The following is a 228,778-nucleotide window of genomic DNA, read 5'->3' as shown; positions in this document are numbered from 1 at the left end:
AACTACAGTAAAGAATGTGAGGACAAATGCATGTTTGTTTGAGGTTTATTAAGTTAAAGTGATTGATCACTCAAAAATGAAAATTCTTCTTATGTTGTTCTAAACAAAAGAAGAAATGATGGTAAGCACACTGTTGACGGTACCCATTGACTTCCATAGTATTTGTTTTACCTAGTACTATGAAAGTCTATGGTTAGGGGCAGCTGTGTGCATCATTTATCAAAATATCTTCTCATACAAAATATCGAAACTCCCCTTATTTATGTTGTTACTGCTAAAACCGTCTACAGAGTACAATGCCAGGATGCTTTGCAGCTGTTAAAGGGTTCTGTATGGTTGTGTCTATTTGGTGAATCTGCTCAAGGATAAGAGGAGCCAGCTAAAGAATCTGTTATCCTCTCTTTATAATGAACAGAAGCCAGACGTGCTCCTGCCACTGCTGTGCAGAACGAGGACTAATGCATTATAGCGACTGAACAGAAAAAAGTTCCCCACTTTATCCCAACAATGCAGCATAAGCCCACAGCCACAGATGCTTGTTGGCCAATAGACAATTAGGGGCAGAAGGACAAAATGACTGATGGGCAATGTAACAGACAGAAAGTAAGCTGGAGTGTACAGTCCAACACCCAACAGTTCATGGGACACATGGGAAATGCTCATTCTCACTTCCAATTCGTCACATATTAACATTTGGTGAGTATTTTATTTATTTATTTATTTTTTTGACATGCAAAGTGTTTGTATCTTTTGCTCACAGATATCCCTTGTTTAGACTCAAAACAAAATATATGCTTTTTCAATCAATTGTGACTCTAGTTTCATTTCATATTTCAACGGGTTAGGCGTAGTGTATGGGTTAGGTGCTTAAAATGTCTAAATATAATGCAAATAGGGGCGTCATGCACCAATTTTTTTAAGGGGGCACAGTGTGCACAGCTCACAGAAATTTGTGCATACACAGACACCAAACGAAATATATTATAGAGCTTTCGGTCTTTTCCATGGCACTTACATTTCTAACAATTTGAGCACCCGTGCCTTCATGCAAAAACCTCAAAAAATAAAAGTGTTGACTTACTTTCATATCAAATACTGTTTAATCGGAATAATGACATATTGGCATCATATTTACATCTGAAACGGCATGTTTTGTTTATTTACATTTTGTTTAATTATTTTTTTTTTGCATTATTCTGTAAAATTAATGTAATTGTAAGTATATAAACAACAAAAATGACATAAGCTGTAGCCACGTGATTAAGTTTAATGTCCATAATGAATAAAAAAATATGTTTAGATAAAATTATTAGAGGAATGGATTTTTGCATTCAATTTTACCTCATATGTGAGCATGTGTGATTCCGCGCCCCCCGTGAAATCTGGTGAACTTTGGCGTTGTACCAAGATGAATCGAGAAATCTCTACTAATATAACGTCTAGACTGTCACATTTTAAACCATACGTTTTCTACACAGAGGAGGTTAACTGCACATTACCGTACTGTGGTTTGGAAATGTTGTGAGCGTTTCTTACACATTTTAATTCCTCAAATAGCAAAATGCAGCAGCAACAGCAAAGAGCTTGTGAGCGTGCTCAGACGCTGATGCCGTCTGCGACTGCGCTGACTGCAGCACCTAGCTGCCGCCAGAATTAAGTAATGTAATACGGTAAAAAAACTATCAAAATGGCTCACTGAAAAGTGACAAGGATTCAATACAGAATTAATAATATTTTGCATATTAAACAGATTAAAAGACAAGTAACAGATAGATTAATGAACGCTTCTTTGATTTTGAGGTTGCATGCAAAATCCATTTGGCTCAAGAAACCGAGGGGGCAAGTGTCCCCTCAGTTTGAATGGGCATTACGCCTCTGAAAAATGTAAAATAAATGTCTAAGTAATGGAAAATACAGTTATGCTAGCTGTTTAAATTGAAAATCATGCCCTAACACATATGTCATAATGGCAAAATTATATCCCATTATATATAATTTCATAATAACGGTAAACTTTGCATGGCTGTTGCGTTTCGCATGGCTGTTGCGTCTCGTATTGATGCTAAAGGTTTCTTGTTAAAAGCAATGAAGTGCCCTGCACATCGAAAAAAGCCAAAGGGGTACCATGTGCATTAAAAAGTGATGCCTAGGGGTGCTGACCAAACGTCAAAATGTGACGAGTTGAGAGTGAAAACCTGTTGATCTGTGCAAATGTTGCCACAGTGTAGTGTGGGTCTTATTGATTTTCTTTTAACAAAAACTAGACTGATCTACAAACCACCTTCATTTGACATCATAAAGATTTCAAAGAAAGAAATTACATCCCCTTTACATAATTACATTTCCACAAAGGAGCTTTTAAATGCCACAACACTAAATCAGCCAATACTTGATGTGATTTCTACATGTTCCTTTAAAGAAAATTCAATTAAAATGGCCTAAACTACTACAAACAGACTGAAAACTAGATTTTATTGACAGTGGCGCCTTGTACACGGTGGTGTCCCAGCCAAATGACATTAAACCCTGGTTCCCCAAGAAGTCGAAAGTGCAGTTCATAACCCAGTCAATAATGCTGAAACACAGTAGGATTCCCGAAAACGGCAGCTGTAACAATGTTCAAATGTCTGTGTAATGGAGTGACTATGGGGGACGCATTAAAACCTGGCCTGAAGTCTGAGAGGGAGGATAATGCAAAGATGTGGTCAGCTTGCCAAGGTCCTCCATTTGCTTTCCAACCTGATGTCCTCCTCCAAAGTCCCTAAAATAGACTCTCTTCAGGGACGTATTCCAGCGCATCGACTCACTATTGTTCTGATTCTAGCTTTAACAGCCTGAAACATAAGTGAAAGCGTCTGGTCCTACATATAGCTTTTATTTTTCCTTTTTAATTTTCCCCTTTGTGTGAATTCAAAAAGGTTATTGTATTGCAGTGTAAAGGATGAGGAATTGAGTACACTATACATTTCCACCCTTAATGCACCTTTAATGTGCCCTGCATAGATCGCAGCTCTGGCCCGTGACACTTTATGAATATGTTTTCATAATACATATTTGGTATTAAACAACGGAGCATTAGGAGTGATGGGAAATGCCACTTGTATTAGCCATACAACTTAATCAGCATCATCCTGTTAGCTGTAAACATTTTATCTACACTATAAATGCTTTTATGATTATTCATTGTTTGCCAAACAATTAGTTTTCGTCTTTTTATCATTGACGTTAATTGTTATACTACATCCTGCGAGGGCCAATAACTGCTTTACAATAAATCTGATGTCCAAAGGGAACCACACACATAAAGATAATCAGCCTGAATTTGGGCCACCTTACAACAATCCTAGGTAAAGTCCTGATCGTCTTTGTGGTTGAACCGATTATCTTATCAGATTTTCCTGTGGTGCGTGGGCGTGGTGTAATAAGAGTTTCTAATGGGCTCGGAAGCACGTCAGAGGCTGTTGAATATTTACAATCAGAAATCCTGTTGTGTGTGGGGGAACCCCAAGGACAAACGCGCACCCACGCTGTAGATTGTCATGTAAAAACTAAACAATAGCCAATCAGAAAGCACGCTGATGAAACCATAACAATCCCAGTAATGGAGCAGCAGGCAGAGCCTGTGAGGTGGACATCAGAGATGTAAAACGTAGTTCACAGTATTAATGGCATTTTTCCATTAATGGCTCAGAAGTTCGCGAAGAGAACTGAAATGAGACGGTCTAACCTTCGGAGGACCCATAATTTGCGTCAGCTGCTGCACGCACATCGCGCCTGTCAGCAGGACACAGCGGAGACGTTTCTAACTTATTAAAATAAATATGAAATCAGAAAAATTATAATTTATTTTAGAAAATATGACATGTTGACACAATTGTCTCCTAATTTTTAAAAAGACACTGCACAATTTTAACACATTATATATTTTTGTAAACATGCAGAATATTTGTCTAAATGGTCTAAATGATATACATAAATAAACTAAGTTTACATATTAAGATCATTTCTAACAAAAATATTCAAAGGTTGAATCTAAAGCAAAATAGTAAGCAAAATCCTTACAGTATGTGATAGATTAGAGTCTTATGTGTAAAATAGCCCATCCATATCATTTTACTGTTTGACTGTTCAGTACTGTTCATATTTACATTAAAAAAGCAGACATAAAAGTAACTTAAAAGTTACTTTTCTTAGTAACTAATTACTTTTGATATACAGTAACTCGTAGAGTAATTCAGTTACTTTTAAAAGAAGTAACTAGTAACTGTAACTAATTACTAATTTTCAGTAACTTGCCCAACACTGATCGTATCACAAATTTCTGTTTATGTGTCATTGTTACGTATTGGTCTCTCAACTGTTTTCTTACCAATGTCGCTTCGGTTTAGGGTTAGATTTACATAAAATGACATCCTTACCCAAACCCAACTCTAACCCTAACAAAAAAATAGTATAAACCAATACTTAAAGTGACATCCTAACGCAAACACCAAATCTAACCCTAAACCGAAGCGACAATGGTTTGAAAATAAGAAAAAGCACTTGAGTAACCAATACATGACAATGACACATAAACAGAAATTTGTGATACGATCACGAAAAAAACGTGGAAATTCATGACAGTATCACGAAAAGTATCAAAAAAATGATGTGACTACATAATTTCGTATGACTGGGTAGCGTTTGACCGCAAGGACATTGCGAGATTTCTGCAAGATTTCCTGTGTCCTCCATCAAGACTAGCATTGTTTTTGAAGGGAATCTTAAGGTGTGTGCTGTCAAGACCACATAGTGCCGCAGGGATGACGTGTTTTTGTAGGCTACCCGGAAGTTAGCGGGACACTGGCTCCCTCGCAAAAATTCATTTTTCCCATAGACTTTTGGATTATTGCAGCACGCGGTAATACGGAAATGAACGTGAAGACTACTGTGCGGTTGTGGTGGACTTTCTACAGAGCTCCGCAGACTGGCCAGTCATCGCGTTTTATCTCAATGTCGTGGGAGCGAGCAATACGAGAGCCAGTGTTGTAGTCGAGTCACCAACTGTCGAGTCCGAGTCGAGTCTCAAGTCCCAGTGTTCGAGTCCGAGTCCAAGTCCGAGTCACCAAAGAAGAGTCCGAGTCGAGTCCAAGTCGAGTCACCATTACCAGAGTTCGAGTCCGAGTCGAGTCTCAAGTCCCCAGTGTTCGAGTCCGAGTCGAGTCTCGAGTCCTGTATTCAAGTCTGAGAGTGCCTACATGTCTTCACTCTGGGACCTTTAAAAAACTGATAAAATGTATTAAAGAGGTTCTACATTAAACAAAAATGACACCACTGTCACGATTGCAAAGGGAGTTTATTTACTGATTTGACATATACACTTTGCAACACACTTTGCAACTTTACGACGCCATCAAAAGCATTTGTGTACTTCCATTGTTGTAAACTTGTGATTGAGAACTAGTGTAGAAAATGTACTAATTAAATTTACTAATGGAGAAGTTAATGTTTAATCATGCTGCATTTTGTTTTTTGAGGAAACAAGAACAAACAACTGAGTTGGCATTGAAGTCCATTAAAAAAACATCCTGAAATGATTTTCTTTAAAAAAGCAATTTATTTTCAAGTCATTTTTTGGACCCAACATCCAATAGGAAAATTCAACTGCAGTAGCCACCGTTCAACCTGAAGAGGGCAGCTGTAATCTGAACCAGACATACATTAACCCTAGCTGCTTCTGTTTGTTATATATGCATTAGTCAGTAATATTTTTTTGAAAAGCATTTTACTTACTTTTCTGGGTGCATCCGTGACAGGTGTCTGTTAAAGTTTGAGGTTGTCCCAGTCTTTTCCTACACACACAACATTTAGCGCTGCTCTTTCCAGCATTAGAAGCAAAATTCGCATAGGCAAACTTCACGATCCGGGGCACGTCTTTCTGCATTTTACAAATGTGAACAACATTTAGCCCGCGAATCATGCATGCATTGCACGAGCGTAAAAGTGAGTGACGTCAGTGAGTGTGTTGTCAAGCAAAGAGAGCAAGAGGTAGCAGTGTCTGTGAAGGGAGATCGCGACCGGTCTTTGGCACGAAACAGGAAAAGTGTAACACCTTATATAATTTTTTATAACATATTTAGTCAGAAACAAAGTGATGAATGCTCAAGTCCGATTGTATATATCCTCGAGTCCGAGTCCAAGTACGAGTCATCAATCCGCGAGTCCAAGTCGAGTCACAAGTCTAGAGAATGGATTCTCGAGTCGGACTCGAGTCCAAAGAATAGTGACTCGAGTCGGACTCGAGTCCGAGTCCAGGACTCGAGTACTCCATCACTGACGAGAGCATACAAGCCAAGGAAGTCTGCTCCCGGGTCACGTGCGGGTCGGTCATCTGAACAACGGTTCAGGAAAGTCAAACAAGTGTTAGGGGCTTTCATGTATAAGGCAATGTGCAACAGAAGCTTAAAGGTCCCGTACTTTCTGTGTTTTTGAAGCTTTGATTGTGCTTACAGTGCGGAATATAACATGTGTTCATGTTTCACGTGTAAAAAAACGCGGTATTATTCACACAATTGACTTTTCTGTATAGCGCTGTTTTTACTGTCCTCAAAACGGGCTTGTCTTCCTTGTTCAATGAAGTCCCTCTTTCAAAAATACGTAACGAGTTCTGATTGTGTAGTTTGTTTAGTGTGTTGTGATTCGATAGCAGCTTAGCTTGCCGTTAGCTTAGCTTGCCGTTAGCTTAGCTGGCGACTGACGTATTTCTGTGGGCGGAGTTTAGTCAAAAAACTGTTTTAGTGACCTCATTAATGCAGAAAGTAGAGGGCTGCAGTCCAAACCGGCCATTCGCTGTATGTTTTGAAAGGTGAATTCTGTTAAAGAAAATATATCGTCTGGCAGTGAACTTGAGCTTTGTCATTTTACAGCTATTATTTATGCTATTATAGCAACATTACACAAAAAAATGGGATCAGAAAGAACATGACCTTTAATATTTTATTTCTTGAATGTTTTTAAGTGGTTTTGCAAACATGCCGTTGGTGCATATTTCCGCAATGTGACGCATATCAATCTAGAATGACGTAAAAGTCGCATGAATTCCGATATGACTGTTCAGACTGCTGTCTCATTGCAAAACATCTGACCTGTATCTGATGTAAAACCACATATTAAATTGGCTCAAATCTGAATCAAAAAGATCAAATTTCATGTGGTTTGTGCTGTTCACACGGTCAAACAAATAGACAGATAGGTTCACAGTATAAGCAAAAAATCGGATTTTGATGGCAGTGTGAACGTAGTCAAAGTGTCTTTTACTTTTGTTAAATATAAAGCATATATTTTTACGATCATCCAAAAGTCTACGACCTTTCTTACACTATAAGAACAAAACTGGTAAATGGTAGATTTTTCATCTTCATGTCTGTGGTCTCTTACATTTTGATTTGTTTAAAACTTCCTCTTGCACAGCATGTGCTTGTGTCTATGGATCTTGCTGGGAATGCTTAAAGCAATCACAAAAACCTGAGGGAAAATCAAGGTACCTCGTGTAATTCAAATGAACCCGAACGACCCTGTCAGATTCAAAGACTGTGGGTTGAGCTCTTGGTGGTGGTCTCATGTACACACGCATGAACACAGAGGTGACACAATCTCCACATCAATTTTGTCACATTTTCAACCCAGCACTGGGTCAAATAAGGACCAGAAAATGTTTATATTTGCTTCTAACAATGGGTTAAAACAACCCAGCATTTTTGTTGAAACAACCAATCATAGGTTAAATTACAACTCAAGAGGCTGGACTCGCCCCTTTTTTGACCCAACGGTGGGTTTAAATAACCCAGCATTTTTTTTAGAGCGTATCAAAATGTCCAGACTGAATTGGTAATAGTTTGAATATGAATAAAACTGCAGCAATATAAGATTATAGATTTACAGAATAATCTCATAATATGAGAATGAGGTCATATAGTTTTAAGAGAAAAGTCATCGCATTATATAATGGCTTACTTTATTGAAATCTTAAATGACACTGCAGTCATGTGATCAGTGTTAAAGTCTGGTTTTAAAAAAGGCTTTATGTCCTTACAGCTCATGGTGGAAGGACGGCGCAATCACAGAGATTCACAGAGAGTTTATGGGTCTTTCAAAATGTCATTTGTAGTTACGTGCCATTTAGCAGATGCTCTGCATCAATGTGACTTACAGTACATTAATTGCTGGGACAGAAACCCTGAAGCTAGTGCTTATTTCAAGGTCAAATGCTGAGACAGCAGAATGAAACAGAATTTGAACTTGGATAGCATCTTTTTAACCATTACACTACCAATCCTAAAATGGTTTATGTTTTCGGCGTGTCGAGTGATCCTATGTGCATCACGTTTTGTCAAAATAAGTGCCTGCTGCAGACGCGTCTAAAGGGTTTATGATAAAGGAGACGCTTGCGTTTGCCAGATACTCACATAATCTGATGCATAATCAGAGTTTACTGTTAAGAGAGTGTCTTGCGTGTATTTTTTGAACGTGAGCGTCTCTTTTATCATAAACGTTTTTTATGCGTGTGCAGCAGGCACTTATTTTGACAAAACATGTGATGCAAATGGTTCACATGAGGCAACAAACACATATTTTGAAAAAACAAGCACCACATGACACTCCGAACACTTACTTTGAATTTGCGGCCCTCGGAAGAGGAGTCACGAGCCGCCACTGGTCTCTTTTATCATATGTGCAGCAGGCACGTATTTTGTCAAGACGCATGATGCACATGGTTCACATGACGCAACAAACATATATTTTTTGACATGACGAGCAACACATATTTTTAATTTGGGCTCAAAAACTCAAAAAGCATTAATTGACTCTGTTTTTAATATTTGTTGATCCTCCTTAATTTACATGTGTAAAGTGAGTGTGGGACATTTCAGTAAAGGTTAGCATACTGGTTGAGTTTCATTAAGTGTCTGTGCTGTGTTATAAGACAAGACAAGCCTGTAATCTCTTTAGTCTGTTTCTATAACTCCAGTCTCTTTGATTCATCCGCTAAAGCATTAGCCACTAAAACAACACAAGCCTCAAACAGAGTGAATCTTAAATGGTTTACAGCTATTAATTGGATTCAAAGAACAAGAAACACACAATTAGAGGTGTGCATACAAGCACAAGTGGGTCATGCGCGCACACACAATCCATGCTGTGGTTTTCTAGCGGATGTTCCCTCCAGATTCCTGTCTGGCTGAATATCTGTGTTTCCATTATAATCAGCAGTGCAGCTTTTACAAGCATTGTAATTAATTACATTCCCACTGCCACAAAACCCACTGACTTTCCACACTTCACTGCCTTCAACTTAATCTGCCCGACGCTTGCCGACAACCCTCTCCTTTACCACTGTGAATCCTTCCGAAGATCTGAAACTATCAAATTTCTTTAGATTACAGCAGGCCTTGGTGAATCCACGAATCCTGTGAAATATAATTAAGACGACACACGTTTTAACAGTAAATAACCATATAATTAAATACTACATCAAAACTTTAAAAAAGCTGTCTGCACTTGAAGTGGTAAAGCTTTATATTAACCAGAATGTTAGATGTTAACCTAAGCAACAGGTAAAATCTGAAATTCATTCATATATAAAAGGACTTTGCATTAATTATTTTACAATGAATATATGAATTATATGCAAAAATAAGTTTTGCTACAGTTGTGTATGGATGAAAACAAAAGATGATTTAAATTAGAGGGCAACATCACAAGATGGCTTTGATGTACCCGTCAAAGTTATTTAAAATTCACAGATATGAAACATTTTTTGACTAATAGGGAAATAAATTGGCTAAAGTAGCTGTTCAACACATCAATGTGCTCTATGTAGACAACTCGTGTTAATAATGGGACTATGTAGTTTCACAGCTTCCCACATACAACGTGCATGTCAGATACAGTGTTACAGAATGATGGACATTTTAAAACGTGAGATTAGATTTGTCTTTCAAATAACCACCTCAAACAAGAGCAAAATTATATGCAACTTGTTAAAAGAAACAAATGCTGTCCAAAACTAAGGGAAAAAGCTGTGTTCAAAATAAAAGATACATCTAGAAGTTTGGTAAGCAAATATATAGCTTTGTATGAAATATTTGTGCCACATCCAAATTAGACTAACGAAATGAGAACATGATTTTCAATTTTTCAACTAAAGTATTTTTTTAAGTTGATCCAAATTTTCACTATATGAGTGTATATAATGCATTGCTAAAGCTAGTGGTTTTTCATTGCATCTCCTAAAAAATAAATAGTACTAACAATGAGCTACATAAAAATGAAACATAAAAATGAAATGAGAAAGCGGCAAACAGCAAAGATTATATTCGATTACCTTCCGTTACATATGTGACCACACAATGCATTTGACATTTATTGCCTTTATATTTAACTGGGGCTAAACTACAGTGTGCATGCATGACCTGAGCTCACAATTTTTCAATAATAGGTTATACATTGTTCTTTAAGAAAAGAGTCTTTCTGCTGTCTGAAAAGCCTTTCAGATGTGCTTGACAGGTCATACTGAATGGAGAAAATGGCAGCAGTGCTTATAAGAAGATGGGGAGACAATATCATGTCCATGTCACTGGGTGGAATAAAAGTCTTATTCAAAACATTAGTCTCTCTCTCTATCTCTCTCAGTCTGTCTACATTGTCAGTCAACCCTTATCCTTTTCTGAACGATCCCAATGGCTTTGAGTTGCTCACTGTACAAGCATTTATGTGTGTGCCCAGCTCACCTCTCTAGTGTCTGTAATGTTTCTGTCTGCATTTCAACACAGGGTCAAGAGAACACATATTCATAAATCTTTAGAGTAAAAAACACACATATGGAAACAACCCCTATAAAACTATGAAACATTGCTTTTACTGTGATATATATCATACTCTATCCACAGCATCTATCTATCTATATCTATGTATAGCAAACAGTTTGAAATGTAGGGCACAGAAGATATTGAACATTATTCTTTTCCTTAAAGCTGATGTCAAGGTACTCAAACATTTTGTAATTCTTCCAATATCTATGCCTTCTACACGTGTAAATTGAATTGCTTTAATCTCTTACTGTATGCCAACTATTATCTCATTTGTGTCACTTTTTACTTCAGCAAAATGTATTTTAGGAGAAACATCTATGATAATATGTAAATTAAACATAACAGAACTCAATGTCGCTTGAGCTGTGAAATAGCAACCTTTAAACAAGAGGCATAAATGTTTACATTGAGTGCTTGCATTGAACAAATGTTATAATATAGCTCTAAACAGTTTTAACAAATGTGGAGCCAAGCTAACAGTTTCAAGAGATGTGAAATGAGAACAGAGTTTAGGAATCACTGTTTTATAGCATTTAACTGTTGAGTATTTAACAAATGATTATAGCAATATATGACTTCAAGAAACTGTTAAATCTTTTTTTAAAGTCAATTTGGATAAAAACAGGGTAAATGAGTAATTATATAGGCTACGTGTACTTACAATAATCTAAAGCCTGGAGTATAGACGGTTTCAGCAGTAACAACATAAACAAGCGGCTTTCAAGTGGTCAATTTAAAACATTTATCGGTCAATGGCGATAATTAAAAAATTTCCAAATATTGTCCGACAAGACTGTCCTGCAAAAATAACGACCTCATAGGTTGTTTGTGCAAGCACCTTATTACGACATAAAGTGACTTATTAAGGGATTCGTATCCTCTAGCGGCATAGCTTATACAACCTGTTGTTACGTTTTAAGGTTTTTGCCCTATACATCAGATTAGACACATTTAATTTTATGAATTTGTAAATGTAGAAACGGTGTCATAAACATTTATAATTTTAAAGATATTTTGGAGCATCTAACCCCACCCTCACCCTAAACCCAACCACTTCTCAACCATTTAAAACAAAACACGCAAGTAAAAGTACAGTCGACTCACAGGTATTTATTGCATAAAACAGTATACAAGTACAAACCATTCACGTTCAAACCTTGCAAACTGAAACCATACGATTACTTTATATGAAGAACTCTGTAATAAAAACGCACAGTCAGATCTCATTCAAACATAAACCAGCGTGATGTAGTCGGTCACAAGAGCCAATAGAGCTTCACATTCTTAGCTGACGTAATGATGCACGAGACACACAAGAGCCAATTCCTTTTCACAATCATAGATGACGTATCATCATTTCTTCTGGCGGCAGTTTTTGAACGAGTATACCAGATCTGATATTTACAGCGGATTGTCATCACTTTTGCATCTTTTCTTCAAATAAATGTATTGTTTGACCTCGGTACACTTGGATTGTTTTAAGTACATTTTTAAAAAGTTGTGACTGTTTTGTATGCTGTGTTTATATCATATAATAAATAAATGGGTACGTTATTTGCCTGAATAGTGTAATGTGTAATAAAATACAATTAATCCTGGGTTTAAATTGAAAATCTTATCCCAGTACACATCATCATAGCAAAATTATTCCCCAAAATATTATACCCTAATATATTAAATTTTACCTGCTGCCAATAGAGGCACTAATTTAATAAATGCATCTATTGATCGTATTTGTTGAAATGGAAAAATGACCACTGCAATAGTATGGGATGGAGAATAGGTTGTGTCCGACATATGCGCCACTGCAATAAATTGTTTGATCACTAATCTAAATAAAAATAATTGAATGGCATGTGCCTTCTACTCCTTGTCATCGTAAGTAAACATAGCCACTGATTTCTGTTAACATTTGTGATAACCTTTAAATTTTATTTATTTTAGTTTTGATTTTTTTGTATTACCATTGATGGTACTTCTAAAACAGCAAACCTTAATCCTATTATTAAGCCTTTGCATAGTCCCTATCAACTATCCTCATCACAGGGTTTTAATGCTTTTAACTTAACTGCTGCTGTGCTGATCTTAGATTTCTTTAGTTCAGTATCAATAGATTGTTCAACAGATTGCGTCTTTACTCAACAGCCTCTCTGAATTCTTGTTGGATTTAGGTGCAGTTATAGTCTCATTTCAGAAATTGAGCCAAGGGAATAACTAATATTACACTGCTCTCTCTCTCTCTCTCTCTCTCTCTCTCTCTCTCTCTCTCGCGCGCGCTCTTCCTCCTCCTCAAGAAATAAAACAAAAAACAACAGCTATCCCTGGTATTTATAATTTTGGTGCTCTGACGTTGCACTTAGTTCAGCTTTTCACCAACTTTTGGCCAATTTGAGAACCATTTGTCTTGGACCATTTTGCTGTCCAAGACCAATTTCACAATGATAAAATATATATTTTATTGTAGCAAAAAAATCACCTTTGATCACTCAGTGTGACATGCTCTCGAGCTTCTGACATAAGAGAGAGAGAGAGAGAGAGAGAGAGAGAGAGAGAGAGAGAGAGAGAGAGAGAGAGAGAGGACATGGAAAGAGTCGTTTAGTAAAAATTTTTATATCTGTATATGAGATTAAGAAAAAATATGTATTAATAGATATATAATGGGTCATTGACAGATACAATGTGGAGAGGTCCTTATATGTCAGGAATGAAAGCAATGTATGCCATTTGTTTTGCACATTGCATCTTGTCAGTTTTAATTAAAGTCACCTTTAAAGGGGCCATAGCATAAAAATCTGACTTTTTCCATGTTTAAGTGCTATAATTGGGTTCCCAGTGCTTATATCAACCTAGAAAATGTGAAAAATTTTAACCCAGTAACTTAGTTTTGGTAAACCATTCTCTGCAAGCACGTAAAAAATTAGGTAATTGAAATGTGGTTCCCCTTATGATGTCATAAGGGGATCTTATTATAATAATACCGCCCCTTAATCTGCACTATCCGACCACGACACTGCCCATTTAGTGCAGAGAAAGAGAGAGAGAAGAAATTTATGACTACACAATTGGGGTTCAATATCAACAAACCACCATCATGGCGATCAGTGTTTGCATTTTATCAGCTCATTTGCATTTTAAAGGACACACCCAAAATGGCACATTTTTGCTCGCACATACAAAGTGGCAATTTTAACATGCTTTAATAAATTATCTATATGGTATTTTGAGCTAAAACTTCAAATACATACTCTGGGGACACCAAAGATTTATTTTACATCTTAAAAAAGTCTTGTGACATGTCCCATTTAATGTCTTGAATCTTGAATCAAAAGAGGCTGACGTACAGTAGAAGGCCACTGATGTCACACAGTTTGCTTTGGCCTTCTAATTCAGAATTCACCACAGTCAAATTGTACAATCAAAGTAGCAATCAAAAAAGACAGAAAAAATGGTGTAGTATGCAGCTACAATTTTTTTCTGGAGGATAAACTGAATAAATAACAGAATCAGATTCCATGTCACAACGTTCCGCTTATTGTATTGGACCAATTTCTCAGAATAGTGTAATCCTTGACTACACATTCTTGAAAGTTGAATTAGATGTAATCATGGTGGTAAGTCTGAGAATGTAAATGCTCCTGTTAACAAAAGACCCACATCACTACTAATTTTACCCTGTCAGTAATAGATCTGCCTTAAATCTGAAGATTAAAATCACTCATATTTAACATAAATATGAATCCTTCCATATAGTCTATGAAGGGTAAAGTGGTCTCTCTAGAAGCAGTCAAGTGGTATAAGCAGTATAATTAAGGATTACACCCTCGCTCAAGTGGTGCTCCCCTAACAGCCCATTAAAAGCTATGTATGGCTCATTATAAGAATTTCAAGCTTTTGTCAGTTTCATTTTCCAACATCTAAAGACAAACCTGGTCACTAAAACAAAGGGGATATCATTGATATTTACATGCAGACTTTCAGTAAAGACAGCAGCTGCTAAACGTCTTTAATACTGGGTTATTTGTATCATTTATTAAATGCTAGAATACTGTACAGTACCTTTGCCTGTCCCAGTTCAAGGCTCAGAGGACAAACACTTATTTCATAAATGAAATTTATTTTCTGCAAAAAACAGATGCGTATGCCTTCGCTAACTTTCCACGGTAGAGTTAATGTAAGGATTTCACCAACTACGGTATCTTTCAGAGGTGACAGATTAAAAAATAAGGGGCCGTTGCAGGTCCCCTAGGCTCCCAGAAGCTCCAGTGCATTCCTAATGCGTTCTGTGTGGTCACTCATCATTTCTGTATCATTTGAGCCAAAGTGCCATGACACTAATATACCTCCTGCCTCTGGAGCTTTAATTACGCCCTGCAAGCCGAATTGAATAAAAGGAACATCTTGTTGAGAGACCTGCTTCACCTGAGAGCAGTACTGAGACTGTTTGTATTGTGAAATCATCCTAAGTACAGTAAAACCTAAAAGTAGTTATGATGTAATTAGGGCAACAATAGAGAGGAAACTCTGATAGTGTTCACACTACCGTTTAGTTCGAAGTGGGACATGGTTCGTGTGAAAAACTGGTAATGTGACTGCTGTTGCGCAGACTCGGGAGCACACCAGGTTACCAAACACAAAACTACCTGTACAAGGTGAACCAAGATCGTTTTTTCTGGGACTGTACTGCAACTCGCATGAAAGTAAAATACTCTGGTTCGCACTACTCCAGGAAGTAACGTAACTTGTGCATTTGTTTTAGCCAAATGCTTGTTTTATCCTTTTGTACGTGCACTAGGGTTCGACCAACGGTGGAGAAGGGTCCCAGGAACAATCGTACTCATGCTGAAACCACAGCAATGTGACAAGTGTAAAAACCACCTATAATAAGAAAAACTAGATAGATACATTTTCTTTAAGAAAATGTGAAATGGTGCTTGCCGTGGCAACATACACCAATGATTATTCTCCGGACCACAAGTAAAATGATCCACCCCCCATGTCTCCACGATGTTCTGATGCAGAGATATAGGCCTTTAATCAGTTGCTAGGGTACCTCTGTTTGGTTGCTAGGGAGTGAATTGGCAAAGTGTTCCGAAAAATGTGTCAATCCCTGATCAATAACACTAGTGATACTCTGTATAAATGTCAACCTTATCATGAAAAGTAAAAAAATTTACCCACCATTTTTAACCATATTGATATCTCGGATGTCACTATTTGCTGGTTTAAATACCCATGCAAAATCTCTGTTAAAGTTGAAACTAGGGATGCTCCGATCAATGCCAATCTCCACTAATAATACGTGGCTGATCACTAATTCTGAATCGGACAGCTAATCTTATTACAGCTATTTCATATACTACGGCTTTTGATCAGTAAGTCCTTATCGATCTAAAATCACTGTTAGTTTGAGTCGTTTATAAAATGCATTTGAAAAAGCAAAAAAAACATAATTATTAAACATATTCTTTATTATCATGAAAATACCTGAAAAGGTTTGAAGAACAGCAATATAAATATGTCCTTCAGCCATTTCGTGGAGCTGGGTGTCCTCACAGCTGCGCGTGTGTATTGTTCTTCGTCTACAGCGCATTTTGAGTTTCTGCACGAGAGCGCCCCCTGGCTTTTGGATGTAGCGGCATTTCACCGTAATTCATTGAGAAACATAGCAAGCATTATCGGCCGATCGTTTGGAGCATCCCTAGATGAAACCATTTTATTTCATAGTTAAATAAGTGCAAATTTCAGAATTGCCCATAACATTGTTTCTTCCTCATAAATGTGCACACAAAAATGTAAGACAGGTTTTACAAAACGTTCCTGCCTGCCATTGGATGCCCCAATCTCACACCACGCATCCAGGACTTAATATCATACTGTACAACTCAAACAAGCCAAACAATGTTTTACGAGCACAGTAGAAATGCAGTATTTACTTTCTTGTTTGTCGCTGTCACTGCCCATCAGCTGGAATAGTACAAAGTATTTGAACATGAAAAGAAATAACACACTTCAAAAGCCAATAAACATTCATTTTCAGTTGCCCCAAAACTGAGCTGAGAACTGTCAGTGGACGTATTATCTAGCTCGAGAAATACATTAAAACGTGACTCGCCCTTGTGAGCACCACGCTAGTCTAAAATCTGATCTCTGATGTGATTAAAAAATCCAATCAAGCCAATATTTCATCTCCACTCCATCAAATAACGCCAAAGTTATTGTAGCCATCGATATTTCATTTGTTTTCAGTGGCATCCCTCAAGTGGTTTCCCCACATAGACGTCTATGACTGTGCTGTTTAATTTAATCACTTTCTATCTCCACCGGTGTATTAACAGTAGGTGTACCGCCCATGCACACCTATTCTCAGTATCCCCATTGCTCCCAGTTTTCTCTAAACCGATCACACAGTATCTCGTCACTCTTTATTAGATTTCTTAACTCCTCTACATGCAATTATTACTGGAATTGACCAGAACAGTGGGCGGATCACAGAAAGAAATGCAGATCTTCTCATACTATGCGACATTAAGCATGGTGGGGTGTCTAGACATCATGTAGGACCATCTTACTTATTCTGGCACTACTAAAAGTTACGTTTAGGAGCAAAATGTAAATGTTGCAGGTAGATCAAAGATCTGATGTGGTCCGCAATGCATTTATTGAAAGTTCTCTCTCTTTTTGTATGCACACAATCTTTCTTTCTCTCCTCTGTCTATCACTCTCTCTTTCTATCGCTCTGCATGTCTCCTAGCATATGGTAGAACACCAAGAATAGTTCTGACCTACTTGCAGCTTTGCAGCTCTCCACCAACTTCTGACTCGTTTCTCTTCCTGGTTCTGATCTGGGTGCAGCGCTCTTCCAAACTTTACACACTAAATCTTTCTGACATCCTTTGACCCACACTCATTTTTCATACGGTGCAGTTAAGGCACTTTTGAAGAACAATGCTTCCTTAGTTTGTCAGGCTTGGCTTACGAAAGGACTGCATTGTTTGAATGTAAATAAAAAATGAATGCCCGGCTCGTTTCAACCATAAGAAAGTCGCATACAGACTACAAAGAAATCCAATAAAGAGATTGTCTGAAATGTAACTGATTTGAAATAAGTTTGATTTTTTTTCCTGCTTTTCCAGGCTAACTCGCTTTATATGGCTTGTTATTATTTCAGATGCAGATCGAAGCGTCTTAGCTTGAGTTTTGGTGCATTGATTGACATCTAAAGGCTGAGGTTAGGTTGGATTTATAGTTATAAGTGGAAATAATCCATTCTCTCCCCTCTTCAAACCTGAGCCATTTGTATACATGAAGGTCACACTATTGACGGACGCCATTAAAAACAGACAAAGCAACGTGAGGCACTTCTAGATCAATATGTTAACAATCTAAATCCTGAACACTGAACAGCAGCAACCATTTACAGACAAGCTATTCGATCTTAAAGCTGTCAGACGGCACACTTTTCAAATTTCACACTAATTTAATTGAACTTATATTCTACAAAATTTGTAGGAATCTGGGTAATAACAAGAGGTTAGAGGTTTCTGTATGGGATTTTTACATTTTTTGTCATCTTATAAAGCTAATATGCAGAATTACAATGCAACTGAATTTTGGCATGATAGAAGGGGTCTTTTTATTAAAAATCAAGGCAAACATTTAAGATTGTGTGTTCTTTAAAGGCAAACAAGCTGACGGTACCATAGATTTGTATGAAGGCTAGATGTGTTACAGCGGAGTCTCTAACGTCATCACCTGGCGGCCATCTTACCACAGGGCACTCGCTTATTCATAGCATTGAGTTTTAATGATGCATTTACTTTTAAATGACCATAACTTGCTAATTTTTCTACCAATTTTCAAACGGTTTGGTTTCTTACAAACGTTATTAACGTGGCTATAATTTTGAATGCTTTAACATGTTTCATGAAAATTATATATATATTTTTTTGTTTAAGTATGCAGTGTCATAGGTACATCTTTGACGTTTATAACAAACGAAACCGTTTGAAAATCGGTAGAAAATTAAGTTATGGTCATTTAAAAGTGCATGCATCATTAAAACACAATGCTACGAGTGAGCGAGCTGCCTGTGGTAAGATGGCCGCCAAATGCGGACGTTCCACTCAATTAGCCAGCAGCGCGGGCGAGACATCTAGCCTGTATACATATCTACGTATGGTACACTCTCAGAACAAATTATTCTGTTTCACCCGGAAATACATCACAACACAGAAGTAAACTCGATCACGACTTTCGGTTCACATGGACTTTAAAGAGTGCATACAGTATAGTACATCAAAGGTATACATACATATCTATACCTAAATGACATACAGTGGTGTGAAAAAGTATTGGCCCCTTCCTGATTTCTTTTTTTCACACTTTAATGTTTCAGATCATGAAACAAATTTAAATATTAATTTAAGAAGACACAAGTAAACACAAAATGCAGTTTTTAAATGGCCACCCTTGCGATAACTTGAAATGAGTCTGTTACAGCTCTTTGAAGGAAATTTCTTTACACAATTGTTGTAATTCCGCCACATTGGAGGGTTTTCAACCATGAACCGCATTTTTAAAGTCATGCCATGGCATCTCAATAGGACTGAGGTCAGGACTTTGACTAGGCCACTCCAAAGTCTTTATTTTGTTTTTCTTTAGCAATTCAGAGGTGGAATTGCTATTGTGTTTTGGAACATTGTCCTGCTGCAGAACTCAAGTTCACTTCAGCTTAAGGTCACAAACAGACGGCCAGACATTGTCCTTTAGGATTTTTTGGTAAACAGACGGATTCATGGTTCCATTTATCACAAAGTCTTCCAGGTCCTGAAGCAACAAAACAGCCCCAGACCATCACACCACCACCACCACCATATTTTACTGTTGGTATGATTACATGCCATGTTAATTTTACCCAGACGTGGGACACACACCTTCCAAAAAGTTCAAGTTTTGTCTCGTCAGTCCACAGAGTATTTTCCCAAAAGTCTTGGGGATCATCAAGATGTTTTCTAGCAAAACTGAGATGAGCCTTTATGTTCTTTTTGCTTAGCAACAGTTGTCGTCATGAAACGTCAATGGCCATGCAGGCCATTTTTGATTAGTCTCTTTCTTATGGTGGAGTCATGAACACTGACCTTAACTGAGGCAAGTGAGGCCGGCAGTTCTTTTGATGTTGTTGTGGGGTCTTTTGTGACCTCTTGGATGAGTCGTCATTACGCTATTGGGGTAATTTTGGTCGGCGGGCCACTACTTGGAAGGTTTACTACTGTTCCATGTTTTCGCCATTTGTGGATAATGGCTCTCACTGTGGTTCGCAGGAGTCCCAAAGCTTTAGAAAAAGCTTTCTTTCTCATTTGTTCCTGAATTTTTGGGGATCTCAACATGATGTGTAGCTTTTGAGGATCTTTTGGTTTAGTTCACTTTGTCAGGCAGGTCCTATTTAAGTGATTTCTTGATTGCGAACAAGTGTGGCAGGAATCAGGCCTGGAGGGGTGGAGTCTAGCACTTTTTCATGCAGGGCCATGGGTGTTTGAATTTTGTTTTCCCTTCATAATAAAAACCTTCATTGAAAAACTGCATGTTGTGTTTACTTGTGTTATCTTTGATTAATAGTTAAATGATCTGAAACAGTGTAACAAACATGCAAAAAAATATTAAATCATGATGGGGGCTAACACTTTTTCACACCACTGTATAAACGGTTTCATCGGACGCACGTGATACACGTCTGGATCCGAACTTTACTTCCGGATTCGTTTTTTTTTAATGGTCTGACTAGTTGCTAAACTGATCTCTTGAACAAATTCCTCGTCAAAAAGAACAAATGTTTTGGTTTCCTAGGTAATCTATGTGTTGTTTTTTTGCTTTTTATATAAATAAATTACGTTTAAAGTACTTTGTGGTTATTTATTATTAGCGGAGTTTACCGGAAGTTACGTGCGGACCGCTGCAGCCACTTGTTTATGTTGTTACTGCTGAAACCTATCTATAAGAACCTTTTAAGGGGTGCCATCCCAGTGACAGCTTTTGTACCACTTTTTCTAAGAGTGTAATAAATTGATTACTCAAAAAATCACTTTGCACAAAATGTACAAGTCTGAACGTTACATACTGTAGAGGAAATGTGTGGTCCTTTGCTGTATAAGTTCAATTGAAGTATTGTTATTTGTTTAATCAGACTCTCGTCTAAAACCACGACTATGGTCGCCATTTGAGAACTTCAAGTATTGCCTGTCAAGTGCATACTTTACCGTAACAGGATTTTCCTGCGACACCAATAAGACTAAAAGCTACGGAGTGTGGCGAGTTGATGTAAAACCTCTCATGTAATGGCTTTGGAAGTGATAAGCTTCAATGTTTATTTTCCCCTACGCTGCGTGAGGTAAAATTGACTTTTGCTATCTCAGCCAATAGCAATTATCTAAGGCGCCAGAAGCGTCTACGCAGCGAAGACTAATTAGTTTCATTAACCTGCGTCAAAGATAAAAAACAATTGCCGTAATGTAATTGAAATGGTGGTTGTATGCCTCTTTCTCTCTCTCTCTCTCTCTGTCTGTTGGTCTCTCGGTCTCCCTCTATTTTGTTTTGGTCTGATTTGCTTCATCTTCCCATTTGTCCTGTTGGTACATATCAATTTAAATGTAGAAGGACAATAGCTCTGACAACAGAGATGTTGACTCTTGTCCTCAGCCAGCCGCTGAAATAATGCTTTTTGTAGCATTATGCGCTGTTGTGTAACTTGTTTATGTAAATGCTTGCTTGTTATGTGTGTACTTTCCCTTCACACAACCACATACTTGGTGTTGTTATAGTACCATGCACAGGGGAAATTTAAACAGTTTCAACAAAGATTTTGTGGGTACATTTGTGACTTAACCTATTTTGCATGATATCTAGTGAATCGGACCTTAAAACAAAGCAGATAATGTGTAAGTAAACTGCACTATCGTCCAATTCATTCTGGAAAAAGCACACATTTCGTCATTATTAAGATTGTAAAGTCTATACGGTTTAAGGGGGCGTGCACACCAACGCTTTTACGCCCGCGCCCGGCGCATGTTTTCAATTCATTTCAATGGAAACTCTGCGTTTTTCAAATAAGCCAGCAGCTAGCGGTTTTCTTCTGCGCTGAAAACCGGCGCCCGGCGGTTTATCTGCGATCAGCGCTGAGCGCCGAGAGTTGAGAAATGTTCAACTTTGGAAGAAAAGCTCCGCTCGTCAATGTCAGTTCTTACGCGGCCGTCCAATCACAGTGGAGGAGGGGCGGGACATTACCACAGCAACCAATCGGCTCGCAGCTGAAGTATCACAGCTAACAAAGTGCTCAGCTGAAGAAAGCTGGCACTCAGCTGAAAAACAGCTGGCATTCGGCGTCCTCAAGGCGTTTTCAGCCGCGTTTAAAAGTTTTGAGGGCTATTTCATAAAACTCGCTTGGAAAAGCGAGGATTAAAGTTACAAACTCGACTTGAATTAACCTAACAAATGAGGCGAGGCTAAAGCGGTTTCAAAAAAGGCAAATGAAGTTTACGCAATCCAACTAATGTGATCCAGATTTCCCTAGTCAAGATAATTGCGCGTGCACGCTATTCTTGAGCAGCCCTAGAGGTCGAGCGTGGATCAAATCGATCCAAGTTAAAGAGAAAGCGGTAATTTTTGATAAAAATGTATGAAAATGTACTTCTGACTGAAAATTATAATACTGCTGCAATAAACAAACCCATAAAATAGTTGGAAAGTCCTTATGGATTAAATCCTTGCATGCAGAAACTAAATCTTAATATATTGTCTTATTTTAAAGTGATCACATGAAAGCATGAAACACTGTTAGAAATGATGGCCTAGTGGTTAGTGCTCTCAGCAGCACATGCGGGGATCCGGGTTCGATCCCCGTCAATGCTTATGTGGCTATGCTTTGCTAATTTTTATATACTGTACTTTTTAAAAATAACACAAATCTTAACTTTTAAAAGACAATTTGTAGTTTACTAAGTAACCTATATAATACATATTTAGCAGATTAATGATTTTAATACATTTACAGTAACTTTAAATGTAACTTAAATTTATTTTTTATTTTTTTGGGGGTACATTTCAAAAGCAGCAACTTGAGCGGACAATAAAGTAACAGGTGAAAATATAAATATTGTTCATAAGAAGTGTAGTTGATTTAAGCATAATCATATGCTAGAAGAAGTGTCTAATCTTATTATGTTAGCTGCCAAAGATGTTGACTGGCACTGAGGAGAGCACTGTCATCTATCAGCAGCACAGCTTTACTCCTGCAGATGAACTGTTCTTGAAAGAAAAAAATGGGGTCACTGAGAGAATGGGGGGTGAACAGCATATGCATTTCTGAATTTAGAGTAGTACAAGAAATGATTGTGTAAAATCATATATGTTACACATATTCTTGACCAATCATTATTACTTGACATGTTACTCAAAACATTTTTGATGGCAAATTATGTGTGCGTTATAGAGTCACAAGTCATCATGTTAAACCCTGGGAGTATGAGAGATTTTAAACCACTGTTTTAATATCACACTGTTAAAAAAATTAGCTGTAGTTATGCAGCTGTTTGCCAGTAACTTATGTAGATTTGAAGGTTTGTTGTTTGCTGGCAACAGTTTGTTCGGGGTTGAATCAACATTAAACATTAACAAGTCTATGATTTTGCAGCATGGAGCTATAAAGTAGCAGCCTCATGCAAAGCATTTTGTGAACCAGAAATCCTCATGAACCTTTTTCTGTTGTTTCCTTCATATTTTGGTTCCCAGAATGCTTTGCATGAGGCTGTTATTCGACGGTTCTACTCTGCAAATAAAAAGACCTGTCAATGTTCAATGTTCATTCAACCCCGAACAAACTGCCGCCAGCAAACAACATATAAATCTACAGTAAGTTACTGGCAAACAGCTGACAGTAATACTGTAAGTTCTACATAATTTTTTTACAGTGTAGTGTTAGGTGTTGATAGATAAACAGAGTTTTATGAATGGTTACAGTGAGGATAAGTTGAAGAAAAGCCGGTATAAGCACATTATACTGTAAGTCTACAGTACAAGCCTTGTGAGCTAAAAAATTATTGTATGCAGGACACTAACAATCTTCTCTGTGATAAAAAAAAGAATTTTAACTCATTACAACAAAATGCCAAGAGCATACCATCACATAATTATATTGTATTCCTTCATTGTATTCCATGCAGACACCATATTTTTTTTTTATTTCAAGAAAAATGTAACAACTAGAGAAAGATACAAATACTGCAGATCTTTAAAATAATGTTCATTTTTATGCACACCATGCATAAAAAAATTAAATGACTGTACTTGACTTTTGTGTGTTGTATATTTAAATTAAATTTACTCTTTGTGTGACAGACAATCTGAAAAAAAAAAAAAATATATATATATATATATATATATATATATATATATATATATATATATATATATATATATATATATTGCAATTATATGAATTTAGATACATCTTAAATTTGTTAATAAACTATTATCCTTATATTGAGGTAGTTAAGATTATCATTTATATTCAACATTTGATAGGCCTATATTATTATGAAACACATGTCTATATTTTATTAATTATTATTGTAAAAAAATTTATCAAATGTAATTTATAAGTTGATTTTCTTTAATTGTTAGATTAATAGTGGTTAATAAAGTCAAATAAAATGTCAAAGAGTCAGCTGTAATATCATTGCATTTACATTTCAGTGTTAGTGGAAGTCTAGTTAAGGAACAACTGAGGCTTAGCCTGACAGTTAGCCTGCTCCGGACCAGGCTAGTTTGCAAGCATAAGTTTCCATAGTAACCGGGGTTGAGCTAGTTCAAGTTTGTTTTATGAAACGAAATCAACTGGCAATAAGCCAGACTTAACAAAATAAGCCTGGCTTATTTTGTAATCGAGTTTTATGAAACAGCCCTCTGGTGTGTCCAGCCCCTAAGAGTGTTAAAGGACGGATAAACAAACAATAAGGGGGAACAGGAGACTATTGGCTATAAGTATGACCTGATCTAGAGATGATATGTGACATCAACATCATTGTAAGCATTCATACTGGCATACTGTGTGTGTGTGTGTGTGTGTGTGTGTGTGTGTGTGTGTGTGTGTGTGTGTGTGTGTGTGTGTGTGTGCCTGGTAATTATCACGTTGTGGGGACCAATTGTCCCCATAAAGATAGGAATACCAGTGTTTTTGTGACCTTGTGGGGACATTTTGATGTCCCCATGAGGAAACATGTTAATAAATCAAACAGAATGATGTTTCTTGAGAATGTGAAGTATCAGAAAGTTTTGTGTGATGGTTGGGATTAGGGATTGGGGTAGGTAAGGGGAATAGAATATACAGTTTGTATGGTATAAAATGCATTACGTCTATGGAATGTCCTTACAAAACATGGAAACCAGAATGTGTGTGTGTGTGTGTGCGTGCGTGCGTGCGTGCGTGCGTGTGTGTGTGGCTTTTCACGGCCCCGCTTGTGTGTGAACATTTGGTCTTTCATAGAAATGAAGGAGAGATGACATTTGTAGGGTCTTTTTTTGGTCTTGTGTGCACAATGACACAAACACCAGAGCCAAATCTCACAGCAGGGTTTCTGAGCTTTCTCTCCATGTGAGAAGACATTGGACTTCCTGCTTTGACCTTTTGACGTGGTGAATCAATAAAATGTATTCAAACTCTTCTCAGCTGGATCTGTTGAGTTTTTCACAGACTGAGGAATGAGAATCACAGCCTACCTAAGCCAATATTTACCTGTAGAGAAACATAGTCTTATAATAGACTGAAAATATATTTTCTTATTGGCATTTATAAATTTTATAGTTAGCTCGTACTCCATCATTTATTATTTACACTACCATTCTGAAGTTTTAAATCACTAACTATTCTTTATTTACATTTTTCCACATTTTAAAATTATAATAAACTCTAGCAAAACTGTGGAATAGCACAAATGTAATTAAAGGAAATTAAGCGTCCCCTTTTTTTGTCTTTTTTTATAAAAAATGGGAGGCTTGTGACAGTCCCGTAGACTGCTATTCAATAGTCACTATTCAAGCCCAGAAAAGAATAAAAGACATAACAAAAAAGTCCATGTGCAATCAGTGGTTCAATCAGAATATTATAAAGCGACAAGAAAACTTTTGTGCGCAAAAACACCTAAGCACTTTATTCAACCATTTGTTTTCCTTGTTGGCGCAAAAAAAGTGTTCTTGTTGCTTCATTTTGAAATCTGATTGAAACACTGATGGCACATGGGCTTTTGTGGCGTTGTCTTTCATTCTTTTTTGTTACCATGGGCGGAGTGGGACCAAAAAATCTACCGGAAAATTTTGTAGACCACCAGCCCTCTGTGGTCAAAAATATATAAAAAATAATAATAAAATAAAATAATAATAATAATAAAATCATGGCTAATTTTCCTAAATGAGTAACTATACAAAATGATACCTGTTTAAAAGACGGAGGTGCACACCTGTCAATCAGCTATTACATAACAGAGTGAGGCCAGAGATGAACGTGCTTATAAACAGGAAATAATATATGAAATAATGTGTGCATCTTTGAATAACTGTAAAAATATATACTTCCTTTACATATAATTTTTGTCATAAAGTTTTGAGAGATAATAATGTTTTTTCCACTGTTATTGCTTATTTAGACTTGTTAGTACGGTTAACAGCGTGTTTGACGCATTTACCTCAGAGTTTATGTCAGTAATATTGCTGTTTTTCCGGTAATAATAATACAATTTACATGTCAATCCTGCTTCCTTGTCTGTTTTATTAATTTCATTATGCTGTTATGTTAAGTTATGTGTGGATATTTATTGCTATGTGAGATGTTCATTGCAGTTATATGAATACTCTCGTCTAATATTCAAATCATATGCGGAATAATGTGTGCATCTTTGAATCACTGTAAGAATACAGTTCCTTTGAAAAAAATTTTGTCAAAGTTTTGAGAAAAAATAATGTTGTGAGGATATGTATTGGCATATTGCCGTTGAAAACTCTTGTCTATAATATGGAAATCACATATTAGGAAATATATAATGTGATACTGCAAAGTTACCCTTCTAATTTTTATTGATGATATAGCCTATGTGGAGATAAATAAACCTTTGCAAATCTGCTGATTTGATCCATTCATGTCCTGACCACCAGGCTAGAGATTTTAAACATCTTTAATTCACACTAGTCTATCGAATAGTCTGTCCGCGTGACGGATTCGTCCGCATACATTCTGCAATAAATAGGCATTCGGCGGCTTTTTACATCAAAGGCCGACAGGCTATGCCATTTGCTTTTTAAAACACTACCGGCCCACCGGGAAAAGTCTACTAATAGTGACTATTGAATAGCAGTGTACGGGACAGTCACATGCCTCTCGGTTGTCAGCAAAAATATCTAAAAATTTATTTAAAAATGATCGAACGACATATGGGTTTGGAACGACACAGATGTTAATCTCTTTAAGGATCCTCATCTTGATAGGCTTTCAAAAATATTGAAATATGGGCTCTTATTGGCTGTTTTTTCTTCATTATTCTGTATAGTCTATAAGTTATCCATTCCAAGAAAAAAAAATGTGTAGCATATAGTACATTTTCAGATTAAAAGATGGATGGATAGGCAGGCAGGCAGACAGACAGACAGACAGACAGATAGATTTCATATTTATTATTACGAATACCTTGTAAGACAAGTGCATTCAGCTTTGTGCATCTCATTTGTTATGAGCATTTTGTATATATACATTCTAAAAATGGCTGGGTTATTTTTGACCCATAATGGGTTGGACACAACACATGCTGGGTTAAAAAATGACCCAATGTTGGGTTGTTGTAATGCAACTATAGGGCATAATAACCCAGCAGTTGGGTTAAAACAACCCAGCACTGGGTCAATTTTAACCCAGCGGTGTTCATCGGATGCACATGCGTTGTCGCAGTTACGTCTTGTCGGAAGTTTACATGCAGTCTCTGTTTGTTTAATGGTTTGACAAGTGTCTAAATTGAACTCTGGAACTAATTCCTTGTCGAAAATAACAAATGTTTTGGTTTCTCAAAGACTAGGGGAGACGGCGATGATGGATCACTGCTATATGAAATGAGGTTTAGCAGCAGGTTTATAGTTAACATTGTATACATTATAGTACACATTTTACACATAACGTTAGCTCAGTGTCATTTTTATATGCTTTAGCTATAAAATATGGACTACGGTAATCTACTTGTTTATTTCGCCTGTTATCAGAAATAAACTACTCTAAAAGGACTATTGATTCTTTGCGGAGTTTACCGAAAGTTACCTTTGTTCCACGAAAGCCGTTTGTTTATGTTGTTACTGCTGAAACCATCTGGCATTACATTGCGTACCTTGCTCTTTAATTATCAGTAATGCTGTAAATCACAAAAAAATATTTTTTCAATCGACCACTATTTAACAGCATTTCTTGCTTGACATAATATCATTAAATTCAAACTTTATTTGGAAAATTCAGAGCCCATACTGATTTTCCAAAGTACACAGAAGAATTCGAGAAGCTCTGAGGGCTCATCTACATTAATCTTAGTTAGTGGCAGCTTTATGTAGCAGAAAACGGTAGTTGTAGTATGTCATAATGACAACATAGATTTGCATAAGCGCTGCTGTGATGATGTGCCGACTCCCAGATTCTATCTTTTACTTTCCCTGTCTAATATATTCAGGACAGAGGTAGTTTTCGCTGACCTGGGGCTGTCTTTGTCTACTATACTTCAATTCAAAAATTTTGGCTACAATGGACAGTAAATAAATAAAGTAAAATATTATTTAAACAGAATCAAGTTAGCCAATGCAGAATTTCATTATATCACGGCAAGTGCTGTTATTCGGTATCTGCCAGTAAAATGTTGAACCTTGGGGCTAGATGTGAGATATATTTAGTTTGAGACAGAGAAGCAAACTGAATAGGTTGTTTACCATTAAAAAGTGAATCGTAAATGTCTGTTAAATTACTAATTAAATAGGATTTTATTAGCAAACAGAATGTTGAATTATTTTTTTAACTGAATGGAATTAAAGGAATGTATATAAATGCTGTGAATTAAAATGCATATGTTATATGTTATCATACAAAGCCCATTATTAATACATAATTTGAAAGACACCTACAGAAATTAGTTTTGAATTTGTGTTAATTTAAATTCAATATGTTTCATGTCAAAATAATTAATGCCTTTTCGTAAAGTATAATCTATCTGCTGTTATTACTAGTCTTCACTTTATATGGTGTACCCTGTATCAAAAGATGAATGACCAGTGATATTAAACTTCCTCTATAACACAATATATCTACTATGCTGTAAATCATGCCAGATATTATATTAGATGTTTTTCCGGCAGTTAGATAGAGATGGGCAAACAATAAGCTCATGTTAGCTACATGGCACTTCACATGAAAGAGAAGACAAAATGTAGTTTGTGTGTCGTGTAAAGTGTGTGTTAGGGCAATAGGTAAAATGTGTGTGATATGTGTACTGATGGGTTTGTTTGCCGGAGCGTGTCACATGACTGACTGCAGTATGAAAGCTAGATCCTGGTCATTTCATCTGTAGTCTCAAACCCACACTGACAGAAATAGGTCTTCATGTTTGGTGAAACAAGTGAGTTAAATTTGAATATGTGGAAATGGAATAGCCTTGTGTATATTGGTGTATTCATTCTCTCTTTTCTTTTCATTTATAAAAAAATATTTGTTATCATTGTTAACTTAAACATGTACTTTCTTCCACCGAGAATAAGAAAATAAGATGTGATATAAAATGTGTAGTGACAGACGGCTTAAGTCTTCATTTCCTTTCATTTGATGGAAACACAAAGAGCAGCGCCAATTCTTAAAAACATTTCTTTGTGCTGCATAAAAGAGTGGTATGAATTTGACACATGGAGGTAAAAAAAAACAAAGACAGAACTTTCCCTGTTGGTAACCCCAGTCATCTTATTTTGCTTTATTAGTGCTCTTTTCTTACATATAATTCACATACAGTGCAGTACCGATGAAAGATTTTAGGTTTTCTGTTTAAAAAAAGCTACACAAATGAATCACTAAAAGCTAAATTCTAATACAAATGAAGATGGGGCCCATATTGGACAGGCACATACAGTACTGTATGTTTAGCATACACTGGCATATTTCTTCAAACACGTAATCATAATTCCCCATAATAATAAAGGTAACAACTGTTTAACTATTGATGTCCAGTGTAAATGTGCATATTTAAATACTGGCTAAGTTTTATTCACATCTACTATACACCTGCATGAAAAACTAGATCACTTTCAATTGAACTACTCTATTTAAGGGTACACACAACTATCTGAGTCTGCCGTTCAGTACATGCAGATTTCTGCTAACTTTGAGCACTCGTAACAACCGAGGTATGCAGCAAAGCATTTGTGAAGCCACAACATGCACAACCTTGAGGCGGATGGGCTACAACAGCAGAAGACCCCACTGGTTACCACTCATCTCCACTACAAATAGGAAAAGGAGGCTACAATTTGCTAGAGCTCACCAAAATTTGACAGTTGAAGACTGGAAAAAATGTTGCCTGGTCTGATGAGTCTCGATTTCTGTTGAGACATTCAGATGGTAGAGTCAGAATTTGGTGTAAATAGAATGAGAACATGGATCCATCATGTCTTGTTACCACTGTGCAGGCTGGTGGTGGTGGTGTAATGGTGTGGGGGATGTTTTCTTGGTACACTTTAGGTCCCTTTGTGGCAATAAGGCATCATTTAAATGCCACGGCCTACCTGAGCATTGTTTCTGACCATGTCCATCCCTTTATGACCACCATGTACCCATTTTCTGATGGCTACTTCCAGCAGGATAATGCACCATGTCACAAAGCTTGAATCATTTCAAATTGGTTTCTTGAACATGGCAATGAGTCCACTGTACTAAAATGGCCCACACAGTCACCAGATCTCAACCCAATAGAGCATCTTTGGGATGTGGTGAAACGGGAGCTTCATGCCCTGGATGTGCATCCCACAAATCTCCATTAACTGCAAGATGTTATCCTATCAATATGGGCCAACATTTCTAAAGAATGCTTTCAGCACCTTGATGAATCAATGCCACGTAGAATTAAGGCAGTTCTGAAGGCGAAAGGGGGTCAAGCACGGTATTAGAATGGTGTTCCTAATAATCATTTAGGTGAGTGTACATTTGGTATCAATATATGTACCTCATAGGTACTAATATGAACTTTTTAGTGCAAATGTGTACTTTCTGAAAGTGTACTGCCCCAGTAACCTCTGGGACCATTTTTGACATTTTTTTCTGACGGTGCACTTATGATTGTACAATTTCTTGCTTAGTTGTTTTTATATTCTGTTTTATTAAACTAAAATTCTGCTGCACATATAGCTCAACAGCCAGGGCCTAGAAGTGCCCCTCTCATAATAACTATAGTAAATAAACCAGGCCTCATCAGATCCGAGCTTTAAATTAAGCAAACCATTGCAGCTCTATATGTCCCATCAATGTCATCAATGTGGACCGGCTCCGGTCCTGCAAACAGCCATTGTGTGCTGTCGATACAGTAAGCAAGATAAAGGAGCTGCTTAGCTGAAATACAATAAAGACATTTTTACTCCGGAAGGATCGGATCAATTTGTCTCTAGGCGTGTTTTCCTGTAATGGGCATGCATAAATATCTTGGAGAAATAAGTAGTTAATCATAACGATTTTACACAACCTATTGATGCGTGACTGAGATATTTTGTGATGCAGTAAAATCAGCCTGGCACGGTTTTGTGTTTCAGTTGTGAAGATGTTCAATAAGGAGGGTTGTCAGAGATTACAATGGAAGACCTGTGGGTTCTTCTGTTTTTGCTTGGCACAGTAAAGAAAAGCAAGATATTTTTGTTAAAAAGAGGCTTTAGAAGTTTTCATAATAGAAGTTGTGCATTTAGAGTCTTTTACTATATACAATTTTCTATTATGCAATGGTAAGGTTTATGTAAATCAGAAAGCAGGGTGTGTGTTTTTGTTCAGTGTTTACAAAAAGGCTTTCCCACAATTCTCAGCAACGCCAGGTGCCAAAATCGAGCAAAATTTATAAAGGATCGACCTTAAAATAATTTTTACACCTGCCTCAGAGTATCTCTCTACACATTTATTAATTTTGTTTATATTTGTCATCTCTGACACCTCTCCAAAAATACTTTTCGAAGTAGAAGGAAAAACGCTGAATATCCTAAACAAACACTCAGCATCCTTTGAAGTGTAAATATGCATCCCGGGCATCAGCGATGCACAATCAGTCAAAGCCAACCTCCCTGTCTAAGATCATATCACTGTGTTCCCTTTCCTTTAAACTGGAGCTTTGCACTCCTTTCTCTCTGTTGAGCGAACGACAAATTAAACTCAATTAAACTCACAGCTGTTGCCCGAGGCGTAGTGAGTATGTTTGTTATACTTCGTTGGTCTTGACTTTGTCACTGACAAGCTCAGGTTTCGGTGGATTGAGAACAGGAATCAGGAAAATATAATTTCCTTAGAGAGAGACACAAATAAATTGACTACTATTGATTAACACAGGTTGTAATTACTTATAATTACAATATGGTTCAAACACAATGTCAAATTTAGATTTGATTTTGAGCACAAAACTAACATAGTCTCAGCAAGACAGCAAGATTAATATTATAAATAGGAAGAAGTGTCTGCAAATTTATTTCTTCCCATTAGTGGTGTAAACTTTCATTGCAGTATTTACAAGAAGAATAACCCAATCTCACGGAAATTTGTTTTATAGTCACGAAATATTAGATTAATTTATTTGTGCTATTGACTCGATTTTCCGCTGTTTTTCATACCGCTGGAGCACGAATGTCTTTTTCGTGGCACACAGCACAAATTTCTATTAACAGTTTATCATGTCTGTGGCACAACTTTCTTTATTGTGTCATTTTATATTTTGTTTCCTTATTGTTTTTTCCTTTTTTTTTACCATTGTCGCTTGGGGTTGGGGTTAGAATCACTTTCTGCGACATTATAACCCAAACCCCAACTCCAGGCGAGAATAACAAATGAAAAACAAAATTTCATCCTAACGCAAAACCTGAATTTAAAGTGTTCCAAGCGACAATGATTTAAAAATAGGAAAAACAATGAGAAAACAAAATATAAAATGACATGATAAAGAAAGCCTTGCCACAAACCAAACCCTAACTGTTTATGGAAATTCGTGCTATGTGCCACAAAAAAGACATTCATGCTCCAGTGGATAATAGCACAAATAAATTAATTTTAAAAATTGTGACTATAACACGACTTGCCGTGAGATAGGGTAGAAGAAGAAACGCATCATGTGCTTAAAATCAGCATTTGAAAAGCTGTATGTGAGAGTAAAAATTGCCTATTCAGCGTATACTTATCACAAATTTGTGATGGTGCGATATTTAACTCTTTTGCCGCCATTTATCTCGTCAATCATGAGAAAACGCTACCCTGCCAATGACAAGTATTTCCAGCTTTCTGCAATACCGCTATTATCCAACAGGTGGCGCAACAAGTATCGCCTAGGGTAAGCAGCTGCATGTCTGTGTATGTTTTAAAGATCGCTTTGAATGGGATCTCTATCAAAAGTCCTTCACAAAAATGAAGTTATTTCAGTTTTTTGCTCAAAATTTGGTGTTTTTGAAGAAGCCTTTCCATATTTTAGAGCTGATTACAAAATAAATAATGAAGGTAGGATGAAACGGTTTTTTTTTCGAAGCAGAGGTACTGTTCTTTCATTTGGTATATTGTATGTTTATATATTTAAAGAAAAAAAATTTTTTGGAAGGCATTAAACTTTTGTGAAAATCATAAAAAATGCTGGTGCTGGCTGGCACCTTTTTTAAAAAACGCTGGCGGCGAAAGAGTGTGTTTGTAATTTTATATACTGTTATATACTTGTATATTTATATATATTTTTTACATATGCACCAGAATGTTTTTAAAACGATCCACGTCTACATGGATCTGCAAAACAACTAAAAATGCTGTGTTATGCATGCCAGGCCAGTATAGTTGCAGATTTTACTTCATAAAAAAACACTACATTCCGGCACTCATACACATTCTTCTACAGAGCGATAAATTACAAACATTAAGATGGCAAAAGCCATCAATTAATTTAGTTTGTACCGATGATGAAGTACTGAACTGTAGGTTTATTACTGCAAGTGTTCCTGAACAATGAAGCGGCAACATTTTGTGTACTTTATTGGAGATGCGCTAATAAACTCACACTGCGTCCGAAATTGCGTACTGTGACAGTATGTATTGAATTAGATCAGGGAAATCCAATACGTCGATCGCGATCGACCAGTCGATCACAAAGGCAATGCTGGTAGATCACACATAAGTTAACTGCTGCTCCAGCGCGAAATTGACATTATGGTCTTAGAGTAATTGTGAAACACGCTAGTCTTGTTGAGTTGCTGGGCCTTTCTTCTCAAATGTGTATTTAAAAATCTTATGCATGCCCGCTGCAGCTGAGTCATCTAACATCCGAAATTCACCAGGATGAGCATTTTTTGCCTTCATGCAGGAGCTGATCCACGCGCACGAGCGAGCGAACGTGAGACAGAGAGGCAGCGTAGCGCTGATTTATATGCTTCTGGTACTGTTATCATTTTCTAGATTGTTTCACTAAACCGCATCCCCGCTATTTTAAGGAGTACTCGATATGTACTCAAGGATTTTTTTAAACTCCTCAAAAAGAATGGAGTAATGGTGCCAGCCCTAAATTCAATATAGAGATATATGCAGTATAGTCCTAACAAGCATTTAAAGTGTTATGAAATATTTAACTGTGTTTTTAGCAGGTAGATCTTGTCGCCTTCATCATTTTAAAAGTAGATTACCACACAAAAAAGTCTGGACACCCCTGAATTTAATGAAGGACGTACCCATCAACTGTTAAAACAGTACGTTCTATATAGTATAAATATGAGTAGTGTAAATGAAAATTAGATATACTACATCCGCCATGTTGATACATCGCGTGACATACATCATTATAACAACAAGTGAGCTTTTATCTTGAATGACGTTCAACAAACGCAATTTAACCACTTGGAACGGTTGTTTTCTTTATGTATTTGGGTGATTCTCACGAAACCATTGAAACACCGCGGCACTAATGATTTTAGCTTTAAAATGTGTAATATAGTAACATTAAAAAGCATCAGAATTAACACAATACTGTGTTCTACCTTGCACAATGTGTGATTTCAACATAAGAATTTATAATTGTAAATTTTATCTTATTTTCTGCTGAAATTCTCATTACCGCAATGTGTCCGGCTGTGTTTGAACATCCGTTATGTTGTAATTTAATCAAATTAACACAAAAATATTTAAAAAAAATAAAATAAATGGATGTTTTGCTAGACTACTTTAGATGACAGAAAAAATATTTACTGAATATTCATGTATAATAATAATAATGAAGAAAAATTAGGAAAATGATGTGTCCATGCCTGATGTTCTCATCCTCCGCAACACTTTTTGAGAACAGTTTAAGCACACATACAGAATTTTAATAAAGTTTGATTTTGAGTGACCAAGCACATGGACCAGTTACTTCAAGATGGCTACCAGGTAAGATCATTTTTTTACAGTTAATTTGAAATATTGTCTTGTCAGAATGCTTACACGACATTTTGATTATCATTACCGCAACAGATGCTTATTAAATGTTAATTTAATTAATATAAGCATAATACTTTGATTTTAAATGCATGTGCAGAATCTCCAAATTATGTTCTTTCAGGTTTGTCATGTCATTTTAAAAAATATGTCAGTGTTGATGTTTTCTGACTGTTGCGGTAATGAGATTTTTTAGGACTAATTTTTTAAATTATTTTACAAAAGGTGTTAAATGATAAGTAAACGTTTTTAAATTAATGTTCCCATTTACTCCAGACTTTGTTTTTCAATGTCTGGTGGGAAAAAAGTAAATTTAAGCAATTTTTACATTTTCATGCTTGTCATGTTTAAAACCAAGTTTTCGTGAGAATCACCCATTTACATTTGAATAGAGCCGCGTTACCGCTTTCTGCCATTTTTCAACACCTCTTCTTCTTCTACGTTGGTTGACTCCTCCCAAAGGGGCTCATTGGATAGTAAAATGTCCACCGAATGCACACTTCAAAATCTTGCCGGAGTAGTAGGTCATCCGGGTACTCATTGCCTACTGTTTTTAGAATACTTTGAATTTGGACACACTACTCGCTTCACCTGATTTTCACCTACTATTTAGTATGGAAGTACTGATGTTTTCAAAAGGTTACATTTCCAGACCCCAAAACGCCCTTTGCCGTGTACGCGAATAGCCAAAATGTTATCACGAAAATGTGACCTAAGATAAATCCTGTTTACATTCTCTATAAGTACACACACAACCCCAAAGGAAACAAGCTATATCTCAAACATAAGGGACAGAGACAGAACACAGGTAAACACTGACCAGAAGAGTTTTGACGCAGTGTTTTCAGGCCAATCTGTAGAGTCTCCTAGATTAAGGGGCCACAAATGACTACATACACATCCCTGATTTTAGCCTTAGAAGAGTGGAAACACAGTTGGATGCTTGTTATAGTCACCCCTTACTGAGAGACACATGAAGACACACATGCTCTCACACAAACACACTTTTACACACTGCATATAAATTCGGTTGTCACTTTACCTTTTAGTGCTTAATTCTATTCTCTACACACACACACTTCAGTAATTTACGGGATTCTACTACTGAATTTACTCCTGCAAAACTGAACAACTAGTTGTTGATAAAGTGTTAAAATATGCATCATGGACATGACAGATCTCTCTTCAGAAAAAATAAATGCCTAGAAAAACTCTTCCATATGCGCGGTGCAGAAAATGACACAGGCACGAGCGTTTGCTTAGTGTGTTGCCAGATCTTACACACAAAAAAACAGTAAACAAGAAAAATCATGATAAAACAAAATAAATCCAAATGCTTTTCTTCAAAGATGAAAGTATTGGAGCCTGCACCTCCCCACTTTAACAATACCAAAAACCTGATCGCTTCATGAGCCAAAGCCATAAACAAAAAGACATGAACATGGCAACACTGCAAGACAGATCTCTGTGAAGCAGCCTCACAAATGCGTACAACACACAACGCCAATACAGAGGTTTATTGCAAATCATAATGCTGTAATATTATTTTGGTTAAAGCAGTGCATGATAACCACGCGAGACGGCAGAACGTTGTAATGGTTACCTCTGTGTCAATCATCGCATTTTCGGAGTTTCTTGTTCTGTTCACTCCTGTATTTAAAGGCGGGGTGCATGATCTCTGAAAGCCAATGTGAACATTTGAAATCACCTAAATAAACATGCCCCTACCTCAATACAATCTGGACCTTCTTTTGATAGACCCGCCCCACACATACGCAACCCAGGCAACGATGTTGGTTAGTAGACACGCCCCTACAGTAGCTGCTGATTGGCTACAAGTGTGTTGTGGTAGTTGGTGTATTTCAAAAATCATGCACCCCGCTTTTAAATGCGGTTGTCACTCCCGAAAGTTTGCTATGTGTACGAGGCCAAAGTTGTGTTTTGAAAATACACAACGTAACAATGGCCCATAAAAAACTCACTCCATTCAAGGGGCCGTGTATGCAAACATGATTTGATTAACCACAGAACAAGATGAAAGCGGGATCTGAAGAGAAGATGAGTGAGGTGCAGCCTATTAGACATATTGCTTTACATAAATCTCATCGAAATGGACAACACTCAACATCTCCATCATAGGCTCACAGCTCCCCTAAACCCCACACCGCACATCCAGCTTTGATCTCAGACGCTCGCTTATCCTACCCGTTCCCTTAGAGAATAATTGTTTTCTTGTCTGAGAAGCAATCATTAACCAAGTAAGCATGTTTATTACTGTAGCTGGATGTCCACTAAACAGCGCAATCGCAAATTTAGAAACTAGACATTTTGAGAGGTCATGCGAGAGGAAGCAAGGAGGTTTTACTTCCTGGACCGAAAATCGGGTCTATCTGGGGATGAGTTTCATGGTTGTGAAATGCTGATAGACAGAGAGACAAATACGGTCTTAAAATTTTCCTTCCCTGCTACACAGTATGAGAAAAATACATCTAGATACTTAGCATTCATGATACAGTAAGCAAACAATACCTGGATGACCTTCAGCATCTGCTGAGGTACAGAAATGTGCAACCCGTAGAGACTTTGCTATCCCAAAAGACCACGGGACCTGAGAAGGATTTATTGAAACTAAAACTAACAAACTAAAAGTGCCACTGTAACTTACCTGCAGAGCATATTGAATTAACAGCGATCTTCATCAAATTCAACAAACCGTAGACCTGGTGGGCTAGTTACATGTATAACCTGCAATAAAACAAAGAGTTGAAGCAAGAGATTAGTGACATCCACAACAGCAAACTTTTCAGCCTGATCTCAAAGGAATTTGTACGCTTTTACAAGTTCGCAAATTTATATTTTTACTCACCACCATGTCATTCAAAATGTTGATGTTTTTCTTCGTTCATTATTTGAGGAAAACATTCCAGGATTTTTCTCATTTTAATGGACTGTAATGGACCCCAACACTTAACGGTTTTAATGCAGTTTAAAATTGGAGTTTCAAAAAACTCTAAACAAGCTCAAATGAGGCATAAGGGTCTTATCTACAGATAAGACCCTTTTGTAAAAAAATTCCGTAGAAATTGCAGCTGGGTTGCCGGTAACTTACCGTAGATTTAAATTTATGTTTTTTACTGGCAACATTTTGTTGTGAAATGATTGTCATTTTTGGCAAGAAAAATAAAAAATATGCACTTTTAAACCACAATTTCTCGTCTATCTCCGGTCCTGTGATGCGCCAGCGCGACCTCACGTAATACGTCATCACGTCAAGAGGTCACGGATGCCGTATGCGAAACTACGCCCCAGTGTTTACAAGAGTTGAGAAAGAGGACCGTTCCGAAGTTGTTGTATTTTGAATGATACTAATTAATGTCTTTGTGTCAGTTTATTGTTTAAAATGGTCTGCAAATGTGCGTTTCATATATGCAACACATGTGACCTTTCGACGTCATCATTACGCAATTACGTGAGGTCGCGCTGGCTCGTCACAGGACCAGAGGAAGAAGAGAAGTTGTGGTTAAAGCACTTTTTTTTCTTGCCAAAAATGATAATCGTTGCGCTAGATAGACCCTTATGCCTCGTTTGGGATCGTTCAGAGTCCATTGAAACTGCAATTTTAATATGCATTAAAACTGTTAAGTGTTGGGGTCCATTAAAGTCCATTAAAATTTGAAAAATCCTGGAATGTTTTCCTCAAAAAACATAATTTCTTCTGGACTGAACAAACAAAGACATCAACATTTTGGATGACATGGTGGTGAGTAAATTATCTGGATTTTTTTAAGAAAATTGACTTATCCTTTAATACAAATTACCCACCTTGTAGATTACGTATGAATTGTCATTAGATTGTGTTAAACTTTCAGTAAAACCAAAAAAGTATTTCCATTTCTTTCTCCAATGTTCCAGGTGATGAAACTATCTATGTTTGTGCACACACACCACACCAGGATAAGAAAAGGCTTAGGGCAAAATACCACAAGAAGGTTTTTTTTAAATAGCACAAGAAGTGACGAAAATGTCCCAGACGTTCAACATTCTAGAGGATAATTTTGACAGACAGTAAAGAGTTTAATATGATAAGAGTATAATATAACTTAAAGTTATTAGAAAGATTAAAGCATTTATTTTATTAACCCTTGTGCATTATTTACAGCTTTGCATTTGCTGATTTGATTTTATAAGTAGGCTTATGTCATAATTCACTAGACTGAAAATTTATTTCAATTAATTAATTAAATTTAAGTATCTGACATAAATGGTTTATGTGTATTTTATGGTTGGAAAAAATGCGCTCATAAAAGATCCTTAAAAGGCCTCTATAAATTAACTCCAGGAGAAAATGCTGCCTCTTAATAAAAAAGTTCATTTCAAACACCTACAGTTAATCTACAGTAGGGTTCACACACAGAATGCAGATTTGTTCAAATCTGGTTTCCTCGCCACATGAATCATCAGTTATTTAGTGCACTTGTGGCAAGTGAACTTATATCAGCTCAGATAAATCCTAATCTTACTACTACTAACCAATTAAAAATGCATGATGTGATTTCAGGCTTTACCGTTTCAGATAGCTGACCTGCTATTTTTTCACAAAGAAATTAAAATTTGCTGTCATCAACATAAGTAAGCTTTCCTCAGAAAGGATTTGCATATACATAAGGTACTGGGCATTTCAGACAAACTCACTCCGATTGGATATTTATTATACTTCGACTTTTCAATTTACTATTGAATACATTGTGGATTGGAAACATCCATAATTCAAAGCTCAAATATGTGCAAGATTTAAAACTAGATGAGTTTGAAATCATATGAAATAAATGTACCAGGGGTATTAATACAGACTTATAATACAGACAAGCCACTGTGCTGTGTCTAGTAGAGGCTAAACGTGTAGCCAACACGTACGAAAAATGTTTTTGGATAAGTTCATTAGCTGGCTCTGAACTTGCTGACTCGCAGCATCACTGCCCTATCAGGCAATGATTTAAGGCAGCATATGTGTGCACGGATGGACTTCATTGGCAGCTTACTGACATTGTTCAAAGGGTTAGAAAAAAACTAACGTCTCTTCTAATTTCTTAGTAGAAATGCAATCAAAAATGAAAATAAAACGTTTCACTTACTCAGAAACTATTTACATTTTTTTGAGCACAGACACACACGCAATGATTCAATTCATTCAATGCCTTCAAATATTGTCAGATTAATGTCACTTGAGACAGGATGTGATGTTAGCATTGGATTCCAACGTGCCGTTGCCATCCTACTTGATACTAGTTATTTACAGGCCGTTCCTCAATCAAGGCTGCAGCCTCCGGCGGTCGCATTTGTAAGAGGCTGTTTACACTTGGCATTAACATGTGTTTTCGTCGATCGGATCACAAGTGGACGACGTTAATGCCAGGTGTAAACGGTGTTCAAAAAGTTTTGAGCTCGTCCACTTTCGACCACTTTCAACCACATCCAGAGGTGGTCGAAACCACTTTCGATCGGATCGCTTTGGAGTTGCGGAACGCACATGTGGTTGAATGCGTTCGAACAGCCACACGCGACCGCCTTCTCTCCGCCCATTTATCTAATCTGAGGTATTAAACACAAGTTTTACGTCTTTTTTGGACTTCTGGCGTGAACATACGGTGAACAGCGCTATTTTTAGCCTTTCATTGATAAAACTAAGCGGCTGATCTCCGTAGTTTCGTTTTGAAAGCGTGTAAAAGTTGCGCGATCCTATTTCATCAATTGCGCTGAAGATTCAAAGAAAGCTCTTACATACTCATGTACAAAACACTGTGCAGCATGTTTACTTGCTAAACAAGCAGTGCACTCTGACATATTATTAGTTTGCGTCCATATAAACTCATAATTACTCTCGCTCGGGTTTGAATGACAGGCAGAGAGACTCGCCCACCGTCTCACAGACCACCCCCTCATAGTATTCAGCACAGAAGCGGTCGAAAGTGGACAGAAGAGACGGATTTAAATACCAGGTGTAAACGTAATGTGTCTCTCTCGTCCACTTGTCATCCGATCGATGAAAACACATCTTAATACCAAGTGTAAACAGCCCCTAAGCTGCATACGTCAACAAGACTGCCTTATTTCAGAATACTAACAATTATAAAGTTGACTATTAATCTTAGTTAATCGTAAATTGTAGCAATATTCTTATAGCGAATGTAATTCTCAGTTAAAGGGATACTTCACCGATTTAGCATTCAGCTTTGTATCTGTAGAAACCCGGCAGTATTACTGAATGACCATGTTTCCCTCCCTCATTTCCCCCTGAGAGGAGAGATATCTGCATTTTGGTTCTGCAAAAAAGTCCTCCGATGATGTAATATGACGATTTTTGCATCATCGGAGGACTTTTTTGCAGAACCAAAATGCAGATATCTCTCCTCTCAGGGGGAAATGATGGAGGGAAACATGGTCATTCAGAAATACTGCCGGGTTTCTACAGATACAAAGCTGAATGCTAAATCGGTGAAGTATCCCTTTAACTTTAATAAATGCGACCTCCGGAAGCTGCAACCTTCGGATTGAGAAATGGCCATGTGACAACACGAACTTCAGCTACAGTACAATGTCACTAGGGTACAATACCAAAATATTTCAGTTATGCAATATATTAAAACTTTACCTGCAGATCTAGCGTTCACATTGTGTAAAACGCGAATCGCTGTATGGAAATAACGTGTGCTGTTCATCTGACATGCCCACAGTCAACCTTGACTAAAAATTGAGTAAACCAACAATTCCTGCGTTTGTTGCGTGAAGCGCTCCCGCTGCGCATCTTCCGCGTTTATGTCGTCTTTTTTTTAAATGATTAGAAACGGTATGGTTTCTTCATGGGCGTGGCTTGGAATCTAGGGAATGAAATCCGAAAACATTCTTGTGAAAACTTACAAAAGTTGTTTTAATTTGAGTGTTTATTTGTTTCAATATGAATATGTTTTCAATGTGCTTTATAAATAAAAATGTCTTGTTTAGACTAGACCACAATTAAATATAAATTAGTAAAGATTATTTATTAATATAAAATTATAAATTACCCAGATTAATTGTTACAAAATAAAGATTATTACAATAGTATTACAAAATAAAAGTCTTTTGCATGTGTGTGCACTGTGTGTTAATCATGATTAACCTCCTTTTAACAGCCCTATTTATAATATATATTATTGAAATATTACATTATAATAATATAAATATGTACTTATTTTTATATAAGTAATAATAAAAAATACAAGTATCGAAGTATGAAGGTACATAATAAGTAAGTAAATAATGTAAAAATAAAAAATATATAAAGTACACAAAACTTTCACTTGAGTAACTTTACACTATTTAATTAAGTGAATATTTAGTCTGTATTTAAACTTGAAAAATTAAATTTAGTATGCTAAATTAATAAATATGAATATTCAGAATATTATTCTATACACTAAGCCACAAAGCAGGCCAATTCTTATTTTGCTATAGGGCATGGTGTATGTTTCATTGTGAACCAAAGGTGTTGACCATTGGCACCAAAATGTCTGAGCAGTTGAACAAAAGTCCCCTTGGAGCAATTGCTGGAGTGATCAACAGAATCCCAGGCACCCTCAATCCCAATCAATGCTACTGTGCTCTAAGTGTCCCGAAGACTCCTGCAGCAGCAGTTACAGATGCAAATCTATTGGCTTTGACAAAACACAGACACAAAACTATCACCTATACACCGTACACCTATCTACAGTATTCCTTCATCCCTCAGATAGGATTCAAGAGCATTTATCCTTTACCCACACTTTTCTCTCAAAGTCACGTCTAAGAAAATAGATCCCGGGTTATTGAACACAGTCAGAGATTTGAGAATTAATGAAACCTTGCCTTTCAATTCTCATTGTTTCACTGTTTTATAATTCATGAGCCACTATCGAAATATTTCAGCTTTGAAATGGACATGAGTGGCATCAAACTCTGATCCAACGGTACATATTTTGAGGATTTGCTGGAAAATATGGTTTAGGCTACATATTACAAGTTATCCATCTAAAAGATTCTTTTTTGTTTTGCTGGACCTTTTCTTAATCTAGGTTTTAAAGTGCACATGAAAGTTTTATGTGCTGCCATCCTGCTGTCTTTGTGAGGAGCCTTTGAAGTGTATTCTCTACCTATGTATTTTTCATTGTATCCTAAACCCTGTCTTTTACATGTGCTTTTTCATTGTATTATCTCACTGTTTCCTGCGTTCTGTTATGATCATTAAATAAATATTTGAGTTTTGTGGTTGTTAATCAATTTCTATTAACTTTAAAACCAACTTTTAGTGTGCTTCAATTTTAACCTTTAATAAATATTTATAATTTCTCTTATTGAAAATAAAGGATGAAAAATATTGTATTTATATAACCCACCCAAACTTTCAATTTACATGTAGGCCTAGTGTGCTCAGTTCAGGTCTTAGGTTTACATAAACTTAGGAGAGTCATAAAATGGATTTGGTTTTTATTAACTGTTAAGAGATCCATAAAAAACGTACGTATTTGTCCCTAAGGCCAAAAGATGACACCTTCCCAAAAACTGCTCTAAAATCAATATTTTTTCCCCTTTAAATGAGTCAATCTTTTAAAACTACTTCTGGCTGAAACATAAATATCCAATATTAATTACATTTGTGGAAATTTGTACCCTTTACATGCTAGTTTGTTTAATTAAATTTATGTTTTTTAATGAGAAAAAAACTTAATATGTATGATTATTATTCTTTTTTAGAAAGGATAGGTCAAAGATTGGGAGCAACAATTATTTTGATGCATTGTAATTTTTTATCAGGGTCAAGTTTTATAAAAAAAAAACCTCACACTTCTTGTGTTCCTAAAGCCACAAAATGACACCTTTCCAAAAATGCTCTAAAAATATGATAGATCTTTTTTTTTCACTTTACACGAGACAATCTTTGTATAGTTCCGATTTTGTCCACATACCGGTCGCTGGCTTCCAATTTAACGTATCCCGGTAAATTGAACATCCTGTTAGGGATTTTAAAAACTCTTTTCTTTCTTTTCATTTTCCCAACTCTGCTGCTTCTCCTTGTTCGACTTGCTGTATATTTACATTTGCTAGGCCATCAACATGGCCGCCACGTCCCAGAATGCAACGTGGCACCCAAGCCTTATAGCAGGGGGCTATTTTCGGGCAGTGCGTAACATCATTGCACAATCAAGTCCTTGATTATTACGCCGGAATGAGTGTATAGTTCCTAGCCTAGAAAATCGGCCTAGAAAATCGTAACTTTTAATTTTCCGTCGGTCTTAGTACACAATGTAACTACAGAAGAGTCAAGTTTTAAACAAGAAAAATATAGAAACTCTTTGCTCTTTTTTGAGCGCAATGCTAATGGTCTAATCTGATTCAATAGATTATGCTAAACTATGCCAAAAGTGGTACCGCCAGACCCGGAGATCAGCTCAATGTTTTCCAAAATGGTAAAAATCAAATGTTTAACTCTAGGGGAGTTGGAAAATTAGCCTATTTTCAAAATAGTGGAGTGTCCCTTTAAGGACTAGTGCAAAATGATATCTTGACAAAAAAGTATGCATTTGATTATGTTAAGATAAATGGGGCTCAAAATTTTTATTTATAATGGTTTTCAATGGGGCATTTTTTGGCACTAGGATCAAATGTGTAATTTTTTGTAACATGAAAATAATAGTATAAACATTATTAACACACAATGTAACATTAAACCCCCTAAAGTGCATACGTAATAACAAATATATGAAGAAACATTATTTAAGATATAGGAAGAAACAAATTATTTAAATGAAATTTCATGAAAAGGGTTAAAAGTCACATAGAATTATGAGACAACTGTGACTTTATTTAACTTACAAAAAGATTTTTATTGTTAAAAAAACATACATTTTACACTATTTTACAATAAACTTAAAATTAACATCTTGTTAAATCTCTTACATTTTATCTGTTTATGTTATTGTTTATTATATGTAGCGTTTTTACTGTTAAAATTACAATGTCAAGAAAATGGTAAAAATGATCCCTGACGGTACCCTTTTATAAAGTACACCTTTGCACCTAAAGAATTCATATTAGTCCCTCAAAAGTACATTGGTACCATAGGACCTTTTTAAAGGTTTCTGCCCTTTGACAGCTTGACCATACAATTTTTCCTGATACTGTCCAAACATTTTTATAGTGTGAGATCCACAACATTCAGTAATGGAGATGCAAACTAAGATACAGAGTACTCTCTTGATAAGCTAACAAACCAGAACACAGCAATGAAACCAGAAAATATTGCATCTGTTTCTGTTGAAAAACTGACCAACGATGCAACACTCCGATGCTCAGTATGGGTGGCAGCACACTGGCCATTAATTAAAAGCGTGGAGTCTATAGATGTGCCTCTGTGCCATGTAATAAAACAAGTTTATGGTGTACCGCTGCCTGCTTTCCTTTTCCTCTTTTCAGCACTGTGATAAAGTGCACTTAGCCTAGACAGAGTGTTAATCTTTTGCCCAGACAGCTTTGAGGACTATGATCAGGTATACAGGGTAAGTGAAAGGAGGGAAACAGCTTGACTCTTTAAACTCATCGTGACTACCATAGATCTCTTTGTCTTTTCACTCAAGGCTAGTTGGTTGTCAAAGCATAGCAAGAGTAGGAAATTAACCATTACTAGACAGGATCAAATGGCTGTGAGTGGGAAAAAGTCCAAAAGTCTCTCGAGAGGAAGCAGGCGCCTTTCACTCAATAACAGACAACTTAGATACGTAAAAACACGATGAGTGCTAATCACAATGTTTTGCTTTGTTGCCTTTGCTTTTATGTCTACGAAATTCACCTTCACAGCTCATGCTGTAGATTATGACAAAGTCAACATTCCCAATTCTGGTGACGAAAGCCTCTTTGAAGGTATTGTTGCCCGGGCGGAGCTCTGTTCTGGAATCTCCAGAGGTCACCTTTGAGCAAGTAGCCTCCCCAAATCCTATTGGTGCGCCTGCAGCTCTTTAATGCTTCATTTATTTGCATTGCAGCGAGGCACAGGTGTTGCTTCTAGATTAAACCGTGCGTCTGTCGGCGCGGGAAAATGGTGTAATCAGGTTAGCTGAATAAAGAGACATGGTTCTCCATTCACCACTACGGCTGTGCACAGATTCACTCACATTCTCCTCTGATTTGATCACACAAAGCTTCACCTCTGGCCCTGCTGTATGTGGAGGAAGCTCAAAATAGAGGATTACGGCTCATGGTGAACATCTAGCTGATTACAGACATGCAGCTCAGGTTTGAGCCCTCACACTTCCAGTGGCTACGCTCACATTTGGCCGGGATTGTGTAGCATCTGCCATTGACTCCAAATTCATTTAGCAGTTCCCTCAGTGATCATCAACACTGTGAGTTGCAGTCCAAACATAAAAGTATAATGCCTGTCTGATATGTGGTTCCCTGTATTACAGTACTTCTCTTATTTTATAGATCTTCTTAGAATCTGTTTATCATCATACAGTATTTGTACAGTGTATACATCTCTGCATGCTTAAGTATTTCCAGTGAAATTGAAAACAATGTTTCTTTTCTTTTATGGATCGTTTATATGACACCATTTAGACAGTTTCTGTTTTTTTATTCGTTTAATTGTTTATTAACATGACTGTAATTTGGGAGCGTGAAATGCAAACTTTTGAAACAGGTTTTAAAAGTGTAGGTTTTTGAAAACTGCGCCATTCACATACTGTAAATGACAAAAATTATAATCTTTGAAAACAGTAATGTCATGCACTTACGTGTTACATATTGTATATATGCAGTAACTCACTGGCAACTGCCCCATTACAGTACCATAACTGTACATGTTTTTACAGTATGATGCCTTTACCACAGTTCCATTTTACAGTATAATACCCTTACTGTCACCTAGTTTAAAATTATATTGCCTTGAATGGGAATTGAACCCAGGTCACCCGTGATGTAGGTCCGTAACCCTACCACAGTGCCACTTGATAAAAGTTACTCGCTACACTTCCCAAGTAGCCTCTTTTGTCACTCTCCCGACACTCGGAGGAGCGAAATCTTGGCGTCACTAGTGTTTTGAAGTCTTGAGGTCAAATTCAAATCTGACGGTCAAGCATTTATCCATAATCCCTTTTTTGTTTCTATCTACAATTCTCAATAAATTATTTACACTGCTGAAAAACAATTCACATTTTGAAATTTGCTTCACTGCTAAAAGGATAACAACTCAAATGTATTTCATTTCATAGATACATTTTATATGCTTTTATAACACTGTTTTATTCAACTACAGTGGCACTACTGCTGTTGTTTTACAGCAGTCTACAGTAAATCAGTAAATCACTGTAAATTAAATGTTAATACCCATAACGCAATGCATTTTACAGCAATGAACTGGAAAAGAAAATTATGGTATTTTACTGGGCATTTTGTGATAAGTAACTGTAGAAATTACATTTAAGTCTAACAGTGAACATTGTCATCAGTATGTGACAAGCCAAAAGAAAACTTCCAGTTTTTTTTTTGTTTAAACGTATTTCTAAACACATTATAAATGTAAGAACACATTACAACGACAGTATGTAGTACTGAATTGCGTAGTTGTTACATTTCTGTGTTCAGGATTATATGGTCGTGGATAAAACGGTGGCTCGATGACACACTAAAGCGACCGAGCATGGCCCCGCCCCTAACACAATCGCAAGCATCCATACAGGTTGTAGCAGAGCAGTATTTAAAAGTAAAAATAAACTGAGTGGGTGTGGTTTCACCGTTGTGGACACGCCCCCAGCATTTGAGAGCACAGAATCCTGCCTGTTTTTGATCATTTATTTTATTTACATTTAATATCGGATTGTCATAAGCAAAGCATCTTATTTCATTTGTAGTTACGTTGTTCCTTCTTGCATGATTTCTGTGTTTCTAAAACATATTTTAAAGAGCACCAATTATCAGATTCAAGATTTTACATTTCCTTTGGTGTGTAGGTGTGTTAAGGACATGTTAAGGATATGCAAAAAGGTACAAACCCCAAAGTAAACGATGTAAATGAGTTATTGTCTCCAACGTAAATCTCTTTTCTTGGACAACAACAAACACATGCATTGTAGGCAACAGTTTACTTCCTGGCATGGGCAAGATCGACATTATCATAATTCCTCCCGCTTCGGACTCAGCCTGTAAGTAACTCCTGTTAGCATTGCATTGTGACCGAATCTTTCAAACATGGTAAGGAGCGTCACATTTCCGGCTGAAGTCAGAGGTATTCAGGCCAATCACAACTTACTAATTAGCTAAACAATCAGGGTCACAGCGCTTTTTAAATCAATGAGTTTTGTACATGAATCAGTGTGTTTTAGGAAAGAGTGAAATCTGGAGCTACAAAAATGCGCGGTATGTGGAAAATTATGTATTTGTTTAATCATAAACCACATGAACACATTGTATAATACCAAATGCACAAAATATTGTTTTAGCAATGAAATATGTGCCTTTAATGATAAACAATTCCTCTTACAATATCCTCCAAACATGAATGAGAATAAAGCATAAAAACAATATAAAAAGACCTGTCCTTATGTCTAGGATCCTTATGTCGACATCCCGAGCTAAATCCTACTCGCTTGAAGTGCATATTAGTTTCAAACACATTACATTGTTTGGGGTTTAGAATGTTCTAGAGGCAAAAAATGTAAGATGTGTTTTTGACAGCTATATCATGAACAAGACATAAGCACTTTATTCAACAAGAGAGAGACTGAAAAGTCATGCAGCATGCTAGAAATTAAATTAGCTTCAATAAGCCACTTCTTGCTTATCTTACTTTCATAGCTTATAGGTCTTAGCAGACTGTGTATGTATCCCTTCACACTCCCTGATGTTCACAAAATAGGGACATCATTATTATCTCCAGTATGCCAAGTTAAAGTCCACGTTATGAACTTTGCTAATCCCTCTAGTAAGTCCTTTACTAGCTTCTGGTTCCTGTACTAATCCTGAAGAATAATAAGATGAGGTCTGAAATTATGGTTATTCTTGGGTCTCATTTCCTCGTAATCATGCAATCATAAATAAGGCTTGATCACACTTTTTTAATCAACTTTATCACAGAGATGCTGTGACATATTGTGGAGATGCCACTGTTATTAATAATGACGTTGCTGTTAAAAATGCATTGTGTAAAGGAGAGTGATAACAAGTTTGACATGGAATTATGTGAATTTACTACTGAATACTGCCTGTTTTTTAATAGTAAATGATACTGTAGGCGATATGCAACAAGCAATTTAAAACAGTTTTGCACTATATTTGTCACATGACATCAAAAATAACGTTCTCATTCCCAACTCATCACAAATTGACGTTTGGTCAGAGCCCCATTGCGTCACTTTTTAAAGCACTGGGTTGCCCACTGGTCTTGTTTTTCATCATGAAGGGTACTTTGTTGCTTTCAGTGAGAAGCCTTTGACATCAATACGAGACGTTTGACTGTACTTTTATTTTCCTGTTAGGTCGAGAATTTGGTGCGCTTGGGCAGGGGTAGGATAGGGTGCTTCAAAATCTTCTAAACTATATAAATGTTTATAAATCATTTCTACTTTTACAAATGCAAAGAATTAACTCTGTGTTGATCTGGCGCATAAAACAAGAGAATTCAATGTAGTACCCTGCATGTTGAAAAACGATGGCCAAAAAAAAGTTATGCAGGGGGCGCTGGCCGCAAACCCTGCGCTGCCGCAACCTAATACTGTTCGTCTTAAATGCTCTGACAGAATTGCCTGAAGGTCGGTCATTTTCGGATGCGGAGCAGTTCCAAAAATTGCCGTGCACACCTCCAAGCGAAAACGACCGCGATGACGTAATTTCGCCGCGCGCACCAACTTGCCCGTGCGGACGCGTAGAGTATATAGCTTTACCGTGGGTTCACACCAGATGCGTATGAGGCGTCAAATTCGCGTGTACCGCGCGTAGTTGGACACTTGAACATTTTGAGTGTACTCGCTTCATTGAGTGTACTTGCTTCACCCTAATCATCGAGACATTCATGTGGAAATTTGCATCATGGGAGAGGCTTCTGGGACTCCGCTCGCTTCCTGTAATCACGTGACTACTAGAGCAAGCTCCTGATTGGTTAAGCGTTTTTCTCCAAAGTTCAAATTTTCAACTCGTGCGTTTCCCCCGGCAATGCTCAATTCGCGCCATTTGCGCAAACTAGACGCGCAAATGAGGCGGAATCGCGTCTAGCGGCGCGAATGAGGCGTGTAGTGCGGGCGGTAGACGCCATTCCGCCTCATTCGCGCATCTAGTTTGCGCAAATGGTGCGAATTGAGCATAATTTGCGCAAACTAGACGTGCGAATAAGACGGAATCGCGTCTACCGCACCGGACTACACGCCTCATCCGCGCCGCAAGACCTCCAGACACGCGCCAATCTGTCTTTACATTGACTTAACATTGAAATCATTCATGCTTGACGCCTCTAATGCGGCTGGTCTGAATGCAGCTTTAGCCTACAATGTGTGTAATTTGCATTTAGCAAAAGAGTGTGGTACATTTTTTACACTTAAAAAAATGTTATAACTTAAAGACTGTAATCTGTGCTTATAGAGCAGCACAGTTTATGCAGTACAATGTAAATTGTGCAGTACAGTTTATACACTATCAGTAAGAAGCATCATTACTCATGTCGCTGTAGTTGTCCTGGTACTTTTCTGTAGTTGTGTGGTTTGCATGTGCGGTGTGAAACAGGCATTAGAACCTGTCTGGACTGTGGCCTTGGTTGACAGTGTTACAGGATAATGCCGTTTGTCACAGACATGAGAAAACATAGCTTTCTTTTGTCTTCTGTCCCCCCGAGGCTTCTAGCATCGATGGCATCATCGTGTTGAAGCAAGCAATTCTGCCTACGGAGAAGATGAAATCTATCTCGTACTGTCCATGTGCACCTGAGTCCTTAGCTGCAAATGGCCTCCAGATTAGAGAATCTTTTCATTGTCTGTGGTAAAGTGGGTGTGAAAAGCAGAAAAGTGGGAAAGGAAAATATCACCAGTGCACAGATGTTCATTGCATCATCTATTATAAAAAGTTTGTAATGGACACCATGGGTGTGCACGTAAAAGTGGATCAGAAATTTATTGACAAGGTGATAAAAAACAGCAAATTAACATAAATATTTGGTAAGACATAATCTGGTACAATAAGAAAAGTGGTTTGTTTGTCAGATAGTTTGATTGAACAGATTTCCTCTTCTTTTTGTTCAGCAAAAAGATATTTGTCAGCTTTGAACCCAATCAGAGACCCTGTCAGTTAAAAAAACACAAGGCACTGATTATAGCAACAAAAGGACTAACCTTAACACCTCATTCTACAAATGTTAGACCAAGCAATAAGGTTACAGACACACACATCACGCTTCTAAAGGTATTTCTACGGATTTTGTCATGTCTGGTTGTTCTTTTGTTTTATCTCAGTTATGTTTATAACTTAATTAAAACATTTCCAACATTGACACATATGTAAAGTTCACATTCATTAAGGTCCACAAACAACGGCCTAAAAGTATCCAAGTCACACTTATAAATGTATGAATGTCAACAGACTAGGTAACAAAATATCTAATTATTTTTTATCTTGGAGCTAACTTCACTTTTCTTTGCCATTTTTGCAATTACTTTTAAGCAACCAATTCCCCAATTCGTTAAATGAAAATTAAAAATAAAAAAAATTCATTTTGAAAATCCCTATTCGGATGGTAATTGTATCTTGGGGATGTAAGGTATTTACAAGGGGTAGTCAGTGATTTTATTGCCACCGAATCCAGAATGTCAGTGTTTATTTCCGACCACCCACATAAAAATCCCTGGGCGAATTACCTACTGTTTTTTGATGAACACCAAGGTTGTGTAGTAATTTAATTGCCGTCCGAATCCAGATCTCTGAGTTTAGAAAAAAGGATCAAAGCAAAAGTCATTCTGCACTTCCTTTTAGACCACTGAAAATGCACCGAATGGTCACAGGCTTTGTGTTTATTCTGCATCAGTGAATCATCTTCTTTGCGAACATATTAAACATAGACACCTTCAATGATGAGTAGTATATGTGAACCAAATTTCATCATGTCTCCACTACTACAGCAAGTGTGGAGCTGATAAAAACACATCATACATATAATCAAGTATCGGGGTCATGTGAATGATCACACTATAAACAAATTTTGGGTTATTTTCAACCCAACCCAAAAAGAAATGAGCTTAGCCTGCTGGGTTGTAATTTAACCAATGCTAGGTTGATTCAACCCAAAATGCTGGGTTGTTTTTAAACCCTGAGGACCCTGTCCCGGGTCCAAAATTTAGTATTTTGACTAAATATAAAATATTCTTTTAATCTTTAATGGTCCATCATGGACCCCAGTAACACATGAGAGATACTGTTTGAAAGCTTAGAGTCTCTACTTTCTGCAGATATGCATCACTTTGACATATCTTTTACTGTAAGAAATGTATTTACACTTAATTTACACTATCACCCCCCCCCCCCCCATATTTTTTTATATAATTTAATATTCACATATTTCATATTTTTCAAATATGACAAACATGGGCAAGTCTTATATCAAATGAAAGCTCTCATTCTCAGGAATAAGGCTGCAGTGTTATTTGCTAGGAGACTAAAGCACTATTCGGACGGGATTAGTTTTCCAAACAACGTTTGCGTTTCAATTATGTCCCTCACAACGTCTGTGGTTTTATGTACAATTCAGACGTGATTACGTTGGCCAAAACAATAAAAGAACCGCGGTATCAAAAGATATTGCTGGCAAAACACAGACATTTACATTCAGACGAGATTAAATTTCTCAAAGGACCTCTGAGTTCGGCGAAAAACAGTAGGTAAATTGCTCTGGAATTTTTACGGAGGTCGTCAGAGAAAAACACAGACATGGCTGATTTGGACGGGATTAAAACACAGAGGACATCTGAGAAGCAGAATTTCCTCAGAGGTCCCCCTGTAAAACGAATCCCGTCCGAATAGCGCTTAACATTATGATTGTACGAAGTCTGAGTTAGCGAATGACATCAACACCTACTATGTTTACAACATTTCATTCATATCACAACATTGTGAAGTATTTACTAAGTCATACCGTCAGACTCTTACCATTTGTAAGTTAGATGAACTTCATCCACGGGCTTCCCAAAAGGAACTGGCAACAACTGCTAGTTATATTCACGTTGTCGTGCACACCAAATTGCCCATTTTCATTGTGTCCCATCTTCTTAGCAACCATCAGAGCCAACTGATAAATTAAACTTTTGCTGAATCCCGTTGGAGGGATGGCAAAAACATCTTTCCGATCAACAAATGCTTCTCTGTTTCTCTTTTAAAATCAATGGGTTGTCAATATCATCTTGAACAGACTAGATGGCAGAGTCTTCACATCTAAATTTTCCTGCAGCAGCCGTCTGTGTTGTAAACGGATTCAACACAAGTGCTTTTGGTGACGTGGTTGATTACGTTACTGTTGATCATCTCTCCATCATCGTATAAAGCCCTCCCTCACAATTTGATTGGTTCCACCAGCTTTGGTTCGAGCATAGTTGTGCCACAACGGAGGGCCACCAGACCGAACTTACCGGCCTGAAATGTTGTGGGCGGGGTTAAATTCGGCTGGCACCCAGGCTAGGTTGACATAACTCAGCATAGATTAAATTACATGCAATCCTTGTTTAGGTTTATCCTTTTTGAACCAAATAACTCAGCATGTTTAGATACATTTGGCACCAATATGTGTAACTGTGTTTGAGGGACTGTCAAATTCCTATAAATTCCTTTAGACGGTGTTGGGAAAAATTACTTCTTAAAGTAATGCATTACAACATTAATTTACTCCCCAAAAAAGTAACTAATTGCATTACTTAGATACTTGGATTCATGGAAAGTAATGCTTACGTAAATTTTTTGTTACTTTTGCGTTACTTTTTCTTGGTGTTTTTTTATGACTGAAAAGTTCTGTATTCAGAAATTGCATATTTCATCACAAAAATGTTGAGCTCTGACCTACCATCTCAGTTTTTGACTCAAACTGTTTCCACACAGGCGTGCATAGAGTGCATAATGTGACTACGTTTAGTTTAATTCAGTATCATTTTTTATCCAATTATTTAAACTAAAAAAGTAACTTGCATTACTTTTTTGAAAAAGTAACTCAAATATTAATGTGTTCATTTCAAAAGTAATGCGTTACTTTATTCGTTACTTCAGAAAAGCAATATTATTACATAATGCACGTTACTTGTAATGCGTTACCCCAACACTGCCTTTAGATCTCTTAAGAATCATAATGCAAATAAAATTGCAACAAAACAGACCATTGACACAAACCAACCTAATTCAACACTAATTAAAATTACATGTAAGATCCCAGACAAAACGTTTCAAATACCACTGCTCCTATAAGGTGTTTAAATTATTTTGGCACAATGATCAGAGCCTGACTGAGTTTTCAAACCTGCACTTAAGAATCCCAATGGTGGTTCAGTCCTGCTGTGCCACAGGAGGCGAGTACAGCCCTGTGTAAAGAGACCCGAGGAAGGTCAGCTGGAGGGTACCTGGCTGTGTCTTTGGCCCAAGTGTAGTTTAAGCACACTAAGATGAGATGGTTCCATCTCTGCACTACATGCTTCTAAAAATGAGTTGTGGTCCGCTGGGAATCCCTGTCATAAACAGTGAGAGGGGGGCACTGTATTCTTAAGCCAAGCTCACCCGAATCCCCTTAATCTACAAATATATATATATAACAAAGAAAAAATAGCTCTTGGTGGCTATACAAAGTCAAAGAGAAGACTGGTTAAACATGTATTCAACAAAGAGTCTTTCACCCTTATTTTTTAATGGATTCTGTTTTAATTCAAACTCCTCCACAGATGAGCAAAAAAGACGAAGAATTGCAATTACACACCTGGGGAACTCCCAGCCTCCTGATCTGTAGTCATCAAAACTCCTATTAAATGCTACGTGACACATGAAGAATATAAATGAGGAAGATCTGTCCTGGGGAAAAGCAGATGCTATGTTTCAATATTATACATACATGGCTATTGCCTCATCTCTGGAGCGGTGCGAAGCTCTGATAACAATGGTGCCTATTATATCAAAGGTTTAAGGAAGATGCAAATTTGAGTCAATGCAGGGCTGTGTAAAATTTGGACAAACCCAACTGTTAGGTTTAATTATTTTAAAAAATGTCCATATTTTACCCAACCATGGATTCATTTAAACAAACACTACAACGCAGCATTTTTGTTTTTTAATAACAGCACGATCTGCATGAATATATCATAATGGAACACATACTCAGCTGCATACAACACCCACTCAGCACTCAACAGTCATCAGCCATGGTGGGCTCACCAATCTCGCATGTCAATCCCCTGTCACTTTAAACACCACCTTGCTGGGTTCCATAACAAACCGGTGACAGCTGGTGTCTTAATTATCAAGGTCTTCTCTATCCTCTCTCCTCCAGCATCCTGCTTGTTCTTTTCACGTTGTGACATCTCTCCATGTTGTTCCAGGTGAAAGGGCATGAAGGACACATGCTACCACAGATCTGAGAGGTAGGGTCACAGGTGAAGGGGCCTCCTGTACACACCGGCTTGTTTATCTTGAGCTCCGGAGCTTTGGATGTGGGCGCTTTCATTTCAGAAACAATAGGCCCATTCACAATCACCTCCACAGTTTCCTTATGAAAGCAGCGGACCTGTCGGCCAAGATTGTCGGAGCGGCTTTGATATACTGTAGCTATTTCTAGATGTTTTTTAATCATCAAAACACACGAAAGTGCATCTACTGCGAGAGTGCTCAGAATGCCAAACACAGAGCTCATTAAATGCAGTGTAGGTAAAACGAAGCTGTTGGTTTTTGTGCACATCTGAAGACAGAGCTCAAAGAAGTTTTTTTTTGTGCATATTTTTCAATTTATTTTAACTCTGTTTAGCCTTAAGTGATTTGTTTCAAATTAAATTGGCATTATTCATTTTGCTATGAACTTATAATACAAAATCTTCACTCCTTAGTAACATACAATAGACATAGATACGACAACCTGATAAAAAATAAAATTGGCTCAAAATGAAGTGGTGATTAACACCAAAATTTCCATCTTTTAAAATTGTATGTTTATTATCCAATATATTAAAGGCACACCGCGGAACTTTTTGGCCACTAGGGGCACTAGACATGTATTTTTCACGCCTAGCGCCCCTAGAGGCCACAAGCGCAGCAGCACTGTCGCAAAGGAAAAGAACTGGCCAACCTTAAAACTAAACTAAAAACTAAACCTTTAAAACGCTAAACAATTAACATTTTGAGGCATCAGGGAGAAACGCAGTCATGTTACAACTTTCTGACGAGGAACTCGTAGCAGAAGCCATTTCTCAATCTGAAGGTTGCACCCTCCGGATGTCGTATTTCTAAGCTCCATACGTCATTAAGACGGTCTTATTTCAGAATATTAACAATTATAAAGTTGACTATTATACTTAGTTAATCGTAAATTGTTGCAGTATGCTTATGACTTGCGTTTTTCCTCTCTTTTGTGTGAAAATTGTCGCTCCAAATCCAAGTAAACCGATGTGTTTAGGTCTGCCGCTTTGTAATACGTCACACGAGTGACAGCGGAACGAGACGAGAGAAACGCTCGGATCTGATTGGTGAATGAATAGGGTTTGGTTTTACACTGTGTGAGTTTGAGCAAGTTTGACTGACTGCTATAGCATCCTGGATTGTAATGTAAATATAGACAGTAAAAGAAAGGTAAATACGTGAACACGTGAATCCAGCATCTGAATACAGGGAACTATATGCAAGATAATCGCCGTCATTTATAAAGAAGATCGCATTTATGTATGAATCAAGATCGTGAGTTTATATAAAAAATTGCATTAAAGGGGAATCGAACTCAAGTCGCCGTGTCATAGGTCCGTAACACTAACACAGTGCCACAGAGTCACATAATAGAAGTTGCTCTCTACACTCCTTAAGTAGCCTCCAGATAAATTCACATAAAAAAATTGTGTGGAGGAAGTGACGTATGCCGTAAAGCAGTCGAATTTTGTAGTTTTTTTTGTGCTCTGGTTACTACCCGAAACTCTAAGTTTTAAAGTACGAGTAAAAGCAATACAGACCCCGTCAGGCTATGGTAGACATGTCATTCAACCTATTTAAAGTCGATGTACTATCACAAGGGTCTTAATTTATTATAAAGGTTGAAAAATTACATGGTGTCGCTTTAAGACACATGTAAAGTGCTAAGAAAATGCAGTCTTAAAGGAAAACACCACAGTTTTACTATGTTTTTACCTTAACTTAGACAAATTAATACACATCTATCTTTTATCAATGTGTGCACTTAATCTTTGTGCAGGGCGTAGTGAATGTGATAGCATTTAGGCTAGCCCATTCATTCCTTAGGATCCAAACAGGGATGAATTTAGAAGCCACCAAACATTTCCATGTTTTCCCTATTTAAAGACTGTTACATGAGTAGTTACACAAGTTGGTATGGTGGCACAAAACAAAACTGAGAAAAATGAGAACTATATTGTATGGCGAAAGAGCAGTTAGTTTGCAGCACTTCGACTTTGGGGCGCAGTCATATTGACTGAAGTTTGAGCTGGAGGGGGAGTAGGTAGAAGTGATGATGTTACTGCGCGCCAAGGTCAAAGTGCACCAACTAAGTGCTTTTCCGCCACGCAATATAGTTCTAATTTTTCATGCTTCTTTCTTTCTCATTTTCAGGCTTCTAAATTCATCCCTGTTTGGATCCTAAGGAATGAATGGGGCTAGGCTAAATGCTAACACATTCACGATGCGCTGTACAAAGATTAAGTGCATGCATTGAAAAAGATAGGTATGTATTAATTTGTCTAAGTTTAGGTAAGAACATAGTAAAATATTGGAAAACGGTGGTGTTTACCTTTAAGTTCTATTTGCACGTGATTAGTATTATTTGGGGAGCTTTTGTGATTTAGAAATTACCCCCATAGATTTGAGTTTCGCCTGGCCTGTGATTTTACTTACATTTACTGACTTCTTCTGGATATGATGTTGAGCTTTTGCGTAACAGCTTGTCCTATACACGCAATGGCTCGACATGCGGTAAAATGTACCTTTACCCTGTTAATCAGAGTTTTTGTCCTAATCAGCCACGTCGCGAAAGCCACCACGTCAGTGGATTCTATTTTAGGAAGTTTTGTGATGTCGACAGCTCCTCCTAAACTCAGAGATCTCAAATAACAACAGTTCTTCACATTCTGAATAATAATCCTCAAACATGGACGAAGCAAGACTGATTAGATGTTTAAAATCAGAATCCATCAAGGTTAACAAGGAAAGCCATAAAAAGCACACGGATGTGTCTCTGTTCTATAAGTGTGCACCTCAGCTGCAGTGCGAAAGGCGCAGAAACAGAGAAAAACTAAATAAAAAGGCACACAGCCTTGAAAAATGGCGCAAAGCTTTGAAAAATGATTTACGACCCCACCAAATCCTGGCCAAATTGCAGAGATGCCGTTTCACACGGGACTAATATTATCACAGTACCTCGGTGTTCGGCGAAATATGGTAGGCTATTTGCAGGGGAGTTTTGACTTTACAAATAACATATATGGCCAATGTGCACGGGATTAAGATCACAGACAATTATTACCACTCACTACTGGTCACCAGGTAATACTAATCCTGTGTGAATAGTGCTATAGTGGGAATGACTGAGCCGTTTAGATGCGTGTAATACAACAGTGATGAAAAAGCAAGAAAGCTTGTCCCACATGCAAAACCTCTTTTAATAGAACAACCTGAGCTGGATGACAATCTAATTTCTATCTGGTTCATGTGTGAACAGACACACATACATATAAACAAACAGCTACATCACAATAATGTAGCTGCAGTGAAATTCAATTTATAGAAAGCAGGCTGTGCTATATTACAGGTGCAGCAGAGGTTATTGGAACAGCCTGTCTGAAACCGTGACAGCCGAACAGAGGAGAGTAGGCTACACAATAACCAAGACTACCTGAAGGAGACCTGCATTCTAATGACATCCAGTACATTCAGATGATGAAGCGAAAACAGAATTTTATAAATGTCTGTAAGTTTATTAAAAAGAAAAAACTGAAACATTATAAGTATTCAGACCCTTTGCAAAAGCACATAAAAATCAGGTGCCTCCCATTTTTATTGATCATTGCTGAGAAGTTTTTACACCTTGGAGTCCACCAGTGTTAAAAATAAATTGATTGGTCCTGATGGAGGCCCTGTCCCAAATGGCGCACTTCATGTGGACTTTCGGTCTCATGGCCTTAAATTGCGCGAGCTTGCTTAGTCTACAAGTCCGTAGGGTGTCCCATCTGTCATTTTTATGCTCCGAAGTGTGCTCATCAGCGCCCCCTTTGCACCCTTGATGCGGTCTTCGCCGAAGCCCGCACTGCAACAGGCTTCACGCACTTTACCAACCTAGAAGTCCTTGCGAAAGAGCAATCAGACCAATCAGATGACGAAAGGGAGGAGTTCACACTGATGCAACTTCTCTTCCTATTTCTAGCGTGGCGCTCAAGTCTGTCCCAAAATACGACTCCGGTGCGCCCTCTTGGACTCGCGTCAAGGGTCCCTAAGGTCTGCACTACATGATGTCATCAAAGTGTGGACTCTGAGGAGGTCCACAAGTCCGAAGTGTGCCATTTGGGACAGGGCCTTAGAGGCTGTTTCCTCCTGGTATTAAGATGCGTTTTGGTCGATCGAATGCACTCGTTCACTTTCAACCACATTCAGAGGTAATGTGTGTAAACAGGCACAAAAGACTTTCCGCCTTTTTTCCACTTGTTGATCTAATGTGATGTACGAGCACAATGTTTTTACATCGGACATGACTTCTAGCTTGAACACACAGTGTACAGCATGATCTTTAGGCTTTCATTGATAAAACTAAATTTCTTTAGCTCCGCCTCTTTCATTTATTTCATTTGGCGAGTGTGTGAAAGTTGCACGAGCTTATTTTATCAATTGCTCTGAAATATTAGTGAAAGCTCTTGTACAAAACTCTGTGCAGTGTTTTTACTTACAACACAAGCAGCAACTCTGACCTAATATTATTTTGCGTTAATTTAAACCAATAATTTCTTCCACTTGGATTTCAACGAAGACAGATTAAAAAGCAAAATAAAGCACTCACGTCCTCTCACGTCCACTTGCGATCCGATCAACCAAAACGCATCTTAATACCAAGTATAAACAGCCTCTTACTGTACTTTCAGCCCGCCACCGGCGAGAGCATCAAGAAACGCTCTGGCTGCACAGCCAACAACACAATAGCAAAAGTGTTGTTGACGCTGACGCGCAAATGCATTCTCTGGACTTCAATGAAGCGGAGATGTCCGCCTTCCGATTGGTTGCCTCCGAACCGCGTCATAGCTCATTACCCTAAAGTTGAGCTGATTTCAACTCTTTTCGACGCTCACACCGTCCTTGACTGCTGCTTGCCGCAGCTTGCCGCTGGCTCTTATTGAAAATGAATGACGTCCGCTCACTTTGACGCTCTCGGCGGTGGCAGTGTGAACCCACAGTTAGGAAGGCCTTACATCTGACAAGGCATATCTTAGAGACAGAGCTTAGAGAAAACATTGTTGCAAGGCACATATCTGCTTCACTAAAGAGCACACTGGTCTCCATAGTTCTCAAAAGGAGGAAGTTTGGCACAAACAGGACTTTCTCAAGAGCTTGTCACCTGGCCAAGCTGAGCAATCGGGGAGAAGAGCCTTAGTAAGATAATTGAGTGGCCAAAAATCTGATGGTTCCAGAGATCCTCTGAGACAAAGTTCTAGTAGGACATCCATCACTGCGCTGCTCCACCGATCTGGGCTTGAAAAAGTGAAGGGGGACTGAATACTTTCTGAATGCATTGAAAAAACGACCCACTTAACCTTTAATGAATATTTCTCATTTATCCACCTCTTCCTCCGTTCGTCTGTCCATCCATCCCTCCATCGCTCAAGTTCTTTTTAAATTCAATTTATCTGCTCGACCTTTTACCCAATGCTATCTTTTTTACTACCAATGAACTTTCTTTTAATACCCTCTCATGCATGCAGTCATATTTCAGCCCTGAGAGTGTTTAATGAATTTCTAATGGGCTCCGATTTACATCAAGGACTGCATAATCTCATATTGCTTTAATTTATTTCTGCCTTTCTTTACGCACAGACGTTAACATGCAATCATGGGTCATGGCCAAGGTGCAAAGCCCCCTTCAGAACACTGCCCTGGGCTCTGTCAACCACAGGGTCATGTCCATTGTCTACTGCCATGATAGGTGATCTTAGCCTCGGGTGGACCTGTAGGCCCAGCTCTAGGCCTGTGTGTTAACTGTGTTCCTATAGGTTCCTTAGGTGTAGTGCATCTGCATGAGCTCCAGATGTGTAAGATCAAAATGGCTCCTTTTTTGCAATCTGGTGTAATTTGCACGCCAGGGAAAACAACTTCATCTGCGATAATAGGGGTAATAATTAATTATGCATGTTGTTATGAATGAAGGAGCATGGGCTAATAGATTGTGTGGCATTATTTAATAAAATATGTAATTATTAATTATATTTTTATAATGTTTTAAAATAGGACTTTCCTTACCTTGCCTTATACATGCTAGAAATTATGTGATGCAGAATTATTGCAGCAAATGTGTTTCTTAATTTCTCCCCAAAAAATCATGATTTCCAACACCGTAATTACAACATAATTGTTTCTGGGTCTAGGTGAGCACAAGTGAATTAGACTTTGCTGATTCGCACCCAGATTTATTAGTTTGCCGGTTTTGTAAGCTGCTCTTTTGACACGCAGGCTCACGATTCGGAGAGAACGTAATCTTGCGTGAAAATGACTTTTAAGATTGTGTCAAAACAGTCATTTTTTTTCAGCTGCGCTTTCTCGAGATTGCAAGTTAATGCATCAGTCTGAACAACAGTGAGCGGAGGGAAAGAGAGCGAAATGAACACAGGGCTGAAATAACACCCACGGGAGACATTCGCCTCTGTTCGGCTGCCATTGAAAAATGCTACATTAACTTGGCCGTTTCCAAAAGGGAAAGGGGAGGGGTTGGGAGGGGTGCTGTTTGAGATTCTGGAGGAGCTCCCATGCCATCACCTCCACTCTTCTCAGCTCCCCTCTGACTCTTCTGCGTAGCCAACCTGTGTCTAAAACACAAAGAGCATTATGCATGAGACACTGAAGGTCTCTGTACATTCTGCCACCTTCTGCCCTGCCTTCACAGAATGTCACTGCCATCCTTTTATAAAAGTGTCCTCTCCCATCTGCTATAGTCCAATAAATATATAAAGAAATGATCAGGGTACATTTCCAAAAACACATGGTATAACCACATCATTTTCAAAACAATTTGCTGCGCAATCAAATTGTCTCAATTCATTTCAGCTTAATATTTAAAATATTTGGCCATAGGCAGTGTTGTAGTCGAGTCACCAACTGTCGAGTCGAGTCTCAAGTCCCAGTGTTCTAGTCCGAGTCCAAGTCCGAGTCACCAAAGAAGAGTCCGAGTCGAGTCCAAGTCGAGTCACCATTACCAGTGTTCGAGTCCGAGTCGAGTCTCGAGTCCTGTATTCAAGTCTGAGAGTGCCTACATGTCTTCACTCTGGGACCTTCAAAAAACTGATAAAATGTATTAAAGAGGTTCTACATTAAACAAAAATGACACCACTGTCATGATTGCAAAGGGAGTTTATTTACTGATTTGACATATACACTTTGCAACACACTTTGCAACTTTACGACGCCATCAAAAGCATTTGTGTACTTCCATTGTTGTAAACTTGTGATTGAGAACTAGTGTAGAAAATTTACTAATTTAATGTTTAATCATGCTGCATTTTGTTTTTTGAGGAAACAAGAACAAACAACTGAGTTGGCATTGAAGTCCATTAAAAAAACATCCTGAAATGATTTTCTTTAAAAAAACAATTTATTTTCAAGTCATTTTTTGGACCCAACATCCAATAGGAAAATTCAACTGCAGTAGCCACCGTTCAACCTGAAGAGGGCAGCTGTAATCTGAACCAGACATACATTAACCCTAGCTGCTTCTGTTTGTTATATATGCATTAGTCAGTAATATTTTTTTGAAAAGCATTTTACTTACTTTTCTGGGTGCATCCGTGACAGGTGTCTGTTAAAGTTTGAGGTTGTCCCAGTCTTTTCCTACACACACAACATTTAGCGCTGCTATTTCCAGCATTAGAAGCAAAATTCGCATAGGCAAACTTCACGATCCGGGGCACGTCTTTCAGCATTTTACAAATGTGAACAACATTTAGCCCGCGAATCATGCATGCATTGCACGAGCGTAAAAGTGAGTGACGTCAGTGAGTGTGTTGTCAAGCAAAGAGAGCAAGAGGTAGCAGTGTCTGTGAAGGGAGATCGCGACCGGTCTTGGGCACGAAACAGGAAAAGTGTAACACCTTATATAAATTTTTTATAACATATTTAGTCAAAAACAAAATGATGAATGCTCAAGTCCGATTGTATATATCCTCGAGTCCGAGTCCAAGTACGAGTCATCAATCCGCGAGTCCAAGTCGAGTCACAAGTCTAGAGAATGGATTCTCGAGTCGGACTCGAGTCCAAAGAATAGTGACTCGAGTCGGACTCGAGTCCGAGTCCAGGACTCGAGTACTCCATCACTGGCCATAGGTAAGTTAACATAGTCTCCCCCCAAGAAAGCAGTACACACCGACCGTTTAGCACGGCAAGCGATTAAGAAAAGACGCTAATAGAGGCATCACCAGCTTCATTTAAGTCGATGCTCAAGAAAACTTGGATAAAACTAAAATTTTGGGCCATATTGATAGGATAGCATCTTGCAGTTGATGGAGATTTGTGGGAATGCACATTTAGGGCACGAAGCTCCCGTCCCACCACATCCCAAAGACGCTCTATTGGGTTGAGATCTGGTGACTGTGGGGGCCATTTTAGTACGGTGAACTCATTATCATGTTTAAGAATTTAAAATGATCCGAGCTGTGTGACATGGTCCATTATCCCCGGTGGTCATAAAGGAATGGACATTGTTAGAAACAATGCTCAGGTAGGCCGTGGCATTTAAACGATGCCCAATTGGCACTACGGGGCCTAAAGTGTGCCAAGAAAACATCCCCCACACCATTACACCATTGCATTAATGAGAAATTGAACAGGTGTTCCTAATAATCCTTTAGGTGAGTGTATGACAGCATGTTTTGGTCCCACCCATATAAGGACATTTTGACATGCTGTAATAAATGATCTGTGGAGAAATTTCACAGACACATTCTGGGCACACCTGAGACCTATTACATCTTGTAAAAATGGGCATAATAGGTGCCCTTTAAGGAAGCATTGTTTTACACTTCTATTTTGGCGTTATGGTTCTGCTGAAAGAAAATGCAAATGAGCTTTTACCTTCTAAACTCTTCACCTTTTTGAAATCTATTATCAGGTTTTAGACTTAGCAATTAAAGCATGACTTACAATCACTTTAAAAATTCACACATTGTTAAAATTTCCAGTTAAAAAAATATTTAATCTCAAGATGAAACCAATTAGAACCATGATCATATTAAATATTTAAACAGCAGATATTTCATTTTATGACCGAAAAGCAAAAATGTTAATATTGTCACTGTGAAATCCAGGCTGAAGTCTTATGATCTAAATCAGATAAGGAGCATCAAATTATTTCAATCTTTGACATGGCCTAAAAAAATATTAAAGATATCATGGTTGTATTTTATGATGATTTGTGTAGAAAACGGTAAAAGACTTTAGCTGAGTAAAACTGTAAAATTCTGTCTGCGCCATGGCAGAAGTTTGGGTAAACCACATTTAACAACATTTAAAGCAATATCCTAACCTTCTCAAAACCCCATGCATGATGGTTTGTTCATGGATATGCTAAATAAAAGCATCACACATCCTCGTAATAGACCTGCCAAACCACTGCCCCCATAAGGGTTGCCTTGCCTCAGAATAAACCTTGTCACTTTAAATTCGGCGAGGCTGAAGCGCTTGTGGTGTGAGTTTGAACAAATATTGGTTTTATGTCAAAAATCCACTTGAACGTTGAATATGGTAATCTCATTGCTAATGGCCCTCTGAAAGGTTTCTTAATATTCTCTTTTCAGCACACCACACAACAGATCCTGCATCCACAAGGTTAATTTGTTGCAGGACCCCAAAGGCCCATAAGTGATGAGAGCTTAAGATAGTGAAAGAGTTTCCTCTGCTCACAGTGACATAACAAGGTTAATGTCTTATATCTTTTATCCATGCCGACCTGCACTGCTTACTGTCCACCTTGTAAGCATCTTTCACCTGGGAACTGTATGGTATTAGAAATAAATATTGATATTTTTTTCCAATGCCACATTAACCATCAAGCTGCAAAAGAGTTACTTTTGGCACGGACGTTTCATCCAAAGTATGCAGTTTATCAGTTCTATGTTGCCTCGTAATAAACCAGTGAGTTTGTGAGAGGAATTGAGTTACATTCACCATTTAAAAGCATGACTGATTTTCATTTGGCAAGTTATGGATCTCAAAGGCTAAAACAGTCAATTCCATGCTTTGCAGAGCCCAATCTGTTTTCCCAGATCCATTTAAACAGATGATTTTCTCAATGTTTTTTTTTCTTTTACTCAATGTGCAGCTTGTTACTCAAGCAGCTGTTCCTCATTTTTGCAAGGTGAATGACTTCGTCTGTTTTGTTAAGGAGTGAGAGATGGCAGATACGGTGGGTGTGGCGTCAGCCATTAGATGTGCTCATAAAGATGGATTAAAATGTCCATAGAGAACATACATATAGTGTCCAATAAAAGGGGTTGTGGTGTCCTCGCGGTAAGAGAGGGCTTTGTGAAAACGGTAATTGAATGGGTTTGGTCCAAGTAAAGGGCAGAATCCTGGAGGCCATGTCTATGGCTCATGCAGCCCCTCTGGATAAGCCAGCCGTGTACTCTGGAATCTCATTCATGGTAGGTCACAGTGACATGAAATCGGTGCTACAGTATGTCAAGTTGGACAAAATTTCTAATGTTTTATCACAGCACCACTCTTTTTTAATCTGAGTTTTTCAGACAGCAGTGAACAGCCACTTACTGAGTTACTATTTTTAATCATTGTGCCAACATTTTTAAATGTAAGCTTTAAATTACTTTGCTTGGAAGTTTTATTAAAAAGTCCAAGCCTACTTAGACATAATACGTATTATACAAACCTCGACAAAGAAATTTGACCCATGTGGCTCTCTGAATGCCTCTTTGTTCATGCTTGACTTTAACTGTTCAAGTTTCTATTCTACCACTTTCAAATCGGTTTTATATTTTATATTAAAAATTTCCTATATCCAAGTATTATTAATCTCTAGTACATGGACAGGTAGTATTTTTTTAACGCACGATGAGCACCTAAAGCATGTATGGGATGTTTTTTGACCCTTGATATTTACTTTGTATGTATGCAACAACAGGTCAATAATATCCCTATTCAGTCCCTTTAGAAAAATGTGATTATGCGATCACATTAAATTAATGCATAATCAGCCAAAATCCGCATTTTTTCAGATATGCCACACTTTCGCCGCATAAATTCCAGATTTCCGCACGCAAAATATAGGGGGCTTGCATGATTTCATAATCCCCGCATTTTCGTAGCAAAAAGTCACATATAGCAGAAAGTTGAAAAATGTTGCGTTTACTTCACACAAGCGCATTCATGTCCCCTGTTGCCATTGGAACATTATGAAGTGACGTAATTACGTGATGTAAACAGAGTTATAGTACTTAAGTATTTTTACTTTCTACATAAAAGTAAATTTTCAATTATTTGTATTTTATTAGTGTTTTTCTTTGGAAAACATACATTCCAAAACATATTATCATAATTTTTACTCCACTACATTTCATAATTTCAAGTTTTTGGTTTATATTTAATTTTTAAGTACATTAAACATCTAGTAATTTTTTGTACTTTTATTTAAGAATTTTTTTTTTCGTACTTTTACTCAAGAAAGTAAAAGTACACAATTTTTATGTAATTAGGCATTAAATCAATTTTAATATGCAATATATAATGAATACACAGTATGATTCTATGCTTTAGAATGTAGTGAACATTTTTTAGTGAAGAAAAGTAAATTTTTTCCCAAGACAAACACTCTGATAAAGCACAGATGCTTGGAAAATGTAAATAAAATACTTAAGTATTATACACCAATGGATGTAAACATCACTGAAAAGTCGCAAGTTACCACAGTTTTTGCAAGTTCTCGCATTTTTTATAAGTTCTCGCCGTTTCATCACATAAATTGCATAAATATCCCGCATATTCCATCGCATTTTTTAAGAAAACTTGCTGCAAGGTCAAGAATTTTTGACCGCAAAAATCACAAAAAAAACTCTGTATTTTTCTGAAAGGACTGCCTATTTAGTTTTCCTCTTTCTTTTTTAGTTTCACAAGCATTACGTAATGGAGACCACCGGCATCAAATAAATCTTGTACCCAATGCAAGACGATAGAGGGAAGTTGCACAAAATAGTAGCCATATTTTTTAAATGTTGACTTTTGTTTGTTTTTAAATAAACAAAGCTATATGTTTAATTTACAGTAAGCCTCTACAGTAGTACAGAATAGGAATGCCCCAAACCAACATTTCTGTGCTGATACCAATATTTGTTTACTGAGAATGATATCTATTGATAGATACCAATAGTTTTGCTTTTTACTCCTTGTTTCAAAGTGTTATGTCATAAAATCCTAAAAGTGGATAGCATTTAAACTGCAATTCCAATGTCATCCAACTCAAAATAAGTACGAATAAGCATGAGTTTGTTTTTTGCGCCTTATGATTGCCAAAATCTATCATGATCATCAGTTCATAAAAAATTAGCCGATTTCTGATAGAGGTAAAAAATGCTTTTATCTGCCAATACCGATCATAGGACAATATATCGGTGCATCCCTAATACAGAGCATACACTCACCTAAAGGATTATTAGGAACACCATACTAATACGGTGTTTGATCCCCTTTCGCCTTTAGAACTGGCTTAATTATACGTGGCATTGATTCAACAAGGTGCTGAAAGCATTCTTTAGAAATGTTGGTCCATATTGATAGGATAGCATCTTGCAGTTGATGGAGTTTTGTGGGATGCACATCCAGGGCACGAAGCTCCCGTTCCACCACATCCCAAAGATACTCTATTGGGTTGAGATCTGTTGACTGTGGGCGCCATTTTAGTACAGTGAACTCATTGTCATGTTCAAGAAACCTTTGAAATAATTTAAGCTTTGTGACATGGTGCATTATCCTGCTGGAAGTAGCCATCAGAGGATGGGTATACATTGTGGTCATAAAGGGATGGACATGGTCAGAAACAATGCTCAGGTAGGCAGTGGCATTTAAACGATGCCCAATTGGCACTAAGGGGCCTAAAGTGTTCCAAGAAAACATCCCCCACACCATTACACCATTGCATTAATTAGAAATTGAACAGGTGTTCCTAATAATCCTTTAGGTGAGTGTATATCTTGATGAATTTGGTTTGGGCATCTGGATTTAAATGTAAAATTTGTCTATACAGTAGTTTAAAAAGTCCTAGAAGAAAAACCCTGTGGAAAAAAGTCCTAGAAAAAATCAGCCCACAGAGTTTATATCCTTAAAATAATTATCACTTTGGACAAACAGAAATCCCTGTTACAACTCCAGATACACTTGGACCCACATAGCAAGTTGAATGACTATATCCGCGCCAATTTATCGTGCACCATGATCTATTTTAGATCATCGTGCCCCTAAATGTCACATAAAAACAAAACAAACTGCGTGTGCTTCAGGTAGGCGGTTCTTGGTCAGAATGAGTTGCCGTACAGAGATGCTATAAACGCCTAATGCTATAAAGCACACTGCACACTTTTGAATTCTGCTGCGGTTATGTCTTTAGCAGCTCTGCCATGAAAAACCTTGAATTTGTTTACATAGATTGGCAGGGCTATAATACGACCATGCAGCCGGTCGAATCCTTAGCTGAACGCTGAATATAAATGCACGCTGCTCCTGCAAGCGTGTTCGCTGCCATATTAAATCACATCTAGTGGCTGAATATAAGTTTGAAATCAATGCTCAGGGAGCGAAGAGAGTGATTTAGGGTGTTCTTATGAAAGATTCGGCACTGGAGAGAGACTCAAAAAAGGCCAATTAATGATCATGTGGCATCGCTGACGGATTAAACATCAGGTTTTTTTGCATCCTCTGTCAGTGCGAAACAGAAGTATGAAAACATTGTTATCCATGCTTGCAATCTTAAACCTCAGGGCAGCACCAGTATATAAGAGGGGTTTATTTTTTCCCTAGTTTGGCAAGTATGAGAATAAGCCTCTACTGAATCAGCAGTTTAGGGCATTCCTTCCTCAGTTCTTTACATCATACTGTGTTGTGAATTAAAAACTTTTTATCTAATGCCACAAACATGAACCAAGATTGTGTGCAAACCCAATACCTAATTTGTAGATTATAACTATGCTTTATATTCAGAAATATTCTAACAGCCCTTAGTGCTCAGTGTGGTAATACTCCAAAAGAAAAATCGCCACGGCATTAAAAGGAACCACATCCTGTGCACAGATGGAGTGTGCCACTGTTTTTCATTCTTTTTAGTGGGAGACGTACTGCCAGCGTAGTAAAATGAAATGGCCTTATTTGCATTAAGCTGGAGGAGAATAGCTTTTAAAGTGGGTTAGGGTGAATCTGAGCAGACGGGACCGGTTTGAGGGTAGAAAAAAGAGAGCGACGTAGAGGTAAGAGGCTTAGCGCGCTTGAGGGCTTTGGTGTTTGGAGAACCAAGCTGTGAGGGAAAGTGAAATTGGCCGTCTCTCTCTTTTCCTCTTTTTCCCTTTAGCTAATGAGGCCAATAGTTCCTCGCCGCCAGAGCTACGCTGATGTCCAATGAGGGGGCCAGATGTTCTTGGTTTCAGTGGAACTGCAGTGCAGATCTGTAGCTACCTGGGTGTACGGGTTAAACAGATTGATCAGAGAAAGAAATAGATACAGCAGACTCCATTAGGATGCTTTGCGATCTGAAGTCCATACTGGAAACCCTCTCGACTGTTATGGTGGCACCCAACTGTGCTGCTTGTAGAAAAAAATAGAACAGACATTTTCAGAATAATGTTGTATGGCACCCTGTTCACCTGAAAATATATGGGGTAATGTTGTGGCACGTTTTAAACCTAAAGCGCATGAATATTAATTAGGTGATATAATATTGAAATTTGGGCTGAAAAGCATGTGGGTGATTCTTACGAAATCCAGATTTAGAAGGTGTCTATCAGATTTTTTAAAAAGCCCTTGAAGCCATTTATTTTTTTGCACATATAAGATCTGAACTTACAATAACCATTATTTTTAGAGGATTTAAAATATATTTCCTATAGAATTATTTAAATTTTTTAGATTGAATCATTATCAAAAATTATCATTACCGCACCAATGATATTACATTAAATATATGCATTTACAAACTCATGTTTCGGTATGAGAACTAAAAAGTTGTCTAGGAATGACAAACAAAATTTCAACTTTTATCTGGAGAGAAAAAATAAGAACCGCTTACCTGGTAGCCATCTCGAGTGTCACAGTCAATTATGTCCCCTCCAACTATTTTTTTTAAATGTTAGTTCCTTGAGAGCTTAAACAATGATTGAAAATTGTTGCGGAGGATGAGAATATTGGTCTTGGACACATTTATAATCCTTATTATTGGCTTTACATTTACCAATGATCATCAAATACCACATGTTTCTTTACTATAAATGTTTATAGTATAACATGCACTGAAGCTTTTTATTTATTTTTTTAATATTTCCATCTCAAAGAACCCAAATCCAGTCATGGACACGTTGCGGTAATGAAAAATTTCCCCTTAAATGTAGAAAAAAACAACTAAATTGGTTCGTATGATGTCATTCGAAATCCTGTGCAAAATAGTACATGAGAAGATGTTTGTAACTGTATGCTTCTTATTTTGATACTCTTACTTTGCATTTACTTTTTTTATCAAAATGTTTCATGACACCGCATAAGTCTAATTTCGGGAGAATCACCCATATAAGTATAGCAGAGCTTTCGTTTAATATTTTTTTATTTCTTTGTTCTGCGGCCAAGCATAATAAACTTTTTAAAAATTAATTGATTATTATTTCTCCTAGCTATTTGCTTGAGCCCATCAGATGTACACCTTTGAAATGACACAAATCTAGAAAGATAGCCAATAGGTGAAGAAAACATTTAAGAGAAAGCTAAATTGCCATTCATGAGTGTTCTGGCAGCTCAATTGGTAGAACATGGCATTAGCAGTGCAAAAAGCTATAGGTTCGATCCCAGGGTATACACGTACCGATAAAATGTAAAACTTATAAGTAGTTATTAATTACAGTGTTAGCCCAATGCCTAAATGTAATAACCTCACTATCTGTATGTATCAGATATATATTTCCCTGATATAATCTTGGGCATGATGTCACTTGTGGGCATAGAGACAGAGCGCAGCGCGTCATAACCTGAAAAACACGCCCACCGGGGGGAAAGCAAACCAACCGTCTCCATTGACTTTGTATTGCGAGAAGCCGCCTCCTTGTCATTTCTGGCTTATAACAAAAAACTGAATAATGCCTAAAAGCTGTGACAATATGTACAGCTAACAAGCCAAAGAACCCAGAAATAAGTTTTTATAAGCTGTCGAGCCGTAAAACCCAGCTTTTAAGGAGAATAAAGTGGATCGCCGACTACGTTTCCCCCTATTGGACGCAGTTTTACTAATAGCAGTACTATGAAAAGTTGCCTGTTTCCATTTCTGTGTCTTTAAACGCTCATTTTTTTGAAGTTGAAAGCTTATAAAAACGTATTTTTTTTTTTTTTTTGGGTTGTTAGATGTACACCTTGTCACACAACAGCTTTTAGGTATTAATCTGTTTTTAAGTTTAATCTGTAAATAACTTTTTATAAGCTGTCGACCCCAAAAAAACGAGCGTTTAAAGACACAGAAATGGATACAGGCAACTTTTCATAGTAATACTATTAGTAGAACTGCGTCCAATAGGGGGAAACGTAGTCGGCGATCCACTTTATTCTCCTTAAAGACTGGGTTTTACGGCTCGACAGCTTATAAAAACTTATTTCTGGGTTCTTTGGCTTGTTAGCTGTACATATTGTCACACAGCAGCTTTTAGGCATTATTCAGTTTTTTGTTATAAGCCAGAAATGACAAGGAGGCGGCTTCTCGCAATACAAAGTCAATGGAGACGGTTGGATCGCTTTCCCCCCCGGTGGGCGTGGTTTTCAAATTTGCATAACTGCGCTCTGTCTCTATGGTACTGTATATTGTTTGCATGAATGGGACCACAGAATTACCAAACACCATTGCCTCAGGCAAGCATGGCATTGGGTATTTGAAGCTCTTAGGCCAAGTAGAGGGGAAAATTACACCAAATGAAAGCAGAAATGCATAACTTATTAAATTATTTACAAGCCTTTGCACCACCTTCTAGCTATGGGTTCACAGTGTTGAAAGCAGAAGAGGTGTAACATCATTCACTGCAGAACAACATCTGCATTTGCACATCTCAAGGGGCAACCCTGTATCACGAAATGATTTGCCTATAGTCACGTAAATTTGAGTCTTTTCCGTGACACTGACACGTTTTTCTGCCTTTTTGCGTGAACATGTCACGTATTTCTGTTTATGTGTCATTGTCACGTATTTGTTACTCAACTGTTTTGTCCTATTTTCAAACCATTGATGCTTCGGTTTAGGGTTAGATTTGGTGTTTGCGTTATGTCACTTTAAGTATTGGTTTATACCTTTTTTCATGATTTATTTTTTTATATTTTATGATTTTCAAACCATTGTCGACTGGCATTATGGTTAGAGTTGGGTTTGGATGTCATTTTATGTAAATATAACCCTAAACCGACGCGACAATGGTAAGAAAATAGAACACGACGGTTGAGTAACAAATACGTGACAATGACACGTAAACAGAAATATGTGACAAGATCACACAAAAAAGGCGGAAAAACGTGTCAATGTCACGGAAAAGACTATAGGTACATAATTTCGTGATACTGGGTTGCATGGGGAGTCGGACATGAAACACATAACCTACTGAAAGTACAATTCTTGGACAGCTCTCAAAACTGAAGTATGAAGTGAAGTAGATTTGGATGAATGTGTTGTAATACTGTTAAAAAAAGGATTAAATACAAAATAAAGACCGTATCATGGTTTACTTAATTACTATATTCCAAAATAACACCGATGGTCATTTTTTAAAGAATATATCCAGACCATGTTTATTGTGTAATGAAAGGGGAGAAAAAAATCTAAGCTGTCAAAATCTACAATGACTGAGTAAATAAATACATTTATGCATTTGTTTGTTTTTCTTGGAGCTTTCATTATAAAAGTGAAGTAAGAAAATAATAACAAAATATTGTTTTTTTGGGGGGGTGAACTTTTTACTTTAGCATGTCAAAGGATAGGGAACAATAGCCTGAAACAATGAATGACATTCATAAGCCCTGACCACTGTGCTGAAAAATAAGTTTTTGTATTGAGATGAACCACACATATCAGCACCGAGACACTTTTTAAATTGAAATAGAAAACACTTGGATAAAATATGACTAAAGCATAAATGTTTGAATAAATCCTGCATATCAATGTAGTATGAAAAGTGAAACGCTTTGTTCGGTTAGCTGAGAAAAATCCCCCCTTTATTAAATGTCTAAGTTCAGGTCAACATAATTACCATATTACAGCTCTTATAAACAAACATCCTCTCACAAAAAGACAGCTTGGAATATTGTGCATATCTGCAGGTTTACAGCTGTATGTACAATAGATTTAAAATGGGTGAAAGGTACAATACACCTCGCATAGAAATATGGATCTGTGCCCACTGAAAGTTGCCAGAAACTGGGAAGTCTAGGAGAGAAATCTAATTAGAAACCAAGATAAAAAGCAAACAAAAAGGCTAATTTTGTTTCTGTGCCATTGTTGAGCCTCATGTTTTGACTTGGATTCTAGAAACAAGTTACAAGTAAAAAAAATATATATATTTTATGAAAGTACAGTATATGTAATTTTTTTTGCGTTCCCCTTCGTCCGAAATTGATAAAAATCCACTTTTTGCATTCCCACAGCATTCCAAAAAAAAAAAAAAAAAAAATAGTGATGAATTTTAGCTGTCAGAGGAGAGAAAGATGTCAAAATTACAGTGACTTTCTCAGCAGCTTTGTTAGAGACCCCATTGCAAGTGTTATAATTTTTTTTTATTTTAGAGTAATATAATGTAGCAAAGTACAGTGAGGTTATTAAATAAAGATACACCTGCACACATTTCCCCTCTTGCAATTTTTATTATTAAACACAGGAAAATACTTTTTTATGGATTTATGTAAATCATCAGTAATATATATATATAAGGAAGTTAATTATTATGAAAATAAGTCATCACAGTCTCTGAAAAAGGTTTATAGAGGGAGGGCAGAGGTTTGTTTATGTGACCATAACATAAAAAAGAACAGGAGATAGAGATGCTCCTACGTTCTCCAGGAGTGAGTGGTTCATCATCTTCTCCGAATTGGTTTTCTGCTGACAGATTAGTTTGAAGCAAATGTCTCTCTGTCATAATCACAGATTTTTATGATCATTTTGCCCTTTCTGCCCTTTCATGGGAGAGTAATGACCGCATTGGAGAGAGTGAGAAAAAATAGACTAGGTGAATGTGTGTGAATGAAACCTCCTCTGCACTTAAGGAAAACCCCACTAACATCAAGGACTCCAGATACAGTCAGTGTTTCACGCCATGATGAAATAATTTTGCTTCTAGTGTTGATCATGTTTGATCTGATCCAGATATACTGGGCTTAGTTAATCTACTGAAGGACTTATCAAAGATACGTAACAGATCTCTCTGTATGAGCTGTGTGGACACAAATAATTTGATAAGTAAAGACATGATCAAAGCATTCAGCCTTTAATAGTATGCAAATGAACTATAGATTATCAAGTAACAAGCAAATACTAAAGATAAAAAAATAAATAGACTGCTTATACCTCACATAAGCCGGTTGTATGTCTATATGTGTTCTTTATTATTTACATTAATGGGTCAGTGACAAAAACAGTTTGGCAAGATGAGAAATTCAAAAATCTAAAAAAAACTTGTTTTAATAGCATGCAGCAGGTATATTTCAATGCACATAGAGTATTTATGTTGATTTTATTACATTTGCAACATTTTTATGAAAGTTAAGACTGAATGGGCCTAAAAATGTCAGATGGTGTAACCGCCAAATTGCGCCAAAGAATGAGAAATTTTAAATATTTTATCCACCTTTATAGCATGTAAGTGTAATAATAAAAAATAATTTTAAAATATCACACAAAAATACATTTTATTAGTTATTACTAAATGTACATTTATATGCGTTTTTGTAATATTTGTCTGGTGAAAACAGCTCTGTTATCTAAATAATCTTTGACAAATTATGTAAAAATGTATGTAAAAAAATCATATTACACGAAACTAGATGATTACATTTTATATAATTTTTTTAATAAATATATTTATATTTTCATTTTTAAAAAATACTAGTTACACCACTTGACACAGACCGGTCACACCACATTGACATTTTTGCGATTATTCCCCAAATATTCTTTCAAACTGAAATAAAACCAGAAATGTTAGACTTGGTCCTCAAAAAAGAAAGTGTATGCAAGTAATCTGCTAATTTATTTTGAAATTTTAACCCTTTTATATTTAATTGAACCATACGGGCACAAAATACTTGACCCTAATAACAACACTACACTGATTATTAAAACAATACACAGAAATAATTTAAAAAAATAATATTTTTTATGGCTGATATGCTTTGAGCTTTATTAATAAATTATAATAAGTCACAATAAATTAATGACTCCTCATTTGTATTTTTTATGTAAATATTAGTGTATTTATTGACTATGTACGCACTTAACTTGATATATTTTTGCTATTTTTGCTTAAATGGATATTGGATAGTTTACCCAAAAATGTAAATTCGGTCATCATTTACTCAAACTCATGCTGTCACAAACCTGTATAAATTTCTTTGTTCTTGATGACCACAAAGAAGATTTTTGAGGAATTTTTTAAACCAAACCGATCATGAGCTCTACTGACTTCCGTAATAGGAAAAATTACTATGGAAGTGAATGGAGCTCATGATCGGTTGGGATACTAACATTCCTCAAAATATCTTCCTTTGTGGTCATCAGAACAAAGACATTTATACAGGTTTGTAACAACATAAGGGAAAGTAAATTAATGACATAATTTTCCTTTTTAGGTGAACTGCCCCTTTAATATTTACTCTGTCTCTGTACAGTAGATATTTCCGCTTTTTTAAGTTATATAGTGAATACATTTAAATAAATAACTTATTCGAAAAAAATAAAATAAAAAACACACAATTTATATATAATATAAAAATAAATGTATGCGTGTAAACAAATATTGTCCTCAGATATGCACTTTACACAGAACACTTCACATAGACTTTAAACACAATTACATGTTTAATATATATTTACAAAAAGGTAAAACTTTACAATAATGTTGTATTTGTTAACAATTAGTTAATGCATTAGCAAACAATGAAAAAATAGCCTACTTTTGCAGCATTTATTAATATTAGTTCATGTTAATTTAGGCATTTAATAATACATTTATAAAATCAAGCTATAACTTTTAACTTTTAAGTTAATGCACCATGAACTAACATGAATAGCTCTATTGCCATTAATTAACATTAACAAGAATGAATACGTGCTGAAACATATTGTTTATTTTAGGTAATGTTTACTATTCAATCTTATTGTAAAGTGTTATCAGTTTTTATATTACCTTAGCATACGTAAATACAGGTAAACAAACTATTGTCTTCAAGGCAGATAAACTCTCACTTAAATCCTGGTGTAATCCTGACACACAAGTTTTTCCAGACCTGTCACACACACTCAGCATAGCGTCACTCTTGCGCGTACACGTGTCAGCGCTTCAGCACTCTCTTCCGGTTCAACATGGCGGCATCCATGGCATGTCAGGCTGTAGTAAGAGGACTCCGAGGAGCAAGTAATAAACATCTGTTTGTTAACAGAAACAAGGTAACAGCGCGGCGATTCATCTTCACGTTTATTCATAATGGAAGAGTACATTTATATTGCGTGACACGTGCGATCTCTGACGATAGTTTGACCTGCATGGAGCTGTCAGATTCATGATTGAATATAATGCACATAGTTTCATTGCTTAATGCTGCATAGTGATGAAAGTAGATAGTATAACGGGATTTGATGATGCATAAAATATCATTCTGCTTTAGGTAATTGCTATAGAGAGAGGAAATCATTCGTTTATTTCCCAATATGTCACATGTACTTCAGCCTTTAACCAGTCAGCAAATGTATTTGTAAATTGATGTGCACTTTAACTGCAAAATGAATTTTTGCTAAGTATATTTTAATGGTTCTGGTTGTAAGGAGGATTATTTTCTAAGGTCTTAACCAGAAAGATAACTTTCTGAATTCATTGTTAGTCTTTGCTTGCTTTTGTGCACTTTTTTCTTAAGCTTTCTTGTCATTGTTTCACCTTCAGTTGTGTACTTTGTTCAGTGTGTTAGGGAGCAATTGGCAATATCAAGTCCATCTGTCAACCTTTGACCCAACAGTGTTGAAACACTTTTTGCTGAGCTGGCCAATAGCATTTACCGTCAAAGGTTGTGCTTGAATATTGTCCTTAGGCTGAAAATAAAAGCTAAAGAGAGATACAAATTGTTATGTTTAATGCAAGGTTTTTTCATCAGTGTTGACATTGTGCTGAATCCGAGTTTACCGTTGCTTTATTTTGAGTCTGATTTCTTGTGATGACATCCTCAGTTCCCTGTGTATTTTGTAATGAAACATGTCAGAAGATCCTTAAAGATATACAGTTAGTCATTTTCTGAGGGCTCTGTAATGCTTTGCTGCCAATATGAGTTGCCTTTGACTTGGATGCTAATACTTGGAGGCATAGTGTGTGTGCATCATTGTAAATTTTTAAGTTACTGATGCCATTGTAGATATGCATTTTTCACAGTCTCTAAGGATTTATTACTGTGCAGGCAAATGTGTCCAATAGGAAGGGATTACTGAAATGAGTTTAATATTATTCAGCTGGTCATGTGCTCCTCTGTAGCTCACTGGTAGAACTGTGCGTTAGCAGCATGAATAGTCATGGGTTTGAACACATTGGTAAAAATGCAGTGTAAGTTGCTTTGGTTTAAAGCGTCTACCAAATGCCTAAATGTAAACATGATCTCAACAGCGCAATATTAGCCCCACACAGCTTGTGCGTGTACTACGGCTCTGTGATCAGTAGGAAGTCCTTACCACTAAGAGTTTGAGTCGTTTATAACGTGCATTTAAAAAAGCAAAACTCGCCAAACACAATAATTCAAAATATTTTTATTATCATGAAAACACCTGAAACAATCTGAAGAACAGCAATATAAATATCCCTTTAGACATTTCCTGGAATAGTGTTTGGTATGCTACTTCTTCTGTGGCACAAATGGCGTTTCTACACGAGAGCGCCCTCTGGCTTTTGGATGTGGCGGCGTTTCACCGTAATTCATTCAAATTCATTCATTGAGAAAACGCGCATTTGCGCGATTAATCAGCACAGGCCTAATTTCAAGTGTTTTTATGTTTATGAACTACATTCGCTCTGCTTTGTGCCATGACTGCCGTATCGAAATACACTTTAAAAAGGCGCTAAATAAATAGCACAGCCTAGGAGTGTGATGTGTCTCGCGAGATTAATTAAGTCACAAGATTTCTCGTAGAAGTGAAATGCTGGCCGTTTCTCAGATAAAAGACTGCATCCTTCGGAGGTCGCATTTGTAGACTGCATTTACATCATAAAGATTGTCTTATTAGAGAATATTAACAATTATAAAGTTTACCAATTATTTAGTTAATCACAAATTTGTGTAATATGTTCACGACTTGCGAATGTAATGCTCAGTTAATTAACTGAAATAAACATTGATGACGTATGCAGCCTGCATTTGTGACCTCCACAGCATGCAGCTTTCTGTTTGAACCTTTTACAGTGCATGCATTATATTTGTCTTTTAGTGTGTGCTAGGGTTGTGCCGATAGACGATAGTATCGTGTATCGACGATCTTCAGACATATCGCCAATGGCAGGCTTTCATGGCGATAGTCAAGACGATAGTTGGCGAATGGTTATTATTATTATCATAGTTTTATATTAACACCGACAATGCATGTTTTTCCTCACATGTGGGCTTCACTTTACGCGGAGAGCTTGTAAAGAGAGAATTCCTTCTTGCACGTACCTGCACTTAATGCGCGCGTCTTGGTCTCCTTCTACCACTAAATCCAGCGCGCCGCGTCATGAGCAGCTGCGCTTCTCTCTGTCTCACGTGCACGCGCTCTCGTGTCTGTCCGCAGTAGGGTTGTGCCGATAGACGATAGTATCGTGTATCGACGATCTTCAGACATATCGCCAATGGCAGGCTTTCATGGCGATAGGTCATGACGATAGTTGGCGAATGGTTATTATTATTATCATCATAGTTTTATATTAACATCCACAATGCATGCTTTTCCTCACATGAGGGTTTGTGGGCTTCACTTTACGCGGAGAGCTTGTAAAGAGAGAATTCCTTCTTGCACGTACCTGCACTTAATGCGCGCGTCTTGGTCTCCTTCTACCACTAAATCCAGCATGCCGCGTCATGAGCAGCTGCGCTTCTCTCTGTCTCATGTGCACGCGCTCTCGCATCTGTCCGAAGTCTAAACATAAACTAAAGTAGTAATCCTTATGTATTTGTTCAGTTTAATGCGTTTCATGCGAGCTGCGGCAAACTTTACTTTTTGTTTAAAATATGACCCGCTGCATATTAGCGCCTCTCTCTCACTCTCGCGTACGTGCAGAGAGCTGCGCTCTGTCCGAAGTCAGATCACTAGGTATTAATCCTGTTTATGATATGCATTTCAATGAGTTGTAGCGACACGTCCCTCGTGTTTAATATATGATTGTATTTAAAATATGATCGCGTTCCGCTGGACCGATGCGTTTAAAAAGGCACCTCATGAGAGCACCACTGCTTGACACGTGTAGTCTTCTGCAACAGCACTAAACCAATGCATTGAATTGTTTGTGTGTGCGCGCACATGTGTGTGGGTGCGCAGATGCATGTTTTTACAGTTATTAAGTAATCATGGTTAGGGTTTTAATGACGCGCTCGCATTAATGGCATCAGGTTTAAAAAGGTTGCGGTCATTACGGCGTTGCTCTTGTTCTTTTTTTGTCCACCAATCAAGGGACTTGTTATAATGAGTAAAAAATTAACAAAAAATGAGTAAACTACTGCCCCGCCCCCCGATAATATCACAAATCGCCGATCTCACAGGCTGACGATAGGACGATCTGAAAATAGGGCATATCGCCCAACACTAGTCCGCAGTCTAAACATAAACTAAAGTAGTAATCCTTATTTGTTCAGTTTAATGCGTTTCATGCGAGCTGATGCAAACTTTACTTTTTGTTTAAAATATGACCCGCTGCATATTAGCGCCTCTCTCTCACTCTCGCGTACGTGCAGAGGGCTGCGCTCTGTCCGAAGTCAGATCACTAGGTATTAATCCTGTTTATGATATGCATTTCAATGAGTTATAGCAACACGTCCCTCGTGTTTAATATATGATTGTGTTTAAAATATGATCGCGTTCCGCTGGACCGATGCGTTTAAAAAGGCACCTCATGAGAGCACCACTGCTTGACACGTGTAGTCTTCTGCAACAGCACTAAATAAATGCATTGAATAGTTTGTATTTGCGCACGTGTGTGTGCGTGTGCAGATGCATGTTTTTACAGTTATTAAGTAATCATGATAGGGATTTAATGACGCGCTCGCTTTAATGGCATCAGTTTTAAGAAGGTTGCGGTCATGACGGTGTTAAGGTCTTGTTTTTTTTGTCCACCCATCAAGTGACTTGTTATAATGAGTAAAAATGAACAAATAAAAAAAGAGTAAACTACTGCCACGCCCCCCGATAATATCGTGTATCGCCAATCTCACAGGCTGACTATAGGACGATCTGAAAATAGGGCATATCGCCCAACACTAGTGTGTGCTTTTTGTTTGGGATTCCAATAATGTTCATTTGGGAACTCGTGTGAAGTCTGAGACGCGTTGTGTATGTCTGTTGATCAGTGTCAGATGTGAAGTCTCAGCAGATTAAACCCTCACACAGAGTTTACATGATTTAATGTCTGATTCAATGTCTGCATGTTCTTTCTAAAAAAATGACAGTAGCTGTATCATTTCTATTGTAAAGAAATGGACATATATTAAATATTCAAATGCATTTAAACATTGTTTGGCTAAAAATAAGCGTTTCTCCGTCTAGTGAAAGTGAAGATAGCGTCCGCAAGAGTCCACTATCACCCCCTGCAGGCTTCATTTGTTATAATACATAATGCTTATTATTTATAGACCACCAATGTAATGTGTTTGTTAATGTAATGTTGTTTAATGTAACTTGGTTTTAAGACTTTATTTGAAGCAATTATTATTGCATCTTCGTTATTATGTAATTTAAAGGCTACTGCTCACTTGGGTCTATTTTTATTACCCAAAATAACAAATTACTTCATCAGTTAGCAAAATAATTGTTAGGGACAGTCCTTGATTAGTTAAAACATTTTAAAATAACGTGATTTCAGTTTCTTATTGATTTATTTTATCATTGAGGATTTCTTAAAAAGTGTAAAAATATCGTCTTGTCTCGTGAACCCAATCTCGTGTCTCGTCTCGTGGATTGTCTCGTCACACCCCTAGCACAGACTGTAAGCCGGCACAGAGCCGAAGTCCGTCATCATTTTCATATGAGATTTAAAGAGCACCTATTGTCTGATTCACCTTTGATGTGTCAGTGTGTTAGTACATGTTAACGATATGAAAAGGTACCTACCCCAAAGTAAACAATGACACAAGCTATCGTTTACAACGTTAATTCTCGTTTTGTTTCTTGAGCACTTTTCGGACGGGATTAGTTTTCCAAACGACGTTTAAGTTTCAACGTGTCCCCGACGACGTCTGTGACATGCATTTGGCCATTGCAGAAGATCACGTGCTCCGGATACGCGTGTTTGTAATGTTTGATATTTTGCTTTAAATGTAAATTTATAACAAAACATGTAATTTTTTAATTTAACTTATTTAACTTTAAAATAATAGGGATGTAACGATTCAACCGTGTGTCCCATTAAAAATGCCTGTCTGAAATCGATTCTGAATCGCAAGGCTGCGATTCTTTGTTTCATGCACAGCTTGTGCGTATACTACAGCATTTGGTCAGTAGGAAGTCCTTATCAATCTAAAATCATAACGAGTTGGAGTCGTTTATAATGTGCATTTAAAAAAGCAACACTTGTTAAACCAAATCATTTAAAATATTCTTTATTATCATGAAAATACCTGTAACAATTTGAAGAACAGTGATATAAATATTCCTGTAGACATTTCCTGGAATAGCATTCGTAATGCTACTTCTCTGTGGCACAAAGGAATTTTCTGCACGGGAGCGCCCCCTGGCGTTAGGATGTGCCTGGATTTCACGGTAATTCATTCAAATTCATTCATTGAGAAAACGAGCATTTGCACGGTTAATCGTTACACCCCTACAAAATAACTTAAAGGCTCTCTAAGCGAATAATGTGCGACGTCACTTCCTGTTGATGTTTGAACTGTTTTCAAACAAACGGAGCGTAGGTAACGCCTCCCCCTCCCTCTCCCGTCCGTGCTTTCATGAACGCGAACAAACCCCCACCCCCAAATCTTTCTTGTCGTTTTTTGGCTGGAACACTTTGCTATGTTTTGTTGTGCTAGGTTTGGCCACTATGTTGATATTGCCGTTTGTCGAACCTGAGCTGTCTACAGAGATCACGTTTTTTTACAGTTTGATCAGCGGACAGGCAGCAAGCAGATAGTGAGGAGATGTTTGATGTATGTAACAAAAAATGTTTTATGGTCTAAAACGCGTCAATTCGCTTAGAGCGCCTTTAAACAAATTCTACTAAAGTAGCCTACGTATTTTAAATAACTTGCTGCTTATAATAAACCCAAAGAAATGAAGAAATAATGATTAATAACAATTTATTATCTTTATTAATTAACATTACCATTCTGGAGTTAAACAAAATGAGGTTGAGTTTACTTTATACTGATATTACAGTGTCCAGTCTTTACAGTGTTTAATATTCAGCTCGTCTTGATTTAATTATTTTATTTTTCCAAATGAAAAAACATCCATATCTGAATGAATGGGACTCAGGAAGTACAATATAAGCGTGTTAGTTAGACGTCAAACACGACAAGAACCACGTTTTCAAAAGATATTGCGGGCAAACACAGACATTTGCATCCGTACAGCATTTCATTTCTCAAAGGACCTCTGAGTTCCTCGAAAAACAGTATGTAAATTGCTCTGGAATTCTTACGGAGGTCGTCACAGAAAAACACAGACATGGCTTATTCGGACAGGATTAAAAATACAGCACGAGTTTCTCAGAGGTCCCCCTGTAAAACTAATCCCGTCCGAATGGGGCTTTGGACTAGAACAAACACATGGATTGTAGGCAACAGTTTACTTCCTGGGATTGGTGATGTAGACAAGACCGACATTATCATAATTTCTCCCGCTTGGACTCACAGCCTGTAAGTTAACTTCTGTTAGCATTGCATTGTTAGCGAATCTTTTAAACATGGTAAGGAGCTTCACATTTCCAGCTGACATCAGAGGTATGCTCATAAAAGTGAGCTGTGTCTTAATGACTGTTTTTATCCTAACTGATTACGCTGGAGAATCTAAAATTCCAAACTTCCACAATTTGTGAGATCTTAAAAAATACAACGTGCAAACCAAATTATCAGAAGTGTACAGGCAAAATGACTGAGCCGAATGTAATGGTAAAATTCTTCGCACACACACTACAGGCTTCACAATAAATCTCTTTCACTGTAATAGATTTCTCAGTTTTTTCCATGAGTCTTAAATACTTCACCTTTTTAAAAAAAGTTCACAAAAAGGTAAGGTGTCCCATAAATTTTCATACCATCATAAATCTTTGTACCCAGGACATATTTGACATTCTGCAGTGATTTCACATCTAACACTGTGACTTACCTGATTTTGTGTCTCAATGACAATCAGTTTATTGATTCTGTTCCCAAAATACAGAATGATGCCATGACAAAAGTTACTTTATACAAGTTTATGTTATTTCAATTAAACTGTCAAATTACTATATTCATTACATTCATTAAATTAGTAACTTACATAGTGACCTTATCATTATCAGTTTTGTCCCTTAGCTGGAGTTTTTGAAGTTTTTTAGTGAGTTTCCACATAGGAAAATGACATTGGATCAACATCAGTTCAGTAAATAGGGCATCACTTCATTACTCAGTGCAGTCCACACTGCTATAAGATGTGAAGTAGTAGTGCATACAGAGTGCTTAGCTGGCATATATTTTCATTTCTGTTGTATAATGAGATGCAACCCGCTGCAACATGGTACAAGCCTCATCCATCTGAGCAAGGGCCCTGCTTTAATGAGATCATGGTAGATAGAGTCAAGTGCACTTATTTTATCTTTACTGAAATGTTTTTTTTTTAAGGCTTGTTTGATATCAGAAAAAGTGACATCTTTATGCTGTGAGATGTTTAAAGCATGAAGATTATTAAGTCATTCCAAAAGATGATAGAAAAGGACCCACATTATATGTGTGAAGGTCACGGGTAATTTCAAAAGCAAGTCTTGAAACCACCGATGTGATTCAGACGTTAATGAGATGTAGATTAGAGTAGCATTTTTCTTTCGTTTTGGACTTCTGACGTTTGGATCAAATCCATATTTCTTCATCTCTTTAGGAGTCTGGCTGTCTGCCAGTTGCTGACAATGATCAATGAACTTTATATTCAATTAGTGACCGCATGCATTGATAGTTTCGTCACAAAGCGTGCTGAACTTTGCACTCGGGTTTCTTCTACCGCAGTGCCTGAGCTTTTACTACGTCTGTTTACTTCAGAGATGAGCAGCAACGATTAGCCAATCAGCTGTAGTGCCGCTCGGGACCCAAGACGGGCAAAAAGAGATTGCAAATTCAGAATGAATTCAGCTCCATCGATTGTGACACTTTGAAAATGAAAGATGGCTGGTCAATGACAATAATGAAAAAGGAGACAGATTTGAGATGGGTGATGTCTGATAACGCCAAAGCTTGGCTCAGAAATTCCTGTCTGGAGGTATAGATAATCCCAAAGCTGTTTTTCCCCTCACCTTGCCAAAAAAATGTTTGCGGCTGCGTTCGCAGGGAAGAGAAAAAATATTTACGCAAAGACGTCAAAGCTTGGCCTAACTTTACTGCGGCAGCTTGAGAAGCACTACTGGAGTTTTGAAACAGAAGCAGGAGAGTCTGTGGGATGAGGCTGCGTGCTGAATATTTTAAGCGAGGGTGGGAGGGTGCGAGTCCTCTGGTGCAGGAACTTCAAACAGCATGCGTCTCTCCCATCTGTCCACAGCAAGAACACATTTACATTTCCTGGCCGCCAGGGATACAGTAGAGCAAGTTTGCCGTAACCGGATTTAAATATCGTTTCGCCAAGGTTAATAGCCATTTCTGTTGCTCATGAGGGCTGTTTAGGCATTTTCAATAATTTAGGAAGGCGTCAATCTTTCATAGGACTTTTGGCAGTGTTTTGAAGGAGAGGTGGCATTTTTTCAATGCTCTCGTGGGGCTCCTATTCCGGTCCATTTGGGATAATTCTTATAATTCTTAATTATGATGAGGCTGTATTTAGTGTTACAGAAAATTAAAAGTTGTGATATAGCAGCTGTATCAGTAGTTGATGAGAAAAGTTAAAGTCGGATATTTCAGTGGCCTGCACTCATGAATCAACAGTCTCATTTTACACTGTCAGAAAAATTGTTAAAAATGGTCCCAAACTGTCACTGAGGCAGTACCCTTACCTAATATGTTCCATTTAGGTATAGATATGTATATGGGTGATTCTCACGAAACCATTGAAACACCACGGCACTAATGATTTTAGCTTTAAAATGTGTAATATAGTAACATTAAAAAGCATCAGAATTAACACAATACTGTGTTCTACCTTGCACAATGTGTGATTTCAACATAAGCATTTATAATTGGAAATTTTATCTCATTTTCTGCTGAAATTCTCATTACCGCAATGTGTCCGGCTGTGTTTGAACATGCGTTATGTTGTAATTTAATCAAATTAACACAAAAATATTAAGAAAAAAAATAAATGGATGTTTTGCTAGACTACTTTAGATGACAGAAAATATATTTACTGAATATTCATGTATAATAATAATGAAGAAAAATTAGGAAAACGATGTGTCCATGCCTGATGTTCTCATCCTCCGCAACACTTTTTGAGAACAGTTTAAGCACACATACAGAATTTTAATAAAGGTTGATTTTGAGTGACCAAGCACATGGACCAGTTACTTCAAGATGGCTACCAGGTAAGATCATTTTTTTACGGTTAATTTGAAATATTGTCTTGTCAGAATGCTTACACGACATTTTGATTATCATTACCGCAACAGATGCTTATTAAATGTTAATTTAATTAATAGAAGCATAATACTTTGATTTTAAATGCATGTGCAGAATCTCCAAATTATGTTTTTTCAGGTTTGTCATGTCATTTTGAAAATATGTCAGTGTTGATGTTTTCTGAGTGTTGCGGTAATGCGATTTTGTAGGACTAATTTTTTAAATTATGTTACAAGAAGTGTTAAATGATAAGTAAAAGTTTTTAAATTAATGTTCCCATTTACTCCAGACTTTGTTTTTCAATGTCTGGTGGGAAAAAAGTAAATTTAAGCAATTTTTACATTTTCATGCTTGACATTTTTAAAACCAAGTTTTCGTGAGAATCACCCATATAGGTACTTTTTAAAGGGTTCTGCTCCTTAACAGCTCGGGAACATTTTTGAACTATTTTTCTGAAAGTGTTGGGTCTTGAAACATTACTGCATCAACTTGAGTCTGTAGTAGTGATTCACTTGCACAACATCCATGAAATATAGCTAATGGTCCTGTCCCAAATGCCCCACTTTATGTGGACTTTCGGTCTCGTGGCCTTATATTGTATGTGCTCGCTTAGCCTTAGAGTCCTTAGGGTGTCCCATCTGTCATTTTTACTAGGGATGTGCATTTATGTCATTTTTTCATTTCGATTAATCCATAGGTCTGAAAAACGAGTACTCGATTAACTGGGGGCGGGGAAATCAAAGGGGCGAGGCGTATATGTCATGGTGAAAATGAAAATATTTTTATTAAAAACACTCAAATAAAACGTAATTTTGAAGAAACTATGACAGAAAAATGAACACATACTAGATTATTAATGAATTAAATGTTTTGAACAGAAAATTCTGACAGGAAAAGCTGCGTGATGAAGTGAAACTAAAGGGTTAATAATGCTCTTTCTTTATGACACACTCTACATAATATTAAGCCTTATATACAACATAAATGTATTATACAACGTGCATATATCTGCACAAAATGCAAGACTTAAACTAAGTTATGTACTGGACAGAAAGGCCAGTACATACTCCCGCTGTGGAAGTGTACCATAAACAGCGCGCCTTTAAACACATCCATTCAAAGCACAAGCTGATAACATTAAGCAGCTTTTGCTATCATTTCAGCGATTAGTTGTGTAGTGTCATTCTCTCACCTGTTCTCAGTCAAGATATGCTTGTATGGCTCTCTGGTATCTCTTGACGTTTGATGTTTAAATATGAAGAGTTGATATGATGGAACTTGTGACGACCCTGTACATTTTGCATCTGACTGACTGTATTTTCAACCTACCAAAGTGAATCCCAAAATCATGGCATCCTTTTAAACCATAGTGCCTCAGTGATGTGAAATGTGTTCGGCCTCACAGCATTGCGCGGATCGGCGGGTTGCCGCAGAGCGAGTGTGCAGACTTTATCTGTTTGTTTTTGAATCATGCTTGTTAACGTTACTGATGTCATACGCCGGTCTGCGTAGCTTAACACAACGTCAAAAACGCACCCAGTCTTTACTAGCACAGGCGCTTGTAATGCTAACCAGACATCCACATGCCGCTATAACAAAAAAGTAAAAAACCCCCACATGATCATCGTTTTCGTAATTGATCATCGATGCCACGTTCGAGTACTCCAGCAATGGAGTACTCGTGCCCATCCCTAATTTGTACGTTCCAAAGTGTGCTCACCAGCGCCCCCTTTGCACCCTTGATGCGGTCTTCAGCGAAACCCGAACTGCTGCAGGCTCTTCACACTTTACCAACCCAGAAGTCCTTGCGAAAGAGCAATCAGACAACGCATAGAAGGACTTCACGCCACTTCTTTTCCTATTCCTGGCGTGGCTCTCAATTCTGTCCCAAAATACGACTCACATAAAGAGTCCCTAAGGTCTGCACTACATGATGTCATCAAAGTGTGGACTGTAAGGAGGAAGTTCACAAGTCTGGAGTGTGCCATTTGGGGCAGGGCCAAAATAGCACCTAATATAGCTCAGTTTACTCCATAAGTTTTTGTAAAGTTTAGTCCGCGTTAAGGGTGTTACGATTTCAATTTTAAATTGAAATCGATCGAAATTAATCACAACCTCGAACTTCAAATAAAAAAGGGAATTGTCGATGCTGCCACGCCCTTATGTCACGTCCGGTCGGCTTGCCAAGCAAAAAACAAACAAACGTGTTGAGTGCTGTGAGTCAACCTCCTTTAACTTAGCTAGCTACACCCAGTTAATTAAAAGATAGCATGGGAACCTGTTCTTTAAAAAAAGTAAAAATCGAGAATCAAATTGAACCGTAACATCTGAATCGAAAATTTAATCGAAACGATGATTTGGAGAATCGTAACACCCCTAGTCCATTTCTCACTGTGCTGACAACAAAACAGCGCCACCACAATGACGTAAGGCCGCAACTGCACTTACAAATGATAATCCACAGAGTGCAAGGATTGTTTATGTTTTCCGTGAAGAGACATGACCGAGAAACCTGTCCAGGGCCAGAGGCGGCACGAAATTTGGACAAGGTGGCAGCCTCCAAAATCTCTATGCAGGAAAAACCCTGGAGATTTATTTGATCAGTTCCAGTTCCACTCTCTCCTTGGATAGCCCTACACGAATTCTTATTAAATTGCAATTAAATACAAAATTTCACATCTTTAAAGAGTTGCCTTCTGCCTATGAGATTAAGCTGAAAGTGTATCCAGTGATCTTTGCCATTCAAATCTTACAGCATGCTCTGCTGAGATTCATGCACACATCATGGCCTGACGGAGGTCTCTTGTCAACTTGTCAAAGGCTGTCGCTCATCCAGCGCTCACCTAACCTTGTCAAATGGATGACAGATGCTAAAACCATCCTTTAAACTAAATCAAAGAGCTCTCAAAGGTCACAATTGACTTCATTTAAACATTTCTTCAGCACGAGCTGATAACAATTCCTTCATTTTGCAACATTGTGACCAAGCGTGAATATTGATGTCCCAAATTAAAATTATTTCTTATTTGTTCCATTAGGCACATGCTATTTTCTTTCATTTAATCTGAAATGTGTTTGGTGAACCAAAAAACCCTTCACAACATGATTTCATGATTCTTAAAGTCCTACAGTATGTAATGGGCATTTTCAAAACCCAGGTAGTGAAGGATGCAACAAGAGGGAATTAAACTCTTTTGAGTTTAAAGGATTAGTCCATTTTCTTAAAAATAAAATCCAGATAATTTACTCACCACCATGTCATCCAAACAGTTGTCTTTCTTTGTTCAGTCGAGAAGAAATTATGTTTTTTAGGAAAACATTCCAGGATTTTTCTCATTGTAATGGACTTTAATGGACCCCAATAATTAACAGTTTTAATGCAGTTTAAAATAGCAGTTTCAAAGGACTCTAAACGATCTTAAACAAGGCTAAGGGTCTTATCTAGTGAAACGATTGTCATTTTGGCAAGAAAAATAAAAAAATGCACTTTTAAACCACAACTTCTCTTCTTCCTCCGGCTGTGTGATGAGCCAGCACGAACGTAATTGCATAATGACGTCGAAAGGTCACGTGTTACATATATGAAACGCACATATATGACACAAAGACATTAATTATTATCATTCGACATACAACAACGTCAGAATGATCCTCTTTCTCCACACTTGTAAACACTGGGGCGTAGTTTCGATTCGTCATCCGTGACCTCTTGACGTGATGACGTATTACGTGAGGTCCAGAGGAAGACGAGAAGATGTGATTTAAAAGTGCCTATTTTTGAATTTTCTTGCCAAAAATGACAATCGTTTCGCTAGATAAGACCCTTATGCTTTGTTTGAGATCGTTTAGAGTCCTTTGAAACTGCAATTTTAAACTGCATTAAAACTGTTAATTATTGGGGTCCACTAAAGTCCATTTAAATGAGAAAAATCCTGCAATGTTTTCCACAAAAACAATTTCTTCTCAACTGAACAAAGAAAGACATCAACATTTTGGATGACATGGTGGCGAGTAAATTATCTGGATTTTTTTAAGAAAATGAATTAAACCTTTAACTCAAACACACATGGCTGAAATTGTAAAATATTTAGATTTTCATGGTTCTTTACCGTATGCTTTTTTAGGTGCAGGATTTAAGTCCCCTAGTAGTTACCTACCAACCCTACTTTAGACTTAACACGCAATACTCATGTGTGCATTTTCACAAATTTGCATTTTGTTGTTTACATGTAAACGATAACGGCATTGTTTTCAAAAATGTGCACTTTGAACCCAATTTTCTAGTTTGCATGTTAATGACCCGAAAAACTACATTGTTGTGCAAACGAACAGCCAAGACGCATAAAAGGTTTTCAGTTTTTGGTTGAAAACTTTGTAGTGTAAACAGCCCCTTAGAATCCTTTATAGTAACTTAAGTAACCTCAACACTTCACTAGCAGCACGGTATGCTTAATGGACCGATGTCAGGTATCATATTTGAATAAAGCATAGTTACAATCAGCAATGGAAAAATGTGTTTATTTCTTAAATCATAACGTTAATTAAATGTGTGACCATTTCGAGGTGATAATTAGGAATAGTCATTTTAAAGGGTTTAGGGCAGATCTGGGACTGGGAATGAGGATTTGAACCCTTGGAGACAACTAGTTTGTGACTGCAGTATGAAAGATACCACATAACTGAGCCAGTTCTTATATAGTGTTTGTCAAGCAATGGATACTTATAATGAGCTCAAGAATTAGCACACAATGCAGAGTTACAAGTGTAAATATTTTTATATACTTATGCCTGAGTCTTTTAAAAAGAGGGGTGATATATGGCAAAAAAAGAATACATTCAAAAAAGTGATACATGCAAAAGAATATTATAATAAATATGGCATGAAACATCTTGAAGTGTTCACTATGGAAGAGCAGTGATCTTTATAAGACCTCAAGAAGCTCTGGTTCTCTTTCATTAAGCTCTCCTAAGTTTCTCTTCCTCTCCCTGCAGAATTGGATTGGTCAGTACAGATTTGTAAATACCCTTTAATGAATATGCAAATTTAAAACCAATATTGCCAGGTGTGGGAAGCAGTTGTGTTTCTTAATTTAATTTTCTTTTTGTCCACAAGAACTCTTTTAAAAATCAATCCGGTATTGATTCAGGTTGTCTACTCCTGTCCTGCTGATAAGGCAAATGTGCATCCCAGTCATGATAATGTCAAAGCAGACCTAGGGGCTAAACATAATTTCCATTGACTCATATGTGCTTTCTTATTTTTATTTTTTGATGTTAATTTATTTCCATGCGGACAGGTAAAATGTATACAGTATTTGCTAATGACATCATAGCCTAATTTATATGACCCAGCAAACTAATCCACTATGCCCTACATTATTTCCAGTAGTTTATTTGACTCAAAAACGTCACATTGCAGATTTGTTAAATGTGTTCCCCAACCAGTGCATCATTTTTACTTTTAGATAAAAGTATATAAACTCAAGCAGAAATAATTTGGTTCACTGTTTACTTGTTTTCCCTCGTCTCAACATCATTTTGTACATACGGCCTCCGAACGCAATTCATTTCAACATGCTGTTTTTACTATCTGTCAAAGTTAATGAGAAGCAGGTCTGGTATCTGAATAGGGTTATAAGAGTAATGACTGAGCCAGGAGTCTATTACATTCAAAAGCTGCAGGCCCTCTCCAGTGCTATAGAGTTGACACACTTATATGGTTTTTAAGCCCTACCTCCAAAGTCTCGTCTTGCAAATTATCTTTATATCCATTTGAATGGGAAGAAAGGGTCGTTCTTTGCATTATTGTATTGCTCCAGTAATTATAAAGATTCGCAGCGCTTTAATCTTTATGCAAAAGACAGATACAGTGCATGCATACATATGCACAGAGATAAATCTTCAATACCATTTTTACTCAACAAATCAGCACAATGCACTTTATTTAATGAGTCCTCATAAGAAAGACAAAGGCTCTGCAATCTTAACTTTGTGCCCGACTTTCCAAAGTTGTTGTAGGGGCCTTGCGGAGCATCTGCTGGCCTGCAGAATTTGATGCAACTGCTGCCACAGCTTTCCTCTGTCCTCCCACCTTTGTGTGAGGACAAGCGATAAGTCAAGATCTGCTGTGGGCCACCACGTCCTTAAGAGACATCTGGCTTCCCAAAGGATCCAGAGATGCTATTTTTTTCAATGATAATAAAGGATACAAACTTTAAAGAAAACCAAATGTTTCTGTTTAGGTCACAGAATAAGGTCGCTTTAGGATTGCTGGCTTAGTCTAGAAGTTCTCTGACGGGTTCTTACACTTTTCTGCTTTTCTAACCGTGGGTAGATGTACGTCTGCTTTATCTTGTGACTGTTTAGGTTGTAAGTGTAAGTTTGAATGTTCTTATTCAGATTTATGAGTGGAACTAAAATGTATTGGACGTTTTCAGTAGCAAGCACACAACCTGTTTCAATAACTCTTTGTCTGTTTATGCAATTGTTGACTGTCAGTGTTACAGTGTTTCTTTAAAGTGCACCGTAAGTGTCTTCGGATGAAAAAGAATGTGTATATTTACTGCTATTATTATTACTAATGAACTGTGATTTTGAATGGATGGACCCCCTCACTGACATAGCCTCGGGATCTTTCAGTTGTAGTTATCGTTCTCCTTTTGTGCTTTTTGGCTTTGAAAGTGTAATCTATCTTTTGTTGTTGACCTAGTTGCTGACCTGAAAAATCTTTTTCCCAGCATAATTTCACAAAAGTAAAGGCCGTAATACATAAATATTTGCTGTGGTGGACATATGGGAGTGCTTGCTGTGCCATATGTGGAGACTGGCATGGTCTCAGTTTGCAATTCCATTTATTGAGGCTATTGGCAAAAATTTCACATTGCACATTTAATAATGCATAAATTAAAATACATTTAAAAGATTCTTGTTACAGTAACAGTGCAATGCTCGAAAATAACAACCACTAGTCAAAGTTCCTTAGTTTGTGTTAGGGGTGTGCCATATCATCCAGTCCATGATAATACCTGTATAATTTTTTACATGATAAAAAGTCATTTTGTAATATAAACGATATAGCAACGCGATCATCGTGATGACGTATGGCACATTTACGTTCCCTAACGCGCAACGAGCAACAACACCTGAGAGCAAGTGCAGCATGTCAGCAACACCAGTACAACCAAGCTGTAAAGGTGCACAAGTAGGAGAAATTAGCAGCTGGTAATGTGTGGCCCAAAAGTAAACAAATGACTCAACCGAACACCACTGTGCAAATGACTTTAGTTACTGTTAACTTGCTCCTCTAGAGTTACACACTTGATTTTTACCTTTTTGAAATACGTTCAACCGATCTTTGGGTCTGGCAGTACCACTTTTATCATAGCTTAGCAAAATCCATTGAATCCGATTAGACCATTAGCATCGCGCTCAAAAATGACCAAAGAGTTCCGATATTTTATTAATGATATTACGCTGTGCCCCAAAATAGTCCCCTGCTATTAAAAGTTACAAAAAGGGTTTTCGAAAGGATTACAAAACTATTTTTGGGCACTGCCTAATATCATTGCGCCTGCTGCATCCATGGTATGGCAGGGTCTATCAACCGAAGGTCCAGATTCTATTGGGGTAGGGGCGTGTTTGTGTAGGTGATTTCAAATATCAACATTGGCTTTCAAACATCATGGACTCCGCCTTTAAACGACTTTGAAGCAGTGAGGTAAAAAAAGCCTCCTAAATGTATAACACTGTTGACGCGCTGTTGGTGTCTTGGGACTCGACAGCCCGACTGTTTAAGTTGATTTTCAATAAAGCAGTGTTGATTTTGTTCGCTTCTGGGTCCTCTTATGTTTCAGAACCTGGTAATGCTTAGGTAAGCCACGGGCTTGTTTCTCGCCAAACTCGCTGTATACAGATCACAACACCTGAAATATAGTCTTTGGCAGGATTTGCGTGCACTATTATGTGCATCCTCTTAAACAAAATGATGATTAAAAATGGATTGAAGTGCGATCGGAGCTTTTTGTTTTGTGTTTCTGTGGACAGCGCATCTCGGGAACGGAGGTATGACTTTTAAGACTTGGGTAAACTCCCGCGGGGTCTTAAAAAAATAACATTCATAAAGTTAAATTTAAGTCCTAGGATGAAGATCTGGGTGTTTTAAGGCCATAGATATAACTTTCTGAAGCTTAGTTTTTTTAACACCCCGCGGGAACCCTAATAAGTGCAAAAATATAATTTAAAATATGTAACGCCGGTATCAACGGTTTTGCAAAATCCATATAATGGCGTGACACAATACCGGAATTACTATCATACCGGTATATCGCCCACCCCTAGTCCCTAGCCATATTAGCTTAGAAAATCACAACTTTTAATTTTCCGTCGGTCTTGGTACACGATGTAACTACAGAACAGTAAAGTTTTAAGTAGAAAAAATATTGAAACTCTTTGTTCATTTTTGAGCGCGATGCTAATGGTCTAATCAGATTCAATGGATTATGCTAACCTATGCTAAAAGTGGTACCGCCAGACCCAGAGATCAGCTGAATCGATTCCAAAACGGTAGAAATTAATTGCTTAACTCTAGAGGAGCTGGAAAATGAGCCTATTTTCAAAAGAAGTGGAGTGTCCCTTTAAGGAGTTGTGTTATATAGTGAAACACTACCAACTTGTACCAATGTAATGACGGTAACTTACTTTACTGACTGAGTTTAAATCCAAAAATGTTCACATTTAGAAAAATCTAGTTGTTCTGACGCATGTTTACTTAATATTTAATTAGACAGATTCATCTTTTCTATTACTTTTCCATTAAATGATGTGATCTGATGAGTTTAAAACTTTGTTTATTGTTTTTTTTTCCCGACGCATTGCGCAGCTTACTATCCTAAAATACACAGTATATCTCACAACATACGCAGACCATATACATACAGATGACTTGCTGATTTCTCCTGTGTTTATATAAAAATCTGATCACTTGTGTTTTATCTGAACTAGATGAACATTTATTTCACGTGTTAGCTAATGACTTCAGTTACTGGGATCTGTTTGGAGTGTACAGTATGGTAAACCAGTATAAAATCTGTGGTAGTGTCATAGTGATGTAAAATGTTTATACTATTTCATCTCTAGTTTGTACTTTGTTTACATTTGACTCATGCTGTGTTGACGTGTCACTACTATTGCAATTTAATGCTGCTTCTGTCACCTCATGACAATGAATTTACACTTCAAATTAGGTAGTCTGTCATCAATGACAGTTCATTGGATGGAAAATGGCTTTCCTTTTCCATATTTTTTTACTGTCATAAATATCATAACCGCAAAAATTCAGAAAATATCATGATATAATTTAGAGGCTGTGTTGCCCACCCCTAGTTTGTGTACCTTGAAAAAAAATTGAAATATCAAAATGTTTGGTAGAAAGGCTGGAGCAAAAAAGAGAAACATTGATAATACAGTTACATTGGTAAGCATATAAAAACTATATCTGGTGATTTCATTCAAACTCATAGATTTTGTGACCAATAATAACAACTTTATATTCAAAGATGCCAAAATTAAATTTAATTCTTAATTTTGTAATTTGTTACAGTGGTGTTTTCATTAAAACATTTGGTCAAAGGTGTGCAGAGTAGATTGCACAGGTCACAAAAACAGGTACTGTATACGTATAGAGCAGAACGTGGTTCTAAACTATTTTCATATCTTATCGATTTTTTTTTACATCAGTTGCCCTTTGCTTGCTCACTAGAGGCATTAAGACATTAAGGATCAGTTTTCTGTAAAGCTGCTTTTGTGATGGTGTTAATGACTTACGTGAGACAGTAAAGTAATTACCATGTTCCTAAGGCTATTATAGCTTAAATCCACAATGCCACAGTTGATTTGTTGAATGATGAGATGATTAAATTGTTAGGACTGTTGTGAGCATTGAACAGATTTTACACAGAAAGACTCCGAAGAGGAAATGGAGAATTACAGTTTTTGTGCCTTGAAGTGTCATTCTTTGACATTTAACAATCACTGCATAATGTCACGGTTTTTGCTTTAAGCTTGCCGTAAGCGAATCTCTCACCAAAAGCCGCGGTGACTAGGAGATGTGTTTTATTCTTTGAATTTGAGAATATTGACTTGACTGTTCATGGAGAAAGTTAAGAAAATTGGTTTTATGCTGATGTCTGTATGCTTTTTTGTTTTGCCCTAACTCTTATTTTAATCTAAATTTTAGTTGCTGATTCACTTAAACAGAGTTGAATTGAATTGTGTGGTAAGAAAGCATTTTGCATGTCATATAATAAATCAGTTACACCAGAGTACATTTCAAGTACTTTTAAGTTCACTGGTCTATAGGGTACTTCATTAATCATTATTAGTTCTTCATTAGTTTAGATAAAACATTTTGTATGCAGTTTTTTACATAATGACTATAGTGCCCTAAAATGTGCATGAAACAGGAAGTTAGGGTGGGACACGACGGGTTACTCCTCCCCTTTTAAAATAGCCAAAAGCGTTTTGTTTACCTGACAGCAAATTTCGAATGCTTATATTTCAAAATGTGAATTTTGTCAATGTTTTGAAGTGCATTAGTCCATTTTCTTAACAAAAAATCTAGATAATTTACTCGCCACCATGTCATCCAAAATGTTGATGTCTTTCTTTGTTCAGTCGAGAAGAAATTATGTTTTTTGAGGAAAACATTTCAGGATTTTTCTCATTTTTATGGACTTTAATGGACCCCAAAACTTAACAGTTTAAAATTGCAGTTTCAAAGGACTTTAAACGATCTCAAACGAGGCATAAGGGTCTTATCTAGCTAGACAATTGACATTTTTGGCAAGAAAAATAAAAAATATGCACTTTTAAACCACAACTTCTCTTCCTCCTCTGGCTGTGTGATGAGCCAGCGCGACCTCACGTAATATCTCATCACGTCAAGAGGTCACGGATGACGTATGCGAAACTACGCCCCAGTGTTTAGTGTGGAGAAAGAGGACCGTTCCGACGTTGTTGTATGTGGAATGATACTAATTAATGTCTTTGTGTCAGTTTATTGTTTAAAATGGTCTGCAAATGTGCGTTTAATATATGTAACACGTGACCTTTCAAAGTCATTACGCAATTACGTGAGGTCGCGCTGGCGCGTCACAGGACTGGAGGAAGATGAGAAGTTGTGGTTTAAAAGTTAAGTTTTGGGGTCCGTTAAAATCCATTAAAATGAGAAAAATCAGATTAGAATGTTTTACCTCAAAAAACATAATTTCCTCTCAACTGAACAAAGAAAGACATCAACATTTTATATGACATGGTGGTGAGTAAATAATCTCGATTTTTTTTTAAGAAAATTTACTATTCCTTTAAGGCCAACATTTTTAAAGCCAACATTTTTAATGCCAAAACTTACATTTTGATTACATGGGGACTTTAAGTCACCCCATCTGTTGTACCTATTTGTGTTTTTTTAAGTGCACCCATGTGCATTTACCCCATCAGACCTAAATTTCTCTGTTTACAGTCTTTAAGTATGCATCTTCGTGACTGCCCGTGTTTGTGTGTGTGTTTGTATTTAACTGGCTGTGTCTCTCCAGAGTGCTGATGATGATAATTACTGTTGAGGCAGAGTCTCAGGGGAGATCAGACACCTGCCACAACCCAAACCGCCCACCCACCTCCCCAACCTCACCCACCCGAAGCACAAATCCCCCTGCCTCGCGCTCCAGCCCAACCTCAACCTGTCTTTGCCCTTGATTGAACTAATAACCTGTAAAACCACACAGTGGGTTACTGCTAAATTTAGCAAGATAGGAAAAAGAAAACAATTACTGCTAACATTTGCAAAGAGGTTGCCATGGTGCTCTTTCAGCACTTCTACGGTCCAGTTAATCAAGCGGGATGGCAAACGCGAACGCTGATGACACCTGACATACAGAAACTTCAAAATATAAGTGTTAAAAAACATCAACGCCTAACAATATTAACGCCTCAGATCCAGGCTTTAGTGTTGATCATTTAAATCATTCTGTCATTAGACTCCAGATTTAGCTGTTCACAGACCTGACATCTGGTGTCTGGTGTCACAGGTTTTTTTTCCGCTTCTGTTTGATTGACACGTGATTGTAAATCAGATTAGCATTTGGAGATTAGGTTGGAATTTACTATGATGTCTTGTTTTAGTCTTTACACCAATTTTTTGTTGGCTTTGTTTAAAATTGGGTTCTAGTTAGCTGTATGAAGCATTTTTTTTCCATACAGGAATCAGGATACAGGTCTGTATTCTTCCAAAAAGACACCTTTGCACCTAAACTGTATGTACACACCGCTGTCTGCCAGAGTATCAAAAAACACTCTTGTTGCCCTGCCAATGACGCTATAGAAGAAGATTAGTGGACTATTTGACGATTTAATGCATTCTCTGGAATCCTCTCATATGGCAAGCCGCAGAGGACTTCTATTGGTTTCTGCCTTTCGATTGGTTGCCGCTGAACCGCATCATAGCTCATTACCATAAAGTTGGGCTAATTTCAACTTTTCCCGACGCTCACACCGTCCAAGACATTTTACAGGTTAATCCAATGCAACAAGTGCATTCAAAGTATACATTTTATCAGTGTTTGTTGTCCCCTGGGATTGAACCAAAACTGTTCGCTAACGCAACACTCTGGCACATGAGCTACATGAACACTGCATGGATATATATACTTATTTATGTTTTCTCAGTTGCAAGTTCAGCACCATGGCCGATATGATAGACATGAGCAGGGCCAAATGTCTACTTTTGCATCCTCTTTTTCCACACCAATGGTTAATCTCATCTCATTCTGATGCTTATTGCTATAGCAACCGTTGTAGAACTACCGAAAATTGTCAACACTGTCTGAACAGACGGATCCGATTTCATTACCTCAAAATGACAGTGTGAGCAGTCAATCACAAAAATCAGATTTGAAAATAAATTAGATTTATGTGCAGTGTGAACAAAGCTCTATTGCACTGTTATTGCGCAACAGACAACCGAAGCCTTACTTTCATATTTCATACAATATTACTTTCCATTTCTTTCGTCTGGTTTAAAAAAAGACCAACCCAACTTGTATTGTCTTTCTCTCTATCCCCTCTTTTTATTAATTTTTTGTTTTAGTATATGTCATTGCTGATTAAAAAAATAATATTTTTAGAATAAACTGAACTTATTTCCCTAATGAATTAATAAAAAGCACTGAACGGTAAGGCTCAGTATTCCCTACACATTCAAACAATAACCCCTATCTCCTATAAAGTCTAAATAACGCTTTAGGTATATTATTAAATCTGGTGCTGGAGTCTGTTAATGCATGTGTGTCACATTTTTTGTCACATGCCATGCAAATTAAATTGGACACTTTAATACAACAGAACTGAAACGTGTGTACTTGGATTTATATGTGTCTGCACAACACTTTTCTTCCTGAGCCCTTTAAAAGTATTTTAGCTTGTCTAACAGTGAGCTGTTACCCGTTCTATATCCCCTCCTTAGAAATAACAATATTCAGCGAATGCTATTCAGTATGGCCATGAATGACCCTTTGAAACTCTGCAGATGCAATGTAGTTTCTGTCCTGTAAGGCAACAGTCTTATTGATAATAGAGGAAATAAAATGGAAATTTTGGGTTTGGATATGACCTGGATTGTACCTGCACCTTTCGCTTGAGGCATACAATTCAGTCAGGTGATTGTTCTAAAATGTTTTAAAAAGCTAAAAATTTTTAACTGGCATAATGCATGCTGTTTCTGGCAGGGCTTTTCTAAGAGAAGTGCCCATAAAAGGAATTTGGGGTCACTGTTACATAATGGGTACCCATGTTCCAAAAAAAACTTAGGAGGCGTGAGTTTGGCCCAGAAATGTGCTCAACTGCTTTTTGACACTTTGCATTAGTTTAGCATGAGGATTACAACTCTTTAAAAGTGTTAATAAGTCAGAATGCATGAAATAGCTTTAACCCTTCCTAATTAAATCAGTTTACCAACTTTTCAAATATCAAATGACTCTCACACACATTGTACTGCAGTTGATACAACCCTAACACACACAGTGGCACTGAATGATTCCCATATTTTTATACTATAATATAGTAATACCAATAACTTTGGTACTTTTTTATTACAAGAAAAATTATTCCACATCACCCAATAACCTGAAGTCTGCGACAGATGTCATATTGAGAACATTTATTATACAGTAGAGGCAGTGTCAAAAAACGGTACATTGTCCCTGCAATATTAAAGTTTTGAGTAAACTTACAAAGCAAATCTTTTCGAATCAGGTTTTCTGTTATGAGAAATGTGATATGAGCATCAAATGCAATGATATGATGAATCATATTTTATTTCGTTTAGTGTAGCCTAGCAGAGTCACATTTAGCTATGTTAGTAAAGTGATAAAATGCTTTAAGATGTGTTGTGCGGAGAATGAGAGCAGTGCATCTTCCAATTCTTACCAGATATGATTAAGTTAGCAAGCGGATTTGAAGTTGAAACTTTCTGTCTATGCTTTCTATATATGGATTTTTTAGTGTACATTTTCGAGTGTAATTGCCTAGTGATCAATCTGTAGTTTTGACTTACCAGTGGGTTTTCTCACAGGCTGCCAGCTTTGGTGGCCTCTCTCATTATTTTCCATAGAGACACTTAGATGCTCAATTAGCAGAAACCATGGAGAGTTGTTGAAAACCATGACTTAATCAGGTGCTTGACTGCATTTAGCACCGTTACACTCTTCAACAGCCAGCGCTGCTCTGATAACCAGTTTTAGTGTAATTTCGGCTGTAGTGGATAATGGGAAGTTGTCTATTTAATGAGTGTCTTATGGATTGTTAACTATCGCATTTCAATGTTCATCAAAGGACGTGAGCGTGAATGTGCGTGTGAATATTAACTCGGCTCAGATTAAGAAACTCTGAATGAAATGGAAGGACAAATGACCCAAAATATGCTTTATTACTATGACTTCAAAGATCTGCCTAAAAAAATCATCTTGATACATTTTTATCGTTGTGTATTATTCACGGCAGGACATTTTTAACAATGATTGCTCGCTAATTATGCCATCATGGGGGGATATATGTGACCCTGTCTGTGAAAACCGAGCTAAAGACATTTTTACTACACAAAATCATCCTACCCAGTCTCCTGAGGATGCGTATAAATAGCACGAAGTGTAAAACTCGTGCAATACATACGCCAAATTCCACTTTGGCGTGCATATGATATGCAAGTCCTTCCCATTCACTTAAACGGGGCATCTTTTTTTGGCGTTTTAATTATTGGTTTCTCAATTTTTTTCTGTTTTTTAAACCATTTTCGCTTGGGTTTAGGGCTAGACTTTAGATTTGCTTAATGAGGTTATTTAATATACAGGTTTCTCCATGTTTCTGTCCATATTTAAGCCATGGTCGCTTGGAGTTGGGGTTAGAGTTGGGGTCTGGGTTAGGATGTCATTTTTATATAACAAAAAGTTGTTCTAAGCCTAAACCCAAGCGAAAATGGTAAAAAAAAGCAAAGAAATTGAGAAACCAATAAATAAAACGACAAAAAAAGATGCACCGTTTAAGTTAATGGGAAGGACTTCCGTATCATATGCACGCCAAAGTGGAATTTGGCGTATGTATTGCATGAGTTTTACACTTCGTGCTATTTATACGCATCTTCAGGAGACTGGGCTCAATCATCCTACATAATAAAAAACATTCTGTGGAAATATAACCTTGCTATCTGCAATATTAACGTAGTAAGGTCATGTCAAAACTTGAAATCAATGTGATTTTGATGCTCTTTTCCGTGGCCCTGCTACGGACTGTCTTTTTCCGTGGCATTCTCATGGATTGGTTACTCAACTGCTTTTTCCTATTTTCAAACCATTTTCGCTTCGGTTTAGGGTTAGATTTGGTGTTTGCGTTAGTATGTCACTTTAACTATTGGTTTATACTATTTTTTCTGATTTATTCGTTTATATTTTCTAAACTTTAAACAATTGTCGCCTGGCGTTGGGGTTAGAGTTGGGTTTGGGTAGGGATGTCATTTCATGTAAATCTAACCCTAAACCGAAGCGAAAATGGTAAGAAAATAGGACAAAACAGTTGAGTAACCAATCCGTGAGAATGCCACGGAAAAAGACAGTCCGTAGCAGGGCCACGGAAAAATGCGGAGATCCGTGAGAATGCCACGGAAAAATGAGCACAAAATTCCGTGACTATGCCACGGAAATTCGTGAGATCAGGTTGCTGTTTTTCCACTGTATTAAATGGTTTTGCAATGTATTGCATTACAATGTCAGTCAAGGAGCGCCATTAGATACTGTCTTGTTTGTACAGGTGCTGCAGCTCCCCCTTGTGTTTTTTAGAGAGATATGCAATCATTGCGGTGATCTAAAATCATCGACGATGAGACGATTATTTAAAGACACACTATGCAGTTATTTTAACTTAGCTTCAAAGTTATTTCGGTGGTAAACAAAGTCATAGTAGGGCGAATCATCCTCCTGTTGAAGCTCGGGGAGGACGCCCCTAGCAAAACCAGCAATGCAAGCTTGAGAGGAGTGACCCTGACAAATCTCGCGAGAATCACGACTTGCTTTACGGCAACGACGTCACACACGTTAGGCTTGTTCGACTTTGTGCGGCGCGCTAGAACTGACAGACGTATTACGTCAAAGTGCCGTCTTGGATCATTCTCGCGATACTTTGACGTCAACCGGCTGTCGGTTCTTGCAGCGCCGCATAAAGTCGAACAAGCATACAAACAACAACTGCACGCGCGAATTTGAGACGTGGTGCTCAAAGATGGAAAAGTAAAAAAAGCGCGTTCGGAAGAGAGTATTTTCGGAGGTGTACAGAGTGGGGGTGGGAAATTATGACAGTTGCAGGTATTATCCAGCGACTCTAGGGGTCGCTGTTTGACAAAAACGGAAAATGCATAGAGCGCCTTTAATAATTGTGACAGCCCTAGTTGCATTGTAGGGCTGGGTATCGATTCAGATGTTCTGATCGATTTCGATTCATAAGCTATCGGGTCGATTCGATTCCGATTTTCTGTCCGATTTTTATACTTGATTCTCGATTCAACTCAATGGATCAGGTTATTTCATAAAAAAAAATCAATTTGTGGCTTTTGAGAATCGATTTTTAATCAACCAAGTAAAAAAAAAAGATTGCATTGGATAAACGGGAATTGCATAAATGTAATGTAAGTGTCCGTCTGTGTGTTTTTAGTTGGTGAGCCCCAGAAGATGGCTGAACCTGCAGGAGTACCAGAGCAAGAAGCTCATGCAGGAGAGTGGCGTGGCTGTGCAGCGATTTTTCGTGGCTGACACCGCCTCTGAAGCCCTGGAAGCTGCCAGGAGACTCAGTAAGTGTCACGTTCGGGATGCCAAACAGCTCCCTGTTAAGTGTCTAACACTCTGTGGAAAATTTTGCTGACAGCACAGTGGTTTTTTTAGTTCCCTCTAATGCGAGTACATGAATAACACTTGATTGATAACATGCTAATGAGGTTATGTTTATCTATTAATTTGATTCGTGTCAGCATGCACGGGGCAGAGAGGCAGAATGAACCAATGAGAAAAAATGTTGCCAGCCCACACAGCATTTATGTTTTGTTTCTTTTATTTGTGGTGGACATGCCTTCAGAGGTCAGCAGAATTGAAGATCTTCTCATATTTTTTCTCTGTTTTGCATGGTTTGGTGCTCCCTCATCATTTCATTCATGCATGTATGCATATCCTTGTCTCCTCTTGTATTGTTTGCTTTTTAAGCATGTGAGAATTTGTTTCTGGAGAGAAGGGGAAAAAGGTTGATACAGTCCGAGCTTAATCCAAAAGGTGGGCTGATATCGCCAAGCACTGGTCCTTTCTGCACTCATTGGATGCCGTCCAGAGGCTCTGCCAGATCTCACAGCTGTAATCTCTAGCTTATCTCACTGCACACAATGGGCTTTAGCGCACCATGTCGAGGGTTTTCCTCGGTGTGTGGCAAAATATTTCCATTTAAATACTCTTTTGGGGTTTTTCGTTCATATGAATTTGATTCAGCAACCCCAGTGCTCTCTCAGGTCAGCTGTGAGGGTAAGACAACCACATCTATTTGGAAATGTACTCCGAGATGGCATTTCCAGCCCAGCACATTCAGTGGTTCAGCCTGCTCCCAGTAGGGTAGGGCACGGCATGGACTGAGTGACATGTACGAGGCGACCAAGCGAGACGTGAAGGATTTCTGTGACTGCGATAGTGAAGTGAGCTGTTCTCCCCAGTGCAAAAATGCCGCCCCACAGTTAGGCCCACTTACCCATGCGGCAATTCAGCTGACAGCTCAATTCCAGTTCCGCGCTTTACTGGTTCTTGGTCACCCTCATATTCTGCCATGGTGCGTTTAAAAAGCATTACACTGCAAAAGTTACTGTTTTAATATTTTGGTCTTTCCTTTGAAATGCTTTTCAATTATGCTTTAGGGACATTCTTAAAAAAAGATATATCTATTTGCAAAATTTAATAAGATTTCAAATATTTTTGTCGAGCTTAAGCAGCACATTTATTAAGACTTATGCTCAAAGCAAGATGACAAAACTTTGGGTAGGAAAATAAACATAAACATTCAATCTTTAATATTCTAATTAAAATAATAACATCTTAAATAAATCTTAAATAATCTTATAAAGAAATCTTAAATATAAAATAAAATAAGTATTTTTACTTTTTTAATTGCAGGAAAATTTGACTTATTTTAGAAACAGTTTAGATGTTTTAATTGGAATCAGTAAAAAGTAAGATAAACACCTTAATTTTCTCAAAATATAAATGTAAAATTACCCCATTTCTCAGAGATCCCCAAACGATTCGTTTGAATCCGTTCAACGACTCAGTCTGCCTAAACCTCACCTTTCAGTAGCCTACTCTGCTCTGATTGGTCAACTGACACAGTCTCCGCACAGACCACAGATCAGTGGCACAGACCAATAATAGTGCAACATGTATTGACCTAGTGCTAACATGATTTACTAAGAAGACATTATTGACATCAATACACATCATTTATCATTAATCCAAGCAATAAAAACGACAATAGAAACTAACATTTTACACTCATTTAAGCATTTATGTAAGCTAAACGGGTCATAGCAAAACCGTAAGTGCAGCATGCGTTAGCCGCTTGCTAACGTGACTCTCTGACAGTATATTAAGAGTTTAACCAACGACATCATTCATCAATAATCCAAGCAATAAAAATGACAACAGGCACTAACATTTTACACTCTTTAAGCAAGTATCTAAGCTAACCGGACCATAGCAAAAATGGTAACATTAAGTTAGTGCACATGCGTTTGCTGCTTGCTAATGTGACTCTCTGAACACTGACATCAATTAGGGCTGTTCCGAATACCATTTTTTTGAGCTTCGAAGCTCTAGTAGAAATCAAATCGAATATTCGAAGCTTCGGAAGGAGGGGCTGAACATATTTTTCTCTTTAATAAAGGCAGGAATCTTTCTGTGTGTGTATATGCGTGTGTGTCTGTCTACAGTTTTATTATGTGGCGTATGTGTTTGCTGCAGACCCAAGGCAGTGTAGTGCCTTTTTTACGTGCAATATGGACATGTGACACGTTTAGAATTAATAAACTTTAAAAATACTACAGAACAGCGCAAGCCGGAAGCAGCGTGCCTGTCACGCGTCCTGCGAGAACAGCATTAGTGAAACAAAACACAAGAGCATTACATTTAATAAGGTTGCCTAACATTTTTCTAACAAACAAACATTCCCGTATCAGAAATTAACAGCACAGTAATTACTGACATCGTAAAGGGTAGGCTATTTAAATAAAACAACGAAAATAAATGAACGAAGTTCAACAAACTGTAATAAAACAGTAACATACTTTCAAAATCAAGTTTATTTATAACACTTACACCATCCAATATGTTTTTCATCAGTAGAACAATCAATTAGATATTTTGCAGAAACCCCAGTGCTCCGTCATGCAAGTCAACCAATCCGCACACTTTAAGAGCTAAAGCATATATATCCAATACAAAAGTAATCGCCCATAACTCCGTGTGACATATTGACGTCTTGTGAAGCAAATCAATCTGTTTTTGCAAGAAACTGAACGTTATTTACAACATTATTAGCATGAATGCCAAAGCAGGAAGCGCGCTTTCCGTTTGAGGCGATCTTCCACTGGTGTCGTTTGGTGGCTGTTGACTATGGATGTTGGTCTCTCTGCGCCACCTATAGAGCGGGAGCGTGAAGCGCCCTTCCTTCTTGGCAAAAACTCTGCATTAACGCTGAAAAATATGTATATATATATATATAAATATATATATATATATATATTTTTTTTTATATATTCGAATCTCAAAAATGAAAATCGAATGTCAACCCATGGAACGAACACTCGAATATTCGAATATTCTGGTCCAGCCCTAACATCAATACACATTCATCATCAGTCCAAGTTATAAAAACAATGACAGACATTAACATTTTTACACTCATGTAAGTATGATTATAGCTGCAAGTATGTAGCTATAATCATACTTACAGGTTGTGGTTAGGAGACGCATGTTGTACCAAATAAAGTGGGTACTGAACCATCTTTCATTGCCAAACGTTTAGTAAATCCCTCTGTGAAAAAGTAATTTTAACCACTGATTCTGCACAGCCAAACGTTTAGTTGATCCCTCCTTGAAAAAGTCATTTTAACTACTGATTCTTCACAGCCAAACATTTTGTAAATCCCTCCTTGAAAAAGTCATTTTAACCACTTATTCTTCACAGCCAAACGTTTACTAAATCCCTCCTTGAAAAAGTCATTTTAACCACTGATTCTTCATATCAGATTCTTCATCTTCATCCTTTTGTAGTGAAAACAACACAAACTGAAAACACAGCATGATATGATGTTTACACACTAACTAGCTGTGGGCAGGTCATAGTTTTCGTTTTTCCCGCAGACAAAGTTGTAGGCGGAGATTATAATGCAAAGTTTTCGTATTACGTGGATAAAGTCAGGCAGGAGATTCAATCCATATGACGACTCGTTTCAGCGATTCAGCTCTTTAATATTATTATTAGTTTAGAAGCTGGCATGATGTTAAGTGTATTTCTTTTATGTGTATTTCTAGTTTTCAATGCTTTTTACCTGTTTATTGGAAACTTTAGGAGAAATACGAGCAGTTAAAATGTTGCTGGTACAGCCTTGAACCAAAACCCAATGCATAAGCTTGTCTCTAATGCTTAAAGCACCTCCTGCTCTTCACTTGTTAGTGTACAGCTTTTCACTTGTCAGCAACTATAACCATGATTAAAACCATGCCAAACTCATGTCTGTGCGAGAAGGTGAATCATGCATTTAGTTGAACTTTTGCCCATGGGGTGCCTCATAAACGTGGCCCTGACCTCACTAAGAATCGCAGGCTATTCAGATGACCTTCTTCTCCATTAATCAAACTGTTGAAAATAGATAAAACTGCACTCGATTAGCTCGCGCACATCCGTGAAGTCCGTAGGGTGTCCCATTTGTCATTTCGCACACCTTTTTGCCGAGCTTGCACTGCTGCGGACTCCACCGTACAATATTACCCGATAGCCCGTGCTGCAAAGTGTTGACTGAGAGGAGGACCGTTTTTTTGCAGAAAAGGGTAAAAACTGCCAGGCAGCATGTTAAGAGGAAAAGGAAAGAAAGATAAGGTGATTGGCCTTAAAAGTATTTCACTCTGTGGATGTTCTTGCTGTATTTGTTGACTGACTGCAGGCCGTTGCGGTAATGATCCCACACCTGTCCCCAAAGTGTGCTATGTGTTTGGCAGGGAGGCAGGGGGGCTGTCCATTTTAAACAACCCCCTGCGCCGTTAAGTAATCTGACTGTCAGAGAGGCAAGTTTGATGCCGCCTTCATCAGTCACCAACCGCCACTCGATTATGCAGCTCCGCTTGCTGCCAAGACACACACACACACACTCACAAAGGAACAATGAGAGAGAGGACCAAAGATAAGAAGTTTAAAAAAGGGCGAGAAAGATAGAGCGAGGCTGAGAGTGGGGTCACACAGCATAGCTAAAATATGCTGCCGCTGACTTCTGATTGGACGATAAGGTGAAGACTTTTTGCCTCCGAACTGAGACGCCGCAATAAATCAATGAGAGGAACCGTTGCACGGCTCGTCCACAGAAAGAGTCTCTCAGGCTATCTCCAGCACGTTCTCGTCCTATTTAAGAGGAAGAGATCTGCCCAAGATTGAAAGGTTGGGGAATTGGAGAGGGCTTCTTATTTTTGGAGAGATGTTTCGGGAAACGAGAATTTCAACACGTGTAATCAAAAGGGCTATTTTCTCGGTACAAAAAAGTATTATGGAAGCTGGTTTCATTATTACCCCATTCTTGTAACATTGTTTGGACATTAAAGCAACATTAATGTATATTATTACATTCAACCCGGTACTTACAAAACCAGCTTTGCTCTGGTATACCTCATCCAATAAAAGAGAGGAATTATTTTGGCCTGTTTTGTTTCTGCTCCAGCTCTTGTTGACAGATGCATCTGCTGGGTAAATATTGATGGATTTGTCCCTTAGAATGTTCCAGAATGGTTTTCACACCATCTGCATTATTCAGGCTCACCAGAACTGTGCGGCGAGTAGCTGAGATGGAGAAATATTCAACTGCTTTTTTCTATCTCTTATCTAAGGCTTACCTGGTTAGAATGGCCCTCTCTCAAAATCTAGTTATTAGTTTAAAGGCATCAAAGTTTGATTTAAATCATAACTTTCATTATGATTGCAATCTTTGACATGGCCTTACTTAAAGATATTAAGGTTATATTTTTACAGTATGTTCTTTACATTAAGTCCTACGATTTTATGTAGAAAACTATAAAAAAGACTTGCTGTGTTTTCAACGGCAGGGTCACAGATGTGAGCATCTTTCTCCATTAATAAGCTCATGAGCTCATGAACTGTGAGCCCATTACATAAACAAACCATGGCTTTAATACAGTGGCCAAACAAAACACAGAACCATGTTTACTGTGCATGTAGCTATAGGAGCATGTGAATAAACATTACATTAAAGCTCTAATCAAATAGTAATTTACACAAAAACCAACATTCGAAGTTCCCTGGTGGGATTAAAAGTGTTTATAGGCGTTTGTTAGATAAGTATGAATTAGTATTTAGCTAAAGGAGCCAAACAGCCTTTTCCTTTGTTTACATCCTTGCCTTAACATAAAAGCAGCCCAACATGGCTTTATCCCCTTTGTTGCATGTTACCGGGGGCTGGGTTTGTGTAAATTTTGGGGTTTGTGATGTCACTAACCCAGGTAGAATAATGTACTTGTAGTTTATACAGCCGTTTGTTTGGTTTTTTTGAGAAGTGATTTCTGTTAAAGGAAATATCTCCCTTTGCATTGAACTTTGCAGATGTTGTTTATGCTTAAACCGCATCATTGCACACTAACTAGGGCTGTAACGATTAATCGTGCAAATGCGCGTTTTCTCAATGAATGAATTTTATTGAATTACGGTGAAATCCCGGCACACCCGAACGCCAGGGGGCGCTCTCATGCAGAACTCCTTTTTTGCCACAGAAGAGGTAGCATTACAAACGCTATTCCAGGAAATGTCTTACAGGAATATTTATATCACTGTTCTTCAAATTGTGTCAGGGGTGTTCATGATAATATAGAATATTATGAATTATTTTTTTTAACAAGTGCTTTTTTAAATGCACGTTATAAACAACTCCGCCTCATAATGATTTTAGATTGATAAGGACTTCCTACTGACCAAATGCCGTAGTACACGCACAAGCAGTGCATGAAACACATGATTTCAGACAGGCATTTTTAATGGGACACACAATTAATCGTTACATCCCTAACACTATGGGCCCTATTTTAACGATCTGGAACGCAAGTGCGAAGCGCAAAGCGCAATCTTGGGTGCTGTTGCTATTTTCCCGACAGGAGAAATAACTCTTGTGCCAGGCGCAAATCAATAAGGGGTTGGTCTGAAGTAGGTTCATTTTTCATTGGTGTGGTTTGGGCGTAACGTCAAATAAACCAATCAGAACGTCATCCAACATTCCCTTTAAACACAAGTGCGCAAGTTCCATGGCGGGTTGCTATTATTATGACGGATTTACCAGGAGCACACCAGGAGCGATTCACAGCCGAGGAGACTGACGTTCTTGTAAGAGCAGTCAAAGACAGAGAAGTTGTTTTGAATGGGGATGGGAGAAACCCGCCCAAATCAGCGTCGGTTAAACAGGCATGGGAGGAAATAGCCACAATTTTCTTATCAGCTGGCATCCCCAGGACGTTGCGCCAAGCGCTACAATGATGTCAGGAGATGGGGGAATCCCAAGATTGCCAGCATAAATCGGGTACGCCATGTAACGGGAGGTGGATCTGCCTCTACACATGACCTGACGCCAGTAGAGGACATTGCTGCATCCACTCTCACCGCTGAAAGCCAAGAAACGCAAGCAGTCCAACCCCAACCCCAACACTTACAAATCAAATTCACATACATTAAGGTTTCTTATAAAAACATTTTAATAATTATTTACATAAAATAAACGTAATACAGCCACACAACAAACTTATGAAAATATTTTAATCGTTATTTGCATGATAATTTTTTTAACGCAGCCACACAAAATAAATAAAAACTATCACCACAATGCTCACCACAATGATTTCCCTTATCTCATGTGTTAATATTTTTTATTGTAACAATTTATGATTTGCAAAAATAACTGTTGCATCTGTGTAGATTAGATAAGCAAATGTGTGCGAGTTGTGCACGCTATACATTATGGTCAAGCATGCGCTCTTAAAATAGCATAATGAACAACGCGCAACGCGCCACTGACTTTAGACAATTTTTTTCTGGTCAGTGGCGCAATTGTTTTTTGAAACTGCAAAATAGCATCAGGGATGGTTTGCGCCGGAACACGCCTCCTTTTTTGCGCTGAATCGCCCAGGGAGCACAAGTTCGTTCCCTAGTTTGCCGACGTGCATCTGTGGAGGGAAAAACCCGCTGTGCGCCGGTGCAAAATACGAATGATACATGCGTCACTGCAAAGTCAATTGCGCTCGGTGCAAGATAGGGCCCTAACTGTTAAAGTTAAAAAAGTGAAATCATAATCAATGACCCCTTTAAGTGATACAGCGGGGAAAATAAGTATTTGACACACAATTTCCACCAGATGTAGCCATCAAACCAAATATTGAGTTCATGCAAAGAAATCAGAACATTTAAGTATACAAGTTGAGCAATGCAGACCACTGGTCTCTCCATACAAGAGGCATCTAGAAGCTGTTATCACCAACAAAGGCTTTTTAAAGTATTAAATAAAGTGTGTTCAATACTTATTCCCGGTGTCATTCACTTAATTTATTATGACTCAACTTGTATACTTAAATGTTCTGATTTCTTTGTATGAATTCAATATTTGGCTGATGACTACATCTGGTGGAAATTTTGTGCCAATAGCCCACTTAGAAATCCCCTTACTGATAAAAATGCTAATGTGTCAAATACTTATTTTCCCGCTGTAGTTATAGTTTTTAAAGTATAAAAGTTTTTTCCATTGTTATGTTCTTGACACTATTAAATTGTGTTATATTACTTATATTGGCAGTATATCAAGTCATTAGTCTTTAAAATACATTGTTTTTAACTCATTAATACCAACAATGGCCCCAATTATTCTCTTGCATACTTCCAAGAAATTCAGTCCAAGCCAAACAAGTGCCATTTAGATGAATAAGAGCACTAACAGATCCAGGTATTTTGAAACTTTTTGGTCCAGACAGACATTCATTTCCCAAATCCAGACAAACAAATCCTAAGGTCTGGCTTAGTTATAACCTGCAGGTGTTTCTCCTTATATCTATGTCTTTAATGCGCTTCTCTCACAAACTTCCTGCTTCAGCTTTTCTTTCTTCACTTATTAATTCAGAAATCAGAGCTTGTTTAAAATGACAGAGGGAAGAGAGTTAGACTAAAACAATTAACAGGAGAGCTGTATTAATACATTTCAGTAAGGTATGAATATTCAAAGTAAACAGCAATGGTTTATGCATGGCAGTCAAATCTCATGTGTCCTTATTAGAGAGGCGGTAAGTTTCATGTGTCAACTTACAGCCGCATGCTGAATTACTTTGACATTCAACAACCCTGAGAAGAGAGAGACATAAGTATACACCATAATACAGAGGGGCTTGACTCCCGTCTCTGGATTTAACATCGAGTTTGTCATGAGAATTTAAGGCAACTTTAAGAAGAGAATGTTTTGGTAGTAGCCTCATGGGAAAATTTGATTAAGGTGACATGAGTTACTCCGGCTACGTTTGACAAGGCAGTCATTACGCCGAGGGAAAAATTGACTCTCAATGCTTTATCTTCAGCCGATTATATTTTCTTAACAGCTTTCTCACGTCATCTAGATTGAGAGCATTATCAATCACAGAAGCTGCTTTGAACTTTATGGGGAATAATTAACAGGGCAACGCTTTTTGAAAACGTAGCCTGGAGAGTTTTCAAGGACATTGCACCTGTGCCCCATTTTCTATCATCACGCTATTACACAGACGTGAGGTTGTCATCCTTTTTATATCTTGTCAGATATTTCTCAAAGTCCTGTATAGCAAGACCTGTGTTTCACAGATCCAGGCTAAGCTGTTGTTAGTACACATTCATTTCATTCTCAGCATTACTTTCAAAGTTTCTTGAGTAGGGTGTGCTAAGTTGTGGTATGAGACATTACAGTCTATTATAGCCAGTGTGGTCCACATTGAACCTTATTCTAGATGAGATCTGACATAAATTGACTGTAGAACATGTTAAGCAACCAACCACATATTTTCTTCAAAGTTTTGTTGTAAATCTGAAATCAGACAATTGAAGTCCAAGTAAATCCAACCCGGATAAAAAGTTATGCTCAAGGTTGAGTTAAACTTTAAGTATCTCTAATGGGGGGCGTACACACAAAACAGAATTCAATGATTTGCGCAAGTAGAATAAGGCAAATAAACGGGACTTGCACTGGGAATTGACTTGCACTGGGCGATGCGAATGATGCAAATTGGGCGGCCCGAATGACGTGAAACGCACTATTTGCCTCAAACGCATCTCTTTAAAAAAACAAAAAAATTCTCAATCGAAAAATGTACCTGGCACAAATTAAATCCTGTAAATAATTTAGGGCGAGGAACACACTGCTCGAGTTTGATGTGTTTGCAGCATAATGCTGCGTTCAGACCAGCCGCGGTAGAGGCGTCTAGCGCGAGCAATTTCAATGTTAAGTCAATGTAAAGACGCGTTGACGCGTGTCTGGAGGTCTCGCAGCGCGAATGAGGCGTTTAACACGGCACGGTAGACGCGAATTTCCGAATGAATGTCTCGATTAAATTAAAAATGTTCAAGTTGCAAACTAGACGCCGTAGACGCAAATTTGACGCCTCAAACGCGGCTGGTGTGAACCCACAGTGTGTGTTATAAACAGTAGCAAATTAATCGACTGTTTCTAACTCTGAAAGTGTACACTGTAGTTGGCTGGTAAATGGTCCCAGTTCCTTTAGGAAAGTCGCACCACTAGGCGGCCATGTTTGCAATATCTCCGGGCAGTTATTTCAGTCATGCAAGACTTACGTGTATGGGGAAACAATTAAACCTGACATCAACTGTAACACAATTCATAAAGTCCCAATGAAATTAAAACTGACCATCCTTATTATTTATGTAATATTGCAGTGTTAATTTGAAACAATTTATCCATATAAGTCATTATTTTTTTTTAAATCCTGTGCCTTCATAAACTTCATTTAAAAAAAAAAAATTCCCTTCAGCCCTTCTGTTGGCGATCATTCATCGATGATGTCAGCTAGACGGTTGGGTGGGAGCATACATTAACTCCGCCTCCTCCAACTGTCAGTCTGATGCAGTTCTGAAAAAATATATCCAATCAAAGCACAGTGGAATACACATGCCACACCCACTTTTTTCCTTGTGTAATATTCTGTTTCAGTCGGAAATACATCACAACACGGAAGTAAAGTCGATCGCGACTTCCAGTTAATGGGGACTTAAAGCTCAAATTGCGCATCATGTTTAGAGCCCCTCCCCTAGAGAATCACCAGTCTTTATCAATTAATAATTGTTTTTTTTTTTCAACTAAAAGGTTGGACTTCCCTCGCCATATCAACCATGGTGAATTGCATTGTCTCCTTTTCATAGTAATAGCAGCTGAACAACATGTTTTACCCCCAAACTTTAAAGAAAATAAGATCTGTGGTGGGTTGCTTTACATGTTGTTCAGACTTGCTATATCCAAAATCTTGGTATGGTAGAATCCAGGAAACCATAGTTGAGTTGGCAATTTAAGCCTTTCTGTGCCGCACCAGACGGTTCATGAAGATACCATTTGAAGCAAAAACCAAAACATTAATAACAAAAATAAAGCCTGATTTGTATACAAACTGGCTTAAATGATGCACTTGTCTGTTGCTGCCATTACCGTGGTCCAGTTTTGGCAAAATCGGCGGCTTTAGCTCTCAGTGGACCTCAAAGCATCTTCATTTTTTCACACTTCTCCACTCAAAGCTCTTCATCAGTGGCATCACACCATATGTCTCTCCACCGACCCTACACTCTGCTGCATACACACCATCTGCTGAGTCTTTCCTTATTTCTGAGAGCCACCTCGCAAACGGCATATGTTGGATAAGTGGAGCTGACTGCCATCCCATAATGGGATATATCATGATTGTTACATTGAGATATAGTGCATGCCATTGTTTATGTCATGCTATATACTGTATATGCACATATGTTTAGCAATGTGAGAAATCTATTTTATATCGCTATAAAACTTTTTTACAAAGGGGACATTGCAATCTGCCAGTTTTAGCCGATTTGTGTATTTCATATTAAGCAATTTTTTCTCTGTAATATCTGAGGACCAAAATGAATCATGATTCATTTTGGTCTGAAAGATTGAATATGCACTCTTGATCAGTCCTTCCAGAAAAACACAGTTTTTTTGTGATTGTTGCGAGCAAAAATCCTTGATCTTACGTTTTCTTAAAAAATGCGATGGAATATGTGGGATATTTATACAATTTTATGCAATGAAATTGCAAGAACTTGCAAAAATTGCGGGAACTTGCAAAAATTGTGGGAACTTTCAAAAACTGCGGGAACTTGCAAAAACTGCGGAAAATTGCGGGAACTTCTAAAAACTGCGAGAACTTGCAAAAACTGCGGGAACTTGCAAAAACTGCGGGAACTTGCAAAAACTGCGGGAACTTGCAAAAACTGCGGGAACTTGCTAAAAATTGCGGAAACTTGCAAAAAATTGCGTGAACTTGCAAAAACTGCGGGAACTTGCAAAAAATTGTGGGAACTTGCAAAAAATTGTGGGAACTTGCAAAAACTGCGGGAACTTGCAAAAATTGCGGGAACTTGCGAAAATTGCGGGAACTTGCAAAAACTGCGGGAACTTGCTAAAAATTGCGGAAACTTGCAAAAAATTGCGTGAACTTGCAAAAACTGCGGGAACTTGCAAAAACTGCGGGAACTTGCAAAAACTGCAGAAACTTGCAAGAAATTGCGGGAACTTGCAAAAACTGCTGGAACTTGCAAAAACTGCGGGAACTTGCAAAAACTGCGGGAACTTGCAAAAACTGCGGGAACTTGAAAAAACGGCGGGAAACTGTTTATGTGATATATGTGATTTTTGCTACAAAAATGCGGGGGTTATGAAATCATGCAAGCCCCGCATATTTTGCATGTAAATCTGCAATTTATGCTGCAAAGTGCAGCGTATTTGAAAAAATGCGGCCCCCGCATAAATATGCGGACTTTGGCTGATTATGTGTTAAATCATGCAATCGCATAATCAAGTTTTTCTGGAGGGACTGCTTGATATCAAAACCAAATCAGAGATTAGAAAGTCAATTGTCTTGCAAACTCCATAAACAAATGCATTTTATTAACGTTGTAATAGCGGACAGATTTAGCCATTCAAATAAGGACATGTGAACTAACCTGAACATGCAAAATGATTGACAGGCGAAGTCACTTTCAAGCTCGCAGGCCAGGCACAGATTCTCTTGTGCTGTTGATGGAGCCAGGGCTGTCACAGAGACAATTGCGATTTGTCAGGACACCTATTTTGGTGATGTCTGTCAGGTAGTCGAGCCATTTTGTGGGTTTAAATTGCTTATGTCAACCTTAATAATAATAGCTGATCTATTAACTAATCATTTTTGCAATGTTGTATAGCTTCCACAACAAATTCCTCCTCTTTATCCTCACCTGTGAAATGCTTTCTGTTCACTTGACACATCTGGCCCTTTGAAAATATTTTTGATAGCTTTTATTTTCCTTCATTATATACGATGGCCTTTTATTTCCAGTTTTAGTCACTCTTATCATTGATTTTTCTTGAAGAATGTCTTTGATAGCCGCTGTTTGATGGCTGGTCCTATTGCTTTCTCTGATCTTAGATTTAAGAGATATGAAAAAGCTTTTATAATGCCCAATGACTGTGTCAGCTGTCCAATAGGTGACTATCATCAACTATTATTCAAGTCGATTAGTGAGGTCAACATTTGTATACTTTTAGGTGTCATTTTGTTTTGTATATATCTAGGTGTTGCTAGTTTCATATAGCACATTGTGTCTCGTACAATGTTAAAGGGGTAATTCACTTAAAAATTAAAATTCTGTCATCATTTACTCACTCTCATTTTGTTACATACCTGTTTAATTTTTTGTTGTTTTGAAAAAGTGAGTAAATGATGACAGAATTTTCATTTTTGGGTGAACTATCCCTTTAATATTATCACATATTTTATTTTTCTTTCAGGAGCTGGCAACTTATTACTTAAATAACTGTACTACTTTACACCAAAAGGAAAGTTAAGGCTCTCAAAATGGCCCAAAAGTCTCCTCGCAACACAAAGAGCTCCGCATTGGATCATAAAGAATTGTAATTGGAGAAATGATTTGTGCAGTGGTTGTTAAAAATGCCTTTCAAATTATTGTACAAATACACACAAAGGGAATACATGCTGTGTTTGAGGGAGCTCACAAATCAAAATGTAATTTCAGTTTGTTGACGGCTCGGCTGCGTTGATATTACACATGGCACATTATCATACCTCACGCCCCCAGACCTCACAGTGCTGCCAGCGTCTACAAGCAGAAGGTGCGACACCATTACTTGGATGATGTGGGCTCTAAATTGCATGTTTTATTAGAAGTATTCCATGGTCCATTGAGCGTCAAATTTAGGAGGAGAAATGCACTCGCTTTTGTTCCCTTCCCACATTGCGTTTGTTCTTTCATTTTTTGCTTTTTCCAACAGGCTGCTGCATAAGGTAAATACAAATCCCTCCTTGAAATGGGTTGCTGTCTGTCAAGTTGGAAACAGGGTGTTATTGCTGCTTAGGGTTGTCGCACGATTTCAGCAGACGATTACAATGTCAGAGAAATTCTATCAAATTTATGTTAGTTTTGACAATGCATTATTCAAATGCGATAAGTAATATATGGATTTGTCAGGTATACAACCAATGTTCAACCTTATGTTTGTCTTCTACTCTTAACTACTGACATTTCACCCTTAAAGGGACACTCAATTAAAAAAAAATGCTAATTTTCCAGCTCCCCTAGAGTTAAACATTTGATTTTTACAGTTTTGGAATCCATTCAGCCGATCTTCGGGTCTGGCGCTACCACTTTTAGCATAGCTTAGCATAATCCATTGAATCTGATTAGACCATTAGCATCACGCCTAAAAAATTACCGATTTCGATATGTTTCCTATTTAAAACTTGACTCTTCTGTAGTTACATCGTGTAAGGCAGATGGAAAATTAAAAGTTTTGATTTATTTAGCCAGAACTATTTAGGTGTAACAATCCAGGGCTTTGCTGCCGTAACACGCCTGCAGGAGGTACAATGATATTACGTAGTGCCCGAAAATAGTCCCCTGCTATTGAAACATACCAAGGGGACTATTTTCGGTTGCTGCATAATATCATTGCGCCTCCTGCAGCCATGTTACGGCAGCAAAGTCCTTGATTATTACGCCAGAATGAGAGTATAGTTCCTAGACATATCTGCCTAGAAAATCGCAACTTTTAATTTTCCATCTGTCTTAGTACTAGGGCTGTCAATAGATTAAAAAAATTAATCTAGATTAATCGCATGATTTCATGAGTTAACTGCGATTAATCGCAAATTAATCGCACATTTTTATCCATTCTAAATTTACCCTAATTTAACACTTTTCAGGTTTTTAATATTCTAATCATATACAGTGGATATAAAAAGTCTACACACCCCTGTTGGAATTGCAGGTTTTTGTGATTGGAAAAATGAAAACAAGATGAATCATTTTGGAACCTGTTCCAGCTTGATTCCGTACTTCCAGCCTATATATTGAAGTTAATAGCAGTGGGAAGACTTTTGTTGTGAGGGAATGGCAAGTGGAGTTGTGCGGTGGCCAGGTTGCATAGGTGTGCACACCCTTAAACTAAAACTTAGTTTAAGCACCTTTAGATTTTATCACAGCATTCAATCTTAATGGGTATGTGTCAATCAATTTCACACTTTTTGAATTTGCAATATTTTGCCATTTCTCCTTTCAAAAGCATTTTAAATCTGTCAAATTGGTTGGGTGTCTCCTGTGCACAGCCCTCTTCAGATCACCCCATAGATTTTGGATGGGATTTAGATCCGGACTCTTGCTGGGCCATTCCAAAACCTTGATCTTGTTTTGGTGAAGTAATTTCTTTGTTGATTAGATGTGTGCTTTCTGTCATTGTCATGCTGTAAGGTGAAATTTCTCTTCATTTTAAGTGTTTTGGCAGAAGCCTTTAGGTTTTGGGCCAAAATTGACGGGTATTTGGAGCTATTCATTATTCTATCTACCCTGATTAAAACCCCAGTTCCAGCTGAAGAAAAGCAGCCACAAAGTATGATGCTGTCACCTTTATGATTTACTCTGGTCATGGTGTTCATTTGGTGATGTGATGTGTGTTTTATTGCACCAAATATATATTTTGGTATAACGGCCCAAGTTCAACTTTGGTCTCAATGGACTATAATACATTATTCCACATATATGTGGGATATAGAAATATTTGTTTTTACAAACTTTAGATGGACTTGATGATATTTTTTGTTAAATAATGCTAATAGCCCAAACATGAAGATTTCAGGAGATTTTTGTCACATGTAGGGAGCAAAAAGTACTTGCCAGATATTGTTACAATTCTTTTCAGGTTGCTGTAGGCCTCTCGGCAGCCTTCCTTACCATTTTTTTCCTGGTTTTCTCATAAATTTTAGGTGGATGCCTGGTCTTAGTAATGTCAATGTTGTGCCATATTTTCTCCACTTGTGGATTATTGTTTTTACAGTACTCCATGGTATATTCAGTGTCTTGGAAATGTTTTTAGCCCTCTGTTGATTGATATTTTTCAACAATGGGATCATGTACCTGCTGAGTAAGCTCTACACAGACAATGGCTTTTTCAGTGGGATGATACTCAGAAAAAATCCTTTAGGGCCAGGCACACTTCATTAATAGTTAAAAACTTATTTTAATTGATGACAGGTATGTACTACTTCATATTTAACTTAAGTCTAAATGTGATTGGTTGCTTTTGAACATTGCCACAATCACTATTGTAAAGGGGTGTGCACACTTGTGCAGCCTGGTTGTTGTGCAGCTTTGCTTGCCATTTTTTCACCACAAGATTATTCTTGATGTTGGTTACTTTGATGTGTGGGTTTGAGGTGGGGAGTTAAGTTGGGGCGGGTTCCAGGGTGATTCATCTTGGTTTCATTTTATAAATCGCAGAGGCATGCAGTTTAAGCAGGGGTGTGTAGACTTTTTATATCCACTGTATACATATATAGATGCTTTATGGAAATGTATGTTAACAACAGCCTGTTTACATTTTAACAGAATCACCAGCCATTGTTTTGTATATGAATTTTCCTTTCAGAAGATTTTTCTTTCTCCATTTTTGTTTGCTGCTGCATCATTTGTGACCTGTGCTGGCAAGTTGAGTCGGAATTAGCAAATTTAAAAAAAAAAGTTGTTCATATTTTGACATTCTCTATTAAAACATAGAACAATGCATGATTTGTTGAAATATAACAAAATATGACAGAACTACACGTGTTTGAAGTTCAAAGAGTCAAATTACCACAAACATTTCCACATCCATACATTATATTACCACATCAATACCTTAAAATCACTGGTAAAACTAATAGATTTAGCACACACAAAGCAAAAACATCATCAATGTATGTTCAACTTTTTTTCCTTTTGTTTGATTGACATTGAGACAGACTGCTTAAAATCTAAGTGATCTAATATAATGTTATACATCAGATATTTTTACCCAACAGTTAACCAAACATTTACTTAAGACATAACAGATTATAGAGCCTACCTGCGTGAATTCTTATCAAAACAGATATTTGTAAAACTGTAATTTTGTGTAGATGTCTATATATCCGGGTCGCGCACTCGCGCGTCTGTGTGCACGCGCTTCAGATATCAGTCAGTCAGCGTGAGGGGATCGCTTTTGAGTCTTGTCGCTCTTAATAACTCTTTAACATTAATCAGGTACCGAACTTTATCTCTCTTAATGCCTATTTTAACATCAAGCAAGTCCTGCAGTCTATTTTATAAGTCATGCATAAAAGCGAAACCAAAATGAATTGAGACGCATTTTTGTATTAGATTAAGCATTAGGAGGACGGTAACGTTACACCTCTCAGACGTATAAATGATCATATCAGATGTCCAACGAGCATTTAGAGCATTGGTTTTGGTAGACGATTTGCTTAATGTTCTTATTTCTATGAAAACCTTTTACTCATTTAGAGAGAGTCACATTTGTCTGCGTCTCTGTTCATTCAACTATGGGCTGGACCAAGGGTCAAACAGAAATTGCGCGTTGCGTTAATCTCCGTTAATAAAATTAGTGGCGTTAAAATGAATTTGCGTTAACGCGTTATTAACGCGTTAATTTTGACAGCCCTACTTAGTACACAATGCAACTACAGAAGAGTCAAGTTTTAAATAGGAAAAATATTGACTCTTTGGTTGTTTTTTTTAGGCGCGATGCTAATGGTCTAATCAGATTCAATGGATTATGCTAAGCTATGCTAAAAGTGGTATCAGCTGAATGGATTCCAAAACTGTAAAAATCAGGGGCCGGATTCACAAAACACTCTTAAGAAGAAAAATCTTCTTGCGATTTCTGCCGAATCTATTGACCTCCTTCTGGTCCCTTCAAGCTTAAGAAAAAAGTTAAGAATATTTTGTATTTTCAAAAAAGCTTCTTAAGAAAGTTCTTATTTTTTTCCTCAAGTATGTTCTTAAGAAAAAGTCTTAAATAACATCTTAAAGTTAGGAAACCTTATAATAGTCTTAAATCTCAAAATATAAGATGTTTTATAAGTTAATGTGATTTGTTTTAAATGTGACATGTTGTATTTTGTAGTCTGAAATGGCAATTTAATCAGTTTACTTCACATAGATTAGTTTAAAGAGAAATTCCACACTCATATAATGAAGTTTAATGGCTTACTCAGTAATATGTCATGAATCACAAAGAAGTATTAGTGATAATATTAGCAAACATTTAACTTCCTCCGTAATAGCCTACATTCATTGTGAATTAAAGCAACACCAAAGAGTTTTGACCGGTAATAGCTCCGTCATGTGAGTCGAGGGCTCCGAAACCGCAGGCACGCTTCACCCTCCGCGTCCGTCTCTTGACGCGTGAGCGCGGGTTGCGGGAGACGAAGCGGTGGGCACGGAGAGTGAAGCACGCACACCCAGAGTGCTCGACCCACATGACGGACCGATTGGGACATTATGGAATTATATTTACTAGGGCTGGGCCGGTTTGGAGTTTTTCTTACCGCGGTCGGTAATCAACAAATTCCCGCGGTTTTGCGGTTTATTGGCAAGACAACGAGTTAAATAACATGCATGACTTATTTATGTTCAATAACATGTGCAAATTACTTAAGGAACATGTAAAGTGAATATTATTTCCTTCCAAATTTCTTCAATTTCAACATTCAACAACTTGAACAATTAATATTATCAGTTAAAAAAAATGTTAACGCATTGTGCGTGTCCACACTTACGTGCCTACAGATATTTCGCCACTTTTCTATCCTTAATTTATGAATGGCCTGTAAATGACGCAAATTATTGCTGCCCTGACGGTCTGGTAAAATAACCATTTGTATGAGAAATCACTTGTACTGCATATGTGTCCGTGCTTGAGTATAGCTTGGAAGATGCACGGAGACGCGTGTGTGTGCGCAAAATGACACGGTCTGTCTCGCGCGCCCCCGGGCAGTCCGCGTCTGGCTTGCTGCATCATTTGTGACCTGTGCTGGCAAGTTGAATCGGAATTAGCAAATTTAAAAAAAAAAGTTGTTCATATTTTGACATTCTCTATTAAAACATAGAACAATGCATGATTTGTTGAAATATAACAAAATATGACAGAACTACACGTGTTTGAAGTTCAAAGAGTCAAATTACCACAAACATTTCCACATCCATACATTATATTACCACATCAATACCTTAAAATCACTGGTAAAACTAATAGATTTAGCACACACAAAGCAAAAACATCATCAATGTATGTTCAACTTTTTTTCCTTTTGTTTGATTGACATTGAGACAGACTGCTTAAAATCTAAGTGATCTAATATAATGTTATACATCAGATATTTTTACCCAACAGTTAACCAAACATTTACTTAAAACATAACAGATTATAGAGCCTACCTGCGTGAATTCTTATCAAAACAGATATTTGTAAAACTGTAATTTTGTGTAGATGTCTATATATCCGGGTCGCGCACTTGCGCGTCTGTGTGCACGCGCTTCAGATATCAGACAGTCAGCGTGAGGGGATCGCTTTGAGTCTTGTCGCTCTTAATAACTCTTTAACATTAATCAGGTACCGAACTTTATCTCTCTTAATGCCTATTTTAACATCAAGCAAGTCCTGCAGTCTATTTTATAAGTCATACATAAAAGCGAAACCAAAATGAATTGAGACGCATTTTTGTATTAGATTAAGCATTAGGAGGACGGTAACGTTACACCTCTCAGACGTATAAATGATCATATCAGATGTCCAACGAGCATTTAGAGCATTGGTTTTGGTAGACGATTTGCTTAATGTTCTTATTTCTATGAAAACCTTTTACTCATTTAGAGAGAGTCACATTTGTCTGCGTCTCTGTTCATTCAACTATGGGCTGGACCAAGGGTCAAACAGAAATTGCGCGTTGCGTTAATCTCCGTTAATAAAATTAGTGGCGTTAAAATGAATTTGCGTTAACGCGTTATTAACGCGTTAATTTTGACAGCCCTACTTAGTACACAATGCAACTACAGAAGAGTCAAGTTTTAAATAGGAAAAATATTGACTCTTTGGTTGTTTTTTTTAGGCGCGATGCTAATGGTCTAATCAGATTCAATGGATTATGCTAAGCTATGCTAAAAGTGGTATCAGCTGAATGGATTCCAAAACTGTAAAAATCAGGGGCCGGATTCACAAAACACTCTTAAGAAGAAAAATCTTCTTGCGATTTCTGCCGAATCTATTGACCTCCTTCTGGTCCCTTCAAGCTTAAGAAAAAAGTTAAGAATATTTTGTATTTTCAAAAAAGCTTCTTAAGAAAGTTCTTATTTTTTTCCTCAAGTATGTTCTTAAGAAAAAGTCTTAAATAACATCTTAAAGTTAGGAAACCTTATAATAGTCTTAAATCTCAAAATATAAGATGTTTTATAAGTTAATGTGATTTGTTTTAAATGTGACATGTTGTATTTTGTAGTCTGAAATGGCAATTTAATCAGTTTACTTCACATAGATTAGTTTAAAGAGAAATTCCACACTCATATAATGAAGTTTAATGGCTTACTCAGTAATATGTCATGAATCACAAAGAAGTATTAGTGATAATATTAGCAAACATTTAACTTCCTCCGTAATAGCCTACATTCATTGTGAATTAAAGCAACACCAAAGAGTTTTGACCGGTAATAGCTCCGTCATGTGAGTCGAGGGCTCCGAAACCGCAGGCACGCTTCACCCTCCGCGTCCGTCTCTTGACGCGTGAGCGCGGGTTGCGGGAGACGAAGCGGTGGGCACGGAGAGTGAAGCACGCACACCCAGAGTGCTCGACCCACATGACGGACCGATTGGGACATTATGGAATTATATTTACGCACCGCACTGCCTAAATACTAGCTGGCCTCTGTTACAACAACGAATTACTTCCTGTAGTAGTCTTAATGCATCACTCGTTTGTATCGCGTTAGTGATCGCAAGGTAGTCAAAAGATTATTGGATAAGTGTATTGTTACCTCATTAGCAGGGTATCTTAATTCATTTAAAAGCTTGTCATTTTATTCTTAAGACACAAATTTAAGATATTCTTAAGAAAAAAATTGAGATCTTCTTATTATTTTTTGTCTTAAGGGAATAGTCTACCCTTTTGCCATATTGAACTGTGTTGTTGCCTCGACTTGGACGGGTTGGTACATATCTATCTTTTTTCGGTGCGTGCACTGTGCAGCGCGTCGTGGGTGTGTTGGCATTTGGCCTAGCCCCATTCATTCCTATGGTACCAAACAGGGAAGCCACCAAACACTTCCGTGTTTTTCCTATTTAAAGACTATTACATGAGGAGTTATACCAGTAAGTATGGTGCCACAAAATAAAACTTTTTTTTGGTACCTTAGGAATGAATGGGGCTAGGCTAAATGCTAACACATTCACAAAGCGCTGTACAGGGCACGCATTGAAAAAAGATAGGTATGTATTAATTCGTCTAGGTTGAGGTAATAACATAGTTTAATATGGCAAAAGGGTAGACTATTCCTTTAAGAATGTTTTCGTGAATCCGGCCCCAGATGTTTAACTCTAGAGGAGCTGGAAAATTATCATAAATTTAAAAAAAGTGGACAGTCCCTTTAAGTTTTTCCAAGCCTGTATAAATTTCTTTGTTCTGCTGAACACAAATTATGAAATTAAAAAAGACATACAGATCTGGGGAACCATTCACTTCCATTGTATTATTTTTTACTACTATGCAAGTTAACGGAGGCGCCTCAGATCTGTTTGCCTTTTAAAAAATTCTGTGCACATTTCATAAGGTTTTTTAGTTTGCCTGTGCCATTTAGAATGGAGAGTTTAAAAAAGGTCACGTGATAACCGATAAAGGATCATAAAGAGCAGCAATACTCCTTGGTTTTGCTTTTCATTGTGGGAATTTTTAGGAAACAAATGTTACAGTGTGTAATGGAGCCCAGCTAGTAGGTAAAAGCTGTGCGGTGAGTAAACCATACAGTATTCCCCAATCTCAAGAAGTGCTTTAGCAACACACAGTAAAGTCTGTGGCCTTTAGCCTCACATGTCGGACCAATCGCCGGTTTGAGTCCCGCTCAGGGTGGTTTTGAGTAGTGCCGGTTACAAGTGCATGGGAAGTATTTTGCAATTGAGCTCTTAAAATGGCCGACTCTAATCAGTGCCCTGACTGAGCAGTCAAAAGTCATTAATGGCTCAGGTGATAAAGCAAAGACTGTGGTTTTCAGTTTGTTTACTTCTGGTGAAATCTAGTTCTCTACTAAGTTGCGTCGTCTTTACCCTGACAGTTTTATCCCAAACTCCCATTTTCTCTCCATCTCTCAAGTAACTTTAAGAATGAACACACTTTGTGATGTCATTACAGGTGCATGTGTTTTAAATGCATTTAAAAGCGTCAGTAAACAAAATTTGTAAAATGTATTTTCTGAACACCGGATCACCTGACATTGTTTAGACAGTTTGATGTTCTTCTGCAGAGTTTCTTGCCAACATCTCTTGCAATGTGAGTCAGTTCGATCTGAGCAATAGCTTTGCTCTTTATCTGGGAACTGAGGAGAGATAGGGATACGACAGCAGCGTTGATTGACATGGACATGGATGTTGACAGCTTGTGGAGTGTTCCAGAGCGAGCTAGCCGGAGGTCAGATACGGCACCCGGATTTACACACTCGTTCCAGCTCAATCACGGCCAGCCTGTCTCCGAATGAAAGTCAGCGTTCTCTCGCTCTCTTTTCTTCTGTTTGATATTGTGCCGGGACAATGAATCAGAAAGGGTAATGAAAGCCCCACAGCGTCCCTGAGGAAACTTTTCTCACTTAATTACTTCAGCCTCCTCTGGTGAGTTTGAAAAATGCTTTTCGGGAGCCAGCGCAATCTCTCTTGGATTAATCCCTTACAAAAATGGATGTTTACCATGCAAGAAAACCAAGGATAACCATCTTGTTAGCGCTTGTGAAATGGACAGTTGATCATCTGTATTGACTCGGAGGATCAGGAAACATTATGTTTGAGTGCGGACAAGATTTCGGAAAAGTTTTGACTTTTAAATTAGTTCGGCTTGTGTATGTAGTGCAGTAACAACCAATTAGGCCTCTGCTTGATCATCCTGACATGAAAAATCACCTTGGCTTTTTGTAGGTAACTGCTTTTAAAATAACACGTCAGTCAGGCGAAGTAAGTCATAACACTAGTAAATACTTTGGCATTTGTGTTGCCGAATATAAGCTTTAGGAAAACATCAAGCCTTCGACATTTTCATTAGTCAGCAGTATCGTTCGCTGAGTCCGACCGAAGTCCCAGCATGCATCAGGATAGACGCGATTTCAGTGCCCAAGCCTGTCATACAGGTAAGACGGATAATAAATAGAAGTTCTCGCTGTCATTCCCTGCCAGGATACCTGGAAAAAATCCATTCTTTTGCAGTCGCCATGCAAAACCGAGCCGCAATTTACATTTCATTTCACCTCACTTTCTCACAGGCAAGCACACTTGCGAGCTTTAAAATGGCCGTATTCACGTGCTACACAAGCAGCACATTTCCATTTGGCGTGACTGATGTGGGTGGGTGAGATTTGAAGTAAGGTTAATGTGGCACACGCAAGGGCACTGCGAACAGATTTGCCATTTCCTACAGCAGCACAATGTTCTCGTTGCCAGATGTTGCCGCGGACAGGGGGAGAATGGAGAGCGAGACGACTATAAGAATAGAGATGATGAAAACGTATGAAAAATGCTTAGAGACAAAGTCTAAAATGCTAAATATGGATTATTTGAGGGGCTGTGAGAGACAGAGATAATTTATTAAAGCGGTATTGCCATTTTGTGCTCGTTGGATTCATGCTGACCTATTCGTTTTTTTACAGCTACAGTAGTGCTGTCTATATTTGGTTTGGTTAAACTTTATACCAAGTTTTAATATCGCCCATTGCTATAAAGTTTAGCAATCAATCACTGTTAGGTTGTGTACCTATAGCTCAACTGGTGAGTTAGCGAGTTAGCAGTGAGTTAGCAGTGCACAAGTATGTTTTTTATTACGTGTACATAATATGTCATGCACGCATGGTCAAACCAACAGCTTTACAAAGCATAGTTTATTTGACAGACATTCGATGCATGCGTGCAATGCATCTCCTGGGCTACACACTACATTCTCCTAGACGCGCATGTGCACATACTATTCTGATAAAGAAATTTGCATCTCGCGGACTGTTCGCGGACCCTTGCACATGCATAAAACCATAGACTGTATAAAACAGTGCTTCCCAATCCTGGTCCTCAAGGAGCCCCTTGCAAAAAGTTTTAGATGTTTCCTTATTTAAAACACATGATTCAACTAATCAGCCTCCTTCCAAAATGGTAAACATGTTTCCCTAACAACCTGATGAGTTCAATCAGGTGTGTTTAATAAGGAAACATCTAAAACTTTTTGGGAGGAGGTCATCAAGGACTAGGATTGGGAAGCACTGGTATAAAACATGGATGCAGTGTCCATGACGTCAACCGTAGGTTTCTGAAGAGCGTTTTTGAAGCCAAAAGTTGGTGTAGCCTGTCGTCACCATCTTGGCAAACGCTTCACCGCATGTTACTCCCGGATAACCAAAAATGGCAAATAGGCCTTTATTATGCAGAACTTTAAGGCTTAAAGGCAGAGTGCACAATGTTTGAAAGCCTTCTTTTAAAAGACCCGCCCCACACATACGCAACCCGGCAAGGATGTCGGTTTAGTAGACACGCTCCTTACTGCTGATTGGCTATAAGTGTGTTTTGGTAATCGCCCCGTCTCCTTTTCCAAAGCGTTTTTCAAACATTGTGCACTCCGCCCTTAATATAATTTAAACTAATTTTTGCAGCAAAAACAGCGAAAGAGACAGAAGATGAGCGTGTGTTTAGCACTGAGAGCTCGCCCACTTGAGTGACAAAACGTTCAACAAAATGGCTGGTTTTCATAGTGGCTGCTGCGAAAAAAGCCGGTAAAACTGACTATTATCAGCAAATTGAATTTAGTTGGCCTTAACAGTGACCCTAGCAACTTGCCAAACAACCAGTAGTCTGTGGACATTGGCATATGGCCAGACATTGCTTTTCCTGACATATATGTTTGTCTTGCCTGTGTAGTATTAAACCATCCCACCTTTGTAGAACACAAGGCTCATCATAATTGATGTTTTTAATGAAGACTTACTGACAAAACTTTGCAATTACACAGAATAAGAGTATTCATTTATGTGTATTTCACGTATTTTATAGGATTTTTTTATCCAAAATTAAACTTTATTTTTACATACCTGACATAAGGCTACTACTGATTTACTTATTTGAGTGAAAAAACATGTTCAATCATCAGCAAAAATTTAATTTAGTTGCACTTGATAGTGACCCTAGCCACTTGTCAACCCAGTGGACGTTGGCATGAACAATCTTTTTATTTCTCCTTTCGGTGTTTGTTGGCAGTCTGTAAAAAGATAGCTCCGAATTTTTGTTAATCTGTTAGTGCAGTCCATGGCACAACAGCTTTTTTTCCCATTTCGATGTGTTTTCCCCATGTTTTTGCTGATTTTACACTCTTTTGCCACTCAGTGGGCGTAACACTTTCGCCAAAAGGGACGTCACATGTATACCCTCTATTGTCCATGCAAAACGCAGTGTCCTCTCTCCTGAACTTGCTGTTTAGTACCTTTTTTTAAAAGACAAATCTCTCAAAAGAGACCACTGCTTTATTTTTTATATTCATTTATTTTTTTATTAAATGTATTAACTACCTGAGTGACTGCACATTTTGTCACAAAAGACTTTTTTCCACCATAAGCTTGATTTTATGTGACATTTTTACACCTTATTATTTATTTATCTTTATTTAAAAAAGTTTTTTGTTAGTTTGTTGTTGTAAATGTTCCAAATGGGACAGAGATTGTGCCATTTTCAAAGAGTTTAGTTAAACGTTAATGTTATATATTTTGGTTGCATTTGTAAAGCCCGGAATACACTGCAGGATTTTTGCACTCCTATAAGATCATTACCTTATCACACTGTTCGACATGGATCGTTTACACTCTGGTACGACAAGGCGCGTAGACTGTACGATGATGACACGAAAAGCTTCGGCAGCTGCGTCATACATTAGCGCAAAGTCACCAGCATGCGCTCTTGGTAAACAAATACCAGTACGCAGATCGTAGCAGCAAACACACTGGTGATCATGCTGAATTTCTGACACTGTCAGAAAACTATCGTAGTCTATCTTTGGACGCAAGACTTGGAAAACGGCAGTCTTTGAACCTCTCACTGTACAACTTAGGACCACCGATTAAGAGCCACGATCACAGAAATCGCGACGATTGTTTCACGATGGCAATCTTTCGTCTGGGACAGCCAATAATCGTGCAGTGTATCTCAGGCTTAAGTTATTAAAAGTGTAATTGCTTAACTAGGCACATAATATAAAATATTGATACATTAATATAATTAAATCAAATCGTAATTGCATTGAAGAAGTGTTTGATGTATCGGAAAGTATCACACTGCTGGTGGAGAAAATCGATATTCTATCGCTTCCTACTGAACTGTCTGATCTACACCCCACTATATAGACCAAAATCACTTTTTGTACCAATGTGTAAACATATTATTTTCAGCTTTAAAGCGTAACTAAACCCCTGGTCGGAGCCTGACTCCACCCACTGGCAATTTTGAAAAATGCAAGAAAAGTGGGCAGATCCTAACGGATATAGAGTGGACGAACTAAGCTTGTACCAAGCATGTGGTGAGATCGTAACAAGGGCGTGGTGAGCTTGAACCTGCTTACGTCACGAGTTACTTTTTGGACCCAACATCCAATAGGAAAATTCAACTGCAGTAGCCACCGTTCAACCTGAAGAGGGCAGCACTCAGACGTTTTTACACCATATATTGTAGTATTGAAACACTTTATATCCAAATGTCAAAAAACTTACTAAAATCAATGAACAGCACTAATAAAGCATCATTCTTACAGATCATTAACTAAAAAAAGTTGGTTAAGGGTTTAGTTACTCTTTAAAGTTGGGTATTTTAAGATGGGTGTCTATGGGGATTGACTCCTTTTTGGAGCCGGCCTCTAGTGGCCCATCAATGAATTGCAGTTTAAGTCACTTCTGTGTTGGCTTCATCAGAGAGAATTGAAAGGTTGCCCATCTGTAAAAACAGAAATTTACTTCTAGCTTAAGTCATTTTGAATAATAGTGTCTGGCTAATGCATAAATGTAAGTGTTAGGGATTTAAAACTTGTTCAGTGAAACAGAACAGAACTGAATATTTAGTTTCCCTACAGTACTATTATTATACACTTTATGCAAACTTCCTAGTGTGTATATATAACCAGTTTAATAGAAAGCCTTAGACAAAGAATTCATTTACATTATAACAATGAAACATGACATAAATTAGCATGCAGTCAGTTTTTTTGTGTGTGTGTGTTATAGCTTTCTGTAGTGTTTTCTTAAAAATAGTTCCCTTAATATTATATAAATAGTTTCTTAAAATTGTCTAGGTAGCATAGTTGTCCTCTTCTCCAGCCAGTTTAAATGGTACACAAAGTCTCTCCTTTCTTTTGTTATCGCACATATAAACACTCTGAAGGAGGCTGGAGATCATTATGAAGAATTGTGACGAGGAGCAGGTGGATAAATTTAACAAGATCTCGGCTGTCAGTGACATGGTGACAGCTGAAGTTGAAATAACGCACACTGAAACTTGAGACGGCAGAAGTGGCGCTCTCTTATCAACCTCTGCTCTGTTTTCAAGCACACGGGCATCATTAGACTGGAGTTAGAGCCAGATTGTTGTTCCTGGTATGGCTTGTTTTCGGTGTAGGGTGAAGCAGATGAGGATGTCAAGAGGTGGCAAACACTGCGGCACATTGGCTCACGCAGGTCATGCGTTCGTTCTGTCTGGATACATGTGGTACGTTTTTTTTTCCTCAGACGACAAATTAGATGAGGCACATGAAGACGTACTGTACAGTGTGGAGAACTTTTTCGTGAATGAAAACAACACTTTAATAGTTATTTCAAGGTTGGTTAATAAATAATTTTTGCTTCATCAGTCACAAATTTGATCGTACCGCTTTCCTGATATTTTCCTAGGCACATCCGCATTGAATATTCCTGCTAAAAGTGAGTCATCTGAGCATACGAGACGGCACGACCCTTTCAGCAGTCAGCATTTCAGTCATTGATGTTTACTGTCATTTTTTGGAGTTGATGATGTCGACTATGGGTAAAAAATACAGTAATTTACCGTAATCACTGGTACTATAATGCCCACAGAGCTCCAGAACATTCTGTGATTGTGTTAGCACAAGATGTTTCATTTTCCAATGTTTGGTTACCTCAGCGGGCTATCTGTTTAGCATGTTTCTTTTTCTCCTGACCCATTTTACTGTATTAAACACACATAAGGGATCTTGACTCCCCTTCGCTGTCTGAAATCATACAGTCGCCCTGTACCACAACCCATTGCTCTCGCTGAATATCAAACAACGGGACACTTCTGTTTCTTTTACCCCGCAGTCATGTCCACAGTCAGGGAGACATTAGAGGCAAGGGAATGGGAAACAGTGAAGCAGAAATAAACGCCCAGCTCTGCTGAATGCTGTCATTGGTACATAGGCTTCAAGTTAATTTGAGTTCATTAATGAGCAATCCCAGGGCTGAGAGGAAGTGTCTGTATTACTTCAATTACTTCTGATGTGATTGAAACCGTATAAACATATTTGTTGCTGCATATTTTTTCTTTTTATAATACATGGGAGCGGGGAAAACATTATGCTATAGGGAGAGAAAATATTAGTGTTTTACTTCAGTAAGCATTGTGGCCCAGAGGGGGAATTTTTAATGCTTTATTCATTTTAAATTATGAAATGACGGTAATGCAAATTATACCCGGAATGAAATGAGTACCGTACTGTTCATTTAGCATTTAGTAAATGAGCAAATCATACAGTTTGTTGAACAAATGCCATGTTTAACTTTTGTCGACCTTTTGTTAACCTGGCAGTGCTGATGCTGTTGTTTAAGATAACAGATTTACAAGTAATTGCGGTAATACACAGTATGAGATGGAATAATCATTAAATATTATGTAATTGTTATTACATGAAAAGTGTTGTCGCTGCATGTCTCCAAGAGCTAAAATTGTTTAGTTTCGTTGAGAAATGATCAAATTTCCTGCTTACCAAAAGATGTCAATCAATTTGAAATAGGATTGCAATATAGAAATCCTGCCAGCTGTGTTGTCTGTCTTCTGTAACAAAGTGTTATTATATGCCTGCCCACGCTAGCTAAAAATATGTTTTTTGTTGCTTCTAGAAGTATGAGGTGAGAAATGTGTTTTCTCATAGTTATCAATTGGCTTGTCTCAACCTAATGTCATTCACAGATGGCATACCCTTGTTCACAGATGCATATTGTACATTTTCCTAAAAGCTTTTCAGAAATGGCAAGTTACAGTTTGATTGGCTGCTATAATTGGCCATCGTTGGGCAGTTAAACATTTGTGCTTGGTTGATAGCATAGGTCTTGCTCCTGGAGAAAACAAATGTCTGGATGAAGTTCATATATCATTTCATGGTGTGGCTTGATGCGTAGCTGCAGGTTAAACAATCAAAAAGCCAGTTTTTTGTCTTTTAGGCATTTAAAGTGACACTCTGGTGATTGGTGTGATGGAATTGTCAACATAAGTATAAATTATGAGATTGGATGGTTAGTATAAAAGAGTAGTATGATACACTACCGTTCAAAAGATTTAGAAACACTTCTATATATATATATATATATATATATATATATATATATATATATATATATATATATATATATATATATATATATATATATATATATATATATATATATATATATATATTTTGACAAATTTCTGTAAAAACGTGTTTTCTATACCAAGAAAGTGACAAGATGAAAACCACTATTTTCTGTTACAAACTTTCACATAGCATCTTAAGGTTATAAAAACATAAAAAATTCAAATCCATAACTTGATTTTCAAAGATTTATTATAAAAACTAATTCTTTTTTCCACAAAATGCAATAAATCCATGACAGTTTTTTATTTCAAAATGCTATAAATCTATTAAATCAATGTATAAATGTGCATTCATCTTTACCATTTTATATTTATTTAGTTGACTAGTGGTATACAATGATTAAAAAATAAACATTAATGGCATTAACCAAAACACTTACTTTGTTATATGAAGAACACAATGTTTTAGCATGAGAAGCTTGATGCTGTCTGGAGAACAAGCAACCGAGTGCCTCTCGCGGAAATTATTAGATGTTGATGGCTTACGTTTCTTTCCCGTCACAGAAAACCATCACAGGTTTATCAATGCTATTAAAGTATTATTTTGTTTTGTTTGTTGATCACGAAGTACAAAGTAGATGAGGAAAACTATGACTCCGTGTACTCAGCGCGCCGCCATGTTTGTTTACATTGCGTGAATGGTCCGCTGTAATATCAGAAATGGATTTATTGCGTTCTGTAAAAAAGGAGGACTGGCGTTTGTCGCATTTTGGGAAAAAAGGGAGAAAACATGACAGAATATCACGGCGGGTATTGGATTTTGCGTAAAATTAATTATTTACTTTTAACTACTGACCTGATATAATACTGATTTTGGCAGTAACTCATTTTTTTCAAAAATGGCGTTTATCGCGTTTTGGAACCAAACTCTTCATACATACATATATATATACAGTTGTGTTCAAAATTATTCAACCCCAACTGAAATTGATTGTTTTGGCCGGTTTGACATTGATTTTGATCATTCAGTCATCCTGCTTACAATTACATCAAAGAGGCATGTGTAGGTCAGACAAATATAACATAACATTTATAATGAAATAACCACAAATGTATTTTCTGTGCTCACATCATTTTCAGTTTTATTCAACCCCCAAGTGACATTCAATCTTAGTACTTAGTACAACATCCTTTTACAGTTAAAACAGCTTTTAAACGTGAAGCATAGCTTGACACAAGTGTCTTGCAGCGATCTACGGGTATCTTCGCTCATTCATCATGGGCAAAAGCCTCCAGTTCAGTCACATTCTTAGGCTTGCGCACTGCAACTGCTTTCTTTAAGTCCCACCAGAGGTTCTCAATCGGATTTAAGTCTGGTGACTGCGATGGCCACTTCAAAATGTTCCAGCCTTGTTTCTGCAACCATGCTCTAGTGGATTTGGAGGTATGCTTGGGATCATTGTCCTGTTGAAAGGTCCAACGTCTCCCAAGCCTCAGGTTTGTGACGGACTGCAACACATTGTCATCCAATATCTCCTGGTACTGAAGAGAATTCATGGTACCTTGCACACGCTGAAGTTTCCCTGTACCTGCAGAAGCAAAACAGCCCCAAAGCATGATTGACCCCCCACCATGCTTCACAGTAGGCAAGGTGTTCTTTTCTTCATAGGCCTTGTTTTTCCTCCTCCAAACATAGCGTTGATCCATGGGCCCAAACAGTTCTAATTTTGTTTCATCAGTCCACAGAACACTATCCCAAAACTTCTGTGGTTTGTCCACATGACTTTTGGCATACTTCTTATTCTTTGGAGACTGCAAGGGGGTGCGCCTGGGAGTTCTGGCATGGAGGCCTTCAGTACGCAGGGTGCGCCGTATTGTTTGAGCAGAAACTTCAGTACCCACATCTGACAAATCTTTTCTCAGTTCCTCAGCAGTCACACGGGGACTTTTTGCCACTCTACGCTTCAGATAGCGCACAGCAGTCGCAGTTAGCATCTTTTTTTCTGCCACGACCAGGAAGCGTTTCAACAGTGCCCTTTGCCTTGAATTTGCGAATTATGCTTCCTATGGTGTCTCTTGGTATGTTTAACATCTTTGCAATCTTCTTATAGCCATTGCCCTTCCTGTGAAGATTAATCACCTCTTCTCTTGTCTTCCTGGACCATTCTTTTGACTTCACCATGTTTGTAACCACACCAGTAAATGTTTAGAAGGAGTTGAGTATCACAGTCATTTTAAAGCTGCCTAATTGGTGCTTATTAGGCTTTATTGCTGTTCCCTGACATCCATAGGTGTTTTCAATACCTGATTGAAAACACTTCAATGAACCTCTGTTCTTCAGAGTGGTAGTTCTTTAAGGGGTTGAATAATTGTGTCAATGAAGAATTCACAAAAGAAACATTTACTACTATATTACAAAACCAATTGATGTCATTTTAGTTGCATATGGTTCTTTAAGAAGTCATTGTAGGATTTCCTTCTGAATACAATTACAAATGTACACTAAATTCCCTAAAACCCTTAACAGCATTGGGGGTTGAATAATTTTGAACACAACTGTATATATATAATTTATATATATATATATATATATATATATATATATTTTAATTGTACATTTTATTTTCCATGAAAAGTATGAAATTAAATGCATCACAAATATAACTATGGCAATCATGTCGAGACCAAAAGCATTTAAAATAAATCAAAACTATCTTGAATTTATGTCATCTTCAGTGTGATCACCATTTGCCTAATTTTTAGAAATGCATTCTTAGGATTTTATCAGGCAGCTTCTTCATGCTTTCTCTTATTGACTGCTTTTTCTTTATTATTTAGTCCAAGTATTCCTTTAAAAACATTCTTAAAAATTTTTAGTTTTCGAATAACAGAAATTAATATGTTGGCACAATTGTGTTTTTGTCTACAAAAGTAATTTCATTACTTTAAAGGGACATTGCACTTTTCTTTGAAAATATGCTCATTTTCCAGCTCCCCTAGAGTTAAACATTTGATTCTTACTGTTTTGGAATTCATTCAGCTGATCTCCGGGTTTGGCGCTAGCACTTTTAGCATTAGCACAACCCATTGAATCTGATTAGACCATTAGCATTGCACTAAAAAATAGCCAAAGAGTCAAGGATTTTGCTGCTATAACATGGCTGCAGCAGGCGTAGTGATATTACGCATTGCCCGAAAATAGTCCCCATGGTTACTTTCAATAGCAGGGGACTATTTTCGGGCAGTGCATAATATCACTACGCCTGCTGCATGCAGCCATGTTATGGCAGCAAAGTCCTTGATTATTACGCCAGTTTGAGAGTATATCTGCCTAGAAAATCACAGCTTTTAATTTTCAGAACTACAGAGTCAAGTTTTAAATAGGAAAAATATCGAAAATCTTTGGTTATTTTTGAGTGTGATGCTAATGGTCTAATCAGATTCAATGGATTGTGCTAAGCTATGCTAAAAGTGCTAGCGCCAGACCCGGAGATCAGCTAAATGGATTCCAAAACGGTAGAATCAAATGTTTAACTCTAGGGGAGCTATTTTCAAAAAAGTGGAATGTCCCTTTAAGTATATACCTTTAAATTGAAATATTTTTTAAATCATGGAAAACATTTTAGTAAAGTCTTCTTAAACTTTTGAACACAAAAATACACAAAACACTAAACTTTTAATGTATGTATTAGACAAAATAATATAGCAGAAATGCAAACAACAGTGGGACTCTAAGTTTTATTCAAATATACAAACAAATGCAAAAACTAAAAACTCACAGGTAATAAAGCGTACAGTTGTATCTGCATTTGTAGATTCTCTTTGGTCATAATATTCTCTAGTCATTGTCCTAGGTTATGTCTTTATAACCTTCATTTTATGCTAAGCATCCTTCAGTTTTAAACCAAACACACCCATGCAACATGCATACAACATTTTCGATGCATTTTTAATAAAATATTTTAATAAAGAGCAAATATGTCAACAGTTTTGATTGCTCCGCTCACTACAGGCCTCATACTTCTTCCACTTTTTAATCTGCAGCTCACATCATTAATCTATGAGAAATAAATGGGTGCTTTAAATTAAAGCGCAACATTTGGCATGAGCATCACTCCTGAACTGACTAAATAAAGATAATTGACATATGATGGATTGAGCATAATGTACCGAGGTTCTGGAAACATGGTGCTTTGTGATTTAATAACTATGATGTTAAACATGTAGAAAGCACTAGTGCTAGTCATCGGTTGACAAATGCTGTTTCTCAGCATATACTTATTGAAATATGAGGTTTTGAGTTAAATTACACTTTTGACTTTCTAAAACTTACTCTGAGAAATTCATACTGAATTAAAACCACCCTTATATATAAATATGAGGATCTTAGATGCAAAAGCCGCTAATCGCCACCACCATCAAAAATTAGATGATGATATTACCAGATCCTCTCGGCACGTATTACATGTTCATCAGAGAATTTCATTTTATATAAGCTTAATCTGTCTCAGGTCATTCAGAAATATCGGTTTGCTGCCATTATCACTTTTGATAATTAAAATTATTAAGTCATATGTGCTCTCTTTCAGTTTTAATAGCCACTTTACAAATAAACGCTGTTAATTTGCTCTAAAACGTTAATGTTATTATAACATCTTATTTTTACACAAGCAGTGACAGTACACATACTTGTAATTACCTATAAACAGCAAATCTTGTTCACATCGTCATTTCAAAGTCCAACTTGCCAGTGTTTCTCAACTGAACAAACAAGCACATCTCTCTTCCTCTCTGTCTCTCTCTCTGTCGCTTTCAGCTCTATATCACTCTCATCTGTGTCTCCTGTAGCTCTCATCTCATTCCAGTCTGCTGTAGTGTCCTGTCTTACACTATCAGATCTCTCATTGGGACACAAGGTCACCTGCCAAGTCTTTCCTCTCACCAGCCTTTCCTCGCTTGTTTCGTTACATCTCTCTCAGTTTAGATTTAGTGATGCAACAGCTTCCATATCTCTCGTTTTGCAACTTCTGCATTCTTATCGCTGATGGTCACACACATGATCAATGCTATCAGCTCTGTGTGGCAGTGATAAATTATGTATGCATTTCAGTCAATGGTGAAGGTGTGGTTTGTGCAACACAGCAGTGTTAGTGAGACTTAATGAGCATCTAAACTAACTGAGAGAACTTTTCAGGGTCACGGTGGTTCGACCCCAGTCTGCAATAATTCCAGATCTTGGTACTACAAGATGCATGCACCAATTTTTTTTAAGGGGGCACAGTGTGCACAGCTGGCAGAAATTTGTGCATACACAGACATCAAACAAAATATATTATAGAGCTTTCAGTCTTTTCCATGGCACTTACATTTCTAACAATCTGAGCGCCCCTGCCTTCATGCAAAAACTTCCAAAATAAAAGTGTTGACTAACTTTTAAATCAAATACTATTCTATCAGAATAATGACATATTGGCGTCATATTTACATCTGAAATGGCATGTTTTGTTTATTTACGTTTTGTTTAATTACTTTTTAATTGTGTCATTAGTGCATTTTGCACAACAACTGCATTATCCTATGAAATTAATGTAATTTTAAATCCATAAAGTATATAAACAACAGAAATGACATGAGCTATAGCCACGTGATTGATTTAATGTTTAATAATGATTTTAAAAAATATATGTTTAGATAAAATTATTAGAGGAATTGATTTTTGCATTAAATTTTACCTCATATGTGATTCCGCGCCTCCGTGAACTCTGGCGAACGTTGACATTGTACCAAGAAGATGAAGAAATCTCTATTAATATAACGTCAAAACTGTCACATTTTAAACCATACATTTTCTACACGGAGGAGGTTAACTGCACATTACCGTACTGGGGTTTGGAAATGTTGTGAGCGTTTCTTACACATTTTAATTCCTCAGATAGCCAATGCACAACAGCAAAGGCCTCGTGAGCGCGCTCAGACGCTGACGTCTGCGGCTGCGCTGACTGCAGCGCCTGCTGCCAGAATAAAGTTATGTAACAGTATCAAAACGGCAAAAATCTCTGAAAAGTGACAAGGATGCAGCACAGAATCGATAATATTGTGCATATTAAACAGATTAAAAGAAGGTAACAGATTAATGGACGCTTCTTTGATTTTGAGATTGCATGCAAAATCCATTTGGCTCAAAAAACCGAGGGGGCACATGCCCCCTCAGGTTGATTGGGCATGACGCCTCTGCTACATCTACCCCAGATCATTCAATTTTATTTGTCTAAGGTTTTGTATGTACTGTAAGAAGTGCCAAAATGTAAAAAAAAAAAATTGTAGCACTGACATGCATCCTGTTTAAATAAATAATTCATCAGAAAATTGAAATTCTCTCATAATTTGCTTTAAATCGTATTAATTCTTGCATGTTTCCTGACTAGTTGTAATATGCATCTTTCAAGAACCAATGAAATCTAAAGTTATCAATATGCTGCCATATTTAAATGTTTTTGCATAAATACAAAACATAAACCCCATTCACACGGTATGTTGATCCTTCTGTGTGAATGCAAACATGTCTCATAATTGTTTCTGGGATTGCTACCTTAAAAGGCATCTTATAACATTGCCATAACATTTATGAAATGCATTCTGTATGAACAAATGTCGTAAGGGGGGTGTCGTAGTGAGGATGTGTGCGTCATCGCAACAAGTTTTCATTCATCAACAAGTTATCATTCAGCTCTTTGACAAAAGGGTTTTTCACGATTAGAAATGTATGCAAAATGGAATGAAGAAGAGATCAGGGAGCTCCTCACTATCCATAAACAAAATGCACTCGTGTGTTTTTTCTTCGAGAGAAATTGTGCATAATAATTAAACTTAAGACGCTGTGGAAAAACTCCACCATATGCACGATTGCAAACACAACTCACCCCATGTGTCTTAAAGCTCACGTAACACATGCTGTTTCTGCATTTCTGATGTTAATCTGGAGTACCTATAGAGTAGTATGACATCCTTTATATCTCAGAAGAGTCTTTCGTTGAATCAGATTTATAAAAGAAAGCTTTACCGAATCTTTCCGATAACGTACGAAAAAATTAAGAAGGAGGAGTTACTGCCGCGGGTGGAGCGAGTACGAGTCATGCAACACTATACAACACTTATAACTTATGATTCACTACATGTTCGTGTCATTTATATAATATGCACGCGCATATTTACACCATAAGACAGAAGTCTTACTTACCGCATGCAACTCGTGACCCAGTTGGGAAAATCCAGCGCATCAAACACACACGCAAAACTCCGCTGCTAGCCCGGATAATAAACTATATCCATTGCTTTCATAAGGCTGGATGTCTTCTCCTTACATCCAAAAACACACTTCTTCATTCATGCCATTGTTGAGTTTTGAAATTAAACAAAGCTGTCGCGTGATGTGAATGTTTGTAAGTTCTAGCGTCTCCCGCTGATTGACGGGTGGGCGGGGTTTTCCGGGGGAAGTGCCCATATAAAGAGGTGATACGTATAGAAAACCCCTGAAACGTCAGTTGGAACTGTAATCGAAAAAAACTTTCCGAAACTTGTACGAACCCTGGCGAAGTGCATTCGGCACAGAAATACAGTAACCCGTCCAACTGCTTTTTTGACACTTTGCCTACGTTTAGCATGAGGAAACAACTCTATAACTGTGTTAATAAGTCTGAATGGTTGAAATACCATTGAACCCCCCCTTTAAAGGGATCTTAACGGGATGTGTGGTAGAATGCACACACAGATTCCGGAAAGTCATCGGCAGTGCGGATGAACCAAAATCAAACGATCTCGGGATAAATCCCAGACTCATTTTCCATGGTTTTTCTGTAATATGTGTGTGAAAAGGACTATATTGTTCGCAAAATAAACTCAAAACATTAACTGTTCCTTTTGGAGGAAAATCTACGCTGCATCATAAAAATGACACTTGCGTAACGCCAACAGCGTTTGTGCAGATACCTGAAGGCATAAAACGGGAGCGTACGCATGTCAGCTTCTGGAAAAATTAAAGGAACAGTATGTAGGATTGTGGCCAAAATTGGTACTGCAATCACAAAACTGGTGGCCAATACAATGACAACATAAACATCAGTTGAGGGCTGCAACTCCACTTTTTAAATGACAATATCCTGGCCGGACCACTGTTGTCAGTGATATAAGTATTTGAAATGAAAATGATTTCTTGATGTCTAGTGACATATCAGGGCCATTTTATGATTCATTGATATACATTTCTTACATACTGTTCCTTTAAGCGAGTGCCCTTTCCACCCCTTTTATCTCCATTGCTCTTATTGGTCTACAGCACCGGTCAATCACATCATATACGGTAGCTTTTTTTCTGCTACGTAAAAGATTTCTCACTCACCACTTTCTTTTTTTATTTCCCAGATGCCTGCATGACACATTTCTCCAACATGAGCTCATTTATTATTCTCCACCGTGACAGCCTATTATGATCATATGAAGGCTTTAATGACTTTGAAGTCATTATACCATGTGCCAGTTCATGTCCCTGTTGTAGCCCGTGCAGCGATGAGACTCTGGTTAGATGCTTGCTGTAGAAAACTGACACGCATCAAACCTCATTCTGATCCTAGATCATAACATCGCAAAATAGATCATAACATTGTCAAACTGTTGTTGACACCTGACAGGAAGCCACAAGGGACTACTGACACATTTTTGACCTCTCCAAACATTTGATTAGGCCTAATTCTTTTTTAATATGAAATAGTAAATATTTAACATGTATATTGCAACTTGATACAGTTTTATAATTCAAGTGTATTTTAAATTCAATAAGATGATACATACACAACAATAAGTATTATTTCTTCAGCTTTTCGCTGGATTTCAGTGTTTCTTTCTTGGTGAAAGAAATAAGTGGAAAATGGAAAAATTGTTAACCGCTCTGGAAGACGCATCATAAAGCATGCCTTTGGAGATCAGTGTAATATCTAAAATCAAATTACTGCTGAAAATACTTCTTTTCCCAAACTCACACATTTCTGTCTGCTTGTTATATGCTGTAGTATGAGTGGAACATACTGTATTTCTAAGCAATATGGTTGCAAGCCTAATTCAAACATGCATTATCCACATAAGCGGCACAGATCTGCACTAACCAACTTGTCATTTACCTTGATCTATTTTCCTCAGCATCTTGAAACTTCTAACTCATCGTCATCATTTTTTTGTTACTTTAGAAGCGAAGGAGATTGTCCTGAAAGCTCAGATTTTAGCGGGAGGAAGAGGCAAAGGAGTGTTCGACAGCGGCCTGAAAGGAGGCGTCCATTTAACAAAAGAGTGAGTACTTGCCCTGGCCCATTTTCTGACATATATTTAGCTTTTCTGAGTTTTATTCCTTTAATAACTAAGGCCATTGCAGGTGTCCTCAAAATATATAATGATGGATTTCTCAGATGTTTGTAGCTTTAGTAGCAATAACCAAAATTATAAGTGTAAAAGAAACCGTAAAGTGTTGTAAACAAGAACCCTTGAGAATGAAGACGTGTAAAATATAGCAATCTAAAAACTTTTGCAAAAGCCATGCGGTTTCCTCAAGTAGGGGCTGATTTATGACTGAATGCCTGCGTCGTGAATCACTGTCACCATACTGTACTCCTGCGTTCAGGGTGAAGGGAATCATCCAGAGGAAATGTCCCGAAACTCACGCTACTCTTGTTTTATCTAGTAAATGAGCACAGTGCTTTTTGTGGCTACAGAAGATCTGCAGGATTGCGATAGTAGCAGATTTTCTTAAAATCCCCTGTGGTGAACATCAAGTTTTATTGTTGTTTATATGTCTGTGTTTAATATGCTTTAAGACAAACCATGTGCAAATTCATCATTCATAAAGATAATCTCATTATCGCCCTTTAATCGCCTTGGTTTCCTACATCACGAACATGTAACCAATCACATCATCACAGTTGAACGAGTGGATCAGTAGTTTAAGCCATAGATATTATGAATGGATGTCGCATAGAATCTACACTGAAACTGCTTTAGCTCTACGTGAATGCTCTAATCTGTTAACCTGTTGGCGCTAAAAAAGTCTGTGTGACCTCATTTCGCCTTCAGAACTGCCTTAATTCTACGTGGCATTGATTCAACAAGGTGCTGAAAGCATTTTTTAGAAATGTTGGCCCATATTGATAGGATAACATCTTGCAGTTGATGGAAATTTGTGGGATGCACATCCAGGGCACGAAGTTCCCGTTCCACCACATCCCAAAGATGCTCTATTGGGTTGAGATCTGGTAACTGTGGGGGGCACTTTAGTACAGTGAACTCATTGTCATGTTCAAGAAACCAATTTGAAATGATTCGAGCTTTGTGACATGGTGCGTTATCCTGCTGGAAGTAGCCATCTGAGGGTGGGTACATGGTGGTCATAAAGGGATGGACATGGTCAGAAACAATGCTTAGGTAGGTCGTGACATTTAAACGATGCCCAATTGGCACTAAAGGGCCTAAAGTTTGCCAATAAAACATCCCCCACACCATTACACCACCACCACCAGCCTGCACAGTGGTAACAAGGCATGTTGGATCCATGTTCTCATTCTGTTTACGCCAAATTCTGACTCTACCATCTGAATGTCTCAACAGAAATCGAGACTCATCAGACCAGGCAACATTTTCCAGTCTTCAACTGTCCAATTTTGATGAGCTCGTGCAAATTGTAGCTACTTTTTCTTATTTGTAGTGGAGATGAGTGGTACCCAGTGGGGTCTTCTGCTGTTGTAGCCCACCCGCCTCAAAGTTGTGCGTGTTGTGGCTTCACAAATGCTGCATACCTCGGTTGTAACGAGTGGTTATTTCAGTCAAAATTGCTCTTTTATCAGCTTGAATCAGTCGGCCCATTCTCCTTTGACCTCTAGCATCAAAAAGGCATTTTAACCCACAGGACTGCCGCATACTGGATGCTTTTCCATTTTCACACCATTCTTTGTAAACCCTAGAAATGGTTGTGCATGAAAATCCCAGTAAATGAGCAGATTGTGAAATACTCAGACCGGCCCGTCTGGCACCAAAAACCATGCCACGGTCAAAATTGCTTAAATCACCTTTCTTTCCCTGACATTCAGTTTGGAGTTCAGGAGATTGTCTTGACCAGGACCACATCCCTAAATGCATTGAAGCAACTGCCATGTGATTGGTTGATTAGATAATTGCATTATGTGTGTTTGAAACTGCCGAATGTAGCATCTATTTATATATATTTATGGTCACAGTTGGTGTGAAAGACTGGAGGCGAAGACTTATTCATATACTTAATGAGGCAATGGTGTAGTAAAATTCAAGCTGTGTTAAAGCATGAAGAAATTACTGTCGCAGAATAAACATTTACATATGCTATTAAGATGCTCAAAGATGAGTTTGAAGTGATAAAATGATCGACTACAGGGGGACTTCAAACAAAACTTCTTTACCTTTTTACCCTTTTTTACTTTTTTGACTTTACAAATTATAATTCGTACAGTAAAGTGTACACTTTGTACACTTAGTAGTACACTATAGAGGTGATGCACTGTAATTATGGCCGGAAGATTGAGATAAAATGTGAGCGAGATTGAGACCGATTGAGAATAGGGAATGAGAAAGTACTGGTAATTTAAACTTAAATAAAAGTAATTGGACATCTTATATAAGGCTTTGACTTGGAAAAAAATTTGTTCCACTTTGTTAAAAGATATTTATTGCATATCGCCAGCCATCCGAAAATAATAGGGGTCAATATTGCCCAGTCATAATTTGCATAGTATGATCATAACAGATAAGCTTTTTACCAGTCCCTCCAGAAAAAACGCGATTATGCGATGGCATGATTCAATGCATAATCAGCCAAAGTCTGCATATTTATGCGGGGGGCCGCATTTTTTCAAATACTATAAATTGCAGATTTCCGCTTGCAAAATATGCGGTCATATATATGTTAGCAGAAACTTGAAAAATGTTGCATTTACTTCACACAAGCGCAGCCATGTCCCCTGTTGCCATGGGAACATTATGAAGTGACATAATTATGTAACGTGAACATCATTGAAAAGCTGCAAGTTCCCGCAGTTTTTGCATGTTCCCGCAGTTTTTGCATGTTCCCGCAGTTTTTGCAAGTTCCCAGCAGTTTTTGCATGTTCCCGCAGTTTTTTTAAGTTCCCGCAGGTTTTTCAAGTTCCCGCAATTAAATTGCATAAATAAATTGCATAAATATCATGCATATTCCATCACATTTTTTAAGAAAACATGCTGCAAGATTCCACATTTTTCTGGAAGGACTGTTTTACCAGCGATTTATTATTGACCTAGGGGTACTAACAAATCTTAATTATTTTTTATTTTATGTCATAGTTATTTAGTTTTTTATAATCTTATTCTGTCTAATTTTAAATAAAAAAAGTCCCATTCTTTTGAAACCTTCTTTACTTTGAGTTTTGTTTTTTGTTTTCCTAAATTGCTATAATTGTTTTTTAAAGTCATATTTCTACTGCATTTCTTTATCATTTTCTTGAATTTATATTTTAAATGTGCAACTTTTAAGACACATTTCTGTTATTACCATCAGCCCTGCTGTTGTTGGAGAGCTTGCCACTAAGATGCTCGGTTACCATCTGACCACCAAACAAACCCCTCAGGAAGGAGTCAAAGTAAAAACGGTGATGGAGAAGTGCATTATTTCTTTGTTTTATTTTATTACCTTGTGCAACTTCAGTATAATTTCACCATAGTAGCGTTCAATACATAATCACTATTGTACTTTGAAATAATGTTTCCTCTTTCTCTCACTGTTCCTACATTTATTTATGGCTGCAGGAGAGAGCTGTACCATGCATACCATTTAAAATTGTTTTTCTCTTACAGTTTCCTTATACTCTTACTTTTTTAAGTATTGTTCTTTTGCTATTAGCTGAGTTGGATGTCATGGTTCATTGAGACGAATAAACCGTGTGAGTCACACCTCCGTGTGTAGGGAATAATGGTAAACAGCCATTTCCATGTGTCACTAACAAGCCAAAATATCATTTCTTTCCCTCTCCTTGTGTCAGATACCCACACAGACTGCCATACTCCTACTTACCCCTGTATGTTTATCTCTGATTATATCTCTCTCTCTTCCCCTCCAGAAGTAATGATGGCTTCTTCCACTTAGCATATGTTTGTCTTCCTATTCTTGCAGTTAAACACAACCTTGAACTCCGCTTTCATTGCCGCCAGCCTTTCTTTTGCACGACCACCCGAAATATTTTGCAAAAGTAGACTGTGACGTTTAATTTTTTTCTGCCTGAGACAGAGCAATGGATGTGGGTGGGGATGCACGACAGGCTAAGTAGGATAGATTCAAGGGGGGTGTTGTGAGAAGGACCAGAATACAACCACCAAAAGTAAATACATGCTTTGGAAATGCGAGCTCAAGCGCTCAGCATCCATGTACATTAATTTCCTTCGCTGCGTTTGAGAGAGCGCCCCATTTGCTATTCAGGAACCCTTTGGTTTCTTCTCACATGGATGCATTATTGTATAATGAGGTTTTCCTCATGAATTCATTGAGAGGAAAAAGGAAAACTTTGTCTTTCTGTAGTACAGCGCCATTTACGTGAACACATAGTCACAGCAAGTCATTCATTTACATTTAGTGTTTGCTATTTTTAGTGCCAAGTCATAGAGACATTTGGCGACATGATGTGGCCGTGTCCAAAATGTAGTAACAGTGACCAGTTTGAATGGGACTTAAGTCATAAGATGATGCTGTTAGATTTTACAGCAGGGTTTAAACATCGCCTAGGATTTGAAAATGACTCATGTTTATAGGTTGTAATTATGTTGTCAGATTGGGAGCAGAATGAAGCCTGTGAGGTGTCATCAGAGCTCCACGTTCGCATGATGTTTTTCACTCAATGTGTTGCCCATATGTGTCTTATTTTCTCCCTATGTCTTATAATAAATTGAGAAGAGATCGAGAGTAGATAATAAAATAGATGAAACTGTTTTTAGATGGAGGAAATGGAATGAAAAAAACAGCAAACATTAAAATATCTTCCTCTATTGTTGCATCTAAAAATGGACATGGGTGCTTCAGATGTGCACATCTTGTTTTTCATGCATTTACTTTCTTGATCTTCCTCTGTCTGAAATCTTTATATAGCCTGACTATTATATTACATCTCTAATCAGTAATTATTCTAAAGAGACAGTGAGAATTGGACTATGGAGGCCGGAATCGAACCAGTATTGTTCGTATGAGCACCACAGCTACATTTAAAAAGCACAAAACCTCTTATTTCACATCTGTATCCATCTGTGTCAGTCAGCCACTTTTAGTAGTTGTTTTTTGTACCTCCCTGTTGGTGGCTTTCCCTATTCGCCATCTCATTAAGCCTCATAACGTCTGCATTGCATTGTATTAGCAGTAGGGGTCTACATCCAGCAGCCAAAGTGGTTGAACTTTTGCCCTGCTTTAAAAATCTGTCTGTCAATGATGTTCAGTAATCCACAATCATCGTCGTGTTTGTGTTTGTGGTGAGCAGGTGATGGTCGCAGAAGCTCTGGATATCTCCAGGGAAACATATTTTGCCATCTTGATGGACCGTACCTGTAATGGACCCGTGATGGTGGGCAGCCCTCAAGGTGGAGTTGACATAGAGGAAGTGGCTGCCACCACACCAGAGCTTATCTTTAAGGTACACCTTTTCTGTTTCTCAATAAAGTACAATATTTGGCTTTAAAGAGGACATGCTATGAGAAATTAACATGTTTGTTTAACTAAATTTTCAAAACTTTAAATTTCCTTTATTGTTGCTTTTGCAGTCCCTGGCTGTGTGTAGCATCTGCAATGTTCATAATAAAAATATATGCCAAATAAATATATGTCATGTGTGAGAATATAACCTTGATATCTTTAATATTGACTGAGTAAGGTCATGTAAAGATTGAAATCAATGAATAAAATCAAACTTTGATCCTAATCTCAAAATTGGATTATAAGACATTAGCCTGGATTTCATAGGGTCACATATTAGCATAATATACACAGTTTAAAGGATATGTGATTAAATAATGAGATGCAATGTAATAAAATACTATTTACACGGATATACACATCTTTCAGATCTCTTTGTGATATCTGGTCTTCTGCATTCATTTTCTATTCTGTGTGTCTTAAAGGGACACTCCAGTTTTTTGAAAATATGCTTATTTTCCAGCACCCCTAGAGTTAAACATTTTGATTTTTACCGTTTTGGAATCCATTCAGCTGATCTCCGAGTCTGGCGGTACCACTTTTAGCATAGCTTAGCATAATCTATTGATTCTGATTAGACCATTAGCATCACGCTAAAAATAACCAAAGAGTTTTGATATTTTTCCTATTTAAAACTTGACTCTTCTGTAGTTACATCGTGTACTAAGACCGAAAAATTAAAACGATTTTCTAGGCCAATATGGCTAGGAACTATACTCTCATTCTGGCGTAATAGTCAAGGACTTTTCTGCTGTAACACGGCTGCAGGAGGCGCAATGATATTACGCAGTGGCCGAAAATAGTCCCCTGCTATTGAAAGTTACTATGGGGACTATTTTCGGGCACTGCATAATATCATTGCGCCTCCTGCAGCCGTGTTACAGCAGCAAAGTCCTTGATTATCACGCCAGAATGAGAGTAAAGTTCCTAACCATATCTGCCTAGAAAATCACAACTTTTAATTATCTTTCAGTCTTAGTACACGATGTAACAACAGAAGAGTCAAGTTTTAAACAGGAAAAATATTGAAACTCTAGTTATTTTTAGCGCGATGCTAATGGTCTAATCAGATTCAATGGATTATGCTAAGCTATGCTAAAAGTGGTACCGCCAGACCCGGAGATCAGCTGAATGGTTTCCAAAACTGTAAAAATCAAATATTTAACTCTAGGGAGCTGAAAAATGAGCATATTTTCAAAAGAGTGGAGTGTCCCTTTAAGTGTATAATGTTAAAAAATTGTCTTGATTTTAATATGTACATCAGCTTTTGGCCTGATGGTTGGTTTTCTCTCTCATTCTCTTTCACTACAGGAAGTCATAGATATATTTGAAGGGGTTCGAGACGACCAGGCACTACGTATGGCAGCTAATTTAGGATTCAAGGGACCGCTGGAGAGACAGGTAATGATGTTTCCAAAGACATTCTGTCATTACCAGAAGCACTCCTCACCTCACTTCACTTTGTCCTCTGTGCCGTCACATTTCTTTCACTGAGAAAAAGAGAGTGTAAAAGACCTGATAACTTCATGCAGCCATCAAACATTTCTGCTATCCATTTAGACCTGAACAGACATCACAAGCCATTGGCAATTCATGCTGTTAGATCATTCACATTAAGTGCCACCTATAAACAAAAAGCCTAAGTTTAAATCTCCGTTCATCACAAGGCCACAGATTTTGTCAAGGAAATTCCAGACAACCAACTCTTTAATTTCTAATGAGTCCTTGTCTTTTTTACACCAGTGCACCCAGGGGCGGAGCCCGACATTGTAGACATTGGGGGCTTAGCCCAAATTTCAGATCAAAGTTCCTTAACAATGCCAACAAAGTAAATGTGGCTTCTAGTACTCTAATTTACTCCTTTATAACATTTCCCTTTTTATTCTTTAACATAACAAAGCAACTAGATTGGAACAAATAGATTTCTTTACATGTAGCAAAACTTTTTATTTACTCTGGTAAATGTCTACTTATTTTGCCACTATAACAATTTTGACGCTCTATTTCTCTCCACCCTCCTTTCTCCCTCTTTGCACTGACAATTATTACACATAAGCATATTGTAATGTAAGAGATTGGGGATTCACATTTTATAACTGTCTATAAATGCATTTCTGATGTAAAACGACTCTTTTGAAAAAGTGGTATATCCATCTATAAAAAAGGGATATTTGCTATGAGCAAGGTTTTGTTTGAAAGCTTCAATTTACTGTGATTAAATGTGCTTTAAATATAACAACGACAGTGTACAGCAGAGCAGGCAGACTAGATCAGAGCGTTAACAGTAGCCGTTAGCCATGCAGATAATATATTCAAAAAAGTTGACACAATTTAACAGTACATACAAAAATAACCTACATCACATAACTATAAATATACACTTTCACAGTAATAACGAAGGCAGCGTAATAATAATAAACACTTTGAAAAATACGTTTACTGTGGGGAGATTCAGCATATTAATTTACATACATTTATAATTTACCTTCATTTTGTTTCAACTTCAATGTCTCATTCATTTTTACTGGAGTGGGGGAAAGCAGAGTTTAAAGTTGCTGCCAACAAGCATACATGATGAATTCATTTTACGAATCTCAAAAGATTCAGGGCTTTTGAAAAAATATTTGGGGCTTGAGCCTCAGAAGCCACCCCTTGCTCCGCCCCGAGTGCACCAATATCAAAATGTCATAGGTTTGCTGCTTTGAGGGCATGTTTTTAAAATGTTTGCAAGTTTTATACTTTTAATTGTTTTCAGTTGTTTTCAGTGCATGGTTAATTACATACTTATGCTTAATTACAATCAGAAAAATGTTTTTTTTTAAATATCCAAACATGTGATTATTTACACTCTTATAGCACATTTACACAGTTCTACGCAGATATTGCATAGCACACTAAAGTGTTGTGTTTTTTCACCCATCAGGGATTTCTACTGTGCGTGCAGCATTATGGTTGCATTTATTATTATTGTAGAAAATAGGATTGTGCAATACTGTTATTTTCAATACATCGGTCATCTATTTGCCACACACCTTCGTGTAATACGAATGAGTTCACCAAATTTAAACTTTGCTACATGTGACATTTTTTCACGTGTTTGCATTTTCGGTCTGCTGCATTCACATTTGTATGAATGGAAGTCAGTGGAATGAAAAGTTTAGTGCAGTGGTCTCCAGCATGGTGCCCGCGGGCACCAGGTTGCCCGCACAGAATTTGTGAATGGCTCGCCAAAGCACATTCTTTTAATAGCCTCAATTTTAATATTTATTTATTGCATATTTTATATCAGCTTGACTTCTTTTATGCACGTTTTAAAGTAGTTTTGAGTAGACTATATTAAAAAGTAGCCCTCCAGATTGTTTTATTCATTGTTTTGCTAGATTTTTGAGACCACTGGTTTAGTGTGACTGGGGAATTAATTGTAATCCCATAAAAAAAAGACCAACAACCGCCATATAAAAAAAGTCCCTGAAAGTCAGCCGAAGTTTGGATTAAGTGGCAGAATATTCATATTTGGGATTTTTAACACTACATTTGTAATTAAATAGTCATATGCAGAATATAGCAATATGTGACATTAATAACACATAATGTTGCACTTAATTCATCAGGAACTTTCAGAACTCAATTTCAAAAATTCAAGCAAAACAAAATCTTTTGATGTACTTATCACTTTTGCTGCCAATCCTACAATTCCCTACGCATCAATGCCGCTTGCCTCTCAGCATTGAGAATGAATTGAAAATTCACATCTCCACCCACTCGGCGCCAGGAGATACATGAAGTATACTTCTGCATTGTGTTGCTAGCACGGAGCTGTTGTTTGCACTTGCCTCACCGTGCAGTACCACAAGTCTGTATTATTAAAAAATATTTAATACATGGATAAAAGTTTGTAATTTTAATCAAACCACGTTTAGGTATAGAATAAAGAGTGCTTTTATTCTCCGAATAGTCACTGATTCAAGAAGACTTCAGATTTTCTTACAGAAGAAGAAATTACTACTAAATGTCTGGCTTGTCAGTTTTAGCCCTTTTAATACACATCATTCGCAAGCGTCTGTTTTTTTAGTCAATGCTAATTAGAGCGGTTTGTGATGCGGTATACTGTTAACTTCTCTTCACCACTTTGAAGTGCAGTGAGATGACAAAGAGCCGAAGCGTGCCACTGCTTGCTGATGAGAGTCGCGCTACAATGTTTTCTGTCAGTATGCGCTCATTATTAAGACTACGGGATGAGGGAGATGGCATTTCAACTCGTAAATGCTTTTAAAGTTAAATTTGTTAAGATGACATGCTTTCCGAAAGTAGTGTGATGTAGAGCAATAAACAGTCGGTTATCTTTTCTGTCGTTTTCGCTCAGTTAACCTCAGACTGATTCAGCTAACCCGGTCTGCAAATAATAATGCATGTTCATAAACATTATTTTTCAAAAATGTATAATATAGTGTATGACCGAATAGTAAAGTTTATATTAAAGGAAATTAAAGAAATTCATATTGTTATTGGGGCTATTTTAACGATCTAAGCGCATAGTCTAAAGCGCACGTCTAGAAGGGTGTGTTGGAATCCACTTTTGCTAATTTAGCGACAGGAAAAATGGTTTGTGCGCCTAGCGCAGAGTCTAAAAGGGTTGTTCCTATTCTTCTAATGAGTAATGGGTTTGTTTTGGGCATAATGTGCAATAAACCAATGAGAGTCTCATCTCTCATCCCCTTTAAAAGCCAGTTGCGCTTGCGCCATGCCGATTCCCTTTTAGATGGTGGAATTTGTAAACTTAAAAACTAAGCTGAGGAAAAAGACCGCCAGTTTAAGATTGATGTTTAAAATTTTTTGTTGTTTTTATATGTATTGAAATTATTTTTTGTATTAAAACCTTTTAAAAGTTGTTTTCTTTCAGTCATGGAAGTAAAATTAGCCGGCTTTTATTTGCTGTAAATGTATGTACAGCTTACATGGTCTGTGTTATCTCAAAGAATAATTTACAAATATGCCAGAAAAGGATTGTACTCTAAAAAATACTTTATTTGTAAAAAACAGGAGATAAAGAATTTACAAACATGAAGAAATGTTTCAGCTCTCGGACAGCGCCGATAGTGTTTTGAAAAGCATTACTTAAAAAACGTTCTCATCTCATATCCACAGGTACAGAGTCATTTTGTACAATAAATCTGTGGGGTAGCATTTAAAAAAAAAAAACATTTAAAAATATATGCAATATTTGTTTAAAGCAACCTATTTAATTATTTACCAGGCTACAGGTGAAGCAGCTCTTTACGCCTTCTAACATCTCATAATCGGTCCTCATTTATGTCCAAGATACATAATAATAATCGTTTACATTTGAATCCTTTAATTTTATATTAAAAACCTTTGTGTGATGTGTGTAATAAGCAATCGCGCGTTTTCGTCTCGTTTATAGGCGCAAATTACTAAAGAGCTATTTAAATAACAAAAACAGTATTGCACCATTGACTTTAGACTTTAGACCAGGTTTTAGTTGGTCAATGGCGTAGTCTATTTAAGTTGCCTCAAAATAGCAATGCGCCAACAATGCTCGTGAGCACACCTCGTTTTCAGACCAGCACGCCCATGGGCGCACAAATGGGTGCAAATGCATTTGCTATTTAAAAAACGTGATGCTGGACGTAAAATTAATGCTGTGCCGTGCTTATAAAGTCAATATAAATGCTAGAATAGACGCAAAGTCTCTCTGGGTGATGCAAATGACACAAATGACCTCAATTACTTCTTTCGCAGAAGAGCATAAGCCAGTCAGTAAAGAGCTTATTGATGCATCCGGTTTGACATGTCCAGTTGTATCAGAAAATAGCGGAGAGCATTGTTTTCATTCGTGCGAATATTAAAGAGGCAATTAATCTGTCGATTTTATTGTTTTATACTGTTGTCTGATGTCTACTTATGATGTTCGCGTGGTTTTTACATTCAAAAACGATTTAAAAAAAATTGTAACATGGTTAGTGGCTCTCTGGAGAAATGTTTCTTTTGAAGGGGCAGGCCGCATTGAAAACCTGGACGTAAACGCCCTCTAATATGATTGGATAGCTTCATTCCCCGTCATTACATGTGGAGAAATGTTTTAAAAACATTAAAATAGCAGTCGAACACAAATATGTTTGAGCCACAAAAGATTCTGGGTGCTAAAGATGATACACATAAATGACAATACATATAGTAAAGTAGAAACAAAACTTTAAACTTTGTATACAAACAGTAAGTGCGCATCAGAATCTAAACCGCGGCTGATAAATCTTTATCAATAACTTTGTATATTTGTATTGTGCTTGTGGGGTTGCTCTTACATACACGTAACGATACTTACCACAGTTATATAATAAAAAAGCTTTAAGTGTTGGACCTTTCAAATGCAACTTGCTTAAATTACCGTATACAACAAAGTGAGCGCGCATCAGAATCTAAATTGCGTCTGGTAAGTCCTTCCTTATCACTAACTTTTATTTCTACCGTTAAATTACAGTCGTATTGTTAAGTGTTGTACCTTTATTAATCGTTTAATGTTTTTAGTAAATTAAAACAATCAAACATACGCGTTTAGTCACAGTCTCTCTGCAAATCCAGCATTGACTTGTGGCTTCCTTGAATTAATCTGCGGTACACAAAGTAAACAAACACTTTAACCACGCATTCCTAATGTTATGTTCCGAGCCTCCGAGTTAAGGTTATAAAGTCTGTGTTCTTCCCAGATGGTTCTTCCACAATCAAACACTGCGTTTCCAGATCACCGCATCAAAATAAAAGTCTCTCAGGAAAAATGTATTTCAAGTCAATTTGGTTACATTTGGCAATCTTTAAAGACATATTTACTGATGGTTAAGACATTGCATTGTTTGCTTTGCTCCTGGCCCACACGTGTCACACGAAGCTGTGGGCGGGGCTACAAAAGTAGTCGTTATATTTTGGGTTTGGGGAGGTGTTTAAATTCTAATCTGACATCATATTTCGGCACATTGCTGAATTGACTGTTTAATGTCTTGGTGCCAAAAACTGATATATTTCAGTAAAGAGGACGTTTTCAGTTCTCAAGTTTGCAGGATGTTCATTTAAGTATGATGACCTCTTATATAACAGAATATCAAGTTAAAATTCATTTTTTGATTCACTGCCCCTTTAAAGTACATTACAATACTCACATTTATATTGTTGTCACAACATCCACAAAAGTACAACAAAAGAAAATGTCACTGAATTTCTTTAAAGCTGTGCCTGCAAAGACCAGATGGGTCAAAAGGTTACAATTGCACTTGCATTTCAATGTGTGGGCATGCTGTCCCTTTTTTGTGATTAATGCCCTATTTTTTTTTTTTGGGAGTGCACAATTTATGTTCATTTTCACTGTTCACTATTCAAGTTGAAAATGACCACTATTACAGAAGTATTACAAAATATTTAAAGCATTACAAAAGTAAGAAATATAAAAGCATTAAATGTGATACTAGAATATGAAATAGCAATAATTTTATAATATGTTTCTCATACAGTTAGCTACAGGATATACTGTACTGTTTATCATTAACATGCACAACGGTGAATTATTAAACAATATTTTTGTGGTCATAGACATATTCAAAATGTCAGGAGACCATTCTGACCAGCAGAGCAGATGTTCGGTCAGCCTCATTACTTGGTTGTGTGTATAACCTAAAGTGTAAATGTCTGTGTGTGTGTTGTGAAGGTACTTTGAATGGCTTATGTAACCTCAGAGCTCTGTGGCTTGTGTGCGGTGTGGGTAATTATTGCTCTCTGTGGATCTGTCACAGGCTGCAGATCAGATTAAGCGGCTCTATGATCTGTTTCTCAAAGTCGACGCCACTCAAGTCGAAGTCAATCCGTTTGGAGAAACACCTGAGGGACAAGGTAAGACGCCCGTGTGTGAGCGTGAATGCGAGATGCTTGCCCGTATGTTGCATAAGAGCTCGTGTAAAGATCCCAGTAAAAGCCTACAGCTTTGAAGGATAAGCGTCATTTCACACTAATGGCTGGTTAAATCAAACTCTACGGCTAAGGCGAGTGCTGCCTCAGCAAAACTTTACGAGGAAATGTCACGCTGGCACAAATATGTTCTTAATATGATCAAACGCTATTTCCGAAGCTATTTCTTTTTGAGGTACCTGTTAGTAGATGATGTAGGATGTTGTAACGTTTATTGGTATGAAATTACATACAGTGGGTCCAGAGAGGGTAATGCCTGCAGTATTAGTCTGTCAAATTAAAGAAGGGGAGAGAAATCGTCTCTGCTCTATGCCATAATGGCAAAATGATTTGGGCCTCATAGGGGCCGTGACAAAACTGACGCCCCTTTTTGAGTTTTTCCTGTTTTTACTTTGGCTCCTTTTTTCTTGTTCTGTATTCTTTGTGTTTTGAAATCATACATGTTAATCTATTTATTTTGTTTTTATAATTAATACTAAATTAGTGCATGCAATCAATAGCCCTACAATAAATATGTTTAGGTTTAAAAACGTCCTATTTTGTTTTGTTTCTCTGCAATAGAGGTATTCTGGAAATATCCCTTTGACAACAACATTAGTTGAGACATTTCTCTTGACAGCAAGATCATAATGGAAAGGCTTTGGCTGTCTTTAAATGCATTGTGTATTCATGTTGTTTTTTAGAATAGTGACAAAAATAAAATTTGATGTCTTTTCTACAGAAAGTGCTTTCAAACATATTATCAAGAAGACAATTTTTTTGTCATTAATGAGGAAATAGGTGTGAGAGTGTTTGTCAGCTTGAAGGGTGCTGAAAATTAGCTTCTTATTTCTAAACTTCTCTTAAAAGTTGTCTTGATTTTCATCTTTCTTTCTTTCTTTCTTTCTTTCTTTCTTTCTTTCTTTATTTATTTATTTATTTATTTCTACTTCTTTTTCTTTCTTTCTTTCTTTAACTTGGTTTTTATCTTTCTACTTCTTTTTCTTTCTTTCTTTCTTTTGCTCTATTTCTTTCTTTCGTACTCTTTCTTTCGCACTCTTTTGCTCTCTTTCTTTTTTCTTTCTTACTTTCGCTCTCTTTCTTTCGCTTTCTTACTTTCACCCTCTTTTTCGCTCTCTTTATCTCTTTCTTTCGCTCTCTTTCTTTCTTTCGCTCTCTTTCTTTCGTTCGCACTCTTTCTTTCACACTCTTTTGCTTTCTTTCTTTTTTCTTTCTTACTTTCGCTCTCTTTCTTTCGCTTTCTTACTTTCACCCTCTTTTTTCGCTCTCTTTATCTCATTCTTTCGCTCGCTTTCTTTCTTCGTTTGCTATCTTTCGTTTGTTCGTTCGTTCACTCTCTTTTTTATACATTTGCACTTTCACTTTCGTTCATTATCTTTCTTTCCTGCTTTCACTTCTTTTTCTTTCTTAGTTTCTTTCTTAGTTTCTTTCTTTCTTTCTTTCTTTCCTTTGCTCTATTTCTTTTTTCACACTCTTTTTTCACATTCTATTGTTCACACTCTTTCTTTTTCTCTTTCACTCTCTTGCTTTCTTTCTTTTGTTGTCTTTCTTTCTTTTTGCTCTCTTACTTTCGCTCTTTTTTTCTTTCGCTCTTACTTTCACTGTCTTTGTTTCGCTCTTTCTTTTGCTCTATTTCTTTCTTTCACATTTTCTTTCGCACTCTATTTTTCACACTCTTTCTTTTTCTCTTTTACTCTCTTGCTTTCTTTCGCTCTCTTTCTTTCTTTCTTTTGATGTCTTTCTTTCTTTTTGCTCTTTTTCTTTCGCTCTTTTTCTTTTGCTCTCTTATTTTCACTTTCTTTCTTTCGCTCTTTCTTTTTTTCATTCACTCTCTTTCTTTCTTTCGCTATTTCTTTCACTTTCGTTCACTCATTCTTTCGCTCGCTTTCTTTCTTTGTTTGCTATCTTTCGTTTGTAAGTTCGTTCACTCTCTTTTTTTATACATACACACTTTTACTTTCGTTCGTTATCTATCTTTCCTGCTTTCACTTCTTTTTCTTTCTTAGTTTCTTTCTTTCTTTCTTTCTTTCTTTTGCTCTATTTCTTTTTTTCACACTCTTTTTTTCACAATCTATTGTTCACACTCTTTCTTTTTTCTTTCACTCTCTTTCTTTCTTTCTTTTGTTGTCTTTCTTTCTTTTTGCTCTCTTTCTTTCGCTCTTACTTTCACTTTCTTTGTTTCGCTCTTTCGTTTGCTCTATTTCTTTCTTTCACATTTTCTTTCGCACTCTATTTTTCACACTCTTTCTTTTTCTCTTTCTCTCTCTTGCTTTCTTTCCCTCTCTTTCTTTCTTTCTTTTTGCTCTTTTTCTTTCGCTCTTTTTCTTTTGCTCTCTTATTTTCACTTTCTTTCTTTCGCTCTTTCTTTTGTTCATTCACTCTCTTTCTTTCTTTCGCTATTTCTTTCGCTTTCGCTCGCTTTCTTTCTTCGTTTGCTATCTTTCGTTTGTTCGTTCGTTCACTCTCTTTTTTATACATTCACACTTTTACTTTCGTTCGTTATCTTTCTTTCCTGCTTTCACTTCTTTTTCTTTCTTAGTTTCTTTCTTTCTTTCTTTTGCTCTATTTCTTTTTTTCACACTCTTTTTTTCACAATCTATTGTTCACACTCTTTCTTTTTTTCTTTCACTCTCTTTCTTTCTTTCTTTCTTTCTTTCTTTTGTTGTCTTTCTTTCTTTTTGCTCTCTTTCTTTCGCTCCTTTTTTCTTTCGCTCTTACTTTCACTGTCTTTGTTTCGCTCTTTCTTTTGCTCTATTTCTTTCTTTCACATTTTCTTTCGCACTCTATTTTTCACACTCTTTCTTTTTCTCTTTCACTCTCTTGCTGTCTTTCGCTCTCTTTCTTTCTTTCTTTTGATGTCTTTCTTTCTTTTTGCTCTTTTTCTTTCGCTCTTTTTCTTTTGCTCTCTTATTTTCACTTTCTTTCTTTCGCTCTTTCTTTTGTTCATTCACTCTCTTTCTTTCTTTCGCTCTTTCTTTCGCTCTTTCTTTCGCTCTCTTTCGCACTCTTTCTTTCACTTTCGTTCGCCTTCTTTCTTTCGCTTTCGTTCGCTTTTTCTTTCACTTTCATTCGCTTTTTCTTTCACTTTCATTCACCCTCTTTTGCACTTATTCTTTCGCTTTCGTTTGCTCTCTTTTTTCGCTTTTGTTCGCTATCTCTCTTTTGCAATTCTTTCCTCTCTTTCTTTATTCGTTCGCTCTCTTTCTTTTGCATTGTTTCAATCTTTTTCTTTATTTCACTTCCATTCTTTCTTTCCCTCTCTTTCTTTTCACTCACATAATTTTTTTCCCTCTCTTTCTTTCTCTTTCTTTCTTTCACTCCCATTCTTTCTTTCACTCTTTTTCTTTTTCTTTCACTCTTTTTTCTTTCACTCTCTTTTTTCTTCTGCTTTCTTTCTTTCTTTCTTTCTCTCACTCTCTTTCTTTTTTCTGCTTTCTTTCTTTCATTTTTGTATCTCCATCTTTCGTTCTCTTTCTCCCTTTTGCCATATCCCGTCTCTCCAATTCTTTCTTTCTTTTTCTTTCTTCCGCTTTCTTTCTTTCCCTCACTCTCTGTATTTCTTTTTTTGTATTTCTTTTTTGCTCTCTCTCTCTCCTGCTTTCTTTCTTTTTCTTTCTTTCTTTCTTTTACTCTCTTACCTGTCACTTTCTCTCTCTCTTTATGTACCCTTCAAATATAAAACTCACATAGTTACATTGTATGTTGATAATAGCTGAGTGCACTCAGTGTTCTTTCTTACACAGATTAGCTTTGTTAGTGAGCTCCAGGTCCCCATTGGTTAAGGAGAGAGCGAGAGACTGCAAAACACCATAAATGAGAACAGTCCTGGGTCTGGTCACATACGAACACACAGAGCACACAGTCACAGACAACTCTATTCCCTGGCTAATTTTTAGATGTGCTCGTGTGGATGTTTGGTATACTGTTGCTGTTTGACATGGCATGAGATAATATAGACATATACATTACATCTGTAAAGATCATGTTGTAACTATAAAAGTTGGTCATTAAAGTCGTTTGACGATGATTAGAGATACGTGACTCCTGTTCACATCATAAACGACTGGGTTTGCCACACGCACACCCCTATATTAAAGAATAAAACAGTTGTGAGATGCTTGTGGACGTTTTCGCTCTTGGGAGCTTTTCAGCTTCTTGGAACCAAGATATTTGTTTGATAAAGCAATAAGAAACAAACTGATGGCTTTTACCCGGTCTTATCGAATGTGATATTATTAGAGGAAAGCGCTCACCTATACTTAGAAAAACTCAAACTGGAAAATTATGTTTTTGTGTTGTTTACCCACAGTGTCAAGGTAGCAAATTGAAAAAATCAAACATACTTAAATTGTGACACCTGAAGATTAAATTCTGCCACAAAATGCAGCACTTGTCTAGATTTTTGTAAATAAAGATTAGTAAACTAGGCATATTCTAGAATATGAGTAATGAAATTGAATGACCTTTTTTATTTTATTTTTTTCAGTGGTTTGCTTTGATGCCAAAATCAACTTTGATGACAACGCAGAGTTCAGGCAAAAAGCTGTGTTTTCCATGGACGATACAGAGGAGAGCGACCCCATAGAGATCGAGGCTGCCAAACATGACCTCAAGTACATCGGACTGGATGGAAACATTGCTTGTTTTGGTGTGTTTTTAAAACCGTCCTATGGGGATGTACTTAAATTTTATCCATTAAAGTAGTGTACATATTTATAAGTGATGCGTTGTAAATGTTTTTTTCCTGTAAGTAGGCAATTTGTTGTAGTATTTTCATAAAAGCCTTATTTTTATGCTTTTTTTGTGGAAAAAATACACACTTACTTATTATTTAATTTTTTAATACATTTTTACTTAAACAATTAAGCACATTACCACATTAAACAAATCAAAGAAATACAATAAAAGCAAAATTATTAACTCTTTCCCCGCCAGCGTTTTTAAAAAAGTTGCCAGTCAGCGCCAGCATTTTTCATGATTTCTCAAAGTTTAATGCCTTCCAGAAAATGTTCTTCTTTAAATATATAAACATACAATATATCAAATGAAAGAACAGACCCAACAAAAAAACCCGTTTCATCCTACCTTCATTATTTATCTTTTTATCACCTCTTAAATATGTGTAGGTTTCTTCAAAAACACAAATTTTTGAGCAAAAAGCTGAGATAATTCCATTTTTGTGAAGGACTTTTGATAGAGATCAGATGCAGAGCGATCTTTAAAACATACACAAAGTTATTTTTCTTTCACGTGAGGCGTTACTCCCGGGTTGTAAAAGTTGCGGAAGTGCGCCACCTGGTGAATAATAGCGGTATTGCTGAAAGCCGGAAATGCTCGTCATTGGCAGGAAATCGTTTTCTCTTAATTGACGAGATAACTCGTCAATGGTGGGGAAAGAGTTAACATTTTAATAGACTATATTGTATACAGTGGCCCTACAATGTGTTTGTACTTGCACTTTTCTCCCAACGTGCTTGCATTTAACTCTTTCGCCGCCAGCGTTTTTTAAAAAAGTTGCCAGCTAGCTTTTTTCATGATTTTCACAAAAGTTAAATGCCTTCCAGAAAATGTTTTTCTATAAATATATAAACATACAATATACCAAACAGACCCTCTGCTTTCAAAAAAAAAACGTTTCATCCTACCTTCAGTAGTTCTTTTGTAATCAGCTCTTGAATATGGGTAGGTTTCTGCAAAAACACCACATTTTGAGCAAAAAGCAGAGAGCAGACTTTTCATAGAGATAACATTCAGAGCGATCTTTAAAACAGACACGGACATGCAGCCACTTGCCATAGGGCAATACTTCCGGGTTTAAAAAGTTGCGGATGGTGGATAATAGCGGTATTGCAGAAAGCCGACCATGGTGTGCCCATCCAAATAAAGTCCCACGCCTACTGCTGAAGATTCGGCTCATTCACTCGCTCGCTATAAAGACTCATCTCTTGGAGCCGGCTTGTTCACAACGACACTTCACTAATATTTATCCACAGAAATAGTAAGCAAAGTTTTTTGGGGGGCATTTTCGCCTTTAATTGATAGACAGTATTGCATGGAGCAGGCAGTGAATCACATGGTGGAGAGAGGGGAACTGGACCGGCAAAGGAGGCTGAGCCGGGACTCAAACTCGGATCGCCGAAACAGCCCCTCCGCTATGTATCAGACCACTGCTCACTAAACCAGCACCTCTGACACAAAATCTTTGAAATGTAAAAAAGCATGGTCTATTCCCTTCTCAGTTTTTGGTTTAAATCCAGATATTTCATTTTCTTGCATCACTGTTTTTACTCAATAGCTTGCAGTTATTTAGTTAAGTGGTTAAAAATGACATGCCAGATGGACGTTTGCTTTTGGATTTCAGCATTTTGGATTTTCAAAGGTTTTAGGACTTGCATCTCACTGGTACATCTCTCCTGATACGTTTCAAAACCTGTGGAAATGCTCGTCTTTGTAGTTTCTGCCACATTTATTTTAGTATCGAGAACAGTGTTTTAAGAAAGTTTTACCAAATGGGCATCAATCCAGCCGTCTTTTCAAGCAGCTTTTTAACAGCTCCATAAAGGACCTGCCTGAACCAATGGGCTTTAATTAGCAAGAATCTTCTGGAAAACGACTTGAGCTACACGATTGTTACTCTACACATTTAGCGCTCCCTCATTATAAATCACCGCTCACAGTAAAGCACCGAGAAAAAGAGCCGTATAATACCGTAGACAAGACGTGCGTAACTGACTCTAACTGACCTTGTCGTGTAGGCACAAACACACACAACAATTTATTCGCAGTTAGTTTGCACCTTGAAAGCTTTGTAAAGCGGCAAAGCGACAGCTGTTCGGCTGAATTTCACTTTATTGAGTTGAGTGTCAGAGTCTGTGCCAACACGTTAACTGAAGCACTAAAGAATGGAAATGTGGGAGATACGTGGAGCCAAGAGAAATGGGGTGAGCAGGAAATGGCTGAATCAGTTGGCTGCCTCACAGCTCACGGCGCGTCGTGACCGGCTCGCCAGGCTGACTAACACAGATACTACAAACACACTTAACACTGTTAGTCAAGCACAATTTGCCTTTTTTGAAACTAAGAGTGTCTTGTTCTGTGGGACCCAGGTTTGCGGAAGTGACATGCAACTCTTTTGCCTTCATGCACCTTTAAAGCCATTAGCTTAATTAAATACAAGAGCATAATTTGATGTCTGTATCCACAGTTAATGGTGCTGGTCTTGCTATGGCAACGTGTGACATCATAGACCTGAATGGTGGAAAGCCAGCAAACTTCCTGGACTTGGGTGGAGGTGTGACGGAGAGCCAAGTGTATACCGCCTTCAGAATGCTCTCCGCTGATCCTAAGGTAGGTTCGGTCAATCACAATTTTTTTTTAACCTTTTTAACAGAGAAAGAGAGTATTAGTATTAAACTCATATTGAATGTTTTTTTTTACTTTTCTCTCTGTATTGCGGTGTTGAAATGATTACATTTATTTAAATTAAATTGAATACATTTAATTGTATATATAGTTCTTCATTGCAGGCAGTTCAATTTAGTACTACTTTTCTTTGAAGTTTTCTTTGTCTGAGCTATTGTTGACTCCTGAAGGCACCTCACAGGAACGTGTGCTTGCAGCTGAACCCAATTCTTTTCACCATCATTACGAGTTTGAGCTCTGATCAATATCTTTGCTGCGGTCACGCGCGCTTTTCAGCCCTGCAATCGTAAACACACCACCACACACACATCTCATAACTCATCTTTTCACCAATTCTTTTCTATCCCAGACACGCACTTACTGTCTTTCTTTTGATTACTTGCTTTGGAAATCTTTTGCTTCCAGCTTTCACCAGTCGAGGAGTCGCCTCTCGGATAACGATCCTTCCTGTTGTAGTAGACCGCAATACCTGGCACGATGCTAATAGTTTTGTTTGCATTTGGTGTAAACACACATGTTGATTTAGTTTTAGCTCAATGTGTTTGCTTTCGGGAAACAGGCTGATATCTGTATCACAGAACTCTGTTTACGATAATGGGAGAGATGTGGGATTTTAATGATAAAATACATTTTAAGCAATCTGAAAATTGCATGTCTTCATAGTGTTCTATTCCAATCTACTTTATTTTTTGAAATTTTCAGCAAAGAAAAATGCAGCCGTAAACATAAAGCTGCACATGAAAAGTATTTCTCCAAAGTGTCCAAAGGGTCAAACCATTCGTTTTTGCCAAACAGCACAGAAAAAATATTTTTGCTGCATTTGAGGGTTGAATCGTACGGAGTAGATAAACAAAACCTAAGGATTGTGGTGAATATTCCTCTTCAAGTCAAAGCATATAATGTCAGTCTGTTCATCTCTCTCCAGTCCTTCTGTCATCAATGGGGTACCTGAATTTTTGTGAGTTCTATTGGATGAGAATGTTAGCCCTCCCCTGCAGTCACAAAGTTCTCACTCTGAAGCCTCTGTGTACAGCGATTTGCATTTCACAGGAGCTTTCACAGTCACCCAGACTCTGTGGAAGGAATATTAATGGGATGTTAATTATTAGATCCTCTGGCAGGATAAAATAAGCAGTTACATCCCTTCTATCTTTCCCTGGAAGTGTTTGATTTGTTTGTTGTTTGATTATATTCCCTAGCCTCTTTTAAATCATTCTCATTCATTTAGAAATTGATTACTGATTGGAACAAATCAACACTTTTCCATTCAAACAACAAAGTTAACCCAAAAACCTACAACAATTAGCGGACCCAAGACCAGTACTTGCGGTACACCTATTTGTTGTTTTCGGTACAGCTTCAGTGTTTCCCACAGGATTTTGAGGAGACTGTGGTGGTGATGACATCACCCGCTAATTAGCATATATGTGATGTCATCATGTTGTGTTTGCATTTGATCTAGTGTTGGCACCTGAAATATGTTTCACTTCTACTCTTTGATCTGTATCTGTATTTGATCTGTATTATCAAATTATATGTTAAGCCGAATTGAGCTGTTTTAAATAGTGAAATAAAAATGTAAATGGGAATCATGAAAATTCTATTTGTGGGGGCCAGTGTTGATTCTGTGGTGGGCCACCACAAATAAATCAATGTATGGGAAACACTGCAGCTGAAATTGCAGTGTTTTTGAACTGAGGGATTTAAATCGAGGTGTGAAGGGTTTAAAGACCCCGTTCTTTCTGTGTTTTTGAAGCTTTGGTTGTGTTTACAGTGCGCAATATAACATGTGTTCATGTTTTAGGTGTAAAAAGCACAGTTTTTTTTACACAGTTTACTTATCTGTATAGCGCTGTTTTCACTGTCCTCAAAACGGGCTGATGTCTTTCTTGTTCTATGAAGTCCCTCCTTCAGAAATACGTTCTGATTGTGTAGCTTGTTTAGTGTGTTGTGATTCGACAGCAGCTTAGCTTGCCATGAGCTTAGCTGGCGACTGATGTACTGACTCCTGTGAGCGAAGTTTAGTCAAAAAACGTTCTACTGACGTCATTAAAGCAGGAAGTACAGGACTGTAGTCCAAACCGGCCATTCGCTGTAGGCTTTGAAAGGCAAATTCTGTTAAAGAAAATATATCACATGGCAGTGAACTTTGAGCTTTATCATTTTGCAGGTATTAGTTATGCTCTAACAGCAACATTACACACTAACTAGGGTTTAAAAAATGGGATCAGAAAGAACGTGACCTTTAAGGTGAATAACTGTCAGGATGTCCTTTGGGGATGAGTTTGCAGGAAGACAGATGCATGGTGTATATGCACTCCTTTGATATACAATAGTCTATTCTACCTCACCATTACTACCCAGTTAAACAGCTCAGAGGAGATGAACTATTTACCATTCTCACTTTGTCTTTTACTTTTTGGGACAACACACTGCTGGAAAAGACCAGCTCGACCAGAGTAGGAGACCAGCTAGACTTACGCTTAGGTCGTTTTTGGTAAAAAAAAAGATATATGAAGTATATAAATGTCTCTACAGAGTAGATTCAATTTAACAGCCATTGTTCAGACCTCCATTTATTTACAACGTGTAAATGTGGCAAAAGAGAGACGAATAGTCAACACTCACCGCACACAGTGCATTGCAAAGTTTTATAAAAAACCATACATAAAACATTTCACATTTGCCCCGGGTTTTGAGAAAGCCGACAGCACCTGCTAGCCGAATCCAAACGGCAACTGTTAAACAGCGCCATTATCCCACCCCTTCCCTCGGCGGCAGATGCGGGGAGAGGTGGATGGATAGATGTTTTTGCTTGTGGCTATTTGGTCCTTATGCAGTGTATTTTGGAACGGGAGTGAATTAGGGCTGCGGTGCGTCAGACGTGCTCTCGGGCGCTGGGTGTTTGATGAAGGTGCTTGGCTGGATAATTGTGACCACTGGGGATTTCGGCTGCCCTGTGTAGAGGGGGCAGAGAGTTGTGTGATGTGTATTTGAGGTTAACTGAGAGCCAGCGCTGGAGCGCCACACTCTTTGCTTGTGGCTGCGAGGTTAATCTGAAACAAATGTTTTTGTGGCAGGTCTGTTGGTCACTGGTGATTGTGTGTGAGAATGTGAGAGGTCACATACAGGACATCATTCTTGAGAATGATGTGTTTGGAGTTGGTTGTTATGATTTCGGTAGTGCATAGCATTAATGAAACTTTATGAATCTCAATACCTTTTTCATTACTTTACAAGCTGATGTTCCAGTCACTTTTTAGGAATTGCACAGAAGAGAATTAAACAGTCGTAATGTCAAATATCTTCAGAAATGTATGCATTGTTTAAATGAGTAGTAATAATGTGTTAACGTGTTACTTCACATCTTCACAGATTGGAAAGCAGCTGCCAATTAGTATTACAACAATTGGGTGCCAAATTTATTCAGTACTTGATACTTGCTATACTGTGTGAAGATTGGTATTGTTACATGCAGTGTAGTTTTATTATTTTAAAATTTATTAAGGTATTATGTATTCATTTTTTTCCTAGCTCATAGCATCATGTTAATGAACTATGTCCTTTTCGGGATAATATGAAAAAAATCCTTGCGACCCTGTGCACCAGACACTATGTTTTTGTGTCCACACATCTATTCTGACTTGTTTGTGCTGTTGTTGTTTTTTATCTGTATTGTGCAAAATGGGATTGTGCAATATTGCTGTTTTCAGTGTTTCCTCAATCTTGGGTTTTCTGAAAAGGTCATGTAGTGATATATCTATCTTTAATTAGTCACATGTCTTCATGTAATACAAATTACAAACTTGAAATTTGTAATCCCTGTGAATTAGTCTGTTGGTGTTGGTTGGTATTTGTTGTATCAGTTTGAATTAGTTGTCTGGTGCTTGTTGGACCAGTGTGAATTGGTTTATTGGCATTGGTTGGATTCGTGTAAATAAGTTTGTTGCTGATTGTTAGGTCCATGTGAATTAGTTTGTTGGTGTTTGTTGGACCAGTGTGACTTGGTGAATTGGTCTTGGTTGGATTCGTGTAAATAAGTTTGTTGCTGATTGTTAGGTCCATGTGAATTAGTGTGTTGCTGTTTGTTGGATCCAAGTGAATTAGTCTGTTGCTGTTGGTTGGTGTTTGTTGGATCAGTATAAATTAGTGTGTTGGTGTTTTTTGGACCAGTGTAAAACGGTTTTGGTGTTAGTTGGATCCGTGTGAATAAGTTTGTTGGTGTTTGTTGGATCAATGTGAATTGGTTTATTGGTGTTTGTTGGATTTGTGTGAGTTTGTTGGTGTTGGTTGGATTAGTGTAAATCAGTTTGTTGGTGTTGTTTGGTGTTTTTTGGATCAGTGTGAATTAGTTTGTTGCTGATTGTTAGGTCCATGTGAATTAGTTTGTTGGATCCATGTGAATTAGTTTTTTGGTGTTTGTTGGATCAGTGTGAATTAGTCTGTTGCTGTTGGTGGGTGTTTGTTGGATCAGAGTGAATTAATCTGTTGCTGTTGGTTGGTGTTTGTTGTATCAGTGTGAATTAGTTTGTTGGTGTTTGTTGGACCAGTGTGATTTGGATTATTGGTGTTGGTTGGGTCCGTGTGAATTAGTTTGTTGGTGTTGGTTGGATTAGGGTTTGTTGGATTTGTGTGAGTTTGTTGGTGTTGATTAAATCAGTTTAAATTAGTTTGTTGGTGTTGTTTGATGTTTTTGGTGTTTGTTGTATCAGTTTGAATTAGTTTGTTGGTGTTTGTTGGACCAATGTAAATTGGATATGGTGTTGGTTGGGTCCGTGTGAATTAGTTTGTTGGTGTTGGTTGGATCAGTGTTTGTTGGATTCGTGTGAGTTTTTTGGTGGTGATTGGATCAGTGTGAATTAGTTTGTTGGACCAGTGTGAATTGCTTTGTTGGTGTTGGTTGGATTAGTGTTTGTTAGATTTGTGTGTTTGTTGATGTTGATTGGATCAGTGTAAATTAGTTTGTTGGTGTTGGTTGATGTTTTTTTGGACCAGTGTTTGTTGGATTTGTGTGAGTTTGTTGGTGTTGATTGGATCAGTGTGAATTAGATTGTTGGTGTTTGTTGGATCAGTGTAAATTAGTTTGTTGGTGTTGGTTGATGTTTTTGGATCATTGTGAATTAGTATGTTGCTGTTGATTGGTGTTTGTTGGATCAGTGTGAATTAGTCCGTTGGGGTTTGTTGGATCAGTGTGAATTAGTTTGGTGATGTTGGTTAGATCAGTGTGAATTAGTTTGTTGGTGTTCGTTAGATCAGTTTGAATTAGTTTGTTGGATCCATGTGAATTAGTTTGTTGATGCTTGGTGGATCAGTTTGAATTAGTTTGTTGGATCCATGTAAATTAGTTTTTTTGGTGTTGGTTGGTGTTTTTTGATCAGTGTGAATTAGCCCTTATTCACATGAGCTTGTGTTTCTGCTCTTTTACTTTTTGGGACAAAAAGTGTAGTGTGACTGCCGTTTAACAGTCTTTTATCTCAAAATCTATACCTGTCACTTCTAGTGCATATACACTTTCACAGTTAATTGATTCAGAGTTTAGTTCATTTGATTGACGTTTTTGGGAATTGAGCTGGTATCACAACAACCTCCTCACTGGCTTTTGATCTGAGTAAAGGCTATTGGCTCATCTGTCCTGCTTCATTGCCAGGGACATTCACAGGGCACAAGTAGTGGGCATGATAGTATATGAGCAAAACAGGAATGGAAGGATGTAACAGGGCAATGAAAAACTGTGAGAAAAGGTTAATGCTGGGGGATGAAAAGGTTTCTTTCACCTCACCTCATTACAGCATGTGCTACTGTCTGCTCGACATTAAGCACAACTTTGGCCTTTACGTACGAGTACAAACACACAAATATACTCTCATTCCCACCTAGCACATACTCCATCATTTGTCTCTTTTGGGGCCCTGTGCCCTTGTCATCTCCATTGTGTCGGGGATGTTAGTGTATAATGATCAGTCGTCCCTTCTCGGCTGTCTCGGGCCTCGGGGAATCACATTTCCCATTTGTTCCAAACACAGGCAATAAGAGCCAGCCCAATCTCCCAGCCCCAACATGGCCACCTCAGTAATGGAGCTCATTTCCCCTGCGTCTGGCTGTCTGGCCCCGGACTGCGCCGAGCGGAGCCCCACATCGCCAGATCCACGGCCCCTGCTCTCAGACTGTTAATGCTGACTGATAGAACAATGTTTCGCTGGCAGGAGACACATTTATTTTGTGTTCAGGTTGCAGAGGCTCATAAAACAGTAGAGGATACATAAGCAAACAATATTCATTCCCTTTTGTATTAAAGATAAATCTGTATGATGAATATGTAATCCTGATGCACAGAAACGGTGCCATAAGGCTTAGGGCTATTTGTCTAGGATAGTAATCAACGTATTTGATGTTAATATGATTGACGGTGGATCACGCATACTGTGGTGTGTAGATGCAAGTTGCAAAATGCTATAGGTGTTTGTCCTATGGTGCATGTGAGTTTGTGATTTAAAGGAACAGTATGTAAGAAATGTATATCAATTTATCATAAAATGGCCCTGATATGTCACTAGACATTAAGAAATTATTTTAATTTCAAATACTTATATCACTGACAACAGTGGTCTGGCCAGGATATTGTCATTTAAAAAGACGAGTTGCAGCCCTCAACTGATGTTTATGTTGTCATTTTGTGTATTGGCCACCAGTTGTGTGATTGCAGTACCAGTTTTGGCCACAATCCTACATACTGTTCCTTTAAAATGAGATTCATGCTGATAATATTAACATATAATGCCAGATAATAGTTTCTGTTAAAATGTACCTAGTATGTATTTGGCAAATGAATTACAACAAAAATGCCATTTAGCTACACTGGGACTCAGTCATTGAAGAGAGAGATGATTTGGTCCTGTTGTCTCCATCAATGGCAAAACCAATTAAGTCTAGTAGTCCATCTTCTGCTTTATGTATTGTATACTTCAGTATAAACAAAACATTTTTTCTGTTCTGTAATTTCCTGACCCACAGGTAATCCTGTCTAAATAATTTAGTATCATTTGCGGCAAGTACCCCAAATCAAGTCAATTTATAGTTACTAATTGGTTGAAAGGTGATTTTTTTACTTAACACTTGCTTCAAACTTTCCCAACCATGAGTGTGATGGATGATGGTTTACAAAAACCAATAAAAAACATAATTCCTTTTCTTAGGTTCTAGCAAGAGAGAAAATACAAAAGTTGTTTTCACTATTGCCTTGCTTACACAAGGTCTCTAGAGTATGCTTGCTTTGTTTTGAAAGCGTTCTTCGTGTAAGAAATTTCTCAAAAAAGGGTTTGCGAGCTTGTTATGCAAATTTAGGATACAAAAAAATCGCTCTGTAAATCCTGCTTTTTTTTGAGCGAGGCAATATCTGTCGGTTTTTACAGCATTGTTTTAGCAAGATGTCAGGGAAACAGACAAATAGTTTTGTTGGTCAGGGTCATTATTTCATTTCTACAGCAGAACTTGGCAGAATATAAAGGGAATGAAAACCTTGACCTTTTTCAGAAATATTTTTCGGTTTCTACACACCATAATCACGAATTTTGTTGTATTTTAACTTAACATTTTGCACTGTTGTGGTCTCAAGCCTTATGGTGAAGATTGCTAAGTGACTGAAGATTAAAGTGATTTCACGTGAAGAAGAAATGTGTTGCGATCACAACCCTGCAGGTTCCCTGTTGTTACCACCTTCTGCTTTATAGACCTTATGATGAACGTAAATGCAGTCACTGGCCAATTTATAACCAGAACATTAGCAGTGCATACTTCAAGTTGAAAGTGACTTTGCTAACCCATTAAGTAACTCATAATAATCTTTCACACTCTGCACACACCTTTCAAGAGAGATTCATCACAAAAATACATAATCACATACAGTACATATTGGATGAAATAATGTTTTTAATATTGAAGTAGACAGAATTAAAATCTGCATTTCTGTTGGATTCACCAGTGCATTCTGGGATTACCTTTTCCACAAAGGATACATGTGGTGCTGCCTTCAGTTTGGCCAGAAACAAGGTGTCTTTGAAGGCAACATCATTTTGCTGCCTGCTGTTTGGGTGTGTGCCCATGATGCCCTACAATGCCATCTAGGTTGGCAGCTCACTAGGCTAGAACAAAGGAGGAGGTGTGTGGAGGAGTATATTTAGTTTAAACACACAGTTATACGGAGGTTACTGTAATGCATAACAAATACTACTGAAAATTTAGAAGGACAAATTTAGAAAACAAGGGATATGTAAATGTGAACCGTTTTTTTTATGAGCAATGAGCTGAGAATCTGGCTGTGTGCCCAGATTCAAGCATCTCCAGTCAACCAAAAAGTCAGAGCCAAGAGAAGTAGAAAAGGTTAACCGGAAAGAAAGATACAAGGAATAATAAGCAAGCAAGCATAGGTTACATAAGCAATAGTTAAGGAAGGCATTGTGCTATATCGGGAATATAGTCATGGCTGAGGGGCGTGGTTAGGCACGACCATAGATATATACACTAGATGTCGCATTGGGGCTCTGAGCATGCGTCAAAACCGCCGCCATATTGGAACAGGGGTCTTGTCATTGGAAGTATCTAGGTAAAGCTGCTATCTCCGCCTGTACTTCGAATTCATGAACGATGCCGGACTTTTGTGCTGCGTATGGATGTTAGGGCTACTAGCACTATTCATTACAGTTAGAAAAAGAAAATTTTCATAAAATCAAAACTTTTATTTTTTCCTATACTAAATGCTAAATACATGTCTGACTGTTGAAACGAACCAAAAGAAAACCAAGAAAATCGCGGTCATGACGATTTATGGTGATTTTATTTCCGTTACACCAATGCCTACAATGCCGCTGATGCGGGATTCCCCTGTTTCAAGATGGCGGCTTTAGTTGACGCATTCGGTCCAATGAACTGCCGTAGCCAAAGCGACATCTAGTGTACATATCTATGAGGCACGACAAAAAGTGGAGCTGTAGATATCTGTTTAAACTTCACCGCATTAAGGTATAAGTTTAGATGTAGACATCTACAATGAAACGTGTAATGTAACATAACATACAGTACATCTACTACTGTATGATACAAATACATTATCCATTGGCTTTATCTCTTAGCTCATCGTTAGACTTTAGAAAGCCTAAATTATATCACAGAAGTGAATACCTAATTTATCCCCAATGCAGAAAGATATCTTTGTTGTTGTAGCTTGTATAGTCAGTAATATAAAAAGATGCTCTTCATAAATGTTAGCCTTTGATATTACATTATCAAACAAGCCTTGTGATCTTTTTTAGAGAAAACACGCATAGGGCAATGCATCCAATTAGTGTGAGAGTCTTCAATTGTTAGGTTTTCATTGACCGATACCAGACATCAATGAAAGAGGCTCTCTACAGATGCATTTGATATGCTTACAATGTATAATTTAGTTTTTATTTAGTCATTAAGATTCAGTGATGCTTATCTTGACTACTCATCTACTTTGATCATTGCATACTATTAAGCTACTTTTAGATACAGTACTTGACTTCTGTGCATGTGTTGGTGTTTGTAGATTCATATGCAAAACGCTCTCTGAAATTGACTTACTTTGTTTTAGCCTTTTTGCCAATTTACTGATATAAAGATGTATTTTATAGACTTGTTTTTGTGCCTTGGTTTTAAACACATTTACCATGCTCTGTAGTATCATTAGAATTTTTGCAACTTTGGAGTAAATTGATAAAAAAAAATGTTTACAGAAAGCTTGGTGCTTCACAACTTGTATATACTTTATATATTTGCTGGGGGGATTATCCCCCCTCTGGTCTTTTTATCCCTGCCTCTGATGAATTCTTTTTTTATCCTCGGTGGGGACAAAATGTATCCCCCTCATGATTAATGGTCATCAAACAGCCATATAAATGGCCTAAAGTAAAGCTAATTTAATATAGATAAAAACAATGCCACGGAATAGTGCAAATAACAGTAAAATCAGGAATGGAGTATTCCTGTCAGCGCTTCTGCTCCTGTGACAATAGGTGACAGCGCGTCTAGGTTATGTCATGAACCTTTTTTAATCCATGCCTAGATGTCACCAGGCACCAATAGTCTTTTTAGCGTGAAAACAGCCAAGTATAAATGAATTGGATTCCAAGCAGCATATTGTCATATTTTACAGGATCATCACAAAACAAATTTAAGAAATATGACCATTGAGAATGAGCCAGCAGGGACTACTATCTTTAGAATAGGAACTCCCAGGATGCATTTTTTTTCTATTAAATATAATGCTTATAAACAATTTTTATTTTGGGACCTTTTCCAATGGGTGCAGTACGTAGTATTCAAAACTTTTTTTAGTACCACCTCGGTTGCGGTTCCAAGCAACCCAAGCTGATAACAAAACGTGACGCGAAAACACTGTTACTCACTGACTGGTCTGAGAGAGTCGTCACTACCAGCGTCATCGCTATAATGTAAAGATTAGCTTTACCTTTATGCTAGCTTGTGCTGTCTCAAGCAAACATGTTGTGATCTGTGCTCCCAATTATATAAGTTCCTAAACTCTCATTAAGCGATGAAAAACATCCACAGGTTGGGAATCAGGAACATCATAACAGTTTTTTGCAGTTTCTGGCGGCACATTCGCGATGCGCACGTCCGCATACATGTTTGAATGCAACTTAAATGAGGCTCAGCAGAGCGTCTCGACCGACGTCACTGGTGTTTGTACAGAAACTGTCATGTGAGACAGAGGTAGTGATAAACGTGATGTGTAAGCATCTATTTGTGTGTGGCCAATTTTAATTTTGTGGGCGGACTGAGAAATAACGTTAAATGAATGTATGGGGATGTACAACAACGCTCTCACTTGTATGATGTCACAGCAGTAGGCAGCGCAAATATAATAACACGCCTATAATCCCTCCCACTCTGAAGTGTTACTAAACTCGATGGAAAAGCTAGCCAAAGTGAGGTGAGCTGACCCGACCTGACCCAAATCAAACCATGGGGTACTATGCAATGCAAAAGCACTATAAGGGGTTAATGACATGACAGTGTTGGCTGTAACTCAGATCTGCATCTTTCTATAGTTGCTTACTTATAATGTTGGCCCATTCAGCTGGTCAAGGCAATTGTGAATAAATTGTTAACTCAGATTTACCTCAACATAATTTTCCTTTACTTTGATCTGATCTTCCGTACTCTTCAGAAACACACACGTTGAGTATGCTTTATATTTTGTGGTGTCCACACACACACACACACACACACATACTCTCAATCCATAAAAGATTGTCATAACATTGAATATAAATACACCCTAAGCGACATTTGACAGACAGGTGGAGCTGTGAAAGGCAAATTGTGCTCCTGTCATTTTATGCCCTGTGATAAGAAACGTTCAGCTCAACAGATGCAGCACTTGGTTCATATATCTTGTGTATTTTTCTCTCATTTACATGGAGTTTTGTAGAAACTGTTGTTGTAGGTCTGTATAGAGGAGTATGTTTTTAAGATAAATAAGGATGGTGGGTTTTATCCTGCTGAAACATCTAGTTATCATTATGTAATTTTCCTTACATTAGGTAACACTTTATTCATTAAGTGCAATTTTAGTTTTTTATACTTACTGTATGTCTAACTTGGTTTAGCTATTGATCTCAGCATATGATTTTTTTCCTCTGGGCCTCTTTATTTTTCTCTTCTCGACACAGATCTCGGTCCGATAAGGTTTGTTGTTGTACTCCTGAGTGTACCCGCTATCCAATACAAATGGTAAATCTGATCTGATTGTACACAAGTGTGTACATAACGTCACAGGAGGGCACAAAGTGAAATGTTGATCCGATATCTCTCTGTTATCTTCACCGAATGATTCCTGCGATCATTACACATGGTCGGCAATGCCTCAGAGCTTTGACAAGCTCTTTGTTATCTCTCTTTGTCCCTCCAAAGTTAGATCTTGTTTTAAGGCGCCGTATCGATGTGCAACCCAAAGCTGCTCTCGATATTAATTAGCTCCTCTTTCCTTTATCTGCACTTCATTTATCAATGGCTGCCAGAGGAGGGTGCTGCCAGGGCCCGAGCGGCCAATGCGAAAAAGATGAAGTAGTGAGAAAAACGATGGCTAAGAAAGTTCTTAGGAATGTGGAATGTGTTTTATGAATAATGCAACATCCTAGCATTGCACTTCCTGACTGCTTAACATTGAAATGTGTTTCTCTATGACCCTGTTTATGCTGTTATTAATATCTATTTTGGATAATCAAAGTACGAGTAAAACCATTTTGGAGTTTATTATTTATGTTTTGGTCAATTAGATCACAAGTGTACACATTCACGTTTACACCTGGTATTTTTTATCCGTCTCTTTTGTTCACTTTCGATCTCTTTTGTCCCTGATTCTCTGGTCTGGGTGGTCTGTGGGCCATTCTCTCTGCTGTCGTTTATACACAAGCAGAAATTACAGGTTTAAAATGACGCAAACTAATATTAGGTCAGAGTACGCTGCTTGTGTTATAAGTAAAGAAGTTTTGTACATGTGTATGTAAGCTTGATATTTCGGAGCAATTGATTAAATAGGCTTGCACCCTTTCAAACGCTCGCAAATGAAAGAGACGCAAAGCAGACGATTCAGTTTTATCAACGAAAGCCTAAAGATCGCTGAACACCGTGGGTCAGGGCCGATGTAAAAACATTATGATCGTACATCACATTAAATCAATAGGCAGAGAGTAGGCAGTCTTTTGTGGCTGCTCGAACACAATCGAACAAATGTGCATCTACACCACGAAAGCAAAAAAATGCGTTTTCATCTACCTTTTATGCCCAATTAATAGTCGCACATAAGCTCTACGCCGTAGGTCTGCTTAGCCTGATGTGCACCTCGCAAAATTTTTAACAGCGCGTCAGTTCTACAGCAGCGCTGTGATTGGTCCACCAGAACCCCTCCCGTCACGTAAAAATAAACTGTCTCATAGGTATTTCCGTGTGCGACGGTGAAAACAAAGATGGGCCAAGTTGAGGAGTGATTTAACTCAAACTGCAACAAAAGTCGCTGTTTATTTACTTTCATCAATGTGGGTCTTCTGAAATCATACACAACAAGTTGCTGTTTCTTCTTTGTTTGTGGGTTAACATGCCAAGCTGCTTCTTCATTGACGGTCACGCTGCTACTGTGGTTACACGCATGGATACTACCTACCAGTGGTCGGCGCATGTGTTTGCACGTCGACGCGGACAACGACGCAAAAGTGTAAATGAAAACCGACACGGAACCTACGCTCTCGCGGCTACGCCATAGGACCTACGCACAACTGTAACCCTACAGTCACATTAGCTACAAAAGTGAACGACACCGAGCGACACGCACTCGCTTGATGGGCGTTCCTTGGCTAGTTTCCAAAAGCGGTATCAAAATTCACTTTAGAGGTATTGTTAAGTTTCAATAACGGTGTTTTTGGATTTAAAAGTATTTATTTCTCGATAAAAGTAACAAAATATATGAGATAAAATGCCAAACTTATCAGATATATACATAAATACGCTTTTTCCGCCATCTTGAATTATTTTCTCAGACTCGACCACAGACCTACGTCACGCTGCTCCTTCACTCCGATTGGCAGTCGCTTTGTCGCATCGCTCAGCATTTGCATAAAATAGCCTCGTCGCAGGCAAACGGCCACTTCCATTGAAAATGAATGGTAGCCTGTCGCTCTGTCTCTGTCGCTTGTAGCTAATGTGACTGGGGGGTTACAAGGCCTTAAGGCTTAAATGTGGTTGAAAGTGGATGAGTTCAAAACGTTGTTCACGCTGTTTAAACCCGTCTTTAGCGTCGTCCACTTGTGATTCGATCCACCAAAATGCATCTTAATACCAGGTGTAAACAGCCTTTAAGTACATGCAAAAATCTTCAGTACTAAAAATAAAAACTTTCCAGTGTCTTTTCACTGGCCTTTCTGGAAAATGTTTTGTCAATATATTCGGTAAACCTCATTTTACCTGGTTAAAAAGCTCTTGCATCTTGACATGCCATTGCGCTATCATTCACCCAGTTCATCTACCGTGCACTAAATATTTGCTACTAAATTGTCATGCCGTTTAACAGATTCTGCCAACAACGTGATATTTCTGTATGGCGTTACTTCCAGAATTAAGCAGATTTAAAGTGAAACTATTTGATGAATGTATAATACGTGCCGAGAGTATTCTGTTAATATCATGTCTCATTTCTGAATTTTTTTTATGGTTCTCAGATATTCTAAACATTTGATCTTATTTGCTACAGTTCAGGAATGCTTGCTATTCAATTAATCAAATTTTTTGAATGATGCATGAAATGAAAACTTTTCATAGCATGAAGCTTTAAATAAGCTGTTCTGGGTCATTCTGCGGTAAACAATGTCAAGATCAAAGTCGATTAACATTTTTGTTTCTGTGCAGCAGATGAGTTGAAGAGTTCGTCTGAAGATGTTTGGGTAGCTTGAACAGTTCAGGTGGTTTCAGGTTTTAGGGTTTTGTCCCTGTAGCTCAGGGTTGCTTTAGCTTAGCCATTTTTTGACTTTTAAAGGCGGGGTGCATGATTTTCAAAAAACACTTTGGGTAAGGGAATCGGGCCGAGTACCAAAACCCACTTGTAGCAAATCAGCAGTAAGGGGGTAGGGCCAACATTGTTGCCTGGGTTGCGTATGTGTGGGGCGGGTCTATCAAAAGAAGGTCCAGATTCTGTTGGGGTAGGGGCGTGTTTGTTTAGGTGATTTCAAATGTCAACTTTGGCTATCAGAGATCATGTACCCCGCCTTTAAAACAGTATGTTAGATATAGTGTCACAGTCTGAAATAAAGGTACAAAAGCTGTCACTGGGACAGTACCCTTTAAGAAAGTCCTATTATGTACCATTTGGGTACAGATATGTACCTTTGATGTACTAAAATGCACTCTGTAGGTAGAAATGCATGCTTTTTAAAAGGGTACTGCCTCAAAGACAGCTTTTGAACCTTATTTTGAGTTTACTAATGTGTGTCATGTTTTTATTGTGATATATATTGTTATATACAATTTAACCACAAGGAATACATTTCCTGGTACCTTTAGCACTTGCGGCCAAACAAATATATTTCATCTTATATTTAATTGATGAATTTAGTGGCACTTCAGCACCCATGGCCTCATAGGATAGAAAAATGTCAATCTTAAGCATACTTAGAAATTTCCCTGGTAACAATACCCAAACCGGGTATGTATCACATACTGTTTTTGCATACTGAGGTTTTAGATATATACTCATTTCGCATACTGGTTTTGTATACTGTATAGTATGGAAATAGACAATTATAGATGTTTAAGAGTTCTTCCGGATTACACGATAGATTACAGGCAGGCGTGTAAGATTATAGTTGCAGCTATACTCTGGACAACCATGGCCCATCACGAGCCAGACTGGATTCCTTTGCTTTCACTCGTGTTAGTCTCGCACACACATACCTGCATATGACCGTGATGGTGCTCAGCTGTAGGGAGGGTTGTTGGGGTTCTGGCCGCTTGTTGCTGTTCTTTTACGGTGTCAAAGGACTGATGGAGCTCCGATGAAGCAGATGAGTCCCGCCTGGAGCTCTTCCAGATACACATACACACAATCACTCACACACTGCTGGGGATAGATGGTGATGGCTGACAACTAACACACACATTCACACGCTCACAAATAAACCTTTGCACGTCCACATTTCGCAGTTAAAATCTGTAAAAAAAGATACATTCTCATGTGCATATTGTATGCTCTCAAATACTTGTTCATTTGCATGTCCATTACTTCTGTAATCGAAAGGGCAACATGTATTATGGACAGAGCATGTAGTCGACAAATTGAAAAAGGCGTGCAAATGTCTGCAACACCGCTGAGACTAAGAAAACCTTGTGCTCATTTCCTTAAATAACGGTTAGATTAACATCTAAACATTGAGAAATTCAGATCACGTCAGATTATCGACGTGCCGTTTTCTACTTCGTCAAATAGGTTGCTGTAACATTCAAACTCAGCGTGTGATATCCGAAAAACGTTCCCATCGGGGACTCCGAAGAAACGCAGCCAGTGCTCCGCTTCTGTTCCTTCTTATCTTGAAGGTTAATTTTGAAAAGGATTGAATTGTCCTGAGTGCCCCCCGCTTCTGATGAGTTGCCCGATTGATCTGTCCACAGGGACGCCTGCCGCCCATGTCCGACTCGGGCCTGGCAATTGCATTAGACACAATCAAGAAAGAAGTGGCATTTCAATAGCTTCAAATCGGGTCAAACAAACCTGGGCACCCCATGTAACAATTGTTGGTGGATACGCTTTGCATATTTATTTATATTTTCAGGCATGGATTTTCACCCGCCGTGAACCTCGACTGTGTCCTTCTTCAGAAAGCAGCGGTTGATTGAAAACTCTCTCGTCTGATGTTCTTCATCTGGTGGAGATCGATAAAGGAGCCGAGATAGTAGCCACACTAATTGAGTCGTTCTTTTACTGTTATTGCGTAGAGAACCGTTTTGTCATGTCAACGGTTGTCCCAGATATAGCCGTAGTCTTTCTTTTCCCCCTGTCTCTCTCTCTCTTTCTCTCTCTCTCTCATCTTCGTTCTGCCTCACAGAGACCAAGGGGAGTTAAGTCCATAATGAAGTGAGGCTGTCGAGTTCTAGCACTTTTCACTCCCACCAGCAAAACTAAAGTCCATTTCTTCTCAGTAGGCTCAGTTTTTTTCCACATACTGCTCAGAATCATGGTACTGTTAAAAATTGAAGAGCATGCATGTGTGGTGAGCAGAAAGTTTCATATTTTCGGAGGGAAGTTTCACACTTCCTCTCTAGATGTTTCACAAAGGAATGGTTATATTTTGACTCTGAGGTATTGCCTGTGGATGAGGAAAAACAAGTTTCCAACTTTGTTTCTTAGACTTTCCAGCAAGTGTTTTATTTTTTCTTCAAGCTGGTTTTCCTGTCTGACTAGGCTGGTGTATAGTTGGGTCAGCTAATAAATCATCTAAACCAGCAAACCAAACCAACCTTACCAGGCAGGCAGAATACTAGTGGCAACCATTAAACCTATTTGACTCAAAATTTTTTTAAGTTGGTTTGTCTTTGTTTTAGACAAAAATCCAACCATATGTGCTTTGAAATACGCATTAGTTAAAACAACTATTTTAAAGGCGCTCTAAGCAAATCTGTGCGACGTCACTTTTTGTTGATGTTTGAAATATTTTCAAACAAACGGAGCGTAGCTAACTCCTCCCACTCCCTCTCCCTTACGTGCTTTCATGAACGCGCCCAACCCCCACCCCCAAATCCTTCTTGTCGTTTATTGGCTGGAACACTTTGTTATGTTTCGTGGTGGTAGGTTTGGCCACTGTGTTGTTATTGCTGTTTGTGGAGCCTGGGCTGTCTACTGAGATCGCGTTTCTTTACAGTGTGATCAAAGGACAAGCAGCTAGCAGATAGTGAGGAGATGTTTGCTGTATGTAATAAAAAATGTTTTATGGTCCAAAACGCGTGAATTCGCTTAGAGCACCTTTAAAGGAACAGTATGTAAGAAATTTCTATCAATTAATCATAAATGGCCCTGATATGTCACTAGACATTTAAGAAATCATTTTCATTTCAAATACTTATACCACTGAGTGGTCCAGCCAGGATATTGTCATTTAAAAAGTGGAGTTGCAGCCCTCAACTTGTTGATGTTTTCATTTTGTGTATTGGCCACCAGTTGTGTGATTGCAGTACCAGTTTTGGCCACAATCCTACATACAGTTCCTTTAAGTTTTGACTTGTGATTAGTTGACATAACTTATAAAAACAAGTTGAAGTGTACTTCTATTTTGTACATGTATGTATTTATTTATTTATTTTTTGCTTAAACAACACCTTTATGAAGAAGTTATTAAAAAGCAAATACATTTACATATATGCATTTGGCTGATGGTTCTATCTGCATTTACTTGCTGTACATTTACAAAGTGCGTCAGCATTAATGCTTCTCACTGGTTGAAGTCTGAATTGTGGATCTGTCGGCGTCACACCGCTGATGTTGCTCACAGCAGAAGTTGAAAATTTCTCAACTTTTCAAGCGCCAACTCAGGCGTCAGCTGATCAGAGCTCATTATGCAGAGCCAGCCAATTATGTCTATGCAAGACCAGAGAATGGAGGAGAATGTGTTGTGGCCACTGTGCGCCAGGGCCACGCTTCAGACACGTCCTCCAAGCGTTTCCGCTGGTGCCCCATGTGAGCGCATCGTTCAGAGGTGTCAAGTAATACCTTACTTAAAAAAAATCTTTGTTACCTTACTTAAGTAGAAATTTTGGGTATTTATACTTAACTGTAGAAATTATTTTTCAGCTGACTTTTTACTTCTACTCCTTACATTTTAAAATTGCCTCGTTACTCCTATTTTATTTCGGCTTGTTTTCATTCCGGCTTGTCATCGTCAAAATAAAAACCTATTCAGATAAATTGTGCCATCCGGATTTAGTGAATTTGATTGTGGTTGGATGAGAAGTATAAACATATACCATTCCGCAACCCTATTGGTTCGTACGCGATCCATCACACCTGCACATGACAAAAATCAGGTCACATTCCAGATTTTTTAACATTAACATTTTTATATAACATTATAGTCATTATGGCCTTTAGAAATGTTTTTTTTTGAGGAGGTAGGGTAGTGCAAAATAGGACCCTGTGGCGCAGCCTAAGCTTTTGTCCTAATGGCATTTTTCCCCCTTACATTACTTTACTTTTATACTTTAAGTAGTTTTGAAACCAGTACTTTTACACTATTACTTGAGTAAAAAGCTTGAGTTGATACATCTTTTTAAACCCTATTTTCTATGCTTCTGAGTAATGAATGTGAACACTTTTGACACCAGTTGTATCGTTACAGTGCATTACAAGGTATACATTTTTATCAGTATATGTGTTTTTCAGGTTCGAACCCACGGCCATGCCCTATAATCAAACATAGTATTTCAGTGCAAGGACTCAAGTAAACACAAAATAAATCTATCACTCAGAGAAAGCTGTGAATGTTTTGTTTTTCATTATCTTCCTTTAAAAGCTTTATTTGGTCGCTTGCTAATCTTCTGTGGCCCTTTATTGAATTTTCATGTGATAAAACGCAATTCGGTGTGCCATAATTCAATCAAATGACATTTTCTCCATTTGAATATCTCACTGTTAGTAAATGTGGCCTGTTTCACACCTCATAAAGAATTCAAAGCTTCAGTTTTATTGTTGTCCTTCACTGACCTCTGACCTTCAGTACTGTCTTCATCACGTTATCAGGCCGTTCCTATTTACATCTAGTCGGTGACATAATGATTAAGAATGGGCCAGATTCACTCCTGAACAATACAGACGACTGCTCTCTCCATACAAGAGGTGTCTAGAAGCTGTAATCACCAACAAAGGCTTTTCTACAAAGTATTAAATAAAGTGTGTTCAATACTTATTTCCTGTGTCATTTCACTTTACTTATTATGCCCCAACTTGTAAACTTAAATGTTCTGATTTCTTTGTATGAATTCAATATTTGGCTTGATGGCTACATCTGGTGGAAATTTTGTGTCAATAGCCCACTTAGAAATCCCCTTACTGATAAAAATGCTGATGTGTCAAATACTTATTTTCCCCGCTGTACAGTATTTAGCTGTCGGTTGGACCTCTCGGTGCATTATACATTGCCCCATTTTATTTAGCAACTTTCAAAATACAAATTTGGTATATTTTGTTGTTGTTTATATAAAGGCTTTTCATTCCGGTTCCACTATGAATCGCATTATAAACTACCTACAGATTAAATGTACCGCTACATGAATCTTACACTCGCAGATGGAGCAGTTGCATTGATTGGTTCCCTGTTCGCTTCCCATTGCCTCTGCATGAATTGTGGCCAGTCCCTCCCTATCCACATAGCAATAACAATGGAAGGAGTTTGAATCCTGGGGTGTGAAATGATTAGATACAATTTATCCAATTTTCATTTCACCAGCATGCAATGCACCTCCTTCATTAAGAACACACAGAGTTGACAATTTAGACCACAATACCCCAGACTATTTAGTTGGCGTATACGGCCCCAGTTGCTAAATGGCGCATTAGCTGGGTTATGATGTTCAATCCTCTTGAAGTAGCACATCATATCAAAGAGGTTACACTTAATCCTGCTAATTTACTGCAGTCAGCTGAGCTCCACATTTATTGACTTCATTTGTATGGCTGCCATTGCAATGCTGTTTGTATGGTGGTAGACAGTATAAACCCCATAGACATCACTGATCTTTTCGGTTGTAATGAGTCTGATGCTTTGAACATTCAATCATAATTGTTCTTAGGGGATATAAGGCCTGTTTCAAATGGCACCCATAAAGTGGCTCCAATAGCAGGCTTTGGTTTGACTTTCCAACTTGCAGTTTTTCTGCTGTGTCTTTTTATATTTACATTTATGCATTTTTATCCAAGGTGAAAAAGTACAGTTTGTACAGTACAGTGCTTGTGTTCCCTGGGAATGTAACCTATTAACCGAATTGTTGGGGGAACGGGAGAAGGGGGACATTTGCTTCCCAACTGTAATTCATCTACTGAACCCAAACCCCAAATAGTAAACTACTTAATCATCCACAGTAGTATTTATACTATTAAAAATATCAAGTTTATTTTACAATGCATACACACAAACCCAACCGTTTATCCACTCCTACTATTTTAAAGCACTTGTTTATAGCAAGATGTTTATATTATGTGGTCACATAGAAGCCTTTAGCGTTGGCATCTCATTGATGTATGTATTCCAGAGATCTCTCTCTCTTATCCAAGGCCAGCGGCATCATGACCATTTCAGTCGTGCCTTATGAAGCACAAAGTTGACTGATGTTCTTTCTTCCTCCATTAGATACAGATACAACCTCAGATTTAAGCTAATGACCCACCACTGTGCGCTAGCCGTGAGCATTACAGAACGAAATACAGAACTGTTTTAATCTATTCAGACAAGAGTGAGCTAGGATGTAAAATCGTTCGCTATATGTATATCCTGTTTGCATGTAACTGTTGATACAGCTGGATAGAGCAAAAATTGAATAGAATAGAACGTGATGGACTGGTTTTACTTGTTGTGTAATAGCAAACATCAGTCTGCATGTGTGAATGGATTAACAATAAAAACTAGGGCAGATTGGATACAAAAACATGTCATTTGCAAGTGCAAAATAAGGTTATGTGCAAAATAGATCTCTGTTGGGACTGTTTGGGGAGATAGGCACCAGAAAATGTCCAAATGCTTTATGGCTGGCATTCAGATATTTGAAAACAGTGTTGTTTTCGTCACCGATGACGATAACGAAATTATTTTGTTGACGCACCTTTTTTTATGACAATAATGCGACGATGACTAGCTAAAAATGATATAAGGTGACGAAAACATGACGAGACGCTTTCGAGTTTTCGTTGACCAGACGGAACGAAAATGATTATAAGTCTGACGTTCACAATGCATGTCGTTTCTGCCTATTTTGCATGAAATCTGTCTGTTTTTAGCTTAAAAGTATCAGCAATGCTGCCGCTTCCTATCCTTGTTTTGGCTACGCCCACCACCCTGCTGCCGCCATGCCGCGCACTTGCAGCAGATTTCACACAACAACAACAAACTTGCGGCTGTGGCGAGTTCGAAGGACTTTGGCGGTGATGTAAATAAATGGAATCGACGAGATGATTTATGGACATACTTTCAGTATAATCCATCAGAAAAGAAAACGGAATGCATATTGGGAGACAACGGTAAATGTGGCCACAAACTAGGTGGGAAGAATACCACCAACCTCAAGCGGCACCTGAAGGCTCATCACGCTAATATTTTTTTTAAAGGTAACTAACAAGTCACGCGGTTAACATATCATATACATTCAATTTTACTCGACAATCGGCTTGGGACACATTTCTTTGTAAGCTTAAGGTTTTACGTGTATCTACTTGTCAAACCTAAGCCCATTTCCAATACTTTTTGTGGTGAATTTAAATAACAAGGCAAGGCACGCGTTTCTCAACTTTATAAGCGAGGTCTCAGAGTAACACACAAACTCAACATGAGGGTATATCAGGCTCAACTTTTTTGTTATGATATGCGCAGAAGGCACAACGACTAAAACAACGGCAAGCCCTCAGGGACAACCTAAATTCACATTTTAATACTATTAAATACACCACACTTTTTAACCTAAATGAATTTGTTAAAGACTACATTTTTTACTAAATTTGATTTAAACTTGACTAAAACCTTTTTGTGTTTTCATCGACTAAAACTTGACTAAAACCTTTTTGTGTTTTCGTCGACTAAAACTTGACTAAAACTATCAAGTTTATAAGTGACTAAAATGTGACTAAAACTAAAAAGCATTTTCGTCCATAAGACTAAGACTAAAACTTAAAGGGCTGCCAAAAACAACACTGTTTGAAGAGGGTTTTTGCTGAAATTGTTGTATATCCTGTGTAAGCCCGTGTCTCTAGCTCCCTGTCACGCACCCAGTTTGACTCTCTTTGCCGTTTAGGCACTTTATTGCTCTGCCAATATCTACTTAATGTGCCAATGGATTTCTCTTTAGTTGTTTACATCAATAAAACCATAATCTTTCTGGCCTCTCGCTCTCTACCTATCTTCATCTCAGTCCAGATCATGATTTGCCTCCAGGCTAGAACTTTTGCATTCGGGGAGTATGCCCCCCCCCCCAGATGTGACCCCTTTGAGGGCCTGTGCCATAATTAAGCTAATGATGTATAATAGAATGGATGCACGCAGACAGGAGCTCACCTCGGGCTCCTCGAATTCTTACGTCACATAATATTTACACAGATTACTGTAAACCTCAAACAGAACCTGGACAACCAAATTAATTGGATTTGATTTAGTTTTATGAGTTCTTCTCCGAGTACTTGCAGTTAACGTCCCGATATTAAAATGAGTAGTGGGGTCTATCTCTCTGTCTAGAGGCTTTGTGTGATGAACCCCATGCTGAGAGGTGATCGCTGACATTGCTGTCAGTGCAATTTGCCTTTTCAGGAGCTCGGTTTGATATTGGGTTTGTGTCTGATCAGCACACCTATTTTGTTTAATAATAGGAAAATGATGAAATCGAGAGAAATGCTGCTTTTATTAACCGGCTGCTGAAATACGCTGTCTCTCACATATCAGTTTAAGCACTCATCGTCTTGAGTTTCTGGCCGTAGTGACCAGTTTTTCCCTTAACCCAAAGATTGCAAATAAAATTGTATGCTGGACATTTACCCCTAATATTTGAAGTTAACGGCATCTTTGTGTAAATGTTACAGAAGTTATATTTTGCAAACCATTTTACTTCTCATACACTGATACACTTAAAAAAGAAACATAATTTTTATTGCTTAATTTTATCCAAGGGATTAAATTGAGAAAAGTTGCACACTGCAAATCAAAAAAGGTTCAAAATTATGATATTATCCTTTGCAGAAGTTTGCTACTTTTTGCATTTCTCCGAGGCTCCCAAAGGTTTTAGGTAGCATCACAGAGTAACAGAACGTGCAACGCTCAATCCCTTATGGTGCCATTGCAATGTAACAACCCAGCAGATGTTTAAAGCACAGACTGGATGTTTTCCGTCTCTAAATTTGCAAATACTTTGTTGACAGCAGGGGTTTCCAATCCTCAGGGAGGCAAGAGTGGCAAAGTTGTGCAGTTGTAATGTGTGGAGGTGTAGGAGGATTATAGTCTGATAAAGAAAGAAATGCTGAATCCGTCCTATGGGATCTGTTAAAAAAGGTTATGCATCTCAACAACCGGCACCTCATGTGAGCCCCTGCTGATCTTCACACCACTTCTGACCTGCTTATCTCAAACATCAGCACTTATCAAAGATTATTTGATATTTAGAAAAGTGGTCGATTGAAATGAGTTTTTTATTGTGATTCTTTTGTTTCTTTGTGTGGCCTTCTGCAATTAAATTGAATAATTACAGCGTTAGTTCACTGGAAAATTTGAACATTTACAAACTCTGCAGTATGTTGATCCAGACAAAAGGAGATATTTTGAGGATTGTTTACATTGATTTTCCAAAATTGATTTTCAATGTTGTAAGAATTTGTATGGTGTGAATACATAAATCATACGGTTATCCATAAAAAAGTATGAATAAAACAAAAGTCAGTTTATAGAAGTCACACCATTAGGTGGCAATGTTTGCAACGCCTCCGGGGAGATATTTCAGTCATGCATGACTAAAGCCTTATCTACTTGAACTTATTTCTGATAAACAACTAAACCTGACATCAACTGTACCATAACTTTTGTTTCTTAAAGGGGACATTTCACAAGACTTTTTTTAAGATGTAAAATAAATCTTTGGTCTCCCCAAAGTACGTATGTGAAGTTTTAGCTTAAAATACCATATAGATAATTTATAATATCATGTTAAAATTGCCACTTTGCCATTTTGGGTGTGTCCTTAAAAATGCAAATGAGCTGATTCTGCACTAACTGGCAGTGATGTGTTTGGATAGTGCAGATTAAGGGGCAGTATTATCCCCTTGTGACATCACAAGGGTAGCCAAATTTCAATTATCTATTTTATTGCATGCTTGCAGAGAATGGTTTATTAAAACTAAGTTACTGGGTTGTTCTTTTCACATTTTCTAGGTTGATAGAAGCACTGGGGACCCAATTATAGCACTTAAACATGGAAGTCAGATTTTCATGATATGTCCCCTTTAAAGGTGCAGTGTGTAATTTTTAAAAGGATCTCTGAAGTAGAAATGCAAAGTAATATACAAAACTATATTATCAGGGGTGTATAAAGACCTTTTTATAATGAACCGTTATGTTTTGTATGTAGGAATTTGCCACCTCGTAATTCAAAATAAATATGTATTGCCATGAGATTGTGTTTGGCTGTGAGGCACGAACCATTACAGATTTTAACAACATGAGAATAAGTTAATGATATTTTCATTGTTTGAGTAAACTCTCCATTTTGACACTAAAAGTTAATTTCCATTAGCATTTATACAATTCTGTTTATTTCAAGGTCTTCGACTACGTCTTGTAAACACATCACATTTTATCGTCCTTCTGAATGCAGCTCAATTTTATGTGATTTTTTTTCTTTTACGGCTGAATCAGTTGAGGCTTTCACATATCCAATTTTTCAACACTTCTGTCAGGACCTGTCTGTGCTCAGACTCCTCTGTTTGGAAGTACAGAAGTGATTACATTGTCCATCAGCAGCTGGAAGGTCTGCATCAGCCGGCCGGGATTGATGTTTGACAGAGTAATTAGAAATCTGTCCACTCTCGTAATCACTGGAGCTCATCTTTAAGGAAGGCTCTTCTTCGCCTTGCTGGCTGCCTGTGTCTGCGGCTGATGGGACTGTTGCCCGTGTGTTTGTGTGTAAGTGTGTGAGAATAAAAGACTTGAGTTGAAATATGTCTCGAGAAGGTAGATGGGTGTGGCGGTAGGAGGTCCTCTGATGCACTAAAATGTGAGAAATCAACAAGTTTTTTCCAAGCAAGCCAGGCCTTGTTTGTCATGTATCTTAACGGCCATTTTTGCCATGCTCCTGAAGTTGAGCTCTTATTTACTAGGAATCGAAAATAGTTTTTTTTTGTGATTGTTGCGGGCAAATCCTTGATCTTGCGGCACGTTTTCTAAAAAAATGCGATGTAATAGGCGAGATATTTATGCAATTTTATGCGACGAAATTGCGTGAACTTGCGAAAACTGTGTGAACTTGTAAAAACTGTTTGCAGCTTTTGCCGTTTTTATTGATGTTCACATCACGTAATTACGTTACTTCCTAACATTCTCATAACAACAGGGGACATGGCTGCACATGTGTGAAGTAAACGCAAAATTTTTCAACTTTATGCTAGGATATATATCGTCGCTGCCCAATGAAACTCACGTATGTCCAAAACGGTTATTTTTCAGGAAGTGAATAAAACACTGTATTTCAAAAGCAGTTGAATGTAGTGTTGTCATACTTGGTACGGCATCTTTACATGTAACCATATTCTTGCCAGTGTAATGATATAATCCACATTTGACAAAAATTGAGTTTAAATGGACATAGGTGCTTATTTTACAGTAACGGTGGTCGATACGCGTTCTTCCGATCATTAATTAGAATGGCCAAGTCGCATTTTTATATTGACAGATGAATATGCTGTTTATCAATTACAAATTTATTAAATGTCTCTTGCAAACTCAATACACTGACATGGTAATGCTAGACAGATACTTTGTTTGCACAGTCCTACCGTAATTTTGTCACTCCTAGACGTACGTCTGGCGTCAGGGGGAAACGTTTACCTCGATGAAGGAAAGTCATTGTCTCATCAGGCTGTTTATTCAGCTATCCAGTGCTGAGCTTCGATGAAACTTCACGAAACCGGCGAGATGCTTCTACAAGGCGGGAGATACGCGGCGTGATTGACAGCTTTGACACCAAATGAATTTACGTGAAAATCAGATGACATGATTTCACAACTTTTCATTGGCCATTTGTGACCAGTCACGGAAAGTAGGGACACAAGTCGGATCTGGGGCATTTTGAGTTATTCACAGCTTCTGAAAGTGCAGTTTCTAAGCTTTCCAACGATGTGTAACACGTGGAAATCTGATAAGATTTGCAGAAGTTGTGGCCATTTGAATATAGGAACTCAGAAATACTCAAACCGAGAAAATCGAGACGAAAGGGACTCTTCTTTCCAACTGAGGGAGACAATGCGGCTCATTTACATCTCATTTAGCTAAGCCATACCCCCTGTAAAGCCGTTTTGAGATACAGATGTTATAGCATTATATGTAGTATTTTATAACCAAATAACAACATGCAAAAATAAACATGAATCTTTTTACCTTTGTGGGGATCACAAGTCAAATCCAGTCTGTTTCAGATTATCCAATGACCATTTTGTCCACAAATGCGTATAATCCGTGAAATATAGATTGTTTACATCAGATTTCGCATGACCCGGCAAAACGTGACATTTTCACGTTGGTCCATACGTGAAATAGTCACGTATTTGCGTGATATAGAGTTGCAACCTGAAGACTATTTACAACGTAACATGTAAGGGTATATGAGATTACACTCCGTTAAACACATGAACCCGCCCTCAAAGTTTGTATTTAAAATAGGGAGGGAGGTAGTATCATAGATCATCCAAACAGCGCCGTCGAAAACGTGAAGTCCTTTAGGGATGTAACCAATCGCTCGCTCGTTCCTCCATCAGCCAATAACTTCATGGAAAATATTGATAGACAAAGCATGTAGCCAATTATATAAAGACTACAACGATCTCTGTGTAACTTCTGTGTGTTTGGACTCATGCTGCGCTGCAAGAACTGACATAGAGATGACGTCAAAGTACCGCGAGAGCGAGTCGAAATGAAATTACTCCATAAGATTTCTTGAAGAGCTCTCGCGGTACTTTGACGTCATCCGACTGCGGCGCCGCATAAAGTCAGTGACGCGGCTGACGTACGATGCGACTGACTGTTATTTGTTCCGCCCCAGCTTCTTTTATTTTTCTTTTGTTTTGTGCGCCAGAGCTTTACAGTCTGGGGAGATGCACGCTATAAGTTTGAAAAAAAAAAACTTAGCAAACATGTCTGAGGGACAGGGCAGCCGCGTCACTACAGTCACGTGACTTTACGCTCGAGCCGGAAGAGAAGACAATGCTGAATGAAGTCGTAATTCTGCTATTTTTGACCAAACTGTATTTCTGATGCTTCAACACAATCTAACTGACCCACTGATGTCACATGGACTACTTTGATGATGTTTTTATTACCTTTCTGAACATGGAAACCATACATAGATTTTCAATGAAGGAGATAGAAAGCTCTCGGACTAAATCTAACGATAAAACATCTTAAACTGTGTTCCGAAGATGAACGGAGGTCTTCCGAGTTTAGAACGACATAAGGGTAAGTCATTAATTGCATTATTTTCATTTTTGGGCGAACTATCCTTATTTAGTAGTCACGCTGTTCCCTTTGGGGGCGGAGGCGAAAACACAAGCTTATACAGTATGTAAATATACACAGACAATGACGCCCCCCGCTGCACGCTAGAATCTCCGGAAAAACAAGCCTATTTTAACCGCAAAATGTACGCTTTTAAATATACAAAAACTGCTATCTCAAACATGGAGAGGCTTCTTTGTGATCTCAACTAACAGATTCTGCAATAAAACGAAAATCACAATTTTTTTTAAAAAAACTTTGTTTCTCATTTTCTCGAAACTTGTGCTGCCGACTTGTGTCCCTGGTTTCCGTGACGGGTCACATTTAGATATGTGAAGCACTGTATAAGGAAATGAACCTGGACGTTCAATCCGTCGAAAAATCTCAAAATCAGCAAAATGGACATATGTGGTTTTAATCGGACAGCGACGATATGACTTTTTGCTACAAAAATGCGGGAATTATAAAATCATGCAAGCCCCGCATATTTTGCGAGCAAAAAATCTGCAATTTATTCGTCGAAAGTGCTGCGTATTTAAAAAATGCGGCTCCCGCATAAATATACAGACTTCGGCTGATTATGTATCGAATCATGCGATCGCATAATCAAATTTTTTCTGGAGGGGCTGATATTAGGTGTCCCAAATTTGCTATTAGACAATTTATATAATTATACCCAACTATTACACCTACAAAATGTGCATTGCTCCAATACAGTGTAAAAGTTGTCATCCTGAACTCTAAATCGAACTAAATCTTTGATTCCTTTAGTTTTCCGGCAGTATTATTAACCTGGCCTTAGTTACAAGAGCATTGGTGCCCACTTGTGCAGTATGTGTCCTCCATTGTGGAGTGTAATGGCCATTGGACAGGGAATTGGGCTTTATTGTGAAGACTTCAGTGGCTCACGGATTGAGAGCAACAGCTCGTTTCAGCCTGAACTGTCGGACTTGATCCTTTTAATACTTGAGCAAAAGCTGCAATGGATAATTGATAGGCTTCTGAGCTATGCAGATTGACGCTGTAGTCTGCAGGTCTTAAGTGTCTGTCGAAGGCCAATCGGTCCTGAAACAAACTGCTAGGACATGTAGAGACTCTTAAGCTTTGTAACACATACAGTATCTCAACATGACTCAACGCATTCTTTCTCTCTCTATCTCTCTCTCTCTCTCTCTCTCTCTCTCTCTCTCTCTCTCTCTCTCTCTCTTTTTCCACGTCTCCAGTGTTTAGCAAATTGGACGTTGATTGACGTTGACACTTATTGGTGATATTTTGGTATGTAGATAGTCCAATAGAGTAAAAGAGAGAATTAAGGGAAGTTGTAAAAAGGAGATGGAGGCCAAAAGTGTGTAAGGGAGAGAGAAATTCTATCAATTTTCAAATTACTCATTTAGTTTAGGTAGAGAGGCAGCAGAAAGCCGTCATTGTATTTTAATAAGTGCAGTGATACAGTGATTCTCATAGATGAATAACAAATTAGTGGTCTTAAAAGGTCCTATTTTTAGAGTGGGCTCCGCTGAGGACCAAAGCGCCAAATCAAAGTAGCACTCCATCCATCTGGATTAAAATGCTTAGGGGGTTATTTCATCCTGGCTAAATTGCCTCATACGCTAAAGAGTGCCTAAAAAGTAAATTATTCGGTCCCTTTGCAGACTCTCTCCTTATGCTTTTTTATATCGTGGCCATAAATGCATACTGCTAATACAGTGCATGTGTGTTTACATATCAATAGATTTTTCTTTGTACAGCAAATCATAAAAAAATGACTTTAGCTGAGTTTTCACACAAGACATATAATACCCAGACAATATAATTGCAAAAGTACCGTAAACTATTTCAAACTTTACAAACTCGTTTGATACATTTTTTAATGGCACATGACTGATTGTCGCTCCCATTTTTGTTTGGCAATAGACACTGCCAGCTAATGTTTAATAGTCTGGTGTTTATGACTGTTGTTAAAAAGAGCAGTTGTGCGGCCATTAGCGAGTGCAGTTTTTACAAAGGCCGAAGCATGTCTCTAAACTGTAACTAAAAGAGGGCGATTTGCCTTGCAAAAAAGCACAGCTGCCCTTTAGATGCCTCATTGGCTTCTAAGATCCGGAGCATCCGAAACCTGAATCATTTGGATAATTGACCTTCTGCGCGAATACATTAGAATAAATTAATTTTGATTGGCCACGGAGCATCGTAGACAAAGTAGGAGGGTCTGTCTTTTATATGCGGCGTTTGTTTGTTACGGCAGTCCTCGGAGGTGATTATGCATGCTATTCTGTGTTTATTATGCATTTCTTCAATTTAATAAAGTAATTTTAGCTCGCAGCAAAGCACAGTCCCATTCTAGCCATCGCAGAACTCAATGATTGAAGTAGATTTGTTGGATTTGTTTTAAACGTCTTGCGCCGTTATGCACTGATATATTTTTCTTCACAGGCCTGTCAAATTAAAAAAAATTGCGTGCTCCATTATCAAGCCTTCCTATTGGATGTAAGCTTACAACCAGTCTTGACTTGTTTACGACTATTGGATTTGTTTGTTTGACTACAGAAATTATTTATTCTTAATGCCATTCCAGCATTTAGGCCACCTGACCTAGCCGGGGCTCAAACCGGGGACCGTCTTGCTGTGAGGCAACAGTGCTACCCAAAGAGCCACTGTGCCACCCCGAAATGTAGCATGTAATGGTTAATAGTACATGATAAATTTGACTGTAAATGTGAATTGATTTTGCAGTCAGCTGTAGAGGAGTACTCTTTATGAGTGTTCCTTGCACGATTAGACCAGGAATTTGTGTTAAGAAGATAAATACGGTCATTTTGGATTTCACGCTCCTGTTAAAGCTGTAATTCTTGCCTCTCTTTCACCATCTCTGTTTTAAACATGAAATTGCAGAATAATATGTGCTTATCTTTATGCACGTTGAATTCAAATGACAACATTTCCTGCAAAATCGTATTTAACAACTGAAATTATTAAAGGATTAGTCAATTTTCTTAAAAAAAATCCAGATAATTTACTCACCACCATGTCATCCAAAATGTTGATGTCTTTCTTTGTTCAGTCGAGAAGAAATTATGTTTTTTGAGAAAAAAGGTTCCAGGATTTTTCTCATTTTAATGGACTTGTATGGACCCCATCACTTATCAGTTTTAATACAGTTTAATATTGCAGTTTCAACGGACTCTAAACGATCTCAAACGAGGCGTAAGTGTCTTATCTAGCAAAACGGTTTTCATTTTTGTCCAGAAAAATAAAACATATGCACTTTTAAACCACAACTTCTCGTCTATCTCCGGTCCTGTGACGCGCCAGCACGACCTCACGTAAATACGTCATCACGTCAAGAGGTCACGGATGACGTATCGAAACTATGCCCCAGTGTTTACAAATGGGGAAAAAGTTGTTGTATGTCGAATGATACTAATTAATGTCTTTGTGTCAGTTTGTTCTTAACACGTGACCTTTCGACGTCAATACACAATTTCGTGAGGTCGCAGACGAGAAGTTGTGGTTTAAAAGTGCTTTTTTTTTTCTTGGCAAAAATGACAATCGTTTGCTAGATAAGACCCTTATGCCTCGTTTGGGATTGTTTAGAGTCCTTTGAAGCTGCGTTGAAACTGCAATTTTAAACTACATTAAAACTGTTAAGTGTTAAGTGTCCATTAAAGTCCATTTAAATGAGAAAAATCCTGGAATGTTTTCCTTAAAAACATAATTTATTTTCGACTGAACAAAGAAAGACATCAAAATTTTGGATGACGTGGTGAGTAAATTATCTGGATTTTTTTTTTTTTTAAGAAAATTGACTAATCCTTTAATGATTATTATAAGCTTACCATTACGGATGTGGGTAAACTAAGAAGACCGATTTATATGTATCTGCTTAATTACTCTTTTTTTTTTAATCTGAAATAGTTTTTGGATCGGAGCTTTAAACATCTCTGTAGGGTGAAATTCAGTGTAAAATTTTGTGTAGCTAAATAGTAAGGTACAGCAACCAACCCCACCAAAAGAATGATGTGGGATATGTTCAGTAAAATCCCATTTACAAAGGAAGCAACTTACATTTCGATCCCATAGCTCTTCCAGTATGATGTAGCTTTTCTATTGAATCCAGTAAGATCCATGTACTTTATAGATTCATGACCGTGTCTGTCTGTTATCGGCCTATCTATATATACTGTAGTCGGATCCCAGCTTAATGGTACATCTCCACTCTGTGTTAAAGGATCTTTAAGTATACAGTATGTGTTCCTGTGCTCTTGTTCGTGTTGTGCATGTGCAGTCTGTTAACCATCTCTTATTTCCCTTACTCGACGCTCACTGATCGGCACACATTAACCCCTCCGAGGGGGTTGTGGGATATTTATGTTTGTCTGTCACTCATAGCACGTCTCTCTCTCGAATAAATAATGTTCTTACTGTTGTTTGCTGATGTCAACAGCTACAGCACCGCGTGCGTGTTGGTAGGCATGTGTGCACCTGAACGAAAAGCTTTACGAGAGCAAATTAAATCTGTGTGACTGTCATGTGTCGACTCGCTCTCATTTTTAACCTGCCTGTCATTGTATCATTTCTGCATATTCGCTGTTTATGTCACTCTTGCACCTTAATTGTGTTCCGCTCACATTTTGTCATTGTTGGAATATCAGGATACGATCTGGATGTGACAGATATAGACTCTTTTCAAACCTGGAGTTTGCATGATGGTTGTTATGTCCTGTGAGGTTGTCAGTGAAAGCATCTTAATTTGTTTTGGTACGGTGCAGTAGTGTACGATCTATTTTTCATCACATGTTCTTTGGTAGATGCAATTTTTCATATATTAAAAAGTGAAATAGTGAAGACTTGCATTTTGATTATTCAGAAAATGGCCTACTGTAGTGTAACATGAGCATGTTATTGATATCAACTCATAAGTTTATGAGCACATCTCTGTGGGGTTTTTGTAGTATGTTTTTCAGAATGTTCTTATCCTTCGAAACCTAATCTGAACTCTTTTCTCAATTGATATTATTGAGTCCTGCGAGTTGTGAGGGAATTGAATGACGTACCATTGAAAGGACAGTCTAGCTCATCACGATGCTCTTCCACCTGAAACGCTCACAGTCACAGTTCACAACCCCACCACTAAGGCGCAAGAGACGCAGACCTTGAGGCGGATATGGCCAATGCTGGTTTCAATTCACTAGGACACGCTGTACCCCCTCCATCCACGTCTGTAGTCTCTGGCTTCAAATCCATTTCTGCTTTGATTGGTTTCTTTTCTTACCTAGAGAGATGGAGAGAGAGGGTTGGGCAGACACGCCTGACCGGGAACTCACGTGGTACAGATGGATGTTAGTGTAATGTGAACTCTGAGCTGCTGTTGATTTGCCAAAGAGAAAATGGCACGTGTTATGGGAAAAGCTAATGAATATTTGCTCAAGCGATACATTGTAGAGGGTTGTGTCTCAAGGGCAGAGAGATCTCAGGATGTGGACTGAATGGAACGGAGGATAGTGACCACCTGAAAGAGCTGTTGTGGAAGCTTTGTGCAGATGTTTTTTATGGTATCAATGGAGAAAATCCTTTTCTTTGGTGGGAATTTGTCTGTCAGAATGACTATAAAGTATTTATTGTCAGTTTGACATGATAAGCAGAGGCTTTAAATATCAGATGGTTGGTATTTTTTAAGCAAAAAGCAACAGGCTTTGAGATACTTTTTATTTTCTCTAAATCTTTTTGTTCTGGTAAGTTTTTTGCCCACAGATCTCATGTTAATCTCGAGTACCCATATAGTAGTATTACATCCTTAATATATCCAAATTTAGTTTTATCAAATATATAAAAGACAGATCAGCTGTACCGATTCTTTTCGAATAAAAAGCTTTCAGTTTGCAGTTTTACTTACAGCATATGACTCATGACACGGTTAGGACCGCCCATTTCAACAAAATCCAGCGTCAAACAAAAACTCTTCTTTGGTGCCATGATTTTGTGTCAGCTCTTGGTTGGTGTGTGCGTGGGCTGTTGCAGTTAGTGCCCATATAAGGACTTCCACTATACTTTCTGCACTGAAATTGCCCATAAAATACATTTTTACGTAAAATTGTTACCATAGGCTGTAAAAAAGATGGGACGTAGTGTCTGTGATGTCACCCATAGGTTTCTGAAGATCGTTTTTGAACCACGCCCCCTAGCTCAACTCTAGTTACAGCAGTGGCTGTTTAATTGTCACTCAATTGGCCACGCCCTTAATTATGCAGAAATTTAAAACTTGTCGGAGCCGAAGGTGTAGTGGGCAGCGCTCCGACATGTGGTGCTTTTGCACTTTTGGCAACCCGAGTTCGATTCCTGGCTTGTGGTCATTTGCCGATGGCCAATGGCCAAAAATATAACTTAAAAAAAATAACTTTAAGGCTTACGGATAAGTTACAACCCCGCACCCCCTCACAGTTAGCAAAATTAGCTATAGACCCTTTTACAGCCCACGTGATCAAATAGCCTGCGCGTGCATTTTTTGGTTGCACAAATATAATATACTAATAAACGTATATATGTATCTGGCCACTTTATTTTTGGCCATCTGCTAACGTCTTCTATCCACTCCACTATAGTACACGGATCTGGTAGCTGTATTAAAAAAGTTGATAAGTCAACATTTTAAAATAACTTTGTCTGTGTTGCTTCACTGCTAATTCTTGCCATACTTCCATTGCCAAAATGCGCACGCATACGTTGCCACATCATCATTGTGTACAAACAGTAAAAGGGTCTATATAGACCAAAACACTTTTTGTACCAGGCTGTAAACATATTATTTTCTACAGTAAAGTTGGACATTTTAACATGGGGGTCTATGGGAATTGACTCCCAGTTGGAGCCACCCTCTAGTGGCCAGTTGATGAATTGCAGTTTAAATATCTTCCGTATTGGCTTCATGAGAGATATCGGAATGTTGCCCCTCGATTGTTATGTATGAATCCCTCATATAAAAAAAACAACTTTCCAAAACTTGTAAACCCTGGCGAATGGCATTCAGCATAGAAATATTGTCATGCATCCAACTGCTTTTTTGACACTTTGCCTATGAAAATGAGGAATCCAACTCTTAAACAGTTAATAAGTCAGAATGCATTAAATAGCTTTAACCCCCCTTTAATGTCGTTTTTACTCGAGTAGGAAACCTGTCTCTTGTTTATAGTGGTGATTATTTAGTCAAGGATAAAAACAGAAAGCAGTTCCTCTAAAGTCTAATAGACTTGGTGACCTCCAGTAGAGCTCCAGTGACCCTCAGGTTGGCATAATATACATTCAGCAACAGCCGCAAACCAGAAGCAAAATTCCGTCAAAGCCGTCAATCAAGCAAAGTCGTCCGGCAGTTCTCAAGGGTCTCCTAACACGAAGTGATACTTGAAATGGTGGTGTCAAGATGTGTCTGTGTTTTGCAAGCTGATTTTTTGACATAATGCTTCATCTCCTTCACTCTGGGTGAAGAGAGAAGCTGTCATGCTTCAGCAGGCTGGATAATTATTTCTCTCTTATCCCCTGTGCCAGGCCCAATCTGAGGCCTCAATAACAGCCTGGGACCAAACCACGTCTTTCTCCCTCTCTCTCTCGATTTCTTTCTCTTTGCTCCAGAGGAGCGGCAGAACCACAGGCAATGGATTAGCGGGAAGGAAAAATAGCCTCTAGATTTGATAAGATTGTGCCAATGAAGAGAGCAAATATACGGAGATATCAAAGGGGGGAAATAGAAGCATATTAACTTTCTTATCGACTCTACTGGGTTTGCTGTCATCGAGCGTACATGCTGCCAGAGTTTTGATGAAGATATTTAAATATGATTTTCATACCTGTGCGACTACACCAAAGATTTTGAGCCCAAGTTGTTTAAATGGCACATGATGGAGGATCTGTCCATGTTTTAAAAGGAGATCCTCTGATAAGATGATCCTTCATTTTTAAAAGCGACATGAAGAGGAGCCATCCTGTACTTGTGCCCCGACTCTTGCGTTAATATTTAATGCACAGAAAGCATTACACAGGATATCCATCTGGCTACACACCCACAGAAATGCCATTATTTTACCACTCTAATGGGTAAAAACAAACAATTGCCCTCCGCTCCTCATTTCAAATTAATGACTGCTGTCAACCGCCCCTCTTCATTTGAAAATGTTCGTTTTTAACCCTTGACCTCTGGTTTTATGAAGAAATCCAGATGAAGTTTGGGAGGGCGGGTACCGTTCAAGAATACGAGTGCTAAGCGCGAAGCCTGCTTTTTGCAGATAAAGAAGAACAATAAGCTAATAGGCCACGCTCAGACAAACGCTTTCACTCTTTTAACACAATCTGTTAGGCGTTAACAAAAGACAGATGCACTTCTGCAGATTGATTAGCGCTGGTCAACCCTGGGTAGCCACTTCTTTCTCTGGTAGCACTGCTGCCAATGTGCGGTCGGATGATAATGCCAGCGCTGCCCGACCACACCAGGCAGCCTGGCACTGATAGCAAGGCATCAACGTCTCTTTTGGGCATCATATTAATGGAGATTTGCTTCCTATTTTGAAACGTACTCTGAAAAATGCTGCTTTTGTCTCCTATTGTTATTGTGATCATTGTTCCAAGGCTATAAAACGCATCACAGAGGATGTTGGGGGGAAACAAATGGCTGACCGGCAATAATGTAATGGATCTGGTGGGCGCAGTCTACAAGCTATTTGCGTAAAGCCGACGGCGGTGCCAAAGCACACAGTCATCCGTCTCGGGTCGCAGAGACCGTTCCATAAACAGTTCGAAGATACTCCAAATCGAATGGAGATGAAAAGCCAGGGCAAAAAGTAGGCTGATGTCTTTATTAAAAAAGAAAACCAAATGTGGACAGTGTGCTACATAGACTGATGACACAGACAAGTGAAACAAACAGTGAAGTGTCCCAGTTTTGTCCCAATGCACTAAATATTAGCTTGGAGTGGTGCTTGTCAGATTTAATTAGACGAATGAATGTATGTGCATACATACATATATTTATATGTACATACATACAAAAACATAAATAAAACCCCCAGTTTGATCATGTATAATTGAAAACAATTAAAATTCTTGAAGCTGACCTTGTTGTTTAGTTAGCAGATCATGGAGGACTATGATATTACTACTGTATGTCTGTATGTGCAGTATGTCTTTGCTCTGGAGCCTTCTTGTTGCTGCTGTATTGTGTTGCTTAATTTCATTGTGCAAATATATTAGATTGTAATTGATATAATTGATTCAGTTGGGTATTCATTAGCTCAATCAGCAGTGAATTGATTTAATTTGAGCTTGCGTTTAACAATGAACACATGAATTGGATCTTTGCAGCTATACACCCCTAATTGAAGCAAAATGGGTTTTGATATTTCAGTTGACAGCTGATGCAAGGACACTAGTATGTAGTTTTTCAGACAATGTTTATAAGCCTGAATAGAATAGGGTAGGGTAGAGACTATATTAGACTAGACTAGACTAGGGTAGGGGTAGGATTGGTGTGGGTGATGGAGTCGACTATACTAAGGTAGGGTAGAGTAGGGTAGGGTGGACTAGGCTAGACTAGACTAGAATAGGTTAGGGTAGCGTACTGTCGACTAGACTAGGTTTGGGTAGGGTTGACTAGACTAGGGTATGGTAGGGTAGGGTCAACCAGACTATGGTTGGGTGGGGTAGGGTCGGGTAGTATTGACTAGACTAGGGTAGGGTAAATTAGACTAGGGTAGGGAAAAGTAGGCTAGACTAGATTAGGGTAGACTAGACTAGGGTAGCGTACGGTAGGGTGGGATGGGGTTAATTATACTAGGGTAGGGGAGACAAGGGTAAGGTCAATTAGACTAGGGTAGGCTAGACTAGATTAGGGTATGGTACACTAGACTAGACTAGACTAGACTAGGCTAGCATATGGCAGGGTGGGATGGGGTTGATTATATTAGGGTACATGAGGGTAAGGTAGGGTGGGGCCCACTAGACTAAAATAGACAAGACTAGGGTAGGGTAGGGTCGATTAGACTAGACTAGACTAGGGTAGACTAGACTAAGGTAGGGTATTGTATGGTCGATTAGGGTAGCGTACGTTAGGGTGGGATGGTGTGGGATGGGGTTGACTATAATAGGATAGGGGAGACTAGGGTAAGGTAGAGTGGGTTGAGTCCACTAGCCTAAAATAGACTAGACTAGGGTAGGGTAGGGTCGAATAGACTAGGGCGGGGAAGGCTCAACTAGACTAGACTAGACTAGGGTAGGGAAGGGTCGACTAGACTAGGGTAGCGTACGGTAGGGTGGGATGCTGTGGGATGGGGTTTACTATACTAGGGTATGGGAGACTAGGGTAAGGTAGGGTAGGTAGGGGTGGGGTCCACTAAAACCAAGGTAAGATAGGGTAGGTTAGACCAGAACAGAACATTCCTAGCAGACCAAGGTGCATGGACAGTGACAAACAATGACTATTACAACTGACAATTAACATTAAGTCAGTAAGCAAGTCATTAAGTCAGTAAGCAAGTCTTTTGTTTCCGCAGCTGTCAATCAAGCAAGCAAAAGTGACTTTGTAAATCAATATATTGTTTTATGTGAATGAGTAGGCCGAATGATGTTCACATCATTTTGAAGAAAAAACTCTAGACTACTACATCCTGTGTTGAAAAGTGATGGGAAACATGTTTAGAATGAGTTTTGTGGACTTATATCAGTTACTTACAAATTTAGCTTTTTCAAAATCCACTCATAAACATGAAAATAAATGTTGCTCATATAATATTATAGCCCAGTTTGTGCTGAAGACAGTGTTATGAGACTTTTGCTATTATTATGTTTTTAAGCAACTGAAAAAAGCACAAATGTCAGTGCAGGTTAAAACTTCTCCAGGGCCCTAAAAACCCCTTAGACCCCAGAGGGTTAAAGATACAAGTGGGAAGGTGTGATGAATGTTAAAGGTTGAATGTAAAAGTGAATAGAATAGAATAGAATAGAATAGAATAGAATAGAATAGAATAGAATAGAATAGAATAGAATAGACATAAATTGTGTTGTAAAATCTAAATCAAAAACTAATTTCATTATGCTGTGCTACTTCTACTCGAACTCACCATTAATACAGTACAACACACTGAATATGAGCATCAGAATCCGCTAGCCTTGAGGTGCGCACTGCACAGTCTAACATCCCCACAGTAAAAGGAGTTTATTTCCAAAAAATACCAAAATAAGATCTCGCACCTCTGACAGTTTCCATTGCGCTTGTTCTTTTTCTTTCTAAATCTCACTGCCAGTTTGAGTGAAGTGCACCATATTTTTATAAAGCAGCATTTACTCATGTACGAGAAAGCATAAATCATGTCCCATGTATCATTAATATACATAGATGTCAATAGGAAACGCATGACTGGAAGAAATATGACTGTGCACCATAAAGGCCGAATTTAAAAAATGCTGTGCCGTCGAGACCACGCAAGGCTCCTTGCTGTCGTGTCCTGGATCTGTGCTGCCCCCTTGTGTCAATGTGTGTGGACTGTTTATAGATCATGAGGCGCACAGCATTTTCAAGACTGTGTGGATTATGTGCTGAATGCTACACACACATGCATGATTGTTTTTATGTTATGGTGAAAAAAAATATTTATTTATTCATGCTAAGGTAATTAATGTGGCCCACACAGACCAACATTTTAAAAGATTTTTCATAGACTTATATTGGTTTTATTTAAAATAGTAATTTTAATAAGTGTTCCTATTGCTCAGTTGGCAGAGCATTGCGTTAGCAGCCTATAGCTTGTGGGTTTGATCCATAGGGGGAACGCACGTTGATAAATAAATGTATACATTGAATGCACTATAAGTCACATTGGATTAAAGCATCTTCCAAATGCATGAATGTAAATATATAATAATATAAAATAGTATTATATTGTTTTATTTAGAAATACTCCAAATCAAACTATATTTTTATCTTATAGCATGATTTGTTTCAATTGTTTTTCCCAAATTCACACAATTTTTCCATGGAATAGCTAAGTAAACCTATACACCCATATATACACATACAGCAGTGTGTTTTGTGTGAGATAGATGTCTCAGTTTGAGCAGAGCTCTGAATGGAAAGGTTTGGGTCGAGTATTACTCCCTTAGGCTGAGCAATGTTCCAGATCTGTGCCTCTACACATCATGTTTTTCCCTCTGTGTCATGCTAAGGTTGAGGAGAGATGATGAAACAGATGTGCACATGCTGCAGTCATGTTAGTGCCTGCTAGTCCCACTGTCAACAGCTGGACAATTCTCTCTCTCTCTCTCTCTCTCTCTCTCTCTCTCTTTCTCTCTCTCTCTCTCCACCCTCGCTAACAGAGCCTTCCCTCATCACCCTTTTTTGTTCGAATTTCATCAGAATGAGCAGTTTCAGGGTTAGGTATTAGAAACTAGCACTGGGAGCCTTCAATCTGTAAGGAACACCAGAGTCATACTTCTTCCCCTACTTTTATTTTGGATCTATTTATATTGCAGGTGACAATGAAACACTATGTACTGTGTGTGATAGCTCAGGATGTATAGATGTGGATGCTGTCGCCAGAATAAAAATCTGACAGCTCGACCAGGTGGGCATGTACCTGTTGGAGGAAACATTGTCTGGCTGTCTGTCGGCCTCTAGCTTTTGCCATTTCAGTCACACTCTGTTGTTTCCCTTTCCTCTGTCCATCTTTGACTGTTTGTCTGTCACTTTGCAGGATTATCTTTTGTATATTTCTCTTTATCTAAGAACTAAGAAAGATGGACTTCACTGTTGGTCTCTCCTACCCACCTGCTCTCTATCTCTCATCTGTTTCTTGCTGTCTCTCTCTCTCTCTCCCTTCAATCATACCAAAGTTTGTAGCTGGTAAATCTGGTAAGAGCATTTGCGGTCAAATCTGGCAGCATGTCTCTGATCTCCTCTGTAAGCATGTAAACATCATTAACACAGAATGGAGCCAGCAGTCAGTGTCACAGATTAGCATAGATTATGAGTAAACACGCCAAATTAATCTGATCTGTCGCCTTGCTAATTTGACTGAAATAAAATGACACCAATTTAGATTCTTACCTTTTAAGAGTACAATATTCATGAGCTGCTAACAATGAGCCTTACAGTATAAACGTGTGCCGTTGTGTGTTTGCACATCACATTATCCCTTTTGATCTTTACTACACATTTATGGAAATGATTGTTGCTTGAAGTATAATCTGTTTAGTGTCTTTTGAGACACAGTGGTTGTTATATAGCATTGTTAGCACAACTGTCTAGCCTCTCATTTTAAACCTAAATGAATAGCACATTCACAAGCATCTCAGATCTATTATTCAGTCCTATGAAGGTTTGTTGCACACAGGTGATAATATCCTGTTTGATACTGTAGGAGGTTTAGGATCAGCTTTTTAAAAGTATCAGGAAAGTCAAAAATGTTAATTTCAAGGACTGGAAAAGTCATGGGATTAAAGGTAATGGAAATTTCAAATATATCTCATCATCTAACAATTCCACTGTAATGTGATTTTGTTATTCTAGTGCTTACAAATGATTGAAAAGTCCAATTATTCATTCATCTACGTATCTGTTTGTTTGTTTGCCTGACTGTTTATCTGTCTATTCATATGTTTGCCTGCCTGTCTGTCTACCTGTCTGTTTGTCTATCCATCTGTCTATCTGATTTTTTGTAATATGACTTTTAAAAATCATTTTCTTGTAGTCACAAATGATTGGAGAGTCATACATTCATCTCTCTGCCTGTCTGTCTGTTTGCCTGCCTGCCTGCTTGTCTGTCAATCTGTCTGTCTGTCTGTCTGTTTGCCTGTGTGTCTATTCATCTGTCTGTTTGTTTGCCTGTCTATCTGTTTTTTCATCTGTCTGTCTGCCTGCCTGTCTGTCTATCCATCTGTCTGTCTGTCTGTCTGTCTGTTTGTCTGTGTGTCTATTCATCTGCCTGTCTGTTTGCCTGTCTATCTGTCTTTTCATCTGTCTGTCTGCTTGCCTGTCTGTCTATCCATCTGTCTGTCTATTCGTCTGTTTGTCTGTGTGTCTATTCATCTGTCTGTTTGTTTGCCTGTCTATCTGTCTTTTCATCTGTCTGTCTGCCTGCCTGTCTGTCTATTCATCTGTCTGTCTGTCTGTTTGCCTGTCCGTCTGTCTGTCTGTCTGTCTGTCTGTCTGTCTGTCTGTCTGTTTGTTTGCCTGTCTATCTGTCTTTTCATCTGTCTGTCTGTTTGCCTGTCTGTCTATTCATCTGTCTGTCTGTTTGCCTGTCTGTCTATTCATCTGTCTGTCTGTCTGTCTGTTTGCCTGTGTGTCTATTCATCTGTCTGTTTGTTTGCCTGTCTATTTGTCTTTTCATCTGTCTGTCTGTTTGCCTGTGTGTCTATTCGTCTGTCTGTCTGTTTGCCTGTGTGTCTATTCATCTGTCTGTTGGTTTGCCTACCTGTCTGTGTGTCTATTCATCTGTCTGTCTGTTTGCCTGTCTATCTGTCTTTTAATCTGTCTGTCTGTTTGCCCGTCTATCTGTCTATCTGTCTATTCATCTGTCTGTCTGTTTGCGTGTCTGCCTTGCCTGTCTGTCTATTCATCTGTCTGTCTGCATGTAAGTCTGCCAGTCTGTCTGTCTACCTGCCTGTCTTTCTATCTGCTTACCTGTCTTTCTGTCTGGCTGCCTAAAAGTCTGTCTGTCTACCTTTGTGTTGCCTGTCTGTCTGTCTGTCTACCTGTCTGTCTGTCTGCCTGTCTACCTACCTACCTTTGTGTTTGTTTGCCTTTATGTCTGTCTGTCTGTCTGTCTGCCTGTCTGTCTATTCATCTGTCTGTCTTTTTATCTGTCTGCCTGTCTGTCTGTCTGCCTGTCTGTCTGTCTGCCTTTCTGTCTGTCTGTCTGTCTGTCTGTCTGTCTTTCTATTCCCTGGAGTTTTCATGTTCATCTTATTAACCAGTGCACTTTTCACAAAAAATAAAGCATTGTTTTTACAGTTTTTTTTCTTTCCTATTTACAGGTAGAGGCCATCTTGGTAAATATTTTTGGAGGGATCGTCAACTGCGCTATTATTGCTAACGGCATCACCAAGGCCTGCAGAGAACTGGAGCTCAAGGTTCCTCTGGTGGTCAGGCTTGAGGGTGAGTGTTACATCACATTTTCAAGGTTTTATCAGTTTGCAACTTCAGCCATCCTAACTTAAAAAACTGCTCTTCTCAAAACCTTAAAACTGGATTTTGTGAAGCGATGAGCACGTTGGGTTTGGTTAGCAAGCACGTCACGCTGCAGCAGTTGTTAGTGGCAGTGAGAGGAGCAGAGGGTCCTGGCGTTGATTGCAGGACCTCTCACCTGTGTATGCTAATGCTACTCGCTCGTGTGACACCGGGCCTCGGCCTACTCCCATCTGGCCATTAGGATAATTGGCAGAAAACAGCTGAGTCGTTTTGCCCAGGTGAGAGACATATCCTCCACTCCATTAGTTTTCTGCCCCTTATTTGTCCTGTCCTTCTCATGACTGCTTAAATATAGTATAGTGTGTTTATATATACATATATAATAAATATAAATATAGTACGTGAAGAAGCGGCATGATAAATTTGGATTAAATAGATATTTCCACAGAAGTATGTAGGATGATTTTGCGTAGAAAACAGTAAATCACAAACTTTCACATGGACTGTTTATTATCAGGGTTCAGCATTATGGATTGTCAGATGGCCCTGGGCCAATTTGATTTAAGTTTGGTCACTCATTGATCTGTTGTTTCCACAGTACGTCTTTCATTTGTTGATCACCGATGTGAACTTCTTTTGTAAGTTGAAAATTGCTTTTGGCCAATAGAGACTATTCAACCATCAGAATAATTTGTATTGTTGAGCTAAGATTGCGGTATTTTTCCAGATGAAGAATTCCTTACATAGTGCAAAAGTAATTACTGATACTGAAAATTCACTTTTTCCATCCAAATGAAAACGTCTTAAAGGAACAGAGGTTCAGATTAGCTTGCCCTCTCTGGATAAAAGTGAATTAGCCACAGTGGTCTAAGAGCTCTCAGTAATAGGTGAGAGCCAGCGCGCTGCTTATAGATCGATCGTCTTCTCTTTCTCTCTGTCTGTGGCTGATCATGTCTGACAGATCGCTATAAGATGGTTCCCAGCTTAGAGTTTACTTATATTAGCGGCCTATTGATTCCAGCCCCTCCCTTACCGAAAACCCTTCGCGATTCTCACCTTTCCAGCAAAGACTTTAGCCTTGTGTACAGATGACTTGTGTACATGTGCTTCTACATACAATACAGGACTCCATGTTTTTGATGATCAGGCCCTCTACTGCAGGGGTTTTAAAAATTTGGGTGATGTGACATACCGAGTGGCAAGGCCAGAAATTTGAAACCTTAGTGAAATAGGGTGGACCTCAACGCTTACTCTTTATTTACATAAGTTTACAATATAGTAGTGGTTAAATGGGTTACATACATTATGTTTTTTTGAGTCATGGATTGAATAATTTTCGGATCAGCAAAAAAGGGAAATCATGAAATTATATGAAAATAGAAAACAGTAGTATTTAGGAACAGAAATAGAATCAAATGAATAATAATAGTCTTCTTTATTTTGTAAATTAAATATATTTAATGCTCCAGAAGTGATTTTTCCCTCTTGTCTTCTGTTGTTTGATTATCATAGAGGACACAAACATAAGCAGATTTCTCGAGTGTACTGCTACTTTAAAGGTATTCTGATGATATGTTGACGTAAGGCCGTCGTACGTGCTAGTCCCTGGGTTCCCTTTCTGCACATGCGCACTTTCAGGTGTATATGTGTGGTAAGCTATGGTTTTAGCCATTCATTGAAGCTCGCGTTCTCACCGTGTTTTTTCAAAGTGTCTGAGGTTCGCAAGAGAAAAAGTGTCTACGAATTGTATGACAAGAAGAGAAAGGCCTCTAAATAAAGAAACAAGACCAGAGTGTTCTTGGGAGAATATTTCATACGCTGGCGTGCACTAAAAGCAAAGGTTAGGCTTCCGACTAATGCCTCAGTCACGAAGAAGAACTGGGCTCGTGCATGCTCTCTCTCGTGCACACGTTTAATAGGCGTTCCTTCTTGGGAGGAGGTAGAGTGTTGCGCTATTGCATTTTTTTTTAAAGTGGAGTGGGTGGTTCTTTTCTAAAATTCGGGAAAATCTTCCGCTATACCTTTAATAAGCACTGATCCATATATTGACACACATCTGATTTCTTTCTGAACTGTTTGCGTTTACTTTAAGACATAACTCACTTTTTATGAGAATACTTGCCAGGACTGTGATATTTCGAGATAATTTCAGGTGTATGTGTCCTGTCAAGCAGAGAGATTTTGTGTTTGCATGCTTTTCGAAACACGAGTCTACTTGCGTGCGCTTATGAATGTGTTCAATTGAGTATATGTGTGCGCCTGAACGCACAGAAAACAGCTAACTTTAACATTCTCTAGTGCTCAAATTATTTAAAATGGCTTGAATGTTAACATTTGCCAAGGTTTAGAAAACAATGCAAATGATAAACTTTCTGTATAAATAATAGTTATTTATTTCTGAATTATGTATATTTGATCGATTATTATTAAAACAATTATTATAATTTAAGCAATTTTTTTTGCTTTCATTTTGGGTCTTTTATAACTTGGTGGGCCAGCCGTCAATCTGAGTGGGCCAATACCACCCTGGCCCTTATGTAGCCTCGTCACTGTCATATACCATAAATTATTTTGATATTTCAAGTAAACTAAAGGAAAATAAAACTACTTAATTATGAAAGTGGTAAAATATGTATATGCTGTGTAAGACAGCTTAACAACCGTTTGCTTTGAATTAAATGATATATCTGCAGTAGGCAAACTAGCTAAGCTGTTTGGAATATATATGTATATTTCTGCATGAAATAACTTCATAAAATTAGGTGATATGATCATGGAAATATAAAAGGTATAGAAAAAAGTCATGCAAGAAAAGTATTAAACAAGAAACATATACTTTATAATCCATGTCATATGTATTTGTGTAAAAGTTTTAGCATTTATTTCATTATCTTTTAATGTACTATGAGTCTGAGATTTTCCAAAACTTTTTGACTTGGTTTAAAATTAGTTTTTTTTTTTTTTGCAATTACAGATACATACACGCATGTTCACAAATTTGACATAAAATGAGACAGAGAAAGATAATGACAATACATACAATATTGGTACAGATATAAGTCTTTAATTTCATCAGTTGTAATAGTGATTATTATTAATCCAATTTCTGTATTATTTAAATATATAACTACATCAAGTATTAAAATATTAATGTACATCAACTTTACAATTTCTGATAGAAATCATAGTATAAACTTTTAATATACAGTATATTTTTATGTATGATCTTTTCTGTAATATGTTATAAGGAAGCAAGTGAAAAGCGAGAGGAAAAGAAAAAGATTACAGATGATAGCTTGTTTTTAAAGTTAGTGGGACATTGTGTATAATGGTAAAAATGAGTTTTTAGACAAATACGCATTGTGCCTGCCTGTATATAATATATGTTTGAAATTATATCTTGTCAGTTCTGTAATGATGATTTATGTGTTTAAACATGAGTTATTTGTGTATAATCTTAGTTCAGAGGTTTATCTTGATTCATTCCTCATACGTTTTGTCTTAAGTTGGTCTATAGCAGCACCTAGTGGTGGTGGATGAGTACAGACTTTTGTGTAAATGTGGGACAACACAGTGTATTTGTGTGTGAGAGAGATATAATAAAATGACATACAGTAAATAATCACATCACTTGCATCTATCATGGATTTACACTTTTCATTTTTTATGCATTTGGCAGATGTTTTTTAATCCAAAATGACTTGCAGTGCATTACAAGCTATATATTTAATCTGTACATGTGCTCCCTAGGATTGAACCCATGACCTTTTGCGATGCTTTACCAGCAGAGCTGCAGGAAATACACTTAGTTTTTGTATATCGGCATGATTTACAATACACAGTCCTTAGAACTATAGATGTTACTGCATAGGACAATGCAGTCCTGTATGAATATGTGTTGTAAATGTAACGAGAGTTGTTTTATCAGTGCAGACCAAAATAGAAGATACTAAGTGTTTTTTAAGGCTGTCAGTTATGTTCGTGCCCTCTGAATCTTTACACAACGCAATGTTGTTAAACAGCGACGGTCGGTGGATACTCTATACTCCCAGCACACACCTGCACTCGCCCCATCCTCTGCTAATAAAATTATATAATTGATTGTTTTGTGCTGCCAAATGTGGAAGATGTGAATAGAGTTATTGTGCGAGCAGACAAAAGTGCTGAAATATCAGTAGTTAAGTGGTACTGGTAATTGAATTCCTCATGAAACTGCTATTGATTGAGGAAGAGTATTATCATAATTACACTATAGAAAAACAACACGCACTCATACACAGATATATGTAGGAACATTGAAACGGTAGGAAATACACACTGCTTTTTGATACTGCATATGAAGAGTTTGGTTTCAAAACGCAATAAATCCATTTTGACTCATTTTGGTAAAAACGTGTTTTCTGACGAGATGAAAACCACTATTTTCTTTTACAATCTTTCACATAACATCTTTAGGTTATAAAAAAAAAATTCAAATCCATCATTTGATTTTCAAAGATTAATTATAAAAACATTCTTTTTTTTCCAAAATGCTATAAATCTATTGAATCAATATATAAATGTGCATTCATCTTTGCCATGTTATATTAATTTAGTTGACTCGTGGTTTACACTGATTAAAAAATAAACATTAATGCCATTAATGAAAACACTTACTTTGTCATATTAAGATCACTGTCATTGCTGCTGTTATACTTGGGACGTCGTCGCTGAACTTTTTTGAAAGCGATCAGCTCTAAAATGTTTTGGTCCTGCTCAATTTTTGTTGACTTCGAGTAAAATAATGGAAAGTTTTTGATAAGATCCCCTGAGGTCAATGTGTTAGCATGACAGAAGCTTGATGCTGTTGGGAGAACAAGCAACAGCCGGCATTTTTCCGTCTCCCAAGTGCCTCTCATGTAAATTATTCGATTTTGATGGCTTACGTTTCTTCCCCACCCGAGAAAACAACCACAGGTTTATAAATGCCATCAAAGTTTTATTTTGCTTTTGTTTGTTGTTGATCACAAAGTACAAAGTAGATGAGGAAAACTAGGAGTCTGTGTGTATTCAACGCGCTGCCATTGTTGTTTTTGGAATGGTGCGCTATGATTTGTTGAGCGGATTTATTGCATTCTGCAGAGACCGACTGCCGTTTATCGCGTAAAAAGGGAGAAAAGATGACCGTATAACACGGCGGATATTGGATTTTGCGTAAAATTAAGAATTTACTTTTTTAATACCAACCTGATACAATACTGATTTTGGCGGTAGCTTTTTTATGGTGTTTATCACATTTTGAAACCAAACTCTTCGTATATAACTTTTATGTGTTTACTAAAACACATGTGTGTCTCTGTCTGTGAAATCCAGGCTAAAGTTTCAATCTCATTTTGAGATACACTGAAAAAATGATTCATTGAATTAATAAACTTTTCAAGGTAAGTGGTTGCAATCAATTTATTTAAGCTACATTTAAACAAAAGTTTTATATTTTATTTTACTTTACTAATCTTTTTTTAAATGTAGCTTAAAGGCACACCGCAGAACTTTTTGGCCACTAGGGGATGCTAGACATGTATTTTTCACAGGCCACAAGCGCCGCAGCACTGTCGCAAAGGAAAAGAACTGTCCAACCTTAAAACTAAACTAAAAACTAAACCTTTAAAACGCTAAAAGATCAACATTTTAAGACAACAGGGAGAAACGCAGTCATGTTACAACTTTCTGATGAGGAACTCGTCGTGGCAGAAGCCGTTTCTCGGTCTGAAGGTTGCAGCCTCCGGATGTCGTATTTCTAAGCTGCATACGTCATCAAGACTCTCTTATTTCACAATATTAACAATTATAAAGATGACTGTTATACTTAGTTAATCGTAAATTGTTGCAGTATGCTTATGACTTGCGAATGTAATGCTCAGTTTACCTTAATAAACCAGGCTTGATGACGTATGCAGCCTGCATATTTGACCTCCGGAGGCTGCAGCCTTCCAATTGAGAAACGACCAGAAGTATTTCCTTGCCTTTTTCCAAACAAATATTGTTGCATCGTCTCTCTCTCCCTCGCCACCAGGATTTTCCACAATGGCGCTCGTTTTTCCTCTCTATTGTGTGAAAATTGTCGCTCCAAATCCAAGTAAACCGATGTGTTTAGTTCTGCCCCTTTGTAATACGTCACGTGAGTGACAGCGGAACGCAGCAAGTGAGGAAGAGAGAAGAGAGAAACGTTCGAATCTGATTGGTGAATGAATAGGGTTTGGTTTTACGCTGTGTGAATTTGAGCAAGTTTGACTGCTATAGCATCCTGGATTGTAATGTAAATATAGACAGTAAAAGAAAGGTAAATACGTGAACACGTGAATGCAGCACCTGAATACAGGGAACTATATGCAAGATAATCACCGTCATTTATAAAGAAGATCGCATTTATGTATGAATCAAGATTGTGAGTTTATATAAAAAATTGCCTTAAAGGGGAATCGAACCCGGGTCACCCGTGTCATAGGTCCATGACACTAACACGGTGCCACAGAGTCACATAATAAAAGTTGCTCTCTACACTCCTTAAGAGTAGCCTCCAGTAAAATTCACGTTAAAAAAAATTTGTGGAGGAAGTGACGTATGCCGTAAAGCAGTCGAATTTTGTAGTTTTTTTTTGTGCTCTGGTTACTACCAGAAACCCTAAGTTTTAAAATACGAGTAAAAGCGATACAGACCCCGTCATGCTCTGGTAGACATGTCATTCAACCTTTTTAAAGTCGATGTACTATCACAAGAGTCTTGAAAATGTATTATGAAGGTTGAAAAACTACATGGTGTCGCTTTAAATAAATTGATTGCAACCACTTACCTTAAAAAAATGATTAAATTTAATGAATCTTTTTTTTTCAGTGTAGGAGCATCAATGGGTGATTTTAATCATTGATTTTACATTCATTTCAATCTTTGATATGGCCTTGCTTAGTCAATTTAAAAATATCAAGGTTATATTTTAACCGCATGTTCTTTACATTATGTAAGATTGATTTTATGTATAAAAATAAACAAAACAATGACTTTAGCTGGATTTTCACAGACTGGGTTACATCTGCATTTAATGTAAACATAAGTCCATGCTGCTCATGGGTAACATAGATTTGAGACTGGTTTGCAAAATTTAGCGATTCTGTTCAAATGGAAATATAATACAATGCATTAAAAAACTAAATTAAATGTTTGGCAAAATGTATTTTTTTTCATGCACGCACACATGTTTTGGATGGGTTGGGTGCTGAAGCGGTGTGCTGTTCTTTTCTTCTCACCTATGAAATCAGCACCTCTGTTATCAACATCTGCCCTCTCTCACTCATCGTCCAGTCTGTTTCATCATACCTCTCCGTTTTCTTTTTCTCCCTAATCCATCTTAATCCTTTGACCCCTCTGGAGTGTATTTCTGATTCGTTTTATTGTGTTGGCCCCAGGCCCCGGCCTTGTGTCAGGGGGCCGCAGTTCACTGACATTCAGAGTCACTGTAGAGATCAGAAGGCCTGCCCTAACTAAATGATACAGTGTTTGCTCAGTCGGGACCTCGGCAGCTGGCACCGACACATTCCCCGTGCCAGGTAATGGAGCCCTCTTATTGGAACAAATAACCCCATTCCCCATCAGCCAATGGATCACTTCCTGTTCTTTTCAACCAATAAAACAAAGCATTTTCAACACCACTGCCTCCTTAAACCAGCGAGACTACTCTGTCCCCAAACTCGCAACCTTTAGACAGAACAAAAACCTTTATTTTCTCAATAATAGCCTGGCAAGATCTCAGTTGTAGTTTGTGTGTGTAAAAATGTAGTTAAAATCGACATAAAGATTGATATTTAATTTTATTTTGTGTGTACACGCAGGCACCAACGTTCAAGAGGCAAAGCGTATCCTGTCTGAGAGCGGACTGCCCATCACCTCTGCCACTGACCTGGATGATGCAGCCAAGAAAGCTGTCGCAGCCATTGCCAAGTAGTAAATGCGTACGCAAATGCAAAACACACAGCCATGAGAGCTGTGGCCAGCATCACAAAGACTAAAATATAACATCATTTATCACTAACAAACATCATTCACTTACTCTGTGTTGAAGCCACTTACCTCACCTGTCTTCTGAATCATAGCTACATATCAGCCTTTGTAAAATTCATTTATACAGATACAGTACTGTACTTATAATCCCAACATATTTATATTTGATAAAAAAACACCTATGGTTTAAATACGTTGGGAAAAATGACAGGGTCTCGAATACGGGACAGTCTCAGGAATCGTCTTCACAATGTTTAGATGATGCGTGTCTAATTTGATGGCACAGTAAATAATGCATTTACATACATTGCCTTACTTTAAGCCTTTTTACTGATTATTCATTAATTGATTGTAATTACATATTTACCTGTGGGTAAAATGTAAAAATATTACTTTAATTGCATTCCATATTAATGCCGAAGGAAATCTGTATCACCTCGAGTAAACCTTAAGACAGGAGTAAAATTGTCCTGTTAACCTTTTATACGATTGCAACTGTGAAATATGTCTCAAATCTGATATTGAGTTATTCATCTCCATATGGCATCACCGTCGCAATCTATAGTGTTTTTTGTATGGCTATAAGATTTAAACTACAGATATAAACTGCTGGTTTATGGTTTGCCTTCTGCAATATTACTGCCTTAATATCTGTTTGTTATTCAACAGTAAATGCAATACTGATATAAATGCGTCATATGCAGTGTGATGCATTTTCAAGTTTCACTTGAAATCTTTTTAAGAGTTTTTACATTAATATACATGTTGAACATTTATGAGAGTGTGTGGTGCCTATGTCACAAAATGGGTTTTAAAATCTACAAGCCTAAATTCTTTCAATATGGTGTCATTTCTTTATTGTGATGATAAAACAATTTATACATGAAATTACCTCTTTTTCTAATCATATATGTTTTTTCAAGGTCAGTGATTATTTAAAATGAGCCTTAAATGATTAAAATAAACATATTTCAATAAAACATTGCCTGGTTTTTAACCCTCAATGATTAGTAGCCTATTTTTAAATTGATAAGTTGTTTATAACATCTGGAATTTTTGTAGGAAAATTATTTACAGATATGGGTCATTCTACAGAAAAGGTGGAATTCGGGTGATGGAAATCTGCTTAAATGAACTTCTTTCAACATACCCAAAACTTCTTTAATAGCATTAATTAACTTGTCAAATCTATGAATCTGCAAAACGGGGAGCTTAATCTATGTTTAACTTTTTTAATACATTTTAATAAAGAATCCATGACATTGTTTCTTCAATACCCGACAAAATGAGAATATAAGTAAGGGATAATGTAGAGGCAGCCGGTAGTAATCGGGAAATAAGCCCCGACAGTGATCAGGATCTTGTATCACACTGAAGGGGCTTATTTCCCGATAACTACCGGGTGCCTCTACATTATCCCGCTTATTACACGGCTACTTGTCACATAAGAAAAAAACTGGACATGAATATGAATTTAAAACATTTTATTGGCATATTTGTTTTAAATTAACATTTTTATCCTTCCGCGAAACTTTGCACAGATGCATAAAATGATCGTAATACCTTATTAAGATCCTCTGCTTCATACTTGTCTCCATTTTTTCTCTTTTAGCCAGTCTTTGAGAAGTTTTAATGCCCATTCTGTATTTTTTTGCGTGTTGGCTTCGTAGCTGTCATGCTCTATTTTGTCAAGTTCAGTCTCAGTAAGCTGTCTGTGTCTTGTCGTGGTTGTCCAGTGTTTGTCACAAGATGGCGCCAAACAGTAATCTTTATTGATCTTTATTGGCGCGGAGCGATTTTACTCGTACAAGTAGTACCGGCTATGCGTTATTACTTTGGAGCGGTTATTATTTGAAAAGAACGAACCTGCAAATGTCTCAACTGACCAATCAGAATCAAGCATTCCAGAGAGCCGTGTAATAATAAAAGATAATGAATATGATAAAACTTATAAACTTAAACATTTTTCCATCTTGTTTTGTTGTTAATGCTTTTGTGTTGGTCAGTTAACGGAATAGTGCTTAAGAAGTACTCATTAAAGAAGTAACACTAATGACGGTAACACCAATTACAATTTACAGAAAAAAATAGCATTTTAACAAAATGGCTGCCATTAGCCATGTGCTATTTTAATCAGAGATGTAACAATCACATACTTATTCAGTATAATGTATTTTTATGTAAAGATCTTAACACTCCCAGCTATAAAAAGAGCAACACTACTGACATCCAAAAAATCTTATCTCAAAATTCTTAGATATATCATGATATTTTAGACAAATAAGGTAAGACATCTCACAAACCTTTTGCCTTCTTCCACTGACCTCTTGCCCCAAGAAAAACTTCAAAGAGCTGATGCATTGTTTCAAAATAAAAGTGCTTTGGGTAGGGTAACACCAATGACATAAATTTGTGGACAAATATTTATTTGATATTATTCATAGTAAAAGTGTATTTTTACCATCTCAGTGTTGTAGTAAATTCATACAGGGTTAAAGGTAAATGTAAATTAGATTTGTTTTATATAAAACATGGTTTTAAATAATAAGTACACAGTTCAACTTCCATGTATGATCAAAGGGACAGGGCAATTTTCAGGACCAGACATTTAAAAAAAAAGTTTAAAAAAGGAAAAAATGAAAATTATATAAATAAACTCTCTCATCATTTTAAGGACATTCTATATTTATTAAATATATATCATTATGGAATTATTAGATCAAATTAAATGATTAAGGGGTCTGCAAAAGCAAGGGACAAGCATTTCCACCTTTTTTCTAGAATGACCCATATACAAAGACATTAAAGTACTGTTTAGTTAGTTATAAAATAGGTGTATGTGTCTAAATGTGAGTCCTTGTGCCCGATCGCAAGCGTTTTCTGTAATCCATCCCTGTCAGCACATTAAAACATATGATGGATTATCTGTCAGGCGATCCGAGAAGACACCCGGACCAGATCAAGTGCCTCGAGCAACAGACCTGGACACGCTCGTAGCTCTGTTTCTTTCTCTTCTTTCACTTTTTCATTCTGTTTTACATCTCTCTCTCTCTCTCTCTCTCTCTCTCTCTCTCTCTCGTTCACTCTCTACAAGTCTCAATCAAATTGATCTACCTGTATCGGCCTTGCAGCCTGAATGTCTCTACCGTATGTTGGACCGGGTGGTGACATGTCACAGCACACGTATTCACACAAACTTACGTGCCATTAGAAGGTGAAGTGTGGAGGGGATGGGTGCGGTGCGGTCGGGTGTAAATGGAGGAGGTGGTTCAATAATTGCCTATTTCAAGCTCTTCCTTCAGCGTGTCAAATACAAGTGTGTTGATGGATTAGACTGTGGAGTTAGCATCTTGTTAAAATATTCTCTTGTCCTGACGTTTCAGAGGTCATTGAATGTGTGTGTGTCTATATATGAGGGAAGTGAATGTAATGATCAAAATTAGTGCCAGTATTTTGTAAAAAATTTAGATGAGTTAAAGCTGTATACCTATATGATAAAACTGACTCACTGTATAAACACAAGAACGATCAAAGTAATAGCTGGCTGTCATTGTTTGGTGGCTATTCGGTATCGGTCTCATTATGTAAACTGCTATTAATGTTGAAAAAGCTTTTTTGAGCCCTTCTTTCTTCATACATCGTTGTAATTGTTCAATTGACGTTTGGAAACGATTGTGGCCGCTTTTTCCATAAATCTTTCGAATGGATGTCAGAACGGTAATTGCCACTTTGGGAAACTGCCGTTTGAGTTTAGCGTGAAACTGATCACCGGCCCTTCAGAAAAAAAGCACAATTTTCTCTCTGGACAGTAAGGTCAAGTCATCTTTTCAGGAATATTGGTTATTTATTGTGTCGTTTAGAAATAACAGCCACAAATTTATTAGTTCATAAAATAGCGATGCGCTCGTAGATGGTGTGCCGCTATTGTATCTGTGTTGTAGGAGTCAGGGGCTATTCATTGATTATGCAGTGTTTTATAGTGCGACTTTAAAAGGAAAACTTGACCGTATGGTTACACCCTGGTTTATGATTGGGTTAAAATTAAGACAAGTGTTTAAAAGAAGAAAATACAGCACTTTACAAGGTCAGGTAAAAGTTTTGAAAAAAAAACTTGCCTGAGGAATAAATCTGCCAGTTTGCTGACCTTTTGCCGTCCTTGAGAGGTATGGTTGTAGAAAGGATTGCCTTTTACTGTAAAACTTCACAAAGCAGCTTGCCTCATGGATTTCTGCGGCCCGTTATTGCATCGAGTCATAAAAGACAACGATGGATATGTTTTATAACAAAGCTGAAGAGAAAACGTTGGCCGAAAGCGTTCTCAGGTGGTTGATTTTGTTATCCAGTCAGTGCTTTATATTCAGGTCTCATGGTTTGGCCATATAGCACAGATGGGCAGAAAAATCCATTTTGCTCTTATAGAATTGCAGTCTGGGATTCTGTAATTGAAACACTTTAAGATCGATTTAAATGACTCTCTTTGTCTCCTTAACAAGGAATTGAGCTGTGAGCTGTGGATGAAATGGAAAGAAAAAAAGTTGCAATTCTGAGATAGTTGATTCCTTGTATTAAAATTGTGCTGAGTTTTTTTTTTGTCTTAAAGGGATAGTTCACCCAAAAATGAAAATTCTGTCAACTGTCAATTTTGTTCTGATAAACACATAGGAAGATATTTTTATAAATATTTGTAACCAAACTGATAAAAGAGCCAATTGCCTTCAATATATTCTTAGTAGAATATTCTTCCATATATTCCTACTATGGAAGTCAATGGGGTCTCTGATCAGTTTGGTTACTAACATTCCGCCAAATATCTACATTTATTTTCATCAGATCAAAGAAATTTCTAAAGGGTAAATGATAACAACGTTTTTTTTGGGTGAACTATCCCTTTAAGATCAAAAAAATTTAAGGTAACACTTTACTTGAAGGGGTGTTATAAGACTGACATGACACGTGTCATAAACATGGAGATTTTATGCACATTTATGACAACTGTCATGAAGTGCCATTTGATCAATTATGTCTTTGTTATGACAAATTGACATAAACCAATACAGCATAACTTATATAAATCTGTCATAAATTCTCCTTCATGTTCATGGCACGTGTCATGTTATGATTATGAATGTGTCATGTCAGTCCTATGCACACCCCTTTAAGTAAAGTGTTGCCAATTTGAATACAAGGAATCAACTACTGTATCTAAGAATTGCAACTTTTTCTTTCCATTTCATCCACAGCTCACAAGAAGTTTATGCTTAAAACAAGTTAAATATATCTGCCAATGGGTTAAGAAAAAAACTTTTAGTTTAATTAAATAAATTTAGTTTTTTTTCTTACCCCATTGGCCGATAATTGTACTTGTTTTAAGCATAACCTCTTACATTTATTTTTTTCCTTCTCAGTAAACAAAACTTAAAAATTTCAGCCAATTTTCTTACTAAGTAAATGCATCTCAATTAAAGGATTTGTTGAATCAACTCAGATTTACAAGTCATTTCAATTTACTATTATTCATCTTGACTGGAGATGAGTTGTTATAACTTATAAAATATAGTTGAAAAAAGTCAACTTCATTTTATAAGTTGTAGCAACTCATCTCCTCTGTCAAGATAAATATAGAAGCAGCAAAGTTTTTTTACAGTGTAGATATTAGTGATGGCCAAGTCCGAGTCAAGACCGAGTCTTTGAAGGGTCAAGACCGAGTTGAGATCGAGTCCGTTGGTTTTCAAATACAGTCGAGTCTGAGTCAAGACCGAGTCTTTGAGTAAACAAGTCTGAGTCGAGACCGAGTCCTTTAGGAGTTGAGACCGAGTCAAGACCAAGACCATAAAAACATGTCAGTTTTCATAAGTCATGATTTAATATCACCCCAGTTAATAATCAACAGTTAGGCCTACTGACTAAGCTAGTTTGGGAATTGTTTAGAGGATCAGTCTTAATGTCTTAATATGGACTATGCTTTTACTTTCATTAAAAAAAATCCCTATACCACATGCATCATCTGCCTATTTTTCTAGAAATAAGCGGCTATGATGGCAGTATCTTTGCATTGCACCATGGGATGTCATTTTCAAATAATGCCCATCAACAATGCATTTTATTATAATTGTTATGTGTTTTGTGGTTTTTTTATATGAACATAAAAAATGCATTGGTCTCGAGGACTCGGTCTGAAATTAGGAGTCCTTCTCCTCCCACTGTGGTCTTAGAGCGAGTCAAGACCGAGTCTTTGAAGGAACAAGTCCAAGACGAGTCCGAGAAAGCAGAAATAAGTCTCGAGACCGTTCTTGAGTACTACACACTAGTAGATATTTATACTGAAAAACAAGACAAAAATACTAAAACATTAATTTTTTTGCCAGTGTACCTATAGTAGTATTACATCAGTGTTGGGCAAGTTACTGAAAATTAGTAATTAGTTACAGTTACTAGTTACTTCTTTTAAAAGTAATTGAATTACTCTACCAGTAACTGTATATCAAAAGTAATTTGTTACTAGGAAAAAGTAACTTTTAAGTTACTTTTATGTCTGCTTTTTAAATGTAAATATGAACAGTACTGAACAATAAAATAATATGGATGGGCTATTTTACACGTAAGACTCTAATATATGACATACTGTAGGAGCCTATTTTGCTTTAGATTCAGCCTTTGAATATTTTTGTTTGAAATTATCTTAATATGTAAGCTTGGTTTATTTGTGTATATCATTTAGACCATTTAGCCAAATATTCTGTTTACATTGAAAATATATAATGTGTTAAAATTGTGTACTGTCTCTTTAAGAATTTAGAGACAATTGTGTCAACGTGTCATATTTTCTAAAACAAATTATAATTTTTCTGATTCCTTATTTATTTTAATAAGCCAGAAATGTCTCTGATGTGTTCTGCTGACAGGCACGGTGTGCGCGTGCAGCAGGTGACGCAAATTATGGGTCCTCCGAAGGTTAGACCGTCTCATTTCAGTTCTCTTCGCGGACTTCTGAGGCTGCCACCTTGAAAGAACGAGTGCTCACCTTTTAGCGCATGCTTAGCAGGGCGCAGCCCTTGAATTGGGACACAGATTGTGAAGCTTGCGGCGGTAGTGCGCTCTTTGGTCGTATATTGTTTGTATATATTTTAATTTTGATTTAAATGATACACAGGATTAAAGGAAGATATTTAATCAGAAAACGGAGTACGTGGATTGTTTCGTCGGATACGGAGTGAATGAAACCAAAACTGAAACTACAGTAAATGCGCACTCTCATACTATGGAGTTTTAACACGTTTTAACAGTTGTACAGTGCAGTGTGAATATTTTACTGGAAACAACAATCGCGGATCGTTCTCTTCCATGAAGGCCGATGTAAACATCTAAGATATATATTAACATTTCTCAGATTTATTGCTTTTGTGGACTACAAATGCAAGTTGATGTCATACTGGGATTGCTTGGCAAAGATAATTTACAAACCGGATGGATTATGACTTGCGCACAATTTTTAAACAAAAGTATGTTGTTCCATTTAGATTGTTCATGTTCATTCTATACGCACTGTCAGCCATGATGAAGTTTAATGATTCATTGCACCGCCTACCACGGTCCTGCAACGTTAGATCAGAAATGTATTGTCTGCAAGTGTTATGTTTTTACAAAATAGAGTAACGCGAGTAACGAACTCATTTAAATTTCAGTAATTGTAATTGCGTTACTTGATTTAAAAAAATACTTCGTTACATGCTCGTTACTGCTAAAAGTAGTGGAATTACAGTAAGGCCTTACTCCCATCACTGTACATCACTTATATATCCAAAAAGTCTTTAGTTTTTTTTCAGATTTATAAAAGACAGATCAGCTTTACCAATTCTTTCTGAATAAACCCGAGCTCCTGGAGGCGTACCGCGGGCAGAGAGAGTCACGAGCAAGCAACACACACAAAACATTATCCCACTATCACTGGATAACTTATGGTTCACTACATGTTCATGTCTTTTTCGTTTACATTACATGCACTTATGTGCCAACAAAACACAGACATTTGATGCTCTTTTACTCATAGATATGTATAATAAAGGCTAGATGTCTTACGGCGGAGTCTCTAACGTCATCACCGGCGGCCATCTTGTCTCAGTCAGCTCGCTCATTGATAGCATTGTGTTTTAATCATGCATGTTTTTGTTAATAACTTTTAAATAACTTGTTCAATTTTCTTCAGATTTTCAAATGGTTTGGTTTCTTACAAACGTTATTAACGTGGCTTAAATTCTGGATGCATAGGTACATCTCTGACGTTCATAAAAAACCAAAAGTTTGAAAATCGGAAGAAAATTTAGCAAATTATGGTTATTTAAAAGTACATGCACCATTAAAACACAATGCTATGAGTGAGCAAGCTGACTGAGACAAGATGGCCGCCAGGTGCGGATGTCGATCTCCATTGGCCAGCAGCGCGGGCGAGACATCTAGCCTTTATTATACATATCTATGGTTTTACTTACCACCTGCGACTCATGACCCTGTTGGGACCGCCACATTTCAACGAAATCCAGCAAACACACACGCACATCACCGCTGCTACCCCGAATAAACAAACTTTATCAATTGTTTCAACAAAGCTGGGTTCTTTGGGAAGCTGCGCAAGCTTACATTTCCCTCACACAAAAAAAACACACTTCTTCGATGATGTTGATTTGGTGTCAGCTCTTGGTTGGTGTGTGCGTGCGCTATTCCGAGTTAAAGTGCCCATATAAGGACTTCCACTGTACTTCCTGCACTGATATTGACCATTAGAAAATAAAGTAAGATTGTTACGTATGAATCTCTCATGTTAAAAAAAACCTTTCCAAAACTTGTAAAAAGTTAGTTACCTTTGCGAACACATTTTATACACATTTTATGTCCTCATTTGTATTGTAAAAGTCCTCATGGCTCTCTCTCCCCTCTCATTCACTCATTTTATTTATTCCCCCCTCAGCAGCTGGGACTGTATATTATCCTCTTTTGTTAACGAGCGCTTAATAGCCTTTTATTAATTAAACGAGGATGCAACAAAGGTGCTGACTGAACACATCGCTGGCAGTCATCCGTTGCCGTCTTTTCAAATATTTGTTCGTTTCTTTTTGTTTGACAAACTTTCTACTTTGGCGAACTTTTGACAGTGATTTGTATGTGTATTTGTGAGTGCTTCTCTGATCCAATTAACTACAAAGAGGTATCCAGAGAGACGGCTTCAATAAAGGAGAAATCAACTGATGGCTGACACTAATTAAAAGCTCATTTCATGTGACCTCTGAAAAAGCCTCTCTAATTAAAACAGAAGTGAAAGCAGGAGCATTTGGTTTAAAACAGCCCGATAATGAGATCTTGTAGCGTCCTGGTGGAGTTTGGAACAGGTGCGTGGATGACATAAACACACACGCTCTCACACACAACACAAAGCATGCAACAAAATAAAACAGCGTGCACTCTGATGCATTCAGATCAGTAGAGAAACGAAGCTTGATCAAATCCAGTGATTTAACTCTGTTATGTTCTCTATTTACCTGATGTTTCATCACTGTATATATTAACAACTGTTTACACTAATACAAATAAAGGTGCTACAAAAGGTTGGTCACAGCGATAACAAAGAATTTTGGTTTTAAAAAGAATAACTTGTGTTATATATTAAATAAATAATAAGCAGGTCAGGTGACATTGTGCAAGGATACATAAATGCCATTAAAATGCTCTGTGCAATACAGAAATTCAGTAAAGGCACAATAAACATCAACATATCATTACTTGTTGCTACAGGGCTTTAATGAAGAGCTCCTCCTCTTTCTCACATACTCCTGTCCTGAGCCCGGAGATGGACTGTCGATGATATTGATAAAGCGAATGGGAGGTGGATTATACATACAATAATAGTGTGATGGATACAGTCATACACACTCTTATTTCTGCTCGGTTATTTTTTACCCAATGCTGGGTAAATATTGGACAAACACATGTTGGGTTAATAAATAAACCTATGCTGGGTTGGTTCAAGCAATGCTGGGTTGTTTCAACTCTGAAGAAACTAAATATCTGAGACTACCAAGTAAAAGACTTTAACAATATTCTCTAATTTAATTCAAAATGTATGTACACATTTTAAAACAAACATGCATTTCAGAGTTTAAATTGTTTAATTACTCCATGCACATGCACTTCAGCTGACCAATTTTATGCCTTTAAAGGAATACTCTAGTCAAGTATCAAAATTACCCTGATTTACTCACCTTCAAGCAATCCAAATTTTTAAGATGATGGACATATGGCGTCATTACCAAACGCTAGTTATTACAGTTTGTAGAGTTTAAAATATGGATATTTTTCTTACGAAATCGCATTGATTACTTGCAGAAGACCTTTATTAACCCTTTGAAGCCATGTGAATTACCTCTGTGAAGGATGAATGCACTATTTGGAGGTTTTAAGTCATAGGTTGTTCTCTGATCCCTGTTTTCTCCCATTATAAGCTTGGAAGAGCAACAACATTTACTAAAATAATTTTAAATGTGCTCTTCTGAAAGATGATGGACATAACTGGGATTGCTTGAGGGTGAGTAAATCTTAGGGTAGTTTTGATAATTAAAAGTTTGTGGAAAAACCTGATTCATGTTATCCCTATATGATTTGAAAATGTTCCAGAAGCATCTTGTGTGCTTTTTGAAAAGCAAAATAATTGTACTTTCAATGTGGCCAATGACTTTTGGACCCCACTGTATATTAAAACTGAACCATTTTATTGCAATATCGAATATCTTATTTTATGATGCAAACTGTGTGTGTGTATAGGCTACATACTGTGTGTATATATACACACTCACCTAAAAGATTATTAGGAACACATGTTCAATTTCTCATTAATGCAATTATCTAAGCAGTTCCTTCAATGCATTTAGGGGTGTGGTCCTGCTCAAGACAATCTCTTGAACTCCAAACTGAATGTCAGAATGGGAAAGAAAGGTTATTTAAGCAATTTTGAGCGTGGCATGGTTGTTGGTGCCAGACGGGCCGGTCTGAGTATTTCACAATCTGCTCAGTTACTGGGATTTTGACGCACAACCATTTCTAGGGTTTACAAAGAATGGTGTTAAAAGGGAAAAACATCCAGTATGCTGCAGTCCTGTGGGCAAAAATGCCTTGTTGATGTTAGACGTCAGAGGAGAATGGGCCGACTGATTCAAGCTGATAGAAGAGCAACTTTGACTAAAAATAACCACTCGTTACAACCGAGGTATGCAGCAAAGCATTTGTGAAGCCACAACACACACTCAATTGAGGCGGATGGGCTACAACAGCAGAAGACCCCACCGGGTACCACTCACCTCCAGTACAAATAGGAAAAAAAGGCTACAATTTGCACAAGCTCACCAAAATTGGACAGTTGAAGACTGGAAAAATGTTGCCTGGTCTGATGAGTCTCGATTTCTGTTGAGTCAGAATGTGTAAACAAAATGAGAACAACAGAATGAGGTAACCTTGTTACCACTGTGCAGGCTGCTGGTGGTGGTGTAATGGTGTGGGGGATGTTTTCTTGGCACACTTTAGACCCCTTAGTGCCAATTGGGCATCGTTTAAATGCCACGGTCTATCTGAGCATTGTTTCTGACCATGTCCATCCCTTTATGACCACCATGTACCCATCCTCTGATGGCTACTTCCAGCAGGATAATGCACCATGTCAGAAAGCTGGAATCATTTCAAGTTGGATTCTTGAAAATGACAATGAGTTCACTAAAATGGCCCCCAAAGTCACCAGATCTCAATCTCACCAGATCTGAGATGTCATGGAATGGGGGTTTCGTGCCCTGGATGTGCATCCCACAAATCGCCATCAACTGCTAGATGCTATCCTATCAATATGGGCCAACATTTCTAAAGAATGCTTTCAGCACCTTGTTGAATCAATGCCACGTAGAAGACAATAGTACAATATTAAAGCGCATTCCTGCTTATATACAATGCCAGCCTTTTTAATTAAGTAAGTGTTTTATTGCTTTTTCTATTTTCCTCTTTTCCTCAATGGCTCACTACAATTACTAGATAAGAATATGGTCATACAAGCAAACAAGCTACTTCTCCATTTCACCCAGCACTCAGTGTCAATTTAAAATGTTCTTGCATTTTTAAAAGAACCGCAAAATCATAGTTGTGTTTGTAAACCCAGACAAAACCCGTAACAAACACACATATGCAGAATCAATAGACAAAGGTGACTTTCTCAATTTCGCATTGTTTTTCCAATCTCCTCCCTCTCCATGCCCTTCGGTTTAAGGTGAATATTTAAAGCTTGTGCATGTCAAATGCCATTGGGATAAAATAACTCATAGGCGTTAGGTTCACTCAGAGGAAGAGCGGGCTGTCAGCCGTGGTTTGGGCCGTCTGCTGAAGCAGATTTGTAATGAGGTGATGAAGGCTGCGTATACAGCGTGGTACCTCTCCACATATTCTGAAGGTGATGAAGGTTGGCGTCCTCGTCCATGACGCGGGCTCCCCCGCTGCTTTGCGCTTTGATGTGTGCGGTGAAGAGAGAGAACGATTTTGTGAACTTGTTTGTTTTGTTTAGTCTAGAGGGTGTACACTAATAGAATGAATGTTGTTTTAAGCTACTCACCCGGTTGCCAGCACCTGGTGCATGGTGAAATGATGCATTCTGGGATTGAGATCAATTCTGCATAGACACAGCAACATAG

At 37.6% G+C, this 228,778-nt stretch overlaps 1 protein-coding gene across 1 annotated transcript; it reads left to right on the top strand.

Moving 5' to 3' along the window:
• Positions 1–77,754: 77,754 nt before the first annotated feature.
• On the top strand, positions 77,755–216,774 carry suclg2 (succinate-CoA ligase GDP-forming subunit beta). Its single transcript, XM_073875962.1, has 11 exons — positions 77,755–77,917; positions 104,668–104,803; positions 143,926–144,025; positions 147,288–147,378; positions 149,248–149,400; positions 150,771–150,860; positions 157,259–157,355; positions 161,917–162,078; positions 164,635–164,781; positions 207,888–208,004; positions 215,900–216,774. Exons 1-11 carry the CDS (start codon positions 77,834–77,836, stop codon positions 216,010–216,012), a joined length of 1,290 nt encoding a protein of 429 aa, XP_073732063.1. The 5' UTR covers positions 77,755–77,833; the 3' UTR covers positions 216,013–216,774.
• The last annotated feature ends 12,004 nt before the right edge of the window (positions 216,775–228,778 follow it).

This window comes from Misgurnus anguillicaudatus, chromosome 14, assembly GCF_027580225.2.
Source record: "Misgurnus anguillicaudatus chromosome 14, ASM2758022v2, whole genome shotgun sequence".
NCBI lineage: Eukaryota > Metazoa > Chordata > Actinopteri > Cypriniformes > Cobitidae > Misgurnus > Misgurnus anguillicaudatus.
The sequence above is the reverse complement of the archived record's forward strand: the minus strand, read 5'-3'. Positions and strand labels throughout refer to the sequence as shown.

What these genes read in the sequence shown, in the direction of transcription:
- suclg2 (XM_073875962.1), top strand. Translation starts at nt 77,834, where the DNA reads ATGGCGGCATCCATGGCATGTCAGGCTGTAGTAAGAGGACTCCGAGGA. An exon ending in GGCGTCCATTTAACAAAAGA is followed by an intron (nt 144,026 to 147,287) that starts GTGAGTACTTGC and finishes TATTACCATCAG; the next exon opens with CCCTGCTGTTGTTGGAGAGC. An exon ending in TGGAAACATTGCTTGTTTTG is followed by an intron (nt 162,079 to 164,634) that starts GTGTGTTTTTAA and finishes CTGTATCCACAG; the next exon opens with TTAATGGTGCTGGTCTTGCT.